Source organism: Anopheles gambiae, chromosome 2 (genome assembly GCF_943734735.2).
Source record: "Anopheles gambiae chromosome 2, idAnoGambNW_F1_1, whole genome shotgun sequence".
In the NCBI taxonomy this organism is placed as follows: Eukaryota; Metazoa; Arthropoda; class Insecta; order Diptera; family Culicidae; genus Anopheles; species Anopheles gambiae.
The window spans coordinates 37013138-37260451 of NC_064601.1; the positions used below are offsets into that span (position 1 = coordinate 37013138).

The 247314-nt window shown below is 46.6% G+C and overlaps 29 protein-coding genes, 2 long non-coding RNA genes and 3 other non-coding genes across 65 annotated transcripts in view; 19 read left to right on the forward strand and 15 right to left on the reverse strand.

Annotated features, from left to right (window-relative positions):
- The window catches only part of LOC1272784 (transmembrane protein 245), a 12163-nt gene extending 9391 nt beyond the window's left edge, over window positions 1–2772 (reverse strand). For all 6 annotated transcript variants that reach the window (XM_061648801.1, XM_061648797.1, XM_311695.5 and 3 more), the window contains exons 1-4: window positions 1033–2772; window positions 712–963; window positions 463–641; window positions 1–392 (exon numbers count right to left, since the gene is read on the reverse strand). The exon at window positions 1–392 is cut by the window's left edge and continues 9 nt beyond it. In XM_061648801.1, coding sequence (XP_061504785.1) covers window positions 1–392; window positions 463–641; window positions 712–963; window positions 1033–2479 — 2270 coding nt within the window. In that variant the 5' untranslated portion in view covers window positions 2480–2772. The remainder of the gene's footprint in view (window positions 393–462; window positions 642–711; window positions 964–1032) is intronic.
- A 536-nt stretch (window positions 2773–3308) lies between these two features.
- Window positions 3309–4263, forward strand: LOC4576893 (protein lin-37 homolog). The gene is made up of 2 exons (XM_001230830.4): window positions 3309–3473; window positions 3545–4263. Exons 1-2 carry the CDS (start codon window positions 3431–3433, stop codon window positions 4138–4140), a joined length of 639 nt encoding a protein of 212 aa, XP_001230831.3. The 5' UTR covers window positions 3309–3430; the 3' UTR covers window positions 4141–4263.
- Window positions 4164–5526, reverse strand: LOC3290834 (uncharacterized). The gene is made up of 3 exons (XM_558862.3): window positions 5273–5526; window positions 4726–5184; window positions 4164–4654 (listed from the first exon to the last, which is right to left on the reverse strand). The coding sequence occupies exons 1-3, from the start codon at window positions 5290–5292 to the stop codon at window positions 4324–4326; spliced, it is 810 nt and encodes a 269-aa protein (XP_558862.2). The 5' UTR covers window positions 5293–5526; the 3' UTR covers window positions 4164–4323.
- A 1148-nt stretch (window positions 5527–6674) lies between these two features.
- On the reverse strand, window positions 6675–7296 carry LOC1272785 (small ribosomal subunit protein eS28). Its single transcript, XM_311696.6, has 2 exons — window positions 6958–7296; window positions 6675–6866 (listed from the first exon to the last, which is right to left on the reverse strand). Exon 1 carries the CDS (start codon window positions 7207–7209, stop codon window positions 7012–7014), a length of 198 nt encoding a protein of 65 aa, XP_311696.2. The 5' UTR covers window positions 7210–7296; the 3' UTR covers window positions 6675–6866; window positions 6958–7011.
- A 62-nt stretch (window positions 7297–7358) lies between these two features.
- Window positions 7359–8966, forward strand: LOC1272786 (alanyl-tRNA editing protein Aarsd1-A). Its single transcript, XM_311697.5, has one exon. The coding sequence runs from the start codon at window positions 7649–7651 to the stop codon at window positions 8909–8911; it is 1263 nt and encodes a 420-aa protein (XP_311697.5). The 5' UTR covers window positions 7359–7648; the 3' UTR covers window positions 8912–8966.
- Window positions 8945–9902, reverse strand: LOC1272787 (3-hydroxyacyl-CoA dehydrogenase type-2). Its single transcript, XM_311698.6, has one exon. It carries the CDS (start codon window positions 9900–9902, stop codon window positions 9135–9137), a length of 768 nt encoding a protein of 255 aa, XP_311698.6. The 3' UTR covers window positions 8945–9134.
- A 523-nt stretch (window positions 9903–10425) lies between these two features.
- LOC1272788 (glutaredoxin 3) lies at window positions 10426–11547 on the forward strand. Its single transcript, XM_311699.6, has 3 exons — window positions 10426–10585; window positions 10661–11095; window positions 11168–11547. Exons 1-3 carry the CDS (start codon window positions 10536–10538, stop codon window positions 11343–11345), a joined length of 663 nt encoding a protein of 220 aa, XP_311699.2. The 5' UTR covers window positions 10426–10535; the 3' UTR covers window positions 11346–11547.
- Window positions 11370–12635, reverse strand: LOC1272789 (probable prefoldin subunit 5). Its single transcript, XM_311700.6, has 4 exons — window positions 12310–12635; window positions 12104–12234; window positions 11963–12041; window positions 11370–11882 (listed from the first exon to the last, which is right to left on the reverse strand). Exons 1-4 carry the CDS (start codon window positions 12409–12411, stop codon window positions 11700–11702), a joined length of 495 nt encoding a protein of 164 aa, XP_311700.3. The 5' UTR covers window positions 12412–12635; the 3' UTR covers window positions 11370–11699.
- A 219-nt stretch (window positions 12636–12854) lies between these two features.
- On the forward strand, window positions 12855–14015 carry LOC11175958 (tripartite motif-containing protein 75). The gene is made up of 2 exons (XM_003436425.2): window positions 12855–13120; window positions 13203–14015. Exons 1-2 carry the CDS (start codon window positions 13009–13011, stop codon window positions 13520–13522), a joined length of 432 nt encoding a protein of 143 aa, XP_003436473.1. The 5' UTR covers window positions 12855–13008; the 3' UTR covers window positions 13523–14015.
- On the reverse strand, window positions 13984–17609 carry LOC1272791 (TBC1 domain family member 5). 2 transcript variants are annotated; one of them, XM_061644037.1, is made up of 8 exons: window positions 17491–17599; window positions 16984–17357; window positions 16337–16876; window positions 16213–16263; window positions 15890–16147; window positions 15673–15815; window positions 15097–15587; window positions 13984–15018 (listed from the first exon to the last, which is right to left on the reverse strand). In XM_061644037.1, exons 2-8 carry the CDS (start codon window positions 17064–17066, stop codon window positions 14404–14406), a joined length of 2181 nt encoding a protein of 726 aa, XP_061500021.1. In that variant the 5' UTR covers window positions 17067–17357; window positions 17491–17599; the 3' UTR covers window positions 13984–14403. The 2 variants fall into 2 exon arrangements, with proteins under 2 accessions (XP_061500021.1, XP_061500022.1); XM_061644038.1 differs by having other exon boundaries at window positions 14025–15018; window positions 17538–17609.
- A 7760-nt stretch (window positions 17610–25369) lies between these two features.
- On the forward strand, window positions 25370–36659 carry LOC1272792 (acyl-CoA Delta-9 desaturase). Its single transcript, XM_311704.6, has 5 exons — window positions 25370–25524; window positions 31234–31433; window positions 31514–31673; window positions 34858–35380; window positions 35481–36659. Exons 2-5 carry the CDS (start codon window positions 31275–31277, stop codon window positions 35866–35868), a joined length of 1230 nt encoding a protein of 409 aa, XP_311704.6. The 5' UTR covers window positions 25370–25524; window positions 31234–31274; the 3' UTR covers window positions 35869–36659.
- On the reverse strand, window positions 36551–37896 carry LOC11176007 (uncharacterized). Its single transcript, XM_003436427.2, has one exon. The coding sequence runs from the start codon at window positions 37691–37693 to the stop codon at window positions 36848–36850; it is 846 nt and encodes a 281-aa protein (XP_003436475.2). The 5' UTR covers window positions 37694–37896; the 3' UTR covers window positions 36551–36847.
- A 4718-nt stretch (window positions 37897–42614) lies between these two features.
- LOC4576878 (protein apnoia) lies at window positions 42615–43985 on the forward strand. Its single transcript, XM_001230831.2, has 3 exons — window positions 42615–42841; window positions 43330–43463; window positions 43549–43985. Exons 1-3 carry the CDS (start codon window positions 42721–42723, stop codon window positions 43678–43680), a joined length of 387 nt encoding a protein of 128 aa, XP_001230832.2. The 5' UTR covers window positions 42615–42720; the 3' UTR covers window positions 43681–43985.
- Window positions 43986–44988: 1003 nt separating this feature from the next.
- LOC5667625 (uncharacterized) lies at window positions 44989–46593 on the forward strand. The gene is made up of 2 exons (XM_001688277.2): window positions 44989–46027; window positions 46115–46593. The coding sequence occupies exons 1-2, from the start codon at window positions 45232–45234 to the stop codon at window positions 46420–46422; spliced, it is 1104 nt and encodes a 367-aa protein (XP_001688329.2). The 5' UTR covers window positions 44989–45231; the 3' UTR covers window positions 46423–46593.
- Window positions 46594–48360: 1767 nt separating this feature from the next.
- Window positions 48361–49747, forward strand: LOC4576879 (uncharacterized). Its single transcript, XM_001230832.2, has 2 exons — window positions 48361–48850; window positions 49019–49747. Exons 1-2 carry the CDS (start codon window positions 48817–48819, stop codon window positions 49261–49263), a joined length of 279 nt encoding a protein of 92 aa, XP_001230833.2. The 5' UTR covers window positions 48361–48816; the 3' UTR covers window positions 49264–49747.
- Window positions 49748–50827: 1080 nt separating this feature from the next.
- LOC5667624 (endoplasmic reticulum metallopeptidase 1) lies at window positions 50828–54295 on the forward strand. Of its 2 annotated transcripts, none has more exons than XM_001688278.3 (5): window positions 50828–51073; window positions 51207–52796; window positions 52856–53380; window positions 53443–53651; window positions 53758–54295. In XM_001688278.3, the coding sequence occupies exons 2-5, from the start codon at window positions 51303–51305 to the stop codon at window positions 54242–54244; spliced, it is 2715 nt and encodes a 904-aa protein (XP_001688330.3). In that variant the 5' UTR covers window positions 50828–51073; window positions 51207–51302; the 3' UTR covers window positions 54245–54295. The 2 variants fall into 2 exon arrangements, with proteins under 2 accessions (XP_001688330.3, XP_061502921.1); XM_061646937.1 differs by having other exon boundaries at window positions 50853–51078.
- Window positions 54296–54400: 105 nt separating this feature from the next.
- LOC1272796 (endoplasmic reticulum metallopeptidase 1) lies at window positions 54401–57482 on the forward strand. Its single transcript, XM_311708.6, has 2 exons — window positions 54401–56006; window positions 56082–57482. The coding sequence occupies exons 1-2, from the start codon at window positions 54540–54542 to the stop codon at window positions 57312–57314; spliced, it is 2700 nt and encodes an 899-aa protein (XP_311708.6). The 5' UTR covers window positions 54401–54539; the 3' UTR covers window positions 57315–57482.
- A 53-nt stretch (window positions 57483–57535) lies between these two features.
- Window positions 57536–65251, reverse strand: LOC1272798 (catenin alpha). 4 transcript variants are annotated; one of them, XM_061646939.1, is made up of 9 exons: window positions 64430–65251; window positions 63244–64142; window positions 62306–63142; window positions 61473–61545; window positions 61260–61327; window positions 60978–61159; window positions 60638–60878; window positions 60407–60523; window positions 57536–59339 (listed from the first exon to the last, which is right to left on the reverse strand). In XM_061646939.1, the coding sequence occupies exons 1-9, from the start codon at window positions 64581–64583 to the stop codon at window positions 59175–59177; spliced, it is 2736 nt and encodes a 911-aa protein (XP_061502923.1). In that variant the 5' UTR covers window positions 64584–65251; the 3' UTR covers window positions 57536–59174. The 4 variants fall into 4 exon arrangements, with proteins under 4 accessions (XP_061502923.1, XP_061502922.1, XP_311710.4 ...); XM_061646938.1 differs by having other exon boundaries at window positions 60632–60878; XM_311710.6 differs by lacking the exon at window positions 61473–61545 and adding an exon at window positions 61979–62045.
- A 116-nt stretch (window positions 65252–65367) lies between these two features.
- Window positions 65368–88002, forward strand: LOC1272799 (Y+L amino acid transporter 2). 5 transcript variants are annotated; one of them, XM_061646941.1, is made up of 7 exons: window positions 65368–66339; window positions 79920–79962; window positions 84090–84606; window positions 84909–85259; window positions 85390–85558; window positions 85812–86012; window positions 86178–88002. In XM_061646941.1, exons 3-7 carry the CDS (start codon window positions 84137–84139, stop codon window positions 86571–86573), a joined length of 1587 nt encoding a protein of 528 aa, XP_061502925.1. In that variant the 5' UTR covers window positions 65368–66339; window positions 79920–79962; window positions 84090–84136; the 3' UTR covers window positions 86574–88002. The 5 variants fall into 5 exon arrangements, with proteins under 5 accessions (XP_061502925.1, XP_061502926.1, XP_061502930.1 ...); XM_061646942.1 differs by lacking the exon at window positions 79920–79962; XM_061646946.1 differs by lacking the exons at window positions 65368–66339; window positions 79920–79962 and adding an exon at window positions 82265–82363.
- An 8748-nt stretch (window positions 88003–96750) lies between these two features.
- Window positions 96751–96823, reverse strand: Trnav-cac (transfer RNA valine (anticodon CAC)). Its single transcript has one exon. It is a non-coding gene; the product is annotated as a tRNA-Val (tRNA).
- Window positions 96824–113320: 16497 nt separating this feature from the next.
- On the forward strand, window positions 113321–191265 carry LOC1272801 (protein roadkill). 6 transcript variants are annotated; one of them, XM_061646950.1, is made up of 8 exons: window positions 162439–162661; window positions 165181–165711; window positions 165844–165997; window positions 184768–184889; window positions 185840–186119; window positions 186196–186373; window positions 186475–186796; window positions 186966–191265. In XM_061646950.1, exons 2-8 carry the CDS (start codon window positions 165668–165670, stop codon window positions 187111–187113), a joined length of 1248 nt encoding a protein of 415 aa, XP_061502934.1. In that variant the 5' UTR covers window positions 162439–162661; window positions 165181–165667; the 3' UTR covers window positions 187114–191265. The 6 variants fall into 6 exon arrangements, with proteins under 6 accessions (XP_061502936.1, XP_061502937.1, XP_061502932.1 ...); XM_061646951.1 differs by having other exon boundaries at window positions 186969–191265; XM_061646952.1 differs by lacking the exons at window positions 162439–162661; window positions 165181–165711 and adding an exon at window positions 113321–117326.
- LOC133391626 (uncharacterized) lies at window positions 158947–159934 on the forward strand. Its single transcript, XR_009765110.1, has 3 exons — window positions 158947–159368; window positions 159434–159537; window positions 159624–159934. It is a non-coding gene; the product is annotated as an uncharacterized LOC133391626 (long non-coding RNA).
- Window positions 191266–193659: 2394 nt separating the features above from the next.
- LOC1272802 (LIM and senescent cell antigen-like-containing domain protein 1) lies at window positions 193660–200121 on the reverse strand. 3 transcript variants are annotated; one of them, XM_311715.6, is made up of 7 exons: window positions 199884–200121; window positions 199483–199593; window positions 196519–196638; window positions 196110–196415; window positions 195761–196019; window positions 194755–194896; window positions 193660–194652 (listed from the first exon to the last, which is right to left on the reverse strand). In XM_311715.6, exons 2-7 carry the CDS (start codon window positions 199497–199499, stop codon window positions 194453–194455), a joined length of 1044 nt encoding a protein of 347 aa, XP_311715.3. In that variant the 5' UTR covers window positions 199500–199593; window positions 199884–200121; the 3' UTR covers window positions 193660–194452. The 3 variants fall into 3 exon arrangements, with proteins under 3 accessions (XP_311715.3, XP_003436479.1, XP_061508837.1); XM_003436431.2 differs by lacking the exon at window positions 199483–199593 and having other exon boundaries at window positions 199884–200098; XM_061652853.1 differs by lacking the exons at window positions 199483–199593; window positions 199884–200121 and adding an exon at window positions 197259–199248.
- Window positions 199047–200047, forward strand: LOC133392289 (uncharacterized). The gene is made up of 2 exons (XR_009765618.1): window positions 199047–199174; window positions 199242–200047. It is a non-coding gene; the product is annotated as an uncharacterized LOC133392289 (long non-coding RNA).
- A 252-nt stretch (window positions 200122–200373) lies between the features above and the next one.
- On the reverse strand, window positions 200374–202587 carry LOC1272803 (ATPase H(+)-transporting accessory protein 2). 2 transcript variants are annotated; one of them, XM_311717.6, is made up of 4 exons: window positions 202423–202587; window positions 201985–202208; window positions 201385–201903; window positions 200374–201297 (listed from the first exon to the last, which is right to left on the reverse strand). In XM_311717.6, the coding sequence occupies exons 1-4, from the start codon at window positions 202463–202465 to the stop codon at window positions 201109–201111; spliced, it is 975 nt and encodes a 324-aa protein (XP_311717.5). In that variant the 5' UTR covers window positions 202466–202587; the 3' UTR covers window positions 200374–201108. The 2 variants fall into 2 exon arrangements, with proteins under 2 accessions (XP_311717.5, XP_061508843.1); XM_061652859.1 differs by having other exon boundaries at window positions 200374–201903; window positions 202423–202582.
- Window positions 202588–202756: 169 nt separating this feature from the next.
- On the reverse strand, window positions 202757–218208 carry LOC1272804 (protein RUFY3). Of its 7 annotated transcripts, none has more exons than XM_061652846.1 (9): window positions 212876–213011; window positions 212069–212234; window positions 208375–208808; window positions 208039–208289; window positions 207710–207968; window positions 207473–207613; window positions 206281–206378; window positions 203567–203783; window positions 202757–203481 (listed from the first exon to the last, which is right to left on the reverse strand). In XM_061652846.1, exons 2-9 carry the CDS (start codon window positions 212226–212228, stop codon window positions 203035–203037), a joined length of 2007 nt encoding a protein of 668 aa, XP_061508830.1. In that variant the 5' UTR covers window positions 212229–212234; window positions 212876–213011; the 3' UTR covers window positions 202757–203034. The 7 variants fall into 7 exon arrangements, with proteins under 7 accessions (XP_061508830.1, XP_061508825.1, XP_003436480.2 ...); XM_061652841.1 differs by having other exon boundaries at window positions 211682–212234; XM_003436432.2 differs by having other exon boundaries at window positions 211619–212234.
- Window positions 208895–210979, forward strand: LOC133392285 (uncharacterized). Its single transcript, XM_061652858.1, has 2 exons — window positions 208895–210484; window positions 210546–210979. Exons 1-2 carry the CDS (start codon window positions 209479–209481, stop codon window positions 210920–210922), a joined length of 1383 nt encoding a protein of 460 aa, XP_061508842.1. The 5' UTR covers window positions 208895–209478; the 3' UTR covers window positions 210923–210979.
- Window positions 214525–217459, forward strand: LOC1272805 (endoplasmic reticulum metallopeptidase 1). Its single transcript, XM_311719.6, has 4 exons — window positions 214525–215950; window positions 216024–216551; window positions 216615–216829; window positions 216892–217459. The coding sequence occupies exons 1-4, from the start codon at window positions 214532–214534 to the stop codon at window positions 217343–217345; spliced, it is 2616 nt and encodes an 871-aa protein (XP_311719.6). The 5' UTR covers window positions 214525–214531; the 3' UTR covers window positions 217346–217459.
- Window positions 218209–219702: 1494 nt separating the features above from the next.
- On the forward strand, window positions 219703–230053 carry LOC1272806 (condensin complex subunit 1). 2 transcript variants are annotated; one of them, XM_061652840.1, is made up of 7 exons: window positions 219703–219987; window positions 220107–220557; window positions 220648–221371; window positions 221447–221845; window positions 221923–224148; window positions 224996–225404; window positions 227588–230053. In XM_061652840.1, the coding sequence occupies exons 1-7, from the start codon at window positions 219873–219875 to the stop codon at window positions 227644–227646; spliced, it is 4383 nt and encodes a 1460-aa protein (XP_061508824.1). In that variant the 5' UTR covers window positions 219703–219872; the 3' UTR covers window positions 227647–230053. The 2 variants fall into 2 exon arrangements, with proteins under 2 accessions (XP_061508824.1, XP_311720.6); XM_311720.6 differs by lacking the exon at window positions 227588–230053 and adding an exon at window positions 226585–227282.
- Window positions 224283–224364, forward strand: Trnal-aag (transfer RNA leucine (anticodon AAG)). Its single transcript has one exon. It is a non-coding gene; the product is annotated as a tRNA-Leu (tRNA).
- Trnal-aag (transfer RNA leucine (anticodon AAG)) lies at window positions 224796–224877 on the forward strand. The gene has a single exon. It is a non-coding gene; the product is annotated as a tRNA-Leu (tRNA).
- On the reverse strand, window positions 228169–233988 carry LOC1272809 (sorting nexin-12). 2 transcript variants are annotated; one of them, XM_061652862.1, is made up of 4 exons: window positions 233728–233982; window positions 232597–233608; window positions 230945–231040; window positions 228169–230616 (listed from the first exon to the last, which is right to left on the reverse strand). In XM_061652862.1, the coding sequence occupies exons 2-4, from the start codon at window positions 232771–232773 to the stop codon at window positions 230386–230388; spliced, it is 504 nt and encodes a 167-aa protein (XP_061508846.1). In that variant the 5' UTR covers window positions 232774–233608; window positions 233728–233982; the 3' UTR covers window positions 228169–230385. The 2 variants fall into 2 exon arrangements, with proteins under 2 accessions (XP_061508846.1, XP_311723.4); XM_311723.6 differs by having other exon boundaries at window positions 232597–233988.
- Window positions 233989–234884: 896 nt separating this feature from the next.
- Window positions 234885–236851, reverse strand: LOC133392286 (uncharacterized). Its single transcript, XM_061652861.1, has 4 exons — window positions 236693–236851; window positions 236477–236580; window positions 235910–236244; window positions 234885–235817 (listed from the first exon to the last, which is right to left on the reverse strand). Exons 3-4 carry the CDS (start codon window positions 236225–236227, stop codon window positions 235479–235481), a joined length of 657 nt encoding a protein of 218 aa, XP_061508845.1. The 5' UTR covers window positions 236228–236244; window positions 236477–236580; window positions 236693–236851; the 3' UTR covers window positions 234885–235478.
- A 57-nt stretch (window positions 236852–236908) lies between these two features.
- Window positions 236909–238041, reverse strand: LOC3290837 (uncharacterized). 2 transcript variants are annotated; one of them, XM_061652865.1, is made up of 4 exons: window positions 237914–238041; window positions 237531–237703; window positions 237272–237440; window positions 236909–237165 (listed from the first exon to the last, which is right to left on the reverse strand). In XM_061652865.1, the coding sequence occupies exons 2-4, from the start codon at window positions 237624–237626 to the stop codon at window positions 236996–236998; spliced, it is 435 nt and encodes a 144-aa protein (XP_061508849.1). In that variant the 5' UTR covers window positions 237627–237703; window positions 237914–238041; the 3' UTR covers window positions 236909–236995. The 2 variants fall into 2 exon arrangements, with proteins under 2 accessions (XP_061508849.1, XP_061508847.1); XM_061652863.1 differs by lacking the exon at window positions 237914–238041 and having other exon boundaries at window positions 237531–237793.
- Between the last annotated feature and the right edge of the window lie 9273 nt (window positions 238042–247314).

Consider the following 247314-nt stretch of genomic DNA (forward strand, 5'->3'; position numbering starts at 1 on the left):
TCCGAATGTATGATCGGATTGAAGTTGGACGGGACGATAAAGTGTATCAGCACCAGCGTGACGCCAAGCCAAAACCGATCCTGCGACAGCCACAGATCGAGAAAGGCGGGCGCACTGCACCAGTACGTCTCGAGGAAGGGGGCGGCCGCCAGTATTGAGGCCAGCACTGCCGGCAGATAGACGATGTGCGCACCAAACACGGTATGCGTCAGCCAGGTAAACAGTCCATGGAACAGGGCAAGCTTTAGCGTGGCTACGACGACGCTCGATATCGAGTCTTCCAGCGCTTGTATGATGCGCGGGCCCCATGAATTGTTGATGGTAATGGCCGTTGGTGCGTATCGATCCTGGCTGCTTTGCAGCAGATAAAACAGGGTGGTGAAGAAAATGATCTAAAAAGCCAAAGAATGAGTATTACTCCTTTAAAAAACGCTCGACTAAGAGGGAAATGGGAAGCTTTACCGTGTGGAATAAAAATTTCAAAACTGCATGCCCACCGCCTAGAATGGCCGACACCAGGGTGCCGACCGCGGACAGCAGCAGCGTCAGGTTAGTTCGCAACAGCATCCACAGCGAATCAGCCACCTCCCAGAGCATCCCGAAATTGCTCTTGATGAAACCAATAAGACCAGCTTTCGTGACTAGAATGGTTTTAGATGTTATAAAAGGTATTAAACCGAGGGATATTTCCGAGTTCTTCGTTGCACTTACTTGGATTTATAAAAATCTCATCTATTGTCATGCGAATTGCTTGGGCGGGAACCCGCGGTCCCACCAGGCCCTCGCCATTGCTCCGGTCCATCCAGCTCTGTATCAGCCGGTCCCAAACGCTAAGGATCTGCATCTTCAGCTTGATTGCCTGTGTCGGATCGGTATCGTTGAAGATACCATCGACGTACTGTTCGATATGTGAGCGACCGTACTTGTACGCGTTGTCGATGATGTTGTCCATCGATTGCATGTCTTAAGAAGGAGAAGGTAAGATTAGTTTACTGATTTAGTAATGCAATGTTTAATTACTGTTTTTCTCACCGATTGGTAACATTTCAATCAGTTCCGGTCGGTGTATAAGCGTGCGGTTGACAAGATTCGAGCCTAGCTGTGCGACCGCTATCGCTTCCGAGTAGATTTGCGTGAAGGCAAACACACTGATCAGCATGACGAGCACGATCAGGAAGCCAATCATCACGATCGAAGTGATGTCGTCAATGTACGAGCGCAGCTTAGCACAAGCGTAGCGGTGAATGTTTGTGTTCAGCCGTAATATTCCCGGCAAACAGAGCGGAAGCAGAGCAGCATGGCGTGGAAACAGCCACAGCTTTAGCATTAGCCAGTAGTGATCGGCCTGCTGCGATACGTACGCAACGATGCCCAACAATTCGGCCGCCTTCCGTACGATGTGCAGGAAGATGGGAATACAGCACAGGAACAGTAGCCACGTGTGCATCCAAACAAGCGTGGCACCGCACGCGTAAAACAGCAGCCGGAAGTAGGTGTCGCTTTCGAGCGATTCCACGTTTGTTAGCATGCTGGCCGGATAGGTACTACCGTGACCGGGCGTTTCGTTCATCGTGCTGGAAAGTTGCGGGGTCGCTGAAACGTCTAGATGCAGTTTCGCTTTAATTTCCTCTATTCTCGATGCTTCCGGATGGGCATGGGCGTTCATGGCGACGGAGGAATCGTCCAACCGGTAGCTGGTCACGTCCAGTAGGCTGTGCCATTTGTCGATGAAGCGCACGTTGCGCTCATCTTTCTGTAGGTTGTAAATCAACCCTATCAAGCCGTAGGTTAGTAGGCCGAGAAATACGGGCACCTGCAGTGCTCCGAGGAAGCTGCTCCCGTACCCGACGATAACCATCCACAGAAACTGTCCAATCACCAGGAAGGGCAGCGAATGGTCCGGCGTCCAGAGGAAGTATACGCTGACGACGTACACGACCAGTATCACGACCACCATCTGCAGCGAGAGCGACCCGAGCAGCGTACGGAACAGCGAATGGATCCACACGATAAAGTTCCAGATGGAGAAAAACACCTCGCTCGGTGTTAGCCACAGTATGAAGCGCAGCGTTACCAGCCCGCCCACCAGTCCGGTGATGATTTTCAAATGCTCCTTTAGCCAGCCGGTCAGAAACTCGCCCAGCGAATCCACCCAGCAGAGCGGCGCACTCAGCACACCCAGCAACAGGTATTTGTCATCCTTCTCGATTCGCTCGATCCAGCGCTTGAGCGAGGCGGAGAGCCGTTTCTTGGCCGGAAACAGCACCGCCCCGAACAGGAACGCCCACAGTAGCGGCTTGAAGAAGGGGGCCAGCACCAGGGTGACGCCGATCACGACCGCGATCACCCCGACGACGAGCACATTGTAGAGGGCGTTGCGCAGTGGCTTCTCGTGGCCCTGGTTCCGCAGGTTCAGCCACACGTTGAACAGTCCATCGATCGATCGCTTGAAGGGTGCAGGGCTTGGCCGGGTACTCATTTTCCACTCGATCGACGCTCGTGTACTGTGCAGCAAAACAACAAACTAGTGGCGTAGTTTGAGCATTTGTTCCAGTTGCCCACACACGCACACGCACACACACTGTTCGGATCGATTGCACGATTGCAGCGGTACGATTATTTCATGGCCAGCGAGTTGCCACTAAAGGGTGTGGATGATTCGCTGGAAGGAAAACACTCCGCACATATTCGTCACGCACCAAGGCAGCAAACTTTGCTCCTTTGCTGGAAAACCGCTGATATTTTTAGCGATGAAATCACAACAAACAGCTGTCAGATTGAGTTACGGTGGCCAGACGGTTGACGCTATTTTGTTGAAAATTTATTTTCGATTTTATGGTTTTCGGTAATTTAAAGCGTATTGCGGCTAAAATCGCAATTTTGAATCGTTTCGATTTTTGCCTGGTAGGAATATTACTTAAGGATTCTATCAAAATAGATTAAATATTTTCATCAAGGACCGTAAAGATATCAGGTCAAGTTATAAGCCCGTTTTGACAGCTAGGTGGAAGAAGAATCGACGAAGAAAACTGACAGTTAGTTTTCCGCTTTTGGCGAACGCTTCAAGTTCTTGAAGGAAAATTTCCATTTGAAATCATGGGCTGTGTTCTAATAAACTAAAATATTCACCCAAATTGATCTCCACCAAATATTGACCATGCAATACGTAAAAAATCCATCAATACATATACAAGCGGAAAACCATCTGTCAAAATCGGAGCCCAGGGGGGGGATCGCCAAAAGCGCTATAACTACACCTCATTATACATTCCACCTTGATTTTCATTTAAATTTCATCAATTTGGAAACTGTCATCTAGAATGGCCAAAAGGACTGACGCTATGCGCTGTCAATCAAATCGTGATTGTTTGGTGTTTTCGCTTGGCTTGAAAAGTAAATAATCTACAGTTGCGGAATACGTTTGATAAAAATGCTAGCCAAACGGAGAAGCCTCATCAATTCGGACGAAAAACGTAAGTAAAGTGTGTGATAATCAGTAGATTGCCAGCTACAGCTTTCTAAACTGGACTGCTCATTCCCATAGGTAAAGCGCTTCAAAATGTGGCGTTGGCACGGGGTCGGCTGAAAGGGGCGCTGAAAACCGCCAACCAATCGTCGGACGATAACTCCAGCTTCGACGATAGCGAGGAAGAGTCGCAGGTCAAGCGAAAACGCATCGACGCACCGGCAATTAATCAATCGTGCCCGTTGACGCTCTTCAACCGGTGCATCGATGTGGCCCGCTTCCGGGAAAATGCCCCGCTCTATCCCCTGTGCCGCGCATGGGTGAAGAACAACCCGCGGGAGAAAGTTGAGGAAGCGACAATGTCCGAACCTAGACGGCGCATCAAGCGCGAGCACAATCCAGATATCGTGAATCAGTTCGTGAGCGGAGAGTTGCTCGAAATAACGGAAATGCCACGGCCAGAATCGACGCAGTTGGAGCCTTTCCTTTCGGTAAAATCGGAACCGGTCGGTGACTTTGATATTGACAAGTCGTCCAAAAGCAAGGAAGAGTTGATCGAGGAGCATCGGGAGCAGTGGAAGAAAATTCGTGAATCGAGTATTGCACACAGAAAAAAGTACAACGAAGCACGGTACGGCACCAGTTTCAAGCTACTGGAAGCGTTGAAAAAGTGAAACCCTGGTCGGGTAATACATAGTTCGTAACAACAGAGAGCACAGTTTATTGTGGTATATCAAGAGTAAAGGCTTAAATGTACAATTCAATTCAATAAACTTAGGAATCGATGGATTTCATAAGACGTTCTATCAATTCAATTCAATAAACTTAGGAATCGATGGATTTCATAAGACGTTCTATCATTTGTTATCCATCAGAATTCTTTTGAGCACAACCACGCAAGGCTTACAGTTTATCACGTGTGTTTTTTCAGCCTGCTGTTTGACTAATGGAGCGAAACCATTACTAATACTCTCTTGCTTCCCTACAAAGCTATCCGCTGACCTCAGCCCATCGTTTAACACATCCTTCTCTCGTATTCGATGGATCCGTAAGCGATTCATGATCTCCCGGATGTGGTGGAATTTGTTCTTATTTTTTGCCGCTTTATCACTGATTACCTTTGTCTTCTTTGCTGAAGCCACCGAATCAGTGTTCTGTGGATGAAATGAGCGTTTTCTCACGGAAGAGCTGCAAGAAGGAAGAAAAATACATGAAAACTCTCCTTGTACCTGTTGAACCAGCTGGCGTATCTCACATACCTTCCACCATCCACCCCGTTAGTAGCTGGCTCGTTTGCACGAACCGGTGTGCTGTGCACTGCTCCCGTAACATTTAAATGAGCTTGCGCTTCCTCGCTGCCGGTGTTCACGCTGTTCGATTGCACTCCGTTCACCGGAGTGCAACTGCTGCTCACTATCGGATTGAACGAATCTGCTTGCAGTAGTGGCTGAAGGCGCTTCATTGCTTCATTCATGATTTTCGCTTCCCGCACTGTTTCGTAGTTCGAGCGGCTTTTGTTGCGGAATGTGACGAACGTTTCCATCGTTGCGATGCACCCATCGCACAAGCTGAACGTTTCGTCCGCCTCGGGCGTGAGATGGATTCCGATCATATTATCGATAATGCTAAGCAGGTCCGGTCGGCCAAGCGGAAACACGGCATGCACATTGACGCCACCGAAGCAGAAATGGCAATAGGATTCCTCGTTGAGTGAGGGCCTGCAAAGGGGAATGCATATGTTTTTAGCCCAAAAGAATCATCGCCCATCAAGCCGATCCATTGTTCATGTTCCACACCAATACTTACACCAGCAAGTTGGAGTGCATTGCTGAAAGTTTACTTCCTTCCAAACAGCCTCCCAAACTGTAAAGTTGTATAATCTCAACACGTCACCTTACCGATATCGATGGCTGGAAAGATTATTTCGCGTTTAATATTCAACAAACTAAGCGCACCAAACAGATTTCGCGCGGTTCTTTCGGGCGTCTGTCGGTTGAACGAATGCGGAAAGATCAAAACACAATGCGGCGTGTGTGCGTGCCCTTGTCACAACTGGACAAACGTCAAAATGGTTGGATTTTGGAATACAAGATCGTTATAACAAAAAAAACGATCGATTGAGCGTTGTACAAATTTACTCCAAAGCTGTATTTCTAAATAATAGGGCTAGAAAATGGCACTTTTGCGGACATTCGATTAGTAGTTGAGATCCACTGAAATTTGTTTTTCTATGAACCCAGTTATGAGACATATTGAAGCACAAAATGGTGTGATTTAGCCCAATCATTTTCAAATTTTAGTTTCTTGGTGGTTAATTCCCGCATTTTTACATCACATTTCTTTCAAAATCTCCTTTAAAATAAAATTTTCATTTTCATGTTCTTCGATGGCTTTTAATCTGCCAAGCCAAGATACATTTTCAAACAGCTGTGATATTTTTCATCCGAATTTTGGCACGTCTCGCCATGTGCTAGCTTGGGGTTCAGAATTCAAAGAGAAACATTCTTCTCGGGAAACTAATTCAAGATGCCAATTCGCTTGTATGTGCAATGTTACTTTCAAAGCATTACGTTGACCGCATTTCCAATATATTTTTTTCTTTCCGATTTCAATTCATAAAATCAATTGGTAAAACTCCGGTGCTATCAGTCGTTAGTACAGGAGATATAACCGAGAAAGCTCAGGGCATCGTTGCTCCGTTAGAGGAAATTCGTACGGAGAAACTTCGCCCACTAACCAATAACTTCGGCATACGTCGGTCAACAAGACTGCCAGGGTATTATCTTCAAAAAATAAATAAATATCAGTCATACATAGTCAACCACTAGGTTCAAGGCGTTAGCATCGTTATGAAGCGTAAGTTTTTCTAGGAAAGAGAAAAACTTTATCTATTCAAAATTCGTTTGCGGTCTGGATCAGTGCAAGAGAAACATCCAGCCTGTTTCAACAGGTTCAACCGGTTCATGGTTTTGATATGCTTAAACCACTTTTGGGCTTAGTATGGCTGATTGTTCTGGCAGGATAGTTTCTCCTTCATATGGGAAGCTCATAAGAGCCCACTATGGACATGTTAACAGCTGTTTGTACCATTGGATCCGATTCATCTGAAAACCAAACCAACATGCTCAAACACCGCACCTTTGTATAAAAAACGATTGCTCGTTACAATCTCACTACACCACTCTAGTGCCATAGAACTAACTTCGTATTTCTTGTGGTTTTTCCAAACTCGCGATTTATTTGCTTGCACTTCTCATTCTTCCACGAACGCGCAGTTTCACCGACATATGTTCATTTTAGCCGCAAGAGGATGAGTTCTTCAACGAGTCATCGTCGCCAGCTAGTTGAGGATCCCCGCCGTGGTACACACACCGCGACGTATACAGAACGGAAACATAACCTAGAAAAAAGGGAAACACGAAGCATTCAGTACAACGCTCTCCGCCACAGTCGTTACCCGTAACCACCGCCCCGGTGACGGTGGATCGTACCTGAAGGTGCCGGAATGTCCAGTCCGTGGAAAAGCGTTGCGAAGTGGAGCGAATTTACCGGAGTCTTCTTGCCTCACGTTCAGACTCCAGCAGGGTCAGGATGTCGCCCTCGCGCACGGGTCCCTTAACGTTGCGGATGATCTGACGGTTTTGCTCGTTCAGGAACTCCACCTTCACCTGGGTACACTGTCCCTGGGATCCGGTACGGCCCAGAACCTTGGTGACGCGCGCGAGCACAAAAGTCTTGTCCATTTTCAGCTAATTTCGGTAATTTTCACCGATTTTCCGTACAAGCGATCTGCTTGAGACAAAACACGAGAAAGAAAGAAATTTTGGCAGCTAGCGAAATGTCAGCTGTCAAAGGGGCGACCGCTGTTGTGACGGTTGACAGGAAGTAGCCCGGTGGAAAATCTCTCACAATCGGAGCTCCTGGATGGAGAAACTGTTCAACGAGAGGAATTTATTTGGAAAATGTTGTAAAAAAGATTTAATTCTGTTCCATAAGATACATTTTCTTTTTGTTACTTTTGCTTACAGATATTATTGGAACTCTTTTGCATTCCAAACATATTGTCATGTGACAAACCAGGGTGCCGGTTGTTATTGTTGACATTGGAAAAAATCAATCTATTTACAGCTCTTCGGGACCGCTCACGAAAAATACCGAAAAAGCGTAGCAGTTGATCCAAAAATGGTCTTTAAATGCCAGGAGGATAGTTTTCTGAAGGAATTTCAAACAAAGGTAGTGTCTTGCGAAAAAGTTGCAGGCGGCTTCAATGTAATATTTGAAGACACCATCCTATTCCCCGAGGGAGGCGGACAACCTACCGACCACGGAACGGTTGGTGGCCGGGCGGTAAAATCGGTTGTCCGAAAGGGTTCCGAGGCCATCCACTTCCTAGAAGACGATGGCAAAGGCAGCCAACCTTTCGCAGCGGGAGAGCAAGTCGTTCAATGCGTTGACTGGAACCGCCGGTTCGACCACATGCAGCAACACTCTGGCCAGCATCTCATAACGGCGATATTTGATCGCGAGTTCAAGTACAACACGAAATCCTGGTGGCTGGGTACGGAAAGCTCGTACATAGATCTCGAAGCGAAGGACGTAACTCGCGAGCAGCTGGAAAGGGTGGAAAGCATCTGCAACCAGCTGATCGTCGATTGCACCCCCGTCAGGGTGGACGTATACGAACCGGACGATCCGGCACTCAAGTCCGATGTTACGCGAGCAACTCGTGGCCTTCCGGAGGATGTGTCTGGTCCGTTGCGCGTGGTAACGATCGCGGGCATCGAAAGCAACATGTGCTGCGGAACGCACGTCCGTAATCTAGGCCAGCTGCAATCCGTCAAGCTGCTTAGCGTGGAGAAAGCGAAGGGTAAGTGTCTGGTACACTTCCTGGTGGGTGGCCGTGTGCTGCGAAAGCTGTCCGAATGCTACGACCGGGAGGTCCAACTCAATACCCTCCTAAACGGTGGACCATCTTCACACATTGATCTGGCAAAGAAACTGCAATCGACCGTACGGGTCACCCAGCGTATTGCCAAGAAGTTAACCACCGAGCTGGCCACTGCCGAGGCGGAAAAGTTAAACCAACAGCGGGACAGCGGCAGTGCTCCGAAGTATGTTTCGCTTCACAGAGGCGACGGTCAAGATTCTGATTTCATCAACACCTTTCTGCGGATGGTGAAGCTGCCGGATTGCTTCATTTTCCTCACGAACGCGGACACAGATGGAAGCGGCAAAGGGCAGCTCGTTCTGCAGGGCCGGCCGGACGATGTGGCCAAGCTGGGACCGGAGATATGCACGTTGCTGGAAGGCAAAGGCAACGGAAAAGGTACGCGCTACAACGCAAAGGTGAATAAGTTGAAGAATTTGCCACAGTGCGAAAAGCTAGTCCAGGAATACTTTTCTTCCTGTGATGGGGGCGCTACTGCTGCCGTCGTTGAGAAGTAAAAAAAGAACGAAATAAAGTATTGCTTTGAGTGATACGTTCGTGATGTTTTAGAAACAGGCTAAAAGGTTTATTAAAAGATGGCAGAATAGAGCAATACAATGGGGATTTTACACTTTTGCTGCATATCGTTTGACGATACAGTTCTCCCTGTTTGGAAGACTCATCTCATCGAGGTACTCTGAATAAATGCATCCGTTACTGAGCCATTTCGTCCATCGTCGTTTAAGGCATCATACGCAGCGCTCCGTCCAAGCGGATAACCTCCCCGTTCAGCATGGGATTATCGACGATGGCCTGAACCAGCTGGGCATATTCGGCCGGTTCGCCGAGACGCTGAGGGAACGGTACCGTCTTGGCCAGGAACGCTCGCACCTTCTCGGGCAGGGCCTGCAGCATCGGAGTGTTGAACAGCCCCGGCGCCACGGTCACAATACGAATGCCCTGCGTGCTCAGATCGCGGGCGATCGGTAGCGTCATGCCAACGACGGCCGCCTTCGATGCGGCGTAGGCTGCCTGCCCAATCTGGCCATCATAGGCGGCCACGGAGGCCGTGTTCACGATGACACCGCGCTGACCGTCCGCATTCGGTTCATTTTCACCCATCAATCCCGCCGACAGCCGGATCACGTTGAACGTTCCGGCCGTGTTTACCAACAGGACGCGCTGAAAGTCCTCCAGCTTGTGGGCGACCTTCTTGTTGAAGTTGTACGTCTTGACGGCTACCGCTATACCGGCACAGTTCACCGACACATCCAGCCGGCCGAATTTGCTCTTCGCCAGTTCCAGCGCGCCGCTCACATCCTTCTCGGACAGCACATCGACCGGCACGTACACGACCTTCTCGCCCAGCTCCTTGGCGACGTCGTTGCCCTTCGAGGTGGGCAGATCGCACAGCAGCACGTTATACCCGGCACGGGCGAATCGTTCCACAGTGGCGCGGCCAAGTCCCGACGCACCACCAGTAACCAGGGCGACTGCGTTTTTTAGCATTTTTAGTTTACTTCGAAAGTGGAATGTGGTTGAAACGTACACGCACTACGGACCGGTGATCAGAACCTGCTGCTGTTCCTGCGAAGCCGAGAACGATCTACGGAGTGTTGTTATGCAATCGTGTTATCAAACGTGAATGGTTCAATGAACTTCATGAAACTGACAAATGTTCATACCGGTTGAATATGATTTGAATATCAAATAAGAAACACTGAAACAATTTACGGGAAACAAAAAGAGTAAAAATTACAAACTAATAAAAAATAACAAAAACATCACGGAAAAACGTACACAGTTGACAGAATTGAGTTTGACAGACGAATTGTTTCCGGAATTAATTTGCAAATAATTAGGGAAAAGAGAATGTTTTTGAGCTTTAAAAAGGTGTTTTTTTTTGTTTTTAAAAATTAATACATTTCTGCAGAGCAATATTAAATATTAAATTGGCAAAGATATTTGAAAAAACGTTCGTGAGCGAACTTTCTCCTAGAATTGTAGAGCTATTTTCACCGGGCGGTGCGATTGTCAAAGCCAACTGACAGCAACAAACAGCTAAAAAAAACTCTACCTTGTTCATTGCGGTCGGGGAAGAAAGGTTATCGCTAAAATAGAGTGCACTCTTCGACGTGAAACATGTCCATCACGAAAGTAACTTCCGAGGATCAGTACAAGCAGCTGATTGGGTAAGAATTGGTGGCTAGTGGCAACAAAGGCTTCACATAATGCTAATAATCTCATTCATGCAATCCATCCCTCAGCGCCTCCAAGGTGTCGGTTGTGCTGTTCTCCGCCGAATGGGCCGAACAGTGTAAACAAATCAGCGACGTGATGACCGAGCTCGCCAAACAGGCGGAATTTAAATCGCTACAGTTCCTGGACGTGCCGGCGGAGGACCTTTCCGAGTTGTCGATGCGCCACCAAATCGACTCCGTTCCGACCGTTTTGTTTCTGCGCGCTGGCACGGCCGTTGATCGTATCGATGGCGTCGATGTGGGGATGCTAACGCAGAAGGCGAAAAAGTATGCCGGCATGCCGACGACACCGAGCCCGGCCGGCGATGGTGCGAGCAATCTTGAGGAACGCCTGAAAGCCCTGATCAACCGTTCGAAAGTAATGATATTCATGAAGGGCGACCGAAATACGCCGCGCTGCGGATTCTCGAAGCAACTGATAGCGATCGTGAACGATACCGGGTAAGTAACGCGGTTCCGGAGAATAGCAGAGGCATTGTAATGCAAATCGATGCGTTTGTTGTTGCTTTGCAGCGTTGAATACGACACGTTCGATATACTGACCGATGAGGCTGTGCGACAAGGGCTGAAAACGTTCTCGAACTGGCCTACCTATCCGCAAGTGTACGTGAGCGGCGAGCTTATCGGTGGGCTGGACATCATCAAGGAGCTGCTGGAGGGCGGCGAACTGAAGGAAACGTTAAACCCGTAATGCAGCGGAGGGGACACACGATGGTTATCGTTTTCGTTTGGTTAATTTATTATTGCGTAAATGCAGGCGCAAAACTCCCCAACGCTTAACTATGGCGCGGTGTAAAGATGGTTGTACGAAACGCTACCCGGACGCGAAGGAAATGTGAACCAAGAAATTCCAGCAAAATAAACCAATCGGGTTTTTGGTTTTGCTTACATGATCAGCTGGTGAATTGCGTTATGATTTTTTTGATTTTCGAAATCCTTTGAGGTATGCAGAAAAGGAAACGGAACTCTCCACATGATGTTATAAGTTAACAAACGGCAGCTCTTGAGAATTACACTCACACACACACTCGCGCGCGCACACAGACTATTCGGCATCGCGTTTCTTCGCTTGCAGCTCTTTACTGAACTGAGTCAGCTTCTTCTCCATCACCTCGCGAATGGTGTCACGAATTTTCGACTTTTCGATGCCCATCATTTCAATCTTCTCCAGCTGCTCCTGCACGTACTCGATGCGTCGCTTGAAAAACTCCTTCGCGCTATCGAGATCCTGCCCAAAGGGAGAGAGAGAGACGTCACAGTTAGATGATGCCAAACGGTGCTGCTTTGCTCATGGTGTGATCAACTTACATTCTCAACATAGTAACCGGTGCCGATTTCGATGATAACATTGTTCGCATCCTTTATCGTCCCGGGGACATACATGCTCCTGCGGAATGGAATGTTTGTGTGTTACACATCGGCCTGGTTAGGGTTCCGCACCATACTCACCCCGTCAATGGTACTAGAATCTGCTTCTCGTTCCAGTCCCCTTTAAACTGTTCCAATGCCTCCTTCGAGGCGGAGTATTTGGACCGAGCCATCTTGATGGTGTTCAGGGATTCTTGAAAGATGGACAGTTCCTGCAATGGGCGCAGCATTCGCAAAACATTAAACGCCATCCGGAACACCCGAAAAACCATGGCCCACAGACTTACCTGATCTAGTTGATTTTTCAGCTGAGTCAATTGCTGCAGATTGAGCGTGTTGAGGTCGATCTGCTGCATCTGCGGCTTTTCGGTGGTGGAAATCTGTGCCATCGTGCTGGTTCTGCTCGTGCGGCGTGTGAGATGAGGCTGGCAGAATGCAAAAAGCGGATAGGAAAGGTGGCTACTGTTGGCTCGTGGGCGGTAACTTCCCGTTAAGGGAAGATTATTGTTCCTCTTCGCGAGACTGATTTCTCCGCTCGACGACAAATCGCTGTAAATCTTCTGATGGCCTTCTATGTCAAAATCTTCTGCATGCGTTCCGACCAGTGTTGCCAGCTATAAGCAGCTGTTCCTATGAAACGGACAAACTTAATTTGTCCAAAACAGCTTTGAAATAAACCCAAAAAAATTAGATTTTTAAAATGATTTCAAAAATTTCAATATCCTCGGTGATATTTTCAAACAATACAAAAATCATCATTCACATAAAATAATGGATCAAACATTTTGGTTACGACTGGGAACACTGTTACGGCATCTGACAATCCCGGTTGTCATCGAACATCTGTCAAAACAACAGCTCGTTTTGCCGCCAGTCGCCGCAAATTGGTAAAGTCGTAAAATCAACCGCAAGCCAACAAAGAGCAGAAGACTACAATTTGTATCAATCTTGTTAACAACAGCAGTTTACGTGTTCAGATAATCGAGATGAAGCCCAACAAGCGACTCAATAGAAGCAAATCGATCGATTCGACTGTTTCCACGGGTTCTTCATTGGGCTCACTTTCGTCCCTTCACAAGTACAACCTGCGAAGCAAAGGTAAGCATCGCAGAAAGCACCCGCGCTAGCGAAAGTAACCGGTATTGTGTGTAAAATTAATTTCCCCAATTACCATTTCTAGGTCCTCCGCGGTATGTACAATTTTCGGACTCCGAATGTCCAATCTGCCTGGAAGATTACAGTGCACCGGTGATCGTAAACTGTGGCCATTCGTTCTGCAGTGTCTGCATCCAAGAGTGCATCAAGATGGCTGGTCTCGCCCTTTGCCCGATCTGCAAAGAACAACTAGTGAAGAGTTTGTTCATCTACGATACGGAATACACGCGACATATTGCCTCGAGGAAAGCGGTACAATACAGCAGCAGTATAACTGTGGCGTCGAATACCAAGCCCACTGGCTCTTCCAGCCTCCAGAAGGTAGCCAGGCGTACGGTTGTGTAAGATAAAGCAGGGTGTAGTGCAAAAGGGTTCTGTTGAAATGTTGCTTCCCTCTTGCTAAACCACCCGCGGCATTGTTGTTCTGATGTACATATATATATCATAGCTATATTGTTTCAGTTCATATATATACACACTCACTCAAATGATTTGATTGTTTGTCATGGTCGTGTGATAGCATTTATTTCCCGGTGTGATTCCAGCGGTGTTAAAACATTCATACAATTTAAGGAGCTAATTGCATTGTAAATTAGTGTAAGTGTTCAGGAATGGAGCTAATGCGCTCGAATCTTCAAGCCCATCTCGAGTACTGATGTTAGTGAGAGGGAGAGAGTAACACACCAGATGATATACTTTGAATTACGAACAGATTTCATTGCTTCGTAAGTTCGTGGTTATGCTAAGCAAATAAAGGTACAATACTCGTCATCAGCGCGAATGTTACAATAAAATATTGGTTATAATACAAATGGGCACTTTTGTGCTACTGCATGAACACGTATGCTTATATTTCTCAAACTACAGACTTTATTCCATCGGTTAAGATTATTTATATCACATCATTTTGCCGTACATCTTCGCCATCGTTGTAATTGCTGTTCGGTGTTCCTTTTGTCTTTGTGTGTGTGTCGTCAAGATTTCTGGGAACGTGTTCTTGCGCCAAGAAACCCGAAACGGCAACTGCCGTTTACAATTCAGCATCGAATTAAAGCATTTTGCAAAACCCTTTCTTTACTTCCATCCAAAAAACAAGCTTCATTTAACAGTGTTTTGTCCAATAAAAGCGTAATACAAATAAGCTGCATGGAAGCGGTGTAACGTATAGTACGGGATAAAAAAAATGCCTCACCACCACCATAACAGTGCGCGCCCGCTCAGAATCGTCATTCCGACCGTTCCGAGTTGCCGAGCGGATTCGTGCTGGGCAGATCCTTATCATCCACGCGTCGATGTCGGTCGGCGAAATCCTTCGTGAACACGTTCATCTCTACCTCCTTCCGGTTGGCGAGCTTTTTGGTCGCTATTTTGCTGTACCGATCCTCCGGGATTTCGTACTGCGTGATGTTCGGCTGTGAAGCACTGTTTCGTCTACAATCCAGATCATAGTTGTACGAGCGCATGAGGTTCAGGCTGCTGGGTGGCGTTTGCGTGCGCTGTACGTTGCTAGGATGGTGCGGCTGCAACTGCTGTTGCTGTGCCTGCTGTTCGCTCAGCACCAACTTCGCCACGCCCGGCAACGGTTTTCTGGCCTTTTGCGGCTCTTCGTTCGCTTCGGTAGCGGGATCGATCGGTGCCGGTACGCGAAACACGGTATCGTAGCGTGGTTTCAGCAGTGAGCAGATTTCCTCTATCCCTTCGAGCGATTGCTGCAGCTCGCCCGCGGGATTCGTTGGCCGGATGTTGCGCCGCAGCACGGCCAAATACTGTAGCAACTTTGCCCGCCCGACCGACATAATGTTGTACGCATTCTGCAGCTCAATCCGCAACAGCTCGGGATCCTGCAAGCGGAGCGGCAAGGGAAAGGTGTGTTAGAAAACGAAGGGAAGGGCAATTTGGGTACGGGTTTAAGAGCGTACATCCTCACGGTAGCCGTCGGTAACCGTCGGGTCACGAACTTCCATTTGGGAGGAGTCCGTGATCGCTTTCTTAGTGGCTTGATGGGCCACCTGGCGCAGCTCGACTGCCGTGGCCTTTCGCATCGAGCCACTGTTTCTCGGCAGTGAGCTGGTTCGCTGTCGATCGTCGATCCCCGTTGCGGCAGCAGCTGCTCGAAGCGGATGATCATCCACCACGACCTGTCCGCGGCGCTGATGAACGGCTGGCAGTGTGGAATACTTCAGTTGCGGCAGTTCGGCCGTTTTCGAACGCGCACCAATCGCACCAGACTGCGGATGCTGGTGGTGAGCTTGGCGTTTCGGCGAGGAAAGGAAAATCATTGCTCCGGCCGGTCGCTCGTACACCTTGGGCGATTTCATGTGCAGCGCGTGGCGTATTACGAGCGCGATGTCAACGTTGGTAGGATACCGCATCAGGTACGAAAGGCAGGTTGTATAGTCGCTATAAATTACTGCTTTTGGTAAGGAGAAAGTACAGAATGTCCATTAATTCAACTGTGTTCATGATGAGGATTCAATCTACACCAAGACACTAACACTTATCTCTTATGCGTATCAGCATCGCCACGACGACGTAGTTAATCAGACCGAGATCGTCCCCTTCGCCGAATATTGCGTCCCACAGCAGCAGCAAGTCTTGTAGCGCAAACTCCCGGCCAAACAGTAGACGCAACCATCGGCTAAAGCACAGGGGGGAATGGAGCACAGTGTCAGTAAAAAGGCCAGGCGTACATTCCGCGCTGCAGTAACTTACATGCCAAAAATGGCCAACGGAATGTCGAGCTTGAGCAGATGGTTGTGCAGATGGAGATCTTCTTTGATGAGAATTTTGTCCTTGATGTAGTTCAGCTGCTCCACTACCTCAACTTCCGGCTTCCGTTTAGTACCGGCCGGACTGGAATTCATCGGGCTGCCCGGGGTTTGCGCAGGGAAGTAACCGGTCGCCGTCGGTACGACATCCGTGATGCGATAGAAGGATTCTATCTGGAACATAATTTTGGCGAATAATGCGCTGCAAGTAATAGAAGGATGGTTAATGTTGTTGGCCTTAATCGGTGTTGGTCCTTCCATGCTTACTAGGAATCCTCTTCCAGATACTGTGGGTCAAGAATTGTCAGCAGATTTTGACTGTAAGTAAAAGAAAATGGATCATGTGAAGGTAAAAAGCCTCCATAAGCAATGCTTTGCATAAAAGCCATACTCAATGTCCGGATGCAGTTCCTGTATGTGTGCCAAGGCTTGCTGATCGCTGTGAATGACAAATATTAACGGTGCCAGTATCTCATGCATTCCCTGCCGGTAGCACATGGCCGGAAACTGGCGTGCGTAGCAGAACAGAATGTTGGTCATCAGCTCCTGTATCGCCGGTTTGCGAAAAAAGTCCACGCCGGGAAAGGTGCGCACGACGTCCTGCTTTATCACAGCGCATAGTTCCTGATCACAAAAGTGCTGGTTCCAGAGGCTTTGCTTCGATTGCGACAGTGGATCGTCCCGCACGTCGGTGGTCTGCTGGTGCGGATTCAGCACAAACTGTTCCTTCAGCTGGCGGTAGTGGGCCCGTGCATCGGACCGTTGCCGGGGCCAGGCCTGGTCCGTGCCGGGCGGCTCAAGCACGCCGAGAAATATGGCCCAGCAAACGCTCCGGAATGGCGAGGCGCGTAGTTCACCCCGGACGGCGAGCTGCCTCAATTCCGGCATGTCGGTCTGGTGCGCGATCGTCAAGATGTTCTTCCATTCTAATCTGCAAACAACAAACGCCACGGCACGGTCAGTGCGCACTAAGCAATGATGGTCGGTCCCTTATCAGGGTGTACACGATCATGGTTAAATATTGGCTCGATACTTTACTCGTACTTTGCGACACCAGATCGTCCGTGTCCAGCTGTCACCGACGATGGTTCCGCTTCCTGGTGATCGAGGTCAACAACCATCGCTGAAGAAACCGTACTGCTGCTGGTGTGCCTTTCGGAAAGTTCGCGCCTATCGCTCGGCCCGATTCGATTGACCGCAGTTTGGGACAGCGTTTGTTGTTGGTGTTGTTGTGTTTTTCGCGATTGAGGTTAATTGCACTTGTGGGACTTACACCTACACCGTGACCGAAGGGTTTCGGCTACGCGCTGCCTTGCATCTAAACGCCAATACAGCATCTAGAAGCAAGCAAGCGGCAATGCAATCGGCTAGAAATGCATTCTTACCCGCGTCCAAATCGAATGTGACACGATCTAACGGGAAAAAGGGAATGGTTAAAATTATCGGCACCGTAAACACCGCCAGTCCGCTTATCTTTGGGCAACAAATAACAAAGCGCTCAGAGAGGGACGGTAGCCCTCATTATCTCTTTTACGGTCTACTGACGGCAGCAGGCAAGCGAATTTGATTGTTGGGAGCACAATAACACACACCCGAAAGGCCCACTGGAAAGCCAGCAGCGGCGCCGCATCGACGAGCAGCTGTTTTCACAACCAGAGTGACCAGAAATACCGATTTATCTGTATTCCTACCGATTTTTTATATGCCTACCGATTCACAGATGACCACCCTAAAACTACCGATTTTTCATTTCTCCTACCGAAAATCACAGATATTTGATTTTGTACAAAAAAAATGTACATCTTAGTCCTTCTTTGGCTTAGAATTCCAATTTTCAGATCGACACTTCAGAAAAATCTTCATTTGTATAACCGCTGAACCAAATCTAATCCATATCCTAGATAAAGGATGCATTTTCTCGTGAGATGGAACTTTCATTTTACCGTCCAAATAGACATACAGCGACAACGTCGCGCGCGACAAAAAGTAGCTCAATTTTGCAAACAGAGCTACTCGTCGCGCGCGACAATTTTGCTTCATCCGAAATAATCGAATTATCTAGTTATTTTTACAAGCCAGATTAATGCCAAACACAAAAAATTAGATTTGAACACATTTTAACCTATTTTTGTGTGTTTTCAAATATAAAACAAGTTGGTTGACTGAGTCAAATGAGCTACTTTGATCTACACAGAGTGAAATTTAGAGCTATTTTTCGTCGCGCTCGACGTTGTCGCTGTATGTCTAACTGAACGGTTATGCATTAGCACTCCCCCCCCCCCTGGAGTTTCGAGTTTTAACCTACCGAAAACTACAGATAAAATGAATCCGAAATCCGCCAAGATAATCTGGCCACACTGTTCACAACAGAATCGGCTTGCGTGCCTACTGTCAAGCAGTACTGACGCAACCTTTCGTTCTGTTGAAAGACTGCACACTCCGGTGAAAAAGCTGTACCATATAGTGCCAATGAAATATTTCACATGAAAAGCGGTTGAGGTGTTTTTGAATTCAAATGGTCGTTGAAGTCTCCTCCAATATTGTTAATTCTCTACCAGGTTGGCTGGTTGTTGAGCTTGTGGAGGCTTTGAACATGTTTGTTTTATTCGTCTCTATTTTCTCTACTACAGGAAAATAAACTTATCATCATTGTTTCGTGACATTTGAACTATTGGAATATAATCAGGTTGTAGCGCTAGAAAGCATAATTATGAATCACGTTTTCGAACTTCCTCTAGGCAGGCATCAGAGATGATAAAAAAATTATAATCTGATTGTTATGATACGTCAACATTACTCAACACGTAAGAAGTAAAAATAGAAGTCAATAAAGTTTAAATCCTAACGGTTAGTTGCAGCATTCATAAGCTAATTAACTGATATTTTCATACATCTGTCATACTAAGGTCGAACTAAACACAAAATAGGAAGTAATATGATTCCTAAGTTTTTTTTTATAAAAAAAGGAAAATAAAAAGAAAAGGAATACATTTAGTATGGCAATAAATGACGTAATTGATAAAAAAAATATGAAGAATTAAAAAAACTTCGACAAAAAAAGATACGAATAACGAAAACCAATTGACAGTTGGCTAAGAGGTAATATTCACTTAAGCGAATATTATATGTACTTCTTCTTTTTATTCTTCTTCTTCTTCATCTTATTCTTCTTTTTCTTCTTCTTATTCTGTTAGTTCTTCTACAACAACCACTATCGGTCTTGGCCAGACTGTACTACTAGTGGGGCTAGACTTTAAGCGACGTATCAGTCACTCATAGCAGGATAGTCAGTGCTACGTATATGCGTACAGTCCATTCGGGGCTTGAACCCATGACGGGTATGTTGTTTAGTCGTGCCAGTTGACGACGTATGTGCTTCAAACAGTTCTTATAACTCCGTTCCATCTTTAGCAGAAGGCCAAAAATCCCATAATATGGTTACAGTTCGTAAACAGAGTAGTATTAAATCACATTATCGATTGAGCTAACCGATAGAGTAAACACCGACGAAGAGCAAATACCAAAAATGAATAATCCTATTTGAGATACAAGGTAGCAAATACGCATGTATGATTATAATGAAAACTGTTTTTGTATTAGAGCGAATGTTTGAGTAAATTAAAAGAGTTTCAATTGTATCAATTGTATCCATTGATAGGCTATGTATGCGATTTCCAGTTGAACTGGAAGCCTATTCCTGTTTGTTTCAGCTCATTTTCAGAGCGGAAAAATAAAAGAAACTGAGTTTCGAAATTGACGATCAAAATAACATTTTATTCAATACTCGATCCACACACAAAGGGTTGAAAGATCAATCAGTAAAAGTGCTGACATAATCTTATTTTCATGTTTGACTTATCCTAAGGTAAAGTGCCATACACTCTACGCGTGCTGCAAATTTCCGTCGTAATATCGCTGTTTATATTCTTCAAGACTCACCAAGCCAAGGCAGGTGGATGTAACGACCATCGGTAGAGCGACAGACCAACAAAAAGAGACATTTGTGTAATCATTCATCTGGTGGCATGTGATTCTTAACTAAACATTTATGTGTGTGTGTTTTTTTTGGTAGCAATTGTTTTTTTTACAACCCCCATTTACATCCATCATTGCGTACTTCAGAACATTCAGCTAATGAGCGTGAAGTTAGACGGTTTTTAACGCCAAATCGTAAGAAAAGCATGTTTAGAAGTAACAAAAAATAAGTGATAAATGTATGTTCCCTTCGTTTTTTTGGCTAAGCAGCTTTGAACGTTGAAAGGCACGTGTGTGTGTTGTTATTGTAATAGTAAAACAGTAACGGAAAAAGTTGGTTAACACGTTTTTAAAGAGGGTATTACACATTCATTTGACTGTGACTCACTTTATATGATGCATTATATTACAAAAAAAAAAGATTATTTAACTTATGTAGATTAACTAAGTTTTTTCCATTGTAGAATAATTTTATATTTCTTTTTATGAATATTACCGCTCAAAGAGAAACTATAATGCATAGTCTATCTTTCTGCCAGAAACAAAGTACAAAATAGGGCCGCTGCAAAATGTGCGATTTCGCACCACATAAACTTAAACTGGTTCTCGTTGTTCTCAGCACAACAATTTGCTGCAGGGTTTCGTCCACTCATCCCCGTGCAATTAAACCGTCCCAAATAATCTCGGCCAATTTGCTGCACTGCACAACTTCAATTTGTCTACTAACTGCCTCTATCGGAAGTCCCGTGATCGGGCATGGTGTGGTGGAGGATGTTTTTTTTTCTGCTTCCACAGAGCTATAATACCAATCTTGCCCCCCCCCAACCCCCCATCCCTCTCAAATGCAGATCCACACACCACTATTGTAGCGTGATGAGAGAGAGAGAGAGAGAGAGAGAGAGAGAGAGACAGCGTGTGCGTGGGGCCGTCTTAGCAGCGTGTGACAATCTAACTCAGCAACCGCTGAGGTCGCCTTGAATCGTGTGTGACGAACATTGAATTTAGTCGATAGCGCAAGTTGGGAGCACGAAAAAAAACACAAGTAAAACCCTCCCAACGTTCTCAGCGTCGTTCTTCCAGCGCTGGTCGATTAGGTGTAAATAATTCTCCATGTCCAACCGGCACCGAGCAACTATAGCCTTCACTTACATTTGCTCGCAATGACGCGTACAGCGCACATGCATCAGAAGAGCCCCGGGTAAACAACGCCATCGGGTCGCCGACAAAAACTCTCTAGCTACCGCCAAATCTTAGTAGCCATGTTGAGAGGATCGCATTGAAAATGGTTAATAACTAGAGTAGGCTTAGAGCGGTCAATGGGTGCGATCGTATCGGGTTGGCTCGGTCCCGTGGGAAGGCACCAGCTGTCACCAGAAGCATCAGCACGTATGCGTCTAGAATTTCCAATTAGTCACACCGCGCGATGCCACCACCGTCATAAGTTTAGTACTTTTCCCCTGCTTCGTTGATAGTAGCGCCCGGGGTTGTGAGTGAAAAGTACAACCCACAAGCGCATCAGTCATTAGACGGTGCAGAAAAAAAAGCACAAGAAAGGGGGTAAAAAAAACTCCAGAAGTCACGTCAAATGGTTCGTGCGTGTGTGTAAATGGCAATTAGGGAAGAGTGGGCTCTCGGGCCCAAAGAAGGACCCACCGGCCCGACGTCAACAATGGCGCACACAAACACAGCACACAGCTGACGTCAAGCAAACTTTTACCACCACGTCCGCCCGGATGGCGTGTGGTGGTGGTGGCGGCCACGGAGGGCAACGGTGCAGGTGCAGCACTCCTTTTGCCTATTGGACCGGATTGATCAATGGTTAAACCTTTTTCTTGCCCATCTCTTGAACCCTTATTGCCGCGCGCATAAAGTTTGTTTGGTTGCCTCGAAACCGGAACGGGAGAAGGCGGACAATGTGTGCAAACAGTGTATGGTGGGCCATCTCTCGCAATTGCATTTCCCTTTTTTTTCCTCCCGCCTCTTTGTTGTCATTGTTTTCATACTAGCGTAGGGCCACAATCAGCACACCCTGCACAGCCGCCCTGATGATCGCCCTCGCCACGCGGTGCAGGTGTGAAATTTTGCACCGCGACCAATGCGCGATGAAAGTAACGATGCTAGTAACGATTTGTTGAATAATGCCGAAGGTTAGTAATCTTTGGATAGTAAATGTTTAATATATATAGTGACTGATTCTAGTGACTTGAGTAGTATGCATGTGACGGTCAATGTTTGTAACAAGTCGCTCTTCCCAGAATGGTTGTGTCATTGAATGAAATAAGCGAAGAAGAAAAAATGAAGATCTGCACACATCATGTTACTGGATTAATATACGATCGAGTTATATCTAGTTTCTCATCTGACTGATTTTTGTAGGGAAATACCGTGTATCTGATATTTTCTGGTAGAGTGCGATCACCAGGATCACTTGTTTGTTAGAGTAATAGGAATAAAATCAAGTGTTTGTAGTGCTTGAATAATCATGAATTTTAATTTAGCAACTTTCCAATCGAAATACAGCTGACATTCAGGCGAAACTCAATCATTCCATTTCGATTGTTTTCTTTAGTAATATAAAATGTGTGTTGGGCAAAGTGCTCTTATGCTGTCGGATTAGACGCTTTAATGGAGCAATTTTAATATTTCTATTTGTTAAACATATTTGCAGGTAAGTTTTGTCCAAAGAAATTTGAACAGCAAATAAATCAACCAAACGAATATTATGTCATGAAACTGCATTATAATATTAAAATACTGTATAAGACTGTAATATAACAATAGAGAAGAACGTAAAATGCGTTCCAATAGAACCAGCCTTATTATTTATGTTAAGGCGTGGGACAACCTTATAAAAAAATCGACACCTACATCTTTAGTCTTATTTCTGTCAAAATTACCAATCCTAGACATAAAACACTGTCTAATCTTCGACTAAAAAAACAATGCAATACAACCGTAAATGGTCTTGCTGTGCATTAAATTTCATCATATGGAGCAAGGCCTTTCGTTAGTCTTGCGAATGACGCAGACAACAACTGTCCAAATCAGTAATCACCTTAAATGATCACGAAAATCGCAAGCGAAAGTGAAGTAGATTTAGTAGCTTTTAAACGAAGAAATATTAAATTAAATTATAAATAGTTGATTAAATGTGCTTTGTTAAAAAGCCAACCCTGTTTTAAGCAACTAATGATTCCTAAAGTAAAGTCATGATATATCATGATATGATAGCCAGTTATGTTTTCTGGGATTTTAAATATAAATTTCTTCTAAAAGATAAACCGATCTGTCATCAGCAAGTTGTAACAATATGTAAAAAAATGCTAAAAGACTTTATTGTTATATTATTCAATATTCCAAGAATATCCATTAATAGCCTAAAATAAAAAATCTGAATCAAAAACAACAATTCCTTTGATGAATGTAACCAGATATATTCTAATTTTAGTTGCAATTTTAAAGATATCAAATAGATATCAAATAAATATTAAAATATCCACTAAATGTTGACCTACGATGTATACATGATTGGTACTTCCATTTCATAAATGAAACATCTAGTTGAAATCCTATCCATACTGTATTTCCAACCTGATGATACAATTCCCAACATAAAATGCGAAAACCACAAGAAAACATTCCAAAAAGTCTAGAAATTTATAATTTCATCACTTTTTCTCACGCAATCAACTTCAATAACGCTTACCTGGCTGTATGATTATTATTATTATTATTATGTTATTATTGTTATTATTATTATTGTTATTATTATTATTATTATTATTATTATTATTATTATTATTATTATTATTATTATTATTATTATTATTATTATTATTATTATTATTATTATTATTATTATTATTATTATTATTATTATTATTATTATTATTATTATTATTATTATTATTATTATTATTATTATTATTATTATTATTATTATTATTATTATTATTATTATTATTATTATTCCGAAAGTTATTCAGTTTGCGTAAGCTTGCATAAAATACTTATTTCTAAAATTAATGCTACAGAATAATGGAAACAAAACTCAAATACAAAAACGCATCAATACACATAACTAGTTTAACCGTCAATATAACCAAATAAATAAATTAATAACATAAACTCCTTGGTCCGTAAATTGTTTAAATTTAAGTTTAAGTCCACATTGTTTCCTAGCGAGTTATAAGCACTTATCATTTTTAATAAGGGATCGTTGGATCCTCAATTAGACGATCTGAATTCTATGTTGAATAGTGTCCTGGATCTTAACCTCCTAATGAGGGCTTGAAAGTTCAATTTACCAAGAATTGAAGGGGTGTCTTAACATCCACTAATAAGTTTTTGTATAAATAAGCACTGTGATGATAGTCATACAAAATGTAAACCAAAAGTATCCCGGGGAAACATAAACAAAAATGGTCTGGTACTTAAAGTGTTAAGCAACTTACGATTCCTAAAGTACGGGGTAGCATATGTATTTGATAAGGGTAAATCACAATTAGTTAAAAGCCTTCTAAAAATTGTATGCAAAAGACCATTTACATAAGAGCCGATGCGCAAAAGCGACAAGAAGGATGCGATTACTTTTCTTTTAGCATGACAAAAACTAATCTTAAACCTGTAATTATATTTTTTTTTTACAACTACAACAGCCCCCATCTGGCGGTACGGATGAATCATTCCACACAAGTTGGTAACACCAAAAAGACAATAGACAAATTGTGCGCTGGTATTGGATGCCCAAAATCCGAACAAACAATTCCGGTTGCGTTGTCTACGGTAAAGGCCGAACTTCCCCGACTCCCTCCTTCCGGGAGCTCGGGTATGAGCGTAGGGCAACATCACCGCGGTCACCCTGGAGGACCTTCCCAGCGCGATCTTGTTCGATCGATGCGAATCGATACGGAGAAGCAGCAGCAGTAGCAGCAGCGTAAAGGTTCTACGTGCCGGCCGTCCGCATCTCTGCCGTCCCGATCAGGTGTGACCCGCAGGGAATAGGGGAGTGGGGGGATGTACTTGGGGGTTTGGGAAGGCAATATCATATGCTGCAGCCGAAAAATGTGTGTGCGTGTGTTGTCAATGCTCCCCGCGCAATGATGATGATTGGGATGCGTTAGGGAGGGATCGTTAGCACGCGGTTTCTGTCCGGCCGCACGGACAACTGCAAAAGGTAACTGATTGAAGGAAGAGCGAACGAGCGCGAACCTACTTGGACGGCAGCACAACGAGAGAACGAGTGAGAAAGAGAGAGAACGAGAGAGTGAGAGTGTGTCCGAGCCGAAAGCGCATGTACAGCGCACATGAAGAACGTTTGCGCTCTGTACACGCTGGTACGCTTAGCACCGGGGGGAAGGGAGGGCACAGGAGAGGGAAAATCGGCCCACGAAGCAAGGGGCAGGAAGCAAGGGCCTGGCGCGGTCGGAGAACTGTAGGCGACGCGCAGGTTAAAGGGAAAAGTTTTATAAAAGACCGTCGCGGCCACCGTGCGTCGTTTACTGCGCTGACTGAACGCAGACCGAGCGGTTCGTAGCGCACCGGAAACAGCATTTCGAGCATTTTTCGACACCCAGCAGCAGCAGCAGCAGCAGCGCTAAGCAGGTAATATACCAACGTCCCCATACCGTAGTGATTGTTGTGTCCCAAGTGCCAAGTGTTGTTTTGCCGACGTCCTGCGATCCCTGGGCAGGTCCTAGTGTGTTCCCCTTCTAGGCAGCCTAGTGAACGGTGTTGACACCAAACGCCTGTGAGTGTGTGGAGTGTGTTCGTAAGGGATGCGTTTTTGTGGCCCTTTGCCGGTGCAAAGGTCCTCCAGTTGGGGCACAGTGTAGCTATCTAATCCCTGGTGTGTTAAGCTTGTGCTACAAATAGCTTTGGTTTGGTGGAAATTTAGGTGAGTTTTGCTTGAACGACACCGTGCGCCAAAGCGTGTGACGCATCGAGCGCTTTGATTTTGGACGGCGTGTAAGTATTGCTGAGACAACCGGCCCAAAACTTGCCAGCCTTCCTCATCCTCGGCCAACTATACCGATAAGTTGGTTACAATTAATTTTAAACCCACCGCAAACCCGTGTCGCCTGTGTTTGGGCAGCATTTTTACCTAACCGAGCACGATTTAGGCCTCTGCGCTCGGTAGGCGCTTCTGCAGTTGCTTTGTCGTTTGGTCAGCAATTTTTGCAGCACACCTTTTGTTTTTAGTTCACCTGCTGTGTGTATTTGTGTGTATGTGTCCCTAGCGTGTGTGTGTGTGTGCGTTTGAATTTGTTTTTATATTTTTATATCGTTTTTCCTGTGTTATTTTCTCGTGCCCGGTTTAGGGCATATGGTTCATTGCGCACAAAACATTCATTGCGCTCAGCGTACGCCACACCACGACCAGGGCGCGCACAGTGTGTGTAGATTGCGTTCGATTACAGCGAGTGAGTACTGTGGCTATTTGGCCAAATTGGAAAGCAGAATTCTAACCTTGGCTGAATGTCACTACTCTAAGCCTGACAAACATATTCTGATGCATTATTTCATCATTTGCCCCAACTTTGGCGATCGTCACAACGGCGCAAACGTACTAGAGGCGCCCTTTGACTTCCAGCCAGCCAGGTTGTAGTCGGTCACTACTCACACACACGCACCTGGCCAATGGTCTGCCAACTGCTTGACCGGACAGGCACGTTCCTTACCGTCGATCACGTTCACGGCCCGCTGGGACATGTGTTGCGAATGTCACGGTTTTTGGAGCACAGCCACAGTTTTGTTTTGCCATTTTTTTTGTTTCGGCTGCTCCCGCCTGTTTTGCAATGGAAACAGATTGACACTGGCTGGGTGGTTGTTTGCGAGCGCTTTCGGTAATAAATGTGTGTGACTTAAAGTTGGAAAATGATCATCCAATTAGCACAATGTGCAGCTTGCATAAATCGATCCAGGTAGGCTACAAGTGAGGATTGCGTTCAATTGAGCGAAGAAAATCATGATCTACTGCTGTGATCTGCAGTGATCTAGTGATCTCCACTCTCCCAGACAGGGTCAACCTGTTCATCTGCCGCGGTCGAAGGTCATGCGGGAGGCGGAGTGCAAATCCTTTCATGGTAAGGCGAGTGCAGAAGTCACAGGATGCTGCGGCATGACATATAAAACCTGTTATAGCAGAGCCGGGCCGGGTGTGTCCTCGGGCCAGGCAAAACCTGCTGCTGTTGCTGCTCGTTCGCATTATCCCTGGAAGCTGGTGGTCGATTTTCCTAACCATGGCCCTGTGCAGTACCAGAGGGCATCACCGGCTCGCAAAGGGGATGTTCCACTGGGTGGGTCAACCTGTTACTGTGTCAAGGGAAAACGGCGTCTTCGGTGTGTCGTCGGGGTCACATACAGGACTAGGTGGTATGACCTTTGTCGGTAATTGGGTCTTCAGCATCTCTTTGCTTCTCTTCTTGAATCTACAAACATTCGAGCTCCATGTACGCATGACAGTGGTGGGCTTTATGTAACATTGCAAGATGGATGTGTCTTCCTTCCAGCCTTTCTTTCGAACAGATTCCCTCAAAACAGACGTTAAATCACAACAAGCGGTAGCTTTGTGTTAAGAAAAACTGTTCGCCTTCCAACCGAACCTTGGCCGGAAGGTGTGTGTGTGTGTGTGTGTGTTTATGTGCCACCATTTTTCTCGTTAGCAGGGAAATAAATCTTTAACCTTGCGTGGATGGCAAACGTCACTTTTGGAGGGGCCTCCATTTGAAGTGAAGACAGTACCCGTCCACTGTGCCAAATGAGATTGTGTTTGAAGCAAGCAGGCAAGCAAGTCAACAAAAACAAACCAACCCCAGCACTTAACCACTTTTTATTGCGCTACTAGTTATGATATCCCAAAACGAGGATGTGACGACAGCGGGGGGGGATGTTACGTGTGGGTCAAAGAGCATCCCAAATTACTCACCAAATCCATGAGCTACGCGTGCGCCCTCCATCACAACACCTCCACGCGTCAATCGAACCAACCAGGGCCGAAATAATGGTTTTTGCATTGCAGATTGCAGCCAAATCGGTTGCAAAGCGAAAATTAAGCAACCCATTAGAACACAATCACTCAACGCCCAAACCCCAGACACCCCGGCCTTGACGGGTTGTCCCATTGTGCGACACTTTTGCGGGCCAGTCCACAGCTCTTTCTAATTAGCCGCCCGTCGTTGACCCCTGCGCAGCGACACCCTTCGCTGCCGCAAAAGCTCGCTTTCGGAGAAAAGCTTGTACGCTTGGTGCATGCATGTACGCGAGCTATTTCGGTACCGTTGCGTTTTCCTGCCAGCAAACGGGGGAAGCCCATGGAGCGGAGGGACCAGATAGAGGAACGGAAAGTCGGGCCGTCCTCTCTGTGACAACTTTTCGGGGTGCTTTCCAAAATAAAACCTAATCTTTGCCCTCTGCAGCTGTTGCACGCCGTGTCGGTAGTCACGTACCTTGCAGGGCGGCCGATCCACATACCAGTTCAGTCCGGATACGGGTGGTACGCTTGCTTCCTTCGATGTCTTGCGTCCGATCCACTACCTCCACCACCACCATTGTCCAGTGTCCGAAGACGGCTCTGTGCCGTTGTAAATCGCCTTGTAGCCCCGATGGTGACCGTACCTGTCTCCAGTGTAGTGTGTAGAACTTTTGAGGTAGTTATTGTGTGTGTGCGTGTCTGTTTGTCTGCTATTTTGGTGGTGGTGCTGCAGTGGTACGCCTTCTACCGGTAGAGGACAAACGAGTCAAATTCTCCAAACAGGGCGGCACCTGGTTTGTGGTGCGGGTGGTTTTACGGAATTCCGGAAAACTTCCGAACATCCGAAGCCTGCCCCTGGAGGCACGCTGGAACGGAAATGAGTGAAATTCCGCACGCCACCCCAAGGGTATGTGTGCCCGCTCGGGGTGGGGTGAAAGTAAACCGCCCGTATTACAACATACGCAACACGGATCGACGAGCTAATCTCGCGAGTGCGCGAATGTTTGCTCCACTTTTATGTTCACGTGGCTCCCTTTTTGTGACTGCAAGTTCTATTTCGCGCAAGGCTGTGGGCAGGAGTGTGCAGATAAAAACTAGTCACTACGCTCGACATTCACAAACACACACACACGCACGGAGGCAGAAATAGTAGCATTACACTTCTAATTGAAATCACCATAGCCAACGCAATCAGCTTAGTCGGTTAGCCGGCCGTACGAAGACGCACACGTTCGCCGGGGAGTGATGGTCAAGATCAAGTGTGCAACCGGTGGCAATGACTGGCGACCCAAGACGAATGTCGGCAAGGTAGTAATACTGTGTGTGTGTGGAGTTTTTTGCTTCTCCCAGCTGGTTGGTTGGTAACGATTTATAATGGGTAATAACTACTCCCCAGCAATGAAGGGAAACCGCGTATTCTCACTTGCGTACGCCGCAATATCGCGTTTAGTGTGCAAGTTGAGCCAAGTAGTTTGGGTGGGTTACGCTATATTCGATCGCCAGCTTTCAAGACGACCTTCAGCAAGCGATGATTTACTACCAAAGCAACGCGAAGGTCGGGCAGCAGATCGATAGCGATCATCATTTCGAGCCATACATCAAACCTCCCAAAACACACACCCAGAGGAAGTGTCATCATCGTAAAGCAAATCTGCTTCGAGCAGGTGCACTAATAAACGTAAAAGTTCAATTGCATCCGACACCCGCATCAGTGCCGCCCCGGCCTGGGTTATGATCCCACCGTCACACGCGACCCTATTTCGCCACCGGAGCCCATTTCGCTGACGATCACGGCGACGCAAACACTACATACAATTGCAATGCTGGGTGAGGAAACTAAATAGTGTAGATCATATAAAAAAAGACACGCGCCCCACATTGCAAAGGAGCTTGGTAAGGTCTTGCTGTGGGTACGCACCGGGGGTTCGTCGTCTGTATGTTGAAGTTTTTTGTTTCGTTTCGCTAACACGCGCGTTAGGCACAGCCTTGCTTGGGTATATATCGACGCATCTGGTTACAGTGGCGATCTAGAACTAGTGCAATCGAATTCCATTGTCAAATGGTCATTGTATGATCGTTTATTATGATGTTACTATACAAACCAATAGTGTACTAGTGTTGGAATACGATTTTATCAAGCATTTGTTCACACTCTCACAAGTGAAAAGTTATCAGCACTATTTCACAACATTACCACAGCCGTTCCTCGTGGCCCATTTGCTTACATTCAGTACACCATTAGAAATTCCCTTCACAAAACGCCAATTCTCCCGCCTTGGGTCGTAAAATTGTTTTCGTCAATTGTTTCAATTCGATCGTAAAAACCTTCAAATAATTCTCCCATATTCAGCCATACTGAGGCGGACGCGCAACAAAGGGGGGAAGGGATACGAAGAATTTCGCATAACGCGCTCCTAATTATCACACGCAAGAATACCAATGACGGGCAGGAGACAAAGCGAGATCGGCGCCGGGTAGGTTAGGTGTGGGTTAGAAAATGGAAGTCCCTTTTTTAAAATGGGCCTGCCTAAAACCAAACAAACGCACCGTCACCGTCTGTACCCTTTCACGATCGCGGCAGTACGACGTGGAATATTGAGAACCGATCGTTTCCTCATTCCACGCGGCGTAAAAGAACAGTCGAATGTCACACAAACTCGTCATCGCCCGGGAGAGACCGTGGCGAACCGGGTCTGGCACTGAAAAGGGACGTGATTATAATGGATAACTTTGGCGTGCCCAACCAGTGCCTAATAAGTGACTCAGTGTTTCGGTGTGATCGAAGCAAACCCAAAGCTCGGAGGGACAACAACAAGCGATGAGTTGCGATGTGATCCGCTATTGCCACTAAAGGACCAAAAAATGGGCGAAGAGTGAAGAGACAAACACGAAAACCGCACATGCTATCGCGTGCAGGGCATGCAGTGATCGCAGATTCACTCTCACTTGTGGCAGGCCAGATTGCATGTCCAGTTTTCACTGATGAATCGGGACGACATCGGGTGGAAGTGTAAAGTGCATCGAACGTCGCCGTAAAAACAGGAACAAGAGCATAACCGGTTCAGAGGTTAACCCCGATGGCTGGCTGAAGAAACTTTCTCCAATATTTTGGCACTGCCCCTATTTGCGAATTTGTCTACATACTTCCCATCGTCTGCCAGGGTGTGTCCGGGTTAGCTCATCCTGGTCTTCGTTTTCGTGATCCATTCCCTTCCGTTGCAGCATCTCCAGGGCATGTTAATTTCTCCTGCGACTGCACCATACCAATTAACCGATGCACTGGATGGATGCAACTCTTTCATAAATGGTTTTGATTAACCCCTCTTTTTCCTCTTTTTCAGGCGCCTGACTTTTGACAACAGCAGGAGCAGCAGCAGCAGCAATGGCACCGAACGTGCTCGGCAACACGATACTGCTGGCGGAGGCCTGCATCGAGCAGGAGGACAACAACAACAACGCATCGATTGGCACGCAACAGTACAAGAGCAAATCCTTCCTGAACGTAGCGCCGAAACCGGCGCCGATTACAGAGGAGCTTAAGGTATGCGGCAGACAGAGCCCGCGGTTTCGTTGCTTACCGTTGCTTGATTCCCCTTTTTTCCTCTTCATTTTCCCCAACAGCCAAAAGATGCCACGCAAGCTGCGATAGCGAGTAGAGAGCGCCGGTATCACCACGTGTACGTGTGGCGTAACATCATTGCGTTCATCTATCTGCATCTGGGCTTTCTGTACGGCAGCTACCTGCTGGTCACGTCGGCGAAATGGAGCACATTTTTCTTTGGTAAGTTTGACAGCAAGGGGATGATCGATCGAATGGTACTAGGGGATGTAGGTGCACAAGAATAGAACACTAAATGTAGGAAATAAATACTGTTAAATGTTCTAGCACCTAATATGATCGGCGGGGGTTATGGTTCTTTGCATAAATGTTGAACGGACATGGTCAAGGGCTTAACCTTGACGGATACTCTTTCAGTGCATGTGCATCTGCTCAATCGGTTCTCATGCACAAATGGGCATTGCACTTCCGCACTGACAAATTGTCCCCTTTTCATACCAAGTGCATTGCCTGATAGCAATAGTTGCGTTGCAGCTTTGCATATAAAAACAGCCCAAGATTGTCATGCGCCCGCTGGCCGAGATTTATCATCCTCTTTATGGCTGCCTAGGTCGCGTTCCGGTTGATGAAACGATAATGAGCCGAATCTCGCGTGTACGAATTGAACCGCGGGTCCGTGGCGTGGAATTTACGACCATTTCCTGACGCACGGTCCTCCCGGGTGACCGGCATGCAAAGCATCTCGGCGCATACCTGTGCCGCAGGGATCTCAAAAAAGCATATTCATATCTACATAGAGATTTGTGTGTTGAACCACATTCGGGACCGATCGGGGAGCGGGGGAACCGGAGGCAGATAATGATTTATTCTACCAACGTCATCGTCCCCGACCGATCGAGGGGAGAACCCCCGAGCACAAGACAATGTCCAGCGACGTGACGGAAATATTCGATCGTGGTGGATCGATGTGTCGTCGATCGCAGCAGTACTGCTCCGCATCCGAATACGGGTGTTGCCGTTGCTCCCGCTGCCGCGCCCTTGTCTTATCGTGGCGGTGCGATCGGTTGGTTCATTGTTCCTGAGGGTTCACGAAATGCAGCGAAAAACTGGTAGTGGGCAGCCGCCGCGCTAATGAAGCTCCGCGCTGATGACGCGCGAAGGGACGTTACATTACGTCCGCCCGGAGACAAACACACACACACACACACACAAATGAGCAGAGGCAATCGAATCTTCCCGTGCATAAAAACCGGAAATAAATCGCCGAACGCGGTCCCAGGCAAGGCCAGTACGAGCATTCCTCGGCACTCGGTCGGTAATGCGGTTGAAGCGCCAGCCTAGGCGAAATGGAAAGAGAAAGTTTTGCAAAAAGGGCATAAAAGGGATCCGATTGCAGGAAGGGTCGCCACACATCCGCGCCATTGGCGCGGTAGGGTCAACCGTCACCGGGGTGGTAAATGACAAATCGATTTTTGCAACCAGCCACACTGCCGGGCCAGTTTGCCAGGTTGGTAGGGAAAGTGCAAACAATCGGGTGTCCGGGTGCGAGTCGAGTGCCCAACACTTGCCACCTGTCAGCGATGGTCATTGTTGCATGCCTATCGAAAGGGTTGTCCAACAAGAAAGCGGGCGGGCATATGCCGGGAGAGATGCAGTCGGGAAAGCTGCACCAAAGCGCAAAAAGGCAACGTCTAATGCGCAATTAATGCTCACCAGAAGCCGGAACGTGCCATCGCGTGGCGGGACGTGGTTGGGAAAGTTTTGTGCTCAAAAAAGATTAATTACACAAATCGAGATCGATAAGAGCGACACAGCGATGCCGTGATGATGATAGAGTGCAACGTTATCCAACGTCCGCTGGCATCCGGCTGTAACACATTGGATCGGTATCAGTAGCTGTGTTACCGTGCATCGACAATCGATAGCGTCTTGCTAACGCCCTATCAATGCTGTCTTGCGTAAGCGATCGACGATCGGTAGACAGTTCGTCACGGCCGGACCTGATGAATGGCAGCGGGTTTGGCACACGGTATTATTTTGCGAAACCGTTTGCTCTCCCCGTTCTAGATCCAGCGGTCAGGATTAGGGATTGTGGATGCATAACACGCAACAACCCCGTCCCCGGGCCGCGTCCACCCTATTGTTCGTTACGTGGTCCACCCGAAAGTCCAGTTTCGTTGGTTAGTGGCGGGAACACAGGAGAACGCTAATGCTAATGACGCTCGGGAGAGTTCGGGATGGGTTACAGAATGGCCGGCGAGTGGACGTCGAAATGGGTTGCCGTCGCTGTTGCCAAGTGCGCTATGACGCACACGACATTTGGCGGGAGTTCGTTCGCCTCGTCTGGTGGTGGCGCAAATGGCTCGCCGCCGAAATTCGGGTCGCGAGAGACTAGGGCCATTAGCAAAACTTAGCGACTGTCGCCCGGTACTGGATTCGGGCGACACTTGCGGGACCGATTTAATGGGCAAAGGTCGGCAGCGGGGTGGCCCACGTCACGGGTGCGCGTGACTCACTGTGCATCGGCAGTGAGTCGTCCACGCCAATGCCAATGGCAGTCAATGTCATGGGGAATCGTTCACAAAATTGGTCACACGCATGCACGTGAGGGCAGTGGCAGTGGTTTTTATCGCCAGCTTAATACGATAAATGGGCAAAATTTCAAACGCCGCTTAGCTGCACGGAGAAGATCACTTACATCGCGGGCACATAATCACAAGGCAATAATAGGAATAATAAAAAATGCACACGAACCACACAATACAATTATTGACGCAGAAGAAATGAGCTTGCTGAAGACACTCTTCGCGCATCATTAGCGGGACGGCAGTGGGTTCATTGATTGATTTTTTTGTGTGTGTGTGCTTTCCTTATTGTTCCCATTGCGATGAGCGTGGATTTTTTTATGCTGCGTTCCCCTATTAATATGATCGTGATTAATAGGTACGCCTGGCACCTTCACTTCCTGCGCCGTCACGTAAAAAAAAAGCGTAAAAGTGGCGGTTGATCTAGTTAGTGTGTTGCAAAATAGCCGGCTGGGCCGGGAGAACGACACAACCATTGCAAAACAGATCTGTCCAATCATGCTCGCAAACACGCGATACGACTGACCGACTCACTTAGATTGGGCCGATCATCGTCGATAATGCGCTATCGATCTTCCGCGCTGTGCGCAAGTCAGCGGCAGCACTTTTTGGCACATCACACACCACCCCGCACGGAGGGAGTGGGAATTTAGGGGCCAGGAAGTAAAAACTGCTACCCCGTTCGAAGGGCATCACAAAAGTGTTTGTGCGTTGCGCGTTTCGCTGTTACCGATCATTGCTCACCGGTATTAATTATTATTCGTTTCTTCTTTCTCTCTTTCTCTCTCTTTCTCTCTCTCTCTGCTCTTCGTCCTGGACAGCACTCGCGCTGGGCTCGTGCGGTGCGCTCGGCATCACGGCCGGCGCCCACCGGCTCTGGTCACACCGGGCGTACAAGGCGAAATGGCCGCTCCGCCTGTTCCTGATGCTAGCGCAGACGCTAGCGTTCCAGAACAGCGTGTACGAGTGGGTGCGGGACCATCGCGTCCACCACAAGTTCACCGATACCGATGCGGACCCGCACAATGCGACCCGCGGCTTCTTCTTCTCGCACATCGGCTGGCTGATGGTGAAGAAGCATCCGGACGTGAAGGCGCGCGGCCGGGCCGTCGACATGAGCGACCTCGAGCAGGACGGGATCGTGATGTTCCAGAAGCGCTACTACGCCCTGCTGATGCCGCTGTTCTGCTTCATCCTGCCGACCTTCCTTGCCTACTACTATCTGGACGAGACGTTCTCGAACGCCTGGTACGTGGTGGCCATCTTCCGGTACGTCCTGTCGCTGAACGCAACCTGGCTGGTGAACAGTGCGGCCCACATCTGGGGCACGAAGCCGTACGATCGGTAAGCATGCGAGGCGCGAATGTGCTTTCTTTCTACTTCGTACAATATTTCACAGTTTTGACTAACGTTCCACGTTCTCCCGAAATTCACCGTTTTGCAGCAACATCTCGCCGACCAACAACACGTTCGTGGCGATCGCGGCGTACGGCGAGGGCTGGCACAACTATCACCACGTGTTCCCGTGGGACTACAAAACGTCCGAGCTGGGCACGTACAGCACGAACTTTACGACGGCGGCGATCGACTTTTTCGCCCGCATCGGCTGGGCGTACGATCTGAAGTCCGTGTCGGACGAGCTGATACGCAAGCGCGTGCTGCGCACCGGCGACGGTACGCACCAGTACAACGAGCAGGAGCTGCAGGCGCGCATGGTCGACTACGTCAACCAGCTCGATCACGAGTCGGAGCAGGCGGTGTGGGGCTGGGACGATAAGGACATGAACGAGCAGGACCGCCAGGATGCCACCGTCAGAAATAAGGCCGATTAGTGCAAGCAATGGAGGAAGAGGGAGAAGGGGAGGGAGGGGGGGGGAGGGATATTGGGGATTAGAAGATAGAAGCTAGAGAGAAGCACATTATTGCACAACTTCAGGGCGAGATGGAGGGCTGCCCACACAACACACACTAAGGACATACGCTCGATGAGTGTTGGGCGTGTGCGTTTGTATAGCACGGGAGAACCACAGGGACACAAAGCACACCACAGGGAGATGGTGTTACGTTACGTTTAACTATTTTTTGTTTTAACGCTTTCTATCCTATATCTATCTCTCTCTCCTTCTCTCTGTCTTGAGCACACACACACATACATTCCCTTTCTTTCGTAATTGCTTGAGCGATAAAAAAACACATGGATCGATCTTGCATACAGAACAGTGCACTTGACACGGACAAGTGTGAATGCTTTCGAGCTTGGTTTTTGTTGGGAAAAGGGGCTGTGGAAGATTTTTGCGGCAGGCCTAAACCTTTCCTAAAGGCGCCCTTTCTCTCCCCCGCCCTGAATCAGTAAGAAACGGCTTTTGCGATTTGCACCAATGCGCGACATTTGCGACAAGCGGAAGCGAAAGTGAACAGTGGGAAGAACTTAAACGAACAACCAATGACATGACGCCAGAATCGGGTGGGCCAACGCGACAGAGAACGCACAGGGCACAGAGGGGCACAGATCGCAACCGGGCAGAACGGGAGTGTTCGCGTTTATTTATTTGTCTATCGCTATCTTAGTAATTAGCTTAAGCTTGAGTTTAAATAAAACAAAAAAAAGACCACAGAAACAGAACCGAGCACACACTCGCCATCACGGGTGGGTGGGTCTCGATCCATTCCCGTCCATTGCTGTCCTGCCAGCAGCTCGCCAGCAGCCTTGTCAGCTTCTTCCTGTCGTCGAAGAGTCGTCGCGAAGCTAATTGTGTGGGGAAGCACTTCTTTGGTTTCGGAGTTTGTGCTTGTACGCCCACGGGCGCCGTCCTAGTTGTAGCCGGCGTTAAAGTAGACCGTCTGTTTGCTTTCCTGCTCGGCGGCGTGCTGCCGCGCCAGGTACATGATGGCTGCGGCCAGCGCCGCATGGTTGACGATGCTCGAGAAGATGGTGGCAAACTTGAGGACGGGCAGCACCATCGGCAGCACGCCGGCCAGCAGCATCGAGGGCAGCAGCACGAGCGGCACCGCCAGCTGCAGCACCGTCCGGACGCCCTTCTTGGCCTTGTCGCGGCCGACCGCACCGGCCGGAGCACCGCCGTCGCCGGTCGCCGTGATGCCCTTGCGGACGGAAAACTCTAGCTCGTTGGTGTCGCTCGGGGTAAGGCGTACGGCCACACCCGGCACCAGCTGCAGATCGATGAGGCGCTCGTTGAAGAGTAGGCGCAAACCGCGCGCCAGCCGCTCGTTGACGTCACTGCCGTTCAGCGCTAGCAGCCGCTCGGCGAAGAGCCGATTGTCCGCGCTCCGGTAGCTGGGCAGCAGCACGTCCTGCACGTCGTGGGTGAGGTTGCCGGTGTTTGGGAAGCGGTAGGCGCGCGCTTCCATGTTCTGCAGAAGGTACAGCTTGCCACAGTCCAGGAGCGACACGTGCTGAAGGCAGTTGAGCAGTCGCAACGGGATCGTTTTGATGTACGCGGCACTGCTGCTCGCTCTGGAGCTGGTGCTGTCGTACCCATCGGTGATGCTCGATCGGTGCAAGTTACTGCTGCTGCTGCTGCTGCTGCTGCCACTACTGCTGCTCGAATAACGACTGTGGAAGTATTTGCGCGTTTCGCAGCGCATTGGCGCCAACAGCGTTACGGTTAGCAGCAGAAAAGCGCACCGTCTTGCCATGCTTGCGGGTTACGGTTGGCGTACAATATGGCGTGCTCCGCTGGCTTAATTCACTTCTGCTTTTTCACTTGCCGTACAGCAAACCCTTTGGTCTCGGCTTTTAAATTCGCTGCCAGCCTCGGTGCAACTCGGAACCGCTCGCAGCACAACGCAGTTGATCTTAACTCGCGCGAAGCTGAGCAATAACTGAGCCCGGGCAGCATCTACCAGCCGCATGTCTTGTTCTCGCCGGTGCGGCAAACGCATCGCCGCTCGGAAGAAAGTGGAAAAACCACTCCACCACTAGGCAGTACCGCAATTTTTCCCGCACCGTGCCTCCACCGTGCCGCAAAGATGTAACCTTCCGCCCGCGGGATTTGCAGGCTCACCGGATGGCGGTGGTGCTGGTGGAGGTACATTTTCAAACAGCAGACTTCGCAGCGCACACTAGAAGGAGTTAGAATATGGATCACTTTCCTTTACGTGCGCGGAGCTCCGCACAACTCTTTTCCTTTCTCCCGCAGCTGGAAAACCGCGCTGCTGGTGCGTCCTGCTTCCGGTCCCTGTGCGAATCTGGGTCCCGGCAATCGGTCACCGTGCGAGCGTGTGGCGAAGTGCTGTTCCATTTCCTATCCGACTCGACCCGTGTCTCGGGCCCCCTTTTCCGAAACGGGTTCGCCTCATCATTCGCACCGCTCGACGCATCTTTCGAGCGGATGAAAATGACCGGTTACAGTTAATTCTCCACCGCCTCGGCTCTCATCTCGGGATAGGGGCTTTTCTAGTTGCTGTTGTTTTGGATTTACTTTTTTTTTACTTTTGGACACACTGTCAGCACGGATGCGAACGTTTTCCTCTCGATTCCCGAGATCGATCGATAGAATGCCGGAATTGTACGTATGCTGCTGCTTGGCCCGAGTGCCGGTACAGACACGCACTGTATAAGGCAAACGATGCGTCGTCTGCCAGGTGACGCTACATTCGGCGTTCGCGCGGTACTTTGCGCAGTTTCCACGGGTTTGCCGATTGATGCCGAGAGGCAGCAGCCGGAAAAAAGTGACAGCGCGGCTACCTGAAGGGAGATTAAGGTGGAATCTCAAAACCGTTTTGGACGGAAGCGGGGTAGCAAGACCTGTTGATGAGATTGGGGAGCTGGGAGACGATAAGCGGACGCGCACTTATTAACGGTAAGTAATCTGTTAGGGAGCTATTTACTTTCTTTCGCTCACTGCGTCACCGGGATGAAGCTGATGAGTGGAAATGCATGTTCGGTTCGACACTTATCGCGATCGACAACGCATCATCATGGGCAGCTTTGCTCTGCTTATTCGACTGATCCGACCTGCCGAGCAGGTTTTACAGAAGAAGAAGGTGCGTTTTCACTGCACCGGTAATTGCGTCTTAGAATTAGCGAGATGGGTAGTGGGGACGCATTTCTAAAGCGAGCGCCTCTACTAAGACGAGCACTAAATGTTATGTGCTATTTGAAAGTATTTTATATTTTTTAAATGCTAACCATGCAAATAATTGTACTTGTTCCGACTTTGTAGTGTATTCTATCAGGATTGTACACGATGTGTTAAATGCTTACATTTCTCTCAGAAATGATTGTTTTCATAAAAGTTATCACATACTTTGGAAAACATGTTAATAAACTGTTTACTAATATAATAGATAAAAAATTGAAAACCTAGATTTGTAGTAGCTTATACCTCTTAATATAGATCATTTTTATATTTTTACGATGTATTGTAAACGTACGAAATAAGCATTGTTCTATTTTTATAATAAGCAAAATGGTAACAACATTTGAACTGACCAAGCAATCATTTTTATCATGTCTTGTTTTAAGAAAGCCTTGTGGAGAACGACAGTAAAATACGATGTTTGAATAATACACTTTATTCCTGTAAAATTATGCATATTTTAAATCATTTCAACAAAATTTCTGATCAATAGCATAAATAATTATTTAACCAAACTGATGAAAAAATTAAGCCATACATTAGATTGCATACCTTCAGGCGGACAACTATACCGCAAGAACCGTTTTATTGTCGCCTATAGACGAACTAAACGTGTTAGACGGAAAATAGTTTATTTTATCCATGGAATCAAAGGCCACAAGTCTAACATAATTATTAGTATTCTAATTTATTAAAAAGTAAACCGTCATATGATGTACAACAAGATCGCTTGCTACTTTATACAGGCAGAAAGAACATATGAGCAAGTCGTGATCATTGGCAGAAAAAAGGTTTGATGTAAATTTAACATAATACTAATTTGTTTTGGAGTGTACAAAAATAGAGCAAATGTACCAATAATGTAAGTAGATCACCTGGAATATAGTGATTTTCCTTAGTATTCAACGTTTTCTATCACTTAAATGATGTCATTGGGGTGAGGAGCAACCGTAAAAGCCATCATTTTTAATAAATGAAATAGCATAATTCCTTCTACTTCTTCTTCTTTTTTGGCACAACAACTGTTGTCGGTCAAGGTCTGCCTATACTACTAGTGGGCTTTCATTGACTTATTGATTACACATAGCAAGATAGTCAGTGCTACATATAGGCGCACATTCCGTTCAGTACTTGAACCTCATGACTGGCATGTTGTTAAGTCGTACGATTTGACGGTACTGTACCACGATACCGGCCAAACTCCAAATTCTAGCACAATTTCAGGTTACTACAAATGTACCATGTCATTTTTTTAATCAAGTCATAATTGACTACCCAGCAGCGAAATTAATTAGCCACTTTCCCAAACTCGAACTCGAAGAGGAACGGTAGTTGCAGTTGCTTTCATACAATGGTTGCTTTAATTTATTTCATGATTATGCTGCTCAGTAATGCGTAAAATATGGCTAAATGTTCTAAAAACCTCAGAGCAAACTACTATTTTATGTCACTTTTGACAACCGCTTCAATCGTTTCGGCTTCGATCGAGTTTGAGAAAGTGGCTGAATATTTTCCCCAATATTAAGGATCACTTACAATTAATAAACGCAAATTCAGCGGATATTTGGAAATTTTTTTTGTTTGGTGCATTTTACAAAAGTTAACAAGCCATACCCAAATAATACACTGGAACTCCTTATAACGAGTACCCTTTATGACGAGTATTTCGCATAACGATCAAATCTAAATACTCTACAAATACCCTTCTTAATGAGAAAAATTTTGTACAAAAACTGAATCTGAATATTTTAAATTGAAATTGTAAGCGAGTGTTTAAATTAGAGGGTTACAATCAAATTACAAAATGAGTTCAAATGGGTTGGGAAGGGTATACCTTCAATTCAATTCCAATTTAAAGTAGTTCACTCGTTACGACAAAACAATTGGAGTACAGAGCTTTTCATTTTCGCCACAAACAAAAAAAGCGATTTTTGGAATGTTTCCGATTCATTGATTAAGTGATGTTTTCAAAGATACCTGATCTCTTGCAAAGGTCACCATTTCCCAATGTTATACATCATCAGCTTCACGCATAAAGCACACCAAACACAGATGCTCTGGCCGATCGTCTGTCTGCTAGAAAGTTAATCATTTCTAATTATCAGCAAACGTGTTGCTAATGCGTACAAAACGTTTTCTGACATTTGCCTCATTTGACAACGCGCTACCCCCTTGCTACAGTGCAATCGAGTGCATCCGTGCAACCGTGCACATTGCATACAAAACAATTGACCCGTGCAAGCATTGATTAGCCCCCCCTCCACCAGCGTTAGATCAACCGTACAGTGTGCTGGGCTAATGAACGAAAATTATGCTCCATTTCGCTCGATCATCCTGCAAATCAAACAGACGCCACATTATTGCTAGATGATTGAAAAGTGAAACTAAAGCTGCAGAACAAGACCGCGGGACTCGTGGTCGTGCGATCCGCGCTAGAAAAGTTGATAAAGCAAGAGGCTCCGCTGGTGCTATGCCCCCGTGGAAAGTGCCCTTGTGCCCTTGAAGCCGTGGTCCGAGAAAACTCATCCACTGTAATTGACGGCTGCGCAGTGGGCTGCAATTAACCGCTTAGCCCAGGTGCGCTGGCCCAATGCGGATGTGGTCCACCGGTCGACGGGAGATCGCGAACAGGATCGCCATCTCTGATCCATATTGTCGACAGCCCGCTCGCTCGGTCGTTTGACGAGTTTTCGCGCCATTTTCCACCCGACTGGATCTCGCCAATACACCGTGTGTGTGTGTGCACGTGTGTGTGACAGATCAGGTTGTTGCTTTTCTCCTCTTTTATCTTTTCCCTTCCACCGTACTGTGCTATATACTGTGCCAAATCGGCGCATCACAACACTGTTGCCAGCAGCATTTGTGCGCGTACTTGCTTATCATGGCAACCCGTCAATGGGTCAGCCAGCTGTTGTATGATTTGCTGATTTGCATCCGGCAGGCCGGAAGGGGGTTTCCCTTTTATGGGCGCGCGAGGAAAGTGATCGAAAGCGAGAGTTTTCCCGGCGATTATGGTAGAGGGTGAAATCGCACCCGGGGTTTGCACTTTAAATGTTACGTCCGCATACCGCACGTACGTGTGTATGCGTGTGTGGATCTCAAGCCAGCAATCTGACAGTAGCGCATGCCTAGCGACACTCAAATCGTCCTCCGAAAATGGGGAGAACTTTACCAGTGGGCCAACGCCCGCGCATATGGGAACGGGCCAATTGGGAGAATGATGGGAGCGGCCGGACGCACCAGGTAGGAAGCAAAGCCATAAAACCGTGCTGCCGGTAACGGTTGACCGTGGGGAAATCGAACTCCGGACGCATGGCCCCCCCTACTCCCTTATGCATACAATGGAATCGTGCAGTTGTCATCGCATTTTTGGCTGGCGGGTGGAATTTGACGCCCGCTTCCAACAAATTTTTGTAGAGGGACCCACCACGCAGCGACTCACGATCGATTTAAATACGATCTAGCCGATTTTCTACAACCACAGTCCATCGTCACTCGTTTGTTCATCCGCATCCAGCTGCATCGTGCTCGTGTACGCTCCGTGGTGTTTACAGTGGTTCAAATTCTAAAACTCCCAGAAAAATGGCCTCCTTCTACCGTACGTTCCTGGTCGGTGCGCTCGCGCTGTGTGCAGTGTTCTGTTTGGCCAGTGCCGCTGAAGCCGGTGCCGCTACCGATAGCAGTTTCGATGCCGATATCGCGGGTTAGTGTGTACTCTCCTGCTTGAATCAAGAGCAGATTGGCGCGCTTTGTTTTGTGCAATTTACGCACAAAACGGATCGCGAACGATCGCTGAGTGAAATGGGTCAGCAGTGCCACTCCGGATCAACTCCAACCCGATCCGGCGGGCTCTGTGGTGTGGAACAGATTTATCACCTCATTGTGTGCAGTGTGCCGGCCGATATTGATGATCGATATTGCCAAACGGGACCAGGGCAAAGGCGGCTCAGCGTTCGTTATTCAGTTGCTCTCGCTGTTTTGTTGCACGACTCGTCACTGATGTGGAACGGCCAAGAACGAAACCTACCCTGTGTTGTTGCAAAGACGTTGTCAATTTGTTTGTTTGGTTATTAAGATAAAATTCAATAGAAAGCACAGAACTAATCTAAAGTGCCTGTGTCCTGCTTCGTGACATTATTTGGCAAGAAATGTGTTACATTTTCGCTCCGTTTTTTTTCGCGCATATTCCAGAGGGACGCACATTTGGCCACCACTTCCTGAAGCGCATCAGCTTCGCCATGATACCGGCCGCGTTCGTCGTCGGCGTCATCACCACGCTCCTGTCCGCCCTGACCGTCGTCTCGATGAAGGGTTTGGGTGTCGGTGTAAGTACAAAGCAAACGCTCTTAGTAATCCCCATAACAGAACAGTAACACGTGTGCGCTCACTACCCTCTTTTCCCTGTTGCAGGTGATTCTTCTGGTGCTTACCATCTCGCAAGTCATTGCCAGAAGCTTCCCGGCCCCACTGCCACCCCCAGTGCCGGTTGCCTACAGTGCACCCGCCCCGGCACCGATACCGCTCGTGTACAAGGACTGGTGAAAAGTGAAGCGGCCCCCGCACCTTTAGTTTCGTAGTGTTGAGCGTAATGAACTATTTATTTATTTATTTCTGCATACGATGCCAATCGATCTAGGTCGATCTAGAGACGGGGAATGTAGGAGGGGGAAGACACGAAGACCCCCCCCCCCCTCTCTTCCTCAAACGCAAATGTAGGCCACCGATAATGCACGATCGAGCCGAAGTCGGGCCACGAGTCACGATTAAGCAAATCTTACGATGTTTTATTTTTTGCTTTCTTTTCGGCGTTGTGAGCGTTTGTGACAATAAATTTCTCCGAAATTAAACATTCTGGTCTCGCACTTCTTATTATTAAACTTCTTCATTTGTTGCTTCTGCCTCCCTTCCGTGCCCTTTCCGTTGTGGGCAGCTCGCGCACGCACGTCCAATTTTAATTGTCGCCCGTGCGCCCCATCGTCACGATTGGGTCTGTGCAGCGCAAAACACGTTACTAATGCTTTTTCCTACCACTCTCCCCCACTCTTCTACCAATCACGGAGATCAGTAGGATCGCCAGAAAAGGGAACCTGATCTAGATCTGGAACGCGACGATTCCAGGGACCTCATTCGTGTGGCAAACGAATGTGTCACGCGCAGTGGCAGTGGCGGCGTTTTGCAGTGGAGATGCGGCGCTTTTTCTTTTTTGGTTCCTTCATTTGGTGGACATTTTCTTTCGCTCTAGCTTTGTGCACAACAATAAGGGCCGATGCACTTTTTGGATGCAGTTTTGCCTCGCACCTCGCCTAACGATGCGCGCTTTTCACTTTCGTCTCACAAATTAACGCACACCGCGCGGGTTGCAAATTATCATAAAACGATAACAACGGACATTTTTGATGCGTTGCGAATGTGAAAGGGAGGGGAGGAAAATTGCATCTTCCACAGCCACCGAAGGGTGGGATGGTGCCCGGGGTAGGTGGTGGGACGAGCAAATGTATGGCTTTTGCCGTGCCAGTTTGCCTGCGTGCGACATATGCGACGTTCGGTGGGGAAACAGGGAAGGAGCAGCAAGGGGGGCTATGCCGACGGAGCGGGAAAACTGGCCTGCCGCGAGATGCCAGTATAACAACTTCAGGCCCAGATGGGCTACGGAACGTACGAAGAATAAGGTGAAAAGGAACGGAGACGTGCGTTGAAGCGATCTCGAGTGGTTCACACACACACAACTACTAGCAGGCTGGCAGCCAGTGATCGCGGGAAGCAGCGGTAAGCAGCAAGATCGAGACGGAGCGACTCCGGGGAAAAAGAGATGGGAAAATTGTGGCAAGAGTTTTCAATAAAATATAATCATCCAGCGAGCAACGGTTTTCGCCATTCCGTCCAGTGTGGTGCAGCTGTCGAGGCACGGTTTTCCGAACAGCTCTCCCGGTAGTTCCCGGTGGTAGTGCTCCCGGTTCGCTGCCAACAAGTGCGCGTAGTGTGGTTTAGAACAACCGCTTTAGGATCTAACAGAGGCGATTCGTTTGGTGGTGCCGATTCATTGTCTTTTTTTTGTGGTGTTGGGTTTAGTGGATTGAGAAGAAGGTAACAATAATGGGACGGAAGTTTTCTGGCACCACCAGTGTGTCACTACTGTTTGTGGTGTTAGCCTGCTGCCCGTTACCGTCCACGCGGGGCGAGATGCGCAAATCGTGGCAGGCGAAAAGTGTCGACGTGCAGGCGCAGCTGCTGAAAGCGGCCCGACTTGAAGATCCCCCAAATGCGAAGCCTCCGGAACCGAGCGAACTGGAAACGCGGTCAGCAGTGCAGGAAGCGGCGACCGGCCAGACCGGTCCAGTGCTTAGCCCCGCCGACAGTGTACAAGTGGCGGAAGAGCTTAAGGTTAAGCCTGCGCCAGTGTTCAGCAGTCGTGTGCGGACCAGGTACGGTACCGTTGTTGGATCGCCTGCCGTTCCGGATCGGGCGGTCGAGGCTGTTGAGGTGGTAGCGACACCAGCACCACAGGCAGATGATGAAGTGCGTGCCGTTCCACTGGTTTTGGAGCACAGCCCGGACGACATACAGATCGACGACGCGACCGTGCAGGATGATGAAGACGACGACGACGACGACGACGAGGAGGATGAAGATGATCCGCTCGGGTGGAATGCAGACAAGGCGAAGCAGTACGATCTGATCGAAAACATCCTGGAGGAGGTGGAGGGCCGTGTAGCTGGGGAAGGGCGCGACGAAGCGACGGATGAGCTTGCGGGCTCCGGTGCGAAAAAGCCAACCGAGCGCGTCAAGCAGTACACGTTCCCGCCGGTACTGAACATGACCATCGACGAGCCGAACAACATTGTCAAGGTGAAGCTAAACCAGGACATTGTGCGAGACATGCTAAACACGGGTAAGTTGTGAGACAAAAGCCTACTGGCAAGAGACGCATTTTTAACCATTATGCGCCCGTTTCGTTCCCAATCCCTCCTTCTTGCAGGACGTGAGGCGGGCGGCGGCATCGGGGGCAAGAAGATGCTTCGCTACGTGCTGCCACTGTTCATACTGCCCTTCCTGATCCAGTCCGCCGTGATACCGTTCATGCTGACGGCGGTCAAGCTGTTCCTGCTCAAGTCGCTGATGGCGGGCAAGCTGGCCATCTTCCTGCTGCTGCTCGGGGCGTTCAAAAACTTTACCAAAAAGGACCGGGACGTGTACGTGAAGGATCTGCCCGACCGGCGGTACGAACCGTCGAGCGAAGGGTTCGCCTATCTGGCCGAGGGGCGGCCGAGCGGCTGGGTGAATTAGCCGCCACGCGAACCTATTTATGCGACAGACAAACAGACCGATGACTGTGCGTGTATGAGAGTTTGTGTGTGTGTAGACAAAGAGCGTATTATGGTAGGAAATATGGTAGATTTAATGCAAAGCATGGCTCTAAGCCGGTACAAAACACAATAAACATAAACAAACAACGTTGATACTCGGTTTTTACTCGAATCCCGAAACTCGAAGCTGGAAGGAAGGTAGGTCAAGGGACGGTGTGGCTTGATCGTTGGTTCTCATTTCCGGGCTAAGTGCTCGTACACGGAATGGGAACGAAGCTTGGTGTATGCAATGGGGTGAATCTCCCCAACAGCCAACGGGCCTAATTGAACCCCAATTTTCGTGCCTTATTTTAAGATTGAGGTATGTGTAGGGTGTGATTAAAAAAGTCTTGTAACGGGCCCTTCAATTTGCGATGAGATATGTTTTACTGCTTGGGGGTGGTGAATATGGCTGAGTTTTATTGACTGTTTGCTAAACCAACACGTGTCGTTCGGTACTACCAACTAATAGGTAAGAAAACAGATAAAATTGTGGAACAATTCAGAAATAGAGATCGATATAAACTCATTCTGTGGTATACAAAGGCGATTTTTATTTTCAAAGCAACAGGTCTCTGCTCCAGCAATCCATGCTTCTAAATCATCATCTCTATCAAAATTCATTTTTCCATTTCCATATTATCATACATGATTGATACTATATCTCGTTGAATTTCAGCGTTACCAATCTAAGAAGTGTCGGCTGAAAATATCACACTTTAAAAGTAACAAGGACCTGCGTCATGTTGAACCCGGTATTGAGAATTGTTATCCAAACTGATTCACTTGGGGAAAACTTTACTCTTCAAACTAAACACAATTTGTCATTGTGTGCTGATTGACAGGATGTTTGTGTGACTAGATGTGTCATTCGTTGTAGACTATCTAGCTATTATAGCTCTAAATGATTGATTGATGAGCTTTTAGTTGCTAGCTACAATAGCTAACATTTGCATAGTGAATCAGCACCACATGTTCCTCTCTCCCATGGGCCGGTCAACAATCATTCTCCAGGATGCTCCGTCCCTGACTGCAGCCTCCCTTCCATCCTCACGCCATGGCTCACCCATCGTATCCTGCCAGCTTTCGCCACCGTCAGGATGTGCGGTTCGCCGTACAGCTCGGCAAGCTCGTGGTTTATCCTTCTCCTCCACGCTCCATGCTTGAACACACCGCCAAAGATGGTCCGGAGGATGCGTCGCTCAAACACGCCCAGAGCGTTTGCATCCTCCGCTCGGATGGTCCAAGGCTCGTGTCCAAAGAGGACCACCGGGCGAATCAATGTGCGATATATCTCACATTTCGTGCGGGCTGCTTGACGCCCATAGTATGCACGATTCCCCTACACAATGCGTCTCTCGATTTCGCTGCTGATGTCGTTGTCCGAAGTAACAACCGTAACGAGATAGCAGAACTCCTTTCCTACCTCGAATTCCAAATAGATCCCTCGAAATAATAAAATACTTAGAAAAAACCGTATTGATAATTGAACAACATATCCTAAAATAAGAAGCAACCCAAGAAAATATATTCAAACATCAAGAACAAACAACTAAACTACTACAGACACAGGCTATTTAACATCACCGTATCTTTGTCTATTTTCCAACCATGTTTTGCAATGCATGTAATGGACAAATGCTACGAAGGCGGTGGTTGTTTATACAAGCGCCACGGAGCAAGTCACTTGAGCACGGTTATCTCCTACGAACTAGAACACAAACTTTTCCTCTAATGAAATCTCAACCCCTTCAAGTGTGCGGTACGAATCGTATGACTCATCAATCATGAGTGTGCCCTGAGAGGGGCGAAACGGGCCAAGGCTGCTCTCCAACCAGCCCTTTAATTGCGGTTCACGCGACAGATGCACACCTGAACATTACAGGGATACGCGAGTTAAGCGCAATCTAACTTTTTGGGTCGTTCTGGCTAGTAGCATAAATACAAAAAAGCACACTCATAGTCAGACGCACAGGTGAGACCGAAACCATATTCCAGAGCTCACCTTCCTGCATACTTCATCGTAGCGGGATCGATCAGTGAAATCGCTCTTATCTTGGGTTTGTAGTAGATAGGCATGTCTTATCAGTTTGTATAACGCGCGTGATAGCACGCAGCCCACCACCTGTAGGGTTCGCAGATTGCGCTAAGACGAAAGTATTCGTAAGAGTGCCATTTGCCGGGAAACATCTAAAAAAAACTCCTACCGCGGTAGTGTTAGAAATTAGCAGCTAACTAACAGTCTGTGCCAGGTAGACTCGTAGTGTCGACGAGGAAGAAACCAATCTTATTTCCCCTGAACAAAAAAAAAAAACCCATCAGAAACACCTTCATCATGGGCTGCAGTGAAATCATGCGTAATCTCGGTGGTAAGTTTGAACAATTGAAAACGCAATGAGACCAGGCGGAGGATAAGCCTCGTGGGCAGAGGATTTTAAACATTTTTCTTCTACGTTGTTGCAATGTGATAACTTGATTTTGTTTTTCCTTTTCTCCCCTATCCCTTTTGTTCAACCCAACTCTATTGCCATCAACAGACCTTGTAATGAACAATAAACTGGTCACCTTCCTGAGTGTGGCCTTGTTCGCATTCGTGATCACTGTGATAGCACTAGCGGTGTCGAACAATAATAATGCGAGCGATCTGGAGGAATGCCAGGCAAGGCTGGCAGAGTTTTTGTCTTCCACGACAACAACGATTGTGACACCTGAAACTACTACAACGGTTGCACCAACTCCTGAAACGACCACACAAGCTACCCCGCCCCCGCCTAGCTCGTAACTAGAATAAACAGTCCCAAGTTAATAAATTGATCGCAGGTTTTACGGTGTGCGTCATCATTTCATAAGTTCGTGGCGGTGAGCTTATTTTATTCTATTCTATTCGTATTCCTAAGTACGTGCGAAACCCGGCCAATAGCAGTGCAGTGAACATGTAGGTGATAATGCGAGATAAATCTGTGTCAGCTCTTGTGCCTGATACCTTGACGTTGGTATCACAACGATAGTCGGTTGGTCGATTGGTGTTGCGTTTCGGTGATAACGAAGGCCACGTTCCGTGAGTCACTGGTGACTAGAGCTAGGTGGTCCCGCATTCCCACCGGGGCGTGACGTTTCGCTATCGGCAACATGTGCAACAGAGTGCTATAAGCCATGTGAATAATGTAAAATCTGAAGAAATTGCAATATGTAATGTAAAATCACTGGCGTAGATACACGCAAACACCACCATTGTCAATAAAGTTTCGCATAAGCTAGCAAGCAAAGATGGGTTAATGAATTGGAAGCAGGTTCTTTTTGTGTTCAAAATGCATCCAAAAATTACGGCACATCATGTGTACAATTTGTTTGTTGTAGAAATGTACCAATCAGATTTTCTATATTAAATTTATATCGAAATTTACATTCCTCACATCATGTAGCTCCATCGGTCGTTTGAAAACCGCTAGCGATCGTTTGAAAAGAACGTAGTAATTCTTCCCACCACCAGAGGGCAGAAAGCTCTGCACTGCTTGCGAAGCTTTATCGATGAACCATCGTTATTTCTTTTCGTCCGCAACGTTTTTTTGTAATGTGAGTGCAAACGTGACTATAACTTAATTTAAACTATACAACCTAACAAAGCAGTAGAATCGGTATCGTTTAGACATTATTAGTGATACAAATACAAATGAAACAAATAAAGCAGAACAACAAAAATAAATAAAGAAATTAACTTAAAAAAGCAGGCCGGCCAGACCAGAACAACGGAGAAAAGTATGTTTATCCCGTAATATGTCTCTTACATATTCAGAATTTACTAGGCAAAAACCAACTGATAGTCAGTAATATTTTGAAATTTAAAACTTAAACTGATCTTAAAAATAAAATACCTATCCACTACTCATAATCACGTTCCACTACTCATAATACCCAAAAGAAACCATTTAAGAACCTCATTTGAAAGAAACCTTGATAAGTAACTAATTAAAATCCGTTACGTTCCTTGTTTATTCCAACGTTCAATTTCTTCCAATTACTTCTACATGTGCACTAAAACAATATTGAGTGGAGAAAAGTTTAAGTTTACTAGCACTGAATCAATACACCCATGATCATCAACTAAAGGTTAGATCAAATGCATAAATTAAACCTACTGGGATCATTCCCATATTATTCGCATTATTCTATTAAGAATCATCTAACAGGAATTCTAACTCAGCTGGAAAGTACAAACGAGCATGATAGAACGCGCGCGCCGTACCGGCCGTCATGTTAGAATACATTTCCATACTCAGGAAGCAACCAAGCGGCCGGCGCGACCGGTTCTGAACCGTTCCGTGCGGGCGTTATTCTTCCACCAATACACCAATAGCACCAAGATAGAACGCATCGTTCGGTCGTATGCCGATGATCGTCCCCGGGCCAAACAGTGGTGGAGTCTTGTGCGGGACAGATATAGAAGGTTGAACAACGACAACAGCTTAATTGTCGTGGCTCCCGCGATACACGCAGGAACTGAGTAGATTAGGTAATCGGGCGCCGTACGGGAGTCGTCAGACGGACAGCACAGATCAGAGTGATAGTTGCGGATACAAAAAAGGAAGGGAGAGGTAAAGTAAGCGCTAGCGACGATGATAACGCTGAACTGCCTGTAGTGGTCTGGCTGATAAGCTACGACAACAGGCCGTACCGAGCATGTGCAATCGTTCATCAAAATTTATCTCGCAACCTTCCCCGCTGCAGATGAAACCGGGACTGGTCGTTCGGTTCACGCCAAAGGCCAGTTAAACGTTGATCCTACGTGAAGGTGAAAGCAGCAACAGCACGTCCCCCAGCATTATGGCCGGCGGTACCACCAGTAGTGCTCGGTCGAAAATGAAAGCAAAAGGTGTGCAAGATTCCGGTCGAACGAACTCCCCGTCCGAGGATGTGGCGAATCTGCATCAGCTTGAAGCACAGCACGGCATCCTGGGCATTGTGCTGCTGTTGTTTTGCGGCACCGTCTCCAGCTATCTGTGCACCTACCTGCCGGAAGCGCTGACGGCGGCCGACCTCGATCGCCATCCGACCGCATTCATCGCCGAACGCGCCTGGGACAATCTGCAGGTGCTGAACGATTTCGGCCCCAAGCCGACCGGTTCGCGGGCGAACGAACTCGGTGCGGCCGACTACATACGGCGTGAGATCGAAAAGGCAAAAGCCACTGCTCACGCCGCTCAACTCGTGGAGACCGCTCACCAGACCATTTCCGGTGCGTACCCGATCGCGTTTCTCGGCAACCCGCTAACGAGCGTGTATCGGAACGCGCAGAACCTCGTGGTAAGGTTGGCAGGGCGGTCGGAGGATGGCGAGCGGGCAGCATTGATGCTGAACTGCCACTACGACACGGTCGCCAGCAGCCCGGGAGCGAGCGACGACGGTGGCAGCTGTGCGGTGATGCTGGAGATCTTGCGCGTGTTATCGCGTGCCCCGGAACGGAACCGCCACTCGATCGTGTTTCTGTTTAACGGTGCCGAGGAAACGCCACTGCAGGCAGCGCACGGGTTCGTCAGTCAACATCGGTGGGCGGGGGAGGTACGTGCCTTCCTGAACCTCGAATCGGCCGGATCGGGCGGTAAGGAGCAACTGTTCCAAGCCGGCCCACAGCACCCGTGGCTGATTGAAGCGTACGGACGTGCGGTGCGCCATCCGGCCGCCCAAACCGTTTCGGAGGAGATCTTCCAGTCCGGCATCATACCGTCGGATACGGATTTTCGCATCTTCCGCGACTTTGGCCACGTGCCCGGGATGGACTTTGCGCACACGATCAACGGATACCGGTACCATACGAGGTTCGACACGATTGACTACCTGACGCTACCGGTACTGCAGCGCACGGGCGATAACATACTGGCGCTTACGCGCGAACTTGCCAACGGTGAGGAGCTGGGCCGGGTCGGCAGCGATCCGAACCTGGCCGAGGGTTACAGTGTATTCTTTGACGTGCTGGGTTTGTTCTTCGTCAGCTACAGTGCCAGTACGGGGCAAATAGTGAATGTGATGCTTGCGGTATTGTCGCTGGCGATGCCACTGATGGAACTTTGCCGCCAGGTACGACGAGTTGGTGAGCGAAGCGTTTTGAGTCAGACACTGGTGGGCCTGCTGGGTACGGTTTGTGGTACGGCAGCGAGCGTCGGTGTGGTGTTGCTCGTGGCGAACCGATTGGATGCTGTTGGACGTGCCATGTCATGGTTCTCGACGCCATATCTCATCCTCGGACTGTACGGATGTCCCGTCATCTTGATGCATTGCTTTGCGCATCGTTTGTGCAGCCATTGGTTCAGCGATAAGAAGGTATGGATCAGCCGATTTCGGTGCATTTAGGTTTTAATAGCGCCCTTTCAATCTTTCAGTCCCCGCTCAACCTTACGCAAACGGTTCGTGCCCGTCTGATCGGAGTGAACCTCTTCTGGACGCTACTGATCATCCCGCTAACCCTTGCGAACATTCGGAGCGCATACATCATCGCAGTAATTGTGCTGCTTTCGCTGCTCTCCACCATCCTGACGTCCGTGCTTGGATACCAAGGTCAGCCACGCCGCTGGCTAGCTCTTCATCTAGCATTCCAGGTTCCCACCCTGCTGTGGGCAACCAAGTTTTACCATCTATTGGTAAAGCTGTTCGTACCCATCACAGGACGTATGGGTGCCGGTACTAACCCCGAATATCTGATTGCCCTGTTGGTGGCTTGCTTTGGCCTTCTGTGTGTGAGCTATCTAGTGCCGCTGGTTGGACTGCTTAAAGGCACTTCCGAGCTAACTGCACGAATGACCGTATTCGCAATGATTGCGTTCCTGCTGGGATGCTGCACGCAGGTTGGCTTTCCGTACCGGGACGAAAGCAATGGGGAACCGTCGGTTCAGCGTCATTACGTTACGGTACGTTGATGAGTCCTTATTCTGTAACTTTTCTTAACTTGATTTCCCGTTTTGGCGTATAGCACACGCTCCAAGTGGCACATCGTGATGGGGCAGTCGTGTCCGAAGGCGCTGGTTTCCTGTTCCGTGAAATGGACCGCAATGCGGTGCGCGTGATACGTGGAGTGGCCAAACCGGCCGAAGCCGTTCCCATGCGCCAGATGGAGACCTGCCGCACGATGCTGTTCTGCGGTGTGCCTTTTTATTCGATCTGGCATCAGATCCGTTTCAAGTACGTGGGGAAAAAACTGAATAATTTTGCTTCACTTACCTCCCAAAATCACCTCATATCCGTTGATCCGCTTCCTTTTCGTTTCTTCCTCCCTTTCCAAAAACAGTAACTACTGGATGGAAGGACCTTCGCCGGCGATAGAAAAACACACTCTGCCCACGTTTGAGCTGGTAAGGGTGCACCAGAATTCCAGCAGCGTTCGGCACTATAGCTTTGAAATAGTGCACCGCCATCAGACCTGCGTCCAGTCGGCACTAATAATTGCTCCCAAGCCAGGCGTCCAGCTGGTGGCTTGGAGCCTGATGGACACGGTGCCGGGCACGATAGAGTTCAACGGAGAGCGGGCACACTTTGTGCTGATAACCTACGGCCTGGCGGACGATGCACCGTGGACAGTCACGTTCGCGTTTGAGTACGACCCGGATCATCTGCAGGATGGCGCTGGCGCGAAGCTGTTTGACGTGAGCTGGGTAAACACGTACTGGGAGCACGGGGATAAGCACACGGACGAGTTTCGGAAGCTAATCGACCAGTTCCCGGAGTGGGCTCACGTTATCCCATCGGTGGCTGTTGTGAACATTACTGCCCATTGAAGAATTATTTTGTAATGTAATAAAACAATTAAACTGTTTTAATATTAAAAAGGTCCAAATGTATAAGGTGGTCGCTATGGTTACATTCTAGCACTCGGGATACAGTGCCAGCTCACGCACACTATGCTACATCCGCTATCTGTCATAATCGCAACCCATTGTAAACAAACCGGGTGCGAGCAAATCGCTTGCCAAACAGCCACCGTGTCCACAATTGTTTCGTCGGATAATTTGTTACGCCCTGCTGGAGTGTAATTTGAATGGTGTTGCACTAGAAACGCTAGAAAGCTGTTGGATGGCGCTGTTGCTACCACTGTCGCGGTCGTCGTCATCTTCAGTGCGCAAAATGAAAGCGAAAGAATCGAACTACGATCCCAACATTCACCGCTTACCATGGTACGGTGGCTGGGTGCTGCTTGCATTGGTGGCCCTTTGCGGTACGGTCAGCTACTGGTCCTTCTTCTACCTGCCACCGGCCCTGACCGCAGCCGATCTCGCCCAGCAACCGCTTGTGTTCAATGGTGCGCGCGCCTGGGACACACTGACCCATCTGGATGCACTCGGCCCAAAGACGACCGGTTCACGAGCGAACGAAGTGCGTGCGGTAGAGGTGCTGGAACGGGAGTTTTCCCTCATCAACGCGTCGCACCATCCCGCCCAGCAGGTGCTGTACGAGAAGCAGATCGTCTCCGGCCAGTACGGGATCAATTTCTTCGGCAGCCAGATGACCAGCGTGTACCGCCGGGTGCAGAATTTGATCGTGAAGCTCGTCGGTGCGGAAGACCGGCATGCACTGATGCTGAACTGCCACTTCGACTCCGTGGCCAGCAGTCCGGGAGCGAGCGATGACTGTGGTAGCTGCGCGGTGATGCTGGAAATTCTGCGCGTACTATCGCGCGCCCCGGAACGGATCCGCCACTCGATCGTATTTCTGTTTAACGGTGCGGAAGAAACGCCACTGCAAGCATCGCACGGTTTCATCACGGGGCACCGGTGGGCACGGGAGGTGCGTGCCTTTCTGAACCTTGAGTCGGCCGGGTCTGGTGGGAAGGAGCTGCTGTTCCAGAGCGGACCCCAGCACCCGTGGCTGATCGAGGCGTACTCACGTGCCGTCCGGCATCCGTTCGGGCAGGCGATCGGCGAAGAGATCTTCCAGTCCGGGCTCATACCGTCCGACACGGACTTTCGCATCTTCCGCGACTTTGGACACGTGCCGGGGCTAGACTTTGCGCACATCTTTAACGGCTACCGGTACCACACACGGTACGATTCGGTGCAGTTCCTTTCGCCGGCGGTTTTGCAGCGAACAGGCGACAACATACTGTCGATGGTGAGACTACTGGCGAACGGTAATCAGCTAGCAAACCGGGACGACGGTCAGTCCGAAGGAAGCATGGTGTTTTTTGACTTCCTGGGTCTGTTTTTCATCTCGTACACGGCTATCGAGGGGACGGTGCTGAACATTGTGGTGTCAATCGCTGGTCTTGTGGTTGGTTGCTGGAGCGTACTGGCCGTCGTCGGTTGGAGCAACTGGCGCTCGATGGGACGAGAGATGTTGCACGGGTTTGTGGCCACGTTGGTCGGTTCCGGTGCTGGCATAGGGCTCAATCTGGCTACGGCTTATGGAATGGATCGTGCCGTAGATCGTTCGATGTCGTGGTACTCTTCCTGCTGGCTTGTAGTCGGATTGTATTGCGTGCCGGTGATGATGTTGCTGTTTATCGCCCATCGTGAGTTCCACAGGCTGTTTAGCAAGTCGAAGGTACGTTTGCTTCAAGACAACTTCGGGACAGCTAATACTAATCCGATGCTCTTCTTATTACGTTTCTTTCCACAGACTGTCCTTTCGCTGACTCTCACAGTACAGGCACGAATTGTAGGAGTGTTCCTTTTCTGGGCGCTGCTTACAATTGGTGCGACCGTGTATGGACTCCGTTCAGCTTACGTTATTGCCATAATGCTTACCCTAGCACTGTTCAGCATGACGCTCACCGCACTGCTCAAGCTGCAATCCTTCCCTGGCGGCTACTGGCTTATCATCTACCTGCTCGTGCACAGCGTAGCGCTACTCTGGACCACGCAGTTCTACCACATCTTCACCAACATCTTCATCCCCATCACCGGCCGATCGGGAGCGAATGACAATCCGGATTTGATCATCGGCATCGTTGCTGCCGCTTGTACCATCTTCACGACCAGCTTCCTCGTCCCGCTGGTGAACTTGCTGCGTAAGCCGTACCGTACCATCGGCACGCTGTTTGTACTTTTTCTGGCAGCTCTGGCCCTGGGAACAGTATCCTCATTCGGATTCCCTTACACCGGCCCCGGTTCCTCGCCGTCTGACGCTCCCAAGGTACAGCGCATTCTTGTGCAGCATACGGTACGTCAATTTTACGAACCCAACAGCACGCAAACGGTTCGTTCGGCTGACGCTGGCTACCTGTTTCGGCTGTGGGATCGACACAACGAGCGTACGGTGCGCGATGTGCTCGAAAAGCAATCACCAGGGAAGGGTGCCAGCGCACTGGAGCCAACAGAGCTGCCAGAATGCAAGCGGGAAGTATTTTGCGGTATGCCCGGCTCAGCTATACGTTTCACCTCACTTTGGTCACCGCAGTTGAACCGTCCCAACACTCCGGATATGGTGAAACTCTCACTGGATCGATGGGAGGTCGTTCGCCGCAATGCAAACGGATCTAGCGTAAAGCTTACGATCAGTCTCAACGGAAGTTTTCAATCAACCATACTCGTGCGCCCGAGACGCAATGTGCGGCTCACTGGCTGGAATCTCACACCGGAAGTGCCGGTAAAGTTGGCAGCCGCCGGTCACAAAGCGTACTTTTTACTCATCACCCATGGTCTCGCCGGAGAGCCAGTACCATTGATACTGGATCTGGAAACCGATAGGCAGTCGGACACGGTAGAACCTTTGGTGGACATCAGTGTTACATCAAACTTCTGGGAGTACCATGAGCACTTCACGGAGGAATTCAGTCGATTCGTGGCATCGTTCCCAAGTTGGGCACACGTTGTACCTTCCGTGACCGTGGTGAATGTTTACACTTTTTAATACATTTTTTAAATATAATTTAAATGGTTTTTACACAGCGGTACGCTGATTTTGCTCAAGCAAACCGCAACTCTTTCTCATCTCGGGGGCAGTGGGTTAATTAAGTAACTAGTAGTACCGTCGACTGACACATGACTGAAATAAAAAAAAGGAACTGAGCACACTCAATACCCCACACTGCTTGTGAAGAAAATAAAGAGAAATATTTGCAAACAATCTGATTTCTTCTAACATGTTACTCAATTACACTTTATTTTCCAGACACGCACACACATACCGCTGCCGTTTCCAAATGCATCTTTGCGCACCATTGCCTTCTCCTCTCTAATAAGTTCTACATCATGAGTGTTAGAGTCATTTGTTCTCCTTTAACATGTTAACATAAAAGCTCTTTCAAACACACAGCCTCTCCCATCAGCTCAGTTTTTCAGAGTTCTGTCTACTGCTACTATCGTTCAATATAACGTCATAGAATATGTGTGTGTGTTTGAGTGTTTATGATTATGCATTTTTTCTGTGTAGCTAATGCCGTGTCGTTAAAATCTCCCGACCGCTTCGGGCCTGCTTATGCTACCCGTAGGAGGAGTAGTGTATATTCTTGTATATATCATAGCTTTAAGAAGTAGGTGTGTATATATGGAAACTCTAGAACGCTGCTGGCTAAATACGACTACGTACAGTGCTGTGGAACGCTGGAGTGTATACTATCTCGAGGTCTAATTGATGGTGGTAGTTGAAAATGAGTTACACGAACCTCACGGAAGCCTGCATTGGGAGGAATGGGTGCTCGCTCCCAAACCCCCTTGTTGAGGAGTTTCTAGTAGTTTTCATTAAAATGTTGGGGTTTGCTGCACGTGTTTTTCATCGTCATGCCAATACTATGAGTTTTGCAAATGCGATGCGATAATTTCGATGAGCGTTTTCAATGTACATTATAGTATAGATCCTCTAGCCCGTGTCTCTGGGGCTGTACTTTGAGCTTTGCTGTCTTCACCCGACCTCGGAACAATTCCTCTACAAACTCGGCGACTCGGCGAGCATCAGAGAGATAGAGAGTCACATTCGATGATTAGAATATTGTTTGTTTTACCGCGAAATTCTTTCTAATTCCTAATCATTTTTTGGCCATACACTTGCGCTACACGCAACAAACACTGCGCTTGCTCTTCCCTGTGTGCAGATTCTATCATTTATGGTTGCGGCGTTTATGGGGCCAAAACTAACGAGACTGTGTTAACGGGACAATACTGATATAATTATATACTCTTACTGCTAATAAAATAGAGGTGTATAAAAGCGAGTGTGTACTCCTCCTTTCCCTCTCTCGCGATTCATGTGTCGCCAATTGCGCTTTACCTTGGATAGTTTGTTCTGTTTCACATGCGGCGCATTGAATGTAGAAAATGGAACGAATAAAGGATAATAAATAAAAAGATAAAATTGCAAATACGCATAACCCCGTAAAATTAGTTTCAATGGTGACCAAGTTGCTTGTGAAAAAGTGAAAATCTTCTTGTGGCAACCATGTCACACGCAATTCGTTGAAGAATTTTTGATTCCCGATATTGCCAGATCTGGCAGATCCTTCTGTTCGAATGTCCCTTTTGGTTGATTATTTCTTCATTTTTCTTCACACAAATGAATTCAACATGTGCTGTGGTATTGTATCTACTCCGCGTACACCTTGTTCTTCCTACAACTTCTTTCTCTGCTACAACAAATATGAAATACGTGGAGAGCCATGCGTTGTAGCATATTTTGAAGTAACAAAACAACCGCTGCCTATTTTTTCACCTGTCTTTTATGCGCTATCATTGTTCAGTTTCAGCGTTTTTATAAAACATTTACGTTTGCCCATGCTTAGACGGCATCCGTCGGACTCTGGAATTCCGACAGTGCATGTACGGGGTTTTGAGTTTTCTTCTGCGATGCACGTCGCACCTTGGCACGCACTTCCTCCGGTTTTTCCGGACGCACAAGGGGCTTCTTTTCCGGCGCCTTCATCTTCCACACAACAATAGGAGACTGTAGTAAAAATGAGGATAAAATCGGTTATTATAAATAAATAGAAAATAAAATTCTTATGAAGGAGACTAAAACGTTCAACACACTATCGGACACAACAGACATGAGATATGAGATGTAGGAAATAGTAAAATGGAAAGCGGATGTGTATTGAATATGTTGGAGAAATAGTAAATTGTTACCATGAATCAATGCGTGAGTTAAAAAAAACACAAGCTAATATCATGAATGAAAATGCAATACTTTGCAAAATGATATTAATGGTTTAAAATTCTTAGCTATACTATTCTATTCACTAGTAATAAATATGAGATGAAAATGTTTTTCTATGCGACATTGTGTGTGAGATGTATTTAGAAATGCATGAAGCTAAACAAGCGATTTTTATACAGCAAATTAGAACAATTCTTAACTTTATAATAAGAACAATGAGATTAATGAAATAATCACTATCCGTAATATGGAGAAACATTTCACCATATCATGGACAATTATCTTGACAACTCATGAGCGTATTGATGGCTTGGTGGAATAATGTAGATATGAATGAACAAGAAGGTTGAATTAGCTAAAACATGTATGCAATTTGAATAAATGTAGTTTCATCTCTAGTAGACGAAACTAACAGCAATTAAAAAAATAAATCAACTTTACGCTCAAGAAGAGAATCTTTGGATATGATTGTATGGACTTACGTAGTTCTAGAATTATTAAATTTCGCATAAAAATACGTCCACGGATGGAACACACAATGTAGTATGGTTGGGAGTTGTGATAGATTGTTCAAATGTAATATGTCGCATCATATGTACGTATAAAGAGGAGCCAAGTTGCGTGAATAGCACCGGTGAGGTTGTTTAATGTTTAACGATCAGATCGGATGTAAGGGAGAAAAATTGCGAAAAGTATTATGAGTTATTCTGATAGCAGTTAAATGATTTTCTGTAACCATCACCGGGGAGACGCGGGTAATGACAGATTACAGATACAATTCAGTCGATATTAGCTCGCATGAAACATTCCTCCCACAAACCCAGAAATCACTCTACTTAAATAAACACACTTACCGAAACAGTGCCCTGTCGTGTGTACTTCGTGGAAGCAACGTACGAGTACTTGACCGTGTACACGACGGCATTCATCAGGTTCTTCGCTGCCTGAATCAGCGAGGTCGCACTGTCCAGCTGTAAAGAGAACCGGAGCGTACAAAAAACCGGACGATAAAAAAGAAAGAGAGAGGTCAAGGGTAGATTAGATCGTTCAACTAAAGAAAAATCGGAACATAATTTCACCATTACCCCTGACACGATCAGTTCACCGCTAATGTTCTGCACATCAGCTTTCACTTTGGAGGTGATCTGAATCTGGTGACAGTACAGGGCAATACGCTGCAGGTAGGCGAGCAAATCCTTCTTGGTCGAGCTTTCCGGGCACTGGTCGGCAATTTCGCGCGTCAGCTTGTCCAGCTTGGTGCCCGCTTCGGAAATCTTCTTCGCCGCATTAATAACATCCATCGTCGTTTTTAATGGGCCACGTCCACTGCACAAGAGAGGAAGTCATTTAAAATCGTTGAAACAAGATCGATCGCTGATGATGTGAGGAGTGTGAGATGTATGTGTGTGTGCATGGGTATCGTACCGCGTAAAGTCCGTCATTTCCATCATGATCATGCACATGTGCTTGGCAAGGTAGATGATATCGTTGCCAGTGTCGTCCCACTTGGCTACCTCCGAATCGAATGTCAACTTCTCACGGCGGAACAGTTCGACCTGCTGCATAATCTTCTGCTTGTCCTCTTCGTTCATCTTACGCATTGCCTCCTACAAAGATATAAATCAGCGTGCGATTAGTGAGATCATTAGCGAACGATGGACGACAACTAAAACTAAACTAAAACTAAAAAAATAGTATAAAACTTACTCTAGCAGTTGTGATGCCACTAATTTCTGGATACTCATCAATAGTTTGATCTCCGGTATGTGCGCTCGCTGTCATGGAAGATGAAGTGTGCAACATATTAGTTTTGTTGTAGCTAAGACAATAGAATTTAAACATGCAGAAGCAACATACATAATGCTACGGGGGTTAACATTCATTACGCTAGCTAAGAAAACACATAAAACATATTCTTACATCTACTGCGCGTCTCGATGGTCATATCTTCGACTGGTTCGAATTCCGTATCGGTGTCCAACTCATCGGAACTCTGATTTTCCATGCAATTGCAACCATAGACAACACAAAAACAGGCACATAAACGCATAAACACACACACACAAAGGAGAACGAATGCAGGAACACAAACACAACGTGAAACAGGATGAAAATCATTGCAAGAGTGTGCAAGCAGTAATTAAATGATTTCCACACGTTTTGTTGAAGGATATACACAGGCAATGCATTTAATTAATGGCATGGAACGAAACGAAAAAAAGAATAAACAATAATGAAATGGCACTGTTGTAGTAGATAGAGACACAATGGTAAGGGTTATTGAGAATGGGGATCATAAATCAATGCTAAAATAACATTACGTTCAAATCATCACTAAGTACACACATTGCAATACACATGGACATAAGCAGTAAGGTAAACATTCGTTCTACTAGAAAGAAGGTGTCGGCCTATGTTTTGCTTACATTTGCTTCTAGTTTCAAGTGTGTACTGTTCGTCTTCAATATCTTCAGGATCTAAATCTTCCTCGTCCTTTAGAGCAAAATGATGGGAATAAATAAAATATATTTTATAAAAATGGGTAATTTGTCTAGAAAGAGCAATTCATCCGAACGAACGTAGTGAATATGAAGAAGATAATTGGCTCAATTCTATGAAGTAATGAATCAAGTAATTTAGCATACTTTACAGATCTTTAAAACCTTCAGATCATTGAAATACAAATCAATGAGATGTTGTAGTGAATTTGGGAAAGGGTAACTGATCAGCGCAATGGAAATCAATTGACTTACCCTGTTCATCAGCACGGCACGACGAATTTCACGCACACCATCGTATACCAGTCGTGATGCATCGATAAAATCGTTCTCATCCACATCCTTTGGAGAGTTCGAGGACAGCGCATCAACGGCCACATCGACACGCTGCGCAAACTTAGACATCACCTGTTCCCGTAACACTTTCACCGCTTCCAGGACGCGCTTGGTGTAGATGCAAGGTTCGTAGTTGTCCATCTCCGCCTCTACCACGTTGCAAACACGCGCCGAACGTCCCTGAATTGCGCCGGCCGTGTTGCGCAGATCCTGCGCATCGCCCTCCTGCAGCGCCAGCACACACTTGTTCACATCTTCCAGGATGTGATTTTCGGACACGGCCAGGAAATCATCGATCGTGGTAATATCGTCGACGGCTTCGGTCAGAATGCGCACCTGGTTCTCCCACGCCTGCCGGTAGGCTTCCATGTTCTCTTGCGCAACCTTCGAGTTGGGTCGGGCGGCCAGTATGAGCGCGGCATTGATCACCTGCGGGCAGAGCGTTTCGATCTGGTCCGCTGCATATCGGACCATCTTCACGCCGTCCTCATTGTTCGACATGCTGCACACGAGATTTGCCACCTCGACCAGCTTTTCCGCGTGCTTGGTGAAAATATCGGCACGCTCGCGGACGAGCTTCTCGTTGCCGCCGCGCGCTGCGTCGATCAGGTCCAGCAGGGGCATGTTCGTTTCCAGGAACGAATCCGACACGTGATCGACGACCGCTTTGCGCAGCTGACGGCGCAGATCCTTCGTTTTCCGGTACATATGACCGATTGCTCGCTCCAGTTCCGGCGTGCGATCCTTCGTACCCATCTGAGCAACATAAAATAAACAATCGTCATTAAATAATCCTTACAGCGTAATAGTTGTAAAACAAACGTGCCAATGTCTTAGCTAGCGAGCCTTTTACTTACATTCGACATGTACTCCGAAAGCAAATCCTGCAGTGCTTGCCGTACGGCATTACACTCTCCCACAATGCGCTCGCGCCGTTCGTCGCGCGTACAGTCCGCGTCTGCCATCAGTGCGGCCGCACTGATGATGCTCTCCAGCCGCTCCTCAAGCGACGGCCTAGAGCGCACCTCGTTGTATGCCCGCGGGTCCATTATAATGCCCTCGTCAAAGTCATCCAGCGCGGCTGCCAACTCGCCCGCGCCAACATACACATCCTGCGGCTGCGACGACTTGCCCTGCGCCACATCGCTTATCGTGTTGACCGCCTCGCACACCTGCTTCAGAATGTGGTCACGGTTCACCTTCGCCAGATCCAGCTCCGGATGGCGCACGTACACTTTCGACGCCGTCAGCAGCATGGTGGAGTGCTTCTTCAGCACGGCCCGGGCGGCCGCCAGATCGTCCCGCAGCTGCGGGTCCTTCAGCTCCTGCTGCCGTTTGGCCGCCTGCTTAATCAGCTCGTTCGCATTACGGCCAAACTGGCGCATATTGTTCATCAGCTCATCCTGCGACGAAGCGTTCCGCAGCTTGTCCAGATCGTCCTCGACAACGTGCAGTGACTTTAGCAGCAAGTGGACGTCCACCATGTCGGCCAGGATGAGGAGGCGCGTCACCGCGGACAGTAGATTTCGGGCCGCACGGACCATGTTGCCCCGCTTGAGCGAGCTGCACGGATCCTCGGAAAACTCGCGAGCGGCAATGCTCATCGCGGAACCCGTCTTGCGGACCTCCTCCACCGCCGACAGCATCTCCTGCGTAATGTCCGGGTTTTCATAGGCAATCTGTTCGCCCCGCTCGATGAAAATGTCGGTCGCCTTCTCGACGGCAGCGACCAACGCACTTGCGCGTTTCGATTTGCCTGTGGGGAAAGGGCCAGCCAGTGTCAGGCAGTAGGGGAGGGGGATGGGTGTAGAAAGGAAGAGAAAAGAAAGAAGAAAAAAACCAGAACAGAACATTACTAACGAGGGGATCAAACCAATGGCAACTATCCAATTCCATGTTGCAATAAAATGTCAATCAATAGCCTTTCCGGGGTGGGGTGGGAATTCCGCATGAGCGATTCCAAATGCAGCCTAACAAAAGCCCATCTCAGAGCTGGAGAAACACTTCATGTAGGGGTGCGGAGGGAGGCGAACCGTTACTCACCTTTTTTCTTCTTACTCGGACCCTTTGTGCTGACGAGCGTGGTCACCTGCAGTACCAATGGTTCGAGTGTTTTTTCCACCGACATTGTGCGAATTTCCAGATTCTTTGGGTCCCATTTCAGGGCCACTTGGCCGAAATTTGATAGCGTTTCCATTGCGCCCGGAACACCTCTGCCACCAGTCGTCGTGGTCGTTGTCTAATCGAGAAAGTGGTGTTCTCGGGGAGGGTCTCGCGGCCGTCACAATTTCACTCCGAAATCCCACACGCACTCGGGCACTCGCCTTTGTTGCAAAGCTCAGCTCTCGCGTACGGACCAACGTTGATGGGCTTTTGTTTGCCCCCACACACAGCACAGCGCGTTCCACACGAAATGCAGCAGAATTCACATCAGATTAGTCACCCTCCAGCAGCAGCAGCACACTGCTTCCTACACTCTCTGTATGCTTGTGCTTGAATGCTTTTTTTCACACACACACACACGCACGCGCGCTCTGTGCGATTATGTTTTCCAAGTTTTACCAGCGGCCAACACTTACTACCGCTGGATATTGGTGTTAATCGAAGCACAAACCTTTAAATTGCGTACTTTTCACTGTGAAAGTACCTTTCGCGATGGTTTTGCTTCCTAAAAACTCACTTTTTCACCACCAAACACAAGGGTGTGACGCGTAGCAAAGGTTTGAGAAATTTACTTTGACTCTTGTCATCGCTGCGAGAGTAGCCGAGAAGGCGATAGCAGCGTCAGCGAGGAGCAAAAGAGAGGTAGTGAAAATATCATCATCCTCCAGCTCAGTTTGACACGCTTGGCCTCTCGCTTGCTCCTGTTTGTGACTATGGGCACAAGCAGCGCACCAGAGAACCAGCCATCTTGGACAGTGGAATTGGGCACTGTGCTGGTCAAAACTCTCGTTTGACGTTTCCCCTTTTTTCACAACACACCGCTGTCAAATGCAACCGTCTGTCAAGCGCCGTGTTTCAGAAAAAAGAATCGGAAAAGTCGGAAAAAGGAGTCTTTACGTTAAAAATTCTATCGTCATCCTTTCCGGAAACTGTGCGTGTGTGTTTGTATGTGAGTGTGGGGCGTGAAGTTGAGTAATGTGGTAGAAAGTGTTTCCTTTTCGGAAAAAGTACCGCGTGGGACAATCCGCACCACTTTTCCCTCTTTCCAATAAGCGTGGAAACGCACGAGGAAAATTCTGCTCTGCGACAACGGTGCATAAGAAAAGGAAAAACGCTCCCATATAAAGGATCAAAGGAACCCCATTCGATTTGGGTGGCGTCTGGACTGGTTTCGCGCTCGCTCGTCGTAATCGATCGCGTTGGGTCCGTGATATTAAGGTGCACATATCATCCAGGACGGCGACAAAGAGAAGAGAGCCACATCCACTGTCTCGGACCCCCCGCCAGGAACGGCCGGGAAGTCTGGTTGCGTAGGTGCGTACCCGTGTGCGACGAGGTGAGAAAATCGACCCGACGTTCCGTTCTTCTCGGACAGATGCGCACGGACAGTTGCCCGGCCGGCGAACCTGCTGCAGCGTAGAAAAGTTGTGTGTGTGTGTGTGTGCGCGCTGATGATTGTTCATTCATTTGGCCCGCGTAGCACAAAAACCATCGTCCGTCTGGTGCATCACGCGGTTCAGTAGTTTTTTCCCCTTCCCAGACACCGGGAAGGTTTATTTTAATTCATTGCCCGTGAGTTTGCAACATTGCGTGTCTACGGCGCCGAAAGGTATAATTTGCAGAAGGAAAAAAGAAGCAGCGAAAAAGAAACACATCTCACGCAAATAGTTGATACTAGTTGCGAAAGGAACTGCTGCCACACATTAGCAAGGGTAAAAGTGTTGTGCATGTGAGAACTCGACTCAACGAACCGAACGAGCAAAGCCCACTAGACCAGGGAAAATAATAAGGTAAGTGCTGGTGTAGAAGGTTAGCATCGTGATCTGTGCTTAAGTCGTAATTGTGTTTTAAGGATATTCGAGAGCACATGGTGCTGGGGCAGAAAACGGTCTGTCGGTCATGGATTACGACGTCATGCCGATGATGTGTGTCCTGGGGAAAAGGTTGGCCGGTGCGCAAAATGCAAAGAGCGTGTGAAAGAGCCAGATATACACATAAAGGACCTACGGTAGTAGTACGGAAACAATAACCAGGAAGAAGCAGGAATACTAGCAGGAAGGTCACCTGGAACCCGGTCGAGGGCAAATGTGTCTCACCGTAAACAAACCGGTACTGCTGTACCAAGGCAATGCACAGGTCCCACGGCAACTATATCAGGGCGTTATCTTGTCCCGTTAAAGGAAGTGGCAAAGAAAATACATACGTCCGAATGCATCGAAAGCAGAAGCAATTGATCTTTGACTCTAGCAAGTGATACTCGCGAGACGGAAGCAGACGAACGTGCTGGCGGCCGCAAGTTAGCTATCGCTAAAACTTCCCCCACAACCTCGCTATTCGCGGTTCGCTGGCGAAGATGGCGCGGTTGCCGCATGCTTCTTGTTGGTGTCATTACACGGCTGGTGCGGCCAACGTTTTTATTTCCTGGTCCCTACTGGTCATGCGCCAACTGTCACGGCAGACATTGAGATGATTCCCCGGCGCGGTACCGGTTTGACACGTTTTACGTATCGAACCGCTGGGAATATTATTTCTGACGCATGTAGTACGGTCTCGCTGGGTGTTATTTTATCAAGGTTGGCAATGTAATCGAGATTGGGATTAATACGCTAATACGCACGGGGAAACAATCTTGTATGTCTGCATTTGTTTTTATGCAAAATGTGGTAGTAATACTTGCAAACTGATATTTAAACTGAGGACAAAACTGCTGATGATCAACATTGAAATCTGCTTCTGTCTATTTTGTAGCAGAATGTGAATGAAACAATTCCAAAAACTCCACATATGTTCAGCTGTTGTCTTCTTCCACGCTACAAAAACCCGTAGGAGTACTAAAAAGAAACAAACAAATCCATCTGTTTCTATATTTGACCAAGAAGGTTAAACGAACCGATGAACTAGATATTACTTCGCTAGTGTATGAATCACCTAGCGCTTGTCATATGGCGAAAAAATATTAAAAACAAGCTTATTTTTAAAACAATAGTTTCATTCCACCCTATTTCGTATCGTCTACATCGTATTGCGATTTTCATGCGAATGATGTACACACCGAATGCACATGCAACCTATGTATGGATAATGCGTTATTCCCACGCAGCAGTTGCATCCAATGCAATCCCAAAATGCCACAAGAGTTATTGTATATGATTTTTGTCTTCCCTTTAGAGCGTCTCATTCAGGCAAGGGAAAATAAGGAGTATTTTGTTCGCCGTTTACTTGTTTGTTATTTTATTGCTTTAAACGAAGCGTTTGCCAGGTATAAAGTCCTGCAGGCAGATGTTGAACTGCCATTCCCTTCCCATTACAGTGCGCAGGAATGCATAAACCCTGCAGGAGATGTAGCGTTTTCAGACCGGTTTTGCAGAAGATTTTGGCATGTACCTCCTCCTGCTTGTTTTGCTTCACGAGAAGGAAGCACAGACACGGCAAATGATGTATCATAAAAGGGCATTGACACATACACATGTGCCATATAAACTAACCTGTAGTTAAATGCAGCCTACGGTTGGATTGCAATTTTTTGTCTGTTGTGTTGGTGCAGGCATATATTTTTGTGCGGCTGATATTTTTATTTTTTTTCTTACTGTTTTAAGATTATTATATTTCTGGTAATGAGATGTTTTGTGCAAAAAGACATTACATCCAGCCATCCAGACATACTTTTAATATCTGCTCTTGCATATCTGCTCTCAGATACAACACTGCGAGCAAGAAACATAATAAATGTTCTTTTTGTTATAGCCTCATTACTTCACTGAATCGTAAAAATCCAGCAGGTAAGCAGGCAAACATATCAACATACACAACTTTTCTGTCAAGGAGGACCGCTCAACGATTGTGATTAGGTTAATACAATCTTATACATATGGATGTAAAAATAGCTCCGGTGGTGTTTTGCAGCCTGCAGACTACAGTTGTTATGGCAGAATATATTAAAATGTTTAAGAAATCAGCTCAAAATCGGCACAACACAAGTATCACCGCTGATCACAGCCAAGTGTTGAAAGCCTCTAGCATCCCGGCTCCTATATCGCAGTATCGGCGATAGGAAAGTAAATTTGATTCCCTTTTCGAACACTTTGCTCATGCATTTGTAATCTCCACCGTGCACTGTGGATCGATAGCGACATCCGAGAACGATAGATACCGCCCAGCCCATCACAACAGTGGTGCTGTACGGTCGCATAGAATAATCATGATTTCTCATTGCCATGCCAGTTGACACACTTTGTCGGCGGGGCGATGTTTTCTCGAGGACGTCGCTCCCGGTTTGGCTATTACGTCGCTGTTCAAATTAGGTCAAACGGATCCAAACGCGCCCCGTCAGTGTGTGGCGGGGCGGAGCTCTAATCCGCCACGGCCCACGGGTTCAACGCAAAAACAGGTCACAGGATCGTTTGTCATCCTTCGCGCAGCGTTCCAATCGAAGGTTTTTGTTTTTGCCACTTTGGCACTTTGGGCGCTATCAATGGGCGATTGACATGCCCCGGGGTTGGTGGTGGAGGGTTTCCGATTTGCGGCGGGGCGCAGTAAAGTTGCGCGTGGAGAGTTTTGAAAAGAATGTAAACGAGGGCGCACGCGGTTTTTTTTTTAATTTTAGAATTTTATAATACACACACACTGCTTATGTTGATGCTGTGTATCGCTGTCCAACTTCAAGGCAGAGCAGGGCAGGTGGCTCTGTTTAACCGAACAGTTGGATTCCACAAAAAGATAGACGGAGAAAGATAAATATCAGATCAAAAATTCTTATTTGGTTTCCTACCATCGCTTTCTGTTCCACAACAATTGTGTTTTAATAACCATATTTTACTCCATATTAGAATTCGCTATTCTGAAGGAAGAGAAAAGGAGCAAAATAAACTGCTTTTTTGACAGAAATTTTGAACCTCCTTAAAGCCTGAAATATCTTCATCTTCTGCGTGAATCGTATTAAATACAGGTATTCCCCGATATACACTATTAATGCGGACTGGAGGTAATTGCGTGTCTCGAATTAAAATTGTAGCGATCTTTCGTGTAATTTTGCTTGAAGTTGTAAGTTTTAACCACTAAAACTTTGTTATTGGACCTAATTTCAACCGTACATTACAAATTTGTATCATTCAATAGGGTTTATGAAATTCAACCAAAAGGAAATTTATTTTGCATTTGACAACTGATGTGTCAAATCAGTAAAATTAGCTCAAAGAACTGTCAAATTCAGAATATCTCGTATAACGAAATCGCGTATAACAAGAATTTAAATGGTTAAGTGTGCAAAGTCATATGTATTTTGCCGAACATCGTAATATTTGACCTACGCAGATGCCATAAACTGCGTATCTCGGGAGCAGACTGTACGAATAAATAGTGTACGTGGAAATCTGTATGCTGCATATCATAGCACCACATTTTCCGCACTAGAATGAACAGCTGGGAAAATGTAGGTCACAAGTTACGTACACTCAACAACCACTAACGAGCGCCACAAGAGCATCCCTCCAGAGGGCGAAACAACCTGCGGGGCAGGAACAAATCTGTGCCCAGGAAAAGGACCGGTCTATGTGTGTATGTTTTTATTGCTCCCTGCAATCTACATGTGCCATACCATCAGAATGACCGATGCGCGGACTTATCCTGTGTGTATCTTGAAACCAAACGCCGAGCCGCGAAACATAAACCAATAAGCGGATACTTATTGGTTTCATCTGCCGATGAAGAAATCTGACGGACTGTTTGGCATCAGTGACGGCAGCATCAGTCAGTCAGTCCGAAACACGGATCTTATTATTAGTAAAGTTAGCTCGAGTGTCATTTCACGAATTGAGGTCACCCGTGTCGTGATGAAAGTGCCATCAACGATGAGGCTCTTGAAAACGGATGGTTTAGTTGTTTGTTGACACAAAATTAGTAGTATCTCTAAGCCATGCGGTGAGGAAATTGTCCCTTGTCAGACAGATGGATAGACGATTAACTACTCAATCAGCAATCGTATTGTCGTCATACGTTCCCCACTTCGGTCACGCATATTATGAACATGCTGGAATGTATTTCGCTTGATTTCCGCGTAATGATTGCCATACTTTGCCAATCATGCGACACGCTTTGTGTGCTTAATGTGCTTTCCAGGACAGCCTATGCTGAGAACGGATTACAGAAAATTATCGTGGGGGCTTCAATTACACTTATGTAATGTGTCATGCATTCGTTTTTTTCATCTCGATGTTTCTTTTTTATATGTTTGCTGGAAAGCGCCAGTTTGACCCAGATTAGCTATTAACCATTAACGTTAGACGTATAAATTGCTCCAATGACCCACACGACACGGCGGGGTCTGGTGCGCGCGCGAACAATGATCCAAAATCTCCAACCACCCTACCCATGCGTCCCTGCCCCTGTGTGTGTGTGTGTGTCGTTGTGTGATAAATTATGCAGCGAGCAGGAAACAGTGCACAGTTTCGCTGCACCGTTTTGCTTTCTGCGCTACCACCCCGGTCGGGTCAGCACTATCGTAGCAAATCGACCGCAAACCGCTTCCAACTGCATGTGCATTTCAATCAATCAACGTTGCAACATTGGCCAACTCAAATACGGTAGCGCGCATAGCTCGCGATGAGGTCCGCGCGGAACGGGTCTCGAGCCGAACGCGAAGCCGTGTATTTTGGGTCGCAAGCCGAAGCAAATGCTGCTGCTGGCGGTGGTGGGTACTTTAATCTTTTCGCTGCACTCGCCTGCTGCCCCGTACTCGGGAATGGGTTTGGTCTTTTGTTGGAAAGACTTACACTACTAGCCCCCCCGCTTGGTGTACTGTTTCCAGCGTTGCGGGACAAGTTGCGATAGGACTAGGCAAGCCACCAAGATTATTGCGCCACACCGCTCTATGTGTGCCTGTTTCTCGTACGCTGCCTCTTTCGTAGATCAGTTCTTTCGAAATCGACCTAAAATACGAGATCAAACAACGAAAATGCTGCGCTGCGCACGGGGAGTTTCTTACGAGCGCACAAAGGAAAGAGGTGCGGCAAAAGGATGGGTGAGGGCAATAACACAACATGCATCTGTGGCGTTGCTTGCATTGCAGCGCCTTGGCACGCGCCACCCACGCGAAAAGCGCGCTCCTGCGAATACGCGTGCCAAGATACGGTTGCAGGGGTTGTTGGGATTGGATTTACTGTTGGTAAACATTTCGAGTAAACAATCCATGTATTCAGCATTGTAATAGTGCGGTGTTGCGATGCTAACAACATGCCCGTCATGGGTTCAAGCTCCGAATGGACCGTGCCTCCTTACGTAGGATTCAATATCAATAATGGGTAATCAATAAGTCACTGAAAGCCAAGCTCTCACTAGTGGTACAGGCAGGCATTGACCGACAGCGGTTGTCAATTGACAAAAATATTTTATGCCAAACATGTTTGGTTAATTTTTTGCCCTTTATTTAGCATGTGTTTACATTTCCAAATTGCTTTAAAACACTAAAATAACACTGTTTTGCTGGCATATTTGATAATCGAAACCATCATAGGTTAGAAACAAGTATTTTGAATACAATTTTACTTTGCAACGTGTTTCTCGATCGTGTAGGAACCCCTGTAATAACACACGAACCGTAAAAGTCAGCGAAACAAGTAGGACTGACCCAAACAGTAGCCAATCGTTGTACTACACTGGCCAATCGGCGGGAGAAAATGCAGAGATCGAATTATTCTGTCCCAAAGTGGTTATTATTGGTTTCCATTTTAAACCGCGTTATACGGCCGACCACACCGCCGCCATTCGTTTGCGTTGGATTGTTGTTCCCTTTCTCAACATTGTTCTTTCCATCGCCCGGTGCGTTGCTTAACGATTGCAATTGCAGTTTGGTGGGCGGTCGGCTGCTCTATATTTGCATTGCCCCCGTTTTTCGGATGGAATGCTTCCGGCATACGATTGGATTGGCGGTGATGGTGTAGCAAAAGATCTTGCAGCTGCACATTCGCTACGTTTTCTGAGTGATCTTTTTACGATGGATAGCTTGGTGAAAGTGCATTCTGATCCACTGCGAACAGTGTTCATTAATTTTTCTGCCTGATAGTGTACGACAAGAGACTAAACTGTGTGATGTGCCAATTCGGTAGAAGAATATAAACTTCTATGCATTAGAAAGACACAAAAATAGAATTATGAGTTATTGATGCCTCACAAAATCATTGCTTCATGCACATAAATAAAATCACCGATTTTGATAAGCGCTTCATGATAGATGACATGCATAATGATGCAAAGCAATGCGCCTAATTTGCACAGAAACGCAATCATCTTAAATCACTTAATTAATATTAATCATCAGACGGTGACTGACGTCATTCATCTTTTTGATAGTGTGAATCTGTGTATTTTGTTACGGCCTCGTGGCGATCCTAAGGCCAGCGCTACTATCTCATGTGGTTTCTCTCTTACCTCCATCCCCTGTTCTTCGGTTCTCATATGTACGTTTGATTTTAAGGACATTTTCGGACAAAACATTCACTTCTCTCACGGCTCGATTCGCGCATCTGGTTCTTTGTCTTTTTCTTGCCCATTCTCGCCGGTACGTACGTTGCATTTTGATGTTGTCTCCCTTTTCTTGTGGACTCTATTCAGCAGCAGCAGCAACAACAAACAGCTGAATATTTTGGACACTCACTTAAGAGGCGACATAATTTAGCAATGACCTGCCGCCGCTGCCACCGCCACCGACACCACCGTACACGACATGGCTGCAGCATGTCCACGTTCGTGAAATGGAGCTCGCGTGCGAAAGGCAGCATGAAACGGCGGCGCCTTGGACTCGTGCCGTGGCCTCAGGCCGGCACCGGTTCGCTACGGTGTCCGCAGCAGCGAGCAGCCAGCAACCTGTCGAAAAAGCGACGACCGAGGAGATCGGGCCCCGACGATCGCGACGAAAAATGTCAGGAGGGGGCCTGCTGCTGCTGCTGCTGCCGCTGCTGTTGTTGCCATTGAGGCTGAGACTAGGTCAATGATTTTTTAATTCAACCGCTCCTCGTTGCCGGTGGCACGGTGTGTGCAGGTTTTTTTTTGGTGACTGTCTAAATTGGATGCTTATGCTACTTGCTATGCCGCCCCTGAACGGCTTTCGCGACGCTCCGTCATTGTTGTCACAGATGCTCCCAATATGTACAGAAGAAGAAGAAGTTGGCATGTGAAATAACTTACTGGGGAATATTTGAGCTCGAGTGACATATCGTTTCGCCACGTGTCAGACGGGTGATAAATATAGGACTAAAAAATAATAGCTCATTTCGGTGAATTAATGTTTATCGGTCAGATAAAGAGGTGACTTGTTTAAAGGTGTTGTGTAGATGGTGTTATTATTATATTTTATATGATATTTTATTAATTTTATGAATGTTTTTGTAATCATAACAATCAATGGACAGTAATAAGAAATGAGCTTCATCACCTGTATCGATTGTAGACTTCAATCCCCTTTCAACACACTTACATTGACTCATCAATGAGGGGGAATCCGCGGTTGTGCACCATTTGTCACTTTAATTTTACATCTTGTCCTGTCGGAGAGCAGCAAAGCCTTTATTAATTTACGGCTCAGCTACAAATCGTGAAGGAAATCGATGTGAATCACCAAAATGGTGTGACATTTGTGTGCAAAAAAATAAAAAATAAACATGCAACGGACGTCCTGAATGGCACTTCCAATTTTGGTCATTGGGTCAGTGATTTTGTCGCTCAACTCGTTCCGAACGTGAGCCAGCGAACAGCCGTAACGGCGTGAATGTTGCCCATTCATGTTAATTAGTGTCGTTGATGATGGTCACCTTAATGATCGGCACGCTTCTGTGGGTGGGCTACGATTTACGATTGTGGCTAGATCGCTAGATACGTCAATCGCGCTTCCCGATCAACGGATGTTACAGTTTTTGTTCGAAAAGCAGTTGCTTACTTAAGCACTCGGGGTCCTTTACCTAAACGCTTTTGGTTTGATTTATATCCTACGTTCACAATGGCAGTTCTTCTTTTATACACTGAGAATCGAGACTTATGTGTAAAAGGTCATGCTTTTATTTCCGATGCATGACTCATTTTTTACATTTTACATGCTTCCATTCCGTCGTCGGGCGCATGTTTAATCGATCAGTTTTTTGCTTCCTCCCTACGTATCATGTAACATTCGTGTACATTTCCCTTGGTTAGTCATTCTTTTTCCTGTTCTATGGCAAATGTTCGTTCTCATTAAGCTTTCACTTGCAGTTGAGTACACATTTTCGGTGGAAAAGTTCAACGGAACTTGAAGCGACTGTTACTAACGCTGCCACCTCTGACGGTGACGGTTGCGTGCGATGTAATCGTATCGTTTATGGTAAATTTGTCCTTGCACGCTACCCGCTGCCGTGCGCCTTGCCTAGGGGATGACATTCCACCGTGGCTGTTCCCCGCTGTCCAGATACGGGTCAAGGTTTATCTGAATGGACCATAATTCCGTTGACAGGCGGCGGTGGCGGCGGCAGCAAACATGACGTGCTGATGCTACCGAGCGCAACCGAACGTATGGTGCCTAATTTGTGTGCAGCCGGTTTGTGTGTAAGGTCTGCTGGTTAAACGTTCATTTCCGGTGTTTTGTCTTAGTTTGGTGACGCTAGACACTCCAACGCATGGCGCTAGACAAAAATGGTATAACTTTTTGTTGTTTTTTAGTACAATAACAAAATAGCATTGAGATTAATTGATTGGGAATGAAATCAATCAAATATAGTTTCGATTTTTTGTATATTTAAACCAATCAAAACTGTCTACACCGGCAACGGTTAACACATGTTTTAGTGCGTCTACTACACGCCAATAAGACTCTATGAACGCAGAGCAAATCTCATAGCTCACCCACCGTTAAAACGGCATACATTACATAACCCATCAATTTAAATTCCTTTGCCTTTCTGACAGCTTTCGTATGTGTCGCATTTCGCAGCAAGGAAATGGCGACCGGCTCGTCTCTCGTTTGTCTCGGCTCTCGTCGTCGGATGCAATGAAGCACAATTAACAAAGGCATGAATTATAAATTTCCCCCCCCATCGCAACTCGTTAGGGTGTGTGACATTGGTTCCATTCCTGCCTGCCGGCTCTCTGCTGCTCGCCTTCCACCGCACAGTGTAAGGCCTAAATCCTTGATCCGGAAAACCTACATCAAACAAAGTGGAGCATGCTTCACTGCTCCGGGGGAAGGGGGTCGTACATATGCAAACAATCAAACATATTTCCTATCGCCCCATCTGTGTGGGTGCGAGCATTCCGTTGCACTCGTTGCATACTCGCGCGGTGTGGGCTTACACATCGGTACAATCTCGATGGTTTGATGGCTACCTTAGATAGTCGAGTGGTGTTTTGCGCTGAGTCATTGCGGATGAATAATAACTTCGTGTGCTGTTAACATTTCAAAGCGATTCTAACGATAGAATCAGATTATATTGAATAATAAAGTCCAATAGCATAAGGTTTACTTCAAGGCGCAAAGCATGTTTGCAGCTTACACTGTTTACCTAGGTTACATATGCTGGAGAAAGTACAGCATTCGAGAAGATTTGTAGCGAAAACCGCTTCACCACATGGCCGAGATGAGTTGAGCGACTGCAGTCACTCACGGCTCTCGGGTACCGCATTTTTCCGAAACCTCTCTCGCATGGATCTCTTTCTCGTCCTTTGTGATGTGAATCAATACTCCAAACGGTGGGCGAGGTTGATGAAACTTGCCCTACGATTCTAAATGTGTAGCTAGAGATGATGCCTTTCGCTCTAACTCGCCATCATCATTGATTGTTCCCAGCGTGCAGGATGGAGGGAGGTTACTAACGCCGCAGTGCAAATGAACGCACGTTTGACGAACTCTAAACGTCGCTGATGGCATTTCCACCGACTATATAGTTCAGGGTTGCGCACTGCTAAGGTTTCCAACTTCGTACGACAGAGGGAGTGTGACAGAGCAACAGTAATACACCTTCTGGTGGGCACCAAACCCGCTGGGGCAGTGGTAGGGAAAAGAGGGAGGAAAAAAAGACCACCAGGTCGAGGTCATCTCTCCTCCGCTGCTAGTGCTTCGCGCTTGGGTATGCAAACGCGCGTTAACCCGCGCTTCATACACACCGGACCGAGCAGGCACGGCCCTCCTCCTCTCCTCGTTTGGCGCTTCTATGACGATCGAGAATTGAATGCCCTCGCACTCGGAGTAGTAACTGAAGGGTGGAGAAAGAGGAGGAGTTCGTTGGAGTTTGGTGGAGTCGGTGGAGGCCGCCAAAGGTATCGGTGGAGTGGTCTATCGACGGTATGTCCGCCCTTGTGCCCTTCAGTGAAGCGGTGTGTACAAAGTGGTGTACACAACAGTTTACCTTCCTAGTGAGGTTAAGGTGAACTGTGCAGGCTATATGGTGCCTTTGGGGTATCGGACTATGTTTACTGTGACCACCACCCATTTGGAATTAGAGATCCAACACCATTAGTGTATTCTATTGTCCAAATAACGAACTCCACAAAGTCAAGGAAAATGGTGGCAGCATGTTTGTTTAACACAAACGTTTGTCGTTAGATGAAAACATATTGGTACAATTTTGTAACCATTGCAACATACTTCAGCCCATTTCTAGACGGTAGAATGAGCTTCAATTTTCCATTTTAGATTGGACTCTCTGTAAAAGGGAAATAACAAATTTCCGGTTACGTGATAAAATAATTCTAGTAAATCTAGCGTATCTGCTATGGCCGACACGTGCTGACACCGTGCAAAGGTTACAAAACCCAGTAAGAAAGGGAAAGGTGAAAACGTATGTTTAGGCAGAGAGTACACCAATTTGTTATTTTTCCTTGGAGCACGGAATGCTTTCCACGACACGTGCCGTCGTACCAGTACATCAGCGTCTTTCTGTGATCCTTTTTTTTAGTTGCTGTGACCTTTGCCTGGCCTTGAATTTACAAACATTTAGGCGCGGTGTGTTGCCGCCGCCTGCCAGATGCCATCATTCCCTGACATAACGCGTTCTATAAATCCAATTTCATTTCATCGGCTGCCGTTGGCACCAGCAGTTGGTTGTTACTGTGAGGCTGAAATATAAACACAACATTGTGAGTAACTGCTCGCGAAAAGACGCGATATTCCGGGAACTGTTTACCGGAATGCCAGACAGTAGAAGCTGGCACGTGTATACGCCCGAGATGTTGGGCATGGTGTGCGAACGTTGCTGTGAGAACCGCAAGCCGTCGATTTTCTGCTGTTGAAGGTTTTTCTTTTATTTTTGCGTAAAATTAAGTAAGCTCTTGTAGAAAATGGCAAAGACAACCGGGTGCTAGAGAACGCCCCGATTACATGGAAAAGGTGATTGCCAAGGATGTTTCTTTTTTATTTCTCACTTGAAAGGGCTATCTTTAGAAATTCTGAGAAATATCGATACCAAACGATGGAACATGCTGACTGGATGGTTCTGAGAATTTGGATACGATTTGGTTTAATACTTTTTTTTAATTTCTGAGATGAAAAGTGGTTGGTGTCACGGCGTATGCCGCAATCATTAGTTTATATTTTTATTATATAAATTATAATTTTGGTACATCCACACTAATATATGATGAGGACAGAGTAGGCCCATCATCATCCATCATTATGATCATGTAAGCAACTTGATTGAGATCACATGACATAAACGTAGTCGATTTAGATCGCGACCAGTCTATGCCTCTTGTGGAGAGGCTTGGCTAGCAGCTATCTATCTGTCAGTTATACAATGCTGATTAAAATAGGCTCATTGCATAAAAGTCATAGTCAGTACGTCCTGGCCACGTTCAAGTTTTGAACACATGACGGACATGTTATTAGGTCCTGCGGCGCGGTTCCTGCTACTGAATGGCTTAAATGCATATTCGACGCGTTCATCATTTCGCTACGAATGAATCGATGTGGCGGACGTGTGATTAATTTCCATTTCCAAATGCAAGCTACTATCTTTACTTTGCTGTACGGATCCACCAAAGTTCACATGACCCTGTATTAAATTGCCTTCACCGATCGAGCCAGTACATGTTCACACGGATAGGACACACCACTGGCCGAAAAGCGTCCGGTCCCGTACCCTGTAGCAATAGGTTCAACGAATATTTCCAACTCATCATTCAACCGACAAAAGATATGAACCATAGCGACAACAGAGTTGCTGCCGCGTTCGAGTTATCTGGCGCTAGCATAGCCGTCGGTGCACCATTACTCCGTGGTGTCAACCGCACGAAAGTGTTCGGCTTGGGGCCAGTGAAATGGACTGTTTGTGGTTTGAGGATGTTTGCAATGCAATGGCTGCACTCGACGGCTGTCGACCGCTACCAGAGTACGCAGGAGTCCCCTTCACCTTCCGTTTGAAGGGAATCACCTGCTACGCTGGAATGTACACGTCCCATTATATGGCTGCGTTTGACGGGTCGATTTGGAGCATCATCACGCGACGGTACCATATGCCAATTCGGCCGAGAGACAAACTGCTCTCGGAATGGAACGCGCTTATCCCTGTCGTCCTGCCGCTCACTAGCGCCAGTGCTTGTCACTCACGTTGTCCGTGTCTGACGTAAATCCGTTCCGTTGCTTTATGCTGACAGGCGTTCGCTACAGGTTTTGCTGCCTACTCGCAAACATTCTGCACGGCTGGGCATGTCGGGGGTTGGGCTGGATGGCATCTCCCATTTCATATATAGCGATATCCTGTGACGACAGACGAGCAGCGAAAGGTACAAAACGAACCCCCGCTGTTTTACATTTTAATTATCCCTTCGAAACACCCATCACTGGGCGCACTGGGGCGATGATGCTGATGACGACGTTGAGTATCTGCCGTATTGCGAGGGTAGTAGTAAGCCAAGCAGATGATTATGGTATATCTTTGCCGTTTCGCAGATTACAATCTGAGTGTGGGAGCACAGGTACCTCTATCGTGCTAATGTTTTCAATGCTCAGGGAAGTATGATCTAATTTCCAATACTTAGAACGGAGCGATAATAGGATACAGCGCAATGGAAGCATGTAATTGAGCTACATACATGCTGCGGATCGAGCTGGTGGGTAATTTAATCATCCTAATTCAAAAGGTTTTGTTTATAAATAATTAAATTAATCCAACGCCAAAATGCTTATAGCTTACATTCTGGTGGATACTATTGCAAAAATAGACTAACTACAGAACTAATCACGTTTTTTTTTGGTTCTGTAGTGTAGTGGCATTAGAAATAAGAGGGAGGGGATCTTAATTGTAATGATTTAAATTACTTTATAATTGTACGTAACATGTTTTGTGGCGTAACATGTTGCTATATAATTATGGACTTCAAGGATTTCTAACACTACTGATCTTTGTTTTCTCATTTACAGCTACACCTTCATCAGGCATTGGAAACTCCAGGAAAGAATCCAGGTATTATTATAAAACAAACTGTACATAACACTCAGTATGGTCTATGAGTTCTACGCAAACAAAATGTGTTATTTGTCTTGAACATTTAACATCATAATGTTCTATGCTACTTTTTGACAAAGCATTACTTTTTAGTCAGTACTTTACCAATGACGTTTAATCTGGGACTAGCTACATTTTAATCATTAAATTCAATGATCTTAACTACACTGGGCCGTATAAAATAAAAAAGAAAATGAAAAGAATGAAGGAATTGCATAAGCATCATAATAATTTATTAAAAAGCATCCATCCTCGCACTTGCTGACAATCTCCCCCATACCTGCTGTTATTGTAACTTAATCGTCAGTGTTTCAGGGTGTTTCAACAAATGAGGCCAATTTGTATCCACACCGGGAGGAATGCCTGTCATTTATTCATACCTTACCAATGTTTATTCACTTCGCTTTCTCCGGCGCGCACTGAGTACTCTGCACTGACAGGGACTGCAAGGCACGGAGAGAAACAAAAGCTAAAGCACAAATTAAAGACAACCCATGATTAACGAATTTTACCCCAAATGCGTTATCGGGAACACGGGGGAAATCGCACCGGGAACGGGAAACGATAAACTGCAGCAGGTTGGAGCAACAGAGCCGTATAGGTCAGGGTGCTGATTTCGCTGCTTTCCTTTTGGTGTAGGTCCTTTCCATCGTCGAAGGATAAATAATGCCACCGCAGCAATGGTGTTGGGCGCACGGGGCGCGCACGCCTCTACATTCGCTGCCAATGCTGCGATGGCCGCCCGCTGTGTTGACACGATCATACTACCATCGCTTTGCCTTTCGATAAATCTCACTTACACACAGAGGCGCATTATAAATGCATGCAAATAAAATCAATGATAATGACTTCAGCAATTAAGTCGGCAATAAATAACTGCATCGTTGAGCCCGTTTGCAATAGCTATTGGGTTGTAGGGCAATGGCAGGGCGACCACGGGACGGATGCTGTGGCTGTGGACACAAGGACTCAGCGATGGCGAGCAGCGATTGGTTTGTTCAATGGGTGAGGTAGCCTCGGTTAGTCATTCCGTCGGGGGTGGATGATAGCTTGTTGCAACAAATGCATTTGTTTGCCGTTTCGCTGGTGCATTCCGGAATAATTGATGCCCAAGCATGGGCATCGGGGGAGGAGGGAGAATGTGTGTGATAGAGAGACAGAGAGAGAGAGAGGGTGGTGTACAAAGACAAGGGTTGTGCTTGTTTTAGTAGAAGGTAGATTTGCAATTCATATCACCACTACAACACCCACTCCCGCGTTTGCACTTTCATCGGGCCCGGCGTCCACTTGAGAACGGGGGAGGTGAATGGGTGGCGGTTGCATGAAATGTATGCATTTCGGATGGTGATCGGAACCGATTCGATTGGACGTTTGCATCCGGCGATCATAGTGCTTCGAGCGCGAGCGAGAAGTGCTCGTTCCATCTCATCGCCTCTGTTCATCGCTTCCCTGCGCGCACACACACACACACCTAGACAGGGAATGAATCAATTAATTACGGCAGAGCGCATACACATTGTGCAGTTAGGAGCAATGGGGTGCGAGGTTGGTGTACGGATAATCACGCCTGCAGGGATGCTGCCAAACGTGTCACTGTTGAATGTTGCGCATAAATCTAAACACAGTGAAATGGTCTACGAAAAGTGTATTTTTTCCCGTATACACTTCGCAGTCGGTGGGGTGGTTTGGAGCATTTTGGCGTTCATTTGTCAAAGAAGAAAACCGTACCAGCGCAATAAAAAACGGGTCAGGGAGAAAGCCTTGTCCTATTTTCCGTATGGTCTCACTCCCTCCGTCCTTTTTATTCGCCCTAATACCTATTACTGATATCTACTATTTAACGTTCAAATCAAAACGACCAAATAATCGACCTTGCCTTCTCATTGAGAGGTTTCCAGCAAAATAGTTGAACAAAACTTCAAATGTTCTCCCTTCAAGGGGCATCAATGGTGAGTTTAAATGAAAGGTCTCATGAAGTCGGCCCACACGGTATCATCACACGCCCACGAACTTGAGGCGTGAAAGGAATTTTTAATTGATACAGAATTCCATCCCATTCTTCACACGATGCACCATGCCCTGACTCTCTTCAGTGAGAGTGAAGCAGTGTTCCCAACGGCTGACAGCTTATATTGATATTTAACTTTGTGATATTTGTTGGTTTGCCTAATTGGTCTCAGTGGTTTAGTGACAACGTTTGGTTCTGCGATGGAATTTGAAACTGAACAAACAACCACTGTGCCACTGTTAGCTGCCAACTGATGGGCGGGAAGGCTTCTTCATTAAATGCCTTGATCAGTGTGTGATCGACCGTCAGTGGAAAGTGTGGTGTGTTTATTTAATGAATTTAGGTTATTTTGTAAGTTGTGATTTTGTTTGGAAGGTTTCTTTTCGTTACCAAACGTGCATTGTAACAGGAAGTTTCAGTTTTGGAGTGTATGTTTGGTTATGGTGTTGTTGCGTCAAGTGAGCAAAGTTAGCATAGTTTCGCGGTGTCACGTTTATGTGCTTAATCGCTGTTATCATCAAATATTCTCTTTTTGAATTTTCAAAACCTCTCTCTGGTTAGAATAAAAGTTCCGGTTGACCTATAAACAATCAAGAGTCATGCAATGTCCTAATCTTGGCACACTGGACGTTCACTGTTAGCCGCCAGCAATGCGTCGTTAGCTTCCAAGCGATAACCAAATTATCAGTTGACTCGCCAAATTATGTGGTAAATAGAAATTGTGTATAATTCAGTAGAAATGCAATTAGCATACCCTTTCCCGTGCTGTTTGTCTTGCTGGCTGGCTTAGGGGGGACCGAGACCTTGGAAGTTCTCACTCACTTCACTTCACTGCGCATGAAGTCTTGCCAAGATTGTTCCTGCCGGCAGACAGACATGCTGTGTCTAGCCGCAAGTAAAGCAGGAACTGTCTTGTGGGTTGAATGTACCTAAATGAAAAAAAGCATCTGATAATGTTCAACCGTACGCTTTTTGCTGCTGCCGAAATTCAAGACATTGAACGATCTTGTATTGCTTTACCTCGTTGTCACAACTGTGAACGTTCGTACGTCCGCTAGCAGTGAAGTGATATCAATTAGATAGAAATCAGTTGTAGAAACAAACATTGTCATCTTTCTGTTTAGCACCCCGTAATGGCGAAGCTCAACACTGTACATACATTCTGTGTTGTCAGCTATCGTTGTACATCACGTACATCACGTTGCTCTCACATTGAGCAGTGTGAGCTGTACTTCTCACGTGTAAAGGTGGATTTGGGTCTTTGAATTCGTAAAATATTGCCGTTCTACAATCGAAACCAGCAATCACCGTACATTCCCAGGTTGTTCTCCGTTCTACTGTCTGGTAGGTTTCTGCATCTGTCTGTCTAACGTTAAGATGTGCGGACCACAATCGGAGTTGCGCAGATAAGGCAATAGTGTACAAGGACAGTACCTTCCGCTAGTGACAACACAAGAAGAGTTGTAAACGGTTCAAACGGAAGGTCGAGGACGTAAGATTCTGTCTGGCTTTACGGTGTTCTCTGGCCGCGCGCTCGTGCCATCGATCTGGCATGATGTGGTCTGAACAGAAGATTAGGAAGCAATTATCAAATTAAGTGTCCGGCGATAGAAGCCTACCAGTGCGTAGTCATGAACGCAAGATGAAACAACGCGTTAAACCGGCGTCTTTCATGGCAAACGTTCTTGGTCTCGTTAGCTCTTGCTTGAATGGTTTAGTAATGCATGAGCACTTTCTTCTAAAGAGCAAACTTTTGTGAATCGACAGTTTATGGTTTTGGTTTACGGTAACAGTTTTCGGGTAGGTTCGTGAGTAGTGTACATTGCGGTAGTGCTGTGGTGTATATTTTGCGCGAGCTTTTGGTTAGATCAGCATTTGTTCAAGTTCAAGTGATTCGCAACCGAAAGTGTTTTGTGCAGAAGCTCATCGCACCTATTCTTGTTCTCTAGTGCGCAATGCACACTGTGACAGCAAACTTGTGCGTAGCAGCCACAAATAACTTTACCGTGCAGTGTTTGTTTATGCTTTCTATGTTAATTTATTTATTTTCATTATTTTTTTTCTCCTTACTCTGAAGTATATCCCGAGCCCACAAACAGTAGTTTCCGCCACGTTGGCCATACAATGCCGCTGAAGCAACGAAACGCAGTGTTGGAGCTGCATTCTCCGACCGAGGACCAGCTAGTGTCACCGAGCGTTGGCTCGGTCGCAACAGATTTCGGTTCCATCACGGACGATGGTCAGAGCACGATGGCGTCGACCGAGAAGGCAGAATCGTCCGCCCCGGCGGACCCGGACAAGGTGAAGATGAAGAAATCGCTTGGGCTGCTGGAGGGTGTTGCCATCATTTTAGGCATCATCCTTGGCTCGGGTATCTTCATCTCGCCGAAGGGTGTCCTGCAGGAGGTGGGTTCGGTCGGTACGTCACTCGTGATCTGGGTGTTGTGCGGCGTGCTATCGATGATTGGCGCCCTCTGCTATGCCGAGCTGGGCACGGCTATTCCCAAATCGGGCGGTGATTACGCGTACATCTACGAAGCTTACGGGCCGCTGCCAGCCTTTCTTTACCTTTGGGATGCGACTGTGATATTTGTGTAAGTGTGCAAAAGTGAAAAGGTGCATGCGTGGAGTTTTAGAGCCAGGATCATGAACAAGAATTGTGTGTGCCATTCTTTTGGAGTGAGTTTGCGATCAAGCCGCATCATATTATGATTCTGAACGTTGATCCTCGACTCTAAAGTGGAACGTGTGGCGTAGTGAGCGCGTTGGTTCTAATGTTAGAATTTCTTCTTCTTATATTTCATCCCCTGGCTGTCCTTGATTTGCGGGGGGGTCTTTGATCTGTTTCGTCTTGCTCAAATGATCGTGCCACTTTACCGCGTCTGTGCTTCTCCAGTCCGAGCACGAATGCGATCATGGGATTAACGTTTGCGAGCTACGTGTTTCAGCCACTGTTCGCAGCTGGTTGCTCCGTCCCGACGATAGGTTTGCAGTTGTTCGCTGCCGTGACGATCTGCGCCCTCACCTACATCAACGCCTACGACGTGCGGGTGACGACCAAGATGCAAAACGTGTTCATGTTCACCAAGATCGGTGCACTGGTGCTGGTGATAGTGGTTGGCGTCGTCTGGATGGCGATGGCCGAAGGTGGCATGGACAATTTCGAGAACGCGTTCGACGGCACGGAAACCGACCCGGGCAAGATCTCGGTCGCCTTCTATTCGGGCATCTTCTCCTACGCTGGCTGGTTAGTGTGCTGCGTGTGAAGGTCCGGGCTCCAAGTGTGTTCCAAGTAGGGCCTGCGTTGTCCCGCGGTATCCTTCAACGTTTTGGCTGACTTTAATCGACCCAACCCAACTCTCCCCTTCAACCTGTAGGAACTATCTCAACTTCATGACCGAGGAGTTGCGCGACCCTTACAAGAATCTGCCCCGGGCGATTTATATTTCCCTGCCTCTGGTGACGGCCATCTATGTGCTGGCAAACATGGCGTACGTGGCCGTCCTGACACCGCAAGCCATTTTGGCCTCCGACGCCATTGCCGTGGTAAGTGCGATCTTTTTGTTTTGTTCAACCCTTCAATCGTACCGAGACTCACCCGGTATGTGCTGCCTCCGTTGATGTTATGTGTAGCCCGTTCCGGTCCACCTGACATCCCCGCGCGGGTAGCTGCTGCTGCTGAGTCTTCCGTTTTTGATCATTTTTCTTTCCTTCTCTTTCTCGCTGTCTCCTTTCGATTGGATTCGATTGTTGATGTACGGGGCGATCCTCGTCGCTCGGCGCGATTCTGTTCCGGTAGACGTTCGCCCAGCGAGCCATGAGCTATGGGGCGTTTGTGATGCCCATTCTGGTGGCAATAGCCGCGTTCGGTGGGCTCTCCGTGCACATTATGACATCTTCCCGCATGTGCTTCGTCGGTGCGCGCAATGGTCACATGCCCGAAATTCTGTCCCATATCAATGTCAACCGCTTCACGCCAATGCCATCGCTCGTGTTTCTGGTGAGCATACACATTGCCGTGCCCGCGCAAACGGTGGAAAAGATTTGAGAGGATACCTTTGGGGTGGAGGAGAAGGAGGGTCCCTTTCACTTCTGGACACACATCGTGCGCGGTGTACCTTTCCTAGCTTCGTTTGCTGATTTCTTTCTCCCGCTGTCATTACAGTGCGCACTGTCGCTGCTGTATCTGTTTATTAGCGACGTGTACGTCCTTATCACCTACAGCAGTATCGTCGAGTCGTTCTTCATCATGCTGTCGGTCAGTGCGGTGCTGTACTTCCGTTACACCCGGCCCGACATCCATCGTCCGATCCGGGTGCCCCTCTGGGTGCCGACGGTGTTCTGCATCATCTGCGCGTTTCTGCTGATCGTACCCTGCTATGTGGCCCCGTACGAGGTGGGCATGGGCGTCGCGTTAACACTGGCCGGCATTCCGGTGTACTACGTCGGAGTGGCTTGGAAGAATAAGCCGAAAGCGTTCACGGATGCGCTCGCACGGGTAACGCAATTTTGTCAGAAAATGTTCATGACGGCAAAGGAGGAGGTCGATGCGGACGAGTGAGCTAATTCGGGAGATTCCGCTACTGCTGACAATACTACTGGCCAGATATCGGTTCATCGACTACAATCAGGCGCAATCAGACACTTTTTGATTTGCATCGTGTTATCTACGTTTGGGGTTTTACATAGGATATGTTACTGTATAGTAGAAGCAGAGGGTGGTAATGGTGAGAGAAAAGACATCTATTACAATGTGTTCTTAGCGTGTAAGGGATTGGCAACATCGCAGCAGCAGCAGCAGTCGGGCGGTATGCTTAATATAGTTTAACACTTAGATTTTACCATACTGGCATTTATTATCGACATTTTAAAGACCCACTTTTAATTCAATAGCAAGACACAATCACTCACTATAGCATTTACAAGCATTTTTGACAATTATTGAATGTATCATCCATTAATCTCAGAATAGGAATCTTGCTACATCTCAGAGGAGAAAACTGTGACTACAGCTTAAAGATAGAGCCTTAGAATCTCATCCATGACCGTTTTGCAACTGTGTCTCTTTTACGTTGTTTTAATCTGAACTGTTTTCCAGCCATCAACCCTTGCCGTACAACCACATAGTATTGAACATAGCTACTTTACGTCCGTCTTTTTATCCGCTTAATCTGCACGATTTTAATTTACCAATTTCGTACAAACTTTTATACAACGCTTATAGCATCTATCATTTTAAATCAAAACACAAAATGTTCAAAATTAAGATCTGAAAATGGTTTTCATAGAGAGCGCTGCTAGGGCTATGCGTGGAAGGGAATTGCATTGACAGAATCAGCAGGAACAGATGCATATTTTATTCAACGGCAGTTTGCTCATATCTTGATTGTGTTACTACGTAAAATTATCATATTCATTAGATTCATTCACGTGTTGATGAAATTGCGGTAAACATAATTCTCAACTCTTTGACGAGTGTTTTTGGCCATACGTGTACACAGAAACGCAACTGACTGGAGAAGTTGTTGGTAACGTGAAAGATACTTAAGAGATTATAATTGGCAGCAATAATGTATGAAGGTTTTCTGTTTAACTTAAGCTTTTAAACTCTGCTAGATATCGCAATACCAAGACTCTCATGTGTACTCAATCGTTTGTTCCGAAAAGAAAAGTTAACAGCTCATGTGTAGGAATACTAATGGCTAAGGTGAATGCAATCGAGAAAAGAGCAATTTTTCCCCCAGAATCTGGGTAGTAACGCTAAGACATTTGAAGGGAACCACTGAGACTCAATATAAGCGCCAAAAGATTGACCGCGTCGTAGCACGTGTAGGGGAACGGGAAAGGAGATTAAACCTTCGATCACACACCCTCTCTCGCCGTCTCACACACTTGTATCTGTCTTCCGCAGCGGAGATGTCTCTGTATTTGTCAACAAATGATATGCTGCACATGGAGCAAAGGAAATAAATTACTGTTAAGGAACGTTATTGTGCTGATTTTGAATTTGTGTTGATGTTGATGAATTAAATGTAGTACTCGCTCGTGTTTCTTTGTAACGTTTCTTTGCTTTTTTACATCATGCATGCAATAATTATTAACGTTCGAAAGGTTTTCTCCCCAAACAGTGCTCCCCGATTCATACGCAAGTAAAACGAAGGTTCCGATTCCGATCAATTCATTATTGACATGTCGCCATGTCTATTCCTTTTCCTATACAATACGGTGTGCGATAATTTCGATCGATTACGAAAGTTACAGCACAACACCACCCCATTGACCTCGCCGAGGCGTGTACTGTCCTTCTTCCTTTACGCTGTTGCGCTGCCACTATCGAGCGGCGAAAATATCTGTTCGGGTGTGTAAAAATGTATGTGATACGACGGCTTACCGTGCGTGTAAAAGGAAGGCCCAGAAATACCGTGCAAATAGGCGAGAGAGAGCGTCTTCCGTCAAGGGTAGGGCACCATCGCGCGATGGTGGCTATCCGTACGCGGTGTAAACACACCCGTCCCCTGTCCCGGCCTGGTTTGTGCGGTGCGGTGGAACGCCGCCGCGGTTCATGTTGTTCAGCTTAGCCTTTTCTCTGTCCTCCTCGCTTGCGCCATGAAGCGAACGCAACATTATGTATTGCATATCCGGCCATGATCCACATTGTGGACGGTTCTCTCAGTAGGTCAGAGCGGGGTTTTGAAAATACAATACAATATTTACAGTTTGTGTGCTTTACGGTGACCGTGCTCTCTCTCTCTCTATCTCCGTGTGTGGATGGCAATATTTGTTCTCTCGTTTGTTCGGGCCAGTACTACAGGCGTTCTTTCTCCTCGAGCACGAACATGCTGAATGTGGGAATTTAACAATCCGTGTTACGGTATGGTAGGGAATGTGACCGGTCAGGAAGTGGTTCTGGCAGATCATCACACAATGATTGAAGCAGTCGTGTGACTTCTTTAAATTAATTTTCACTGATACATTACACATTGTAGTATCTTAAAGAGGAATTTTATCGCTATTTACGTCACAGCTCAAGTGTTATCTTTACTATCACTCGTACCACTACAAGATAACGAATTAGTATTGCCACAGATAACAACATTTTCACTTGTGTAACAACAGTATCATTTTACATCACATGTTGCAGTAATACACCAGGCGACTCCATTTGTGAGCAAATGTTTAATGTTCGTCATCTATGGTTGCAAACATTACTGTTTAAACATAAAATTGGATTTTATACAACTTGAAACTCAAAACACCATGATGTTGCCGACTGATTTACTTTGAGACTGGTATAGAAATAGCACATCAAAGTGTTTTTTTTATGATCTCCTTCTTTACCTTCGTTAGCACATGCGATGATTAGTGTCAGTTGGGAATTTATGGGAGAAACAATGCAAAATTCCACCGCACCTTTGGGTGATAATTTGTTCTTTTCTTTCGTCGTGCAAACGTGAGCCTGAAGAGTTCTGTCTCACCGTTAAAAAGGGCACATGCTCAAACGACCGTCAATCTGATTTGTCGTGAAGAAGTCAACGCTGCAACTGCAACAATCCTTGAGCGTGTGTGGGTTGAGTGAGAATGGAACAAAGACACGGAAAAGAAAAACAAACCGATCTTGTTAATCAGAGATGATTTATGCGACCAAAAGAAGTAAACTGTATGGCGGGGGCGTCGGTGGTTCTGGTTCTGGTGATCGTTGGCATTTTAGTGGCATTGTTGGTCGTTGCAAGGGTGGAGCAATTAGCCTCTCAGTGGCGGTGGGTGTACAAATTAGCAGTCCTTGAAAGATCGGATGCTTCAATTAAGTTTTAAATTACAAGCGAATTCGTAAATTGTACCTTCCAAAATGAACAATGACTGTAGAATCATTACAAGACAAATTATTTTATTATTACTGTTTGGTAGTTTTTACGTAAGCTTCAGTTCTGACCAAATGTAAAGGAGAACTCAAAACTAGGTCAATTATTGTCCGGTGCATGAAAGTTTGAGCCTGCCGATGTTGTCCTTCGATGTACACTGACAAATACACAGAAGATGTAGGGTATTGTTGCCTACTTGACAGCAGCAGCAGCCAGCCAGCCAGCAGAAAGTTACTCCTAGAAATGAACTGGAGCACTGACCTAGAAAACGAGACACACTTCCAAAAATAGATGCACTGTTTGTAGGCCCTTCCTTACGGGAGCGTGTATACATAATGCAGCATTACAAATGCCACTGGTTCAATAATCGATTTGGGCCTTACTTGCTCTCAAATTTGGGGAAAAATAATGGAAACAAGTGGGAACGAGGGATAGTAATTTCAGTAAGGTAGTGGGAAAGAAAGATTCTTGTGATGTAACAAGTTGGCCTATTTCCTTTTCGTGCTGTTCTCCATCTACCGATTATGCTATCTACTTTGGGAATAGAAGATTGATGGGTTATGTTCTTCGCTGGATAAACAGTTGATTTCTTCTTGAATTCGATATAATTGATAGCGGGCTTATTGCGTGTTTATATTGTCAATATTATTGCCATTTATACTTTGTTATCCCAAATATATTTTGCACTTACCACACAATCATAAATAAGTTTACCATGCTGAAAAAGTTTAAATAGAGTTGGATGTAATGTAATGCACGATTCATGGGAACCATAACTGCAAGGTCTGTGCTCGGCCCTGGATATATGCTGTATCAAGCCCTATCTGGGAACGAAACGGGGCGCAGCATATCAGACACCAGCAGACACAACCCACGGCAGGCCGGTACAGTGTGCATAAAAGGAAGTGAGAAAAAGGGACAACATAATTGAGGGAGAGTGACAGTGTCTGGAAGCAAAAAATCCCAACCAAAACCCCAAACCACCCGACCGACCTACCCGAGTGAGTCTCACCCGTCAACAAGGGCACCAGCTAAATGAACGGGTTGCAAGTGAAGTGAGCAAAGAGAACATGGAGAGCAAGAGAAAGCTGGCGAGAAGAGAAAAAGTTCATCTTGATGGTTTCAAGGTGTATGCTACATAAGGTGACCTACTTTTAACTATACACGGTGACGATTCTCGATGCCGTAATGAGTCCAAGAAGAAGGGGCCCTTGGGGTAAGGGGTGAAACCGTGAAGGATTTCTGGAGGATGGCAAATCGAGCAAAGCGTAAGCATGATGAGATGGTAGAAGGCTCCAAGAACAGGATAAGGCGATGATGCCAGCTTCTTGTGCATGTGCGGCAGTGTGATCTGTCACATGCAGGAAATCACCTTCGACAGAAACGGGCACAGAGCATGAGGGGTGCTTGGGAATGGATTTTGGTGCATACACAGGGACACCATATCACTCTTGGGGGTCATTTCTCACGGAATCCGGATGAAATGGCAACAGACGACTTCTTCGTAAAGCTCCATTTTCTCCGTTTTTGGACTTCAGTCTGAGTATTGAAATAATTTACCTTTCAATGCCCGCATGTCCATTTCACAAATGCCGTGCTACACTTAAGCAGCCTCCCCAATAGTACTCGAGAGTACTAATTTCATTAGGCAGGGTCGCCTCGGGTAAGCCGTGTCGAGTAAGCAGATAGCTCTCTCAGCTGCGGTGCTCTTGTAATGAAAAAACTTTCAATTACAATTTGTACCCTGCGCGCCATTAAACGGGTCGTTCGCGGGCCCAAAACAATCGAACCGCCACCATTACTGAAGGTTTCCCCCTAATTATCTATTCAAGGTACTGTGGTCGTACCAAATGGTACACCCGAGATCGAGAGATGGCACCATGCGCACCGAGCCTCTTGCCGCGACCACGATCGTAGTCACCATCACGATCGCAGCTGGCGTGAGGCTCACCCTCGCCGCGTGCGTAGTGGTAGGTTGGTTTTTTGAGTTTTTTTTAACGTTTATTGCTGCGTGGTCGATCTTACGTTCATCAGCCAGGGCTAACAGTGTTCGCCTCTCACCACAGGGCTCGGTAACGTAAAGGGCGGCTAATCGTATTTAATTTATTCTGTCGTCTTTGTTGACCTGTCCAGCCGGACGATGCAAAGCCTGACCCTTAATGGAGGTGACGACGGCTATGAAGATCGACCTGTGTCCGAGCCGAGACGACAAATTGTGAAATGTGACCCAAAACGCTGTCTAAACAAGTCGAGATACCGCGACAGACTGATGCTGCGGATGGTCGTATAACGGTGACCTCACAGTGCCTGCGTGAGATAGATTTCGAATGACGGCTGATGGAGAGGGGTTGAAGTTGACTCATTGCCGTTTGAGATGTGTTTAATGATTTCGATATGATTTCGTTATAAATTAGATTTACCAAAGCGCTATGGAATTGTACTGAAGTTTCTTGAGCCTCGTTACGACAATTCGCTGTACGATTTCGCTAATAATCAATTCAACTAGCACCCAAATGCTACCGACCATTTTGCGCGCCCTGCTCGACATTAAATTTCACTTCTCCGCAACGTGACCGAGTCGCCCCGGCGGGGGGTACTGCTGATGCGGTGACAGCAAACCAACAACCAAAAAAACTGTCCATTTCGCCAACCAAATCGTCTGGGGCGCACGCACGTTTTTTGTGGGTCTTGAGGTCGCGCACACTTTAGTTCCTGTCCCCCGTGCTCGCGACCAAAGCCGGGCCTCTCCGATTCTTTAGGTCAATTTAGGTCGGCCCCCGTACGCAAAGATGCGTGCGTTTCTCTTTCGTTTTTCGTGTGGTATAGTTTGCTTTTTTTTGTTTCCTTCGTCACGTTTTTTGTTTTCCCCATTGTCTCCTTTGCGTGTGCTTGCCTCCTCCTCCCTCTCTCTCTCTCCCACTCTCGTTATGCTGCTGTCTTTTTGAGGCCGCTGCGCGTGGTACGAAAACGGTGGCCCTGGCTTTACCGATTCGCTGTTTGCGACGCGCCGGTGTATCTAGCTTACTGGCGGGGTCCAGGGGGCCCTGGGTCGAGCGACCGATCGACTTTTGCTTCGTTTTGGTGCGTTTATGTCGCTCCACGCAGTGTCTGGCGGGTGGGAGGGGTTTCGCCAGCAGACGCTGGCTGGCTTACGCATGACGCAGCTGCGTTTCGGCTGTGAAGAGTGGGTTGCCTGCTGTGTGTAGATGAGCCATACGTACTGGTCTGGCGCTGATGGGGTCATGGAAGAGCAGGAAATTGTGCGTGCACCCGTGAACAAAACCCTGTGTCTGGCTGGCCTGCTGGCTTTTGCTAATGAGCGAATAGGGCGAAGAGAAAGAAGCACAGTTTGGCAACGATGCAGCACAGTCGCCGGCGGCTACTGGAGTTTGGGTTTGTTATGCTTCGCTTCAAAGCAATGCATAACTAATGTTATGCTAGCTAGCGTTGAAAGATACGCAAAAACAATGACAAAGAAAGAGGAGCATCCACTTTACCACTGTTTCATAATGATGATGACAACGGTGATGGCAAACTGTTCAGGGGATAAATGGTTAATGATAAGCAGAATTAGTCTAATCTAGTTTTTGGGAAATTGTATTAGTTTACAGAATTTTTCGCGAAGAAGCATATGTTATCACAGAGATAGTGAAGAAATTAAAAAAAATGTATGCATTATGTTACATCAACACATAACTAAATAATCCATTCATTTGGTCTAGCATTGAAGGGTTTATTCTATACGTTACATCGTAATTGTCAAGCAGATAGTTCATGCGCTTGATCATTTTAGCCGTACTTGTTAATTGCAATATTGGTTATGTGTGTGTGCTACTTGTGGCTAGAATTTGTAATATTTACTTTCTCTTCCTCACAAGAACACACAATTCTATGTTTATTTTTATCTTCCCTTTCCGTGGTGCACTTTGCCTTACTGCTCCAGTTCGAAAACGGTTCCGGTGCGCATTCTCGCGCTCGTTCGGTTTGTGTATTTTCGCTGCTTTACTTCACCGAAACACGATGGAAAAGGAATTGAAACCTCAATACATGGGTGCCTTCACCATCAGCCGATCCAATCCGTTGAGCCAACAGTGCACAGGGTTACTCTCCCTTCACTCAGCTCCCGCCGCGCCAGGGTCGTTGGGGGCTGATTGGGCTGTGGTGTGGTCTCTTCACTGGATGCAAAAGTGTGTCATGTTTGGTGAATAAATTATGTTCCAAAACAACAACAAAAAAGCCGCCTTGCACTGGCAAAAAAGTGTGACACTCTGGCGAGCGCGCTCACACACACACACGGTCACACTACGGGGCGGTTTTGCTTTTGTACCAATTAACCGCACCCAGTCAGTGATGTTTGACTTTTATTTTCCATCCAAAGACCATCCAGCCCTTGCAAGCGGTTGATGTGAGTTAGCGCCACCAAGCGCTGTCTTGGTGTTGTGACATGTAATTTTACTTCCTTTCTTGGTTGGTGCGTTTGTGTAACGGCGTGAAAAGGAAACCAATGGAGGACAATTCTTGCTTGTTTAGCACCTATTGTTTTCCGCTGCTTTCTTGATGCGTGATGGGTTTAGGACGTGAGGGGGACGTGCTTTGTTTGCGTTGAAACTCAATGTACCATCACAATAATGAGCTTTGGTGACCGTGATTAAAATTGCGAAAGCTTTCAATTCACACTTGTGTTAAAGGTTGTTTATTCGTGTTTGAGACACGTGATCGAGCGAACAAGGATCTTTTCGGAGAACTCTAAAAGGGATTGGAGCTATGAGACAGCTTCAATGTTGTTTAAAGAATGCTAAATTTCATTTCTGTTTTGTCGAAGTGTCTTTGTAAAAGCATGTTTGAAGGAACAATCTGTCAGAATGACACCTGAACGCGTTACTCTCTGAAAGTATGTCACTTAACTCTACTTAGGTAGGATCGCTATCAAACGTGTTCAAACGAAACATTCCGCCCATAGGAATGAGAGTTGGGGGTTATAATAAGAATAATAATGATAGCACATCTCCGTATCGTATCAGTGTTATAAATAATTTTCGCGGAACCAAACATCCGCGTAAACAAGCCCATATACACGATAGTAAGAAGCGTAAACTTCCTGCTGCTGAACTCTCGGTCTTGTTTGTCGTTTTCCGCTGGCTGAAATCCTCCCTGAAGCAAAAGCCAGCAACTAGGCAGCGCAGCTGGTATAGTAATTAACTTCTATAATGTGACAATAATTACCTCATTAGCTCGGGCAGCTTATCCGTTGAACAACCAACCCCCTAGGTATTACCGTGTGCACCCGAAAGCAATTGACTAAGAATGTTGCGAGCGATGAGCAAACACAGCCATTTACCGTTCAGTAGGTTCAACAATTGTGCGTGGTTCACCATAAGCGAGCCATCTTAGCGAGGGATAGATTAATGTAAGCAGCAGCTTAATTTATATCTTTCTTTAACAACCGAAGATGTAACAAGCAAACTTTGCAAAAATACACTTCCAATTTCTTGGCTAAAAGTGGCTTCTTCGCTCACCAATCTAGCCGTAAAACGGTTGCCAAGAAGCTTAATGCATTCATGACGGTTGACGAACGTTGTGTGTCGGTACGGTACGGGAAACGATTGGGTGCTAATTTTATGGGTGCTGCGGCTGCCGTGTGCGGTTGGTCCTCAGGTGTCATGTCCGCGGTTTGTCATAAAACGTGTGTTCTAAATAACACTCCGATTATGCTCGTCCAAGCTTGCTCCGTGTGTCAAGGACCGTGCGCGATTGAAGGGTGCGCCGAACCGTCGGTGAGCAGATTTGGGGGAATGGAGATGAAGATAAGTGGAGCGCGCGCACTACCCTTTGCCGCCATTGCCCCGGGCTTGTTCCACTGAGCGTAAGATGATCTTGAGAAGGTTTATTTGTGATCGTGAGTTAAGAAGATAATGTTTCGATACAAGCAAGCTTGTGGCATTGAAGTTAGTCATTTAACCGTGGCATCTTTTGCTTTGTAAATAATTGCTTTGAATGTGTTGTTTAAACCCAGTTGATCGAACAAATATACATAATTTGTAACGATTTCGTATTCTTTTTGGGTTGGATGTAAACGTTTGAGTTTTATTTGTAACCTACCAGTAGCCATCAGTTCCCCTACAGTACCACAGTGTAGAGTAGTGTCTTACCACATGCCATTAAGGTTAATCGAAACCGGCGGCAATAAACGGACTGTCCACGGACTGTGGCAGCAGCCAGACGGACGACTGCTCTCCGGCGGTGGCCAATATAGTGAACTTAAACGATACCAATGTAGCGCATTAGCTTTAACGTTCAAGCCAACCTCCGCACTTGAGCAACGCACCGGGGCCGGATGAAACGATTCCGTCCGATGGAGAAGATCTTGGCTGTGCAACGGCAAGTGAGGGTTCGGATGAGGGTGGCTGCTGCTGCAGGGAGACGAGCTGAGTGGGTGTGTGATTTCACGGACGGCGCCACGGTGATTGTCGTCCAATGTAGTACTACCAAGGAAAATGCATCAGCATAATGCAGCGTGGGGATGTTATTGAGGTACGCATATTGAGATCAAGGAAATTAGTTTGTAGCACCGTGCTAGGGTTTTTATTTCTTTTGCCTGTGTTTGCCCTTTAACTGGATTGGCATTGTGGCGGGGTGGGAAGGACAGATTGAATGTTAGGTGTTGTATGGAAAAGGCAACATTTTATAATGCGTATACTGAAGCTTTTGTGTATTGTTGGCCCTACTAGCTCCAAAAGTTACTACTAGCTGATAAAGTTAATAGCGACAAAACAATCTTTGTAAGACTATATTACGTTGAGACACAACCACCTCATCAAAATTCTAGTTACACAAAGTTGTGAGGTAAAACAATAAAAATACACGTGAAAAAAAGAGTCATGTTTCCGCCCGGGTTCGAACCGGGGACCTTCTGCGTGTGAAGCAGACGTGATAACCGCTACACTACGGAAACGCTTGAAGAAGGAGGTGCCAAAACGGAATCAGTATCTAAGGCGCTCACGCAGCAACTCATGCGCTTGCTTGTTGCTCAAAATAGCTTGTCTTCAATTCGTTATGATTGCTTAGTCGTAAGTCGTACTGTCGTCAAAAGTATAAAAAAAGAATTGAATATTTTTGGTATTACATATCTTGAACAAAGATATTTGTTTGTTTTAATTTCACTACTTAAAAAAATACTATTAAATAAAGTAATATGAACGATTTTTTGATATTCATACGAAACAATCAGCCTTTACCGATTAGAAATATTTAAGCAAAGATCATATTTATGAACAATACAGCAACAACGACTGCTTACCATACGCTGCCAATCGCTTAATTGTTAAATCGTAATCCATCGGAGAGTAAGCCCGTCTGTGCCGGACAGGAAATCATGCGACCATGTGCCGGCTTAAAATATGTACCGTTTAATACTTCCTCGAATCGACCCCACGACAACATCCCGACAGTCCTAAATACAGTTTCCATCGCACGGTACGGATTTAATGTTGTTATAATGCGATCCCGTCACCTTCCACGAACATGCTCCCTACCGCACTTTGCACGGGCTGGGGCTTGGGAGGGTGCCTCCGTCAACGTTCGGTCGCCGTTTGGCGTTAGTAATCCACGTCCAGTCTTAGGCTACTGCCGTCAGCTGCTGCTGCCGCTGCTGCTGGACGGATTATTGAGCGCCCCGTCGAATGCTGCCAGGGCCCGATGGAGTGAGTGGAGTGAAACGCTTCGAATGGCACAGTGGTTTAGGCTTACATTATCTGGGTCAAATCTTCGACCCCCTCCCCTCGCGACACTCGAGAGCCCGCTGCTGTTGGCTCGTCGAGCATATTAGAATCGCTCGCCAACGCTTTTTTGTGTCATTCTCATACAGCATCGGTTTAAATCGGCTAGATGTTTGATACCAGAGAGAGAAAGAGAGAAAGAAAGAGAGCGTGTACGCGGTGTGAAGAGTTACCTAACCCAACCCGCTTCAAATATTTGCTTATGCATACAGGAAAGGGTCACGAACTGATGGCTCTCTTTTTGAACTTACCTTTTCTCGTTCTATCCTCGAGTTTGGTGTTCATTCGAGCAAAAACGCTATGCACACAAAGGAAAACTAGCGCTAAACCTGTGCATCTTAGAAGTCGATCATTCCCCCCGTAGTCTCCGTCACTATGCACGGAAGTGGCGCAGCTTAGTTTATACGGCGATTCGTTATGCTAGCTGTCCCTCCTCCCAACACCATTCATCGTTTACACAAGTTTCGCACCCGTACATTATCTACCTTATCGCACCTCACACGCACTAGCGATCGATTTCGGTGTCAAACTGTGCCGAGTGTGTGTCGATCGGCACGGTAAGATGGGGCGCGTCTTTTTATGCGTCAGTGGGCAAGCCGCATCTTGTCCTTCCCCCCTCTCTTTACTCACGCATTTTCAACCTCCTTTCAACCTTCCGAAACGAGGTGAAACGCGGACAGGTCACACGGCTTTTTTGAACGGTTATGTCATGGGGTGGCTATGATAGATGGTGTCTCTCGAGGAGATTCAGCAGATGTGGAAAGTTGGTCTCCAGCTGTTATTTCAGTTCTTTTTTTTTTGCTTGTGCGGTCACTGCTTCTCAAACAATCTGAGGGTTTTAAGGCCATCCTTAGCTCTCTCTCTCTCTTTCTCGTTCTATCTCTGCTTCTCTTGATTTGCTTTCGACACGGTTGGGACACGGTGGCGTTGGGATGCCGCATAAAATGTAGGCCAGCCTAACCAGCGTCTGCGGGCAGATAAACCCTTAGATCTCATGCGCGACACTATCTATCTTTGTTTGCTCGCACTATCGAACCAAATCTCCAAATCTAAAATGTTCCCGATCGTGAACATTGGGCAAAGAATACTTCAATATATGTGCTTTGGTTTTGTTGGGTCCTTCAAAATGTATGGAAATGTGGGGGAAAGAAATTAGCTATCAGGTGTAAATCAGTTCCATCGGTCGAGCTCCTCCATCCCAGAGCTACTGGTGGAATCTGGATTTGTAGGGTGACGTCTCTGGGCCCACTGTTATACACTGTTATATGACGCTGGCTTTGGGTTACAGCAACCGTTTTGTTACGGCGCAAGGCGGGCATTGGGTTTCGACACGCTTTTTCAATACCATTGAATCTTCTGCCGCTCTCTGTTGATGGATCAGTTCGCATTTGTTTCGGGTGTTACGCAGGGGTTTTTACCAAAAAAAACAGGGCTTAGTTGAATCTTCAAACATGGTCTAAAATGAAAGATGACCTAAAATAGATGCAGTGTTTTTTTTCTGAACTACAAAAAAATCTTTTAAACATCATCAAAAGTTACATTAATGTTATGCAGTGATGGAAACTTCAAGTTGAATTGTACATAGTACGAAATTTGATGAACCGCGGTGAATGAAAATTCGCCCAACACGATTCCGTTTCGACACAACATCGTTTTGCCCATCCATCGACTGACCCCTGCGCGCTGCATAGTGAAAGTTTGTTGGAAAATGTCGAAACTGTCCATACACACAACACTACTCCGTACAGCTGAATCGAACATTTTGCACTGCGCTCTCGTCTCGTCTCGCCATGGGAGGGAAACGGATTGCGTCGCGCACTGAACGTTCGACGCGTCGTTCTAGTCCTCCCCCCCCCCTCACGAACGGGTCTTGTGGGCCGTACGCTGTTGCTCTTTTCGATCGTCTCCGGATCGTCTGCGGTGGCCTAGATCAGCATACTACTGCCACTACTGGGGCTCTTGAATCATGGTTTTGCATTCCCGCTCCTCTCTCCGCCCAACTGCACCGTACCGAATAATCATCGTCAGATTCTGCATGTGTAAGAGAAGGGCAACTCGAATTCGAAGATTCAACCACGATCGCTTCCTGCCAAAGCAGCATCAGCGCAGCTGAATTGTGTGTCTGCGAGGGAGCGTTGTGGGGTGGCTGTAAAGTAATGCTCCTTGCACACGTACCAAGGGCGCCGACCGGTCGGGATGGCCTTTTAAAGATGGCGGTTTCGTTCGTTGATCACCCAGCGCGCCCTGACGTTGGAAGACTTGTTACAAATCTGGAACACACACAAGGGCCAGCTTTGCCGCTGGTAGGGCATAGGAGGGAACAGGGGGAAAGTAGGGACCAGATTGAGATAGCGTTGTTGTTGTTTGCTTGCTTGGGTCCTAGAATCGGTCGGTGTTGTATCAGGCGAGTGTCGGTGAAATTGTACCTACCTTCATTTCGATATTCCCGCCATTGGAATGTTTAGTCTCTCGGGGTTGGGTAGTCTTCCCGGTACACGAAAGAGGTCAGATGTAAAATTAGAATTCGTTCAATGGCCTGCATTAGCTGCTGCGTGTTATTCTGCGTTCCGAGAGCATTTCCGAGAGCCGGGTGACCGCATTTTCGGAACGCAATAAACGCAACTTGAAGGCATCTCGGGTGCTACTGATGCTAGCATTAGAGAAATAAGGACTTTATCACACAGATACTCTCGTGTTTGGTCGTCAATAACCAATAGAGGGAAAAGAGATTCACTTTCGAAGAAGGCTGTGCATAAAGTTACCTTTGAAGATTCGTTGTGAATTGTTGAACTTTGATTTGATTCCAAACAAGAAACGGTAATCATCGTGAAGCTATCTTGAATTCTCTTGTGGTGCATGATGCTGAAATTGAATAGCTTAGCTACCTTTGCCTCTACCGTCCTCCGTTGCTTTGTCGAATCATACTTCACCTTACACTCCATCTAATCTCATTCATTAAAGATATTTACTCTCTGCAGGCACATGGGCATATTGATGCTATCAAGCAACGCCTCATTTACTCCCAATTCCTCCTCCCCCAGCTCGCTCGTATGTTGACGATGCAATCTCTGTCATCCTTCACCCGTGGTGAGATTTCGAATCGTGCCCATGCGTGGGCGGAACAACAATCATTGCTCATTGCTGCTCACTTTCTTCGGGCGCGTCGCGCGTGCTCCGGCAGCCGGCTCCAGCTCGGCATGGTATGCAAATTTATGAAAATGATCGCTAATGGTGGGCTGGGGCAGCAGGCAGCCCTCCTGCGATAATCTGTGCGTCGGCAGTGCACGAGCCGGCCGGGCTGGCGGGGGCGAGCGTACAGCAGTGTAGTAGAAAGCTTCTCCCGTAAGCAGGTCACGTCACGGTCCAGCTTAACGGAGCAATCTATCAAAGCTGTTTTGTAAATTTCCCAAAGGTAAAAGGCAGGAAAGCGATAAATAATGGCACACACAGAGCCGATCGCAAAACGCTCGAACGACGACGGGGTGGACGCTTTGCCGTGTGGCGGAAAGCGCAATCCCTCATGTCGGGGCTGGGAATAGCCGGGCATGCGAGAGGGGAGATTAGTGTGTTTGCGAGCTGTTTGACACGATTTGTCTGCCTTTTGTCAGCCGAATCTAGCGTTGGATCGAGCGGGCAAGCGTGATTTGATCTTTATGACCGTCTAATGGAGTATGAAAGTACATGATCGAAATCACACCGAGCACTACAAAAGAGATTACAGTCAATGTTTATTCTGATATTGATGATAGATTGGAGTAACCGTAAGAATAATTGTAGCATTTTAGTGCTTTTAGTACTTAAACGGGAGAGAATTAAAAACAAACAATCCTCATCTACCACGAAATGAATCCACATCCTCTAATTGAAACATCAACAATAGTGCTTGGTGCTTACACATATCGTTCATTGGGTCACAATTTAGGCAATCGTTTCTAGGCTAAATGCTTAATTAACATTATACCAACTTCATCACGCTACTTGTGGCCTAATTATGTTGCAAATTCATGCTCTTCTACCCCACTTTTCAGGCTTAGTGTGAATGGGATCCACGGCTTTAGTCGCAAATTAAGCCGCCACACCTTTACCTTTTCAACCAACATTCGGTAGCTCTTAATTTCGGCCAGTGATAAGGCAAAATGGGCAATCCCTAACCTCTGTGCCTTTTCCGCATTAAAACCGCGTGCAAATACTCACTCAAGAACCCCTCCGTGTTTCAGCATTGAAATAGTGTGCTATCGACGGCAGAGTACTGCGAACGATTTTACTGCCCTGTGTCCAGGGCCGGCTAGGTAAGGAAATCGGAACCAGAATCAGCAAAACAGCTCGCCCCCTTTCTCTACCGTAGAAAAATCCTTGATGATCCACCGCATCGTGCACCCACTCGCAACGCTTCCCCATGCGTGCTTACCTGGATGGAAGTGAAAATTGAGGTCGCCGCGTCCGATAATCTTTCGCAAGCTCTCGTTCGCGTCGTGTTGAAACGGCGGCCGAGAAACAAGTCCACACCGCGCGGTTTGACCTGACGGACGTGCCTGTGCGGCGGCAGTTCTTGTCGTCCTTTGCTTTGAGTAGTGCTTGTAGTAGGAGAGGAGGGGGTGTGAGCCCGGTGTACCTAAATCGCATGATGACGGGGTAGGAAGCGAGTCGCTTATTGGAATGAGGTTGGGAAATATTACTTTAAAAAAAGAGGAACGATTTCGAATCATGCGCTAGTGAGCGTCAATCCAGGGACGCTTGGGTCCTTCGCTTTGTTCCCATTGGATGGTTTCACCATTTCTACCGACTCAATTATAGGGCCGCCGCTACAGTCCAGATCCTGTTCGACGTGCCAGTTCATCATCGCTTCGTTGCGCAGTGATCGATGACGAATCGGCGCTTTGAGGACCAGCAGGACGGCATTCGGCTCAATTTGCCGTTCCCAGGAGTGTGGTGAGAAAAAAAGATTATCAGACAAAAAAACAACAACATTAAAACAAAGGTTATTGAGAATGGAAAAGCAAAAATAAAGCCAAACCGCAGCGTAACAGGAAGAGTCAATCTGGGAGAAGGTCTCGTTTGCTCGGCAGTCCTCACTCCCGCTTCGGGTCGCGCATCAGGCGGATTGATTCCCTTCGCTGCTGCTGTGTTCTCGTATTCGGACCTGCGGTTTTTGGGGGATACCACATCCTCACGGCCGAAAGTAGTACGCGGGGCAGTAAAAGGCGGCCAGGCTCGACCGGGGCAGTAGTAGCGTGTATAAACTCCCCGAAGGTATTTCGGCAGTAGGTCAGGGGTAGCGAGCCATCGGGTGTGCGCGCACACACACACACAGTGGCGTGGCTGGTGACCGGAATCCGGTGGGCTGCCGGTTCGATGGCCCTGATCCGAATAAGGGATCTGCCGTGGGGTTTGCAGCCTTTGTTTCGGTTCGGGTCTTTGTGGTCTGTGCAGTCGCGAGAACCTGTATAGTGTGATGCAGCATTACTTTCGATGCGTCGCCAAGTAGTTCGCCTACTTTGCTCGGTCCTATTTTATGCGAGCGTAGTGTAGCTCCATAACGCGGCCAGCCAGTGGCAAACATCGTCCCATCTCTCTTTCTCTCTCTCTCTCTCTCTCTCTCTCTCTCTCTCTCTCTCTCTCTCTCTCTCTCTCTCTCTCTCTTTGCCCTACGTTTGGTGACGTTTGATCAAAAGCGATCATAAATGTTGAGAACACACAGTAATGAACGGTTTCGCGATGGGAGCGCTACTGGAATTCCCTAGTGCGCTCCACAAACTTCTTCGGGGCCAATAAATAAGCATATTTATTGCGGGGTTTTATTAATTGATTCTAGCACCTCTTTCAGCCGGCGACGGTGCAGCTACTGAAGCAGTACAAATGCTGTGCGTGTGTGTGTGTGTGTGCTGCAGCTTGTTTGTGTCTCTCGTTCTCATTAAGCGTGGAGTCATAAAATCGGGTAACAAAACGCTCTCAACACGCTTCACCAATTAACTGAGGGTGCGTTATTTTGTTGCTTTGCACTGCTTTTACGAGCCAAGCAGCTTTCCTCTGGTTCTTCCCTTCAAACCATTGCCATCGCCGTATGGAAAAGATGCAAGGGAAAAGTGAAATGTGGCGCCGCGCGCACAGTTGTAGCCTCTGGTAACATTCGGTGGTGAATTTAGCTCCCCGCAGCTTGATCACGCTCACGTACGGTTGATTTCTGTTCGCACACGTTGGCGTAATTGATGAATGAAATGGTTCGTTTTTCCCTTCTTCGCGACAGTTTACTGCAGCGATAGCTGCACTTCGAGCCTGTTTTCTGCCCTGTACCATGATGACTAAGATTTACGTTTCGCGTGTTAAATGTATGCTCTCGGTATAATTTTATTGGTAAAAGCACTCGTTGGTAGAAGCATCTATTTTGATTTTGTTTTGCTTTTTAGAAACGAAGACGTCACCTGAATTGTCAGCAATCAGGCTAATCATAATGCCTTTACTGCTTTAAACTGATTCTGATACTAAATTTATTTATAAATAAGTTATTGAGTTCCTTTAGAAATGTGAAATATTTCAATACTTCTTCCACAATAAAAATAATTTTGAAACGTATGATTGGTTGTAAACGACTATTCCCAAGACTTTGGAGATCAATAAGATGTATCTGTATGTTCGCGTTACTAGGTACAAACGTGTAGATAGCAAAGTGACAACAACGCTTTGTCTTACCAAGCAATACATGGATAATCCTAACAAATTCTTAAGAACATCGAACTATTTTCTTCAAAAATTAATTAGTTTTTGTTCGCAATCCTCACAAAACCAAATGTACCCGCCAGCTAATAGATAACGTGAAACGCACGTGTAGCAGTGCATGCACATCGCTGGATAACATTGCGTGTGATCGGTTCAAGTTTGTGTTGTTGTGCGCTTTCTGACAAAACGAAAAAAACGAAGCTTTGCGGTCGATTCGCAACACCGATTGCGCGCTGCATTTTGCGGTCATTGCCTAGGCAACGATTAATTCGACGTTATTAGATTATTAGGCTTTAGGCACAATTTGCTTGTGATGCACGATCAGACGTGGGCGCGTTTCAGCACACATCTGTCGATCTACAAACGGTCGCTGGCCCGGCACCACCAGCCAGGCCAGCTGGTCCATGAAAAACGCATTCACGACTGCAAACGGCAACGGCCAGGCGTGTGGTGATCACGATCGCACCGGCCTGATTGTAGCCGTGTGACTAATGTGAATTTTCTATTGCATTTTCTACTTGCAGGAACGTACGCTATCGACAATAACAAGACAACGGTTAGAAATAGCACTCACTAGCGATACTTCGCTGACGAAGGTGCACTCCATCTTGTTTGGTAAGTGTTTAATAACTTTCGCAATTTGTTTTGCAATGGTTGAAAAACAAATTTTCTCGGCTTCACTGACTCTTCTCTCTTTCTGGAATTTGTCCGTTTAATACGCCAACCATGGGCGAGGAAATTGTTGAGTCTTATGTAAATTCTGGCAATATTTTCACATTTTTTTTCATGTTGTTCAAAATGCATATCGTAACAAACATTCAAGATTATCTTGCCCGTGGGATTATTTTTCATATTTATGCAAACACATTATCTGTCTCTCGTCATACGAAACGAACTTCTCATATTGCCACCGGACGGGAAAGTCGCCGCGAACTTTGCCCCCCAAGAAGCACAGCAGATCAACGAGACTTTGGCAACAAAATTTGCATTTCCCCCTTTCTTCTAGTGTCATTTGATGACACGACACAACCATGAAACTACAAAACATTAGCATTTTGCACATCGTCAACATTTTTCCGCTTTCCGTTCTCGCTCCGAAGAGGACGACTTGCAAGTGGTCTGCACGTGTTCAGCAAACGGCAAATGCCGCTACGCTACAGACAGCCACAGCCCCCACGCTGGTCGGGAATGCTCTCTGCAACGTGCTATGCTCGATCCGCACGAGCGAAATCCTTACTTGTGTGTACGCTGGAATCGAAAAAGATGATACCTCTTTGCCCGACGGTCATGTGGGACCGGGCGCTCATCTCGGTCTATTCGGTAATCATTTCACTCTGGTGCCTGTCGGAGGCGACGACGAAACGGTATGGCTCAAGGCGAACGATTTCACCACGCTCCGACAAACTCCACCGTTGGAGCGTAGATAATGTTTGCTCGGACGGTGGACGACTCTCATCCAATGGTACGGTTTGTGGCCGTTCAGCTTCGTCGCAAGAAAAGAATCATCCAGATACGGTGTGTCCAAAATGGAACGCTGCACGTGTGCGCTTTTCGCAATGACAAATTGTTGACAATTCCGAGTGTCCAGTCTCTAAAATAGGAGTGTCTCATCTTTTATGAATTTCCTCAATTTTTATTTTCAAATTGTCGTATATTACATTCTTACAAACTTGTGTTATAAATTTCATAGAAATTACACTATGAGTAGGTTTATTAATAGCACTCACTGTATGCCACCCTTGCAATCCATGGAATCGCTAGTACATTGTATACGGTTGATGTACATGCAGCCTCTAACTATAATCCAGGGACCGGTCTCTTTCCCAAGCACAGCGTGTCATGCTACCGGCACTCGCTTTTTTCCGACAAGAACTGTACGAACTGTGCATGTGCTGCAACCGGAGCTAAAAACACCGATGCAGTTACCGAGTGCACAAATCCTCCTGCAATCACACTTCATCCAGGTTTCGCCAGAATACGAACCAAGAAGTACTAATATGCCAAGGTAAATAGAGCGGAAATGAAATAGTCTGCTTCTTTCTTTCCTGTTTGGTTACCTCTTCCCTGTGCGTTCTCTGGCACCGTTGACGTTGGCCAAAGTTTTGCTCCGGATTTTTTTTTGTTGCTTCCCCCATTTGCTTCTTCTTTTTTCGTTCCCATCTGTGTGCTGCCTAACCATGTCTCTGTGTGCCATCATTGCTGGTCTGTGGCGCTTCCAGTTGATGCAAACCCCGGAGAGCTCAGCTTAGTGATGGAGCCTTGGCTCTACTCGGTCGGTCTTTTGCCGGCATTTGCCCGTGCCATAATGTGCACGCTGTGGAAAACCCTTTGCACGATAACAAAAGGACGCTTCGTGTCCTTACCCTTTTCCCGCCCCTCCCCCTCCCAATAACAGGAGAGTACGATCGAATTTACGAGGTACATAGTCGTAACGAATCGTTCAAGGTACGTCGTTAGCAGATGACACTGAAACGAGGCACACAGAGCTGTGTGAGCATGTCCTTATAAGGCCATTTCCCAGGACTCACTGGATAGTCGAGAGGAAGTGCACTAGAACTTATCGGAATCGTAATCGGAAAGGAATGAAAGGAGAGTGGTGAACGGGGTGGAATGAAAAATGAATCATTTCTTTTTCGGTTGAATGTGACTGAATGTGCAAGGTTTTATGGCTTTTATTTTAGTTTGAGACTCCACTTTGCATGAAACTTGTGTTGGATTTAGATTAAGCATATTTAAGGGCGGCCAAAACTCATGCAAGCATGCGCTCTTTATGCTGCCACTCGAGGTCAACTGCTTCACCGACTAACGAGACTAACTTCCACTTCTCCCAATCTCTCCCCCCCCCCCCCTCCCAATAAAAAAAAACGGTACACGAAGGGAGGTCACCAACGATCACTTTCCTCTCTTTCTTCCGATCAGAGTTTCCCAGGCGGGGCCACCGCTAGCGGATTGTGTAACGGACGGAGGCTTCAAACAACGAAACGAAACAGTAACAAAAAAGATAAACTAACGTAGGCGCTTGACCGTGTTTCGCCGTGGTTTCGCGTCGAGGGCAAAACTTTGCGCGTTCGCCATTGTCTTTAGCTGCCGAGCGTGAAATGTAGGGCGACGACGAATTGGAAAAAAGACAGTGAGCACTAAACACGTTGCAGTAACACACACACACACACACACCGAGGTACATTTGGAGTAAGGGTGGGGGTTTGCAAAATTGGTCCGATTGTTGAAAAATTGTAACAAACGATTGGATTGGGGGTACGCGTCGCACACTGACTCATGCTGGGTGGCTTTTACTCGCGCCCTAGGTACGGCAGGCAACTCTTTCCGGAGAAAGCAGATGAATCATAAACGATTGAAACAATGAGGGGAGAAAATGCACTTCTCGCTGGTCGGCGATTTAGAAGGGTGTCCCGTGCCGCACGCGTAGAACAATGATACCATCGAACGAGGAAAGAAGCACGAAAGGAAGCATTTCTTCCTTTCTGACGTTCATGGACAGCAATCGCGCGTGGTGTGAGTGACACGGTGGAGCTTGTCACTATTAAGAATCGCTGAACGATTTGTGTGTGGCATGTAAGGTTCAATTTTGTATGCTGGTTGAATATGCAAAGCAAAGCGACATAATTAGATCGAAATTAAGTAACATGACACCAAACCATTCCGTTACTATTCAAAGAGAAATAAAGCCTCAATAGGGGGGGAATGATAAAACCATGTTGATTTTGGTTGGAAACAAACCCAAAAACGATCAGAGATCACCGATTTAAAGACAAGATGAACTTCGTTTGTCTTTTACTTCAACTGGCGCGTAATGACGTCTACTGATTGTTTTTTGTATTACTATATTTTGAGATTCGGGGAGAGATTCGAACTCCCTTTGGCTCTTTCAGGAGCCGACGTAGCTACCATTAGACCATAAGGCCGTTGTATTTGACGTGGAGTACATTCAAGACTAGATCGAACTGCTAAATCACTAAAGAAGCAAACTGAACTTCACCAACTTAAATGACATATCCGTATGAACCGTGCTTCATAACCATTTGTTGCTTTCAGTTTGTAAATTTAGCAATTTCTGATACTGCGCCCTCGTGAGAATAAATACACTTTCACTTTCAGTCAAACGAGAAAAACACCTTTGTCACGCGCGACCTCGATGGAAACATAATTATGCTGACACATGCTACTTTCACCTCAATGCTACTTCCTCCATACAGAACGCATTCTCGGGCAGGATGTGACGCGAAACGTGCGCGTGACAGTGCGTTCATTCCAGAAAGCTTTTCATTCACGATGGAAAATGAGTATTAAAATAATCTATTTTCCACCCGGCTGGCTGCAACCTCCCTCCGGGGCGTCAGAACCCTGGCCGGAAATAACCTGAATCAAGTAAAAACCACAACAAAGCCGTGTAACCGGAGAGCCGGGATAAAGCGTTCATCATGACCCAATGCCTCTGGTTTGCCGCGCACCCAAGATGCAAGAGGTTGTCGCGTTTTGCGCGCCTCCGCTTGGTGGGTGGGAGAGTTGTGAGACCCGTAGCTACACGCAAGCTCTTCATATAGCTCCTCGGGACTGGGCCTGGGTACCCTCCCAGCGTTCAATCAAGGCGGAAACAAGGTAGTGGACCTAGTTCTCGTTGCCTGTTTCTTTTTTCGTCTGCACTCCTTCATTCGACGACGTCAGTGTACGCGCACGGTAGGCGCAGTGTGTTTTACTTGTGTTGTTAAAACTCGGCTCGGCTTGTTGTGCGCCTCTGGCCGGCACCAATGTTACGCCAATGTTGAACTACTTGTGGTGGCAACGCGTTGCAAGAAGCCCCCAATCGGTGACGGTGGCCTTTCGGGGGCGTAGTGATGGTGGTGGCAGTAGCACTAGTAGTAGTAGTAGTAGTAGTAGGTCATGCTCGGAGTGTTGCATACAGCCAGAGTGCTGGGGCACGGATGGCCCAATTAAGCGGTTGGTGGCGTGCGTTATTAATTATTTCGTCACTAACGAGCGCGGCGAGGTTCTCGCTTAATGGGAAGGTGTGCATAATGGTTGTGGTGCTGCTTAATCATGTTGTGGGCGGAAGAAATGTGAGTGGAAGATTGATTTTTATTCCCCGTTCGATTAAGGCACAACAAGGGTGCAAGGGTAAAGCTATTACGGAAGATTGCTTTATGAACCCACTGTATGCAAAAGAGGGTTTTAAGGTTTGTGCTTTGAGTTTGAAATTTCGTTCGAATTATCGGGCAAGCTGTATCACTGGCATTTTGATCTCATATGATAGGCATAGGCGTTCAGTCCATTCAGGACATTTGCACATAAGAATTTACAGACAAACGAATGCATTCAGTCAAGTAAAGATTACAGTGTTTTTTGCTCCAAGTTCACATCGAAGCGTACATGCTCCAAAACCTCCAAGTTTCTTCTCTGTGGTGTAGAAAACTTCGAGAAAGAGCTCTTCTCGCCATGTTACCACAAATCACAAATGTCTAGACAATAATGCCGAGACAGTATCACGTGCCAGACGATAGGAACTCTGCTCGTTCAAATAGTCAGGACGGTAGCGTTACGTGGAAAGACTTTTTCCATTAGCCTAACTTTCGAGTTTATACGCTTGCTACTGTGCAACCCCCGTTCGCAGGTCGGTAGGAAATTGTGGAATAAACTTATGGCAATGTGGACAGCAGTTCCTCAGTTAGACGCACGATAGCAGCTATCGTAAAGGTGTGAGGAAGACTATTTCGTGGAATGGAAACGTGCAATATGCAAAATTTCGTTTCTTGTTGATCGTATTACTTCAAACAACAAAACACGCTTTTATTGTACAAGCTTAATAGAACATTTTTTTATTTGCGCTTAATTCATTAGAGTATTCTTATTTTAGTACTTCTTTATATTAACAATTCGTCAGCATACCTAAGAAAGAGTTCCTAAGTGTTAGTAGCCGGCAAATAGAACTTATTTGTTGAGCGCTCCTTATGTAATGACGCCTGCTTTAAGAGAGAAAACTCGGTATGGCTGATGATGAACGACGTTACGACTATTTATGTTATAGACTTACAAAACATGGGTTTTTAGGGGTTCTCATAATTTTGGGACACTTTTTTGAATATTTCATATTGGATGTGAACTGCGATGCGATAAGAATTGAACTCTATGGCATTTTTTTTGACAGGCGTGTTGACAATTCCTATTGGATTCCAAATGAGCCCTGTCTAAAAAGGGTGCCGTAGAGTCCACTTTCCGTCCCATAGAGTTCTCACTTCCCGTAAGAAGTTGATAAGTGTATAATAGGACATTATCAATCATGATTACAATTTATTAGTTAAGTTTAAATAATTTGGTGGAATACTTTTACGTTAATCAGTGTAGTAATTGTATACTGAATAATTATATTTTAATGTTACGCTCTATTCTTCAACATATAAGTCATGTTAGACCATTCACGGTTAGGTTGGAGTAAAATTATGTCAGTACATTGTCCTCATTACTTTCATCTGATTGATTAGCAGGTCACAAAGTGAGCAGAAACGGTGTACTGACACCATGAGCAAACTGTAACCCGCTGCACAAAAGGTGATTTGGTAGATTGTGAGAGTTTACACCGGAGCCAAAAGTATAAATTCACCAAACACCAACAAACTCACCGCGCCTTGTTTCCAGTTCTGAATGAAACAAAAAAACACACACACACACACGATGTGTTCCCATTTCCGCATCGTGTCGGCGGAAGTGCACGAAGGGTGTCCAACCAACGTTCGTCGACGATGCAGACCGGCGCAAAGAAGCATAGGAGGTCACCATGCGAAGGAAAAGGGAAATGGGTTGATTTTTCTCCTCTCCCCCCCTTGTTGCTATCCTCTCTGCACACCCGCCAGCGATCTTCCCCGTGGGTTTCGGTTGTGACCCTTTTGCTGCCACCCTCCCTTAGTGGCTCGGTGCGAGTGGCAAGAAGGAGTCCCCATTTACCGTACGTGCGTTTGCCCCGTTTTCGCGTGCGAGATTTGTTTTCAGCGCCCCGAGAGATTTCTCTCTATCCTTCGCGCCCTATCTGCGCGTCACAGACTCCCGCCATCCATTTCGCCGTGTCACTTTGGTCGGATCGCTTTGTCCTGCTTATAAAAAAAAACGCGTACGCTCTGAGATGAAAACGTATATCTCTCGCCTGTGTTTACTACACACACACCTTCCATCTCTGTCGCCGGGCCCGGGATTCTATATGTTCTGTCAATCTCTCACACTCTCGGTCTCCCTTTTTTTTTCTCTGCCGTGCCGGTTTCTTCATCACCTTTTCTGACGATTGGGGATAGACGACCGCGCGCCCAGACCTGAACTGGGTCTGTGAACTGTGGCGCGAGATAGACGGCGTCCGCACGGTGCGGGTTGGCGCGCGCCTGTGCCACTCTTTCGAAAGTGAAGTCACCGTATATCAGCCGCGACCCATTATTCTCCCTTGCCGAGAGGCCGGCCCTGTCCGATGCCTTTTTTCCGTGTGGTTTCTTGTTGAAAGCAGTGGAAAATAAACAAAACACACATGTGGGGAGAGGGGGATAAAAGAAGTTGGGGCGGGCAAGTGGTTGACCAAGATTTGGAACCTGTGTAAAGTGCGGTATGGGTTTGATAAGTACACAAATGCCTACAATGATTCAAACCAATAGGAAAGTTAGCTTGACATAGTTATTTGCATAAAATATTTTTACTCAAATCCTGTCTTACAATGCTTTTTGATACGCATTTTAATAGCTATTACAGGGTTTTCCAGGAGTTGTCATAGTTGTGGGACACTTTGTTGGCTCCTTCTTACTTGAAATGAACCTAATGTAATGTGAATTGGACTCTATAGCACCCTTGTTTGATAAATCCAATAGGAATTTTCAAGGAGCCTGTTCGAAAAGGGTGCCATATAGTCCAATTTTCATCACATGACGTTCACTTCCCTTAAGAAAGAATCTAGGAAGTGTCCCACAACTATGAGAACTCATGGAAAACCCTGTATTTGACTACTCTTTATTCTTTTTCCTAAAAATCCATTTTCTTCCTCATTGTTATCATGTTTTACCTGCAACATACTAAGCACATAGCAGTTGTTATCAATAGACACGTTTCCACAGATGCAGCAGTGCATCCATTTGGTGCACACGATGAATAGAAAGTGAGAGAAGAATGGAAGTGAAAAGTAGATTGCGAGCAAAAGGGTCTGCTTCCGATTTGAAATTCAACTGCAATGCTTGATCTAGTTCCCTGCTAACCTTGAGCACTCTCGAACTCGAGCTGAAAAGGATGCTGCTGTTGGGTCGCACCCGGCTCTGAGATGGGTGCGGAAAGCTTCGCGTTGAAAATAGTTCAACTTTCCACCGAGCGCTTTCCTTTTGGAGGGGGTGATTAGAGGGGTTTGTTGGCTTCGATTGCAGGCAGGAGACTCTCCGTGATGCTGCGTTTTCCCATGTTTACCCCCGTGAGTGGAAGTGAAAAACAATAATTATACGATCATATCGATCGATCGGGCGCCCCATCACCCACCACCACCACCACCTCGGAACACATTTTGCTCGTGCTCCGGTGTGTGAAGGGGATGGATAAAAAGCGACAATGAACAAAAAAAAACGTACGACCCACAACGAGATTCCTCCACCAGTGAAATGCAAAAGGAAAGGATTGGATTTGGAGCACATTTCTCTCTCCACAGACTCTCGGTTGTGTTGGGTTGGGGCGGTGGTAGTGGTAGCGTGCTTTTTTCTTGTTTCGCTTTGCCTTTAAATGACGCATGCTGTCACTTAATTCTCTCGTTTTCGTTTTTCGTTCTCTCTCCTGCTCTCACCATGAGTAATGTCGGTCAACTTGTTAAGCCGAGATCGAACGCTGAAGGTGAGAGCGAGTGAGCAAGCACGGTGGCCATCGCTTCTCGCTGCCCCGTTGGGGCCGCGCGCGCGTTCGTTAGCAGGCGAGAGCGAGGTAGAAAGACGTGCGAGCAAAATGGAGAGTCGTGCTGCGATGATTGTGTGTGAGTGTGTGTATCCGTGGGCCCCACAGCTGTGGCTGTGTGTGCTGGCGCGGGCCCGTTCGACTGCCCGGCTAGGCGATGGTAACGATGGCGCACTAGAGTCGACGTTCCTCCCCTTCTTTAGTCGACGTTCGCTGCATGTACGGTAAAGAGGTGTGTGCCACTGTCCACTATAGAGTGCCCGCGCGCTATACACAGTGCCCTGCAGTTCGTGCTCGTTATCTGCCGTTTTGTGTTTGCCTGCCTGCGTGAAAGATCGGCACAGTGTTTTTGTCACGTTTTTGTTGTGCCGTGACACGACGACGCTATCGCGACGTTGTTTCCCGCGGCTTCGGATGCACACACGTGCACAGCCTGCACTGGCAAGGATTACGGTACGCAAGCAACCCTGGGCAGCCCCGCTTTGTTTCAGCAGTGTGTGCGATTTGTGTGCGATTTGTGTGCGCGTCGGGATCATAGTGCAGAGTGCATTCCCTTCTTTTCCGTACCGGTTCGCCGCGTGCAGCATGTCAGCAGGCGCCTGTGAAGCTGTGCGCAAACAGTGAAGCTCCAAAACCCTGAATGTGTACGATCATTGTTCGGTAATGCCTTGCATGCTTTGCAGTGTGTGTGATTGCGTATCTCCAATAAAATGTCCACTTTTCAAAGGAGGGAATAAGGCAAAGATAACACACAAAACGAATTCCCAACGAGATAGCTCTGGCTCTTAGTGTGTTTGTGTTGTGTGAGTGTGTGTGTTTGTGTGCTCAAGGTTTCTGCTCTCTTCTGTAGTGCGGACGGATCCGAAGCCCAAGGTTTATAGATGCACACGTGCAGCCACTCTCCGCACCTGACATATCGTCGCAAACGATGCAATCAAGTGGCAAATAAACGGGGTCGTGCTCTATCTCTCGCTCTCTCCTTCTCTCTTTCTCTCTCTCTCTCGCTCTTTTACACGTGTACTACACTGAAGCGGTGTACCATTGTCGTGCCGGCATCGAGAACCACACAACGAACGTGCTTCAGGCCTTTATATACTAACCTTGACTCGATCCGACGATTACTGCACCAGCAACGTGTGCGTGTGTGTGTGCTTTACTAAGTGTATGCCCTTTACTGTTCTGGGCCGATTGTCTGGTGTTTGTGGCCCCGCGCTGTAGGATTGCCTTTTGAGGTGCATATGTGTGTGCTGTGTCCGCCGCTCACAATCTCATGCGCGTGCAAGTGTGTCAAGTGCGCGCGCTCGCGCGTATGTACGCGTCGATCAATCCACTAAACTACACAGCCAGCGCGAGAGAGCCGCATAGTGGTGGGTCTCCGAATTCCTAACCTAACAACTCTGGGGGAAGGCTTTCGGTGAGCGATTCGGTTTGTTATGCAAGCAGCGGAGCGGCGGGTAGGTTGTGCAATGGAACATAAAACATCCCTTTGTGTCGTCGCAGCTGTTGCACGCGATAAGCGGCCGAAACTGAAACGAAACGATGCACACGCACACACACTCGCTCAACGAACGCTTTGACGGGAAAGTCGAACAGGACGCAAATGTCACCTGGCACAGGGATAGATGAGTGTGGTAGTAAACTAAGTGAGCTAAGTGACGATAGGAAGGCTTCAGTACCAAAAAGCTGTGGTTCAATTTGGACCCCATTTCAAGCACAATCTTTGTTGGATCGTGAAGCGGTGTGTGAGATAGGCTGCGTGAGATAGACTAGTGAGAAGAGATGAATATCTTTCCCTTTATTCCTTTTCCGTTCCAATTAATCGTAAATTGTAATGTCAAACCATGATTATGAGTGAACACATGTCTCTATAATAGGTTAGGTTTTGCCTATCCTTTCATAATCATTAAATACAACATCCCCTTCTGGCTGAGCTTCTACCGATTGTCGTGTCTGTTAAACTGAACGTCATTGGAAAGCTATGTCTACTATGTGTATGTATGTCGGTGTGAGTGCAGCCACTGAAATCTGACCAAGGTGAAAAGCAATAGCAATGTGTGGTTGCGATGGTGTTGGTAAACAATTGGCACAACGAATGCCAATAGAGTGTGGGCCACACAGAGCAACAAGCGACTTCGAGGGAAAGTAACCGAAGGCCCACCTGAAAACGTGTATGTAAGAGTTGGCGCTTGGTATTTCACGCGCTGTATGGAGGAAAACGTGTGTTTGGCTCCGTTTGGTTGTGCAAGTCGTGCAATGGCACAGTGTGTCTCGATCAGCTTCGGTACAAGTTGATGTGTACAAAAGGGTAAAAGGATACAATCATTTCAGCCATTTTTGTTTAGTTAGAGTCATCCTGGACCAGTGTCGTATGTTTTCCTTCATCCTTACTGGCTTCCTTGTCACTTATTTCATGCGAAAATGAGGAAAACTTTCCTCTACAGCGCCGTGTGGAGAAAGCATTGCGCTTGCTAGGGTGCTGCGGTGAAAACGCCCCAGGAAAAACTGCAAACTCCGCATGCTCAAAAATAATTAAGCCAGAGAAAACACTTGGAAAATGTTACGCGCGCGCTGCAAGCAAACGCAGACCTAAAACAAAAAATGTTATGTGAAAGTGAGATGCTAGCCGGTGCTGGATATTGAAGAAAGAGAAAAAATGGAAAAAATGAGTACATCAAATAGGTTACGAGTCACACGAGCCCCAGCTCAAGAGCGAGAAAAGGGGAAAGCTGAGTAGTTGTAGTAGTCGAAAATGGGCGCAAAAGCGAGATAGAGCAACACGATTGAGAGATGCCCAATGTCGGAGGAAACACTGGCAAGTGAAATCTTGCCCACCTCCACCCCAAAATAATAAAAAAGCGAATTGAAAACACTAAAGTTGTGCCACAGAGACAGAGAGAAAGAGAGAAAGAACCAAAGCAAAAGAGCGACAGAGAAAGCCAAACCGAGTGTTGATGTGTGTGTGTGTGTGTGTGTGTGTGTGTTTACCTTACAAAATGTGAAACGTTTGCGCATCAAATGCGCAACTTTTAAGCGTGTTGCTGTATTTGTATGTGTGTGTGTTTTAAGGGGGGATGCATTGTGATGCATTGAGGGAGAAGCAACACATCATAACATAACCCCAAAATTGTGACAAAATAAGAGTGTACTGCAGTCATTTCGCCACCCCGCGAATGTGTGTGCCTTGAATTGTGATGATGATGAGGATTGTTTATGTGTGTTTGTGTGCGTTTTGCGTATGTGTGTTGCATTCTTCTCCTTCAGCACCATCTCTCTCCGCAGTGTGTAGTAACGCATATTATTTTCCTTTCACTCCTTCCCAACAAGCAGCACTCATAATTAAGCATCAACCCCACCAAGCATAAGCAAGCGAATCTGTGCGCGCGTGATTCTTCGCGTGTGAGTTGTTACTTGTGCGAGCTGAAGTGAAGTCAGCTAAAGTGTAAAATAAATAACAAAACAGGTAGAACAAGTAGAGAAGAAAGAAAAAGTTGCATTCGTGTAAGTGGATAAGGAAGAAGCGCAGCAAAAGGAGGCGCTATCCCATCGCTGCTGATCGTGCGTGCGTGCGTGCGGTTCCGTGTCAGGGTCGCTTACCCGTCGAGCTTACATGAGAGTGAGCTTTTGGTGTGAGCCTGCTCGTGACCAAAGCTAGTGAAGGTGTTCGCGAGCCCGAAACGCCGCGTGAGGGCTGCGAAAGTAGTAGTCTCACCGCGAGTACCTGTGTAGTGCGCGTGCGTGCGTGCGTGCGCGTGTGTTTGTGTGCCGATTCCAGCGTCAAAATTCGAGCAAGGCTAAAGCGCGTTCACCATTGCGCTAACGGGCAACAGGATTATAGAAAGGAGCTAAAGGGGAGGGAACACAGTAAGCTGATCCCTCTCTTTGTTCTGCTTCTTCCTCGAGCCCTTGCCACTCCGTTCCCTGGCCCGCATCGAGCGCGCAAGCGGGCGCTACATTCCTCCCATTTTTCTTGTGGCCCGCCGGTACAACAAAATCATTCACCGTGGATACCTTAGCATTGCCACTCGGTGGGCTCTCTCATGTTAGGATGGCTCTAGCCAGGTAAGTTTCCGGACTGCGCTACTTGCGCCCAACTTTGGAGCGTTTCTTCAGGTGGTGGGGCACACAACGGTTCGAAAGCTCGCTGAAGCTTTTTCTCCTTCGCGCTCTCTCATCAACATCAAAGCTCGTGTTTCTTTCCAATTGATTCCAATTGGATTTGCTATTAGAACGCTTATACAGGAGTTTTCGGGGATTCTCATAAGATTGTCACACTTTCTTGACTTTTTGGCACGAGAAATGATACTTTTAGCGCGCTGGTGATAAAGCTCTCACTAATGTGAACCTTATTAATCGACTAGTCGGCTCATCTGGCAATCCAATTTGATCAACTTTGAGGACCTAACTTAGCTTAACTTCTTTACAGTTTTGACTTCTAGACTAGGTGAGCGGACCTTTAGAGGATCTGTTCAAATAAGATGCTTCTAAGAGTATCTAATTTATTCTGCATCCTGATTTATGCATTGTATTAGCCTATAATTTTTGGATATGTATGGATAGGGTGTGCATGTGAGTGTTCGATATAACGTCTAAATAATCTTTGTTTTCAACAATTTGTTGCAATTTTGCGAATTGGTAATAAATCTGAATAGACAACCTCATACATCAAAGTTATTTAAGTTATGTTACTTAAGCTGTTTAAATAAAACTTTTACGACCAAAACTTTGTAAGCATTGTTGTTTAATTTTTGATCAAAACGGAAATTTTTTTATCAGGTGATAAGTTACGGGTAACCATTTTTTTTTCAAAATCGCAATACTGTCTTGGGTTTAACTCCTACAAACCGGCTATGGCCCATATCAACGATGCATATGCTGAATCTGTCATCTAAAACAATATCCACCGCCCGACCAAAGTGCTTCCCTATGTAACGATTGTTCGTTTCTGTTTCGTCGTACCGGATTGATGTGTATCGACTTTCCATTTCAAATGCGCATGCAAAATATTGATGTGTGCCGTCCTCCTTCGGTGGAGAGTGAAATCCTCCACTGGTGCATCATCCTTCGGCATGAAACTGGTGAGGAATACATATGCATGAGCTACGTCCTCGAAACGACCGCCAAAACGGGAGGAGCTTGGGGAGGGGGTCTGCAACTTCGGACGACCTCCCACGGGACGCCAGAACGTACTTTGACCGGTGGGGCAATTGGGGTTGCATCCTTTACGTTCTCTCACACCTTGCCATTGTGATCGCGGCGACTAGAACCTCGAATGGGGGAAGAATATGCACAAAAGGACGTTTGATCTGATCGGTTCCATCGTTAGGCGGTGGATGCAAAACTTTGAAACATTCAACCATTTCAAATGCGTATCAAAACAGCATTCAGGCACCAGGATTCGCCAATGGCCAGCCGACTTTCTTTGCATTCGCGGCGTGCCGGCGGCTACTAAGCTGACGGGCACCACCTTCCCGGCAAGTAGACCGAAGGCGAGACGGTCTGCTTCCATTATTCATTAACCGCATTGCAATTTCTGCTTTTAAATGCTTGCGGAGGGAAGTGGAATGAAAGCGGTGCTGGTGTGATGGTGGTGGTATTGGTGCAGAGTGAATGTTTACATTCATGAATCCATAGGCAGGGGAGCGAAAAACGGGCCCCACAAATAGGGCGCTGCAGTGAATCGAGCGATAAGCGATTTGATAAGTTTTTTTTGTTTGTTTGAGTGTGTTTCCATTTCGGTACAGCCTGTTTTTGTTAAGAAACAACAAAAAATACAGAAGCTATCACACAACGATTAAAACTGTGGCGTAATTGAAAATGCGCAGTTTTGATGCTTTTTTTTAAATGCAAAATCAAAGTCTACAAATTCGCTGAAATGACTCGGTTGTGCAACGTCGATTTTTCTTACAGGAATCATGTTGGATCATTGTGTCTATTTTTGTGATGAATGTTTGTCAACGACTGCTGTACGATACACTGTACATTTTCAGCTTAGGTAGTAGCTTTTTTTTCATTGACACATTTTTTATCAGTGTCATCTTCAGCTTCACGCCCCCTCCTCGTTGCCACTCACCCCTACCACAGTGAATATCAAGCGTTGGAGTGAGATACCTTCACAACCTGCCGCCGGAGACGATCTAGGCTTTATCGTAACGGCCTCGAACGTTGGAAAAGACAAAACCAAGGTATCTCGACATCGACACACACACACACATTAACAGATTCAAAATACGCGTTCCATTCTTTTTTAGGCGGCCAACATTTCGGTGCTGCCTCTCTGGGGCGAAGGTGCTGCCCAGTGCTGCCCAATTGACCATGGACTGATTTCCTCGTTACTTGACTCCGTCCCCAACACATTTGCCCGAGCGTCGTCAGCATTTTCTCGCTGCTCTGGCGATGGTGACATACTTTATCCACGGGGTCAACTGGCCCATCTGGTTGGTGTGCGTGTCGGTGTGTGTGTGTGTGTGTGTAGTGTGCCCTGCTAGTGGTGGTGGCTATGGTGGAGCGGCAGCGGTTGGCCAATATTTATAGTTCCCCTTCCGCTACGGTCCGTTTTTATTTTGTGCCTGCTTATTTTATTATTTTTATTTTTCGTTTGTTGCTCACTGCAAACGTTTCACTTCCACTATGTTCTGCACGCCCGTGTGTACGAGCTCTGCTAATTCAACATTCGCTTCACTTGTCGGTTCCTCTTGTGGCGGCACCTTCAACACCACACACGTCCCGCGCGCAATGTCCGACGCTCCGCGTGAGGACGGTACGGGTAGCATAATTAATTACCGGCAGCACAATTTTGTTCTCATCCTTCGCACCTACTGTCCTCACACAGCCAGGGCTAGGCAGCATGATTTAAATTACCTGTAGCAAACCAAAAAAAAAAAACATAGTTCCCCCGAGAGGCCTTCGGTTGGTGCTCGTGCCAAAAACAAAGCAGAAAGAAAAACATCTTTTATTGCTCGTGCCATTCATTTCAGTCCACTTATTTAACGCACTCGATGGTTGGTTTGGCCCGCTTGGCTGTGACATGATTTGGCCCGCGTGGAAGATCATTTTTGGCCCCGATTTGGAATGGGTGTGGGAAAGAGCCGTTAAATTATGCAACCGAAAAGGTGTTACAATTTGTAACACGCACCTAACGCAGCGTTCGTTTTTTTTTTGTTGGTATTGGTTACTTCATTAAATTGCGACCAAATTGTGCTTTATGCAACTTTTATATAATTCGCTACCCGTGGAGAAACTTATTACACTGAAATGCGTGTAGCAAGAAAAAAGTCAAACCATTTTTATATAAAAATTAACTTGTGGACATCATTCCAAACCAAAATCTGAAACACCTACGCAAGCGTTACGCGATACGACTGCCTAAACGGTTCGATGCGTGTGTGTATAGTGCCAGGTGACAGTGTCATGCCTTGGTGTAGATATGACCTTCGGAGCAGAACTTCCTTGTTGAGAAGCACAGAACCAAATCCAAGCTCAGCGGAAAAGAATGACGTTTCGCTTCGGTGCTGGCGTGTTTGTCCCGTCGTCTGCTCATAAATCTCAACCAAACCACCCAATCGGTTGAGACGGAAACCGGCTTAATGATAGCCAAAAAACCGCAATACTGATCGTCTTACCACTCCACGAGGCACAGACAGAGACAAGCATGATGTCAACGACGGCAGGCGGCTGAATATGGCCGCTCGCTGCCCGGTAACTAGTGACGATTCTGCTTACGTTAGAATCGTCCTTGAAACTTATTGACAGATTATGTTAGATTCTTACCGCCCGGATGAGCTTCGTCACTATCGGCCATGAGGAGCTGATTTTTTTTCTTCTGCCGAATCGTTTGCCGCAAATTGTTTTCGAATGTCGCCAGTTTTCATTTTCTCTTAGGAAGATTTGATAGTGCCCGTATTATCAAATGCAATCATAAGGGTTTCGTGATTCAGTCAGCTCTTGATGGAATTGTTTAAAGCATAACTTAACTATATGATCAAACCTGAACTGCATCTGGAGGTTACAGCTGTATTCATTTGTGCGCACATTGTCACCTAAACCCATATTTGCTCTGTAGTAATTTTAACAATACCCACCTGCTCCTGCATTTGCGCTCACAGACTCACGAAGAAACATTTCTTCCTCTTCGGCTTTTGCTGCTGTGCCAGTGCAAATAGTTACCTAGAAGCTACATCGGCCCTCCGGTCCAAGCCAGTTATTACAGATGCTTTCAAGTTATTCCTGGCTACGTGGTAATTTTCAGCGCATGATCAAATCAAAGCTTGCCGTTGGCGTTGCGATGCTAACTGATAAGAATGACGCCCCATCCCTTTGCTGAGGTGCTTGTTTGCACTGGCTGGCACAAACAGTCCTCCTCCCTACCGACACTGAATAACAGAGGGAAGATCTTTATGTCATCTCGATTGCTGGCATAAGCTTTCAAACCCCCCCCCCCCCCCTTCCTCCTCTTTTGGGTCCAGGTTCCAAGGTACGTCTTGTGTAGGAGTTCCCGTTCGAAGATGCTGCCCAGGTTGAAGTGCATTCAGGCGTGTGTGGTTAATAAATCTTTCGTCCAAGCTGGGACTCCCACGAAGGATGCCGTAAAATGGGGGAGTGGGATACGCTGGGGTGGTTCAAAGTGTGAGCATCATCGCATCGCTTCATGGCATGCTATCAAAATGATCATCAAAATGGGTCCAGACGTGGGCTTGTTTAATTTCCTACTAACTGCTTGTGTTGTGACATGAATCACTTTGCGCACACATTTTCACGTAAACAGGGCGATTTGTTGAACCATTTGATGGTTTCTTTTGGAAGTTGTTTGTTGTGCTCAATTTGAGATGCATTAGAAATGTTAGAGGATTTTTGCCTATAATAGAAGAAATGTTTTAAAGCCACCGTTGGATTTGTCCTACTTTTTTTTACCATATTGACACTGTAAAGCACATGTATTGCAAAATAAAAAAGACAGATAAGAATACCTCTTTGTACCTTACGTTTATGGCCCCCCTGGTTAGTAACCAATTCAATCACTACTGCACGATCAAATATAAACGAGGATGAACAGCTGTTTGCTGTTTGTGTATATACAACGATGACTCGCCGAAGGAATGCAAAAGCGCCAAGAGCGCATTCGAAGCGCATGCAATGCCATAGAGGCGCTTACCAACCACAAAGTAAAGGTTGTATTGCGACACGAGCGCGTAAACATTTGCTCTGCCAGTAAGGTTGGCCCACTGTTTTACACTCACTTTGATGTGGCGCTGTTCAGAATGACCTAACGTTTGCTAAAATACTGCAGCAGCAGCTAGAAAGTCTGTTTAAAACAATGCAACATTCACTGCATGCCCTACTGGTAAGGTTTCAATTTCAGCCTCTTCGGTGTGTAAAAGTGTTATTTTTGCTCCATTTTTCGTTCACTATCAGATCCGGGCTGATCTGGCCGGTGGCACGACGCGGGCCGCTTTCCGAAAGTCTCTGGCCCCGCTCCGTTCGGCTGGCTCCGTTCGGCAGACGTGAACTTTCACAACACACCATCGCCCAGCGCGGGTGACCTCCTTTAGACTCGGCCGGATCTCCTTCGATAAGAGGCCGCAGCGAAAGGCGAGTGAAAATGCTTTCCACCGTTTTAATGTGGCATCCTCCATTGCGGAGATGGTCCCGTCACCCAGCCAGACACGGGCTGTGTGTGTGAGTGTGTGCCATCGTTTTAATAGGGCTTTCTTCAAAATGAATCAACACAGCAGAGGATGGAGGGGGAGGAGGAGCACAGTGTGTCAACGGGATCGAATGTGACAAGTGGCTTCGGTTGCAGACAATCGACCCGGGGCTGGAGGTTTGCCTCGAACACCAGCTGGCTTTGGGGTTGGCTTTACTTTTTTTTTTTTGTTTCTGTGTCACGATTGCAGCTGCCGACAAGCTGCTGCTGTGCTGTGCGCTGCTGCGTGCTGGTGAGCGCATTGCTCCATCACCAAACGGCGTCGGAGTTCGAGTACGACGAGTGGCCCGCCACTGTGTTCCGCCAGTCGCGACCTCCTTTTTGGCGTGGAACCGAACACACGCACACTCTCACTCTCGGTACACAATCGTGGCTTTAGCGGATGGCCGCAACACACACACGCACACACAGGCGTGCGAGGGGACGCTCCTATTTTGCGTCAATTTTTGGTGAAACGAATGAAGAAGCGACCGAGCTGGGCTTAGCTCATCCCCGTCCGAATGCCGTCCCAATGGCGGTGGGATTAAATTGGGGCCTTCCAAAAGTGTGACCCTTCCCTCCTCAGCAACACACGCACGCAACGGCCTCGGTGTGAAGCGTCTTCCTTGCGCAGTGTGGTTGCGTGAACGGGCAACTGATGATCATCATTGTTGCCGCCAGCGTTACTGTGTTGCAGTGTTTGGATGCCGAGTCTGCGCTATGTTTTAAATTTTTATATAACTTTCTTTTCAGTCCTTCCGAAATGTTTCTTCCATATTCGTCGGGCGACTTGTCTAACAAACTTGATAAACTTTGAAGCTTTGAGCTATTCTGGCAAGCTGTAATTTGTAATCTTGTATTTGCAAAACTCTTAAATGTGATCTACATATCGATAAATCTATTGAATTCAACGATATCTTATTTATATGCTTTCTGCGAGCATCTCCACTGCCCAGGAATGTAAAAATGCATCGTAATGAGCAGGAAACGCAGTAAAGCACACAACACACACACACACACACACACACACACACACACACACACACACACACACACACACACACACACACACACACACACACACACACACACACACACACACACACACACACACACACACACACAGAAACACGCAAACAGACGTGCGAAACGTTCACCTACAGCTGAACTAGATCAACCGTGCGGCGCGAGAGGCGCTGAAACTGAACCGAATCTTGAGAACGTGAAGCTGTCGACATAAATTTATAAATATTAACCCCAATAATGCAATGTGGGGCTGTGCGCCACCCGCACCCCAACATACCGCACCTCGCGCCGTCCCGGGCCTGCAGTTACTGGTTGCAATTGCAGCGCTGCTTAACGCCGCGTTCGCACACCACGTCTTGCCTCACGACCCAGTTCACCAATGCGTGTGACGATCTTATTACACACACCGTATCGAACCGTCGGCGGGGCCGGTTCATTCATTCGATTTCGTAAATGAACGCACGCCTGCTCGCGACCATATCTCACCGTGATCGTTCTCACTATAGGCTTCTCGGTGAGGGTGGGCCGGTTTTCGCCTATCCTCACGCCTCACGGCGAACCAGAGAGGGTGAGATGTAACGCTCGCTATAGTGAGCCGTAACACGTTATTAATCATTTTCTGAGGGTGGCGTGTACTGGCATATCCTTCAAACAGGAATAAAAAAATATATTTTTTTTTTCTTTAATATAATAAATGAAAAATTGTAATTGATAAATTCTGCAGCAAAAAATGAAGTACTGCTCTGTGGAGCAAATTATCCATTTCTTATTATTTTGCTTACTTTCATACGAACTGTACCAATAGCTCATTCAGCGTGTACAATACGCTCACCTTCATCGATCAATGGCAGACAAACGAACGGTAATGCTTCCACCCCCGGACCGATGGAAAGTCAAAGTGTGAAGGTGAGAGGGCCGAGCATCGGTGCTGGCATACGCGCGCGCGCACGCCACGCAGCATAATTCGCCTTCACAAAATGCGATCGTGGTCACCCGGTTCCCTCAATTCATCCACCCCACACTCCCCCTCCCACTAAACAGCGAACGAAACCCTACCAGATGCCAAACATTTATTGGTTTCGTTTGCGGCTCGCTTTAATGCTCGTCAAAGTGTGTCAATGAAAAAGGCAGCGCGCGCGCGTGACCGCGTTCACTAAGCCCTCTCTCGCTCGCTGTATCTCTCTCTCTCTCTCTCTCTCTCTCTCTCTCTCTTTCTTGTTTTTTCTATCTCGTTCTCTTTCTTGGCTATCCGCCCGCTCTCTTCACCCGCTTGTCCGTCCGTCGTCGTGCCGTCTCACTAAGCCAGATCGCGCACGTGTGAGCATCGGTGTCTTTGGAGCTCACATTTGCCCGTCCGGAGCAGCGTGTAAGTGTTGTGTGACTTGAGCTTACACCAACACAGCGGTCGGTGCGCCGGTTTGTTGTTAGTACTACACACCCACACACACACACACACACACACACACACACGCATTCACTACATTCGTGCGCTCGATTGTGAAGTCTTCCGATTGTTTGCTGCCATCCCTCGAACTAAGCTGCATCTCTGTCCCTCCCACTTAACCATGGTACCACGCGCTCTGCCGTGAATTTTGTGATCTTCACACGCTCCTTCAAACCAACATCAGTGCAACAGCAGCACCCCACTTTGCCGTGGTTTGGAGGGCGTAAAAATGAGCGCACGTGCATTCACTCGGTCGCCCCTCTCCTCACCCTACCATTTCCATCCCTGGCGTGGTATGGCCCTTCGCGTTTATCAATGCCATGCCACACGTTTTGCCTTTGTGGCACGTTGTGGCAAATGTCATCCGTGATGGTTTTTTTTGTATTGGAAGAAGATAGCTACAGTTGCAGAAAGAGGGAAGCTAAATACTGTTCTAATTGCTAATCAGCTATTTTTGCATTTATTTATGTATGCAAATTTCTAATACAAAAGTAATCACTCTACCTAATGTAAATATCATGATCTCATCATTCTTTGCTTTAGTTGGAAGATATACGCATTGGATTAGGCAATGGAATTGAAATATAGTTGGAAAAATTGTCAATATCGACTTTATGGTCAATTTGGCATTAAATGAAAAATATGTCAATTTGAATTGTAAAAAAATATTCAAAAGTGTTCTTAAAAAAATCAACAAATTGTATTTCCACGTCATGCAACTCATTTGCTTGGAATTGGACCCTGCCTAGCTGTAAAATAATCGGGTTAAGTTCGCCAACGTTTCCTAAACTGTGCCCATTTCGGTGACGGTGTGTTTGTTTAACATTTTTAACCAAGCGTTGGATTTATAAAGAAAACTCAACCACCACACTTTCCTTACACCACCTTCACCATCGTCGTACGATTGTTTATTGCTTATTTGTTTGTGGGAAATGTATGCGTACGCTTGCTACAAAGCTGCCAGAGTGCACCGTATAATGTACAAAAACCGTACCCTGCAAAGCCAGTCGAACAGAGGCAAAAAAAACACCGCACACACACTCGCTCTATGTGGACGTATCGGGTCCTAAACGAGGCCACACTATCCAAAACATTCAACCTTACAAACAGGGTCACATTGGCGCTTGCGGGGCTTGATCGTGTGAGGTGGAAAAACAAATCGACGCCATTATTAGCGAAGGCTGGTTAGGGGTGTGTATACCGTGGCGCTGGCCCGATCCAATTCACACTAGTGCACACACTAGTGAAAGCAATACAAGCGGTGGAAGCGTGAAATCATGGAAAGGAAAACTCAGAAACCTAAATACCATCACCGCCGATACGCGGATACTTTCATCATTTTCGTTGGAGATCAAAGGTTCGGAGAGTTGTATACGGGGGTTGGGGTCTACAAGCATTAGTATGAATATGGCTTTGTTGCGTCGGATGGTTTAGTTAGCTTGTCAGGTTGTAAGCGTTGAAAGGCAAACAGTATCTATGTCGAATCATTGTTAAGATGTGTGTTAAATGCTCTCAACTATATTATAATTAAGTACAAATATTTTATTTTGCATTGCTGATTTTATGAATGATATTCTGAATAATCTTTGGTCTGTTAATGATATCACCCTCATAATTGACCTTTTTCCAGCGATCATCGATAGCTAATTTATGTAAAATCGTTGTAAGGAACGAAACCATTAGGAGAATATTAAACATATAATATCCTTCAAAAGTTATTCTAACCAAAGCCGCATGTTAAAACATAACGGAACACCGTGCCAAGCCGCGGAGGTTACACAAATGCTAAGCGCGCGCGTTGAGAAACACTGAGCGAAAGGGCGCCAAACCGAGCGAAAGTGCGCTGTAATCAACGCAAACAACTCCACACGCGGCGAGGTCCACTCCATTTAGCGTGTGCTCGCGTTACAACGGGAAGCCACGCGTAAAAGCCGCCCGCTCGCTCGTGCTAAGGTCACTCGGGCTGCCGTGGAATCGGGGAATGTGCAAACGGGCAGGGAAAGGTTATTACAAACAGTTTCCTACCTCGCACCGTTCCACCATCCCTTTTCACTCCACCACCCGCCCTCCCCTCCCTCCCTCCCACCGTGGTGTACTACAAAGAGTCACTCTACCACACTCCCACCACACTTCCTCCGTATTCTTTCTCCGTTCTATTCCATTCTGCCCGGAACGATTGAAGGTCATTTTCATTTATCTTGCTACACTAATCGTACAGCGATGGTGACTATCGAAACCGATTCCAACCCGGTAAGCCGTGTCCCCATGTCCCCCTGGGCAAACCGTTAGCTGCTGGTAATCGTCTTAAATGCCACAGCAATGGCTATCTTGCCCTGCACGTGTGTTTGTGTGGGAATGGCGTAGTCACTCAAATCAATTACTTGCTCACACTCGGTTCTCTCTCTTCTAACGCGCGCGCGTAGCGCCACTTCAAAAGCCACTCTCGCCACCTTCGATGGGAACTCGCGAGCGAGAATACTCAGCTCTCATTCTTCGTTTGTTGTACTAAAAATCACTTAGCCACTTAGAACAGGCACTCGCGGGAGAGTTGCCACCGCACTGCTGTACGGCAAACGGTTTTCACGCCCAGAATTGACCGTGAAGTGTGAGGTTTATCTGCGGTGTGCTGCCCGTTGTACTCGCTCGTTTGTCGCTAATGCTTCCTTCTCGGCCGACAGCTGATGGGGTGGGCTGTTGTGGGCTTGTCGGCGGACCAGTTGCATTAGCGTATGCATCAATCCAAGCCGCACTGAAACAGGTTCAATCTTCTCGAGCGATTGTGCTCGGGGGGTTTGCGGTATAAATTAGACATTTATGCAGCAACCTTGAGGCACCGGTTGGGTTTGTTTCGCCTTGTCACCTTCGGCGATATTTGTGCAAGGGTTATTTTTGCCACGAAAGCACCGTTTCCTTGTTCGTGAACTGGACGATAGCGCTGTCATAAATCCCTTGCTTCCTGTTGATCTTGGTCGTTTGGTGCAGGTTATTTGCATCATAATTCAGTTTTTGAATTTTGAAAGTTGAATTTTGTCTACTGCTAACAATATAGTCTGGCTGTCGAAACTGAATAATCAATAAATAAATTTCTTATATTATCTTTTAAAAGAAATCGTCCCATTGCGAATTCATTGAAAGTGCGAGAGTTTTTGTTACCGTGTAGTAGATCCAAACCTCCAAAGTAAGATTGATGGGCTTGATGTACTCAAAGTCAAACTCTAATCCATTTTCATTCCTTCCTATAATCATCATCGCATCATCAGGTTCTCTCTTCTTTACCTCACCAAAGTATGAGACGAAGTCCCTTGGTACGGTGAAGCTTCAAGCCAACTTTGCTTCTCTTCTACATCTCATACAGCCTCTCCCTGGAGTGGGTTTGGTGCCGTCGTCGTTCAATAAAATGCGCCACATTATCCCTCGTTTACTGTGGCCATTAGACAGTGTTGAAAAATTCCAATTTTCTATGTTTGCCAGGGATTTCGCTGAACACGCCCTCGCTGTTATGCTGCAACGCTTTGGCACAGGAACGCCAAGGAGGTATGCCGAGCTGTCAAGTGTGGCAGAGTAAAAGACATCGACTGTGGCAAACATGGTTATAGCTCTAGAAAAACGTTTCCGACGCGCATCTTATAACTTCGCAGGAGTTTCGGTCGAGTGCCGCTCCATCTCATTCTAAATATAATTTTCTATCCTCTTTTTCTGACAACGAATGCTCAATTTCAAGTACTTGCTAAAAGCTAGATACAACTCTAGCAACATAAGCTTCAAGCAATGCTAGAAGCAGTAAGGTTTATTCCCATCAATGTTTGTCATCTTCATCAGGACGTCCCGTAGGAGCCATCTCTCGATTCATAATACATAAGCGACAAAGAAGTGTGTTTAGAAACTCCTTGATATAAGAAAATTTGTAAAAATCGATTTTAGAATAGCATTATAATTTTCCCTGCATGAAAGAAGAGCCTTTATTTGTCTACTGTCAGCACCCCATCTAACGTTATACAAAACCAGAAGTGTCGTACATGCCTAACCTGGTATCTTCAACGCCCTGATCATTTTGAACGTGCAAGTAAAGGTAGCAATTTTCCAGCTCTTTCACGTTGGAATTTCGGTTATCATCCATTACCCTCGCCTCCGCTGTATCTACCCAAACGAAAAATCAATACCATTACAACCGAGCATCTTCCCCGGCAAACGTGGCGGAGCAGGGGACCCAAACTTGTATCCCTATTCCTTACGCATTTGACGAAGAACGAATAGCTTCGCAAACGGTGGAATATAGGGATATAAGATTGGAAAAACACAGCATCACTCCCAACACGGTTGGTTGGTTTCATCCGACAAAGGGTATCGGTTTTATTTTCGTCCCCATTTCGTCCCGTTAAACACCTTCCACCATGGAACGTTTTTCCGACTCTTGGGATCATTGTTTCTGTTGATTGGGAGTGAGATGTGCGGAGTTTGCTGATGGTGAGCCGTTCTCTGCTTTTGCTTCCTGCTATCCTGATGCAGGATCAAACTGTCAGGATTGATTTTGTTTTGGTTGCTTGGTTAGAGTTGAAGTATCTTTCATGTTTGATGATGTTGGTATGTCTTGAGATTTGTGGCAATACCACAGAAACTCGTGTAGAATTTACCCTTATAGAGGCATCCAATTTAAGCTTACCAGGTAGTTCTCAGTGTCAGAAAATATAAAACAAGTAACATCAAACCAGAAATATTGATTTGATCCGAACATAATGTTACTTCTGAAAATAAATTCCTATGTTTTAATCCCTTATAAGGACACTCATTATGTTGTATACAAAAGCATCCTCTCAAGTGTTAATCATCATGTAATGTCCAATCAAAAGTGTGATAATTTGTATCATTTTCTGTCTAATGTACGCTATATTCGCTTTCCCCACACCAATGCTTCTCTATCTGCCAGTCAGGCCCTGAAAATCTTACACGAAATTAAAATACTGTTCCCATTATATCCTTAAATCCTGCTCCATTAACCGTTTCCTGCACTTTCATGTTTGCTAAATTTCGGTTTTGCTTTACTTTCCGGCCAACGATGCTACTACGTTGGTAGTGTGTGAACACGACATATTGCGCAGCCAACAAGCATCCTTTTTTTACCGAAAGGGCGTTGGGCATCCATTCCATCGTCGTTTGAAAGTAAGGAAATGAAACGAGCGCCCTTTTTCTGTGCTTTGTCGACTGTCAGCAGTGGTTCGCACAAGCCTAGAACAGAATTGAAAGGGATACGTTCTCCTGCGCAGCACAACCCCTTAGGGTGGAAATCGGAGTCCACTTCCGGGGCGTTGGGGTTGGATAAAGGAGAGATAAATTCGATTCCTTTTCCGACCGACCGTACCGGACCTGTTATGTGTGATCTTTTTATTTCCTTTTCCCCCGCAGCTCTCACCCTCGCTTACAGGTTCCCTTTTCTCCGTGGCGCAGGAGTTGGCAGTGTTCTTGTTGTCCGTTTGCATTCACATAAAGAGAATCTTTTATGACGTCCTTTATATGCTCGACTTCCCTCGTACAAATCTGCCCCTCCATTCAAAACCCATATCCGAAGCGAGTGCGATATTTCATATTGATCAACAGTGAGCATCCTTCTGCCCGAGCTCGTTCAAATACGGCTTAGCCCCTTACGGGGAAGCTGTTATAATTGGGGCGTCCGTTATAATGTGTGCGGAGACACGGCAGGCAATAGGGTACGATGGGCGACGAAATACCAAGTCGATTAATTATGGACTGATTCTCGGCCACGGAACCCCGAAGCATTTGGGGCTGGTGGAAAAGAGTTTGCCACAGCTGCTGTTGCTGATAGTTTTCGCTCGACCGTTCCGCAGGGTCCCTCCACCACGGTATTCTTGGCAATTGGAAAGAAGAAAAGAGCGACTCCTCACCCCATGAACTAACCTTACTGCTCGTCTTGTTCCTCGTTCCGGAGCCCTTTACACAAACCAATTTATGTCGCTCGCGTAGAAAGGAGGAACGAGAGGCATTGCAATACGTTGAGTATGATATTGTTTATTACGTTCAGCTTCGCTTTGGCTCCGGTCTCATGCCAGCCAAGTTATCCTTACTGGTTCCGGATGATGCTTTGCCAAAGGCACGCCACATACTCTGCTATCTTTTATAAGAGTGTTTTCCTGATGCCGTACAAACATCGCCCCGAGGCACAATGAAATGTTCTATTTTAAGATATAGAGAGAGAGTGTGAGAGAGAGATAGCTTCGTTATCCTAGTGGAGGTGTTTGAATTGCACTGTTGAGCATCACATTTATAGAAGTGAATGTATCCTTGGGATTGCTGGAAATTGTGGATTATTGTACACATTCCATTCTATGTATAGCTCGAGATAATAAAGCAAAAAGTGTCTTCATTTGCCATATCTATCCTCTCAGTATCTGGTATCCTACTGTACAGAATGGTTTATTCTATATTTTATGTTATTTCAATTTGACATAAATCTCGGAAACGGCAAACAACCCGAATCAAACCATTATTTTATTTCCAAATACGACGACCATGGGAAAGACTAACCATTGCAGACGAATTAAAAGTTTTCCGTTGCTATACAGAGAAGGAGACTGTTAGGATAATACGAATGAAACAGGAAGACCACCCGGGCTATAACAAGTCGTCGAAGCAGCGAACTGAACCTACTCGTGTATGCTTCGAGCATGCACCTTTACGGGCGGATCGAGTATGTGGCGATGTGCTCAAGTTTCATTGCCTTAACCCAGAATGGACTGCATAAGGACATCCGTGACTGATGTGTGTATGCATGTGTGCATAGCCATTCCCGTTAGGACCACCAGGAGGAGTATCTTTGTTCCGGTTGGTTTGGGTACGCTGCCAGCCCAAGCTCGCCCGTTCGCCTTCGGATATCTTGAGTACCCATCGGACCACCGAATGGTTATGCTGTACGAGATCTGTACGAGGGTACGAGTGGTACGTTGTAGGGTTTAATACACGTCTGTCGCTAGCACTAGCGGTGGTAAAATGTGTTAAAGCAAACAAACTAAAACACACACACATGCAGACATTTAGAGCAACCGGGAAAGGAACCTACCGAGTCGGGTTGGCCGGACGGCCGGAAATCGGTGTACGACTTTGAGAACAAATTGAGAGTGAATAAGCGACCGAATGGCTCCTTGCCTTTTTCCACAGACTGCACGCGACGTACGACGAGGGTCGATGACGGTAATGGCATACGGTTTTCCAAATGTCCCATACTGTAGGCAAGGGCGCTTTATACATCGCTTACCCCCCTTCTCCGGAAGGATCAAGCAGAAAATAACGGCATGATATCCCGCATTCAACATTCAGTCGGAAGAAACGTCAACCGCAACCCATTCGAGCGGCTGAACTGTGATCCGTCCAAATGAACTCTTATCGTAAGAGCAGTAATTTCGTTATTATTGTTACTTCCGCTACACTGGCGAAGTCGAACAATGAAAGGATTAGCCTTCCAGTTTAGGGAATGATTCGGTGGTGCCTTGGGTGTGTCTTACGTTCGAGAGTGTGCGTGCTAATGTTCTTTAGGTTCTTCCCTAAGCGTTGTGTAGCAAATGAGTGTGTGACATCTTAATAAATGTTCATGTGCAATTCAATAAAAAGGGTATTGGTTGAGTTCAACGCATTTCACTTTTGTTAATTACTCACAAACCATAACAATAATCGTTATTCCTCTTTGTCTTTGAGAACTTTGTCAAAGTATTGCTCTTTGGCATGGAATAAAGTAATGATATTTTATCAGCTGCGAGGCCCTTACGATAAACATTCAAATGCCTATTAAATGACTTAAATGGGTGTGTTACAGCGCTCTAAATTAACATAATCAATTAACGTAACCAATTACCGTTACACGCAACCCAACCGTCGGTTCTATCGGTTCGTTCATTTTCCAATTCAACCCACTTATGTTGTGATTATGCTGCTGCTGCTACTACCCACTGGCCCAGATTTTTCTAACGCATGTCATTCTTCTTGTTCTCTTTTCTCCTTTAGGTAAGCTCCAACGACGAGATGAATGAGGCAAAAGCGATAGAAAACAAACGATCACGCTTCGCTCTATGATCCGCATGTCTCGTAGTCGCATTCCGCACTACGTGACCCTAAGCGTCGCGATTCAACCTGCGCAGTGGGCAACGTCTACAATGCAACGTTAAAGGACCGCAGCATTAGGTCAGCGGTAGGCAACATGTGTGCTAATTGATTACCAACGGCCGGTGTCGAACGGCATGAATAATGTTTTAAAGGATTTTTTCTGCCTTCGCACCACCATGAAACAACATCAGTCGCTTCGTCTGGGACGGTTCCGCATGATCACGGTGAAACGGTCGCTTCGTCTATTGCTATCGTTGGCATAAATTAGATAGCAACAGACGGCTAGACGAGCGGTTTCGAACCCACTGACTAAACGTGGGCTACGCCTGAAGGGAGAAAAAATGTGAATGATGTGGAAGAAATGGGGCCATGGTTTGGTTATGTGAGGCGCAAGGGACGGGTCAACGGGGTTTAAAGCGAGGAAGAGCTGTTCTGTATTTTCGAAGGATTCCTTATGGTGTTAGTTCACCGATAAAGTTTTCTCGTAACATTTTTATTATTTTGCAAAGATTTCAGCTTAAAACATTTAAAATGTTCTTTCCACTTTCTTAACGATAAGCGATAGTAACTCCCGGGAACATGTTTAATCTAACAAAATTGGTGCAAAACTGCGGACGCCAATGTTTGGTCGCCTTGGTTGTGCACCCTGCTCGTTCAAAACAAGGCCGCATATCGTTTGAATAATGATATGATGATAACTGTCTGGAAGCGTTAAAAAGAAATTCAGCAGCCCTCTCCCAGCCAACCGAAACCACAAGCAGGAGAAGAGTAATGAAAACAAGAAGACGCTAAATAATGCGGTTCACCAAACCGGACCAGACGCTGCCCCGGCAGTAGAACGAACGAAGAACGAACGATTCCCATGTTTGCTCGCGCATGCATGCATCACCATCGTGCGAGAATGATGTTGATGATGGTGTGATGATGGTTTGCTTGTGTTGCTTTCGTGTGCCGTATCATAAATTTGCTGCTAACCATCATACGCAACCGCACTGCCGCCGCCGCCGCCGCCAATCTGCCAGTTTGCAACCTTGAGCGGCGACTGCGTGGACACCGTTGAAAAAGTTTGCTAAATCGAACCCCCGGTCGAAATTCACAGACGCCGAGCACAACCTTGAGCAGCAGAACGATTTACAAGTTGCGAGCTGCTGACGAGAAAGACGGAATTGAACGAAGACACGAGTGGCCAAGAAAGAAGCCACCGTAGCGCCATTTATCAGGGCGGCCATGGGTTTTGGGCCACGGTTTCAAGAGCCGAGCTCTCCGGCATGTGTTTGTTCTATCAGCAACGGTGCTCTCAGCCGAAATCGCACTGCCCAGCAGCACACCCCACCACCGTCCAACGTACGAGTTTCCACGGCTCTAACGCACAGTCTGCTCTTTTTCTATGTGTGTGTGTGCGTGAGAGTGTGTGCTGTGTTTGTGATGCTCACTGTAAAGGCTTCAAGATGTTTTGCAAGTTTTAAGAACTCGGTCTTCTCGCCGTTTGTTGCGAACTTCGTCAATTAATTCTCCACTTGCCAATCTGGACCGGAGGGGGGTTTATTCTGATTCAGTTGGCTGGTAAGCGCGAACGCACTGCACTTCTATTATGGGGATGTCTGCGTGTGTGTGTGTATGTGCGGTCGAGTTTTGCAAATCTCGCTCTATCGCTGCGCTACTCGTTGATTATGCAAAATTATTCCAATCGCATCCAACAAACGGCGGCAGTCGTCAACGTCGATGGAAAGTGGAAGCAAAGTTTTTTCAAATGCGAGGGGAAACGAATTTTATTGCAAACATGCACAGATTTTGACGGATTCGTTTGTATTTTGAGAGAGCGTAAAAGATGTTAGACACAAAGGAAGATAAAGAATAGGTTTATATAATGCTAATTCTCATACAACATATTTCATATTCATTCATTCGTATAAAATATGACTGTTTGACCAGATTCAATGGTTCAGAATAGTTGCGATAATGTTCCTGTTACATTTATTATTCGCATTAATCCGACCTTTTACATATTTCAACATCAAAAACCCAAACTTTGACAATATTCTAACCCAAGACAGCGTAACACGGTTCACCCCGAAGCGCGCAAAGCATCAAAATCGGGACGAGGAAAAACTTATCCTCAAAAACTTATGTGGAAACCGAAACCACACCTGCCCGACACTTCTCGTTTCCTGTCCCTTTGTCGAGATGGCTATAGAAGAGGCTATAAAATATGCTCCTGCCAATCGTTTATTTAACCGCACACGAAGTCGAAAGTCTTCAAGGATCACCGAACGGGGTTTCCTATCCTGCGCTGTTCCGTTCGTGCGTTGTTTTTTTTTCCCTTCTTTCTGCTTCCAAAATTTCAACCAGCAAGCAAAACTTCTGAAACGACCAACCCGATTTTTGCCACGAAACCCCACAGCAAGTCCTTCGAGTAGGGAGACAGCAAAAAATAAAGCATTATATCCATTAGCTGCCGCTGCTCTCGGGATGGGGAGAGAAAGCAAATGGGAAAGTTTTCACGTCGTCAGCGACAGTAGCAGCAGCTGTAGAAATTTCACAAATTCTAGGAAAATGTTCCCCACTTCGTTTTGCTATTTGTGGCAAGAATATTGGAAACAAGAGTGGGGAGAGCGGTTTTTTTACTCCTGCGTGTTTTATCAATGTTCTACCACCACCCGCTTAGGTGTACGCAATGTTCGTGCGAGAGCGCACATTAGATCAATACTGTGTGTACTGGGTGATAAATCGGACGAGATTTTTATGTGCAAATGCTTAAACAAGCTATCGAGCAATTGTGGCTGTGTGTGTGTGTGTTTTTAAATTATACCAACCTTAATTCAAACTGATCGTTTTAAAAGCGCAAAGGCATTGTACACCAAAAGCTTTTTTTTTTAACAGTACATCCATGTATTTTTTTCCCGTTGCGATAATCGTACACTGTTCCTCAAATGTCACTCTTTTTCCGCCCGTTATGAAGGTGTTTCGAAAGTTAAATCACAACTGTGGCTTTTGTCAAGCACCTAGTGGCTTCCCTGACTTCCTTTTTGTCGTTAAGTATCATGTTTCGCTTGCAAAAAAAAACACACGCAAAATATAAAAAAGCATAAAGGAAACCAAAAGAATCTAGCATAATGTCCTTATCCGGCACCGCCGTACCTCAGAACGCTTACGGATGCTTTGCACGCCCTTGTGCAAAGCAGTGAAGGCATGGAGCAAACTTTTTTCCGCCCAATAATAGCGTCACTGCACGAGGGCGAGGGCAGCAGCACCAGCAGAGGATGGAAGGGACATTTTCCCTCTTCCTCGAAGGGATGAAGGGCATCAAGACCAGCGCGCGCGCCAACAAAGCTAGCAACGCCAGTTCAAGGATAAATTGAACGTCATTCAGATGCTACAGAAAAACCGCTCTGCTCCCTCTGGACGTTTTTGGCCTGGGGGAACTTTGGGTCGGTAGCTAATGGCAACCATCATCCTGTCTTCAAAGCGAAAAGGCAAGAAACACACACACACACACACACACACACACACACACACACACACACAAACGCTTTGCTATGGGCGAGTAGAAACTTTCCTGGAAAAGGCTGGAAATAGGGGCAAAAAATAGAAACCCCGCAAAACGTCTTATCAACCTTTCATGCGCACACGTCGGGAGCTGCGTAGGGCAGCAGCTCCTTCAGCGTACGTCCTTACCTTAGTGACCGGAAAATGGGTTTTGAAGGTAATAAAAGGGAAGCGAAAGCAGAAAATGGTATTTTTTTGTCCCTATGATTCTAAATTCTATCTAAAGCTGTGTTAGAAATATTGGGCAAATTCTTCTAAACGATATCAAAATTCCTGCACGATTCCTATTTGCTTACCTTTTGATAATCTCTGTAAACAATCATCTTCGCTTAATGCGAATTATCCGGAATCTAAATGGAAATTATGCTCATTTTCGCCCATAGTTAACGCTTTAACTAAGAGCTTCATAATGAATTCTTGCGCTTTGCATGTTTGTTCCGTTAGTAATTATACCAACCACACTAGATGATAGCTTATGTATGTAGTGTTTTGGGTTGTTGCCTTGTTGCAATTTCTCCAAGTAGAATTCGATGCCCGGGTGGGTCATCCGGAAAGGAAAAGCGATGTTCGTAGAAAAGTTCGTAATACTTGGAAATTGTGAGCCCTTCCGAGAGCACTCGAATCGCTATAACCAGTACAAACCGTACAAGAACGGAGCTGTTGTACCGTGTTGTACCTTCGTCTTCTCTAAAATGTTTTCATAACTCGTTCCATGCTCTAGTGAAATAAAAAAAACCAGTCCCTTTCCTGCCAGTTTGTGCTAACTCAACTCTTTCGGAAAACTTTTGTATGAAAAAGTACCTCACCGGAGAGCCAGCCAGCCAGCCTTTCTTTTCTGGCATCTTGTGCTCCCGCTGGCGCACCGCAGCAGTGGATAGAATTTTTAATGCTCGTGCACATGCCGGTCGTGTTTCAGGGGTACGTTTGGTTTTGAGTTTTCCGCTCGTTTCATCCGTTGAAGTTTTTCTGTGTATGGACGGGGCAGAAGTACTTTGTGAGTTTTCGGAACGAGCGATCTAGAGGATACTTTGGCACAAACGACAGAGATTCAACTTTTTCCTCCCGCACATTGGTACGAGTTTTACCCACCAAGCAGCAAACGGGTGATGTGGTTGCAGCGCAAAGAAAGGCAACACATACACACATCACGAATGGTGGAAGCTTCTGAGGTTGCACAGTGTTTGGTACTTTTTCCCGTGCAGATGGAAAACCAACCAATGGGTTAAATAAGGAGCACAAAACAGCAGAAACTGTGCTGAAAACGGGGTAAAGATGGTTGATGGCGCTATGGTTCTACCACTTTCGCGTCTCTGTCTGTTCCGCCTCTCAGCCAGCATTACTCAGCAAAGTGGTACGGTTGCTTGGTTTGATTATGTACATAGTTCTTCAAGTGCAAACTGCTACCATTTATATCCTCTGACCTGGCTGCTACATCGCACTACTTGTAGTAGTGGCAGCTTCGACACAGCACTCGTTCGTAGCTGACTGAAACACTTATGTACGACGGAACAGACTGGCAATTCTAACCACGTTTTGATGCCACATTGGAGATGCTACGGAGATGGCAGCAGCACACACACTGCACCTTTACAACGTTTCTTTGCACTTTCTTTCCTGCCAATGATATCGCAGCTGCTGATTGTAAAATTGGATTTCGATATTGATTTTGTGGTGGTGTCCCTTTGTGTAATCAACTCTACCATTAATCTTTTACTGTCGCAAACTATCTGTCGAGTTTGTTGTGAAACAAGTTAGCTTGTGTTGTCTACGATCAATAGCACGTTAAGTTTGTAATTAAATGTTGTTTTAGGTTTAGTTCTACTTGTTTTGATACATTTTATAATTGAAGTATTGGTATTAAATTGAACAAACCCGATGGGTTATTCGATAGATGCTCTGCATTCAACAAGGCCACACGGAGATCGATTCTCATTGATATCATACCCTCTCCCTGGAAAGAGCTTGACTGTGCGATTACGTGGTAAAATAGTAATCAATTCGAGGAAGCAGGTTGCTGCCTGATTCTCGTAGGTCGTAACGCCTAAAATTTGAAAGGATACTTTAACAATACTATTTATTCGAAATAGAAAATAGAACAAGACTAAAGGTTTATATAAGACTTTATTCAAAGCAGATCAATCACATACACCCACCATAGCAAAATGTATCGTGTTTCGACTAAATCTACTATTCATCGGATTCGTTCTACCGCATCAACCAATAATAATAATAAAGGCCTTGCGGGTCCCCCCGGCACAGTTCGCGCTTCGAGGCCAGTACTTTACTAATCAAAAGCCTTCTAGCATCGCTACTGACCGTCAATGTTGAATTGACCTGGGCCAATGCAACGGAAGCGAGGAATGCCAGCGGTCTCGGCGGCAGCAGGTAGCTAGCAGTAGTGCCCCTGTCTCCGTGCGCCACACCGTGTCTCTATTAACCTTGCAAATAAATTCAAGTTCAAACATTTACACGCTCAAGCGGATCGAGAACGGGAAACCGAACCGTGCTGTGTGGTGCTGTGTACCGCGCGGGATGATGCCACTGAACGCGGCCAAACTTCACACACAATAGAGAGATGGGCCGCAGGTAATGTGTAATGTGCCGTTGCATTCGGTGTGGGAACGATGCACTTCGGCAGTAGCAGTCGTTAGTACTGCGAATTTAGCAATGCTATTTTTGTTTGGCTACTGTATGCGGAATTGTAAACGCTGTCGGCCAGCTTCATAACAAACGGCATCGCTCGTGAGTTTACACAGGGGAGCGTGTTGGTTAAAATAAATCAACAGCAAATTTGCCAGACCACCACTAACCGTTGCCCAATAGCGACTGACCTCTGTCTGGACTGTTCGTATGACAACAATCACAATTTGTATCGCAAAAGAAAAAAAGAAGCTCTATTTGTCTACTATTTTCTGTCTTTTTTTCAAGTGGAATCGTGTAATATAACGAATAAATCAAAAGTGGCAACATGAAACAAACTGTATTTTGTGCGTCACTCACACACAAACACACCCATCTACTAATAGTCTGTAAGAAGCTAACAGGATGGCCATCGACTAACGAACAGTACCTTCTGGCGTATTCGCATGCTCACCTTTACAGGTACGATTTTGTGCTTGTCTACGTTTGTATCTGTCGCAAAAAAAGTCCTAAAGTTCAACATTCGCCCGGTTTAGGTGGCAGAAACACAGACACCAGGGAGTAGCAGCACGCGCGCGCTCCATTTGACCTTGCCTCGTGTGTTCGGTGCAAAGTAATGGAGTTAGGAATGTGCCTCGCCGTTCAAACTGTCGCCTCTTCAGTCCGACAGCGATCGATGTAATCCACTCTCAAGGTTTGACACCGGGCGGTGCAAATTTGTGTGTGTTCACCACAAGCTCTACCGGTTATGGAGAATGCGTCAGAATGTCCATGACGTCGATAAACCCTTAAATGCCAGCGGATGGCTCAATGATTTCTACTAAACGACTTACTTTGACTAAAATTATACGCTGCTCTTTAAACATCACAAACTTTTGTGCATAACGCAACATGAAATGCATACTGTCAGGTGGAAATAATCATCCATCAAGGAAATTTCAAAAAAGGCTAAGCTCTAGCACGTTCACTTAGGGCCTTGCGAATGTTTGAAAAGTGTGCATCTGACACGGTCAACGAGTTGTTGGGGCGCAAAATATCAACCAGCGAAGCGTACGCGTATGCGTAACTGATTCACACGACCGTGTTATCCTTTGCCATTGGCTCCAAATCGTGGCACCGATTCACCCCGCGCACAGCGATGGAACGGAAAGGAAACGGAGCCGCCTTGAGATGCCCGGGCCTTGCTTCTCGGTTCTCGGCCGTCCTTTCCGATCGATAGGAAGATGGGTCACACTTATTGCGGCAAAGGTTAATCGGCTCATCTGACCGCCACGTCAAGGGTTAATCGCACACGGGGTTATCCCCTCGAGATTTGGTGCTGTAAGTGTGTGTATGTGTGTGTGTGCCGGTATTCTTCACTATTATGATGACCTCAAACCGACCGTCACTGAACCGGAAGATGATGTACGCGGTTTCGCACGATGCCACTTCGCGTGGGGCGGCGCTGTATTTCACCTCAGTGTACCGAAGCAGCACGCGCAACTGCCCCTACCATCGGTTTGTTTAGGGGGGAGAAGGGTTGCTGGGCATAGGGGGCGGTTAAAGGGGAACAATAAGTACGTGCAATCCGACCACTCAGCACCCAGCGGTCACACTACAGCTTAGCGCTACTTTATACTACACACACACAACCACATGCACCCGATGCACACGACGTACCCGCACTCAGCCACAAAATGCAAACACAACCCAACAAACAGATGCATTGGCGCAGAGTAAACAGGCGCAATCGTCGCTGCCGCCCACCCACCCACTGGTGCACGCGGCATACTCTGAATGATGCACCACCGGCAGCGGCCGGCGCGTCATCATCGCCAATGAGGATCATCGTCGGGAGGTCGGGAAAGAGCACGTAAAAAAGTACTCCCTCGCAACTGGGGAGCCAACTAAGTGGCGTTAATTACTGTTTTATTTCCGTTCGTGGATGCAAACGGCCCCCTTTTGCTGCATTACTTACACCCGCGCGTTACCAGGGGGATAGTTGCGGATAGATGCTTCGATCAACCTTGCCCGCGGGTTCGGGTCATGCACTTTGCGAGCAGAGAATTGTCGTTATATCGCGGGAATGGCATGAGTGCGAAATGTTTTGATAATATATTTGTTTTATTGATTTTTTTTTGTCAGCTTTGGATAATGGAAGTTAAATGAATATGTCCATATCATTGTTACTAACTGAATGCACTCGTGCATTTTACTTCCTATGGACACTTAAATCCATACCTCGATAACTCGCAGGACTTAACAGCATGCCTGTCATGGGTTCAAGCCTAGTATGGACCGAACATGCTATACTTGAAGAACAGAAAATACATCTTGAATGCATCACATATAGCTTTCAGTAGCTTTGGGCAGGCAAAGACCTCCTACTAGTTACACAAATTAATATGAGAAAAAACTTGAAGTCATTTACAATATGTACTAAAAAGTTGGTCAATTGTTTAGTATATCCTTTCAGTTTAAAAAAGCAAACTTTACGCCTATTACAATTTTTGTTGATACATTGAAGGGTTTATTTACGTGTTCCAAACCATCACAAACAAAAAGCCTGAAAGGGAATCTACCAACTCCCTTCAGACATAAGCATTTCCCACGCTTGCGTGAGTTGACTTCCTCTCCGGTTGTCAGAAATTCCTGTTGATCTGTCTGGTTGACATACAGTCGCGAATTTTCCATGCAAAACAGTACGGCTCGTTTGAGAACACTCCAAAAAAAAAAATGAAACCCTCACGCAAACCGGAGACCTCGACAATGCGCATAACATTGCCACCGCGTGCCCTGACACCTTATTTACACATCATATATCCCAACAGCTCCAGTCGCCCAGTACTTTGCCGGTGTCCCATCGAAAGGGGAGCAACAAAAAAGGGGTGCAACCAACGTAAAACAACACTTCCGTCAAGCTCCCGTCCGGCCGGCATGTAACGCTTTCGCATCGTGCGCAATAAGGTGATTCGATAACGTTTATCAAATTACGTGCGCAACTTCAACCCCCGGGGAGCGTACGGACGAACCCGCCGGTACCGCTACCAATGCCCAAGGTTACTACAACCGGCTACAGTCGCCGTGATCACCTCATGGCGACATTGGTGCGGTCATTTTTTTTTAGGGGGGGGTTGGTTTCGTTTCGTTCGTTTCGGTTGAAGGTGAAATGGAAGCCGTTTATTCTTCCTTTTTTTTTGGTTGGTTGGTGCTGTATTTGGTTTTGTTTGGCCGATAAAGACTGATAATAAAGCACAGCGACGATGGACCGCAGCCAGAAAAGGGCAATTCGAAGCACCAAAAAGCACCAAACCCATCTGTTTGAGCGTGCGGAACGCAAAACAGTTCTTGCACAGTTCCGTGATAAGATAATGCTCAGTCAACAGGCGATTATAATGCTGCTGATGAGCGTAATGAGTGTTTTTGGGACTGAGTGGTGGAACAAACTATTCTCCTATGACTATGATTCTTCGAATGGCCAGACCGAGTGGCGACACCGAGTGGGTTGAATCGGGTGGAGTTAGTTTATCTAATGCTTTTGCTACTATCGATTATGTTTGGCTATAATTTTAGAGGTTTTATTCAGGTGCATTTTTTGGCGCGTTTTGCTTCATTCTTCGCAACCCCCAATGTATGAACACATTTACTTATAGAACATTGTCAGTTAAGGTCATGACATTTCGACCTTTCCGCGTCATACATCGGCAACAGAAACGGCGAGAAAATTTGTTTTCCGCCATTCACTTTTTCCTGCCTACTCAAGCCACCAAGAGAAAACACCAAGTTGGAACTTGCTCAGAATGTTTGAACACATTCTCCCAGCGAGACAGAGGTCACACATTTGCCGTGTTTTTCCCCCCAACATTTGTTCAGGAGATCGCGGTGCGGTGTGCCTGATTTGTGCACTTCAAAGTATGCTGTCGATCGCTGTGTCTCGGCACATTTCTCGTCTTCGCGGCTTGTTTTGTTCCACTGGAACGTCGCCAAAAGGCCAGAACAATGACGGGGTGTGGGTAACGTTGTTGGCCACCAGATAGTCGAACGAATGCCATGCCAGCACGCTTTTGCCGTTGTGTTCGGGATGATACTGGGTCACGATTTGTTGTATGCTAGCCCCGCTGAGAGACCCCAGCACCTGGGCGGCGGCGATGGAGGTGGACTATGACTTTCTCATCGAACCTCCGAACGCAAATCGCAACCACGATGCTCGGGCGGCGTGTATTCTCTTTCGCGTGGTGGTATAACGAGCTCAGATTTGTTTTGAGGTAGCGAGCAAAGCGGCGGCGACGACGACGGGTTGCAAAACAACGACTTAAATCGTGCTAAATTTATTGAACCCTTTCCACGGGGAACCCGAAAGAACTCTTGGAAGCGGTGGAGGAGCATCAGGCTGGCTGGCTGGTTGGTGAAAGCAACCAAACGATTACTGCGCCCTGGCAAATTGGGTGGATCAAAACCTTCTTCCCCTGAGTCGTCGTCCATTGAGGGTGTGCACAAACAAATGGATCATGATGGGTGGGAGAGGAGTACGATGAGAAGGTTTGACAGGGTAGAGCGACATCGTGTCGAGTCTATCTGACGGGCGGACGCAAATCTTCACCCTTGGCGGCCCTAGGCTTTGGTGCACTTTTGTGAAAGGCCTTTCTCCTGTGTTTGGTCCATCATGTTGTGAGATTTTTGTGGCCGGTTGTTGGTGTGGTTGCCTTTCCAAAAGCGGCAACGGCTGCGGCTGGCAAGCAGTCAACGACACTTCGGATACGGATTGTCAGCTGAAATCCGTCACCCTTCGGACGGGCCGACGTAATGATGCTGGTGTGTACTTTTCCGAAACGATATGCTAAGCACTAATTGGTCATATAGTTTTGTTTAAAAAATAAGGGAAAAATAAAGAAAAAATCGTTTACATTTACTAGTTTTTCTGACCGAAAAGCACTAGAAGGCAATAAAGAGTCAAATAGCTCATTCTTGAGTTTGAATATCCAACTTTTGCTACTTTTCTCATTACTAATAACATGTAGTAAACAGTAAATCAATGATGATCACTAAATAATACTAACAACCTTATAATTAAGTAAGCTTAGTTTAGCTCTACATTTACATGTATGTGTGTGCATCGTATGTGCTTGATGCTTGGTGTAGCATACATTTGTAATACGGTCTTCAATTTTATATGGTTGTATTTTTATGATCATAATAAGTAGTTCTCATAAGCAATGAGTCAATAGACTGCTGGTACCAACAAAAACTAGTGTTACTACAATGTACACTACACGTTCCGACGGGAGCAAGTTTCTAAATTTAACAACAAAACATAATAAATCAGCAAACCACTTGCGGCAGCAAACTAACGGAACACAACCATACAGACAGTGGCAAAACTAGTGCAGGACATGACTCTCCACCCAGGCGGTGGCCCAGGTATAGACCGAGAAAGGAAGAGAGAGAGAGAGAGAGAGAGAGCAAGAGAGAGATTTTGCCTTTTCCTAATGTCAATGTTCACCAACTACAGCGCAATTGCCGCAAACAGGGGTTGTGAAAAGCAAACGCCTAAGTAGCTTAGTGTACCCGCCACCTCCCCGGAAAGAAGTAATATTGAGCGAAGGGTGCACAACGCTTCTCATAAAGGGTAGTGGAAAAAAAACTTTCTAAAAACGAAAAAACCGAAGCAATCGCTTCCTCCTCCACCCGCGTACCGGTACTAGCATCGGTAATCATCTCACACAGGGCGCTTTCACTCTTGTCCAGCACCACCGCACTTTGTTTTCCTTGCTTTCTGGCTACCTTATTTTCCTATCTCTATCCGTCGGCCGTCGCTTGCTCTCGAATGATAATTTATGTTTGGTTTGAAAGTTTTCTCAAAACTGCAACCAAGCAGATAAACGTAGGGTGGCAAAATCTGCGTTTACACCAGTCAGTTGCATTACATCATTGGCTTGGCGCCTGCATTCGATCTGCGATTGATTTCTTCGCTCTATTTTTCCCGCTGTGTTAGATAATGCTAACGCTAACCTCTGTCGGTAGAAAGAGTATTATGGACAAATAACAGTAACCAAACTGCCCTAAAAGAGAAGGATTAGTGCGGTAAAATTAACCACACACACACACACTCCGGACACGAAACGGGGTTGACGCGAGATTAAATGTCTTCGTTCGCTTTTATGTTGTGTCGTGACATTTCTGTGAAATGATCTAGCGCGCGACCAATCGAAACACGGGCGCGGAAATAACTCAACTTGGGGTGTTTCAAATTGGCTGCCCTAGTCGAAAGGCTGCCTCACCCGGATCATCCCCTTCCTGCGTCCACTACAGCGACGACCTCCGGTGAGTCAGTTGCAATTTGACGTACTTTCTTCGCTGCCATCGTTTTCGTCGCTTTGTGGCGCTTCGGCCGTTCTGCGGCTTAGTCAGACAAAACGGGAATTTATACCGGAAAGTTGATGGACCTACTAACGCGTGACTCAATCGTTCTCTATCAGGTTCTATTTTAGAGCAAAGAACGGATGAAATTTTTTCGCCTTATGCATTCGTTAGTCATGGTAGCACGAATTCGATCATTTGTTTGTGTTTATACAACAATTATTATTTATTACAATATTTGATATGCATTTCGTTCTTTGCGGACTGCTACATACTTTCCGGGTAAAGTGTATGAGTTTGAACTGAGCAATATGAATGATGTTTAAATGTACTCAACATCCTGATAACTTTAAACCCGCTTAAGTAAATTCACAATAAAATGCATATAGCTGAGACAAGCACGATGAGACAAACTAAGACCCCTTGCAAGCATATGTAACACCTTGTTATCTTCGAGAAGGGTATGATCGTTCGTTAACTAGACCAGTTGTTGATGGCACGATGCCAAACGAAATATCTTGCGATCATCATATCCGCCTTCAGAATACAAACTCGCCCAAGCTCAGCATTTGAACAGCAACTAATACATTACAACTCGGCTTAACTCGGGAGGTAAGATTGCAAGATGCAGCAAACATTTGGCCAGCAAATGTACGTTTGCGATCAGAGAGTTTCCGCACTTCCCCCGCAATTTCTCTCGGCGCTCGATGTTTGTAGTGTTTGCAAATTTCCGCCTCATTCACGATCACACACACACACACACACACACACACACACAAAAATTGTTTCACCATCGCCGGAGCGGAGTGGAACCCGGTCCCGTTAACACAGCAAACAAACAAAACTGAAGTAATCGGGTGCTCTCTGCGTAAGTATGTCACGCGCACGCGATACACGGGCCACGATGGTCTCCGGAATGGCGCCCTTTCCAAAACGGCGTGGGAATCGACGGGCGAACCGATAGATCGTTTACAGCGCTGCTCTTCATTCCAGCAGCATCTTTTCAGTTTTCTCCATCGGGTTTGCGGGCGATAAGATTGATGGCAGCTGCTCGCATCGGGAAGGGAAAGGTGTGAGAAAGTCGTCACCGTTTAAAGGCGAACTCCTGGATTACAGCGATTCACTGTGCGTGGTTTATCATGTGCGATCATTTGAAATGCTCTCAGGGGATGAACATAAAGTCCGTTTAAATCAATCTCCAAACAGATCATTTTGCACCAAATGATTCAAAACAAATCACACAAAAAAAGCATGCTTCAATTGAACCGTGATCTAGCAAACGAAACCCTTCCCTACTGTCGCCGCAGTGTGTGTGTGTGTAAAGGAGAACGGCTCGCAGCGCCGGAAAGTAAACCAGAACGCAGCCACCTCACGTTACAGGCGCGGGTAAATGAAACGGAACGCGGCACTCGGCATCTCGCCGCAGCTTTCGCACACCGATGTGCTGGGGCCCGGTGGCTGCGAAAGCGTCAAGAGAAATGTCTGGCTTTAAAACTGGCACCTATTCGATCGAACGCAAAAACACCGCACGGCACGGTCCTCGGCGAAATTAATCGACCCAGAGGAGGCACCAGCCGGACCAATCGGAGCAATAATCTGCAACAGATCTGAGTGCACCTGGGTCACGATTTGAAAGTTACACCTTTTGGGGCTTTCTATGCGATTGGAGAGGATGAAAGTATAGAAGGGGCGGCAACTGACAGAGGCAGGGGCAAATGCGGTCACGTTGTGTCACTGGTGGAAATAAGGTAATTGTATAGAACAAATAATCACTTTTGTCGGACGATGAAGTCTTCTTTTCTTTCGTTATTTGAAATACAAAATAATGCTTGTCTTCTCTTTCAATTATTCAAAATTATCCTACCATAATAATCCCATGAGATGCAACAGACATTTAACCTCCCACCGAAAGTGGTCCATGGTTATGCTGTCACCCCACCCACCCGAATCTGCCGAATGTGATAATAGAAAAAAAAAACCCGCGGCTCATAGTTTCACGCTGACCAAAACTGAATTTCACTTAGCGTGCGACATCATTTCTTCATTATCGTTCATTAGAGGCCGGCGCAAAGACGGCGTGTGCACACCACCAGCCAGTCCGCGGGCGTTTTGACCTTAAATTTCAACTCTGGTTCGCTTCTTCGGTTTTCTACGTTTGCTTTTAATCAATTCCTTGACATACACACCCTCCCAAGCCACCGTCACGAGCGGCGGCAGTCCGTGCGTTGGTGACCGTATCGCATAAAGGGGGAAGAAGAATCCAATCGCCCCTTACCCGCCCCATATAAAGCGCGTGTGTGGTTGAGGAGCGAAAAAAACGCAATACCAGTAGCAACCACAATCTTCTCACACAACCAAACCCCCTCCCTCCTTCAATCCAAGCAAAAAACGACGATCCGCACACGGCCACAGAAGACGTTTGTTTTATCACTTCTATTAACGAAACTAGATCACCTACATAAACGGGGGCTGCGTCAACGGGAGCGCGAGCGATAGCAAATGAAATGAAAGGAAGAAGAAGAAGAAGAAGAAGGGAAACGATACGGCCTGCCACTTTTGTTGTTGCCCCTTTCGCAATCCGGGGGGTGGGGGCCCTCAGTGGTCCCCGTTTTGGCGCTTTGAACGCCAAGAAAGCCGGTCACTCGCAGCCTCGTACCAGCACCTTGTTTGTGCGCTACGAAAGCAAATAAATGTGTTTGCTCGTCTGTGTTTTTCACTCGCCGTATTTTATTATCAAAACGAAAAAGCGTTTTGCCAAGACAAAAATGGCAAATACAAACGAAAAAAAAACACACACACACACACACACTCACGAGTAGACAATTTTCATTTTCGCTAACATTCCGGGTGCGATACACAAAACGGTTGCAGATTGCAGATGCCGTTTTTAAGAGGCCATAACAACGCCGTTTCATTTCACATCGTTGTCCCCCCCCCCTCCCCCTCCTGGTATGAGCGGCCACCGATAGGGCACGAGAGCATCATTTCGAGCAATTGATAGCGTCCTCCGGAATCTCGCGCTAGGAGATCTTCGAGGTGTGAGAGAGGGAGAGAGCGGGACAGAGAGAGGGCTAGTTAAAATGAGGTCTGGCCGAATTTTCCGAAGGTCGACGGCAGTTGAGTGTGTGTAAGAAGATTCGACACTACTTACACACGGGGTGCGCGGGCCATAAAGTGCACGGAACGCGAAAACGGGTGGGAAAATAGGTCGCCCGGCAGTGGGGCCCGAGCGCGACGTGTGCTAATAAAAACGGGAGATGTATTTCATCGGCAGTGTCCGCCTTTGCTGGGGTTATGTGTTGATTTTCTTTTCATTTTTTGTTGTTGTTGTTTCCCACTCCGATAGCTAAACATCACACAAGTTAGCACACAGCGATCGCGATTGATCAATGTTTGTGTCTAAATGCTCACACGATCACGAGCCGACGTTCGCGAGCAAATGGATAGCCGACGTCGGTTTTCTAACCAATCCAGTAAACACACCAGGAAAAACTGCCTTCCAGCTTTGCTTTCCAGTGTGTTGATTTGTGTTTTAGGCGATCTTTAACGATTGATTTAAACAGAATCACAAATTATTAGAAACAGTATCACACATTGAAAAGTGGTCGCTTCACTTGCTTTCCTTTGGTTTGGTATAAATCCTCAACATCAATATTGTGTGCAAAATGTGTGTAGGCGGGCGTGATGAAATGGAAATTTATCTCTTTCACTTTCTTGGGCTAATTATCGGCCGGTTGCCGGATCGTATCCGAACAAATTGTTCTCGGATCCATTTGCAACACTTTCCCGCTATCAATTATCGCCCTCCTCTCCGGGGGGAACCTTTCATTGTAGCGTTTGCTGCATCTTTTCATCACCACAGCGTTAGCAGCACCATTCGCTTTTGCAATTGGCGCTTTGCTTTCATTTCTCCGACATGCAGTTTGCTGTACTGGCTGCTCTATTAGAGATATTTATTAATTTTGATCTGCGATTCATTCCAATACGAATTACTTATACCTATACCGATCGCGCTACTTCGATTCATTTTTAACATGCTTTCCATTTGTTTCTGTTCTTGCAGGTAAGAAAGATACCAAAACGGTGGAAACGATAAAGGATGTAGAAACGAAGAAACAGTGAGTAACAATTAAGCATCGCTTTGATTGGCGCATTGGCGCCCGCCGAAGCCTATGCTATCGCTAGCCACCGCTAGAGGGCGCCAACGGGACGATTTCTTCAAAGTGATTTTAATTGGGAAGAAGCCCCACACACATGGCAAACGCGGACCGAAGTTTAGTGTCGGACAATTATTTTATAATGCATAATGATAGGAAACGGACCAACGCGCATCCACTGTTCGCGCAAGGCGATCGTTTTAAAAGCTAATAATCCGTTTTGTATTTGGCATACCGCAACACGGCGCTCAGATCGCTTCCCGCGGTGCCCATAATAACCCTTTTTCCAGCGTTTTCTTTTTTGTTTCTCCCCCCGCGGCGGGGTGGGAGGGCTATGTTTTTTTCCCAGAATCGTACAGCAAACGTACGTCGGGTCCGTTTCGTTCTAAATGAGCTGCAACGAGTTATAACTTTTGATCGTAAAACGCTTCTGCCCCATCTCACATCATCATCATCGTCGCCGTGGCTCAAACGTTCGCTTTTACCCGAAACACACCCCGTTCCAGGTATTCTAGGTTAGCAATTCGGGTTTTACTACCGTTTTCTTTAATTTATTTATTTTTTCTTCTTTGCCCTCCTCCTCGCCTTCCTGCTCCGCTGGCCTCTGTCGAGCCCCCCCTGCTGCCAAGTGGTTCGGCCTAGCGATAGAATCGATCTCGAGGCCGATGCATTTTTAGCAACCGTTGGCCGCTGTGGCTGCTGGCTGATCCGAACTCCTAGCCCAGGCCCGTTCCCCGACCGATCGGTGGTGGCTGGTCGAGGTAATTTTGTGGTTTGCTTGTTTTGCTGGACGTCCCTTTTCTGCCCAGCGTATGTGTGTGTGATCGTTTGTTGCTCATCCATTTTATTATCCCTCTGTGTGTTGACTGGTGTTTGGCCTCAACAGAATCAGCAAGAGCCATCCCGAATGGATCGGTCGTTTCGCTAATGGGTTTTTACTGTGCCCGGGCGAGGAAGCCCCGTCGGTGGGGTCTCCGGAAGGTGTGCTCTTCTGGACCTCCGGACAATTATACACACACACACACACACACACACACACATTCCTGGTTTTCATTTCTATCTTGTTGGTCCTGCTGCTTTCTTCAAGGTTGGTTTTGATGGATTCAACACCGTACAGCAGCATATAGACACGGACGACGATGTAAAGGTGTACCGGAAAGAAGCGTATCAAACCGTTGTCATCATTCCAGACCTCCCGCACTACAAGCGATCGAGATCTTGGTGTGTTGTGTGCGTGGTACGATCGATTGAGAGTGAGAGACCAAACAGAGGGACAACATAATCCGACCCGGTCGCAGGATACCCGATCGCTGAGCGTCGCGGGCGCGCGCGGGATCGAGAGCGGGTGGTCGAGGTTGGCATCTGTGAAGATTTATTACGTTTCCCACTATTATTCCGATATGCTTTATGTTGGCACTTGTGGATGATGATTTAACGCATAAAAAGCGAATGTTATGGCAGAATAGAACCCATTAATGCGCATCGCTTACCACCAAACTGTAGGTGAAATCATTACCAAACGCTTAAACGCTGTATTTCCATTAAAACACATTTAATGTGTCCCCGGTGCACACAGCTCTGCGCCCCACCGAGCGATACCTCCCCGAAGGTCTACCCCGGGCAAGGTTCATGCACACACACACACATACAAATACAAACAAAAAAACTCGCAGCGTGACGGAATACCGTATCGTACGGCTTCGTACCAGTGTTTGCTTCGGAAACGGGGAAGATAGAGAGAAGATAGAAGGCAAATTCGTTCGACATGTGTGATCGCCACCGAAGCAGCTCAAGCGTATTGAATGTGCGTGTGCTGCCTGGCGATGATCCCGATGTGTGCGCGGCGCTGTGTGTGGCATCTTGGGCGACCAGGTCAGAAAACCCCAGCGAGCGAGCGATACCTACTTCTGCTTTGGACGATCCTTTGGTGGTTCGTTCCACCTTCTGTGCCGGACTATGGTATTTGTGACGATTCAAACTGGAAGAAACATTTAATTATTCTAGTATGATTATATTTACACACTGGTAATATGTGTATTTGTGCTTCTACCATTCTACCTCAGTGACGGATATTTGTTAGAAAATTACTTAAAAAACGCATTAACCACAAACTTAACTATATGCAGTAGTAATTGCATCTTTGCCAACGACGACTATCCCACCGTGCCGACAGGGCCTGTCAAAACGTAGCTAAATCTGTCATCCTCCCTGTTTCGATTCCATGTTTCTTCTCATCTGCTGCCCTTTTCCATCCTTTTTTTCTACCACACACGTCAGTGTTCTCTCTTTCGCTCTCTCTATCTCTTGCTCGCCTCTTACCCAGACGCGTTTCCATCTCTCCCGGAAGAGAGCTGTGCACTTTCTTTGGCCTCCGCTCGTTTGCATTGTTTTGCTGTTGCTCTGCGCTGATGCACCACGGCGATCCTTCGATCCTCGGACGCGATCCTCGAGCACATCTGACGCGCCCACTCGCAGTCGCGTCGTGTACCGTCTCAGAGTAGGGAATCGTACCCGGGAGTCAGTGTGTGCATTACCACGCTACGTCTGTGTGGTGTAGTTCTTGATCGCGTTCATACTTTTGGCACCGTAACCACGCGCGTCTTATCATTAGCCCTTTCGTGATCGTACTCGTAGCGTGTGTGCGTTGATTTGTTACCGCGTGAATACTGCGTGCGTAGATGCGTGTGTGGCGGCGATCTTCCGCATATGCACTAAAATAGTGAAGCGTACACACGTACACTTTTCGCAAATAGTGCAGCTTTCCTGCGGTATGAGCTGAGGTCGTTTCGGTGGTGTTGTCAGTTTGGTTTTTTTAGTCACTGCGCCTGATGTGGTGTGTGTGTGGCTGGTTTGTGAATGAAATAAAAGAAGAAAAAACCGTCAACCTCTAGCAAATAAAACCTCCAAACGAGTAAAACACTGCGAGTGTGCGAAAGCGTTATTGTACTACGTGACACTGCTGTGTTGAAAAGGCCACACTTTCATTCCCCGGCAGGCCTGTTTGTGTTTAACCAAGCCCTTAAGAAGCCCCAAAATAGTGTGTCGGTGTATGTGACGGTTTTGTTTTGTTTTTTCAAACCGCAAAAATCTTCCACCAGTTTGATGTCCCCGAGCGAAGACAGCTCGCAGTGTTTTTGTACACGTCAAAACAACACGGCTCGCGCAACCATATTATCCACCCTTGTGCAGTGCTTTGATATGATACTACCACGACAAATAAAAGCGACACAACCATGAGGGTGTGAGGCAATGCCCAGTGAATTGTGAGATTTATAGCAATACGAAAAAAAACAGCGACAAAAAATTACATATATGTACACAACCGCACCGGTCGTCGAGGGGTCCGCAAGAAACACTCCACAACAGTTCTCGGTGGCACGGTGGATCGGATTTCAGCAACAGTGCGTCCCGAACGTTCCCCTGCACCACCACCACCACGGTTGGTGCGATAGGAGGATGGCCGAGGTGCAGGCAATGGACTTTTTGCTCGTACATCCATTCAGGTAAATTTCTTATCCTGATTTTTGTCCCATTATGCCTGTTTTGTTTTGCAATAGCAACTGTAGACAAAAGTAGAATAATTTGAATTTAATTTAGCAAAAAAAGGCTCAAAACTCGTTTGCATGCATGCATCTTCCCATTTCTTCGCTTCTCAAAACTCGCACGGACACGTGTGTTCATGCTTACATGCTCTATCGTGCAAACAACATCAATGACCCGTCGACATTGTTCGAAGGTGCAGTGGACAATGAAACAGAGATAATCCTTTCAGCTGCTGGAGAATGTCGGTTTCCGTGGGCCCTCGGTTTTCGGCGAAGGATCTTAATCCAGCGGTGAATACCTCGATTCACAGTGTGAATTTTGGTTCTCTTCACTCTTGAAATATGATTCACGTTCTTCCTGCTCCGCCCTCATACAGTAGCACTAGCTCGTTAGCTTTACCATCAAAACAAGACACACACACACACACACACGCATATTTTCTTACTTCAAACACTGTACGGACACCAACATTGTGCAGAAGAGGTCACATTTGCAAAAGGGATTAATGCATCGTGTCCTTCGCCAACTGTCCCGTCCTGCCTTGCTTTCGCTCGCTCGTCGCATTCCGGGCGAAAAAAGGGACACGGTGGGCTGGCAGGATATTAATCCATCCCATGCTGTGTCCCGCAGAGCATTTGATGCGTAGGTTGCCAGGTGTGCACAATGCATTCCCTTTATTGGGATGACGTCTTTGAGGCGTTGGACGTTGAAAGCACACATTGTGGTGGGAAGTTTTTTGTCGTTGCGTTTTGTATTGATTGGCAAAACGCAGTAAATGTAAAGTTTGAAGAATGGATTTTTCATAACCTGACACCTAACATTATTGGTGAAGTAATATAAATATAAACTTGTCTATTGTTTTGAAATCACAATTTGCGTACTGCTGAACATAGAATGCTGCAGAACGTTTCAGGTTCTGACTGTTACGACCTCACCAGTTGTGGAAATAACGTCCTGCTGTAAAGAATTACAATGTCCTATTCCTTCACGGTCATCTTAAACAAACCGTCTCCTTAAACAAAACGACTCGCATCCTCCATTCTATCCACTTTGCCCTTTGTATATTCCCGGTAAGCCTCGGCAAGCAAGCCGTCTTTTGCTTGTTCACGGCATCGTTTGTAGAATAAGGGTTGTTTTGGAAAGTTTTGGATCCGAAATAACAATTCCATCTTTTCCCATTGCACCTCAAACGCTGTTCGTGGTGGGCCCACGGCTCAAGGAAGACCTGCTGCAAACGCCCCTCAAGACCGTGCATAAACCACTATTTGAACTATTGTCCCCTTTTCGTTACCTTCTCTTCCTGTGGCCCGGCCCGGCGGGCAACAACATCAGTATATTTTTGTTGGTTCGAAAAAAAAGGTACCCCTTTTACTCTCGCCGCTGTTTATGCATTTGTGCATGTGTATGTGTGGGTCTATATGTTTATGATGAGGGCACAACTGCCTGCCGCCATCGACTGATCGAGGGTGAGATGCACGTCAGCGCGAGAGAGTGTCTTGCTCGGATGGAAAAAGTTGATATTTCCCACGCATCATCAGCGCACATCAGGGAGAGCACAGGGCACGGCATTGTTTGGTCCCATCTCGTCGGGCGCGCGCGAAATAGGGAAGAGGTTGATGATTATGTTTTGCAGTTTCGTGTTCGCTTACGAACCGTGGAAGCTGCCTGTACACACAGCACCACATCATGCGCACGGAAGAGGGTGCACGCATCTACTGTCGTAGCCGCAGAGGGCGAATCGATTCTTGACGTTGCCAATGCAAACACTCACACCGACGACTACGATGCGGACGTGTTAGGCGGCTTTTCCCCCCCGCGTGTAGACTCGACGGTGTTGACTTTGGAGGGTTGCGTTCTGGGATTGTTGTTCCTGAAGGCAGCAAACAGGATTAAACGTGGGATCTCCCTATTCGGCCGGAATGGTTCGGAGGAAATCAGAATGCATGCTGCCCCCTTTTCGGTCGCATTCTTCGGTCAGGGCTCTTGTTTGAGCAATCCGTCTCAATGGCAATATTGAATGATGAACAAGCGCTATACAATTCAGATCGTTGAGAACGTGTTTTTAGAGGGTGATTATGAATTACCCTCGCTGTTAGAAGCACAAAGCATAGACACGAATGTCCTCATCCTATAAAAAGGTCTCCTTATAATGTAAAAATAATATTTAAAAATACAAAATCATTCTGCAGTCAGAAACAGCTGTTTAAAATTCTTCTAGCACCTTTGTTTTATTTTCAAATCGTTTTTTTTTTTTGGTTTTCGTTCTCCGGTACAACCACCTAAAGTCACTTTTTCATGTCCCAATTTGTTCAGCATAAAATTACAAACAAACGATACTTTGAGCACGTTGCCTAAAATGCCCCTCAATCTTATCAGTGAATATTTGCTCTTGGTTGCCTATTTTGTATAAAATGGATGACAAATGGTTGGATTTAGCTGAATTTTGATAAGCTACAGCAGTACTCTGTACAGCACAGTACCGAAACCTCGAGTATGAATAACGAACGGTTGACATTCAAAAGCAAATCAGAGAGAACAATCAACACAAATAGAGCTAGACGAAGAAACCATTCAAATCTTTGCGAGGCTACTTCAACGCGAATTAAAATACGATACGAGCAATTGTTAGATAAGAGTTTTGGAACATTCAAATACAAAATTAAGACAATAAAATGAGAATGAAACGTTTACGACACTTAATCATTGAAATAAATAACTCAAAGACAAGATCAATTGAGTATTTTTTGTTCAAATGTGTGTTGTGACCTCTCACTAAATAACGATTATTATAGTAATTACCGTTAAGCCTGTTAGATAGTGGCGACTGAAACAGCGTGTACCACCTGTCAAACAGTAGCTTCTCTCGCGATTTAACCGCATTGCTAATACAGCAACCGCTACGGAAAAAAGCTAATCGATGACGCAGAAGAAGCAGACACGTTGCGTAGATTTTGTTGTTGTTGTTTCTGCGTCGCTTCTTTTCGCCGGCGCTGCGTTTTCGGGTGTGCACGACGACGTCCTTCGGACCGTTTGTTGTCCTCTCGACCTCGCCAAGAACCACCAAACCGGCCCTACTCCCAGCCCACCCCCCTTCACCCTCCTCGAAAAACAGGCTCGTGCGTGTGAGTATGTATATTAGACGATGATTGTTGTCGCAGATCCATAACAAGTTTCATCAGCATCAGGAACAGCAGTGATAAAGGAAACGGAGGAAAAAGAACAACTAGAGATGACCCTGAGTGCGCCATATGCATGTAACCGTAATATACACACATACACACAAACAAACGGACAATCATACACGTGGTGTCTACGCACCGTGATGTAAGGGGGGAGGGGGGTCACACACACGCAGTGTCCTATGGAAGTTCACTCGCACCCAACTGTTTTCCTACAAGAATGAACAAGAAACGGTTTGTCTAGCTTGGTGTAATGATCGAAATCGTTGCTAGTGTTGGTTGGGAGGGGGGAAGGGTCCAAGCGTACCGAATTTAGCTCCCCGAAGGTCGTCTCCCCAGCAGCTACTGGGGTAGCCAAAAAACAGGGGCAGCTACGGAGCGGTGAAGGAAGCTGTCACGCCATATTGTTATTAGGGGTAGGCGAACGGGGGTGTGTCTTATCAATTGCTGGATTTTTGCACTCTCGCACTCGCTGTACCGTTTCATGGTGGAGGGGGGGGGGGCTTTGGCGTTTTTAGCTTTGAGCGAACGCACACACATGCTCGCTGGTAGCAGACAGAAGAATATAAATCGAACGTTTCGCAACCGTTAGGAGGGTTGTGGGCGAACGGCTGGGGAAAGGGGGGGAGGTGAATTGCCAGCGCGCAGATATGTATGTGCTCATGATGTCAGCTTGCTGTCCTCCTCCTGTGCCGTTCCCGTGCCGTTGCCGTTTCACAGCACGGGTCGTTCGCTGCCCTTATCCCCAAGGTTCGTCGTTCGCTGACACTTCCAACGTCATCGCCATGCCAACCAGCAGCAGCAGCAGCAGCCTTCGATCCACTTCCCACCGGTCACCAGCACTCAGAGATCCGCTGAGATTGAAGCTGGCTTTGAAGCTGAGTTGGCGAAATTATTCAACCGATCCGTCGGGTCCCGAAGCCGAAGCAAACCCGAAGCCGAAGCAAAACCCGAACGGGGTTCGGCACGACCCTTCGTTAAAATAGCCCCCTCCCCCTTTTTTGCCAGGATTTCTTTCCGAAATGATACAGTGCGAACCATTATATCAATATGATTCGATTTATTGAATATTGTATATAACATAAATACAAAAAAAACACAACACATGCACAATAACCACTGCACTTAATTCTAAATTAACGCACATAATAAAAAAAACACTTTTTACACTCGCACAAAGAAAAATTAAAATCAGCACAGCACTTTCTGCTCCACATCGCTGTCGCGCCTAGTTCTTCTCGCTGCACTGTACGGGCCACCATCTCCAACACCACGACACTGCCACAGGTTTTGTTGTCTCCGTTCGCCGTGAAACACACATGAAATGGAAAAAAATGATATGAATTAGAAGGGGGGATGTTGGTTGATAATTTTAATCACTTTTACTTACCTTAAATTAGAATGATCTCCATTTTTACGGGGTTTATCCGCTGACCACCAAGAGCTGAAACACCACACAAGCACCAACCTCACTGGACTGAAAGTAAAGCCTACTGCGTGAATGTGTGTATGCGCTTCTGCCAAGCCAACCGCGCCGTACTACGTGTGTAGCCAAGTGCGTGTGTGTATATTTGCACCACTGGACACAGAACACAAATCTCACCGCACAGCAGAGCGTGTGTCGCCAAGTGTATGCATGTGTGTATTTACACCACTGAATTCTGAACGTCCGCCGCACAGCGTGTATCGCCAAGTGCGTGGCTGTGTGTAGTATCACCGTGGACTGCAGAAAACTACCTGCACTAGACAGAGCGCTGGTGTGGCCAAATGTGTGCATGTGTGTACTTGCTCCACTGAAAGCCGGTATCGCACCAGATTTCAGGTGTCGCCTTGTGCGTGTGTGTGTTATTGTCACAGCACACTCGTTCGTCATTTTTTTTTCGTTTGTTCGCTTAAGCCACTCGATTTCGTTCTTCGCTGATTCTGGCAGCGCACGAAGGGGGTTCGGTTTCAACTTCCAACAACAACAACCACACGAGGGAGCTCGTGGATACTCACGAATGGAAAATCACTCAAATTCCCAAGTAGCAGAGCCGAAGTTTTTCAGAGATTTTTCTGTGTGCCAAAGCGAGATGCCCTGTCTTCTCTCTCTAGATTTTGGACAGCAAACCGCTGCGCGTGTAGAGGTGTGTGCGTGTGACGAACAACGATGGATGAAAAACGCGAGGAGCGGGGTCCGAAGTCTTTCGTTGGTCACACACACATGCATCTACCGTTGGATTGCGCTACATCGAGTCTACCCATCTCTCTCGATCTACCATGATTTTTTCTGCTATCGCACTCATCTGGGAGTTAGGCATCCTCAGTCTGCCCAGAACTTTCGTTGTGGAAGGATGTGCGGGAGTGATGTGCGATTTCTTGTGTCCCCTACTTTCCTTGTTTACGTTTTGCGCAGTGTTGCTTCTTCTTCCATTGTGGAATGATTTATCCTAGCAAATTGTTGAGGTAAGTTTGTTGATCTCATATGTGCTTCAATGTACTAATTTAACTAATGCTTATCGTCTTCAAAGTTACAGGTGCATGCGCCATTCATCAACGCCTACCTGTTGGCATCATCAACAATCTTTATAGTAGGTGACGGAAAGAAATTGTTTTCCAGTTTTAAAATATTAAGGTAAGTGTTGCTCTCATCATATACGTAAAACTATCCAAAGTAATACGTACTACATGCATTAATTATTGGTTCATTTTTATTGACAGCGTTCAGCACAACTCAGCCACAAAACAACGCACTGGATTGCGCTAAGAACCTGTCGAAACGCGCGCAGCCCCCGGGAGCGGTAGGAGAAAGGAAGAACGAGAGGAGAAAAAACTAAAGCCAGCGCGCAGCTCTGATGGTACCCCGTACGCGGTAAGAAGAAAAAAGATCGAGAGGAGGAAGAACGGTAAATTTGGAAGGGGGAGACCGTTCTGCCGTCTCCACAGTGTGAGTATGCCAAAGCACGTGTTGGAAGGGAAAGAAAAAGTGTGGAATAAACCGCATGCGAATGTGTGCATACAGCAAAAGTAAACATGTGTGCCTCATCATTTCTATAAGCAATCCGAAAAGGGGGTGGAGCAAACACATTGGTATGCGTGAGATGCAGAATAAATCGGAGCGTTATAGTATGTGTGAACGCGATCGTTCGGGTCGAATGTGTCTATGTGTGCGTGAAACCATATTTACACTTCTACTGCAAGTGGGTACGTAAGTGGGGCCATATGTGTACGACACGATCCCATACAAAACTTCGGCTTTTGCGGACTGGGTTAGAGCGAGAGACAGATAGAAAAAACGAAAGGTCAATATAAAATCTTCGGCTTTTGACTGTTGGGTTGTTAGCAGTCGCTTGCTCTTTCGCACGCATTTTTCGATGGGCAGTGCAGCACTCACTCTCGCGAGTTGCCCTGCACGATGAGTTCTTACGTTCGTTCGTTCGTTCGTTCGTTCTCTCTCTCTCTCTCTCTCCCTCTCTCGTGCGAGCAACAGCGTTTTTGTTGTTGTTGCTTTGTTGCTGTAATGTTGAAGAGCGATCGCATTTTACAAGGTGTGTGCTCTCGTGTTCTCGTTCACTTCCGTCCTTCAGCGTTAGGTTCCGTACTGGGTCTCGCTCGCACCGCCGCATCGTCGGCCGGGTGCCGTCCCGCTCGCATTCGATCGAACGGTTTTCGAGTGGTGTTGCGCTCTCCGGGATAAGGCGCAAACGAGATGAAAAATGAGAATAGGGTGTACTGTTCCGTCTGACGTTTGCATGGTAATTGAACAGAATTTACAACATTGACCTCATCGCTTTAGAAGTGCACGGGGAAGGGAGAGAGCGGGGATGGAGTTCTCTTTTTTTTGTTTAATGGAACAACAATCAAATCGAACCCTATTTACTGTTCGGCACAAGGTTTACGGTTGACAGTCGAACAGCTTTTGCAGGTACATCTAGTAAATCATCAACATGGCCGTCATCATCATCGGTCGAATTTTGCTTCCTTGCTGCTGTGGAGGATCACCCCGCTCACGTAACACACATTTTTTTCACGGGCTTTGCCTACCGTTCTCATCTTTCATCTCTGTCTGCACGGTCTGCGTGGGGCTCTGCTGATAGATAAAGTCGTGAACTGTTACTGAACGACCTTAGAACAATACACAGGCGGGGAAGTTGTCCAAACATTAACCTTCCCAGTGCCCCGCAGCAAACACGCACACAAACCACCAACAAGGGTCCCTTCGTCCCCGAGTGCCGTGTGGGTGACACTTTGATCCCCGGGGGCTGTTACGCTGGAAAATATGCCAACCTTCTGGAGTGTAGCGTATCGGAAAGTTATTAGAATGTAATTTATTTACGCATTCGGGAGCTAGGGACGGCCACAGCGGAGCGACGGCGTAGGCACGAGAGTGTGTGAGTGCAATGTGGAGCAGTGTTTGATTTAGTGGTCGCATGGTACCGACCATTAATGGGTTTATGGACCGTGTGTGTCGTAATCCAAGGTCACAGGTAACGTTTGCCATGAAAATCGGGAGGTGCTTGGAGCGAGACGCGTCACATGCTAAACAACAGGTCAATGGCATTTCGGAATTATGGTTCATCCTTGGTTGTGTTGTGATAGCATGGTTAACTATTAACGTTCAAATCTTGTCTGGTTATCTGTTTAACAACTGCGCTATCTAAAAACATTTGGAATAGCAAAACGGAATTGCTGTTCACTCTACCAAGCAGACAAAAACCAAATTCTTACTACAGCTGCTCTATACGGCCAACTTTGATCCTTTGTGCGATAGCTGACAATGCCGAAGGATGGGCCGCAGTCGAAAACTTCAGACATTTTCTTTTAGACGGACGGAGCAAACAAACAAAAAAAACCGCAACCATACGTAACCCTCAGGAAACTTGTCTCGGCCGATGCTGGTTCTCCTCGAAATAATGTAATGAACAGAACGAAGAAAAAAAAACGATACAGTAAATGGCAGTTGACGGAGGTTCAACGTGCGCCACGACATTCGGCTCGACGGCGAGATGGCCGACCCGCGAGATGGCAACACTGCGGAACAGATGAGCCTCGGCGAGAGTTCAAGAGCGCACAAACCGCACACAGCGCGCCACGGTGCCGACCATGATACCGCGACCAGAAGCAAGCGCGTCTGGTGGAGCGAGTGAGAAGGCAGCAGGCAGCACCACCGTGCTCGTAGCATGATAACAGCTACAGCATTAATAATAGTGCCCCGTAGTAATAGGTAGTAGTAAAACGTGGAATTTCTAACACGCACACACATACAAACGCGCGTGCAACATTTGAAAAATGCCAAAGAACAGAACGAAACCCCGTTGTTGCTGCGGTTCGGGTAGCAGGATCTCTCTGCTGAGTAATCTGCGACGGTCGAGTTCTCTTTCTCTCTCTGTCTCTTTCTCTTTTTCTCGCTCTCTCTCTCTCTCTGAGCAACATCTGCAAGCGTGCGCACTCGCTTGCTCGCACGCTCACTCACTCGCTCGCACGCACAGCGCAGCACGGATGGGTTGAGGTTGGGTCCGCGAGCGCGTTCGCTGGCGCTGGGCTCTCATTCGCAAGCTGTTAACGAGCGTGTGCGTATCGCTTTTCGACGACGGTCAGTGTGGCTGCGACTTGTCCGCCTGTCCGTGTCCATTTTTCGGTTCGTTCGCTCGGCTTTCGTTTCGCCGCCATTCCCCTTCCCGCGCATTCCACCTTTGGCTTGATCGAAGAACAGCGGGCGTGTGCGCGCGCGTGTGTGTGAGTGTGTGTGCTCAAAAAAGGTGATTCTTTATTCCAGAATGTGGAGTGTGTGTGGTGTAACTAAGTGGCGTTTTAACGCTGGCTTACATAAATCCCTTACGTGTGTAGCGAAGTGCAAAGAACAGAACAACAACAGCAACAGTGAAAAGATGACACTGTGTGCACATCGTGTGAAAGAAGAGCCCTCGGTGTCTTTCTGTGTGTGCTGCTCGTTCTAATACAGCCATATGCGAGTGTGTGTGTGTTCACTCGCATATCTCTCGGTGTGTTCGGCCAACGGCGATTGCTTTGTTGGATAATGCAATGAATAAGAATCAGTAGATCCATGCTACTGCTGCTGGTCCTGGTGCGTGGCAACCGAGGCAAACATACAACCCTATGTGTAACCCCGTTTTAATCACCGTCCTCGCTCTCTGTCCGTTGTGTGGTGCGAAGAGGAAACGTCAAACTGGTTGCCCAGTTTTGTGACCGCTTCCTTCACAGTGACATCGCTAGAGAAACCATTTTGTGTACGGTTACATCGCCCTTGCTCGACCACACAGCCGTTCGTCCAAGTGGTGTGTTTATAAAAGGATGGTTGGGGTTGGCCCCCTCAGTGCTTTGAGCATGTGTGTTTGGTGTATATGTGTGTGTGTGTGTGCATACGTCAGAAGAAAAACCCCGTGGTGCAAATCTTTTGGTTTTGCTCGCATTTTAAGGACACCTCTACACAACGACAGTGTGGTTGTTCCCCTTTTTGCTTCCTTGGTATGGGAAATGTACAGTTTTTCCCCTCCCGTACTTTGACTGTGTGTTGGGAACCATCTATCTCTCTTTCTCAATCGAGCGCTCTCTCTCTCTCTGGCTCGCGCGTGTGCTCACTGTATCGCGCTTGCTCTTTCGTGCCTGCCGTCTCGCTCTACTCGATTGTGAAACGTCAACTCGAGCCGTGAGCACGAATGAGTTCCCGAGAATCGAGTGGCTTTGTTGTGAGAGAATTACGCTGAATTCTATACAAATTACTTGAACCTTGAAAATTGCCGTGTGGCAGACGGCAAGCATGTGTGTGTGTGTGAGTTTAAATGCACTTATGAGGAATAAAACGATTTTGCTATACAAATTTGTATCACGCGATTATGTTTTTTTGGGCACAGCAGTTCCTATTCTAGCAACTGATGTGAGATCATTCTTCAACTTTCTTTTCTGTGCGCAGTCTGGGCTCGCACGGGCAGAACTCAGTTCGGAGAAGTTCAGAGTTCGTGCCTTTGCCCAGGAAGAGGGCGAAGGTAGTGTGTGCGGGCCGTGAGGGGTTCCTTTATGCCACATACTTTTAAATAATGGTCCATCGATTGGCACTTCCTTCGTTCTTCTTATTGCACACGCGCTGCATGGTTTTGTCCTGAGTGGGATGTTTTTCCCGAACGAAAAGTGCCTGCCGAAAGAAAGTAACGCTCATTCGGAAAGAGAACAAGAGAGAGACGAGCAAAGGAGACAGATAATCCGTAGGAAAGAGAACATGAATGGACTGACAAATGATAAATGAGCAAATAGGATTTTCAATCAAAAGCTCACCTTTTTTTCTGAAATACAGAATTCATTGCTGCCAGACGGGGGCTACAGTGTGGTTGTGGGTTTATCAAATTGAATGTAACTTTCACAAATGTTACGCCATACCTAAAACACTGTGTATGTGGATGGGGGAGAAACAGTGCGCTTGTGTAGGTGCAGCTGTATGTGTTATACAAACCTCGTCGTCGGGAGAAACATCCTAAAACCCTAAAGGATCAAAGGAACTTTTAAATGAGAGTGACTCACAAGACAGACAGATGGCATATATTGAACTTTTTTTGTGTGACAAGATTACGAACGATTCTACGATCCAAAAAGTGAGACAGCGAGATGAAGAGGATAAAAAAAGGAACACGGCAGTATGAGTGTAGGAAGCAGATGTGAAGTGAGTGTGCTTGTATGTATGATTCCACATGCTAAGGAGCGTAATAATAATTTGGTTATAATTTTATCCACGCAAAGGTGTGCGCATCTTATCGTTATCGATAGCAAACCGAGATGCACATAAAACATGTGTGCGCGTGTGTGCGCGATTTGGCTCATACACTCAACATGGATCATGAATTGCAAACGAATGCAATCGAACAAGGTGTCAGTTGTGTGATTGCTCGTCGCGCTATTCCCAGCGTATGCGTGTATGCATGTGTGTATGTTAACAGGAATGAGTGGACGCTGCATCACCTTGCCGATGGTGGAAAAACGTTCTTCCTGTGGCAATCCTGTTGTGGTCGGTCGGTCGGTGATATGTGTGTTGAATCTGTGCATATCCAGTATGTGGGGTGCCATAGTGTTCATACCTGAGACGGTGTTAGTGGTTGGCCAATGGCTTACTTTGTTCCCATCAAAACAGGGTTTAGTTCCTAAACTTTATTGAACAAGTTAGTGGTGGACGACACGACACGTTGAAAAGTAGGAAGTGACAAAGTAGCCATTGCTTGTCAATTACGCTTTCGTGCTCTAATTCCGAATTTTCCTTGCCATTTTTCTTTAGCTCTTTCTCACATTTGCGCCGTGCAGCAGTAGTATACGCGGCTGTTGTTTGATGTTGCTCAAAAGCTAGTGTGAAATATAGGTAGTGCATCTAAAATTCAAACCAGGCGAAACAAAAAGGTTGTCCCGTGTGTGCGTACGTTGTTGTGTATGTGTTGAAGAGAGCACCATTTTCACCCAATTGGAATACAATGACGGTGTGTGACGTCGAGTGAAAGATTCGGAGCTAAAATCCGAAAGGTTAAACAGCAACCCCCCGGGCTCCCCGAGACAAAGGGTGTTTCGATTTCACCTCACCGTAGAAAAGCCGCGTTTCGTGTTTGACAATTACCAGAGAAAAGCGGAACCCTCTTCACAGCAGAGACGTCCGTCACCAGTATCGCCACCATCACCACCACCACAACGCTTTAGTGCATTTGGTGCGAAGGGAATTTTCACATGTCGGGTTCGGTTCCGGTTCCGGTGGTGTTGCTTGCGTTGCTGGTCAGATGACTTCCGAGGAGACGAACTGGCTTAGCTATTACACTGTGAGGTACTGTCGAAGGTCGCGCCCGCACTATCAAACTTTGAACAACTAAATTGATATCACAGTTCATCGACCGTATCAGATGTGTTTGCCTTTTTATTTCATGCCCTATTCTCTGTTTTCTGTTTTTTTTTCCAGATTGCCGGTAGTTAGTGACTGTCCGGCAGGTCAAACTGCTAGAGTTACATCGAACCTGCACTCGTCCAGTAGCACCATGGCAAACAGTAGGGTTCCTTCACCCCCGCTGCCGGAAGTCAACACACCGGTGGCGGAAAACTGGTGTTACACTCAGGTTAGTTCAACATATCCTTACTTGATATTACAATGAGATCTTTGTGCTGGCAATACCACAACTACTTAATGCTGAATGCAATCTCGACTTATGTTTTTTTGGGGGGGGGCATCATGAGGGCACACACGCTTCGAATACATTTTGCAATTCCAGCGCAAAAGCTCCCCAGAGAAACGTGTGTTCCTTTTCTGCACGTGTGTTTTACACTTTTTTCCGCCATTGCCTTCAGACTAACGACCTTCCCTTGCGCCCTGAACCGACCGCACGTCACTCTTGAGCGAGAAACAGAATCATCGCCGCATCATTGTTGAACTCCCTACGCCGCTGTCGCCGCCGAGCCCAAGGAGTCGTCCGTTCGCTGTGCGCGGTACACCTTGAGCTCTGTAGTTTTGCAGCACAGCAAACCAAACACACGGCGATACACACACACACACAAACCCACACAGACACACGGGTGCCCGTGGGCCTTCTCAAGCAGAACGTTCAACTTCTGCGTTGCGGAAGGACCCTGAAAAAGCATTACGAGCGCGGAACGACGACGGTGTTCGGACGTCTTAAACCGAGCTTGAGGGTTGTGTGAGAAAGAGAGAGAGAGAGCGAGAGCGAAAGACCGCAAGCACTGGGAAGGAAGCCACAGACAGAAAACCGTTTATACCTACCCTGGCATGCTCTTTCCCCCCCCCAAATGGTTGTTCTGCGGTGGTGTGTGCTGTGCGGCGCGGCTGGTTTCTTTTGCCGGCAGATATATCGAACTGATTGGAATAATTATTTGTCTGCGTATTTTGCGTGCTTCTTCGTGACGTCCCCCCCCCCCCACCCCCTTGTGAGCTGTATGCGATAGAGCAGAGGAGGCACACATGCTCCAAGGTGCTTCGATGTTCAGAGCGGCAAAGCGCGTAATGATACTGCTTAAACCTGTTAAATTCGTGCTAACTTCGTGCACACGAAAATGGAAATGGAAGCGTTTTAATATAATATATAATTCTTCCGCTCCCATCCCAATAATTCCTCCGCTCTGGCTGGCTTTTTTATCGGCTAGTTTGTTTCCCTAACTATTCCACTTGGGTGCCACTCTAATGTGATGGGGCTCTGCTACTCTCTGCTCCATTACACGAGCAATGACCCCTTGTGCGACAATGACAACGACCGGCGGAGCGAACCGATCAGTAACCGGAGGGGGGGAGGTGGGTGTGGTGTACGGCAGTATGTTTGATGCGAGCAGCATAAATTATGTGTGTGTGTGTACACTCTTCATCGAGGGTGGTGGTAGCGCGTCCAGACCAATTCAGGGGACCCCTTCTTTTAATAGGATCGTTACACTCCTCCAACAGAGCACCAAATGATGGCCCCTAGTGGGCTAGAAATGGACTTGAAAAGGCTAGTTGAAATTAGACTAGAGGAGGGTTTATATTGAACGCTCTACTGCAGTGCAAAAGTACACACAATAGAACCGGAAATGAGGCGCGGTATGTGATGTTAATGACTTATCTTCCTTGTGTTTCCTTGGCTTGTGTTCCGCTGCTATCATTTTTATTAAATTTGCAAGCTTTAGGAAAATTGGTTGCACTTTGCAAAGGGCCAAAGACGACCTACCATCCAAAGCAACGAACTCACAGGCAAAAACCAGAGAGCTTTTTAAAATATAGAAAGCAATTTCACACCTGACACACACAGTGCCAACTAGCTTCAATTGTTTTTGCTCCATGGAAACTAGTCACCAACAGCGCCACCACCATCCCCAACCACACATCAAACCAGACCGAAACGGCGAACGTTACGCTCGTGAAGCGACAGGAAAGGGAGAGAAAGTAGTTCAACGTCTTTCGCTGCTAGACGACGGGACGACCAATATGTGTGTGCTCGTGGCGAAAGGGGGGAGAGGGAGGAGGTGCCTCTATATCCCATCGATACCGCACAGAGGAGAAGATCATCACCGTGTGTGGCTATTGCTTTTTTGGTGTTCTATTTGTAGAGCACATTCCCCGGGTCCCGTCGGCGTGTGCAAGAAGGGCAGCACGGAACACGGTTTCTTCACGCTTTTCGAGAATACTCAGCGAAAATGAGGTTCTCGTGTGTTATAAGCAGCTATGCTCGTCAATTTCTCGCCCTCGCTTCCCCTCTTTCGGCGATACATAACTTCCATCCGACACACGAAGAGGAGGGGCAGAACGAGGCATTGCTTTCCCCGGCGGGCAAGGGTTTGGTTGGTCGCCGTTTCTGCTCGATTGAAGGTGTATTTTCCATTTGCCCGTTTCGAATCGTTTCCTTCTCCGACGGTGTCTGACGACGGTGTGTGTCCTTCTCTTCCTTCCATCAGCCCCCTTCCTGGCCAATTGCTGGTGCCGCCTATTGTGGTGCACGTATGTGTTATGTTCTCGATCCGTGGGGTCGTGTTCTGTTTGTACCGTGACGCATGATGAGAGTTCCTCGTCCCAAATGATCCACCCGGCCTGAGTGTGTGTCTGTGTCGCTTTTTCACTGTGTTATGCTTTGGTCCATTTTGTTCCCTTGGGATCGAGCCGGGATCATCCGCTGTACGTTGTGCTGCACTTTGCTTTTATATTCTTTCAGTACGTTTTGCTGAGGGGGGAAAGGCGAGGGGGCACAAAAGAGGGCACTCGGTGGGTGCCGCGAGGGGGTGCAGTGCCGGGTGTGCCCTTCAACTGGCCAACTAACTCCTATAGCGAAACATTCTGTTCCTTGCCGCACTATTATACGCTGCTGTTGGCGTTGCTGCCGCGCTCGTTGCACTACTTGTTCACCTTTCATCTGTTTTCGCGGCTCGAATACAAGTCGACGACTGCTGCTGCTGCTGCTGCTGGTGCTTGGCTGCGTTTGCTCAAGGTAATTCGTTGAACTATTGCCGGGATGACGCTACGATGATGACTGGTCTCTCTTCCGATTTCGTATCCGCGTCTTTCGCACGCATCTCTTCTGATCCAATGGGTGCAGCGAGTGGAATTGTGGTGCAAATCTCTACTGATAAAGTTAATAAAATTGAAGAAATTCTTGTTCTTTATACAAAATCTTTTACTTATCATATTTGAGGCGAAAAAAAAAGAGATAAATCATACATTGGATGTGTTTGTAACTGGAGCAAAACGTTGTTGCCTTTGCCCACAACACATTCAGTACAATTGGGCAGGTTTCCTGTAGAAGAAGAAATGCGATCATCCATAATCATATCTTAAATGAGTTTGATATGCGCTTCTTCGTGTCCGTGCTTCCATAATCTTTATTGCTGTGTGATGAAAACCCTCTACTGAGGATAAGAGTGTTGCTAGCAATGTTGTTTCTGGATCGTTATTTATGCAGCAGTGGGCGATGAGGTAGGGAGAAGTAAAGAGAGAGAGAGAGAGCGAGACTTTTCTTCTTCAAACGACTGGCGGCAGAAGGCAAGACCGAAAGAAAATCCAATAGGAATGTAACGCGAACGAGATAATTGAGTTCGCGGCTCTCTTGCCTTTGGTGTCGTCTCCCTTCAGAAGAGCAGAAGATGTGTGTGTGTGTGTGGGACTCGCCTCCGCGTTTTGCCGCCTTTCCGTGTCCTGTTCTGTTGGTTGGCACCCCGGTGGAAGCAGCACAATCAAGTCGGTTTAGGTTAGAAGGAGCAGGCTGGGTGGGGCGACATCTGGTGGTGGGCTGATATAAAGAGAGCGAGCAAAGTCCCTGGCTGGCAGTGTGCTGTGGAGCGAGGGAGAACGGTGCGTTTATGTGTGCTACTGCTGCTTGCCTCGGGAAGATCGGTCGACACTTTCAAGGCCGAAAGGTTCTTGAACCACGCCGTCCGGGTCCAGAGCCAGCAGTCCCGAGCTTCTCCGATGGCGGCCGTGGCTTCGGCTTCAGTGCTTTGGCTGGACGAGGTTTGGTATTGGCTTTTTAATGATTGCAAGCGTTATACCGCAACACCAAAGACGAGAGCTTTGTTCCCCTCCCCCAGTCCGCACAGCAGTCAAAACCTTCCTTTGGTCCTTGTGAAGCTATATGTGCCATTTGTGGAGCTCTTTCGTGTTGCATCTTTTCGTTGCTCGGGTTCTATGTTTCACGTGTGAAAAGATATCTCGAAACAGCACAATGTGTGAAATGATTCTTCGTTTTTCTAACGCCTTTTGAAGCCGAAACGATATCAATCATTCTGGGTAGAGCAGAATTCTAACATGATTTCGATCGTTAGTGTAACACCGTGGTCCAAAAATAAAACGAATCTCAATGATTCATATCTCAAAGCCCCCTCCCATGTCACGTCCGTCGTATCTTAATGTGGCCAGAAAAAGGAAATTATCACTCGAGTTTCTTTTTTTTTTGGTACTTTATTGCAAAAAACCCACCGATGAATTTCGTTCGCTCCATCACGCATCCATCTTCTGGGCTGTGTGATTGATTAGCGATTCGATAATAATGTCCATTTTTTCCCCCACTCTCCGCTGCCATTGCCAAACCAAATTTGACCTTCATTAAATAACGATTAGAGCCCCAAATGCACACAAATACATGCATGCGTACACTTCCATAACGAACGATAACGACCTTCAGGGAAGGATGAAGAGACGGACAAATGCTTCCCAAGCTCTTCGGTGTGTTTATTCAGAGGGTGATTTTAATGATCTATTTTTCAGTCGCTAATCGAAAGATGGTTGCCTCGCTAAAGTATTGTAATTACTCAATAATCGCTGTGAAGCAAGCTGTTAGTTTATGTTACCCCCTTCGCAGACAGCGGTCTGTATCTTGTGTGCATTTCAATTAATGCTGTTGACACCTGTTACGAGAAGGAGGAAGCATATTTTCAAGTACGCACTTTACGCGGGCGACGCTACCCTTGACTCTCTCGCGCGCGCCCGAGCGACTGCAGACGAAGGACGAGCTTCGATTTCCAATCGCGCATCGGTGTGTGCCATTTGTCCTCAGAATATCCTTGTCTGGTTTGGTTTGCCTCTCTTTTCCTCTGTGTGTTGGAGAGCTGCCTTTTTTTATTTAATGCTATGACCCTCGTTCACCCGCTCTCGTCTGCTGCTGGTGCTGGTGCTGCTGAAGGTGACCACTTACCGACCATCGCGCCGATATGTTAAAGACGACGATGACCTGCCGGTCTCGCGCGATACAGTTTCCGTTGTTTTATTATTTTTATACGTTCCATGGCGTGCTCTGTGTGTGTGTGTTTGTGTGTTTCACAAACGTTGTTGCCATAGGCCGCCATGAGCGAAGGTTAATTTTAGCAAGAAGTGTCTATCAGTGCAAAAAGAAAACGAAGGTTTTTTTCGCCAAAAGCTCTCTCGTTCGCGCTCTCACTAGCTCTCTCTCTCTCTCCCTTACCATGAAGGTCACAACAATTTGTCGCAAAATGCCCTTCAGAATACGCAACGGTCTTTCGCACGTCATTGTCAAACGTCGTTTTGGAATTTTGCCTAGTGAAGGAGAGCAAAAAAAAAAAGGGAAACTAACTAAAGCCGAAGGACACAACACATGCAGGGCAGGGATGATACAGTTTACAGATGAGCTGTTTATTTTATGATGAAATGTTTTTTTCTTCTCTCATTCGGAAACCAATTGCAGCACCGTTCGTTTCAGCTGGCTCATCGCGCGAACCATTGCCGTGCGCAGGGTGCTGGGGTAAGGGTAACAATCTTTAAGGGCAGTTGTTGGCGAGCTCTCTTCCCAATGGCCTTCGAAATGGATTCAAATGTGTTCTGCTTTGTGCCCTCGAGCAGTACTGCAACACATGCTCCTCCCTGTGATAGCTGGTAGGAAGGGTAAAAGCGAGAGTTCATGGCCACGCTAGGTACACGAACGCGAACCTGCTGAGCCAGATGGGAAGCGAAGGCAACACCATCCATGCACACCGAGTCTCGCCTTTTCACACGGGGTATGGAACAATTTTCAAAGTTTTAATGTAAACGAAGGAATTGGGTGGAATTTCGATGTGAAAGAAGGGACCGGGCCCGAGGTAACAGCATGAAGAAACCAAATACTTACAAACGCGGAATGCGCTTATTCGTTGCGGTGTTTGAGGTAGAGCTGTTGGCTTTGGGGTTTTGTCAACCGCAAACACGGTTCTTCTCGTTGGTTGCGTTGAAATTTCGAATTTGAATTGAATGCGAAAAAACTGTTTTTCAGATCATCGCCTTTCGAAGGTGAAACATATCGAATCACATGTGCAAACACAATGTGTTTTCAAGGTTAAACATTTTGCCTAACGGCAGTGACCCCCCCCCCCCCCCCCTTTTTTGGACGGTGTTTACTTAAGTGTGGCCTTAGCTAAGCCGCTTATGGAAGGCAGCGTTTGGCAGCGTTTGTTTGGAGCCCTGTTTGTGTCCTGTTGACTGTATCTGGCCAAGTTCAAACAATCAATTCAAAGTGTCGCAGAATCTCACCTCCCTTGGGAGGAGGGAAGGCGCAGAGCGGACATAAACCGCAAAAGAATACTGAAAATGTCGCCAGGTTATTGACACTGGTGCGCGTCCCGCTCTGTTCCCTCTGGGTGCTTCTTTTACTGTAAGCCACGACACGAAACTTACGATGATTCCACTGCAGAGAAGAGCCAACATCAGCGAGATCAGAATCAAACCACTCTTTCCGAACTCCACGCCACGCCAGTAGTTGGTGTGTGTGTGTGTGTATGGGTGCTGGTACGTCTGGAAGAGTGTGTGTGTGTGTGTATGTATATCGATTCTCGAGGGTCGAAAGATACACACGAGCGCTGAGCTGGTGGATAACAAAAAGTAACAACATACAAATAGCGTTGAAGAGCGAAGCGTGAAGAAAGTTCTAACGTAATCATCTTCGTCGAAGAAGCGCACGAGGCGAAAGAAACACCATCATCATCCTCATTTATGTGAAGGTGCGTCGTCTCTTCGCTCTCGGCACGGGGAGGGGACACAACGGCGCGCAACGAACGGCGGCTGGCGGTGCTGTGTAACGCGCGCACTGTGGTGTGTCGAGGTCGATGGCCACACTCAAACCCCCCCATTCTCGTTGGTGTGTGGGATTGGACTGGAAATTCTTTATTTTGGGTTTTATTTTCTCCCGTTGGTTGTCGGTTTTTTTGTTGAACATTTTGCAAAAAAACAAACACTTGTGGTGATGTGCGTGTGCCCATTCCGAAGCGCAACGGTGGCAATGTACGCGTTTCTTTCGGTACGTGCAAACTCTGCTGCCCAATCTTATCTGCTTTCACATTCCAAACGTTTACCATCCTCTCCCTCCCCACAAAAGAGAAGTTCCCATTCTTTCCAGTGGCGAGCTTCTTTTTCGGGTTCGGGCTGTCGATGATGTGGTCGTCGTGTTGATACTTACTGTGTAATATGTCCTTTTCGCTAACTATTAGTGAAAAAGTCCACACAAATAATGGCGATTTCAATGCGTTTTTCTCACACACTTTCTTAATTCCGAATACTCCACCAAGCCTTTATGTTGAGCCAATGTGTGGTATATTATATGGCATGGCATGTGTTGATATCGTCAAACGACGACCACTGTGTTTTGCCGGTAGGTGAGATGCTATCAACTCCTTCTTTCATCACCCCATCCCGAGAACTCCCGATGCACGCCTACCGATTGTTAGCAAACTGCTGATGTTCCAACGTTCTGCGCCGCTGTCGGAGAAAGACCGTAGAAAAGCGATCGAAACGATGAACTCCTCTGCCCACCGAAGGGAAACAACGGAACGCGGGTGTGGGAGAAGGAACGGGGCACGTCCCCACGCCCGTGCTGGTGTTATGCTTGTGCGCCCGAGTTCAAGGTCAGTTCGTTCTATCGCCCCGCGAGAGTGTGTGCGATAGCTGGTCGGTGTGTGTACACCCCAACAACCCCCCTTCACCATCCGTTAGCTCCATCACCATTGCTGCACCTCGCCTCCTAATGATATGGTGTCCGCACACAACACATGGGTTGGCATACGATTTGTTTTATGAACCTGCTGCGGCGGCTGCTGCTGCTGCTGCGTTTTGACGATGCACACGGCGTGAGTGAGTTAAATATGTGCACGCCCCAGGCCTGTGCATGGGGCTGTAAAGTCGTCCCTGTCGATAAAGTTGCATCGCGGTAATGTGAGAGGGTGTGTGTGTCGCGGGAGGAGAGGTGGTTGCACTTTATGGAGCGAGGGCCCCGCTCCACAGGTTCGATCCTCTCGCGCACCAAGCTGTGCAGGGGGAAGATATTATTGGAATCTGCCATTTGGTGAAGGTACAGAGGAATTTAATGTTGTTTACCAGTTTTTTATTTGTTGGCAATTATTGTTCGCTGAAATATGGGCGATTCATTTAATTTTATATACATGAACGGCTGTAATTAACAATCAAATGTATCTCTATTTTAATTTCTTCTTACAAAGATTGTACATCAACTTCAATCGAAAGATCATCAACCAGTAATAAACCAATATTTTACAATTCTCAATCAATAAATGACCGTGTGTGGTGCTTAACTCGCGAAGCAGTCAGCTTACATTTAACTCATCGTCACTGTTCGCCATTAATCTTGGTTGTGATTAATCGCGCAACCATTTTACTAGGCGTTGTTTTTGCAAAGATGAACGTCCTAAAGATGCACGTTACGCTGTGATAATAATGGGAAGAATTAACAACCTTCTCATTAGTAGAGCAAGTGAACTAAATCATTGGTTGCCTCGAAATGCTGTTTCACACCCGCCGTTTGCTAACGTGTTTTATGCTGTCCCAATGTTGTTTTCCCTCGCTCTTTCACTAACTCGAGCTGGAATAGAAGAAAACGACGAGCCAATTATATCTCTATATGGTGCTTCTTGCTACAGTTGTTGTGGTGATACAGTTTCAAATACAACCACCCACTAGTGCTGCGTTTGATGCTTCTTCGGGAGGGATTATTACACTCAGATAGAGTGTGGCTGGTGGTGAGAGAGGGTCATCGATCTTTTCTGCTTTCGGGCAAGTTAAGGAAGAATATTCTATTCTATTCCGTCTTGTACAGTGAGCGCGGGTGTGGAGGTGGTTAGGCAAGGGAACGAAAAGGGTGGCTTCCATGTGTTGTTGTGGCTACGATAAAGGTAGCGAAGCGCAACCGAAAAGAACGGTTAACGATGGTAATTGCAAAGGAAACACATATTCAACCAGCCTCAACTACCACCGCACACAACCAGTACCGTCGAATAACTCACTGGTGTGTATTATGTGCGAGTTCCGATGGTTTTTTTTGGGCTTTTGCCTCAACTTCCTTCTCAACAGCGTTTTGCTGGGCTTTTAGAAATGCTGTTAAATGTGTAGCCACCTCGAAATAGAAATATTGGACATGCGAGAGAGCCGGATTGAGCGGCAGCAGCATTACTTTGCATGTTTTTTTCTTGTTCTTGTTCCTCCTCATATGAGTGAGTTGTTGGGTGTTTGCGGCGAGCGATGCTCTCACCGTCGGTTATTCACGGATGGTTATGCGCTCATCAGTTGATTTCCTCCTCTTCCAGGCGTGTTTGTGCGCTCCCTCCCAGTGCGCCTGCGGAAGGTATTTACGCGATCAGAATACTTTAAAACACCTTCTAGCGCTCGCCCTCTCAAGCCGCGCGCTCAGCTCATAAGCCGGACGACGACCCCCGGTCGATCGTTCGTGTTGGTAGAAGTTGACGACTTCTGGCGCAAACCAAGAAGCCGTTGACCGCTGGAATTGCCTGCCTTCTGCCTTCTGGTTCTGTGGTTGCTCGTTGCGTTATTTATCATTCGAAAAAAATATTTTTGCGTTTGTCGGAAGAAAGCGGCTTGCTGTGCTTGCCCACACACCACACAACGATGATGATGGTATCGGGAAGACAGACGGATGAGACGGATCAAACCGGCGGCAACAAACTGTGAGATGAAAACGGTTTGATAATCTGTTCGGATTGCGCTCTGGACCATCGCACACATTACTGCCTGTCAAGTGGAAAGCACAAGAACGGTGTAAAATAGGTAAAGTTTGGTCCTAATTTTCATAAGTGTTATATGGATCAAACACGGCTCCGATCACTTCGAAAACGTTAAGAAGCCGAGATAAAAGCCGACATTTTCACACGCACGACCACTACAGCAGCGTCATGTACGCAGACGATCATCGTTTGTTGGTTCACTTTATTGGGGAAGCGCTAAGTACCGGAAATCCATACCCCTATAGGAAGAAGAAAAGCGCGTACCGAAGGCAGAAGAAAATGTAAAGAGAGAGAGAGAGAAGGCATAGTCTTTTTTCCTGTACATATTTGTGCATACACGCAGCCCTGTTGCTGCATAACCACCGACTCAATGTGCCCACCCCTTCCCTTCCGCCCTCCAGCGTCTCAGGGTATGATAGAGGGAAGCGGGGAAAGGAGTGCGAACTTGGCTGCCGATAGAAGCGCTTTTACATCAATTATGCTCCGGTTCCGTCCTGCGATTTCTCATGCTTGATGGGGTTTTTCCTCCCGTTGCTGCTGCTGCTGTGGTCGTTAGTGGTGGGGAGGTTTTTTCTTTCTTCTCTTACTTTTTTGTGGCCACCAGCCAGCCCTTCTGCTGCGTTACGTTCACTTTCTAGCCGGAATTACGCCACACCGCGGGTAAAAGTGAGTGTTTTGAAAAAAAAGGGCGTTTGTTGATGCGTTTGTATGTTGGCGCTGTTGCTGTTGCTGCGGCTGCTTTCCCAAGCGAGTGGAAAATCGGAAGCCATACCACGAGCCTCCTCCTCCCCCCTTAGCGGCTTGATAAGGTTGGGGGGCGTGAGGGGCCTTGGCCATAAGGTAAAAGTGGAATTTCTAGCCGTTTTTCTTCCCCCGGGCGGAAAATGGAGAAAGAATTCGGATGCTTCTGTGTTGTGTGTGTGTGTGCTTCCGGTGGAATAACACGTTCCTTTTGGAATGTTTGTTTTTTCGTGCTGTTGTTGTATAAAACACACATTTTTGCTGCTCAAAGTCAAACCCAACATGTTGCAGAAGTGAAAAAGTGTAACGGCGGTGGTGCACCCTGCTTACAAAAAAATGCTGCCTTTCATAAGTCTTCATTTACACACACACACACACACCCATAACAAAGAAAAAATGTCCACAGACAATTACTGGTTAAGCAAGACAAACCCTGTCCTTTAAGCTCTGTTCCTTTAATCAAATGTTTGGCCCAAAAGAGAAAGGAGGAAGTGCAAAACCGACCAATGAAATAATCGCAAATGAAGATGAGCGGCATTTGTTAACGGCGAACCGTGGGGGTGGGCGAACCAATCATGCCTCCCACGATCACCATATCATCCTCATCAGCGCCATCATCATCATCATCGTGCGTGTGTGTGGTTGCTTATTATTGTGGTTGCTGTGTAACACATGCACGCAGCATAAAAGCGCGTGAAAGTGAGCGAAGAAACGATCGGAAGCTCAAAACGAAAGTGGTGCCGGTAGCAGCGCGGTTTAGATAAATGATTAAAGAGCGAGAAAGAGAGAGAAAGAGAGACAGACAGAGAGAAAGAGGGAAGGAGCGCACAAAAAGGGCTACGCGTGTGATTGTGTGTAGTTTCGCGGATTTCGCTAAGTTTGTTGTTAGCGAAGGTTTGCTGACCCTTGAGCGTTTTCTTTGCTGTTACACAGCTGTCCTCTTTCTTATTTGTTTTCCTTTTTGTGTGGGTGGTTTTCCCTTCGCTTCACAGCAATTGCACAACAAACGATGGATGTGGGTTGAAGGGGCAATGTGGAGGTAGCTTATCATACATATCATATTTGAGCATAAGAGTTATCCAACAGAGGATGTTTGAATAGTTTAATGTAAAAATGCGATATGCAAAACCCAGCATGGAGGGAAACTATTAAAGAAAAGCGCTGCACATTTTGTTTCGTCAAAATGGAGCCCTTTTTCCTTCTTTTTCAGCTTCCTATTTCACTTCCTTTCTTCGCGCGGCGGGCGTAAGCTGCTGCTTATGTTTGTGAGTGATGCTGATCGCTGTTTGCCTTTCTCTCGCCCTCGCCGCGTGATCAATCTGCTGAGCTGCTGCTCCCTTCTCATCCCTTCACGTGCCCCCCCTTTTTCTCACCCAACTCATCCATTGTTGCTCGGTACTCTCACTTTCGTCTGTGGGGCCAGCAGTTTTGATTTGCGCGGGAGGCTGACGGGAATAATGTTATGCTCCTCCAATTCGTCCCCCGAGCGAGGAAGCCCTTGCACTTCTTCTCTCTCTCTCTCTCTCTTTCTCTTTTTCTCTCTTTCTCTTTCCGTCTGATCTCTTAACAACACGGTGATGTGTGTCCCGTACCGTGTTTATTTAAATGTGAAATAATCAAAAATGATCACGGGACGAACCCCGCATCCCGTTGGCGCCCCCCGGGGGGGGAGGTCATACTACGACCGAATGCACTTACTTTCCTTCGGCCGGTCGGATTTCACCCGAATGATTTGTTCCGGTTTGGTTGCCGCCGGTCCTCCCCCCTGTGCCTCCTCTCTGGTGTCCCATCGCAACCGGAAAAGTGTGCTGTGTGCTGTGGCGCTGGTGCTCTGTGCTCTGTGACCGTCGGCCGATTGTGTGTGCAGTAAGAGAGGAGTCTGCCCTACCACCTCCTCCACCGCCACCGCCTCATCACTTGGCAGACCGCGCAAACGAGAGCGAAAGTGAAATGTGGATGGCGCAAAACGAAAATGTGTCCAACATTCACATTCACTACTTTCATTTGCAGCGTCGCTGTGTTCCGACAGTGTGTGTGTGTATCTTGGAATGGCGCATAAGGGGTGGGAGATGGGAGGAGACGATCGGCCGGAGCAGAAGAGCTGGCGCGATCTCCTTCCGGTCCGTATTTGGCGCGAAGAGAAGTGGGGGGGATATGATTACGGAGGTGATGATCATCATCCAAGCCCCATCCAAAATTCATACCAAATACTTCTCTCCCCTCTACTATGCTGATTTCTCTCCCACACGTCTGGTCGCCCGAAATTACTCAACACGATAATGTATCGCTGGTGAAAAGTAATGCTGGAAAACATTCATTTCTAGCTGTGTGTGTCTTCTTCTGTGGCGAGAGGACTAAAAGTGAGGGTTTTTTTTAAGGAAGAGTATTTTATATATCACTGAGTGTGTGTTGGGTGATTAGTTGTAAAACTGAATTTCTGATTTACTTTACTACACATACACTGTTAATATAAAGGACAGTACGTTACTGTCGGTTCCTGTACAACATAAATAGCACAAATGGAGAAACTTATTTCCTCAATTTTTGGACACGCTAATTATGCAAAGGGTTCGCGTTCGTGCGCCGTAATAGGGTTTGGATTTCCAGTCGTGTGCTAATTTTCACACCACCACTTGTGTGTGTTTTTTCCGCGTTGCAAGAGGCCATACATACCTTGTTTTGTTGTGTGGTTCGTCCGGACAGCAGCAGACATTTGTTTTATCTACGCCGCCATCCGTTTTTATCACATGTGTGACCATTTTGGTTTTTGCTGGTGTTTATGTTTACTAAACCTTGTTATACAGACAATCTGCTGCAGCATGTTATTGCAAAAAAATTAAAAAATTTGAAATTATCGTTGAAATAAATTGGCTAAATGTTTGTCAATTGATATTTATATATTTAACTACAATGCTTCAATGCATCTATCCAACAATTAACCTGTCGCCATTTTATGCTCAAGGCTTATCCAGTGATCTCCTCGCCATAATCACATAAGAAAAAGGAGTTTTTTTTGCATTGATCTTGTTGTAACACTACAATACTACCGTGTATGGATAGCACGGCAATGATCCTTCCCTAGCGGAAAGATTGATTTCCTTTGGGATGCTAAGTGGATGATGAGGGGGCAGAGGGGTGTGTGCGCTGCTTGCTGTGTCTGTCTGTGTGCCCGTTAAGTAAGGAGGCGCCCGGTAGAAAAGCAGCAGAAAGAAAGCACACTCGTCTCTGTGGTGTTGATCGCCATTTCCCGCGGCACAAACACGTTTTTAACCTCTGCTCTTCTGCCTGCCCCTCTTTCTCTCTTGCAGTCTCTCTCCTTCTCTCGCTTTATTCATTTCTCCGCTTACATAATGGTCGGTCGGATTCGGAATGGGGTGGGAGGGGTGCGGTGCTGCTTCGTTGGCTGGGCTGATCGCCCGCAAACCATCCCACCATCCCCTCTTCCTCCGCCCCGCCGTGGTGTTGTGTAAGGGTGAAACTTTACGGCAAGAGGGAGGGGAGTCGTAGCCATGCTGTAGAAATGATGGTTTCCTTTTTTTTTGCATTGCTTCTGCGCGCTGAGGGTGGGGTGGTTTGCACTGTTTCTCCCCCGAAACGAGATATCCTCCCAGCCGATCGGTCGGGCTCCTTTCTCCGCTGATCATTTCTCTTTTTCGAATACGCTCTGCTCGGACGCATTCTCTCGCGTGTGTGCGCTCGTATATCCTGTGAGTCGTTTCTCCAAATCGGGATATTGATCTTGGGTCGTGCGGGAGAAGTGGAGAAGGGAGCTAGCTTACTTTTACCGGAAATATAGTACACTGTCCGTGTGTCCACTTCCTGTTCCGCTTGCCATTTTATGCCGGTTGAGGGTGGTGGTGGGGCGTTTCTCGCGCACTCGCCTCTTCTGTTCATCGCCCCCGTTGCACTCCTCCAGGGATTTTGCAAAATGACATTCAACGACACCGACAGAATCGGCGAATGGAGAAAGGTGTCGGGAGGGAGGGTGTGTGTGTGTGTACCCGGTTGTTTGTCTCGCTTGTCTGGTGTGTTAAAAAGGGGAGCAAAATGATCGTTAATTCAAGGTGTCGTCTATCTTTGTTATGTGTCTTACAAAAAAGTAAGATCAATACTGAAAGTAGCGTAGGGGAGGCGGGGTGGGTAGGAGCAGAAGGCTTCCCTCTGTAATCCCAAATCACCTCTCGCACTGGTGCGGCGCCGCTGCCGCGAGGTGAAAGTGAAAGAGAGCACACGGAGGAGAGCCCCAGCGTAAGGCGTCGACGAAGAAGGGAAAGGGGAAGAGGGAAAGAAAGGTGAAGAAACGGCCATCGAATGCGGTAACACACTCACCGCCTTACACCCCGTGCCCTCCGCCGCCCCGATGCGCGCTGGACGAGAAAGCAAAGGGAAGTGTACGGGTGTGTGTGTGTGCGTGCGCGCGCGAGAGAAACCCCCGGAGGTGTGTGGTGGTGCGCGGTGCGCTCGGTGAGAGTGAAATGTTTTTGGGCAGCAGCTTTTCATTGTGTAGTATTGGTTATGAAGGCGTGTGCGCGCGTGCGCGGGCTCCCTCTCGCGCCGTGCTTTAGTGGTGGTGGTGGTGGTAAACCGCTGGAGAAGAGCCTGAGACACTCTCACTCCCGAATGGCCCAAGCCATCGTCGCCGCAGCAGCAATAGGGACCGATCGCGGCACAAACTTTGGCCGGCGCACAACAGTGTTTCGGAGTCGCTCGTCGAGAGTGTCAGCAGCCGTTGTGTGAGCGGAGCCCGCAATAGTTGTTGTGTTTGGTCGTCGGCGCCGCGGTACAGAGTGTGTGCGCACGAACACACCGCTCCACACGTTCGATCGGCCGGTCGCTCGCCATTGCGCCCTGTTGGTGTGTCATGTTTTGTGAGAAGATCCGCGTGCACTTTTGTGAAGAGATCGTCTTCTTCGATTCGTAGCATCATCAAACCATTCGTACAAAAGCTTCCCAAAGCTCCCTGGTCCCAGCGAGAGAAGCACTTGAATCATTAGTGCTTCTGTGTTTTAATCCTCTAGCCAGTCCCCTTGGTGTGCTTTCTACCGGAAACCGTTCCTTTTTTGTTTGCCGTGTGTGTGTGTGCTGTGTGCGTGTGCATTTATAAATTCACCCTTTGAGTATTGGGGTAGCCCCCGTCTGTGATGTGTTTGTGTGTTGTGTTTTAACGTATTTCGAGCTGTCGAGGCAGATTTTAATCTCACCCACCAAAGCTGTGTTCCAACGTCGTTACAAGTAGTTACCACCTGCGTTCGAAGTTCCTCGTTCACTCCCGCTATCTCCTTTTGTGCTCGAAAAAAGCATCCAATTGCCTACATTCAGGCGGTAAAGGTTAAGAAAGATTCCTATTAGCCCGCGAGTGCTGATTCCAATAGAAAAAGAGTCTCCCGTGCAGTGCTGCGGATGTGCCGGGAGAAGGCAAGCGGCTGCAGTTTCGTGTCCCCGTTGTGAGCGTTTTTTTTTATGCAAAAGCTGAAAGCAAAGTCAAAGTATGGCCGACAAGTGTGTGCAAACGGCAACTACGACCGTGCGGACGAGAACGATCGCCATTGCAACGGCTCCGGCCGGGTCGACTTCCGGCGGCAGTGGTGGTAGCAGTAGTGTTAGTGGAAGTAGTGGCGCATTTTTAGTACCTCCGATTGTGATACCACCGCGGCCACCCCGCCGACGCATCCTGACCGCCACGTACATGGCCACGACAACGATTGCCAAATCGCGGCCACCACCGGCGGATGGTGACGATGATGGTGGTCCTGTCGCTGAGGCGTCCTCCTCCACCAGCCAGCACCAACCCCACCGACTGCTACCTTCCAGTACAACGAGCGCCGGTACGGTCGCGGCCTCCGAGTCGGCGGTTCTACCGGTGGCGGAGGGTCGGTTAGATCCTGCTCCTGTTGCAACTACCACCACCACCACCACCACCATGACAAAAGCGGGCGAGGACGGGCTTAAGGAGACGGACGATGATCTCGAGGAGCGGAAATACGTGTTCAAGATGAAGCTCAACTACTGCAACATCTACCTAGTGACGACCAGCTACCGAAAGGAAAGGCTCCTTCCCATTTTCAATTTTGCTTCTTCTTTTTTTGCTGTTGTTGTTGCTCCGATAATCGTCAGGCTGCCAGGGGTTTCACTTTTATCTGGTCGCAAGGGTAGCAAGGGGACAGAGGTAGCAGCAGGCGAAAGGTGGGCTGAGAGGATTGTTACGTGTACCGTTTCCTCATGCTCTGCCACTGCTGCTGCTCCTCCGCTGTCATCTTTCACCGCAAAAAAGAGGCGTCGTTGTAAGAGAGAGGATGAGAAGGGGGACGGGCGGAGGTGGCCAAGACAACACAACAGCGCCTGGGGTCTGGCAGCTGCACCACTTGCGGGGCATTTCTTTTTCAGCAGCCACTCTCTACTTTTACATAATCGTTAACAACGCCTCTTCCATCTCCCTCCACACGCCCATCGCCGCACGATGATGGGGGAAGAGGGGGGAAGGGAGAGGCGAATCTCCTTCACGCCACGATCACTTTCTTCGGAGTGTGGGCCTCCGTCACGCGGGGGAAAAGTCTGCAAACGGTCGCCCGGCGACGATCTCCATTGCATCTTAGTGTGTGTGTGTGTGTGTGTGTGTGTGTGTGTGTGTGTGTGTGTGTGGCGTGGGTTTTTTTTTGTCGATTTTGTTTTGTTTTGCTATTTCCTTTCTATGACGCGCTCTCTCTCTCTCTCGCTCTTGTGCCCTCCGCTTTGTCGTTCCATTGTTGATGTTGGTCAGCATCGTGCACACGCAACAGCCCCACCAAAAGCAACACACACTCTCTCACCGATCAAGAGTAAACTGTGAAGGGATGATTTGTTGTGTGTGTGTGTGTGTGTTTCCACTGTGACTCTCTCTCTCTCGAACGTACACGCGTGTCACCCTGGTGGTGAAGGGATCCGTTTAATGTGGGGAGCCGTCCCTCTGTTGGGGGCACGTTTTCTCCTGTCTGCTGCACCCGTCAACCAACCACTCCCCCCTCCCCCTCTCCACTCACACACAGCGTCCCTTTCGATGCTCTTTTGCAGGCGTCGGCGGTGAGGCAGGGGTTGTGCGCTTGCTTTCTCGTCTCGATGTTTATACCCGCAAGCTTCTTTTGCACGCGCGCGTGCTGGGAAGCTTTCTTCCCCTCTCAATTCTCCCCCCGCAAAGGTTGAGTGAGTGGGTGTTGTTTCGCGCTTAAACGCAGTGAAAGACCGGAAGAAAGAAAGCAACTGTGCGGGCTGCGGTGGTTGAAGAGGAGAAGGAGGCAAGGGGGAAGGCGGGGAGAGCGAATTAAAATATTGGTTACCTAACCGACCGACCGACGTTTTCTGTTTGGTTTTGGTTTAAATAAGGCTTCGTCTTCTTCGCTGGCGTGAGTCAGAGAGGGAGAGAGAAATCGTAACAACGAAACGACAGGAGCAACGGTGTGTATACCACCCTCTCCGTATCATCACCCCCAGGCACACCAACTGCTACCCCCCCCCCCCCCCTCCCCCTTCCCAGGAGTAGAGGTGGCGTCTTTTTGTTGCGCATTGTGTGCGCATGGCGAAAATTGGAATGGAATATTGAAAACTTTTCCTATGCGCGCGCGGCATTTTCGGCTGGTTGCGGGGGGGGGGGGGGTGGGGAGGCCCCTTTCATATTCAACTTTTCTTTCTTCTTTCACCCGAATGATGATGATCCACACGACGATTGTGAGATAGAGAGAGAGGTGTCTGGCCCCCGCTGCTTTCGTATGCGCGCGATCGTGGCCAACGCGTTTTGGGGTGTAAAATCTGTTTCACGGCCGGGCCGTCGTGGGCACACGCTTTTTCTGGCTTATGTTTATTTTAATTTATTTTATTTCTCCTTGTACTACTATCGGTGTCTGAATTTCAAATGAGACGCTCACGATTGCAAAAGAAGCAGTAGAAGAAGATAAGCGGCGATGACGCTGTCTCACGTTTTTGTCGAATTGCGAATTTTGTTCCAAATCTTATTACAAATTTTCCTGTTGGAATATTTGACGAATTGCTTCATATTTGTTTGGGGGTTATGGTGTTGTATGAACGTCGTTGATTGCATTCAGCTTTTGTGTTGGGACGTGTCGAACGCTTTAAATTGCATTAAAACTCGATGTGACATAATTTTAATATTATTCTCTCCTTTCTTTCCCACCAACAGGTCAAAGTGGTCAAATTCAGCTACATGTGGACGATCAACAATTTCAGCTTCTGCCGGGAAGAGATGGGCGAAGTGCTGAAATCCTCCACATTCTCCGCGGGTGCTAATGATAAGCTAAAATGGTAAGTGTGGCTTTCTTTTGTGCGGTTTTACCGTAACGCTCAAAATGTCAAATCTGTGTAAAAAGATAAAAATAAGATTTATTGTGATAATTTTCCCCTCACCATATACGGATTGGTACGGTGGGGAGGAAGAGGCAAAACAACGGGTTGAAGCTCGTGTTGTTATGAAACTGATCCTCTGAAGTTTCATTGCAAATGCTTCAACATCCCAATCATCTCTGTGCCCGGCCCACCCCCCACTTACTTACCATTGACCTCCAGGATCTTGCAGCCACTTTCTTCCATTCTTCCCGGGGTGGGGGGGAAAGAGAGTATAGGGTCCGCGCTCGGTAGGATCCTTTCACCGACTCCGAAATTTCACCGGAAAGAGAGTGCCTCATCAAACCAGCAAACGGCGGGGGACATATGGGGGCGCACAAACCGCCCGTAAGAGAGATATCCGTGTAGAAAGTCTGCCGGCTGCCGCCGTCATTTCCGTGTAGAAAGTACAAAGGTTACATGCGATGGTTGCAGTTGTTGTTGTTTTTTGTTGTTGCTGTTGTTTTTGCTCGCTTTGTCTGGCCTCTGTTGGGTATTTGTTTGCTTGCGGACGGTTTGGTGTTTATATTTTTTAAAAACTTTCGTTTTAAAAACACCACCGCCGGTCGGTCCATGTGCCTACAGTGTGTAAAAGCTTTGTGATAAGCTTTAGTAAGGGCGGGCAGTGTTTCTGTGTAGTGTGCCATTTTTGGAAACACATTCCAATGGCGTTGGTTTACAGTCGCCCGCCGCGTTGCCTTTCATTTCCGTGGCCAACACATTCGAAACGCCGCATAACACTGCGAGAAGCAATGTAAAAGTAATATTAATTTCCAACATTCTGACCTGTGTTGTGTGGCATTTTCGTCGTACGGATTGAATGAATATTTCCTCTAAATGTATCGTCTTTCCTTCTTTCTCCCCTCTCCCAGGTGCTTGCGCGTCAATCCAAAAGGTCTGGACGAGGAAAGCAAAGACTATCTCTCCCTCTACCTGCTGCTGGTGTCCTGCAATAAGTCGGAAGTGCGGGCCAAGTTCAAATTTTCCATCCTCAACGCCAAACGCGAGGAGACGAAGGCGATGGAATCGCAACGGGCGTACCGGTTCGTGCAGGGCAAGGACTGGGGCTTCAAAAAGTTCATCCGGCGAGATTTCCTGCTAGACGAGGCGAACGGCCTGCTGCCGGAGGACAAACTAACGATATTCTGCGAGGTACGACAGGCGCGTCTTCGCGTTGCACTAAGCCAGAGTCTAATTCCCACCGTCCTTTGTTTTATACCGCCCGCAGGTCAGCGTAGTGGCCGATAGTGTGAACATTTCCGGCCAAAGCAACATCATCCAATTCAAAGTGCCAGAATGCAAGCTGTCCGAGGACCTAGGGACACTGTTCGACAACGAAAAGTTCAGCGATGTCACACTAGCGGTCGGTGGCCGAGAATTCCAGGTGCACAAAGCAATCCTTGCAGGTAAGTAACATAATGCGCTCACTTACGCGGGTGCGCACCGCAGCAAACCATGGGGTCCTTTTAATAATGCGATGATTTTTTTCTTCCCCCGATGCGCGCAGCACGCAGCCCCGTGTTTGCGGCAATGTTCGAGCACGAGATGGAGGAGCGAAAGCAGAACCGGGTCGCCATCACCGACGTGGACCACGAAGTATTAAAGGAGATGCTGCGGTTTATCTACACGGGGAAGGCACCGAACCTGGACAAGATGGCGGACGATCTGCTCGCGGCGGCGGACAAGTACGCGCTCGACAAGCTGAAGGTGATGTGCGAGGAAGCGCTCTGTGTTAACCTGTCGGTCGAGACGGCGGCCGAAACGCTGATCCTGGCCGATCTGCACAGCGCGGACCAGCTGAAGGCGCAAACGATAGACTTCATCAACACGTAAGTTGCATTTCGAGAGCGCTGTGCCGCGCGGCGCCAAACCGCCGGACCGTATGTTAGTCTTTCTTATGCTCATCGTACCATTTTTTTCTCTCTCTTTCCTTTTCTCCCTTTTTTCTACCCTTCACCGTTCACTGTTCGGTTCCATTTGCTGCTGCGCGCCTCTTAGCAGTCATGCGACGGATGTGGTGGAGACGGTCGGCTGGAAGAACATGGTCGCGACCCATCCGCACCTGCTGAACGAAGCGTACCGGGCGCTGGCCACGCAACAGATACCACCGATCGGGCCCCCGCGCAAACGGGTGAAGATGAGCTGAAATAAAATGTTGACATCCGTAAATGCCGTGATGTCAACAACATCGCCTTCATCGCCGTCATCACCGTCATCGTCGTTGTCGTCGTCGTCGTTATCATCACAAAGCTCCTCCTCCTCCTCCAACACCACCACCACCACCATGAGCACCACGGCATCAGCAGCAGCAGCAGCAGCAGCAGCAACCCACCTCACCGCTCCCTCCCAGCCAGCAGTGTCATCTTCCTCTCCGTCCCCGGGCGGAAGTGGCACGTTGGCGGCCACCTCAACCACCTCACCGTCGGCACCGGCACTCGCAGCAGCACTGCTCCTGACATCCTCACCAGCATCATCACCGTCGTCGTCGTCCTCCTCGAACCGGTCGACCAGCACCACCACCACTACTACTACTTCATCGCATTGCCATGGCTACCAGCAGCTGCTACCATTATCCTTAGCCGCTTCGCCCTCGCCGGCCCTGGTACAGTCGTCCACGGTGGCAGCTTCGAACAGCGGTTCGGCCTCCCTGTTGATCAATCATCTTACGAGCAGCAGCAAACCGACGCCGTCATCACCGCCCGGCGCCGCTGCCCCAGCGTCGCCCTCCTCCAGCCCGTCATCGTCATCGGTCGGATCCGGCGGAAGGGTTGAAGCTGCAAAACCGTCGACGACGGTTCGCACTGAGGAGACGATCGGCGGTAAACGGCAGGCTCCGCTGGTACTGGTGGCATCGGCGACCACGCCCAGGAAGACAAAACTGAGCCACAGCAGCGGCCACTCCTCTGCCCTCATCGGTGGACGTGGCGGCGGTGCCGTTGCGGATAGCGACCCTGCCTGTCCGAAGGTAGCGCTAGCGTCGCCGATCGTCAACGTGGTGGTGAATGACATTGCCGCCGGGCTGGCGAACGCTGTTGCAGCGGCCGTCGCGGACGCCGTCACGGTGGCAACGATTGGTAGAAACCTGATCATGGCAACGACGGCAGCCGCCGCCCCGCCATCCGCTGGCAACCGGCATCATCATCACAATGCCCGCACCAACGCCACCACCAACACTAACGGCGGTGGCACCGCGCTCAACTCGTACTCACAGCTGCGCCAACAGCTCGAAATGGGCTCTTCGGCCGCCGTTGTTGGCGGGGGTGTCGGCAAAGGTGTTGCTGGACCGCATCAACATCATCATCGTCACCATCATCAGGCTTCCTCGCAGCAGCAGCAGCAGCAGCAGCAACACAGTCATCTGAAGCAATTTCTTAGCGCCGGTGTTGGAGCCGCTGGAGGTGGTGGTGTGGGTGGTGTAATGGTGGCTACTGCTGGCGGTGCCGGCAACCAGCACCCTGGTGGTGCAGCACAGCAACACCACCACCATCATCACCATCACCATCACGTACATTCGCAGTCGAGAAGGCACGCTGCCGGAGGTAGTAGCAGTGGGGCCGTCGCTGGTGGCAGCACTGCTTCATCCAGTGGGAGTGGTGTCGCAGCTGCTAACAGCGCCACCTCGCAGCCGGAAGTCGTCGTCACCATCCATGACAGCAGCAACGGCAGCAACGGCAGCAGCGGCAGCGGCAGCGGCAACGGTCGTAACAATAATCGCTCCACGAATGCGATCGTCGATGCCAACTCAAACCATCATCACCACCATCATCGATGGTAGGAAAGGGAAGAGTTGCTGAGCAGGTGGTGGCGCCTGGTGTAGGAGATGCGGGCTGTGGAAGGGTAGATCTAACAGCAAAACAACGCTTAATGCAAAACAGGAGGATAATGTACGTTGCACAGTTTAAGATTAGTGGTGAGAAGGAGTCAGATGGGTCAGACCATAGCTGTGCGTGTCCGTGTGCGTCCGCGTGTGTGTGTCCGTGTGTGTGTCTGTCCATGTAGTGTGTAGTAGAATGGCATAGAAGTAGTAGTAATATTTGATAAAATAGTAAAACAAAAGCAAACAGCCAACACAAGTATGTGTGTGTGTGTGTGCGTGTGTGTTAGTGTGTGTGCCGCGTGTAGTGAAGATTGGCAAAGGACAGCGATTTTGATGGTTAACACATCAGGAGGATTATAAAGCGCTTTATGGATTATCCAGCACAGTCAGGCGACATTCTTCTGATAGTAACCTTTACGCATCTTTTGTTACATTACTGACCTTCCTCCTTTCTTCTTTCCACACCGCGTGCAGTGCAATTGCGTACATCCTTCCATCCCCACCTGGTTCTCTCATTCCAATGCACACTTTTGCACACACACACGCGCGCGCGCGCGGCCGATTAATTGATTCTCTGTTGCTGCGGAAACGCCAACAGTTTTTCTCTTTCTTTCGCTTCACAATGCAAAGCGCAGCATACACGCACACTCACTCACATACGGACACGGTTTTAGTGTGTTCTTCCGTACTGCGCTCCTTCATCTCTGCATCTCTTTCGTTTCGATTCTCCTGCAACCCTTTTGCATAGGAGCCGGGTTGGCGTGTACTCTGTTGCCCTTGGTAACAGTGACGCACGCATCCCGGCTGCTCCAAAGCCTTCTACCACACTACTCGGCAGATGGCGGTGGGGTGCTAGCCTAGCAACCGACTGGTCTAGCACCTTTCCTAAACAGCTGGCATGATTCTTTTGCTATTTTTTTTTTTTTTCATTTCAAATTGTTCAAAGCATAGATGAATGTGTATGTGTGTGTGTGTGTGTGACACTCAACACATCACCTCCCCTTTCGCGCAGAGTTAAAAATAATTTATGCAATGTGATATTTTTTTTTTGTCGTCTGTACGTGTTAGCTAATATTAATTAATTAGTAATATGTGAGAGCATGTGAAGTGATGAAGAAATGAATCGTAAAGGAGCGGATTAAACAACAATCACACACACACATACACACACGCATGGCACGTCGTACACAACAGGAAGCCAGCAGATGAGGGTCCAGAAGAAGAGGATGATGATGATGATGATCACAAAAAATGATGGGTTGACAGAGGATAAGAATTAGAGACGATAACGTTTGGACGGCAATGATGATAATATGGTAATGTAATAGGACGGTGACAGATGATGCTGATGATGTAAGTAAGGCGAAGGTTCCGGCAGATTGCGGATGTCAAGCAAAAGGAACGAAAGGGATGGGAAGGGCGGGCGTTGTTACAGTAGCAGAACAAAGAATTGTAGAGTGCATGTGTTGAGGGAGCAGGGGGGGGGGGAGTTGGCCAATGAAAAAGAAGAAGTAGAAGCAGCAGGATGTTTGGTTATCGTGCGTGCATGCGGCGTGGTATGCGTGTGTGGGGATCAAACCGGAGCGCAGGAAGAACGCGGAAGATGGATTAAGATTGCATTGCGCGATGCACGACAAAGAAGATGATTGTAACAAGAAGAGGCCAAGTGTAATCTATTTTGCTGATAATAATGCTAATAATAATGATGATGAACCTGTTTAAAGGTAACGTTCTGTAATTGAGCTCTAGATTATGCATGTGTGTGTGTGTGTGCAAGATGTATGTATGTTTTTTTGTATGAAAGGTTCATCTGTGGGAAGGGGGCGGCAGTGTGGACCCCACACCTCACGGGAGAGTGAGAAGCAGGGAAAGAAATTGGGAAAACGAATTGCAATGCAGTGCGCGGTGAAAAAAGCAATCCGCGTGCACGCACAGACGCACACACACATACTGTTGTGTAGTAGGGTGTTACTATTTGGTTTTTTTTACACACTCTGACGTGTGTGTGTGTGTATGTTGGGTCACATTGGTGTTGTGCCTGCTTGGATGAACTCCAACGGGTGGATATGTGAGCTTGTTGCGCTCCCCCCAAGTGTTGATCTGTCTTAATTGTGCTAGGAAGAAGATGTGTGTTTTTGCCACCATCGGTCCCCACCCACCCAAACCATTCGATCTCTTTTTTTCCCTCTTCTCTTTCTCTCTTTCTCTCTCTCTCTATCTTCATCCCTCCGTCTACGTTGGGCAAATGGAAGGATAGCATTTTTGAAGGACTGCATGTGACTCGCTGCTTAGTAGAAAACGTAGTAAATTTGGATGCAATCGGAATCCTATTGGATGTATCTTGCATTTTTCTTATTGCATAATAGTGAATGAGAAAGAAGCAACACGTGCGCGGACAAAGCATATTTTTTTCGGCTGGGTATGATTTTTGAAGCTTACCTCAAACCAACCACACACACACACACATCCGCATATGCACATCAGAAAAATTTAAATTAAAAAAGTGTTTGGAAAATGAAGAAAAACTACAGCCATTCTTCCGATGTACATTTATTCCTTATACCGTGTGTGGTCTCCCCCCCACTCTTTACAATGTGTAATGAAGGGATGGAGGGGCTGCAACTTTCGTTCGATCCTCTTATTATTATTTTTTCCATCCGTTCTTTGCCTTCTATTCATTAAGGATTGTGTTTTTTTACGTTCTTTCAATTAAGATTCAATTCACTGTGAAGAGAATAGTTGTAGTAATAGTAGTTGGTAAAATGTGTGTGTGTGTGTATGTGGATTGACTTGTGTAAAAAAGAGAATCGGGAAGATAAATGGGTGGGTGGGTTGGTTTGTACGAGCCGCCGGGCAATGTAAGAGAAAACAAACGTTTTTGTTTTGTTCGTTTAAACGCAAAATGAAAGGAAGGGGAGACATGATAAAGAAGCAGTGTAAACACACTGACACACACACACAAAATAAACAAAGCTTACAATAAGTGAAACGATTACAACCTAATGTGCATATTTACATTTACATACACTCGTAGCAATTGATGATAATGCTGAGAATAGGACGAAACGGAACAGGATACGAAGAAAGGAAAAAGGGTGAGAGGGGAGTGGTGGTCTCGGACTGTAGACGATTGATTGATACGAGAGAGGGAGAGAGAGAGAGAGAGAGAGAGAGAGAGAGAGAGAGAGAGAGAGAGAGAGAGAGAGAATGTGATTGGATTTAGTGGGTTTGGAATGTGGAACAATCAAAGAACGAAGGACAAAACGATGGTTTTTGGTTGGTGGCTGGCGTGACCCATTCGTTGTTGTACGGTCTCAATCAAAACGGGTCATTTTCTTCAACTCAAACGTAACACACCATCAACATGCACGCACACAGATACGCATTTTTTTGGTCTTTCCAAAAAAAAGGAATAAACGTACTACGGGCAGTAGTAGCAGCAATGCAACAAGGGTTAGAGCAACGTAAACGCCTTGGCACAGATTTCGAACCATGCAAGCGAAAAGATCCCGTTTTTAAGGACTTTTTATCCTTTCCAAACACAACAATATATGTGTTTGTGTGCATGTGCTGGTGCGTGTGTGTGCTTGTGTGTGTGGAAGTAAGAGTTGGCCCTTTGAACATTGTACGGCTGCAGCACAACAGAGTACACGATCGAGATGATGTGGAATCAGCGCTTCGAGAGTCGGGGCAGTGCCGCGGTGGTTTCGAAATTCGTTTTTTTGTTTTGTTTTAATTACATCGATACAACGTAGGAAGGAGGATCAGAAGAGGAAGGAAATGTGAATTGAAAAGTTAAAAAAACGCCTGTGTGTGTGTGTTTAGTACGTGAGTGTAAGGACAACTTTAAATAGAACATTGTCTAAGGCAAAGTAATAAACGAGATATAACAGTATAGGTGTAGTAAGCGACAAAAGCAAACAAAACAAAAAGTGTGAAAAGGGGAAGAGAAAAAAACTAAACCACACAGCAGAAGCGACACACACACACAACAGCAACAATACAAACAAACAAAAACACGTAAGCAAACAAAAAAGCGATAAGTTAAATTTAGTACGATGGCTTCATATGTGATTATAAACAATTTAAAACAAGGAAGAAGTTGAAACAAGTAACAAATAAGGTAAGCGAGAGAAGAAGGAGAGACAGTAAGCGAGAGCGATCAAGAAGAAAATGGTAAAATAAAAATAAATGAGTTGAAAAATAAATATCATTACATTTTTTTTGGATATTACAGGGTTTCCCACGATATATTGGTTGGTTCCCATCAATTTTTGGTGGATTCCCATATTTTTTTGGTGCGTTCCCACGATTTTTTGGTCGTTTCCCAGAATTTTTTGGTCTAATTGTATTGATATCCAATCGGAAAATACCAATAAATTATAGGATCGAACCAAAAATCTATGGGATACAACCAAAAAATCGTGGGAACGCACCAAAAAATCATGGGAACTGACCAATAAATCGTGGGAAACCCTGTAATCAAACAAAGAGAAAACATCCGGTGTTACCGGTAACCGGTAACAAACGGTGTTACCATAGATACTTACCTGATTAGAAGATTTCAGCCTACTGCGAAGTATTCTAGGATTCACTACGTTAGGTGCCATTTTAATGACGTATGGCTGTGGTCACCACGCCGAATCCTGTCGACTCGACATCACTTCAAAGCAGGCTGTAAGGACGTGCTTCCATCTAGGCTGTAAAGCAGTTGACTTTTTCTAAATTCAAATCTCTCTATTCTTCGCATTTTTCCTTGGCGAAGAAGATATTCAACTGTACTCCAATGATCTTTGAAGCATGTGTTGCTACAGTTGGTTCAGCAGTAGCAGCGATTATTCTTTCCGTTCTATCTGAATTCGATGCGGCGTAATATTTGGAGTTAAAATACAAACACATTAGTTTATTAAAAATATTACACACAATCTAAACTCATCATCATCGTCATCGTGACGACTCTGTAGCGAATTTCCCTCTCTTGGGGAAGGTACGGTTCGTTGCTTGCTCGTCGTTTTCACGGCATTGCTGATTCTCCGTCCGCTCTGTTGTTTACCCGTTAACGTGTTAAATGTTGTTATTTAAAAAAAGTAAGTAAAAACTTTAATACTAAAACATTACAATTACATACCACCGAACGTTGGTTGGGTATCTGTGTGTGTGCGCGCATTATTGGTTGGCACTATTCGAGCACCGAACATGAACAAATACGGATCATCTACAGTCTCTACATTAGACTGGATCCTCCTCTACACAAGAGACTAATAATTAGTTCCAGAAACGGTTAAACGTAAAGCTTGTTGCTTTTTAAATACACTTCTATATAAAACGGGTGCACCAATTGTAAATCATGTTTTAGGAAGGTACAGCATCGTTCCTGACTACGCGTCTAAAGGCACTGTTTTAATCTTGCACTGCCAGGAGGGCGTTAGTAGAATGGTACTAGACTTCACGAACACTCACGTGGTTTCTTAATTACAATAAGCATCGGGGAGTTTGTTAGTTGCTGATTTCATCTTGATTGTTCAAGTAAGTTTCGTTTTCAAGCACACAATGCTCGGCATTGGCCAGCGTGTGCGGGTTAGATTCGGTTTGCAATTCGTATCGATTTGCTGCTTTCATTATTGGCACGCAGAAGAGAGTGTTGTTCAATTGACGTCCGCTTCGCCCTTTACGGAGCCGGCTTCTTGATTGTGTTTTCGTGCGAAATGCGCAAGCGGCGACGGAGCTCGCTCGGGAACCGCTCGTAGCACTTCTTGCACACCGGTTTCTCGTCGTACTCGAAGAATTTGGACTTCTGGTCCAGCTTCTGGTCGCAGATCGAGCAGGAGAAGTGATGAACGCACCAGGCCTTGTTCAATGCGGTGAACACTGTTTTTGGGAGATGGCAAATGATGTGGAAAATGTCACGTTAGAAACAATCGTCAGGTCGCTGTCGATCGACTGTGCTCCAATCTCGAGCGAACCACTTACCGTCACCAGCGATGACTTGATTGCAGACGAAGCACAAATTTCCAAACAGCTGATGATAGTGCGTCTCGCAGTAGGCCATGCCACGCTTCTCGTAGTGACGGTGGCCAAGGAAGGGTTTCTCACACTTGGCACACACAAAGTGCTACAAAGAGAAGCAAAGCATTGAGGAATGTTAATACCATACCATACCATACTAATAAATAGCCAGTAATTAGCCATTAAATTGTGTGAATTTCTGTAGATAATGCCTTTTTCCAATAGGATTAGTGTTGGGAGATTCAGGATTCGAAAGATTCGAAGATTCAATCCCTAGAAAGATTCGATTGAATCGGATCCCGTTTGTAGGATTTGAATCCCTAAAAGATTTCTTTGCGATTGAGATTTGATTACGAATCGATTGGGATTGGGATAGGGATTGAAATTCGATTGGGATTCTGATTGAGATTCTGATTGGGCTTTGGATTCGTTTGGGATTCGATTGGGATTTTGATTGGGATTGGGATTGCGATTGAATTATGATGTAAGTACTGCAAAGTTAAATAATTTGGAGTAAAACAGAATGACCTCTTATTCCAGCTTTAACTAATTCAACCCCCCTCCCCCCACCCCCACGCTGCAAACTGCAATAAAACGCTGTACCACATTGAGATTGGAATTCAAAGATTCGAATCCCATCCAGGATTGGGATTCGAAGATTCGAATCCCTTCTGAGTTTAATTTTCCCATCACTAAATTGGATATATACCTTGACAAATAACAGTGTTTTTTGGGGATTCTCATCTTTTTGGGACACTGGGCTCTACGGCACCCTTTTTGGCTAGGCCCATTTGGAATCCTATAGGAATATCTAATGTGCCTATCCGAAAATGATTCCGTACAGTCCAATTCACTTCACATAACGTTCACTTCGCTTTATTAAAGAAAGTGTCCCAAAATAGTGAAAACCCCTGAAAACCCCTGCAAGGACATTTCTAGCTCCATTTTTCCGACCTCCCTAAATACATACCTCAACGTGCCAATGCTTTCCCAGCGCGGTGACAACCCGTTCCTCGATCGGCCGGCGACAGGCACCGCAGATCGGGATGCCCATGCGATCATGGCATCGCAGACAGTACAGCTCGTTCATGTCGTTGGCGGCATACCCGCTGCGGTTCTTCACCTCCCGGGCCGACGAGTCCAGTTCGGCACCGCAGGACGTACAGTTGAAGTGATACCCGTGGTAAACTTCACCCCGGAAGCGCAGTGGCGCATCGTCGATAATGCCACTGAGAAGAAAGAGTAGAAGATAAACAATCCGGAAAATTAGTAATCAAAACGAAACGTTAGCGCTCGATTCCACCGTGCCGCCAACTTACTGGCACTTGTTGCAGACGAGCTTGCCGAGCCCGACCTCCTTCTCCTTGCGATTGCAATCGTGGCACAGGGCCCGGTTTTGGTTGCGTATGAAGCCCGAATCGGCCAGCGGAATGCTGCAGCGCTCGCAGGTGAAGCACTGCGGATGCCAGTTCGCCGCCATCGCCTTGATCACGCGCCCGATCACGAAGTTGTTGCACTTGGCACAGCACGGCGCAAACAGGATGTGGAAGTCCTTCTCGCAGTACTTCCGGCCCTCGAACTCGTAGAATATGCCGTCCTGGAACTGGCGGAAACATTGCGCGCAGCTGCAAAGGAATGCAAACAACCGTAATTGAGTATTTTAGTTTCCGAAGTTCCGAAGTCAGTGCAAGGGGCACACAATGCTTGAATGGTGCCGGAAATACTCACACAAAGCATTGCGTATGCCAGAGCTGCCCGTTGGAGTTGACGATGCGCTCGTGCGGTTCGAAGCCTTCGTCACAGCGCGTGCAGTGCATCGTGCCGAGCGACATGTTGTTGGTGGTGACGCTGAAAGAGGGATACTTTTCATTAGAGATAACCACTAATGGAGATGATTTGGACATGGTAAGGTGAGTTATTTTTTTTATGTATGAACGTCGCTGAGAAAGCGCATGTCAGTCAAGTAGCAACGGTTAGGTACGACGAAGGCCGTCTTTAAGAATACATCGAATTTGACTACACAAAGCTAACCGAATGCTTCATTTGATCAACACCATCTTCTCAAAGCATATTGTAGCGTTAATTTCTCTGGAGAGTATATTTGCCAACAGAGATAATTCGATTTCAATTAAAAAAAATACTCTATCCACCGTCACCTCATATTAGTTAGCCACCTGTATTACAAGATAGGCTAATGCTTTGGAAGAGCGAAGAAATAAACACTTCATATATGTCACCGGCTGCATGTGAAAGTAACAGCAGAGGAGTGGTTTTTGAGTCATCGCTTCTCAAATGCTTTTTTTACTGGCTTGTTAGACACTGCGATTGTAACTTCCGAGCAAACTCCTTTGCAAATTCCCACTGAAGCGAATGAACAACAGTTCCGGACGGATCGCGTCACCGCCTGCTACGAGTTTTGTTGACACTTCATTGCTGGAAGGGGGGAGGAAGGAGGAAAATTGACTAACCCGTCGCCTGCTGCCACCGTTTGCACGTTCGATCTTCCAGACTGTTCCCACGATTCCATCCTTCTGCCGGGTGTGGTCGGTGTGCCCGGTGCTATCCCGGGTGTCGGTAGATTCTGATACGCTCCGGGCGGTTGTTGCTGCACCGAAGTGGACGCTCCTCTCTGTGGCGTTGCGCCGTGTGAAACGTTCGGCTGTTCGAATTGCACTGCCACTCGCGTTTGCGGCGACGCCGTGCCGCTATCGTACATATTTCTGCTGTTTGCTGTCGTTAAGAATTGCACATTCTTCTGACCCCCTGCCGAAGGGTGCGTCGGTGTGGAGGTACACAGGGGAAAGGGTACTGTGGTACCCCCGAACCCCGTTGCCATTCTTATCGGTGACTTCGGTTGCTGATAGTAACTCTCCACCTGGGGATGGGGTGGCGGATAGGACGCGACATTCTGCTGCATCTGTGAGCGTGTCGTCGTCGCTGTCGTCGATTGCTGTGTCGAACTGGCTGACATGAGCCGCGGCGATGCGGTGGAGGAAGGGCTGTCCGTATCCCGCCCGGGACGTAACATCATATCGCTAGCGGATACTGCTGCTGCACCACCACCACCACCAACACTGCCACCCACTGCTGTGTGGAGTAGGTTCTCCTTGGACGTGGTACGGCGCTTGTAAAGGTTCGAGTCTTCCAGCGGTTTCAGTTTAAGTGCACTCATAGCGTTTTCTCGTACGCACTGCTGTTTGCGCTTCACTTATCACGTTCGCGCAAGCTTCGGAAATATGAGGCCAGACTTTGTAGCTGACGCGGCGGTCTCGTCTGCAATGTCACCACTAAAACACGGCTGTACAAGCGAGCGACAAAAAAAACGGATTGCTGCTGCTGCTGCTTCTGAGCGAGTTCTGGCCGATACTGGACGTGTGTTACAAAACGAGATACACAGTTCCGCTGCACAGCAAAAGGGATTAATAGCCCATCGTGATATCGCGAAATCGCGGTGCTACAGCTGCCGATAAAGGAACTCGCGCGGCGTGGCTTTCAGTGCTTCATAACCGTTCGGGATCGGTGGACGTGTGCGGGTGAGAAAGCGACCCCGATTTTTTTTTCTTTTTGCTTGCTTGCGTATCCGTGCTTATCCGTTGGTCACCAGCAAACCACCACTACGCCAGCAACGCCAACTTCGACCTGACAGCAGATCGACACGACACTGTGATGGCACTGGCTCGCCACCACTACTGCTGCTGCTGATCCGTGCGGTCCAGAAACCGGGTCCGGTCCACCTTTCCAATAAGGATTGGTGCTGGACGGCTGCCAGTTTCGGTTCGGCGGACTATTCCACCAGACCACCCCCTTCCCCAACCAGCAGAAAAGAAAGTACGGCGCAAGGAGTAACGATTTACACCATTTATGGCAAAAACACGTCTCTCGTTCGGGCTGGTTCGTCAGGGGAATGTTCGGACCGTTTGGCATCGTTACGGGCACATCTCGGGCGTTTCGGACCCGCTTCGTGCGACACAGGACGGGTTTTGGAAAGGCTTTTTTGTTCACCTTTTTGCTTGGTTCACCATCAGCAACGTCGCGTTTGGCCGGAGAATCGCAAAGCCTGCTTTGTGACATTTGTCCTTCTTTTACTCTGTCTGTGCCAAGTGGAGCGCTTGTGAAGAGCGCAAGGCAAGAGAAGCAAATAGTTGTGATGCGGGAGAGATAGTGGGAGAGTTGCAAATTGGGAAGTGATTGTGCGAATTGCAACGTATTGGCAAATGCATGAAAGATGCGCCAAGATGTGCAGTCATCTTCAACGTTCAAAAGCAGTGTGATACGCATTAGTGTGTTGTGACGATTCAATGATTCGTACATCTGTTCGGTTAAAGTGATGTGAAGCAATCTTAACATCGATCCTGCGCGTTGTTTGTGTTAAATATTGCTCAAGGTAGAATTTTAACTCTAAATATGTAACGAATAATGTTTACCCAAGTTTAGTGTAAATTTATGATTAGGTTTCTTTAGGTACGTTCATTGCGCTTTGCTTTACGCCAGCAGGCAAGCAAACACCTGGCGTTATGTGCTGGTTTATGCACTTGATGCAAAACATCTGCCGCCAGCTGGCCATGTTAGCGACATCCACCAATACGAACATAGCTTTTTTTTGTCAATATTTGATCACATTTGTTAGTTTTGCTGTTGTTTAGCACACCACACCCATTGATCTTGGCACCGATCTAGCACCAGAAGGCTTACCCTGCAACTGGAGCCATGTTCTAAATTTGGCAACAACGAATCTCTCCCCCGGGGTGATTGATTTCCCTAAAAGGAAGTACTTTTTGGACGTGATCCAACGGATGTGAAAAACTACAAAAAAGGGGTGTACAGCGTGTGTAAGTTGCGTCGAATTATCAACACTGTTTCGATATCGTTACGAGCGATCTCGTTCTTGCCACTTGGCGTGGTGTATTGCAAAGTCACTAAAACTCGAGATGGTAACCATACAAAAAGACCTTGCACGGTACGGTGGGACGATATCTAGGTAGGTGGTACTCGGTCTCTACGTTCTTGCTGGGCCTACTTGATGCGAACGACGATCGCACAATTCGACGACCGTGTGCTGAGCTGATGAGCTCATAATCTTCACACATACGCACCTCTTTCGGCACCTGGACGGTGGTACGTTGATTATTTGCAGAGAACGGTAATCTGGTCAAAGTATTGATAAGGCACTCGATGACGACGTAAACGATGAACAGATTTTCGATTATAAATTAAGGCACTATTTGCAGCAAAAGTTAAATAAACAAAAAAAAAGTTATTTCCTCTCCTTTCGTGTTGATTTTCTTCGCCACACAACCACTGACAGCTGTCAGTCTGCCTGCGCCCGTTATGGCAATTCAACATTAGCTTACTATAAAGCTGCTAAATCCATCCGACAAACGAATATTACGTCCGACACTCTTACTCTCGCATGCTTAATTCAATCGCATGTTGATGTAAGGTGTGTTTTGAATAAATCTTCAATAAATATCAATCTTGATTGCGTGTAAAATTAAGATTATTCGCGGCACATTAGCCGAACGCCGAAAGTAGCTCTGCTTTTTCTCAATACCTTCCGCCCGAAGTGTGGCCTACAAGCACTGCTCCTGGAATGTTATCCTTATTTATTTTCTACACCTGACCATCGAAACTCAAATAAACAACAACAAGTGAAAACAAAGGGATTGATTGCGCGTGATCTGTTGTTGGTTGGTGGCTAAATCCTCAACACGCAAACGGAGCGGCGGGCGACTCATGTATCGCAATGGGCAGAAACCAAAGTAGCAATAGCTTCTCGTGGGGGGGAATAGAACGTTGAGCGATGATTCACTGCGACGATGATGAGTAAGTGTGCAGCCAGGACTCTCTTGCACGCTTTGTCCCGATATTGATTCCTATCATCGGCCCACGGGAACGTAATGTACTTGACGACAAACGGTATGCGCCCAGGATGGTAGGCGGACGCGGAGGGAAGGTTTTACGACGAAAAAAGAAGAGTCTTTGTGTGTCCGGTGGATGATGATAATGATAATGATGACTTAAGCTTCCTGTTTTAATGTGCATTCCGGATTCGTCCCAGCAGATATGGGGGTCGGTCTTAACTCTTTACTCTGTGCTCGCTAACGGCAAACGCTCTGTGTCTTGTTGGGCCGCAGTGATGTGGTAATACTTTCCAAATTATGTGCGATCGATTCACTCCGCTCAAACAGGATGGTAATGCTTAAGGTCATCGGATGCACAGAGTCACAGAGCGACGGTACGGTAATTTATCTACGCGCGCTGGAAACGCTTCATGGCCTACCAGAAGTAGAGTGGAAGTGAAGCGGACGGTGTGTGGATTTAGTTGTCCTTCTTCATTCTGGTCGACGTCATGCGGTAGATGATGGAATCGCGGCCCGGATCCATCGTGCCGATCACAATTGAGATGGCGAGCAGCGAAAACACTAGCACAACGCTGAACCACAGAATGATGTTGAAAATCACCGGATAGTTGCTGTTGTACTTGGTGGCCAGGTTCATCGGGTTTTGCTGAAAGCAATGGTTGATAAAATTGATGAGTTGAAGCGAGTTGATGAAACATCGAACAAGGTCAGGGAAAATAATGTGACTACTTACATCATCTGTTTCGGCCTGTTTCGGCGCCCCGGCCTGACGCTTCGAGCGCACCACCAGCTGCCCCTCGCTAGCCGTCACCAGGCCAACGATGACCGCACCGTCGAACGCCTTCTCCGATGCCGTCTCCAGCCCGGCGAGCGCGTTCACGAACAGCTTCTTGGCCTCTTCCAGGGCGGGCGAGTTGGGTTCGTGCGCGGCCAGCAGGGCTTCGAACGATACGCGCACGATGTGCACGGTCGGGATGCGATCGGTAGACGTGACGAGCAGATCGCTCAGCCCGTTCAGAAACGCGAGCTGGCGCAGGAAGTCCGAGTCGGCTTTGTTCGATTTTGGCTTCAGGTGCTGCGGCTTCACCTCCTCGTCGTCCGGCTGAACCGTGCCGAGCGGGGTGTTGAAGCTGTCGGACGATTCCTTCAGGTCGACCTCGAAGCTAACGCCCTGATGGTCGGCCGACTTCTGGATCAGCTCGCTCAGCGCAACGGAGCCGGTGTTACCGTCCAGCTGGTAGTTCTTGGCACCCTTCATCGTTTAGCATAGGGACGGTACACGGGAAGCGAGTGTTATTCGGCGCACATATGCAACATACCTCCCCACACTTACCTCCACCGCAACGGATTCGAGACCTTCCGCCACCACCACGACGGCACCGTTGGCAGTGCTGAACGGATCCTTAATCACCATGCCGTCCCATTCCGTCGGCTGGCTGACGGAGTAGCCGAGGGCAGCTCCGAACACTTCCGGCAGCGATTCCGCATCCAACCGGCTGTTGCCACTGAACTCTACCGCCTTGGGCGAATACAGCACGGACAGTTGATCACAGTTTGCTGGAACGACAGAGCGCATTCAGTTTTCAGCCCGATACTTCATGTCATGTGAATAGCGATGAGAATGCACACTTCAGCCAGCAGCCTTGGGCGTAGGGACGTAATGTTTATACTTTTCCCCGTAAAATTTGTTCCCTCGCAAGCTGGCTGTAGCAAGCGACCCATCTCGAAGGTGGTAATTATTCGCTGCATTTCGTTTGCACAAAACACTTACCTGCTGCAAACAGCGCAAATAAAACGTAAATCGGCCGCAACATCTTGTCGTCCAGTGAAGTTATCTGCCCTCCGAATTTGCACTTGTGATCATATGACGTTATTGTGGTTGCTAGAAAATTGATTTTTGTTCCACTTTCCGTCCCGTTCCTCACGTGACACTTTGCGCAGGGCTGTGCGGTGGGCTCGATTCTGCCTTCATTTTCAGCAGCTCGAATCTGCCGGTGAAAAAGCTACGACAAACGAGTATTCGAGCTCGATTTCTGTTTAAAATTTCAGTTTCACTTTTGACTATTTTTAATTGATTCGTACAGAACAAAAGAAGAAGCAACAGCTTTTACATGTACTTATATTTATTAAAATAAATATTCTACCGAACATTCCAAGTATATAAAGATGTATGAAACATTTGTCGAGCTGATACTCTACTACTGCTGCTTCGTTTTGCATACACGACGCTGATTATGCACAACACCACATGGTAGTTTCGCTAATAGATAAGGCATCCCGGGTAGCATTTTGTCGAGTGGTTGGAATTGATTCGCTTCAATAATTAAAACCTTTGAAAACGTGGCGCTGGCATCACGTCCTCCGCCCCTTGGCGTCTGCTCCACTACTTGGTGGCCAACTTTTCCCAACAATGATCACACACGCGCACCGGTTTGCTGCTTCCGTTCGGTGTCCCGGACTGTTGGTGATCCGGCGCACCCGTTCCCCCTAGCGCGGCCACGTGCTCCGAGCAGCTGGAGCAAAATATCTTCCCACAGTTACGGCAGTGATGCTTTCGGCGCGTTATGCTAAACTCCTTCTCGCAACCGGTGCACTTCGAAACGACCTTATCCGGTGTCCAACCGCCGCCAGTGCCACCTACACCCGATTCACCCCCGTCCCCCTTGGTGTGGTCGGAACTGTGCTGACTTCCTCCGGCACCTTTTTCTTTTAGCTCCGAGATCTGTAGCTTGCTGACGCTTAGCTGCACGCCCAGCTCCTCCAGCGTGCGCTGATCTTCGGCCCACTGACTGCGAAGCTTTTCCAGCTCTACGTTGGCTTTTCCGAGTTGCTGCGTGGATAGAGAGAGAGAGAGAGAAACGGGAAATAGATTATATTTTGTTTTATGCACAAAACTAACCGACGTGTTGATGTACCTTGGAATCATCCATCAATTGTTTCACCTGCAGCTGCAGATCGCTGATCGCTTCCTTGTGTTCCATTTCCTTCTCCTGCATAGCCGTCCGCCACTCGCGCTCGATGCGCAGATCTGCTTCGGCCCGGGCGGCTCGCTGCTCGCTGGCGATCACTTGCAGCGACAGTGCCTGAGAGGATTCTTGCAACGCGTTCAGGCTCGCAGTTTCCGAGCTGTATCTGGGTGTTTGATGAATAAAAGGAACAATTTTAATAGATACGATCTTTTAAAGGCTTTCTCTAACGAATACTACGGGGAGTGTGTAAGGTTTTATGACACAAAGGGAAGGTTTTAGTTCAACAGTGCTGCTCTACCACATTGAATTGAGTTCTTGTTTGTTTGTTTTCGCCCTGAATGCATTTTAATGTTCCTCCTTAACATGTTCTGGAACTGATCACCAGAACGATTTGTAAAACATTCAAGGGGTATAATAAATGTAGTATAACCAACCAATAGACCTGTATTGCTGCTGTATCTTATTTTCCCTGTCCATTTAGAGATACGTTTCTCCTTCTTTTTTGTCTGAAGTAAGGACCTTCGTAGAAAAACGCATCCAGTCTACGTTATTTTAGCTGGGAGACGACCCAAATGAGAAACGATCCATGTCTGACCTAGTCGGAGTTCATCAAGTTTACCATTTTTCTTTGACGTAACGACATACGACGCACGATCATACCAAACCTAGTCCTATATGGGTGATGTCGACAAGAATCGATCCCGTCCGGCATTGTAGGAGTCGACACACGTATCGCTAGACTAGCCACATTGTACATACGGTTTGTTCCCGAGATACCACCAGGTTTACGCGTTCCCGAGGATTCCACGTAACTCGAATATCCGCATAAGGCGAATTTCACGTTTTTCAGGTAAAATATATTTGATTACCGAATGTTTTGATTAAATTTAATACTTTTATACACTTCATCATTCATCTGATACGATTCGTGCAAAAAATGCGATATTTCTGGCTTTTAAACAGCTTAAATTTGTAGCAAAAATGCAATTCATTATGACATTCTTGAAGCAGATTGTAATGATTTTGACATTTACTGACATTTGATCTGTTAAATTTAGGAGAAAAAAACCTCGTACCTACGAATCCGCGTAGGTCGAGAACCGCGTAACTCGGGAACATACTGTTCAAGCTTTCATTAGAACAAAATATCTTCTTCTTTGGCACAACAACCGCTGTCGATCAAGGCCTGCCTGTCACTAGTGAAGTGAGCTTGGCTTTCAGTGACTTATTGTTACCATAGCAGGATAGTCAGTCCAACATATGAGGGCACGGTCTATTCGGGACTTGGACCCATGACGGGCATGTTGTTAAGTCGTACGAGTTGACGACTGTACCACCAGACCGGCCCAAGAGCAAAATATAGCTTGGTTTAAATTGACCAAAACTTTTAAGTAGTATCTTATATATTACTACGCAAGTTACCCAAAACTATCGATTTACATCACTTATCATTGCCACACGATCTACATATATTAGTCGGAATTTATTTCGAATGCACGTATGTGTTAATGGAAATAAGGACTTTCTTCTTCTTCTTCTTTGGCTCAACAACCGATGTCGGTCAAGGCCTGCCTGTACCCACTTGTGAGCTTTGGCTTTCAGTGACTAATTGATTCCCCCCCATAGTAGGATAGTCAGTCCTACGTATGGCGGCGCGGTCTATTTGGGGATTGAACCCATGACGGGCATGTTGTTAAGTCGTACGAGTTGACGACAGTACTACGAGACCACATAATAAGGACTTTATTTACGTCAATAAAACTAAGAGAATTTTATTTAATTTTATTCATTTCTTTCGAGGCCGGACATGGATCGATTCCTATTACCAACATGTTTCAACTAGCCAAGTCTTTTATATGGATATCAATGTGCCATATAGAGCTAAAGTGCCAAAAACAAATGTTAGGCCAACCCAAACCAATTACAGTTGTGTGTAATAATAGGAATTCTTTTTATGTTATTAACGTAACTAAAAATATCAAAACCAAGTTCCAAAACGTAAATTATTATTTCAATTAATGTGTTAAACATTAGTTTTAATTTATTTATTTTGGCGCAGAAAAAAGCAAAAACAAATAAACAAAAACTGAAGAATAAAAACCAACTTCTATACACAAACTGAACAAAATGTAATTAAAAACATAATTATCAAAATACAACACCATTTGTACCGTATTTTGTACAGCTTTTATTAATCTTTGACTTGCAGCTGTTTCGGTTATCTATCCCAATAACGGAAAAAACAACAATAGATACTGCTATTAATTGCTGTAAAAGCGCTTCGTTTTACATATTTGTCAATCGATCACACAACTCTCGCTACAGGATTTATGGAATAAATAAAAGTGTGGTTTTCATTTTTATTTATATTTCTCGTACAATCGTAACATAATGAACTTTATTGACAGATGACCATTCTGGTGGTTCAGAACAGAAGCTACGGTGTAAGCTACGGCAGTTAATACGTTGTAGCGAATTATTATTTAGGACTTCAGGAGGCAAGAACTCAATTCAACTGTGGTACTTTACCGTCGGGTTAAGAGCATACTGCATAATGATAGGTTAGACAGTAAGTTAGGCAGCAAAAGGCATCGTTATTAAGTCTACTTGGTAAATTAACGTAGCAATAAGAACATAGAAATATAGTTTGGTTTGCGTACTTTTTCTCCAGCTGCGTAATTGCACTGGCCATCGATTCGCGCTGCGTTTCCATCCGCGACATTAGCTCAGTTTTGTGCTTCAGCGACGCTTCGCACTCCTACAATAAGAATATATGGGGTGGAAGTGGATGTTGGTGTATACATAAGTTAGTTTATAAACACCCTTTTTTGCTCATTTGCAGTTTTATTATTATTATTATTATGATGTTGTCGATCCCCTTTGCGCTTCCTCATCTTCCTGGGTACGAGGAGTGCACGGATTGGTTACGCTAAACCGAGGGATCTGACGCTTCCTAAACCTGTTCAATGTGATCTCAGCCAAGCAGTCTTCAAAAAGGTGTGTGTATTTTAATAAATTAATTCAGCATACGCCCTCCCCAAACAAAAAGTCGAAAGATTATTCGCTGGGTAGTTTAGCTTCACTCGATAGATCCGCAGTTCGTTCGCTGTCTGATGGCTTTCCACCAAGATCCACCTTCGGAGGTGATGATAGTCTTTTCTGCAAGTCCTGCACCGACTGCTGTCCTTCCCCTGATACCCCCTTTAACGCAGTGTTAGACCCTTCGGCAGGAGCTATAGTTGCAGCAGCAGCAGCAGTAGTAGCAGTGGTAGCAGTGGTAGTAGTGGTGGTTGTGGTGCTGCTTGCAGATCCGGCAGCCGTTGTCGCTGCGGCTGCTGCCGATGCACCGACTGACGGAGATTTCCTCAGCTTGTTCGCATTGAAGGGAGGAATGGTGCCGATCTTGAGGTGCGGTTTCTTATTCGGCGGTCCCACTAGCCCACCCCCGTACGTTCCGCTACCTGACGGGGACGAAACGCCTCCCCCAGTGAACGAGTTGAGTGTGCTGATCTGGGAATCGGTCATTGCATCGGCCGCACCCTTCCGTTCCAGATTTGACAGTATTTTCCCGATCTGTGATGCTTTGATCTGTAACCGCGATACCATCTCACCCTTCTGGGTCAATTCCAACTCGCATTCCTGGATCGGTGGCGATTGAGGAGACGAAGATAAGAGGATATACACACATTTGAAACCCATTCCTTTCACAAGCCCGCCAGATGCCCCGAGAGCGAATTTAACCAAGGAAAAAATAACAATCTCAAGCCCCGAGTGATCCAAATGCTTTGAAAGTGATTCGTGATACAAACCTGAGAAACCCCATAGTTCCCATACCCAAAGCCCTGATATTACCTGTAGCTTACGGTACATGTCGAGATTGATCGACTTGATATCCTCGAGCTGGCGACGCAGCGACACGATCGTATCCTGCTTTTCGTGTATATCCTTCTCCAGCAGCTTCATGGCCATTTCCGTTTCCGCTTTCAGCGATACCTAACATAACAAGAACAGTCGAACAGAGAACAAACAGGCATGGTCACTAGCGCACATTCGTTTCGCCATTGTCAAGGAGCGGAACGAGTCACTAACTTGAAGATCCAGCTCCTTTTCGATTTCCTGCCGTTTTTTGCGCTCTTCCGCCAGTGTTTCCGCCATCTCGGGATCGAACCGGTCCAGCACGTTCGTCTTGTCCTCGATCGGGTGCCCATGCTGGGACGCCCTTCGGAGGGCAGCATTTTCGGCCTGCAGCGCCATTAGGCTGTTCCGTGCGATTGCCAAATCTTCCTTCATGAGCGCGTTGGTCGTGGTGAGTGATTCAACCTTAGCCTGCAGGTTCGCCACCGTAGCACTGTGGGAAAGGCGATCAAGTTTCACGAATGAGTTCAACCAATTGCCTGTACGATGTGTTGCGCCCTTACTTGAGATGTCGGTTCAGTTCTTCGATGTAGTTCTTCTGGTCCAGCACGGCCGTCATGGCACCGGTGGCACTGTCATCGATCCCACCCCCAACACCACCATTGTTTTCCTCGTCCGGGCTGTTGCGCGAGCTGGAGCGAAGGTACAGCGAAAAATCGATCACACCTTGCTGCGAGTCCAGGTCTTCCTCCTTCACGCACAGATTGCAATCGATCACATTCAGGCCCACGAGAATGCCGACGATGATAATTATCTAGAATGTGAGAAACCACGCGGAGATACAGGAGATGATGACATAGACGATACGGGGTTGGACTGGCGAGAACTGGTTACCATACCTCATCGCTCAACATTAGCGCGTGCGGTTCGTAATACTCGGCTAGCGAGTCATCCCGATGCTCGATCAGCACCTGCAGATAGTCCGCAAGCTTCTTTTGCATCAGCGCCAAACGCAACCACGCTCGGGCGCGTCCCATGTGCGTTCGTACCGTGGGCAGATCGCGCACGGAGGAAGTAATATCCATCGCTTCAACGCAGTACCGCTCGACGCTTTGTAAAATGTCCCACAGCTCCTTTTTGGGTCCCAGCAGACCCTTCTTTGGCTTCAGCCCATGGCGCAGAACGTGCTCCAGTACGATGAAAAAGTGCTGCAGCGGAAGGTGGTCCGAGTCGAGCATGCGGCCAAAGCGCAGCGACTGCTCCAACAATTCCTTCACCACCAGTTTGCATATCTTCACCAGATTGCTCCGCTCGATAGAGGCCGGATCGCGAGCTGTCGTGCGTTCCCGTACAACATGAAAAGTAAAAGGAAAAATACGTACATGCACAAACGCTTGTCATAGTGGGCGGAGAGTTGGGATTGTTTTGTCCGATTGACAGCATCGCAGTAGCCATGCGTTTCTCTACGATAACATCGATTTGACAAGTGTCCACGCCACGCAAACAAAACTCAAACTTGTGCTACCAGTCCCAGCTGCACCGATGCAACCGATTTTCCGGGGAAACTAACGCTAAACGAGTGTCGAGGAAAAGTGATGGAAAACAGAATATCGTCCAAGAATGATTGTGTAGCAGTATGGCATTTAATTTTTTAACGGTGAACAGTCCCAAATGTACCCCCCCGATCAGTTTCCTGTTGATCTTAGCAATTAGTAGCGTGATGCTACCAGAAATCATCTGCTCCCAGGCTTCCACGAGCAAAGTAGAAAAAATCGTCGACGATCTTTTCGAACTAAGCAATGAACCGCTGTTAGAACGGTCCTGTTTCACGGCGGAAGATTTAACGGTGATGCAAGCAAAGCGTCATTACGAGGTAAACCGCAATTCAAAACTTCAGTACAATGGAGTACTAATGAATTCAGTGTTTTGATCATTTTTAGCAACTCATACCCGACAGTCAGTCAAACTTTGAACCTCTTAGTGATGACACAGCCACACGACAAATGGAGTTTATCAGCCAATTGGAAAATAGAACCATTGCAGCATTCAACGATTCCAAAGCCCGAAAGCTAATGCTAATAGCCTTTGCGGACGCTTATGGAGCATTTCTGTTTGGCTATTTTATACCGGTGATGAAATATTCTTATTACGGTGGTTTTGTAAGCTATTTTGTAGCCAACGGAGCAATACAACGTTTGAGGAAATATGAAACATTGTTCAGGCATAGGCCAACCAACTGGAAATTTTACGACCTTGATCCATCCCACTTCTTTAGCAAAGTAGAACCGGTAAATGAAAAACAGTTCAAAGTTGATGATCACAACTGTCACCAATCACTATCAGCAGGATTGCTGACGCCTACCCTGGAAATAGATGTTGAAAGGCAGGAGCTATTGCTTATATCTATACCACATTACACCAACGCAACAGTTCGCAATCCAAAATCGAAAGATTCTAGCCGAATGCTGTTGAACTACTACATTGAAATCGTCAGGTGTTTTGAAAACAAAAAGGACCAACTGGCCACTTTTCAGCGAGAGCTTTCAGATTGGTTGTCCTACCATATGGAATACATTTTAACAAACGATACCCTGCTCTATCCTGCCTTCGAGGGTGTGCTGCGAATAAAGAAAAGCATTGAAGATGCGCGTAAGCTTCCCAAAAAATCAATCACAAAGATTAACGAACATTCCGTTGAGGACGATATTGTGGACGAAGACGACACAGCGTTTTTTGAAAGCTCAACTACATCGGAAAATCCAACGGAAATGTCGACACTTAAAAAACTATCTATCTGGACTGGCTGTAGCTTGGCCGTGTTGCTGGTTGTGTATATGGTTTTCAAAATGCGACAGAATCGAAAAATTATCTCCAATAATCGCTTCACACATGGACGTAGAAAAACACTGCCGAAACGAAGGGCTTCCAGCATCCGAAAGCTGCCTAGAACTGCCAGCGAACAGGAAGATATCACTGTTTATGATCGTTTTAAAAGCGACAAAATCAATGGTATTTGCAAGGTATGGTTTTGAACTCCACAAACGCTTAACAAATATGTTTCTTATTTCAGATTCGAAAATCAAGACCAAACAGCACCGAAATACCTCTATCGCGAGATTCATTCAACGGATACGACCAAGAACCTGGAAATCGGGTGCTAAACATTACACGCCCATCAAAACGGAACTGATGGATGTAGAAGCCAATGATGATCACTTTTCACCAAGACAGCAACGCACCCCGAAAAGTGACGATCCTGAAGCAGGACCATCAGGACTCAATAGAAAACAGGGACCCCACTTCTGCAGGTGCATTTCATGTATTGGAAAGGAGATTTCAGATCAAGATTCGGACGAATCAACCACACTGACCGTGAAGTACAGTGGAAGTAACGATAATTTAAGACCATCGAGCAACAAAAAGACAAAGATTGTATCGTCCGAATAAATAAGTAATGCCTATGCTGTACCAATGCTGGAAAGGAGCACCCTGCCACCTACAAAACTACCAAGGGAGTGGGAATGTTTCAAAATTACAGCCGCACAGTCAAGCAACAATCAAAAAGTAAAGTAAGAGTATTACAACTCAACGAACTCAACTGATATAAATTGCATAGAAGACGTGCACATTCATCTACAGGATTTTTCCCCAGAAATCCAGAAGGAATGTATCGAATGACTTCTATTGCAGGTAAAATTAAATGTTTGAAGCAAATGCAGAGAGCATTAAGCCAATGTCTAGAATCGTGCCGAATGGGTTTCCTCATGAAAAGATTCATTTCCGTTTTCGAACCTTTTGAGTGCCGTTTGAAGGTGCCTATCTTAATACTGCAAATTATAATACATCCAATTAGTGTGCTTCCAATCCAAAGTACAATCAATTTCCAAAATCTACAACCAGTTTTGACACTAGTATGGCGTTCACACTTTTGGTACTTTGTGTTGACAACACACAAGGAAAACAAACCATCACACGATATCTAAGTGAAAATGGAAATAGATAAAAAAAAATAATAATCCAGAAATCATATCACAACCATACGAAGAAGGATAATAAAGGAAGAAACAGAAGGATTTGATGAATGTATGTACGTGTGTGTGTGTGTGTGAGAGAGAGTTTGTTGTACAGAAAAAAGGCACCTACAGTAGTAGTTAACCCAATCGCGCTCGATAATCTTCTCTTCGCATTTTACGTTCTCTATTATACCGAAACTATTGAGTGCGTTGCAGTCACTGGTTCCTCCGCCCGCACCACCTCCGCCGCCGCCCAGCGCATCGGCCCCGCCGCTGCCGCCGCCGCCACCGCCCGCCTGGCCGTCTTTGATATCGAGATCCTGCAGCTCCTTCAGACAGAGCCACTCGCCGTCGACGGTGACGCGAAAGTTGCACAGATAGATCGTGTCCTGGGCGGCGGTATCGCTGACGCTGCCCCCGCCGGCCACCACGCCACCGTGTCCGGCTGTCCGCAGCTGCCCACCCGGTAGGCGGTGGTGTCCATCGCCGGCCGACCCGGTGCCGGCGGGGATGGCACGGGGTAGCGTAATCAGGGTGGCACCCGGTCCGTGATGGTGTCCATCTCCGTTGCCGTTCTTACCGTTGATCCCGGCCGCCGCGCTGCCACCGGTCGACGCACCGACGCTGCCGACATTGCTGGCGGTGGTGGAGGAGGAGGAGGAGGTGGAGGTGGTGGTGTTGTTGCTGGCGACCGTCGTTTGATGATGGTTGTTCGGCTGTGCAATGCCCAACGCACGCATTTTGGGCTACGGTTCGCAAAACGGGTGGTGGTCGTCCGTCGTGTAAAAAAGGGGTAAGAAACAGGACAATTAACTCAATGCGGAAGAGAACGTAAATCCATTGCAGTAGGCACAGGCAAGCGAGCAGGCGTGGCAAAGGGTCTCTCGGTAGAGCAGTTAAGTTTGGAAATTAAACGTCGAACTCTTAAATAGTGAAAACAAGGTCTAAACATGTAGGACAAGTACATCACATTGTAGGCACATAAGTGCGCGTCGAAGACTTCTATTCTTTTGGTTTTTTGCATTACTTCTTTGTTTGTGTTGGAAACGATTCAATCCCAAGATAATTATCTACTAGAAACAGCCCTTTCTCTGGGAACCTTGGCTCTTGACCTTGGTCTTTAATTGAGAACTAACTAATGCATGAACGATACAAGTCAAATAATGCTGAAAATAGAAACTACCTAAACTAAATGGTCTTTGTTTTGTTCTTTACAGGAAAATGTATGTTACTTTCTTCCAAACTGCTTTTACTGACTGTCTCTATTGCTTCCGTCACGTAGACGCCTTCGTCTATCGAAGGAGCCCATAGAGACATCGCCGCTCGCCAATGCCGTGCTTTTGTATGCCGGGGGTACGGGAAGAGATACCATTTAATGGCTACTTACAGTGCGATTTACGGAGCCTAACGGGTGACTCAGCAATGTTTCCGTTTTGCTGCTGTAGTTAAACTGTCCCGTGTCGATTGAAATATTTTGCCGTCTGGTAACGCACTTTCGTTCACCTTTTGTCGTCACGAGGACGGTATTGCATTGGAGCAAAGGGGCACTTCAACACCAACGTTATCTAGTCAGTGTGATATTCTCCTTATCCAACCGTATCCAAAATACACACAATTACTGCATATTGTTGCCCTAAACCAGCGTACAAATTACGTTGCAGTCTGGCAGAACTACACCGCGGTCGTTCTGCATTGGCTAAAATTATCGATTTTTCACCAAACGCAACGCCTGCTGTGGTACGAACGCTAGACCACCGAGCGTGGACAGACGGATTGAATGAAACTGTAGGGCAGCTGCAGAAGAAACCAACTACCAAGGGTTTGACATTTGCACTATGGGACGGTGTTGTGTTGTGTACGACGACACAGAAGAAGGACATGCGCAATCGCATGTCTTCTGAATCCGCCAACGCGCTCCATACCCACCGACCGGTTCCATGTACCGACTGTTTCCTGTTACTTTCCCTCGAAAAGAAAGGGTAGTAAACAAAACAAACGCACAGCAATGGGTACTACACACACACGCACATGCACAGAGGGAAGAATGAAAGACAGAACCGTTCCACACATCGTCATGTTCGTGTAGTGCCGGTGCAGTTGGAAGCATCGTTTGTTTACGTTCGTGGTACGGTGTTAGATGTATTGGTAGGCTAATTTACACGCAACGGTGAGACTCACCAGTGGCAGTGAGGACAAAGAGCGCAATTCAGGCGGAAAGGTATTGCAGCAGATGCACTTTTTATGTAGGACAACTGGCGTAGCCTCCCTTCCATAGAATAGTACGTGTTCGGCGCAAGAAAATGTGTTGCTTGCATGCATGTGAAATGATTGAATGATGTGATTAAAAGCGCAGATATGATATGAATGAGAGATTAAAATTTTAGTCAGTATTTGTACTATCCGTAACGTACTGAATGGCCATGATTTGAAATACGTGCAACTTTACACTTAATTCTAAATAAAACAACACGCTTATCGCTCCCGCTTGATAAGCTTTTCGGGATAGTATTTATACTTTCGATGATAAAGGAATCAAGGATAGGCACACCCAACAACTACACACATAAGTGAAAAAATTGTCAAATATTCAACAAGTATACACAATCGAATGAACTTGTGTGCGACTATACTGTAGCTCTAGAGTGGACGCGATCGATGCCATACTGTCCATTAACTACCCGATGCACCCGGCAAAAGCCGCACACACTGAAGCACTCCCTCTCACAAACACACCCAAGTATTAGCTCCAAAGTGCACACGACGCGCTCGACAACGATTGGTCGATACAGAAAAGCATCGGACATCGTGACAAACAGTAGAAAAGCACACTCCCATGCACACGATACTGCGATAAGACAACACCTCGACCGCTTTTGCTATCGTACATCGGACGGCGATAAAGCGCCACCACCGTGAAACGGCCGCGTGTCCGTCCGTGGGGTAAAACCATGCAACGTCAGCCAGTTCTTTCGCGAACCCCGTCCAGCGCACAGCTGACAGAGCAGTTTCCCCGGTAGAACAGAGCGCCTGACGAACAACGGCAATGCCACAGCAAAAGCGTGTCCGGTTTAAGGAGGATGAGCAGCAGGTGAAGAACCTGCACCACCTCGAAAGTGGTGCGGTGTACGGTGCCCTGCTGGTTGTGGTCGGATGTGGGCTACTGACGAGCTATCTAGCCACCCGGCTGCCCCCAGCACTGACGGTGGGAGATTTGGAGCGCGCCCCGAACGCTTTCATAGCGGAGCGAGCATGGGCCAGCCTAAAGACGCTCAACGACCTTGGACCTAAACCAGCGGGAAGCCAGGCGAACGAAGTGTTGGCGTACGAATTTCTACTCCAAGAGGTACAGCGCATCAACGCGTCGAAGCACGACAGCCAACAGCTGGAAGTGGACAGCCAGACAGTGACGGGAGCGTTTAGCATCTCGCTGCTGAACCAATCGATGACCAGCGTGTACCGGAACGTGCAGAACCTGGTGGTACGGCTGGCCGGAAGCGATGTGCACCAGCATGCTTTGCTGCTGAACTGTCACTTCGACACGGTGGCAAGCAGCCCGGGCGCTAGCGACGATGGTGCCAGCTGTGCCGTGATGCTGGAAATTCTGCGCGTCCTGTCCCGTCGACCGGTGCGTACGCGCCACACGGTAACGTTTTTGTTCAACGGTGCGGAAGAGACGATGCTGCAGGCGGCACACGGCTTCATCACGCAGCATCCGTGGGCGGCTGACGTGCGCGCCTTTCTCAACCTGGAGTCATCCGGATCCGGTGGCAAGGAGGTACTGTTCCAGGCTGGGCCCCACCATCCCTGGCTCATTGAGGCGTACGCGCGTGCCATCCGCCATCCGTTCGCACACACCGTCGGGGAGGAGATTTTCCAGCTAGGCCTCATTCCCTCCGATACGGACTTTCGAATGTTTCGCGATTACGGCGAGGTGCCCGGGATGGACTTTGCCCACATCGCGAACGGGTACCGGTACCACAAGCGCTACGACTCGATGGATTTTCTCTCGCTCGATGTGCTGCAGCGCACCGGCGACAATGTGCTCGCCCTGACGCGCGATCTGGCCGAGAGCGATGAGCTGGCCGCGTCCGACCTACCGGTCGGGGAGACCGTGTTCTTCGACTTTATCGGACTCGCGTTTGTGCATTACTCTGCCTCCAGTGGCCGTTTGATTAATCTGGCAGTGGTGGTACTTTCCCTTATCGTGCCTTTGATGTGCTTTGCCCGTGCGCGTTTCGATGACGTTCTGCGGGAAGTTATCGTCGGACTGGTGGGCACCGTGTTTGGGACCGTTTTCAGTATCATCGCTTGTACCACCATTGCGCGCCAGTTGGACTTTTTCGGAAAAAGCATGACCTGGTACACGAACACCCATCTGATCTTGGGACTATACTGCTGCCCGGCACTACTGTCGCATTGTTTCGTGTACCTGTTTCTGACTACTTTCTACACCAACAGTAAGGTAAGAAGAATGTCTACACACATTGCTTTGGAACATCATCGCATACGTTTTATCTCGTTGTACCTATTTGCAGAGCAATCTGTCGCTCGGTCAAATGACCCAGGCCCGGCTGGTTGGTGTGAATGTGTTCTGGAGTGCGGTAACGCTTGCCGCTACCGTGGCCGGCTACCGAAGCGGCTACATTCCTATGGTGCTACTCGTCTGCTCCCTTGCGTCCTCCACGCTTAACCTGCTCTTCAACGCAACTCGAACGCATCGAGCTTGGATGTACATTCACCTAGCCGGCCAGCTGCCCGCACTGCTCTGGGCCACTAACTTCTACAACGTGCTCATTGCACTGTTCGTACCGATCACGGGCCGATTTGGAGGGTCGCGCAATCCGGAAGTGTTTATCGCGCTGCTAGCCGCTGGCGGTACGCTTCTCTGCTGCAGCTATTTAATTCCATTCATTGCTCAGCTGCGCAAAATGATGAATTTCACCGCCAAACTGTCAGCCATTACCGTGCTAACGCTTGTGCTGGCATGCTTAAGCCCCCTCGGAATGCCGTATCGGGATGAGAGTATGGCCACGGAACCGACCCCCCAGCGACACTACGTAACGGTGAGCTTGCGAGCGGGTAATGGCAGTTCTGGAACATTGTTTTCACTCCCATAATCCTTTCAGCACACTTTTCGAGTGTTTCACGATGAGTTCGGCCTGTACAAGAGCACCGACGCGGGATTCTTTTTCCAGGAGATGGATAGAAACACGCGTGCCACGATCGAAGAGTTCGTGGCACCGGGCGAAAGCCTCACTCCGATGCGTCAGATGGACTCGTGCCGGGCGGAGCTGTTCTGCGCGCTTCCCTTCTACTCTCTCTGGCATCAGATGCGTTTCAAGTGAGTAAAACCACCCACCATCATGCACGGGGCTAGATTCAAATGTGTCGATGTGTTCACAGCAATTACTGGCTGCCCGGACCCGAACCGCTCTACGATAACATGGTCACAATGGCTTATCTCGGCACCGAGCAGCTCGATTCGCACACTCAGCGCTTGGTGTTCGCGATGGAAGGAAGTATACAGTCGTCGATCGTGGTAGGGCCGAAGGAGGGCGTACAGTTGGTCGGATGGTCGCTGCTGGACCATGTGCCCCGGCCCGCCAAGTTCGGCGGTCGGGAGGGCCATTTTGTGTTCATCACACACGGCCTGCCGGGCAAGGCGTGGAACGTAACGCTCGATTTGCGGTACGACCAACCGAAGCCTACCGGCGAGCTGGTGGACATTGTGGTTACGACCAAGTTCTGGGAGTACCATCACATGCATACGCCCGAGTTCGAGCAGCTGCTAGCAAAATTCCCTTCGTGGTCGCACGTCGTCCCATCGGTGGCACTGGTGAGTGTGTTTCCGCTCTGATACCCGCTCCTGTGGCTCTGCAACTCACCGTCCCATTGGGGACGGGGATGGAACGGTTACGCTGTCCGTTCGATTATGTAAATTTTAATAAACCGATCGATAAATAACGTTTGACGGGATTGTTACACTCCTACGCTCCGCACTGATGGGGCGTGCTTGTTGTTTTGCACTTGACAGCATTCGAAAAGAAGTGGAAAGAAAGCCAACACATAGAACGGGTACTTACCGACCTGCTTCTTTCTACTTCCACCATCGCCATCGTTAGCCGACGGACTAGCGGTGGAGTACGATGCCAGCGAGCAGTAGCTCTCCCGGCGCGTTAATCCTTCGCGAATCGACGCCAGCGAGGGCGATTTACTGATCGGAGTGCTGGAAAGGGATTCCTCCTCGCTGGGATTCCTGAACAGAAGCCTATCGCTGCTCATCGTGGTACACTGATTTTTGTTATGATTGCTACACTACACTAAACACACTCACACCATGGCAAAGGGGATACTGCGATTGATAAGAACAATCACTGATCAAAACAATCGCACACACACACACTGCGAAACGTGAATTTCGATAGCACCACAATCATCCACAGATACAAATGTGTACACACTTTCTCTCTGCGATGGTGTTAATATAAATTCACAGCAACACTCGCGGGACGTATTTGCACTTGTTGAACTCCCGAAAAACAATAGCTTTCTTCGGAATAAATACGACCGATATGGACACAAATAGCAAACGTGCACTTTATTGTAAGGATAGATAATATAGATATGGTTTGATTTTATGGTTTCGTTTCCTATTCCTTAAAACCACCACACAAAGCTACCGTCGAAGCTGAGGGACAACTTTTCCTGGCCCAGATGTTGCTGTAAATAAATAAAAACACGGACACTTGTCAGATTCCCGTACAGCAAGGAACAAAAAAAAACACACCAAATGTCATTCGTTCAGGGCTGAGCACGGGTGGTAAAGCTTGGTGTTGTTGGATGTTGCGTGCCGCATCTATTTTTCGTAGCTGTGCATCAAAGAATGCTATTTTTCTGTAAAATGATGCAGTTTTTTTACAACTTGCTGGAAAATGGAGCAATGCAAAATTTGTGGAAGAAATAAAAAACAGCCCGCCCTGACGACTCGGCCATTCGAGTTCGATTTAGAGCCGTAGGGGAAATGCGTTCACCCATTAAACGCGAACTCGCGATAATTGTGTGTGTTTTTTTAAATTCACTTCCAGATTTGAAGAAGATCGAGAACTGTCCCATTTCCTGTACCGTTTAACGCAGGACATTATAAGCACGAAGAACTTCTCCGATGATAACATCAATCGCATCTGTGCAAAACACTTGAACAGGGCTGTGTATCCCGACAGACAGCGCCTGCAGGAGGTGGTGCAGGATTTGAAGAACAAATTGCACATTTCGCGTAAGGATGGACAAGTAAATGCTTCCCCCAAAGCGGAAAAACAGGTATACGATGATAGCAGCAGCACGACGGTGCACAATAAATCGTGCAAAATGGAAGACAAAATCATTAGTGCACAATCGCTTATTAATGTTCCCAAACTATTACTGAAAGGTACGGAATCACGGGTAGTGTAGAGTGTATGGCGATCGATTAGTGATGTACGAATTCTATTTCTTGCTTTCAGATCAACCCAGTTCGATTAGTACAATCACCACGTACGATTTTCCATCTTCAGATGAACCAAAGACGCAGCCCATTCAGCTACTAATAGCAACGGACGCGCGGAAAAGTACAACACCACAAGCTTCAAAAACCACGCTGCAAACCATTTTCTTGAAAGCTGACTACAGTGACCGGTCAGTAAATTGCCCGGCTGAATCAGTTAACAGCTCAGTCATTGCAATTACCCGGATGGTCGCGGCAAGCCGAACTCCCGAAAGTGAATGTAGAACCTGTCCGCTGGGAAAGGGAGGTACTCATCGGAATGTTGTGCGGGGAAATAGCTCGAAAAAGCTGGGTAAAAAGTAAAAATTCTTTTTTGTAGCTGTAGGGGAAAAATTCATGGTAGATTTTTGCGTATGCAAAAAAATTTTCAATCACAAAAACAAAACAAAGTGTTTGTACCGTTGGTTTACAGTGTAGCGGAATCAGAACACTTTCGTACCCCTCGCATAACTGTCACAAATTCAAAGTCCGTGCTGCCAGTACGTTCGCATGTAAAGGTTTAATTTTTCAGATTATGTTTAACGATTTATCATCGCTCTAATTGTTCCAGAATGTGTGTAAATAATAATATTTTTACAAATATAAATGTAACAACACAAATGCAGTTTTGATGAACACGTAAAAAGAGAGTGATCACTACCGTCCTTAAAATGGCTTCTCGTTTATGCGCTGTCTGGCAACACTGCATATCATACCAAGCCGTGAATTTGGCGTAACGGTGGCTTCCCCGATCATCGCATTGTTTGCTTGCTGTAAAAAACAAGTGAAATAGAGTGCGGAATTGCAGCGTCGTGCCTGGACTGTAAAGCAAAGTGTTGGTTTGGTCGGTGTACTGTGCAATGCAATGGAGTGGCAATTTATAATACCTCAAGCAAGAGCGGAGCTTTTGCGATCGGATAAAAACCATTACTGCGTCGGTCGAGTACTTGACGTCGCCGAAGTCCCGGATGCGCTGAAGGGTAAGCCAGGGTGTCTCTGACAGGCGCGCGCGGGGCGCTCTAGCGCAGAAAAAAAGAATAAATGGCGTAGAAAACAAAATTGGCATTTGTGTGATATTAATTCATATTTTGTATTGTAGCTTCGCGAGTGATTTCGAGCGACCCGTTCGCTATATTCGACCATTTCGATACGTTCTACTCGGTAATCGACAATGAGAAGGCTTTGGCAGGGACGCATCTGCTGCGTGCCTACGATCAGCTCTACGGTGCTATCGACAAGCTCGGCAGTACGATGGCGGACCTGCTGTCCCGGAAGGAGATAGACACCACCGATCGGCAGTCCGCACTGAATGCGGTCAAAATGTTGGCCTTCCTGGTGAACGGCCTGGTGAAGGCAATTGATGCGCATGTAAATGCCGCCAGCGAGAAGCTGACAACAAAGAAGAGCAAAAAGCAGACGGCCAACGAGCAGCTGGAGGCGTTGGATTGGGACAACAAACGGTACCAGTGCGTCGTCCAGCTGTACAATTTGTTGCAGCTTCCGCTGGAGAAGCTGTGGGATCCGCCGGTCTGTGAGGAATCGTTTGTAGAGTGAGTAGTGAACAGTGCTCCAGATGATCGTTATGGAAAAGAATGTTTTTTTTTATGCGCGTGCTGTTTCTCTTCTTCTTTCCCCGTCAGTGTTATTTGTGATATCTGCTACCGGACGCTGGAGCAATCGTACGTGCGGAATCGCAGCACCGCGGACAGTGTGTTTCAGATTCTGGGAACCGCGATCAAGCGCTACAATCATTCGCTTGCCTTTCCCGTGCGCATTCTGCAGATTCTCGAACACATCGAAGCGGCAATCCCTTCCGTAGCGGCTGGAGTATTGCTGCTCTACGAGGAATTCGGTATACAGACAATCTATCCCGTCATTATCAAGGAAATCATCGAACGGCTAAGCGTCGACTCGGCCGATCAGCAGACGGCACGCTTTTTCAGCCTTTTTCTGGTCGAGCTTGGTACGCTTGCGCCGAAGCTGATGATACCGCATCTCTCGACGCTGAGCGAGGAGCTGCTGAATCTGGAATCGTACACACTGCGCAACTGCGTGCTCCAGATAATGGGCGAAGCGATCGTCAGTGAGCTCACGTCGGAAGAGCTGTCGGACGAGCTGAAAGAGACGCGCGATGAGTTTTTGGAGGATCTGCTCAACCACATGATGGATATATCGGCCCATGTGCGGTCGAAGGTACTGCAGATATGGTTGAATCTCAAGGAGCACAATTCTGTACCGTTGGCATGGATACACAAGGTGCTGCACGTGGCCGTCGAGCGACTGGAGGATAAAGCGCTTCTTGTACGCAAGCAAGCCATTGCGCTGATCAAAGCTTTCCTAGAACACAATCCATTTTCGGCAAAGGTACGGAATCAACGGAAGGCCGACGATGCACTGTGACAATTTTAATATTCCTACTTTCAAATAAATTATTTACAGCTGTCTCTGGCTGAGCTGAGGGCCCAATACGAGGAGGAAGATAAAAAGCTACAGGATCTTCGCACTCAGCTGGTGGAGCAAGATACTAAAATGAAAGCGGTCGAAGAGGAATGGGAAGAGATCGTGGTGCAGATGTACCCAACACTAACGGAGCTGTTTGGCAAGGAGCCGGAAGATCTGGAAACAGCAACGGAAGCCGATGTAAAATTGCTTTCCGAGAGTATCATCTCGTTGCTAAAGGAGGAAAAATACCAAGAACTGGTACGGTTGGTACAGCGGGCCGACTATGCGCTTGGTAACAGTGAACAGCGAAAAGAGATGACGTTCGAGCATCAGTGCATGTACTACATCACACTGCTTAAAAGCTACTTCATTCATGGTCATACGAATGTGACACTGGTAATGATTTAAAGTCTATTGGAAACGATTCACACTCTCTAAGTGTACTAATTTTCAACTATCTGTTACGCTTACAGAATGCCGAGTTCCAGAAGGTGGAAAATTCGGTCAACTTCCTGCACGATTCTATCCGCTTCTCAGAGCTAATATCGAATGCCGTTCCGAAGTTGCTGGAGATGCTCATGTCAAAGTCTCAATCGGACGTTCATGGCGCAATCGACTTCTTTACCTCGGCGTATCTTTTCGGTATAAAGGGCACGGAACAGGGCATGCAGCAGATGCTTTATCTCGTGTGGTCTACCGACAAGGAGAAGCGCGAGAATGTAACTGCCGCCTACAAACGGGTGCTGTTCGAGACGAATCTGCAGGGCCGGGCACACACGGTCAAAGTGGTACGCAATCTGAGCCAATTCCTTACGAATCTGACCCGTGGCCAGTACACGGCAATGGAGGTGCTCGTACAGGAGTGGGTCGAAAACGGTGACATCGATGCGCAGATGGTGCAGGTTCTGTTCGAAATCTTCACCCTGAAGCTGGAGAATGTGTCGCCGGAGGAATCGCGTCAAGCGCTTCAGCTGCTGGTGATGGTATCGGCGGCGAAACCGTCGGTTGTAACGGCTAACCAGCGCCTGCTGGAAACGATCGGATTCGAGGAGCGGGGACGCAAAGATCCTCGAATTTTTGTCGCCACGTTAGACTTGCTTATCAACTCCATTCCGCCGGCAACAAACAGCTCGAAATATTACAAGCGCTTCGATCATACGTCCTCCACCGTGCAGCACGTAATCGATCTGTACACAAAGCTGTTCTTCTGCTCGCGTGTGGATAACTTTGACGATATCGGTACCAAGGTGTTTGATTTTATCTACAAAATGGTCAAAACACCAGACCTGCTCTCGCAATCGATCGTGGTAGCATTGTACGAGCGGTTGCAGAAGCTCGCAGAATCGAGCACAGCAGACGCCAGCTCCGAAGAGATACGCATGTCCCAGATGAGTCAAATATCGGGATCCACGCAAGAACAGAACAGCCGTGGGTCGCAGAACATGACACAGCCAGAGCAGCTGATTCTAGACATTCCTCACTTTTTGGCTGCCCGATTTGTCTTCACCATCGGGTACGTTGCAATGCGCGAGATGATCTATTTAGATATTGACGTGTACAGCAACATGAAATATCGGCAGGAGTTGAAGGAAGAGTTAAAAAATCAGAAGAAGAAAAATGCCGCCTTGGCGGGCAACAAGAGTGTGATGGCGACGCCGGTTCGTCCCGGAACGGCAGCACAGATGAGAAAAACGCTCTCTACCTCCATGAACGTATCGGCCAGCAATGCGCTGAAGCGTCTGTCCGGTTCAACCGGAGCAGCAGGAAGCAATGGTCCGGAGCAGGCCGAGCCGGAAGAGGAACTGTTGAGCGGTGCCACGGCAGAGGATGCGGTCGCGGAAGAGATTAACTACATTTGCGAGCAGGAACTGCTCTACGGTAGGGACAATCTGCTGAACCGTTTAATTCCTACGGTGCTGGAGGTGTGCAAGTTCCCGAACCGCTATCGGGACGAAATGCTACAAAAAGCGGCCGTTCTGACGCTGATCCGTCTGATGGCCGTATCGTCCAAATTCTGTGAAGACAACATGCCATTTCTGATGAACATTTTCAAGCACACGAAAAACACCAACATTAAATGCAACATCATGATCGGTCTGTCGGACTTTACCTTCCGCTTTCCAAACGTGATTGAACCGTGGACAAAGCACATGTACTCGACGCTGTATGAGCAGGACGTGGAGCTGCGTATGACGGCGGTGAAGATGTTGTCTCATCTGATCCTGCACGAGATGATACGCGTCAAGGGGCAGATTTCGGACCTGGCGCTCTGCATCGTCGATCCGGTAAAGGACATTCGCACCATCACGGAGCAGTTCTTCAAGGAGATTGCGAACAAATCGAACATTTTGTACAACGTGCTGCCGGACATCATTTCACGCCTGAGTGACCCGAATCTGGACCTTGAGGAGGAAAAGTACCACATTATCATGCGATACATCATCGGGCTGATCAACAAGGACAAACAGATCGAGAGTTTGGTGGAGAAGCTGTGTCTCCGGTTCCGGGTAACGAAGGAGGTGCGGCAGTGGCGAGACATTGCCTTTTGCCTGTCGCTGCTGTCGTACAACGAGAAGACGATCAAGAAGCTGAGCGAAAACATTGGTTGCTTTAAGGATAAGGTGCAGCACGAGGAGATTTACCAGTCATTCCGAACGATTATCAGCAATACGAACAAGCTGGCGAAGGTGGAACTAAAGGTATGTAGATATATTATATTCATTTGCATAGTTGGTTGTTGTAATTTTCGCGATCTTGAAAGATATTCACAAATAGAACACGAAAAGTAGCTGAGTCGGGTCATATAGTGAATTAGGAGTGGAGAGGGTAAGAAGGTAGCGTGGCCGAGCGGTCTAAGGCGCTGGTTTAAGGCACCAGTCTCCTCGGAGGCGTGGGTTCGAATCCCACCGCTGCCACAGATGTGATAGTTTTTTTGAGGTGCAGTTGAGTCTGAACATTTTTTTTCAATTCGATTATCTATGTTCTATTCAAACGAATAGAATAAAATATCAATTCTAAAAAGATCAATAACCATAATTTATCAAACATATACTTGTATAGCATTTTCTGCTATAATGTTACTTTTTATTACGCGATGGTTTATAGAAAATTGAATTTTCCTCAAAATAATTTTATTTTAAATAGTTATTAATTATTAATTTGTTGTATGAAGTATAAGACACGAATGTAGTGGAGGCGCTTGAAATATGCCTACCAGCTATCTAATCATTCGTTCTGCGCTAAGTACGACACTAGCCTAGCCGTAAATTGAACGGGCTACAACCCTGAGCTTTGTATGAAGTGAGCTAAAGAAACTGTAGGGCATTGAGCGGCGCTTTGACAAGCAGGTAGCGTGGCCGAGCGGTCTAAGGCGCTGGTTTAAGGCACCAGTCTCCTCGGAGGCGTGGGTTCGAATCCCACCGCTGCCAAGAGGGAACTTTTTTCCCGCGTTGTCATTTTCTCATAATGACAAAACAACAATATTCCAAAAGAATCAATGTATGCTAACTTTTAACTACTTCTCTTTTATTCATATAACCATTACAGAACGCAGTTGGCGAATTTGAAACGCGACTAAAGGAATGTCTGGAGGTACGCGATGAAACTAGGGATGCTGCAGGCAGTAATAACGCTGCGGGAGGTTCCTCAGATGAAGCGAACAGTGAAATTGCATCCACCTCGGATAAAACATCCAACGCAGCAGCAAGGAGAGGGCGAGCAAAGATTGTCGAGCGAGGAACTAAACCATCAGTGGCCGGCCGAGGAAATAAAACTTCCAAGAAACCCGGCAACAGTAAACCAGCGGGACGCCGCGGCAAAGCGGTACAAGACTCGTCCGACGAGGAAGACAGCGACAGCGAGGAAGAAAATCTGCCCCCCGCATCGAGTTCGCGAGCTATAGCCAGAGCACGCCAAAATATGAAGATTACCAAAGTCATCGAAAGTGACAATTCAGGTAAAGGTCGAACGTCTCGTCATACCGTCGGTTTGTCGGTGTAGTTTAGCTTTATAGTCGATCCCTTTCTCCTCCAATAAGTAAACTAGAGATTATATACACTGCTTCTCTTATCTCGCCACATTTACACACCCAAATACCCACAAACGCTGGCGCACATCCACATGCTGTACACAACATTGAAGAGCGCACAAAAATCACATTTAACAAAAGGAAGAACTCATGACATAATACTGGAGATCGTTCGTTTGAAGATTAATCGTCGAAGAAAGCACGAAAAGATTAATTATCGCGCTTATGGCGGGGTGTTGTTATACCGGGTGGATGATGATGTGTTTGTACGATCATTTGCATTTATACTTTATGTGTGTGTGTGTTGTGGAATTATTATTTAATTAAATTGTCCGCGACAGTATAAATGCTTTTCTTATTTTTTTTACTTTCTGTTTTCAATCAAATATCTACTGCATTTTGTAATGTGTGTGTGTGTTGTTTTTTTCGCGTACCATGGACGGCAATAATATAAAGCAGCTTTGGCTCAATACTAAAAACTGGGTAAAAAGAGAGAGAGAACCCACGTGTTGATGGAAACATTGGTTCTTTTTTATCATAATTGCTTGTGTATTATTGTACATTTTGAAATCATTTGGTTAACCATCTCCCGAACATTACACCACAGGCAAGGCCTTCTGTTCTGCGGGTTCCGTTAGATTTGGAAACTAATAAAAGTCAAACTAATCCAACACGTGGTGCGGACGGACGGACAGCACGTGCTAATAAAATGATAGCTTTGCGAAAATATAACGTGTGTTTTGAAAATTCATTACCTTACAGCGCATGCAAGAGTATTTTGTGTGTTAACCACTATCCTATACAATATCAGAAAAATGAACCAACATTGCAGGCTTAAGATTGAAAAAGAGTAAGCATAATAATGTTGCGCTGCAATATTGTTTCCCCCCCCCCCCCCCCCCCATTTTGTTTCCTCTGTTGTTTTTGTTCTGTTTAATGGCTAATGTTCTCTGTCGATTTATGTGCGGGTGGGGTATTAAATGTCCGTAATGTTATGGCAAACGCAACCGCAACCAACAAGACACATACATTTCGTTTATTGTTTTGTTTTTGTGCTGTACTTGTTGCTGGACTAAAATGTATCCCTTTCTCTCAATTTTCGTTCTAGACATTGAGCCCGACACTAGACGCAAAAAGAAAAGAACATTCGCCGCCAAACATAGGGGGGAAGAATGAGCAAATTATAGAGGGTGCAAGAGAAAGTGTATGAGACAGAGTGAGAGATAGAGAGAGGGAGAATGTGTGTGTGAAAACACATCCTCTAAAATCAATCTACTTTTCTGCCACTACTCATCCCATCCCAAAGCCTAATTCCTAGCCGAGGCACTTGTTTTCACCGATTTCAAACGGCGCGGTAAAAGCAGCATTGCATCCCCTCGACCAGCATTGCATCCCCGCCCCGCGCGTGGCACGTGTTTCTTCTATATAAAGTGGTTAAACATTCTAAGCCCTTCACTGTCACGGACAGTCCTGCGTTCGCTACTATTGATTGTGTACAGAGTATAGCAAAAGATGTAGAATATGTCCGTTTTTATAAATTTTAGCAAATTTGGGCCGCCATAGTAAAACATATATTGCAGCAGTATGAATTACTTCGCAACAAACCAGACATTGTTTCCGGTGTGCTTAGTACGCATAGCACGTATAGCGTGTAACAGATAATTCCCCTTAGCAAAAGTAGTTTGGCATTGATTGCAGGAATAAAGGTAGTAGGATTCGTAAGGATAGCAATTCCTCACAGGGCGGTTTTGTGTGTGTGTAAGTGTTGTAATTCTATTTTGATTTTAAATATATGAAAATAATACAGATAGCGTTGTACGTTTTTTAACGAAACATCATCATGCTTTTGTGACAAGTGGTGCAGAAGTATCTCCTTACACTAAACGATCATTAGTTTGGGGCATTATTATTATGTTGACCTTTCCTGCCTACTGCTTTACTCTTGTATGTACAACCTCGTCATTAGCTTTCTATTAAATTATCACATATTACTCTCCATCCACACATACACACCCACCCCCATCCTTTCAATTTTTGATCCATTAAAAGCTCTACTGTCTGCTTTGTGATACCGTTTTTCTTTCTTTGCTCATGACTTTTCTTACTTCTAGATGACGAAGAGGAGGAGAAGGAAGAGCTGCCCCCGAAACGTGGGAAAACGAAACGGTAGCATCGCTCCCAATGATCCTGTGTCGCGTCGCCGGGCACATATCCTCCTAATCAACATGTCACACAAGCGGCAATGTCCCTTTCTACATAGAACCCCAACCTTTTCCCGGTCCAAGTAATCCTGCCTCTTCGAGCATCGCCTTGGCGGGGACCTTGCATGTTAGTGTGTGTGTGTGTGTTCCTCCTCTTCCACCAGGTGGGTGTGTGTATGTTTTGTTCAATGTTGATAGTAATTTATTACCCTAAAATATAGTTTTAATGTTAATTTAACGAATAGCTGTTAAATTTAATGTATTTTACAAAAATAATAAAAAAAACACTTACCTGACTCATGCAGACATAGAAAGAACGCTAGATGATAGGACGATGAGCATGAAAGCATTTCAGTAGCATTCGATCTTCTCGGCGGGGTTTTGAAAGCTGCTGCTGGCTGCCTTACAGTTCCGGTTCATCTTTTATCACGCAGGAATTCACAGGTCATACGCGTAATTCGGCTTTCTCATCTAACTGGTAACAAATTGGATTAATAATAATAATAATAATCAAATGATTGATTTTGTTTTATTATTTGCTTCAATATTTTTACACCCTCGAATACTTTTCACTCGTATCTCGCTTCACAGACGCGCGTACATACACACACGCATACACACCCACGTGCGCTCATTACACTACAGCCTTCCTTTGTCCTATAGATATCCTTGTCCTCATGTGCTTCTTGTGTGAGCAGTACGGAGAGCAGAGTTTCAGTTGGGGCCTTATTATTGTGTTTTGTGGGTTTGAGTTAATGGTTCACCTTTTTTTCTCGCTCTCTCTCATCTCTGTCTGCATTTGAATGTTTTCCTTGTAACGTTCGAACTTTTGAATTTTAATTTATCTACACTTGCGCACTTCGCTGCTCTTGCTAGCCATGTGTTTCCTCGGTACGTACGGTATTTTCTGTATCACTATTCTTACGCGCGCGCACAATCGTACCGTCGTACACGCCCGCCACACCACCACCACACCTCCATACACACAACGGTGGTAGGAGAGTGTGATATGACTGGTTCGCCATTTTGAGCCGAAATGAGCGATAAGGATGGTTCCGAAACCGACACGCCGACATCATCATGCATGCACACTTAAGTTTCAATTATTGCAATATTCATCCACAGAGATTGCCTGCCGCCGGGTCGACGAACAGGCGTTCGTCAAAAAGTGATCGATTCGTTATCGTGTCCTCTAGTCTAGCGTAGGACAATTTTGTACATCCCAACTACGGAAATGCAAAATAAGCGATCGATCACAGTGCGTGTGTAGACGAGATAGCCAACAAACTACACTGAGTTTAGTTTAGCAACATGAAGCACACACACACAAACACACATTTTCCATACTGTGCACGTTGTATCGTATTTTTCGATGTAGTAAAAATACAGACCACGTGACAGAAACGTGTACGCTCCATCCGTGGGCCATACTAGAGAGCGCAACAAATTTGCATCGCATTTTCTTGTCTGATTAGAGAGATAGCAGCTCTTTCTACTATTCAATCATGTTTTTTTGGTTAGACGCCTTTTTATCTATTTTTGTTTTTACTACACACATATGTACCCCGTCCAAAATCATGGCCGTTGCGTGGTTCATTTTTGATTTTTTTCCATTCCAACCGAGTGGGGTTTCCTTATGAGATAAACTATCATTCATGCTTCATGCTTCAAGGGGAAGATGAACGAAGACGAACAAAACTACTAACTAGGTTCCATTGCATTAAACGTGCATTACACAATGCCAGGGGATGCAATTTCATTCCTATCTATCTTCTAGCGGCTCGAACTTCAATTTTTTGCCTTACTTCAATTTTACAGAGGATGTGTATTGTTCTGTAAGCAGACAAGGGGAAGCAATTTAATTTACTATCAGTTGCATCACTTTTACACTCTCAGTATAATGTTTTCTTCTTGTTATGTATAATAGTCTATTGGTTCAATTTCACACACATTTCAGTTAGTCGGGAGGTTGTTCTGTTCTTGGCGGAAACGATCGAAGCAAAATGAGAAAACTAATTGATCGCTTTTAAATCCGGAACATTCAAAACATCCGTAACACACAAAAAAGCGCCAGTTTTAGCAACAACATACAAAGGAGAGCAAAAAAACAGGAGGCGATTTGAGGAATTGTTCGATTGTATCGTCGGTGTCACGGAATGAACGGACCCAACTTCGTACTTACTCTGCACTTGTTGCTTCACTGAAGGGAACTTATTTTCAATGTTTCCTCTAGCCCTTTTCCGTACAAAAACATATCGTACACAACACAACTCGGTTACTACTGCCGCGAAAGCAAACCTAACACCACCATCACTCTCTTCTTTTTGTTGTGTTTGCCTAAGAAAAAAAAGTGTTCATCATATAGGCAACCCAAACGGGGCATTCTACTACTCCCTCTTCATTTGATTTGTTGTACCGGGTTCGTTTTGAAAACTGGATCTCACACCCTTATCATTCCGTCTATCAATTGCTACACTTTGCTAAACTATGCGCACCGTCTCTCCCTGATGGGCGGCTCCTTCTCTACGTCATCATCAACATCAGCATGTACGCGCGCGAACAGGGGGAAAACATTGTGACACAGCACATTGTATCGAATTTTAGTAGTAGCATTCATTCCATCTCGTCCCATGAGCTACCCATGCCCCCCCCCCCCCCTCCTCTCTACCGTACTACCAATTCGCGTCGTTTCGGTTTTGCAATCCGTTTTACGTGTTGCGAATCTTGCCGGGCACATAGTTTTTGTCGATGGCCGCCTCTTGCAGGAACATGTGCAAACATCGCTCGTTTTGCGCAAGCGGATGGCCTGCAATTTTGTTGATAAACTGTTCCAGCCCTTTTCGTCGCTCCTCGATGAAGTTTTCGTCAAATATGCCATCATCGCCGCGGAAAGGCATCTGCCTTTTCCAGGCCTTGCCCGGTAGCGGTGGGACAACAATCTAAAAAGAAGAAGAGCAAAATGCACAATTATAGATGACTTTTGGAGTGGGGGGGGGGGAAGCAGTGCTGGAAATGTGACCAAGTGAAAGAAATACATTATTTGCTATTCTTGACATTTTGTACAAGAAATGATGAAAATGTCATACAAAGAGCTTTAAAGTTTCCGATGCACTGTGAGAGCATTTTCTATCCCACCGTTCCTTTTCAATGATATCTTAAAGAAGCCAATAATTCAAATAGTGTACGCATTCAGGCAAATCTAGCGTTGAGTCGGTCGTGTTGATGATGATGCACACAAAACACACAGGAAGATAAAAACAAACATACCTTGCTGTCGCGCTCCAGTTCGTTCCTGAGCCATTCGAAATCACTGTACCGGCGACGGACGCTGGATTCTTTCACTTTAAAGACGGGCAGGTTGGTCTGTAGAAGAGAAAATAAATATGGAATTGTAAGGTGAATAGAATAAGTAAATGATAATAATAACAGAGAATCAATCGTAATTATTTTACGTCATATTTTACTTTCTTTATACTAACAACTTTATACTCTATACTATACACCAACGCCGTTGGGGAGTTTATTTTACTTGGATAAATATTAGATGTTTTCGCTTCGCGATGTAACGAACGATAATTAAATAGCGAAAGCACCCTTACTACTGCCCCACAGTCACGCCACCAATATCGCGAATATTCGAAGCAGTAAAGACGGAAAAGGATGAAATCCATTACGCAAATAAAGCAAATGACACATTTTCAGGCAGGAAAAAAGTCACAGAAGAAAAGTAGAACATTTACAAGCTGCTTGCTGTTGTTGTGCCATCGTAACGTGGTTGTTACAACACTTGCATAAGCGTTCATACGATGTGGAACTCCATCGGAGCCGCTAATTTCAACGCCTACTTTTAGATTACAAATGACAAAACAAGCAGATACAAAAGACCTCAGCATTGAACCACTTCATGCTAGGCTGCACATTTAAATGGTCTTTTTAATGTGTATTTGACACAAATTGCATTGTGTTGTAGGAGAAAAATCAAAACCAATTTTTGAGAATACATTTTCTCGCATTTCTAGTTAGATTCTCTTACTCTATCGTATAGAACTCGGTGTGTGTGGAAATGGTGCTGTAGATCACAGTTACCACAGGGTCCTACGTCAAATGGCCAAAAAGTCATGCATGCATCTCCTAGTTAATTATTACCGCGGATCGAAAGCTTTGTGCTAATGGAAGGCGGCTAAAGAAATAGCCAACAAACCGTTCATGTGCAACACGTGGTTTCCGCAGTAAACGAAACCACAACAAGGTCGACAAAGAAATCGCCAATAGCGTGCACAAAAAGGTAGTAACGCATCTTCTCTTTGCAATAGTCATCTCATTGAAAAACGGCTCACACACCACATCCGTCACAATAGAGGCATGACCGAAGGCATGATGAATCATAACTGTGACGCGGAGAGTAGCGATACGAACGCGACCGCCGCCACACAGTGTAAAACACCATCCATCCGTCTTCTATCTCAATTGAAACAAAACTCGTTAGCATAGACGCCCTTAGATAGGCGTGGACGTGTCGTAGTGTATAACGGGGACCAGGGGCAAAGTCAATTAGGTATCGATTCACTTTCACTAGGCACGTCCGTATCGTTGTTGTCGAGATAAATGCATTTCCCGTTTGCATATGAAGCCAAATGGTACGCCAAGCGTTTCTAGAACCTCTGTTGTAAGAGCGCCCCTGGCCTATGGCCCACTGTTCCGTTTTGGGGGTAATAACCGCGGTGAGCATATTGGGAGTTCAAAATGTAAACAAACCTCGCCGGACGAACAGTGACGGGCTTTTACGGGGCAATACACTGGTTCGTTTGGAATGATTGAAATACGTTCGCGTTATGATACGGGTCAATTGAAAGAGCATGCACTCCTGCATCCCCTGTGGCTAGCTGCTACTGTTCCGATATGGCTAAATGGTTTCTTACCCGCATCCGCACTTCGTAGTCGGTGTAGCGCTTCTTGCCGGCGGCAATCGTTGTCATCGGGTTTACGACGTCAATTTCGAGGAAGTTGGCCGGGATTGCGTACGCATCGTCGAGTGTCTGTTTTTTCACATTCAGCCGTCGGGTCGCGTCCGCTGTGTTATCCGATTCCGCCATCATGGTGGTGGTGCGCTGTATGATCTCGGATGTTGTTGTCTCGAATGCAGCCAGCAGCAGCAGCAGCAGCAGCAGCAGCCGCGTTTTCTCTCAAGTGAGGGCCGAAGATGTGAACGTTCCCCAACCTCCACGACGACGTTGCACACAACCGATGATAGTGCAGGTGCAACTGGGCAGCTCGTCTTCGTCGGTCACAGCAACAGCCTAGTAACCGTGTGGCGCGACGGTGCTAGCGAAATTTCTCTTTTGCGTCAGAGCGCGGATCCACCAGTTTTCTGTTTGCTTCACTTTGTGCCGTACGGATGGCACGAACTAGGAGGGCGGCTCGAACAGAGAGATAAATTCCTCCCTACTGGGCACACGGTGGCGTATTTGCGCTAGCTCCAAACTGACCTCGGGTCTACTCTGATGCGATTCTATCTCGGAAACCGCCGCTGCTGCTCTATGAACCGCTTATCATACTGGGGGCGACGAAGGAAACGAAATTATCAAGGGAAAATTTTTCACTTCCCTTGCTGTGTGTATATGCACGCGCCGCACGGAAACTACACCACACACACACCGCGATCCGGAGAATGTATGTATGTATGCACAGGAGATGAAAAATAACACTCCACTTTAGTACACGCACACACCCGCGCGATGCTGCTCAACTGTCACACTAAAGTGGTCGTCCGGCAAGGGGAAATGTACCAAAAAAAACAACAACTACACACACTTTTAGCTCACATAACTGAGTGCGCCCGTAGGATTGCTGCTTCTGATGGTGGTGGTGTTGCGGCGGAGCTATTGGTGGCACCCTTCCGTGCCGATGCTTCTGTTTTGCCTGGCTGAGGAACTAATTTAATTATTAGTTGTGTATGTGCCCTATGCTCGTGGTGTCACAAAATGCCGAAGGTAAACTCAATCCCCAATCCGCTAGAGACACCCGAACACCGTCTAGATTTTTCTACACACCGGAGAAGCAAGCTGTGCTTCACAACTGCCGAAGCTCAAGCTAAGCTAACACAGACTTCGATCGATCAATTCCTCTTGATCTTGCGTCGGGCAGATATTCGTTTTGCACAATTGTGACACCAATTGCCAAAAGTGAAACAGCGCTTTTTCTAACGTGTAATCAAATCACGGTCGGACGTACGGTTGAAAGTTAACGGGACAAAAGATTCTTTGCGTTAATGATTCCTACGCTCCCTGCAATTTCTTTGATTATTAATGCCGTCTCTTTCTCGCGTGAGGGCGTTGATGTTCTTCCTATAGCGGCCGCTGTCATTTCGTTCATTACGAAGGGTTGAGTACTGGAAGGCTGAGGAGCGTTGCAGACTGAGAAGCGATAGTGCAGCGTTATCCTTTTCATTTTTTACTTCATTTCATTCTATCTGTTGCTTTTCATTTGTGATTTACAATTGAATGCATTCTTTTTGTTTCATAACCCGTACACCCCCATCGGTTCATATGTATAAACATTTTATAAATGGTTTTGTTTTTAAAATGAGTTTATTCACAAAAAACCAACATCAGTTCTAGCATGAACAGATCACACCCAATGCAACGATTTCTAATAAGTTTAGCGACAGAGAGGGAGCATATCACACTAATCGATGTTATACACACATACAAACCGATCATAAGTACATCTCCTCTTCCAGCACCTTGATGTTGGACTTCCCTTCCAATTCTTCGTGCTCTAAGTTTGCGCACGGATGGTTGTGCTTGCCGCCACTGATGCTGCGCAGCGTGTTAAACTCTGTCGTGCATTTGGATGAGCAGCGTATTTTCGTACGGCGGCTGGCACATTCCCAGTATCGCAGGCGACCACGGTGTCGGTTCACACGGTAAACGTATCCTCGGAAGATGAGCAACTCTTTGCCCTTTTTGGTGGTCACAAACCGTGGCTGCTGATTGTCACGGCTTTGAAATTTATGCTCATCGTCCGAATCGGCTGTGTGGAACAACGAAGGGAAATGCACACGTCCAAAGAAAGAATAGGGTAAAGGTTAATAGTTATAGAGAATTATTCCATAAAATAATGTTCAAATTATAATATACATAAATAAGGTTAACGTTATGCATTTCATCAAAACTGGTTTAAATATGCACTTAAAAAGACACGATGCTTATTTTTTGATAAATAATATGGTTTTTATCTTCGTTTCTGTATTTAACGCGTATTTTTGTGCGAGTTTCGAAATATATCCAGATAATTGTCATCACATGTTATTTTGGTTTCTTAGAATCTACTGCCGGGGTGGTTTCGTTCCCATTGCATATCTCACACCGATCAGAATCTATAGAAATTATGTATAGAAGCGATGAGACCGAAGTGCCATTATCAACATCATCGGAATTTCTGTCGATCCCTAACACCACCCAGCGGTTGCTTTTTTCAATTTTGTTTTAAGTATGTAATAAATCACAATCAATATATATATAGTGGACTAGTACTAGTATACTGGTGGCAGCCGTGTATTGCGCTCCCACGTTCACGCAGGGGTACGTTGACTAGAGTGAGTGAAAATCATGAATTTTCTTTTATGCGAGATTCTTAATGATTGGTTGTTCGTTTCCTTTGCTAATCCCACCCTTTCTAATCAACCAATGCACTACCGTTTTTATTCTATACTTTGGCACCTAAACAGAGAAAATGCTGGAGGAAAGGTTCAATAGCTCCCCCACTGCCCCATCATTTCCTATTCGTCATATTTTTAGCCTTACTGTTTCACTAGCTGCTGCTTTTTCACATACAGCGCATGGCACCGTAGCTTACGCTTGAGAAATTTCTCAATACCCTCGTTAATTTCCTCCCTGCTGCAGGTCGCAAAGCGCAACTGCCGTGCCCGGTGCAGCAAGCTTATCACGCCCAGCAGATTACGAAAGGGATGCTGCTCGCCGCTACTCCGAGCAGCGGGCGATCGTGGCATGAACCCGTACCAGCTGTAACGCAGTATCACCGCATAGTCGATCGCATGTTCCAGCAGCAATCGCATATGGCATGTGGCATTGTCCAGCGAATTGCCCTCGTCCCGTATGACCGAATGTAGCATCTGTGCCTGCAAAGAAATGGAAGACATTTATCCATTGCTACAACGTGCTTCACCACCGCTTTGTTGCTTGATTCGCCTTTGGCAGACGAAGCGCTTACGCATTTCTCCGTGAAGGAAGGATTTCCCAGCAGCAGCGAGTCGAACTCGTTCAACTCGTTTATCGTGTTGATTGGGAATGGTTTCTCCAAGAGATTTCGCTGACTGGCGCTTCCCGTCGTTGTGGTGGTGTTTGCGGACGAAAGTTGAAACAGCTCCGCGATGTCCAACTTTCGTTTGCGAGAATGGATCCTTTTCGATGTGTTGCTGCTGCCCTTCTTTATAGTGTCGGTGATGTCCTCCATCAAGTGCTGTTCGGATAGGAAAGCAAACTCCCCAAAGTCGGTACTGTCTTCTTCGATTTTTATGGCCGGTTCCATCAGATTAAATAGTGGCACTGGAACAAAATCAGAAAAAATAACCGTATTAGCTGAAATGTTGCTTTGTTATAGGCTTTTGTCTAAATTATAACTACAGCTCTGTAGCTCTGTTAGTATCTGTGTATGATTATTCGGAATGTCTTAAATTATTACATTACACACTACGGTTGTGCATATATATAGATATTACTAGCTCTAGTTTTATGAATACGTTTTTTATTGTTACGTTGCACCATTTAGATTAAACACCTTTGGGTTAGTTGACGGGTGTCTTCGGTCTTCAGATCTTCTGGAACGATGACAGCATGTCTGGGCCTGTAACAGCGATTCCAACGAGTTCATGCCGCATACTTCTGTAAAGAGATTAACAACAGCAGTTTTAAGTTAGTGGCAAATCAAATGGAATCTTCAAGGGTTTCTTAATTTTGTAAAAATGCTAAAATTCTATTCAATGTACACACTCACCCTTTACAAACTGATTGTCTTTGCTTTGGCAGTTCAAATTCCCATTTGTATGGTTGCAAGTGCTCCGATACGTTTTATAGTTTAATTTCTACTAAAAGCTGAGAATGAAATGAGTAAAAAGCGCTAAGACTGTTAAATAATAACTGATTATTTTTACACTATTTTCCTCGTAGTTGTTCTTCGCCCATCCCCAACATTGTATTATTATTGCAAATATTTATAAAACATTGAAACCACTAGCGCTTTATTTCATAACCATCGGTAAATTAACCAAATTTGTCCGCAGTATGTGAGGGCAACGAGTTACGCATCGCTAGAATCAACTTCCACACTGTCCATTATCAAGAGATCTCGAGTTATGCGACGCTTCTGGAAGTACTTTCGGTTGCGTTTTCGTCCATTGATTTTCTTAATTATAACTGTTAACGTGTCGCGCAGCATGTCTTCCTCAACTCCGATGGCTTTCCATGCCTCTGTACGGAAACAATTAGATATCAAAACAATAGAAAAAACATAAATGCTTCAATTCGCCTCTGCTTCTCACATTGTATGTATTTTGCGTACAACAAGCTTGCTTACCCAACATGCAGAGTGTAAAGATTTCATACTTTAACATCGGTTTACGTCGAGGTCCCCGGTTGCAGATGCCAGAGTAGTTGTACGCGTACATGGCTTTATCGGTGAATATTTTACCAAAAACCGACATGATGTCTGCTTTGTTTTTTGCTACCGACCGCAGATAGTCTACCTGTAGAAGCAGCCAAACGATATGTTTCAGTAATTAGTCTCCATTATTCAACGAACTCTTTCAAGCGCAGCCAAACCACGATCGACTTACGTATTCGCGCCGCACACTATCGTTGCACTGAACCATTGTTTCCAGTAATTCAACACCGTCCTCGTCATCGATGGGGAACCGAAGTTCATAGTGCATCAGGCTGGTTTTAGTGCTGGTACCTTCAAATTTCTCAGAAAGTTGCGATTCTGCAAACACGCTTCGCTTGAGTAGCTCTAAATGGAAAGAATGGGAGAAAAAATATGAATCTCATTTAATGTATCAGATGTAATCATGTGTACTTATACGTGTATTGAACACATTCAATTAAGTTTGACGATGATTGCTTTCGATGTAGCCAATTCCTGTGGTAAAAAATTAACAATCATCGAATCATAGTGGATGAATTATGGATGAATTAAGTGCGGAGACACTTCGTAGCCTACATATTTAGAGTACAAAACTCCTGTTATACATTTTTTCCGTCATATTTATTTTAAAAATATTCCTAATGTTTCCTTTTTTCACTTTTACACCGCTCTACTACAACACTGGCAGGGTGGCGGCGCCTCTGTCTCTGCAAAAAAAAAAAATGAGAAAGTATGAATATAAATTATTATTCTTAGAAAATTATTAAAAAATACCCATTTGGCATTCGAGTAAATACTCACGCGCATGATCCTGAGGACAAACAAAAAGCGATCATACAATAATTGTAAACATGCCAACTGTCTTTTGAACGATGTTTACGGGTTGGCCTATAACTGTTTAGCCGCTTTCCTTTGCTTCAGTCGTCGCATTCGCTTCCGATTTCCTATGAGAGCGATCACGTCCCGCACGGCTCTGGAGCGCAGTTCTTCCGGTAACACATTCGACCAGGCAGCTGTAATCATCATCATAAAAAAGGGATAGAAATCAAGTATTAGTTAAATAGACCATTTCATTTACAAATGCAGCAATATTTACACTCAATGCAGTTGGTAAATATTGTGTAGTTTTTCATCGCCTTTTTCTTGTCCCGCGTATAGTTACAGTGGCCACTGTAGTTGTAGTCCGCTAGGGACTCTTCCGTGAAGATGCGCAATAGGGCAAACGCTGGCTTTAGGGATGCCTTCAGCAAGTGTCGCAGCAATATTGATTCCTGCGTATGAATTGAAAAGAAAGGTGTATAACGCGTTAAAAGTATTGTTTTAGCTTTGTTTGCTTTTTGTTTGCGGTTAAGTCATGTATCTTACATATTGCTTTTTTATTTCCGTCGATCTCTTCACGTACTGCTCCAGACACTCAATATCGTCGCTGGTCGCCAGTGGGAATGAGAGCGTTCGTGACATCAATCCAGCGGTGCCAGATTCTGGCTGTATTGTGAAAATCTTCATTTTTGATGGAGGAGTGGATTTGTTCGAGTCTGTAAAAGGTACGATAAACGATTATTATACGTGGCTACGTATCTGCAATAGGCAGAGATGGAACCGATGTTCGTTGATCACTTAAACTACACTTATTTTTCTATATTACAAGAACGCGTTTAAAAATAAAACAAATTTTATAAAGATCTAAGCCAAGCAGTATGTATTTCGAACAAAAGAAACTATAATTTATGTAGCACGTGAAGAGTTGCACGATGATACTCTCGATCCAGTTCCTGCACAACGATGTCAGCTTTCGAATTAGCGATGATCTTGTTTAACTTTTGACGTAGCTATAAAAAATAACATAGAAAAGATCATTTCATCATCCGATGTTTTTTTCCATTGAAATATGCTTTATGTACCACAATTATTAAAGCCCTGGGCAATTATTTTGTTAACCGGCTGTGACTCTGTCCTATCCTCAGCCTCATCTGTATCAATTCCGAGCGTTCACGGCGCTTGTGGTGGCTTTGGTTGATACTTTCGTGTGCATCAGTCAAAGCGCTCTGCAGCTCAGCGAGCAGTTGATCCTCATCCAATCCTTGCGACTGCCAAGCCTCTGCAATCGAAAAGGCTTCACTGCATTTAAATGCATTTTAGACGGATTGCCCGTTTGCTTACCCAGCATACACTCGGTGAACAGCTTAAACTCCCGCATGGACTGTTTCTTATGATCAGGTCCTACCGGTTTCTGCATGCTAAAGTTGTACAGCGACCAGTGTGTGAAGAACCGTTTGAAACAAGCTCCAATCGTTTCGCTCGGCAGCTTTTTCGATGCCAGAAAGCGTATCTATCATATAGGAAGGAGATAGCACATATTAGAAAATCAATTGCAACATATTCTGTGATAGCTGGGACAGATTACTCACATACTGACGACGCACCGTTGGGTTACTGCGGATGGTGTTTTCGAGCCGTTCGATGTCTTCCTGACACGATAGGGGGAAACAAAATCCGGTAACAACTTCGTCGTACGATCTGTGATGCTCTATTTGTGTGAAAAGATCATCGAATAGGTTAGACAAAGATGCGTGGGTTTTTGTATCTTTTAGGGAAAGAGGTTGAGGGGTTTTAGAACGTTCAGTACAATTATTTGTTTCATATATGTGTTCTGGGAAAAACAAATTAATTTATTCGATCATATTCTTAAGACGCTCAATTGTATCTATCAACATATTTGGGAGGAACTACTTGTTAAATGATCGATGATAATGAAACAGATCCTTGTTAAAAATCCTCCTAAAATAAAAAAGTTGTTAAACGTGCACGAATTATAGTATAATATTGTGACGCATAATCGACTATTTTAGCACACTTGCTAGCGATCCCGCTTCTGATAGTTGGCGATATAGCGTCTCTTGGCGAGTATTGTGATCGCCCGCCGTAATTCGCTGCCAAGTTTAGTCTCGTCTATGCCTTGCGCTTCCCATGCTTCTGTAAAGAAATAAAAAACGCCCAGAAACAGAAGATGTAGGGATAAATTGTACAAAATATGCTCTTACGTCTGTTGCAATAACACGTAGCACACACATACCCAGCATACAAGAGGTAAATATATGATAATCCGTCATCGCGTTGCGAGCCTTATCGGAAGTTCTGATGCATTTCCAACTAAAATTGGCAAGTGCTTCGCCGGTAAAAAATTTACCAATACACTCACTAATATCTAAGCTAAACGGTTTCTTGCAACGGAGGAATTCAATCTGTAAGTAAAGAAAAAAAAAAACAACATGATGTTTTAGATGTAAATATTTCTATTGTTCCAATATTTCTGTATTAGACTTCTTCGATTTGTTCCATAGAGCAGAGGTACCGAACCACCTTACATCACACTTACATATTGCGCTCTTATTTTCGGATTACGATTAACCATCAGCTCCAAACGATCCACATCCTCCTCGCACTGCAGTGGCATTGGGAATCCGCTGATCGTAAGCGGTTTCCGGGGATCTATTGAATGATCTTTGTAAAAATGTTCATCTATGTTTCTCAGTTTCTCCTGGATCGTGAGCATTTCGACGTTGCTGGGGTTCTGCGAATGCTTCCTTCCGTAGCCACGTAACTCCACGAGCCTTTTCTTCAGTCGCTCAACCTCCACCGTCAGCTCTGAAACGAGAGTCAACAATAGCTGCGTGTTAGAAGGGGCGTAAATAAGTAATCTTTTGTAAGCTGGAACTGCTATTTTATAGTATGAAGCAACATTCGCTTCTATAGCGAAAACTGGCTTCGAAAGGTCCTCTCTTTGCGGTTGAGTGTACACAGTAGCTGAAAAACATCTTTTGTGTAATACAAGTGTTACAATACTGCACAGATATACCAAACAATTGAAGGATTTATGAACGTATATATTAAAAAAAAAGTTTATTGTTCATGGCTAAATTTCAGCCCAGTGACCATTAGAATCTACAAAACGTAATTCTTTACGCTCTTTCTACAAAATAAAGGGTTTCGTGGATTTCGGGGATAGGCTTGCGTGTATTTTTACACTCCCTTTTGTGTTAATTTGCTGTAGTTGAGGTTATTCAGCCATCATTCCGATTTATCGCCGGGGGTTTTTTCGTTCTTGACGAGACTTTTTCTTGCACGGAACGTGCGCTGTCTCATCCTGTTTCGGCTATGCTTGATAGCTGCCGTTAGCTGGGATTGTAGCTCGCGCTCATTCAAACCGGAACTTTCGAATGCTTCTGTTATCGAGAAGAAACCGCAAGCAAAAGAGAAACAAAATAAAGGAATTAAAAATAAAAAACGGTGAACACAGACAGAAAAAAAACATTCGATAAGCTACACGATCGTGATCGTCGTTCCCTTACCGATGAAACAGTCATAAAACACCGAGTACGTTTTCATGGGTATTTTGGCGCGGCCCGACGTGTTGGAACCGTGCAAGTTGTACGCATTTAGTGCTTCATCAGAAAAGACAGTGGAAATGAATTTATGTATACCCATGTGTTTTGGCTTACGTTGAGCGAGAAAAGCAATCTGCAAAAGAAGGATAAAACAAATCAATAGTGTTTACAGGTGAACTACACCCTTCAGCAAAAACGGATGCTAGCTGGAGCCTTCAATCAGCTTAAAACCCATGTGTGGTGTGTAGTAAGGTTCATATACTTACATATTTTTTACGAATATCTTTATTGTTTTGGATAGCATTTTCGAGACATTCCACGTCGGAGCGTTGTTGTAACGGAAACTTGAATCCGGGCACTGGCACGAGTTCGTAGCCTAAGTCCGAGATGCTGGGTGTCTTGGTGGGAGTGGTGCTTTCCTTAGATTTGGTAGTGGTGGTGGCACCTTGTGGAAGGTTCGCTGGTTTACGAATATTTGTTCGGTTTTGGGCAGATTTCATACCCACGGTTAGTTGAAGCTGTCGTTGGCGTTTCGCTATGAAGGCAAAAGATTATGGGAAAGGGGGGAAAATTAGATAAACCATTAGAGATATTTGTAGTGGAGTGGATTATTGAAATAGTGATTGTTTCTTCTTAAACTATCTAACTGAGAGATGATTATAAATTTGTATAAAACAACAGCCGCAATTAAACAGGTGAATTTATTTTATATCCAGTTTTTTTAGTGATATTAATTCAAATTTTGAGCATTGTACCGAATTTCGCTATTGCAGCAACTTCCTACATGCAGGTATATGAGCCTCGTTTGCAGATGCGTTAGATGATGGTAGTTGATCCCGCTTCCGTCCATAGAATTCGAAGTCGAATTTTTATCCTAAAATGAAACGATGTGCTGTTAGTATAAATTATTAATATATTATATATATTAATAGTATAATTATTAATAGCAATAATGTAATTGAATTACATTTCCATTATAGTTACATTATCAGTACAATGGCTTGCTCATACGTTAATTTTAGCAAAGTGTATCTTACCATGCACGTTGAACAGAAATCAGCCGGTTGTTTGGAATAGAACTGACAAAATGATAAAACATGTATTGAAAAAGAATGCAATTTCCGCAATTTTTAATATCCGAAACACATTATTTTGACAATTCTACCGAGGCGTCTGCTGTTTCGATTGTTATTTCACTAACGGCGAACCTTCTCAGCCGTAACCATTGTTTCGTCATAATTCTTTAATCAATCTTTGAACTTCTAATTAGCATTAAGAAAATGCATTCATTTTACATTTTAAAATCAAGTACTAAAGCTCCTATTCTCCCACCCCGTGGCTTTCGTCGAAGCAATTCACACAGGACCACTCGCTGGCGGGACAGGCCGAACAGTAGGTGATAATTTTCTCCAACTTTTTCTTGTACTCAGGATCATGCATTTTCCTAATGCAGCTCACACAGAACCCACGCACACGCGTTTTCACAAGCTTCATCAGTGTGTGGCCATTTGACAGTTGCTTCACAATGTGGTCCGGATTTGGCCGGACGTTGTTGATCATCTTCACAGTGTCCACATTGGGCTTTACGACCTGTACGGTGGAAGCAATTTTTTTGGATTTTTTCCCACTGCCGTCAGAGAGCGCGATCGAAGCAGGCGGCTGCTGTTGCTGTTGCAGTAGTAAGGAGGAGGCTGGCGCGCTGCTGTCCGCTTTCTTTTTCTCCGCCTTGGCACGGTTCGTTTTAAACAGCGTCACGTCGGGCAGTTTTCGTGTTAACTCATTCGATACATCCACCTCCAGTGCTAAATCTGGGAATAGAGAAGGTACAAGTAAAAAAGAAGGATTATAGACACCGAAGATACAAAACGGTGAGGTTTTGTCCCTGCTATTTGCTCTTACACAACGCGATAGATCTGTGAAAAAAGAGACAACAATCAGCTTTGTCCACGACAAAGCATTGAAAATCAATCACACACACATTTCTCACTCGTTTAATCTGAATTCTGTGTTTATTTAATAACATTTTTATCTGCAGATATGCTCTCCATTTCGCCGCCGTCCTCCGGAAGACACTGTAAGTAAACGCAAATGATTGGTTTTAAATCAGTAATTAAAGAGAGAGAAAACGATATGCAAGAAACGCGGCCACTTACATTAAAGATTGGCAATGTGGCAGACATGATTTGGCCATACTTTTTCGGTACGTGATTGTGTTTCGCATCGATAATGTACAGCTGCTTGCCCATCGTTTTTAACGTCGAGCGACACTTTTGCTTACGATACTCGGTGCATCGCCAGTAGATGATGTTAGCCATCCCGTTACTGCTGGCCTTTGAAAAGCTGTAGTTTTGGTACATCAAGTTGCCACGCGAATTGTAACCATAGGGATCGTTTGCTTGCTCCAATACACGCTTTCCTCGGGTAGTTGTCGTTTTAGGAAGAACTTCGTTCACTTTTTTTGGAATCTTCTTATCTAAAAGCAAAATAATGTACGGATTAGTCGAATACGGTTCAATTACTTTCTTTTAAAACTATAATTAATGATTATTTTTATACAATTATGGTAAAGAGAACTGTAAGTTTGCAAAATGAACAAGTATAGATTTTGTTATCAAATTGTTTTTTATCGTATAAAATGGCATACTATTTCACAAAACGCATAACTAGCTAAGGCTTTGGTGACATTTTCAGTTTATTCATTTTTACATGGTGGCAATAATTTTTTTCTCGATGTTTTTCATATATACATAAATGACTTTTTTAATCAACTGGCACTGGGGTGCTATCCGTTACTTACTGATGTTCGTTGGGGAGTTCTGTAAAATAAAGCGTGGTTAATATTGTTGATTCCACCATCTCTATAGAGTTAGCTGATGTGTATATAGTAATAAGACTTGTAACATATCGTACTTGTTCTATTTTAGTTTTTTTTCGACAACTGCTTGCGCGCATTTAGCAAGCTTCGCAGTGCCCCATTGCGTCGCCGATCCATGTACGCAGGATGATTGTGCTTGTTTTGTAAAATTTGCAATTTCTTCTCCGCCTCGTAGGTCTTAACGCGAGCCATGCAGCTGTGAAGGTGGTATAAAGTTGTATACATGAGCTTTTCTCAGTAAGAATCGAATCGACACTTACCCCAACGGTTTATAGTGCACGCAACGGTACGTAACCACATTCTGTAGTACACGATCGCGTGCAAAGCGGAAGTTGTCGATGCTTAGTTGCAAACCACCGCGGGGCGTTACGAGATACTCCACTTTTTGTTTACCTAGTAGAATGAATCCAACAAAACAAGCAATCATATAGTGTGGGTTTACACAGGCGGCCACCACCCCGCGTTCCCACCGCAGCTGGTTAAAGTGTGTTATTAAAATTGTCACTCTTGGTCAGAACAGTTTTTTATTAGACGTTTGCATTGTTCTTAATATGTTTAACTGGTATAGTAAAAACAAATACGTTGCTTGTCATTTTGTTTCATTAATTGCGGATGATGATACTATTGTTGTGGCTACAAATAGAAGAACAACATAACAAAGAAACTATCAACGAAATGGTTATTGTTGCGGCCGCCGTACAGCAGTTCACTTGAAATGCTGAATGAAAGACTAACCAATAATTACGCATATCTGTACTCACCCGGAAATTCACTCATCTTCCCATTCCCAACGACGCTCATTGCGATCGTTTAGCTCGGCTTTGTGTCTCCGCTTTTCCGCGCTTTGATTGTAGCTTTGAACGCAAATTGGCGCGAAATTGTTTCATCAGTTCGTGTGCTTCCTTCGATTCTTGTGGCGATGTTCGTGCGATAACTGGCTCTAGCTTGTGATTATGCGATGCGTTGTAATGCAGCAGTTTTCTATCTTTCGCACAAGAAGTTACCACAAATGCTTTGCAGCTGAAATGAAAGGATTTATATCTGATTTAGTATGTGTCTACATTTTCCAGCTTTTTACATTCAAAACTTACCCATGTTGATCCCATTTAACGCATTTCCATTTGACCTTTTCGCGCGTTTGTACATGTTTGTCGAAAAATTGACCATCGATCATGACTTGTACTTGGCTGTCCTTGTTTAATATGAATACAGGACGTTTGGGTGTACCTAAATACGAAAAGAAAAAATCAGTTTTAAACATAACAAACACATCTTAACATCTTAACAAAAACTGAAAATCATTCAATAATTTGTATTTTTTAAATATATTTTTTCAATACATTTGCAATAACCAGAGAGCAAGTAGATCATTTATTATTCATCACCATAGATCACCAGAGAGCAAGCCGATTATTTATTACTCTTCTTCTATCACTTCCACAATCAGAACACATACTTTTACACCGTAGTGTGGTGTTTTGTTGTGCTAAAACAAAAACTAACTAAATAGCAACATCACACACGCTTATAAAAGATCATGAGGAAGCTTTAACAATAATTTAATCGTCTTCCGGATTTCCGTCGGCCATAAATTATCGAATGATTGTCGCTTCCACGAATGGTGCACATTCTTAAGGTGGGATAAGTTGTCGCTGCCGCTGAGCATCTAAAACAAACGATAAACAACAAGAAAGGAAAGTAATGTATTTGCGTTACACTGGTCGCACAACATCGACAGACAATCTTGTACAATAGATAGAATATTACCTGAGTGGTTTGGCCTGACAGGATTTCCAAAATATCGCATGACAACGCTGCAACTGCTTGGTGTAAGGAAATCCGGATATCATCAATTGTATCATGATCAATTAGAGATCATCATCTGAAATATTAGTTTAAAAAAACACAACGCAAAAGTTAAGTAGGAAAAACAAGAGACACAAAGAACGCTAAAGAAATAATTGGGAAACTTTGGTCTTACACAGTTTGGCGGCTTATCCATAGTATACTTCGGCTGGGTTAGTTATGATTTTTTCTTTATTTTGTGTTCATTCGTAACGGATGTCCTTTTGCGATGTAGATCGAGGATTAATTGGGCCCGTTTTCCCGGTTTCCGTCGTTCCGTGATGATTGGATGATTATGGTCTCCTCTTAGTATCACTTTCTCGCGATGTGTTCCTTTTTTATGCACCGTTGAAACGGATGAAGCCCGTGCCGCACAACTGGAACGAAATTAAATGGTAGTAATTATTGGAAATTAGATGTTAGTTTAGTTACAGCTAAGGAAATAATCAAGCTCTGGCTTACCAGTACACTCTTGCCTGGGTGCAGCTCCAGAAGGTGATGTTATTGCGTGTTTTATCCTTCGTGTAAAAGTACCCATTAACGTGGAGTTGCATCGCGCCACGTTTCGATCGTATGAAGGACACATTTTTAACGGCCGGATCTGCGAATAGATAGGGTAAATGATCAGTTGCGCCACGTCTATTGCAAGTGAGTGTACAACGAAAGAATGAATTATTCAAAATTTTAATTTAAAATATTGACTTCCTTTAAAAAATCGCAAATAATATTTTAAACTAGTAACAGTTGCATTAAAAATAAGACACGTGGTGGAGCTGTTTTTGTTTACGCGCCAATATGACCTCACATTCGCTAAAATTTCACTGCGTCTCGGCTTTAAAAATCGTAAGTCAAATTATATTTGATTCTCTTGG

What these genes read in the sequence shown, in the direction of transcription:
- LOC4576893 (XM_001230830.4), top strand. Translation starts at nt 3,431, where the DNA reads ATGCTAGCCAAACGGAGAAGCCTCATCAATTCGGACGAAAAAC. An exon ending in CATCAATTCGGACGAAAAAC is followed by an intron (nt 3,474 to 3,544) that starts GTAAGTAAAGTG and finishes TCATTCCCATAG; the next exon opens with GTAAAGCGCTTCAAAATGTG.
- LOC3290834 (XM_558862.3), bottom strand. Translation starts at nt 5,292, where the DNA reads ATGCACTCCAACTTGCTGGT. An exon ending in ATGCACTCCAACTTGCTGGT is followed by an intron (nt 5,185 to 5,272) that starts GTAAGTATTGGT and finishes TCCCCTTTGCAG; the next exon opens with GCCCTCACTCAACGAGGAAT. An exon ending in AACGGGGTGGATGGTGGAAG is followed by an intron (nt 4,655 to 4,725) that starts GTATGTGAGATA and finishes TCCTTCTTGCAG; the next exon opens with CTCTTCCGTGAGAAAACGCT.
- LOC1272785 (XM_311696.6), bottom strand. Translation starts at nt 7,209, where the DNA reads ATGGACAAGACTTTTGTGCTCGCGCGCGTCACCAAGGTTCTGGGCCGT.
- LOC1272786 (XM_311697.5), top strand. Translation starts at nt 7,649, where the DNA reads ATGGTCTTTAAATGCCAGGAGGATAGTTTTCTGAAGGAATTTCAAACA.
- LOC1272787 (XM_311698.6), bottom strand. Translation starts at nt 9,902, where the DNA reads ATGCTAAAAAACGCAGTCGCCCTGGTTACTGGTGGTGCGTCGGGACTT.
- LOC1272788 (XM_311699.6), top strand. Translation starts at nt 10,536, where the DNA reads ATGTCCATCACGAAAGTAACTTCCGAGGATCAGTACAAGCAGCTGATT. An exon ending in CAGTACAAGCAGCTGATTGG is followed by an intron (nt 10,586 to 10,660) that starts GTAAGAATTGGT and finishes TCCATCCCTCAG; the next exon opens with CGCCTCCAAGGTGTCGGTTG. An exon ending in GCGATCGTGAACGATACCGG is followed by an intron (nt 11,096 to 11,167) that starts GTAAGTAACGCG and finishes GTTGCTTTGCAG; the next exon opens with CGTTGAATACGACACGTTCG.
- LOC1272789 (XM_311700.6), bottom strand. Translation starts at nt 12,411, where the DNA reads ATGGCACAGATTTCCACCACCGAAAAGCCGCAGATGCAGCAGATCGAC. An exon ending in ATTCTAGTACCATTGACGGG is followed by an intron (nt 12,042 to 12,103) that starts GTGAGTATGGTG and finishes TCCATTCCGCAG; the next exon opens with GAGCATGTATGTCCCCGGGA. An exon ending in CCGGTTACTATGTTGAGAAT is followed by an intron (nt 11,883 to 11,962) that starts GTAAGTTGATCA and finishes CCCTTTGGGCAG; the next exon opens with GATCTCGATAGCGCGAAGGA.
- LOC11175958 (XM_003436425.2), top strand. Translation starts at nt 13,009, where the DNA reads ATGAAGCCCAACAAGCGACTCAATAGAAGCAAATCGATCGATTCGACT. An exon ending in GTACAACCTGCGAAGCAAAG is followed by an intron (nt 13,121 to 13,202) that starts GTAAGCATCGCA and finishes TACCATTTCTAG; the next exon opens with GTCCTCCGCGGTATGTACAA.
- LOC1272791 (XM_061644037.1), bottom strand. Translation starts at nt 17,066, where the DNA reads ATGGTTGTTGACCTCGATCACCAGGAAGCGGAACCATCGTCGGTGACA. An exon ending in GAACTGCATCCGGACATTGA is followed by an intron (nt 16,264 to 16,336) that starts GTATGGCTTTTA and finishes TTTTACTTACAG; the next exon opens with TCAAAATCTGCTGACAATTC. An exon ending in TATCTGGAAGAGGATTCCTA is followed by an intron (nt 16,148 to 16,212) that starts GTAAGCATGGAA and finishes TATTACTTGCAG; the next exon opens with CGCATTATTCGCCAAAATTA.
- LOC1272792 (XM_311704.6), top strand. Translation starts at nt 31,275, where the DNA reads ATGGCACCGAACGTGCTCGGCAACACGATACTGCTGGCGGAGGCCTGC. An exon ending in CGATTACAGAGGAGCTTAAG is followed by an intron (nt 31,434 to 31,513) that starts GTATGCGGCAGA and finishes TTTCCCCAACAG; the next exon opens with CCAAAAGATGCCACGCAAGC. An exon ending in GGCACGAAGCCGTACGATCG is followed by an intron (nt 35,381 to 35,480) that starts GTAAGCATGCGA and finishes ACCGTTTTGCAG; the next exon opens with CAACATCTCGCCGACCAACA.
- LOC11176007 (XM_003436427.2), bottom strand. Translation starts at nt 37,693, where the DNA reads ATGGCAAGACGGTGCGCTTTTCTGCTGCTAACCGTAACGCTGTTGGCG.
- LOC4576878 (XM_001230831.2), top strand. Translation starts at nt 42,721, where the DNA reads ATGGCCTCCTTCTACCGTACGTTCCTGGTCGGTGCGCTCGCGCTGTGT. An exon ending in TTTCGATGCCGATATCGCGG is followed by an intron (nt 42,842 to 43,329) that starts GTTAGTGTGTAC and finishes CGCATATTCCAG; the next exon opens with AGGGACGCACATTTGGCCAC. An exon ending in TGAAGGGTTTGGGTGTCGGT is followed by an intron (nt 43,464 to 43,548) that starts GTAAGTACAAAG and finishes TCCCTGTTGCAG; the next exon opens with GTGATTCTTCTGGTGCTTAC.
- LOC5667625 (XM_001688277.2), top strand. Translation starts at nt 45,232, where the DNA reads ATGGGACGGAAGTTTTCTGGCACCACCAGTGTGTCACTACTGTTTGTG. An exon ending in GCGAGACATGCTAAACACGG is followed by an intron (nt 46,028 to 46,114) that starts GTAAGTTGTGAG and finishes TCCTTCTTGCAG; the next exon opens with GACGTGAGGCGGGCGGCGGC.
- LOC4576879 (XM_001230832.2), top strand. Translation starts at nt 48,817, where the DNA reads ATGGGCTGCAGTGAAATCATGCGTAATCTCGGTG. An exon ending in AATCATGCGTAATCTCGGTG is followed by an intron (nt 48,851 to 49,018) that starts GTAAGTTTGAAC and finishes TGCCATCAACAG; the next exon opens with ACCTTGTAATGAACAATAAA.
- LOC5667624 (XM_001688278.3), top strand. Translation starts at nt 51,303, where the DNA reads ATGGCCGGCGGTACCACCAGTAGTGCTCGGTCGAAAATGAAAGCAAAA. An exon ending in ATTGGTTCAGCGATAAGAAG is followed by an intron (nt 52,797 to 52,855) that starts GTATGGATCAGC and finishes TCAATCTTTCAG; the next exon opens with TCCCCGCTCAACCTTACGCA. An exon ending in TTCAGCGTCATTACGTTACG is followed by an intron (nt 53,381 to 53,442) that starts GTACGTTGATGA and finishes TTTGGCGTATAG; the next exon opens with CACACGCTCCAAGTGGCACA.
- LOC1272796 (XM_311708.6), top strand. Translation starts at nt 54,540, where the DNA reads ATGGCGCTGTTGCTACCACTGTCGCGGTCGTCGTCATCTTCAGTGCGC. An exon ending in GGCTGTTTAGCAAGTCGAAG is followed by an intron (nt 56,007 to 56,081) that starts GTACGTTTGCTT and finishes TTCTTTCCACAG; the next exon opens with ACTGTCCTTTCGCTGACTCT.
- LOC1272798 (XM_061646938.1), bottom strand. Translation starts at nt 64,583, where the DNA reads ATGGAAACGCTATCAAATTTCGGCCAAGTGGCCCTGAAATGGGACCCA. An exon ending in GTGCCGTGCTGATGAACAGG is followed by an intron (nt 61,546 to 62,305) that starts GTAAGTCAATTG and finishes ATGGAAAATCAG; the next exon opens with AGTTCCGATGAGTTGGACAC. An exon ending in CACGACAGGGCACTGTTTCG is followed by an intron (nt 59,340 to 60,406) that starts GTAAGTGTGTTT and finishes TTTTTACTACAG; the next exon opens with TCTCCTATTGTTGTGTGGAA.
- LOC1272799 (XM_061646941.1), top strand. Translation starts at nt 84,137, where the DNA reads ATGCCGCTGAAGCAACGAAACGCAGTGTTGGAGCTGCATTCTCCGACC. An exon ending in GATGCGACTGTGATATTTGT is followed by an intron (nt 84,607 to 84,908) that starts GTAAGTGTGCAA and finishes GTGCTTCTCCAG; the next exon opens with TCCGAGCACGAATGCGATCA. An exon ending in CCTCCGACGCCATTGCCGTG is followed by an intron (nt 85,559 to 85,811) that starts GTAAGTGCGATC and finishes CTGTTCCGGTAG; the next exon opens with ACGTTCGCCCAGCGAGCCAT.
- LOC1272801 (XM_061646948.1), top strand. Translation starts at nt 153,514, where the DNA reads ATGTACACAACCGCACCGGTCGTCGAGGGGTCCGCAAGAAACACTCCA. An exon ending in AACTAACGATATTCTGCGAG is followed by an intron (nt 186,120 to 186,195) that starts GTACGACAGGCG and finishes TACCGCCCGCAG; the next exon opens with GTCAGCGTAGTGGCCGATAG. An exon ending in ACGATAGACTTCATCAACAC is followed by an intron (nt 186,797 to 186,965) that starts GTAAGTTGCATT and finishes CGCGCCTCTTAG; the next exon opens with CAGTCATGCGACGGATGTGG.
- LOC1272802 (XM_061652853.1), bottom strand. Translation starts at nt 197,962, where the DNA reads ATGAGTGCACTTAAACTGAAACCGCTGGAAGACTCGAACCTTTACAAG. An exon ending in TGGCATACGCAATGCTTTGT is followed by an intron (nt 196,416 to 196,518) that starts GTGAGTATTTCC and finishes ATTCCTTTGCAG; the next exon opens with CTGCGCGCAATGTTTCCGCC. An exon ending in CTCGTCTGCAACAAGTGCCA is followed by an intron (nt 196,020 to 196,109) that starts GTAAGTTGGCGG and finishes CTTTCTTCTCAG; the next exon opens with TGGCATTATCGACGATGCGC.
- LOC1272803 (XM_061652859.1), bottom strand. Translation starts at nt 202,465, where the DNA reads ATGTTGCGGCCGATTTACGTTTTATTTGCGCTGTTTGCAGCAG. An exon ending in ATTTGCGCTGTTTGCAGCAG is followed by an intron (nt 202,209 to 202,422) that starts GTAAGTGTTTTG and finishes CTGTCGTTCCAG; the next exon opens with CAAACTGTGATCAACTGTCC. An exon ending in TCGAATCCGTTGCGGTGGAG is followed by an intron (nt 201,904 to 201,984) that starts GTAAGTGTGGGG and finishes TAAACGATGAAG; the next exon opens with GGTGCCAAGAACTACCAGCT.
- LOC133392285 (XM_061652858.1), top strand. Translation starts at nt 209,479, where the DNA reads ATGGAGTTTATCAGCCAATTGGAAAATAGAACCATTGCAGCATTCAAC. An exon ending in TAAAAGCGACAAAATCAATG is followed by an intron (nt 210,485 to 210,545) that starts GTATTTGCAAGG and finishes TTCTTATTTCAG; the next exon opens with ATTCGAAAATCAAGACCAAA.
- LOC1272804 (XM_003436432.2), bottom strand. Translation starts at nt 212,228, where the DNA reads ATGCGTGCGTTGGGCATTGCACAGCCGAACAACCATCATCAAACGACG. An exon ending in CGATTGGGTTAACTACTACT is followed by an intron (nt 208,809 to 211,618) that starts GTAGGTGCCTTT and finishes AACGCACGACAG; the next exon opens with CTCGCGATCCGGCCTCTATC. An exon ending in CGCTAATGTTGAGCGATGAG is followed by an intron (nt 208,290 to 208,374) that starts GTATGGTAACCA and finishes CTCACATTCTAG; the next exon opens with ATAATTATCATCGTCGGCAT.
- LOC1272805 (XM_311719.6), top strand. Translation starts at nt 214,532, where the DNA reads ATGCCACAGCAAAAGCGTGTCCGGTTTAAGGAGGATGAGCAGCAGGTG. An exon ending in CCCAGCGACACTACGTAACG is followed by an intron (nt 216,552 to 216,614) that starts GTGAGCTTGCGA and finishes TAATCCTTTCAG; the next exon opens with CACACTTTTCGAGTGTTTCA. An exon ending in TGGCATCAGATGCGTTTCAA is followed by an intron (nt 216,830 to 216,891) that starts GTGAGTAAAACC and finishes ATGTGTTCACAG; the next exon opens with CAATTACTGGCTGCCCGGAC.
- LOC1272806 (XM_311720.6), top strand. Translation starts at nt 219,873, where the DNA reads ATGGAGTGGCAATTTATAATACCTCAAGCAAGAGCGGAGCTTTTGCGA. An exon ending in GTCATACGAATGTGACACTG is followed by an intron (nt 221,846 to 221,922) that starts GTAATGATTTAA and finishes TTACGCTTACAG; the next exon opens with AATGCCGAGTTCCAGAAGGT. An exon ending in CATCGAAAGTGACAATTCAG is followed by an intron (nt 225,405 to 226,584) that starts GTAAAGGTCGAA and finishes TTTTCGTTCTAG; the next exon opens with ACATTGAGCCCGACACTAGA.
- LOC1272809 (XM_311723.6), bottom strand. Translation starts at nt 232,773, where the DNA reads ATGATGGCGGAATCGGATAACACAGCGGACGCGACCCGACGGCTGAAT. An exon ending in ACTACGAAGTGCGGATGCGG is followed by an intron (nt 231,041 to 232,596) that starts GTAAGAAACCAT and finishes TCTCTTCTACAG; the next exon opens with ACCAACCTGCCCGTCTTTAA. An exon ending in AACTGGAGCGCGACAGCAAG is followed by an intron (nt 230,617 to 230,944) that starts GTATGTTTGTTT and finishes TCTTCTTTTTAG; the next exon opens with ATTGTTGTCCCACCGCTACC.
- LOC133392286 (XM_061652861.1), bottom strand. Translation starts at nt 236,227, where the DNA reads ATGGAACCGGCCATAAAAATCGAAGAAGACAGTACCGACTTTGGGGAG. An exon ending in CTTCCTTCACGGAGAAATGC is followed by an intron (nt 235,818 to 235,909) that starts GTAAGCGCTTCG and finishes ATTTCTTTGCAG; the next exon opens with GCACAGATGCTACATTCGGT.
- LOC3290837 (XM_061652865.1), bottom strand. Translation starts at nt 237,626, where the DNA reads ATGCACTATGAACTTCGGTTCCCCATCGATGACGAGGACGGTGTTGAA. An exon ending in ATAGTGTGCGGCGCGAATAC is followed by an intron (nt 237,441 to 237,530) that starts GTAAGTCGATCG and finishes CTGCTTCTACAG; the next exon opens with GTAGACTATCTGCGGTCGGT. An exon ending in CTTTACACTCTGCATGTTGG is followed by an intron (nt 237,166 to 237,271) that starts GTAAGCAAGCTT and finishes GTTTCCGTACAG; the next exon opens with AGGCATGGAAAGCCATCGGA.